This window comes from Oncorhynchus nerka, linkage group LG9a (assembly GCF_034236695.1).
Source record: "Oncorhynchus nerka isolate Pitt River linkage group LG9a, Oner_Uvic_2.0, whole genome shotgun sequence".
Lineage (NCBI taxonomy): Eukaryota > Metazoa > Chordata > Actinopteri > Salmoniformes > Salmonidae > Oncorhynchus > Oncorhynchus nerka.
Window position 1 is genome coordinate 36228910 of NC_088404.1, and position 288358 is coordinate 36517267.

A 288358-nucleotide genomic window follows, 5' to 3' on the forward strand; every position below is an offset into this window, starting at 1 on the left:
TACTTTTTTGCCCCACTGGGTATATATCTTGTTTTTGAGATATTGATCCGAGGGCCATTAAAAGGGTGCATTCACAGATTGATTAAAAGCCAACTTGATCAAAGTAATGTAAAATAATGAATAGATGTGTAATGTTCACAGTGGTGGGGGCAGACATTTTGATCAAGAAAATAACTTTCAGAAAATATGCATATTTTCTCAAACACTAAACATACCAATATGTATTTTACAGTTATAAGGTGAAATCTTAGCCATTTTATTATTTGATTATACTATATTTAGAAAGCATATAAGTCATTTCAAGCTGTATTCATACAGTTTTGTTGAAGAAATATTTCATGTTTTCATATTTTTATCATATTTGTACTGTGTACTTGAGTTTGTGTCCTCAAAACTGACTACACCTTAGCAATTTATAATGATTTTTTACCAGAAATGTGAGATTTAAACCTTTTTTGGAGTATGCAGAATTACAAGTTATTGTTTATGACCCTCTTATGATAAATAATTACTTTTGAGGATTACATAGATTACACTTTATTTATATTTATATAGATTATGTTTAGTTACATTTTACTGGTTCAAATCTTGTCGTGGAAATTACCACCAGGGAGTCATAGTCAAACTCAAATGAATCATTCTTTATTATCAGCAAGTTGGAGAGGTTCCAACAAACTTAATGCACCATAGTACACATCTGTCAGGAGCTCTGCCGGGGCAGTCCTAATAGTTCTCTTATATACGGCTATACAAAAAACCTACATAGGTATGGTTCATAGGGTTGGTTCCTGCATGTGACTGTCACTGTCTCCTACCTACATTTATAGAACTTATTCTGGGCGTTCTGACAGAAAGTCTGAAGAGGGGGACCATCTCCCCCTCATATCTCTAACCAGCACCTATAGGAACCAATGATTGTATGAGACAAGATGTACAATTAAAGGCTATCGCTTCAGACAAAAAAACATTCTGTATACTCCCTCTTATCACTCTCTGATAATTATTATTACATTTTATTCATTTGGTTATTGCTTAAAATATCAAAATACATCATTATAAGTAAACAAAATTAAAGCATAAAAACCACAGACACTTTCAAACCCTTAATTCTGGGTTGTACACTCCAACTAGTAACTGATCCTTATTCCATACCCCTTACTTGTAAAACCATTGTAGTAGAATGTTTTAACTTAAGACCTTCATTTCATACAGTTACACATATGCTTGATTACACAATTTAATTTATGGATTCTGGACTGACTTTGTCTTCTTCCTTCATAGAACTATTGATAAATTATCCAAACCAAATTTAAAATAACAGTCCCTACTGCGTCGCGTTGAGTCTATCACTTGAATTTAAGACCCTCAACTTAGTACACACTGGCAGAATGTACATTTACAGACAGGGAAATAAATATACAGCATGTACTACTAACATTGACATACATTATATTCATCTTATATTTCTAGCATTACATTTTCTCATCACGGCCCCCATTTGTCCCTGTGTTAATGACAAGTCAGTATCTCAATACATTTTTTGTATAAATTACTATACATTTTGCAGTGTGCAGACCTCCAGGATCAACCTGATACCCCAAATAAAACTTTTTGGACAAGCATAAATCAATTACAGGCGCACTTGACCACCCCCATCCTTCCCGGCACTCATTCTTCTGGTGTTTCTTCATTTTCTCCTTCAAATAGTGTTTCAGTTTGTCTTCTCAATGGCACATGTTCAAAGTGGATGGCCCTTGATAATGTCCCGATTCCAATATCTGGGAATAATCAGATTTTTCCCAAGCAGACAAATCTCTCACCTTTAGCCGCCACCACCATCCTTTACGGTGCATTAAGTATTGTCCATTTTCCAACTAGTACACCAGCAGCAGGAGAGAAGTTTGGACGGGATCTCTCCATACACACTCCACGTGGACTCATGCTGCCCTCCTGAGAGAAAAGGCAGTTGATAGCTTCGACTAGATGCTGTGTACAGGTTGCTGGCTCGGACTCAGGTAGAAGTGGTTAAGGACAGGGCCATAGTTAATGCCATTGTCGCCATTAATTCAGCAGGTTAGAGGGGGTGAGGCTCACACTGTTCTCGGTCGAATTAACCCTTCCATGCATCTAGAAACCATCTATGGTCACATTCGCCATAACCCCGAGAGAGGACAAACTATTTACTGTATGACAAATGATTACTACTACCATTATTCTTAATACAAATTTCAAAGACAAAATCTCAAAGAGAATAACAACACACTGTTGAAACCAAATTGGCTTATACTCCCTTATCACATTGGCGACCTCACCGCAGAGGGGCACTTCATTTAATGTAACAGCCCAGCTAACAAAAAACGTTCCCACAACTTTGGAGAACATTCCTTTAAGAGTCCCAGCAGACCATTAACTAATGTTTTCATAGGAATGTTCCCGTATGTGAACTTACCCAGAATGTGGTTACCATGTTCTCAGAATTTAAGATATGTTCTAGACAAGCTTCATGGGAATGTTGTAAGAACATTCAATCAATCAAATTTATTTAGAAAGCCCTTTTTACATCAGCCAATGTCACAAAGTGCTGTACAGAAACCCAGCCTAAAACCCCAAACAGCAAGCAATGCAGATGTAGAAGCACAATGGCTAGTAAAAACTCCCTAGAAAGGCCAGAACCTAGGAAGAAACCTAGAGAGGAACCAGGCTCTGAGGGGTGGCCAGTCCTCTTCTGGCTGTGCCAGGTGGAGATTATAACAGAACATGACCAAGATGTTCATAGATGACCAGCAGAGTCGGATAATAATAATCACAGTGGTTGTCGAGAGTGCAACAGGTCAGCACCTCAGGAGTAAATGTCAGTTGGCTTTTCATAGCCGATCATTCAGAGTCCAAAACAGCAGGTCCGGGACAAGGTAGCCCGTGCAGTGAACAGGTCTGGGTTCCATAGCCGCAGGCAGAACAGTTGAAACTGGAGCAGCAGCATGACAGGGTGGACTGGGGACAGCAAGGAGTCATCAGGCCAGGTAGTCCTGAGGCATGGTCCTAGGGCTCAGGTCCTCTGAGAGAAGAGAGAGAGAATTAGAGGGAGCATACTTAAATTCACACAGGACACCGGATAAGACATGAGAAATACTCCAGATATAACAGACTGACCCTAGCTCCCCGACACATAAGCTATTGCAGCATAAATACTGGAGGCTGAGACAGGAGGGGTCGGGAGACACTGTGGTCCTGTCCGACGATACCCCTGGACAGGGCCAAACAGGCAGGATATAACCCCACCCACTTTGCCAAGGCACAGCCCCCACACCACTAGAGGGATATTTTCAACCATCAACCTACTGCCCTGACATAAGGCCGAGTACAGCCCACGAAGACCTTCCCCACGGCACAAACCCTGATGGGGGCGCCAACCCGGACAGGAAGATCACGTCAGTGACTCAACCCACTCAAGTGACGCACCCCTTCCAGGGACGGCATGGAAGAGCACCAGTAAGCCAGTGACTCAGCCCCAGGAATATGTTTAGAGGCAGAGAATCCCAGTGGTTCGTCGCTCCAGTGCCTTTCCGTTCACCTTCACACCCCTGGGCCAGACTACACTCAATCATAGGACCCACTGAAGAGATGAGTCTTCAATAAAGACTTAAAGGTCGAGACGGAGTCTGCGTCTCTCACATGGGTAGACAGACCATTCCATAAAAATGTAGCTCTGTAGGAGAAAGCCCTGCCTCCAGCAGTTTGCTTAGAAATTCTAGGGACAGTAAGGAGGCCTGCGTCTTGTGACCGTAGCGTACCTGTAGGTATGTACGGCGGGACCAAATCGGAAAGATAGGTAGGAGCAAGCCCATCTTATGCTTTGTAGGTTAGCAGTAAAACCATAAAATCAGCCCTAGCCTTAACAGAAAGCCAGTGTAGAGAGGCTAGCACTGGAAGTAATATGATAACATTTTTGGTTCTAGTCAAGATTCTAGCAGCCGTATTTAGCACTAACTGAAGTTTATTTAGTGCTTTATCTGGGTAGCCATAAAGTAGAGCATTACAGTAGTCTAATCTAGAAGTGACAAAAGCATAGATTAATTTTTCTGCATTTTTAGACGGAAAGTTTCTGATTTTTGCAATGTTACAAAGATGGAAAAAAGCTGTCCTTGAAATATGCTTGATTAGTTCGTCAAAAGAGAGATCAGGGTTCATAGTAACGCCAAGGTTTTATTTGAGAAGACTGTACAACCATCAAGATTAATTGTCAGATCCAACAGAAGATCTCTTTGTTTCTTGGGACCTAGAACTAACATCTCTGTTTTGTCAGAGTTTAAAAGTAAACAATTTGCCGCCATCCACTTCTTTATGTCTGAAACACAGGCTTCCAGGGAGGGCAATTTTGGGGCTTCACCATGTTTCATCGAAATGTACAGCTGAGTATCGTCAGCATAGCAGTGAAAATTAACATTATGTTTCCGAATGACATCACCAAGAGATAAAATATATAGTGAAAACAATAGTGGGCCTAAAACTGAACCTTGAGGAACACCGACATTTACAGTTGATTTCTCAGAAGACAAACCATCCACAGAGACAAACTGATATCTTTCCGACAGATAAGATATAAACCAGGCCAGAACTTGTCCATGTAGACCAATTTGGATTTCCAATCTCTCCAAAAGACTGTGGTGATCGATGGTATCAAAAGCAGCACGAGGACAGATGGGGAGCTTTGGTCTGATGCCATTAAAAGGTAATTTACCACCTTCACGAGTGCGTTTCTTATACATTGTTTGTCTTCAGGAAGGCAGTGAGTTGATACACAATTGTTCTTGCAACATTCCCATGAAACGTGTCTAGAACATTAATATCTTATGTTCTGAGAACATGGCAACCATGTTCTGTGTATGTTTGGTGGGACGTTGATGGAATATTCTCCTAACCCACAGAAAACTGGACACATGAATGTTCTTGCAACGTTCTCATGAAACGTGTCTAGAACATTAACATTGTATATTTTTAGAATGTGGTAACCAGGTTCTGGGTATATTCTGTTTGACTATAAGGGAATGTTATAACTAACGCCAAAACATGCTAAAAAGGTTCTCTGAAGGTTTATGCCAACATAGATAGAATGTTCCCTTAACTAACGGAAAACTGGACACAAACATTAGGGGAACATTACGGGTGACATTACAAAAACATCCTCTCTCTATAATTGGTTGCTGGGAGGCTTTTAAAGTTCAATATTCTAGCACAATTTCTACAATTTATATATCATAGGGAAGCAAAATGTACTCTATTTGTGTAACAACTCACAAACTGTTGTGCTTGTAAACTCGAAAGGAAAGTAAAACAGGTAAGTGCACGTCTTTCCATCTTGGCAATACATAAGTGAATAATCTCCATCATTAGATAAAACCATGGTCTCAGGTCAGTGACGTCACTGAACAACGCATATAGCCAAAACTGAGCTAACATTATCAGCCCTGTAAGGCTTAGAGAAAATGGTCAAACTAAGACATGTGGGGTGGGGGTATGCTATGTGCCCTATAGCCTTACTACTTGTGCCAAGGATAGTTCATTCTTTGGCCAGATAGGACCCAGGGACCAGTCCTGAAATGCCGTTTCTCTCCACAGTCCACCAGCCATCCATATCTTGTTCAATGACCACAACCGTCTCCCCTGCAAACATGGACAGCTCGTCCTCACCCTAGAAATGGACAAGGCCGGGTTAGGCAAGTTGTGGTTCAAATGTTACATAAACGTGAATCCACTCATTCTTAGTGTTGGCCTATATGTTGAATGCAGCATATAGAGTGTCAGAGTATTCTGACCTGAGCAGCATAGTCATACAGAGCCTGGTACTCCTCTCTGCTCTCTGAGATGGTTGGCTGCACTTGCTGAAATCCAGGAATGGAGGCGTACACTCCATCTGATGTGTTGGCTAAGGATTACACAGAGGCAAGCAGATTAATCCGTTTTTTGGTCAAGCTACTGGCAGTTTGAAACCTCATTACTACCTCTATTAACGGAACTAAAAGAGTAAGCCCATGTGATGTCGTGTCAGACCCTGCTTAATATTGCTGAAACAGATACTTTTATGCGAAGGGACAGTCACCCTTAGCGGCGGTGGCAGAAAGACGACGTTTCTGTTTTTCAGGGATATGGTATTTCTAACCTAACTTCCGTTTCCCCTGAAAAACAGAAGTGGGAACTCCGCTCAGGCGTCTTTCTAGGCCTGCTACGTTAGGTTAAGGGACAGTTGACCTGCAATCAGATGGATGTTTGTGCCCCCTGGTCGTCAAGTAAATAGATTGAAAACCTGCATGATAAAGTTATGGGCTACTACTGTTTCCAAATTATGAGTGGAACAAGACTTTTCCCTTTTAGATAAACACAATGCATTGTTAAGAGGGAACATAGAAAAAAACATACATCACAATCATCTTCGTCTCTGTTTTTACCTGATAAGTAACAATGTAATGAGAGTGGAAAAACATTATATCCCTGATCCTGTCCACAAAATGGTTTCTATTGACAGTCCTACACACAATGAAATGTACCACAATTACTGTATTTACACTGAACGAAAATATAAACATAACAACATGCAACAATGTCAAAGATTTTATTGAGTTACAGTTCATATAAGGAAATCAGTCCATTGAAATAGATTCATTAGGCCCTACCTTATGGATTTCACATTACTGGGAATACAGATATGCATCTGTTGGTCACATATGCCTTAAAAGAATGGTAAGGGCGTGGATTAGAAAACCAGTCAGTATCTGGTGTGAACACCATTTGCCTCATGCAGCGCAACACTACTCCTTCGCATAGAGTTGATCAGGCTGTTGATTGTGGCCTGGGGCCTTGTCCCACTCCTCTTCAATGGCTGTGCGAAGTTGCTGGATATTGGCGGAACTGGAACACACTGCCGTACATGTCGATCCAGAGCATCCCAAAATGCTCAATGGGTGACATGATTGGTGAATATGCAAGCCATGGAAGAACTGGGACATTTTCAGCTTCCAGGAATTGTGTACAGATCCTTGCATTATCATGCTGAAACATGAGGTGATGGCGGCGGATGAATGGCATGACAATATGCCTCAGGATCTTGTCCAGTATATCTCTGCATTCAAATTGCCATTGATAAAATGCAATTGTGTTCATTGTCCGTAGCTTAAGCCTGCCCATACCATGACCACATGGACACCATAGGGCACTCTGTTCACAACGTTGACATCAGCAAACTGCTCGTCCACACGACGCCATACACGTTCTCTGCCATCTGCCCGGTACAGTTGAAACCGGGATTCATCCGTGAAGAGCACAATTATCCAGCGTGCCAGTGGCCATCGAAGGTGAGCATTTGCCCACTGAAGTCGGTTGCGATACCGAACTGCAGTTAAGTCAAGGCCCTGGTGAGGACGAAGAGCACGCAGATAAGCTTCCCTGAGATGGTTTCTGACAGTTTGTGCAGAAATTCTTCGGTTGTGCAAACCCACAGTTTCATCAGCTGTCTGAGTGGCTGGTCTCAGACGATCCCGCAGTTGAAGAAGCCAGATGTGTAGGTCCTGGGTTGGCGTAGTTACACATGGTCTGCAGTTGTGATGCCGGTTGGGTGCCAAATTCTCCAAAACATTGTTGGAGATGGCTTATGATAGAGAAATTAACATTAAACTTTCTGGGAACAGCTCTGGTGGACATTCCTGCAGTCAGCATGCCAATTGCACACTCCCTCAAAACTTGAGACATCTATGGCATTGTGTTGTGTGACAAAACGGCACAATATAAAGTGACCTTTTATTTTACCCAGCACAAGGTGCACCTGTGTAATGATCATGCTGTTTAATCAGCTTTTTGATATGCCGCACCTGTCAAGTGTATGGATTATCTTGGCAAAGGAGAAATGCTCACTGACAGGGATGTAAACAAATTTGTGCGAAGTAAAGTCAAATAAGCTTTTTGTGCGTATGGAACATTTCTGGGATCTTTTATTTCAGCTCATGAAACATGGGACCAACATTTCACATGTTACATTTATATTTTTGTTCAGTGTTGTTACAGTAATTTTATCAGCATACATACCAGTAGGTGGTGCTAGTGGCTGTGAACTGTCATTGACATTTGTTTTAGAGCCAGCCGATGAGTTCCCTTGCAGAAGGTTTGAAAACCTAAAAGTAATTAAACAGAACTTGTTTTGTTTCACATTGTAAAGATGTTGTTTTGCTGGTTACATTATTTCAAATATGCATTGTTGTAGTGCAACAACATAATTTTTAAAAAGTGTCTCTAACCTCTTCATAACTCCTCCTACAAAGCAGGCACTGCCATTGCTGTCTGTCGAGGGCTCTCTCTCATAATAGTTCTCAAACACAATGGGAGCTGGGAAGAAACCACAGGCATTCAGCAAAGCAAACTCACCCAAGGCCTAAGTAAAATGTGTATCACAGAAAGGTGGGTGCACTGCAAAGTGCAAACACAGGGGGAACACATTATTTCTCCATGTGGCCACATACAGTGCCTTGCAAAAGTTTTCAGACCCCTTGGATTTCTTCACATTTGATTAAAATGGATTTAATTGTACTTTTTTGTCAACAATCTACACAAAACTGTCTTTTTGTATATTTGAAAATAAAAAATTCATGACTAAAATAGTCATTGCATAAGTATTCAGCCCCTTTATTTAGGCAAGCCTAAACGAGTTCAGAATTTCACATTTGGCTCAGCAGATCACAAAATAAGTTACATGTGGATCTATTTTCAGATGGCGTTAAGGCGGCACGAGTGTCAAACGCATGTTAGTTTGCAATTTTGTCATGTAAAAACTAGCAAACGGGCATTTTCCAGCACTAACTCCAGGTTTAGCAATTTACCTGTCTTATATCAACTCGCTTGCACTCAGTTAAGCACAGACAAAATCCTAGAGGAAAACCTGCTTCACACCAGAGACTGGAAGAGGAATTCCCCTTTCAGCAGGCCAATAGCCTACAACACAAGGCCAAATCTACATTGGAGTTGCTTACAAAGAAGACAGTGAATGTTCCTGAGTGGCCAATTTATAGTTTTGAGTTAAATCTACTTGAAAATCTATGGCAAGTTTTGAAAATTGCTCTATAGCCATGATCCCCAACATCTTGACAGAGCTTGAAGAATTTTGAAAAGAATAATGGGCAAATATTGCACAATCCAGGTGTGCAAAACTCTTAGACTTATCCAACAAGCCTCACAACTGTAATCGATGCCAAAGGTGTATATAACGTGTATTGATTTCAATTTTAATTTCACATTGTAACAAAATAAAAATGTGAAGAATCCAAGGTGTCTGAATACACACTCTATTCTCATCAATATTTGAATAAGTTGACATTTAAAAAGTTCAGAGATAATATTGAAATGTTCAGACTGGAACATATTCATGTACACAAACCAGGAAACTGGACAGGTGGTGTACTGTACTTACCTGGTGGACTTGAGCCAGTGCTTTTCATCTCAACAAAGCAGTCATTGTCTGCTGTGATGTCACACAGTTCTAGAGTTTTCCTCACTTCTTCATAACACTGAAAGTATATTTTGGGCACTGCTTAAACACATTCAATTGGTTTTCTTTGTTAATTACTAATCAGCTCTACAGCCCAGTTATAATCTAGTAGTTATTTAAGCTACTATATGGTACAGTCCATACAAATTCTGTATATTGTCTTACATACTGGATTACAGTACAACATGGTAAGGGAAGACAAACTTCACCAACCTCATCATCTTTGACACATTGCATTGAGAATTGGTTACAGTGGACCCAGATGGCATTCCTCAGGATGTTGATACGATCTCCCTCCTGCTGCTGAAAGACCTGCAAACCACATTTCCATTGTATGATTCATCAGTATTGGATGGACATCCCCTTTTTACAACAATCTGTCAACCAGCAGCTAGTCTGATAGCAAATATTTACGTCATTTAAGAAATGTTTGTCTCATCGTACTGTTCAATCCAACTTGAATTCTTTCCTAGGACTAACATCAGAATATGGCTTAATGTACCTCACAAGTACTCTCGTGTGTAGTTTCCCATTCTTGACGAATCTTGTCTAGTTGATCAATATTTGACATGTATTGTTTTTCTGCAAACAAAGAAAAGGTGGTACTCAGATAATACACAGTCCTTTATGTTTCTCTCATCTCACCTTTTATTCATTTTTTACATTACAAAACATACACATACAAATGACAGTATACAGAGACACACAAACATCAACGACATCACACCTGCCCAGACCCACCTGCTCCCTCACGCCCTCCATCTCCAGCGCCCGCATCACTCTCCGCCACATGGCCGAAAACTGCACCATTTTGTTTCTCTCGGTCACCCACACACTTTCAACATTTAGATAATAAAACATTTTGACCATTCCATTGTGTTGACGGAGGATTGGTTGATTTCCAGTTTAAGTGTGCACGTTTTTTTCAAGATGATTGACAAGAAAAGTATCGTCCAACCCATCGGGCTTCTCACTGCCACATGCCATGTCTTTAAATATGCAGACAGACGGAATGAAAGTAATTTCACCACATTGTAATATTTCTGACTGCCAACTGTATAACTCCGCCCAAAACTTTTGGACTTCATAGCTTTCTACACCTGCATTGCTAGCTGTTTGGGGTTTAGGCTGGGTTTCTGTACAGCACTTTGAGCTGACGTAAGAAGGGCTTAATAAATACATTTGATTTGATTCCTAGAAGGCAAGGATTTTTGAGTCATTGTTAGTTTTACATTTAAGACATGATTGCCGTTGTGCTATAGAATTTGTGAATTTTGTCTTACGTAATAAATTCTAAACATTAATTTATACTGGATTAACCCTACATCTTTGTTAACTGTAATTTAATTAGTTATGTGCCAACATTCCCTCCATCTTGTGCCAATAACAGTTATTTTGAAGTCTTGGTTCCAATAGTTTATATTTTTTTCTAAGAGATTGTCAGTTGTACATGTTTCCTTTAATGACTCCTATGCCGGAAGAATTTTTGAAGGTTCAGTGGAGGGAACAATATCTATGGCCTTTCGAAATATCATCTGCACATTAGAAGCAAATTCCAAGATTACTTGATGAAATAGGAACTGAAGTCATTGCACAACAGTTCATTCCTGCTAATTCTCAGCAATATGGTGATGAAAGGGAAACAAAACCAAGCTGTCAAATCATGCTGTGGCTTCTCAGCAATCTTGATTTCGAGGATCTTTAATTAGCCAAGTCATAGACTGCCTTTATTCGTATTATTTCAAACATTTTTTAAATAGGAAAAGATAGGAGCTCACTAGCCTAGTATCCCATACCTGCCTCTGCTGCTGCCTCCCTGCACTGCTTAGACTTGTTGTGCACCTGCAAACGAACAGGAATGTTACTGTGACTGGCAGGAAACCATTGCATAAATGTCAGGACTAAAGAGTATGGAAATGATCTTCCAATTACATAATTGGAAATCCTTTAGTACGTCTTTAAAGAGGAAATGATAGAACAGAATTTCTATTTCAACACTCAGTTGAAGAGGAAAGTTGCAGTAATCTTCATGAACAAGGGTTTTACTTAATGCCCCACACAGCAACAGTGCAGAATGCGTGTTTCTATTCACTCTATGATGAAAGTCCAACATCCTTTGCAATACACATCCTTTGTAATTATTCAAACAACTCAAAATATGTACAGACTGAACATACAGCAGTTGTCGGTCAATCTTGCACAAGTACTCAGAGGGAGTACTAATTTCATACAACTTAATTGTCTATTTCGAAGCCTTGTTCCCATTGTCAGGTAAGTAGATGTGTTGTCCAGTGTGGATGGGAAGAGTAAAATGATTTACCCTCTCAGCCTGCTTGGGTGTGGTGGTAGCTACACTGATCATCCTCTCAGCAACTTGCTCGGCCTCATCCGCCTCTCTGCACCTCTGCTCATAAGTTCTCTTAGACTGGGAGTGAAATGACACACAGAAAGGGAACCTGTTGTCTGGTTTACAATACTACACAATGTACATAGCTCCAATTATTAGATACTGACAGCTATTATTATTATTTGAAACTTTACAGGAAGTTGCTGCAAGATGAGGAACAAAGTATAATTGAGAACGAGAGATGCATGTGTAAGCAGAGAGACTAAGATAAAACAAACAACGCAGGATTTGCTAAGCCGAGAGTTACGATGTTTCAGAGGCGCTCCCTCGGCTTGCCACAGAATTCATACATCCAATTCATACATCCACTACATGCCCTATCTGGACACCTGCTCGTCGAACATCTCATTCCGTTCTGGGAAGGCTCGCAGTCTGCGTTTCCAATTCATCCCAAATGTGTTTGATGGAGTGGAGGTCAGGGTTCTATGCAAGCCAGTCAAGTTCTTCCACACCGATCTTGACAAACCATTTCTGTATGGCCTTCGCTTTGTGCACAGGGGCATTGTCATGCTGAAACAGTAAAGGGCCTTACCCAAACTGTTGCCACAGAATTGTATAGAATGTCATTGTATGCTGTAACATTAAGATTTCCCATCACTGGAACTAAGGGGCCTAGTCCGAACCATGAAAAACAGCCCCAGATCATTATTCCTCCTCCACCAAACTTTATAATTGGCACTATGGTAGTGTTGTCCTGGCATCTGCCAAACTCAGATTAGTCCGTCGGACTGCCAGATGGTGAAGCGTGATTCAGCACTCCAGAGAACGAGTATCCACTGCTCCAGAATCCAATGGCGGCGAGCTTCACACCACTTCAGCCGACACTTGGCATTGCGCATGGTGATCTTAGGCTTGTGTGTGGCTGCTCGGCCATAGAAACCCATTTCATGAAGTTCCCGATGAACAGTTTTTGTGCTGACGTTGCATCCAGAGGCAGTTTGGAACTCGGTAGTGATTGTTGCAATCGAGGACAGGCGATTTTTAAGCAATATGCACTTCATCACTTGGCGGTCCTGTTCTGTGAGTTTGTGTGGCCTACCACTTTGCGGCTGAGTTGTTGTTGCTCCTAGATGTTTCCACTTCACAATAACAGCACTCACAGTTGACTGGGGCAGCTCTAGCAGGGCAGAAATTTGATGAATTGACTTGTTGGAAAGGAGGCATCCTATGACGATGCCACGTTGAAAGTCACTGAGTGCTTCAGTAAGGCCATTCTACTGCCAATGTTTGTCTATGTAGCTTGCATGACTGTGTGCTGAATTGTATACACCAGTCAGCAATGGGTGTGGCTGAAATAGTCAAATCCACTAATTTGTACACATACACTATACAGTTGAAGTTGTAAGTTTACATAAACATAGGCTAGAGTCATTAAAACTCGTTTTTCAACCACTCTATAAATTTCTTGTTAACAAACAACAAACAATTGTTTACAGACAGGTTATTTCACTTATAATTCACTGTATCACAATTCCAGTGAGTCAGAAGATTACATACACTAAGTTGACTGTGCCCTTAAACAGCTTGGAAAATTCCAGAAAATGATGTCATGGCTTTAGAAGCTTTGTTAGGCTAATTGACATCATTTGAGTCAATTGGAGGTGTACCTGTGGATGTATTTCAAGGCCTATCTTCAAACTCAGTGCCTCTTTGCTTGACATCATGGGAAAATCAAAAGAAACCAGCTAAGAACTCATAAGAAAAATTGTAGACCTCCAGAAGTCTGGTTCATCCTTGGGAGCAATTTCCAAACACCTGAAGGTACCACTCTCATCTGTACAAACAATAGTACGCAAGTATAAACACCATGGGACCACGCCTGCCGTCATACCGCTCAGGAAGGAGACACGTTCTGTCTCCTAGAGATGAACGTACTTTGGTGCGAAAAGTGCAAATCAATCCCAGAACAACAGCAAAGGACCTTGTGAAGATGCTGAAGGACACAGGTACAAAAGTATCTATTTCCATAGTAAAACGAGTCCCATATAGACATAACCCGAAAGGCCGTTCAGCAAGGAAGAAGCCATTGCTCCAAAACCGCCATAAAAAAGCCAGCCTACGGTTTGCAACTGCACATAGGGACAAAGATCGTACTTTTTGGAGAAATGTCCTCTGGTCTGATAAAACAGAAATAGATCTGTTTGGCCATAATGACCATCCTTATGTTTGGAGAAAAAAGTAGGAGGCTTGCAAGCCAAAGAACACCATCCCAACCATGAAGCACGGGGGTGGCAGCATCATGTTGTGGGGGTGCTTGGCTGCAGGAGGGACTGGTGCACTTCACAAAATAGATGGCATCATGAGGTAGGAAAATTATGTGGATATATTGAAGCAGCATCTCAAGGCATCAGTCAGGAAGTTGAAGCTTGGTCGCAAACGGGTCTTCTAAATAGACAATGACCCTAAGAATACTTCCAAAGTTGTGGCAAAATGGCTTAAGGACAACAAAACAAAGCCCTGACCTCAATACATAGAAGATTTGTGGGAAGAACTGAGAAAACGTGTGCGAGCAAGGAGGCCTTCAAACCTGACTCAGTTACACCAGCTCTGTCAGGAGGAATGGGCCAAAATCCACCCAACTATTGTGGGACGCTTGTAGAACTGGCTTCCAGTTACATCCGCCAAGACCATGGTCTGTACGGAGCTGTGAGGGGAAGGCACCTCAGTACCTCCAGGCTCTGATCAGGCCCTACACCCAAACAAGGGCAATCCACCTCTGGCCTGCTCGCCTCCCTACCACTAGTTCCCGCGCAGCCCAGTCAAAACTGGCTGCTCTGGCCCCCCAATGGTGGAACAAACTCCCTCACGACGCCAGGACAGCGGAGTCAATCACCACCTTCCGGAGACACCTGAAACCCCACCTCTTTCAGGAATACCTAGGATAGGATAAAGTAATCCTTCTCACCCTCCCCCCCCTTAAAAGATTTAGATGCACTATTGTAAAGTGGCTGTTCCACTGGATGTCTTAAGGTGAATGCACCAATTTGTAAGTCGCTCTGGATAAGAGCGTCTGCTAAATGACTTAAATGTAAATGTAAATGTAGAAGGCTAACTGAAACGTTTGACCCAAGTTAAACAATTTAAAGGCAATGCTACCAAATACTAATTGAGTGTATGTAAACTTCTGACCCACTGGGAATGTGATGAAAGAAATAAAAGCTGAAATAAATCATTCTCTCTACTATTATTCTGACATTTCACATTCTTCAAATAAAGTGGTGATCCTAACTGACCTATTTTTACTAGGATTGAATGTCAGGAATTGTGAAAAACTGAGTTTAAATGTATTTGGCTAAGGTGTATGTGAACTTCCGACTTCAACTGTATATACAAAAGTATCTCAGCGGAGTCAATCACCACCTTCCGGAGACACCTGAAACCCCACCTCTTTAAGGAATACCTAGGATAGGATAAAGTAATCCTTCTCACCCCCCCCTTAAAAGACCTAGATGCACTATTGTAAAGTGGCTGTTCCACTGGATGTCATAAGGTGAAAGCACCAATTTGTAAGTCGCTCTGGATAAGAGCGTCTGCTAAATGACTTAAATGTAATGTAAATGTATCTCCAGTACATATTGTGCACTCACATTTACACTGAAGCGTGTTATACCTCTACACTCTTTCCACAGCTCGTCTTTCTCTTCCACCCTCTCTCACAACGATTATGACTTTGATGGCCCTCCTTGTTTCCATTTTTATCTGTATGCGCTTGGTGGTGTGCCTTATATGTTTTGTGTATATAACCAATTTACCAAAACCTTAAGGTTTTCTTGAACCATACTAACCAAAGGTTCTTTGTAAGTAAAGCTAAAATAACCCTGACACATTGAGCCCTACCTACCACAGACAAACATAACTATAAGTTTCGGGGTTTGACGTCACACAAATAAGCATACAGATAAAGAAATGAAGATGGTTTTTGGTAGGAACTGTGCTCACCTCCATTGTTTTCTTGTGTAAAGACACCTTTATCTTCTGAACCTTGTCCATGATGCCTTCAAACTGAGACAGAGGAAAGTATACTGTGACTGATGCACAACTTGCTGATCAATTACAGATAAATAGTGGATGTCTGTCCTTTATCATGGAAAACAGCAAATGGTTATGAACATTTGATATCAAAGTATATGAATTAATTGTACAACATATGTAGATATTCATCACTATGAGCTAACAATAGATTGTCTTTAGACATGTAAAGTTCCAAGAATATGACCTGAGATACTAACTTACAGAAATCTATGTACTGTATCTCACTACAGTGTTTAGGAGGGGAGATTCACATTAGGTGGGACAACTCAAACCGTCCAGTGATTCTGGACACATTATAGGGTGATTATAGTAGCCACATTACTTCACTGTCTGTCAGATAAAAGTAAAAACTCCTGTGCAATTTCCTCATGTGGGTGAATACTGTAAAGGTCAAACCAAAACCTTTTTTCTCTGCTCTTTCTGTCGCTCCCTGAACTGTTCCATCCTCTTGACCTCTTCCTTTAACACCCCAGACAGTTGTATGTGTAGGTTCCCAATGTTCTCAATTTCTACAAAACATGAGATTTGACAACATTACAAATCTGGGATGAAGTAGAGTGCCGCTGACAGATGTTGCAACTGCATAGCTAACAGGTGGACAAGTGAAGTTGTGTTCTACTTACGGACTTTGAGTTGGTCAAGGGATGCTTTCAAAGTGCTGTGAAAAGCAGATAACTGTGAGAATGTGCAGATACATTCATTTCACACACACACCTCTCTCTCTTTCCACCAAAAAGTAAGGCATTTAGTTTCCATGAATCCTGAGAGCAGAGCCACTCACTTGATCTCACAGAGTCCCCCTGCCTTGCGTGCAATCATCACCAACTCTTTGCCATATCTCTCTTCAGCAGATGCCCTACCCAATGTAAACACAATATTTCTTCATTTATAATTGTGGCGTAATATAATTTCATACACAATGTAGGAAACGCTTTGCTGACAACAATTACCTCATCTTCAAGAGCTCCTCCATATCTTTGCACATCCGTCGACCCTCACAGAGTCTCTGGATGAGAGCCTCATATCCCACATTACTGATGAAATCCACTCCCTACAACCATACATAATCATACCATTATCTTAGCAACCTCAAATAAACAAATATGTTTTAATATAAAGGTCCAAAGAAAGTCATTTTCAAAAAATAGATGCAACAAAGCAACTATTAATCTTTCAGCCACAGCCTTTATTGACACTTATCCAGCTTTGTGGTGTTTGGCAAAACAAAATGATTTCATGGATGCTGTGTACATAATAGTACTGAATGCCAGTGCAGGTGAAAGTCATAAACATGTTATATGATACATCACCTTCAGTGGGGATGTTGCTGGGCCCACACTGTCTCACTCATACCTTACAGTACATACCACCCAGTTACCACAGGAAAACAACCATAAACAGTAGTTGGTCATCACGTACTTAGCAGTATCAGAAATGATTCCACTGTCAACCACCTTATGTATCAACAGCAAACAATTGAATGTGTTCTGTTAGCTGAACTTTGGCTTATGCATGATTGTGTACTATGTGAAGTCCAAAATAAATAAATAGATGTAGAATACAGAATGCCAAATACTGGTATTTGTATTACACAATATCAAACATAATTCAATGCCAAAAATATTTCATACAAAGTAATAAGAAAACATGTACAATAAGTGAATGAATTTTATGTGTTCATTTTCATTTGCAAAGGTTAGAAGGGGATTATGGTACTGAGCCTGTAATGCAAATCAACCCAGAAGTTGTCTGTGGCTTTGTAGTTCTGACAATGCATCACAGTCAGAAGATAGAAAACAGAAAGAGTGGGGAGCCTGGCCTGTTCACGGTTGGGTTCGTTTCAAAGGAAGCTCAGCAGGAAAGGCTTATCACACTTACCGACCCGCTGAAAAGAGCAATCCAGCTAAGAGAATGAGCTACAACCAAGTTGTGTAGAACATTTGTCAGCGACTATTTTACAAAAATGGGGCCTAGTTATTTCGATAAATTACATAATACACCAGTACATTTATTATTCCACACACTGAAGAGCAAGTTTACACAAAAATAATTACTAATACATTTCATAAACATAGCATCTGAAAAAAAGTTTTAGTCAAGAAATTGGCTGAGGCCATAAAACAAACACATTTGTAAACTACAATCTGAGAGCCAATGAGAAATACTATGGTTAATTTACACACTGTTCCCTGGGAGGTCGTCATTGTAAATAAGAATGTGTTCTTAACTGACTTGCCTAGTTAAATAAAGGTTACATTTAAAAAAGAATAACCAAAAAATTGCCTCTGTGCAGTGCATTTCTAAAAAATAACCTTAACCTATCTTAACCATAGAGATCATATGGATTGAGCATCAAAGTAGTTAGTCAGTATGTTAAAGTAACTCACCCAAAATACATCTTTGAATTGTAAAGTCATCTCAGCAAAAGACCAAATATAATATACTCTGCGAGTGGATTCAGTAAAGAAAGCACTGATGGTTGTCAAAGCCAGTGAAGATATACGCACAGGAAACCCCCAGCTGGAACACAGGGCTTGGTTCACTAGTTTGACTCAAATGAGGAAGTGTTTTGGTGTGGTGTCAGCTACCACATACAGCACGCATCTAAGGTAACATTTAAGTTGGTTGTTATTTGATAGATACTGTAAGTACATGCTTTTGGACATCTTTCTAAATGTTTTCTATAAATGATCATTCCAGCAACCCATCCTGCTCTAAAGTACATAAACAGACATTATAAAGCAGGAAAGCGAACTCAGAATTTACAAACCATTCTGTCTATCATAGTATGTTGAGAAAAACAAACAGCATTCCTCTGTGCTTACCATTAGTTCGAACATCTCCAATAAATTCACTTAGACTGATGAGCTCATCTTTAGCTGTGTCATATTCACTCAACACATTTTCATGGGCAAAAACCTAAAAGAAAAATGAACAGCAAAATATTAACCGCATCAAAAGTTTCATTCTGCATCCTTGCTCATCTAAATAGTCTACCATTATCTTAGCAACCTCAAATAAACAAATGTTTTAATATAAAGGTCCAAAGAAAGTCATTTTCAGAAATGATTCCACTGTCAACCACCTTATGTATCAACAGCAAACACTTGAATGTGTTCTGTTAGCTGAACTTTGGCGTATGCATGATTGTGTGAAGTCCAAAATAAATAAATAAAAGAAAAATGAACAGCAAAATATTAACCGCACCAAACATAAAATTCTGCATCCTTGCTCATCTAAATACACACGTAAACAGCTTGTTCTGTGTAGAAATGTCTCACAGTCATGTGATCCACTTCAGATGGGTATGTAAATGTGAGAAACTTGGTTAGGTTAAGGCCTGGTGTGCCATCCACCTCAGCAAAGTCAAAATGCTTATTTTATTTTAATGTGGAGCTAAAAAGGAAAAGATTGATAAGTACTGTGAGGTGTAGAGCATGTGCAATCCATATGTTGTCAACAATAAAATACAGGCTAACTGGTAAACTAAGGTGATCATACAAGTCTGAGAACTCTTCCCCTGGATCCTCCAGAACAGCATTTTCATCAATATTACTCACTCAGTATCTGGAGCATCAGCATTTGTGGGTTCGATTACAGGCTCAAAATGGGAAGAAACAAAGAACTTTCTTCTGAAACTCGTCAGTGTGTTCTTGTTCTGAGAAATGAAGGCTATTCCATGCGAGAAATTGCCAAGAAACTGAAGATCTCGTACAATGCTGTGTACTACTCCCGTCACAGAACAGCACAAACTGGCCCTAACCAGAATAGAAAGAGGAGTGGGAGGCCTCGGTGCACAACTGAGCAAGAGGACAAGTACATTAGTGTCCAGTTTGAGAAACAGACGCCTCACAAGTTCTCAAATGAAAGCTTCATTAAATTGCACTCGCAAAACGTCAACAGTGAAGAGGCGACTCCAGGATGCTGGCCTTCTAGGCAGAGTTCCTCTGTCCAGTGTCTGTGTTATTTTTCCTTTTATTTTTTATTGTTCAGTCTGAGATATGGCTTTTTCTTTGCAACTCTGCCTAGAAGGCCAGCATCCCGGAATAAGAACATGAATAAACTGACGAGTTTCAGGAGAAAGTACTTTGTTTCTGGCCATTTTGAGCCTGTAATCGAACCCACAAATGCTGATGCTCCAGATACTCAACTAGTCTAAAGGACAGTTTTATTGCTTCTTTAATCAGGACAACAGTTTCCAGCTGTGCTAACATAATTGCAAATGGGTTTTCTAATGATCAATTAGCCTTTTAAAATGATAAACTTGGATTAGCTAACACAATGTGCCATTGGAACACAAGAGTGATGGTTGCTGATAATGGGACTCTGTATGCCTATGTAGATATTCCATAAAAAATCTGCCATGTCCAGCTACAAGTCATTTACAACACTAAATGTGTACACTGTATTTCTGATCAATTTGATGTTATTTTAATGGGCAATACATTCTCTTATCTTTTTTTTTACCTGATTTTAAATGTTTGTCAGAATCTGTATCAATCTTCTTCACGATGTCCATCATTTTTTTCCTTTGCTCAGCTGGAAAAAAAAAAAATAATAATCTCTGTCCTAAAACCCAAGTTCTAGAAATGGAGAGATAGTGAATATGACTGAGAGGGGAAAACATTATTCAGATGATTATTCAAAAATGTAAACCTCAGTACCCAGCAGAACAGTGGTTTTCAACCAGGGGTACTGGGACCCCTTGGGGTATTTGTCCAATCCACAGGAGGTACTTCAGAAAACTCACGAGACCATAGGGTTACTGGTAAAATGCACATGAGGGGGTACTTTAGGGGTACTCAGGCAGAGTAAAATTCAGTTGGTGGTACAGTAACCGAAAAAGTTTGGGTACCACTGCATGTCATGCTCAGTGCTGGTGGACACATAATGTTCTTCATGATTGTGGGAGCTCTTTCCAAAGGCACAGTGCATCACAAGCAATACAATGGTTAAAACAGCATATTTCATCTATGAAGAAGGAAAAATGCATAATGTTACAGTAATGTTTGCATCTTTTGTAAGCTTAAAGAAGTATACAGCTTTAGAATGATTATATACTGTAATATGTTGTCTGATTCTACACTACTATGAAAAACTGAAGACTAGCGCCACTTGGTGGTGGACATTGAAGAGAGTGAGTTGGGAGTAGGGGCAAAAACAATGCATACAGTAGATACTGTAGCTAGCTATATCAGCTAGCTAGTGGCACCTTAATTGGTGAGGACAGGCTCGTGGAAAATGTCTGGAGCGGAATGATATCAAATACAGAATGAGCAGTATGGCTTGTGGCATTGTCTTGCTGGAGGGTCATGTCAGGATGAGACTGCAGGAAGGGTACCACATGAGGGAGGAGGATGTCTTCCCTGTAACGCACAGCGTTGAGATTGCCTGCAATGACAACAAGCTCATTCCGATGATGCTGTGACACACCGCTCCAGACCATGACGGACCCTCCACCTCCAAAGCGATCCCGCTCGGTGTAACGCTCATTCCTTCGACGATAAACGCGAATCCGACCATCACTCCTGGTGAGACAAAACCGCGACTCGTCAGCGAAGAGCACTTTTACCAGTCCAGCGACGATAGGTTTGTGCCCATATGCGACATTGTTGCCGGTAATGTCTGGTGAGGACCTGCCTTACAACAGGCCCACAAGCCCTCAGTCCAGCCTCTCTCAGCCTATTGTGAACAGTCTGAGAACTGATGGAGGGATTGTGCGTTCCTGGTGTAACTAGGGCAGTTGTTGTTGCCATCCTGTACCTGTCCCGCAGGTGTGATGTTCAGATGTACCGATCCTGTGCAGGTGTTGTTACACATGGTCTGCCACTGCGAGTACGATCAGCTATCCGTCCTGTCTCCCTGTAGCGCTGTCTTAGGCGTCTCACAGTACGGACATTGCAATTCATTGCGCTGGCCACAACTGCAGTCCTCATGCCTCCTTGCAGCATGCTTAAAAGCATGTTCACGTAGATGAGCAGGGACCCTGGGCATCTTTCTGAAGGTGTTTTTCAGAGTCAGTAGAAAGGCCTCTTTAGTGTCCTAAGTTTTCATAACTGTGACCTTAATTGCCTAGCGTCTGTAAGCTGTTAGTGTCTGTATGTTCATTAATTGTTTATTGTTCTTTGAACAAGCATGGGAAACAGTGTTTAACCCCTTTACAATGAAGACCTGTGAAGTTATTTGGATTTTTACACATTATATTTGAAAGACAGGGTCCTGAAAAGGGCCGTTTCTTTTTTTGCTGAGTCTATATGGTAATTTTAGTATACTCCAAGCGCACAGTGTCCTTTCAGTTGAGTGTACTAGCCTTCTTCTGTCTACCGGAAGTTGATGCTGTTGCTATGCAACTTCTTGCTAGCTCGTGGTAATGTCTGGAGCGGAATGGTATCAAATACATCGAACACATGAGCTGTGTCCGAATACCTATACTAACATACTTTATGCTACATAATTAATGAGTATATTCTACATACTATTAGGTAATTTTAGTATAGTGCAAACAAACATTATCCTTTCAGTTGAGTGTACTAGCGCTTCTTCTGTCTTCTGGAAGTTGATGCTGTTGCTTTGCAACTTCTTGCTAGCATAGTTAACAAATTACTAGCTAGACATCTTACGACTTCATTAGCAATGTACATTGACAACGCACAATGACTATACCACTTAGCTAAGCATGACGTGAATAATCAAGTCAATAAACGTTGGGTAGTTAGTTAGATAGCATATAGTTAATATACTGACAAGTTCGATGTATTAGTAGCTAGCTAACATACTGGTACAGACAAGCAACTGTAACGGATGTGAAATGGCTAGCTAGTTAGCATTTCAATCGGTGACGTAATTTGCTCTGAGACGTTGAAGTAGTGGTTCCGTGGCTTTTGTGGAGTGAGGGGTGACGATTCTTCGAGGGTGACTGTTGTTGATGTGTGCAGAGGGTCCGTGGTTCGCGCCCGGGTATGGGCGAGGGAGGGAACAGTCTAAAGTTATACTGTTACACAACTACTGTAATGATATGCTATGTGGTTAGTGTAGCTAACAAATTGTCAGCAAACGTTTCAAAAGTCATTACTTTATACCTTTGGATAGCATTTTCGTAACATTTGTCATAATTAGTTAAAGCAATGAATCTGTATCCCCTCTCTTTCGGACTTCAGCTGCATATTTCCCTCCATTTTCTTCAAATCTGAAAAAATGTGAAGCCACGCCCATTTTCTGAAGAATTGCATTATGGGCACTAAAAGCACGGAAATATTCCACCTTTATTTAACTAGGCAAATCAGTTTAGAACACATTCTTATTTACAATGACAGGCCTACCACGGCTGAACTCTCCCCTAATCCGGACGACGATGGGCCAATTGTGCGCCACCTTTTGGGACTCCCGATCACAGCTGGTTGTGCGATACTGTGCCTTAGACCGCTGTGCCACTCGTATCTACTGCTTGTATACTTTCGTATTTTGGCGAATGTAGTAAGAATCCGGGAACTTTGGGCATACTAACTATATCCATACCATGACCAATAAACATACTACATACTCAATTTATGTCACAAGTAGTAAGGTTAGTGCAGTTAGTATGAGTATTTGAATACAGCTATTGTTTCCATGTGTTTGATGCCATTCCATTTGCTCCAGCCATTTATGAGCCATCCTCCCCTCAGCAGCCTCCACTGATACCAAAGTTTGGCTTGACAGTCATTGAGCCAAAAAACGATGTGCCTACTCTTAATACTAGGATATTGCTTGGCTAGGATGAAAAGGCTCTGAATTTCCATGAAATACGTGATTTGGTGACAATTCTGAAGTCAGACGCGTTAGCTACAGGCGACCGCCTGGCAATCTGTAGGAATAATTATCGTAAACAAACTTTTGCGTGCTCCAGTTCGAACAGTTTGGGTAAATATTTGGGCAATAATGATGAGGATGACAAGACGAGAACATCGACCTGACAATTTTTTGTTTGTTTTTATCCCGCCCATTTACTTGGTTGCCATGGTTGAAGGTTAACTCCTACCGGGGTAGCCCGAACAATGAGCTTTGTGATTGGTTTGTATTTCTTCAGTTACCACCAAACCAATTAATGATTGGATATCCTATGTGTCTGTCATAAATGTGATCATACTCCTGTAAAATGCTAGGTTGCTTTTAGCTGTCAGTGGTGTTTTATGTCGTTTCCATCAACACCGAAAACGCGACAAGTGAGATCATTTTCAAATAAAATAAATTTTACCCCAAGAATTGAATTACATTTACGTCAATGTCAAAAGACAGTCGCCACGATGGACGACGGCGTGGCGCTGGTCAACACCGACTCGGCCCTAGAATTGGACAAGGGCAAGGCGGAGACGGGAGGGAGAGGTCTGGCAGCAACAGCTCTGGATCCTCGCATGGAGGAGGGAAAAGCAGGAATACTCCCATAACCGTTGCCTCGAAGGTAGCTAGCTCTATTTTCAAGTTATACTGTATAATACACAAGCAAAGTAAGACCGCGTTTAGCCAGCCAACAAAAATAAACATATTTAGCTAAGGGTTTTTAGGCTGGGTTTCTGTGTAAGCACTTTGTGACATCTGCTGATGTAAAAAGGGCTTTAAATACATTTCATTGGTTGATTAATTGATCGCGCGCTAGATAGTTAGCTAACTGGGCTACTAGTGTCGCTATTCTGTAGCGTTCGTTATGTTGTCGCTAATTCCGCTCAGCTGAAACCCACGGCTATTTTTACCTAGCTAGCCAACTAAAGTAGCTAATGGTGTGTTGAGTTGCAGGCCCTTTCGATAGGGGTTTTTATTCCTTTTGTCCAAAGTAAATAATATTTTCTTGTATCGTTATGTTAACTATACGCTACCGGTTAAACATTTTAAGATCAAGGTTTAAAACCCTTTTTTTTTTTTTTTTTACCATTTTCTACATTGTAGAATAATATTGACGACATCAAAACTATGAAATAACACATGGAATAATTTAGTAAACAAATCAAAATATGTTTGAGATTCTTCAAATAGCCACCCATTCCCTTTGACAGCTTTGCACACTTTTGGCATTCTCTCAACCAGCTTCACCTGGAATGCTTTTCCTACAGTCTTGAAGGAGTTCCTACATATGCTGAGCACTTGTTGGCTGCTTTTCCTTCACTCTGTGGTCCAACTCATCCCAAACCATCTCAATTGGGTTGAGGTTGGGTGATTGTGGAGGCCAGGTCATCTGATGCAGCACTCTCCTTCTTGGTCAAATAGCCCTTATGAGCCTTGTGTGTGTTAGGTCATTGTCCTGTTGAAAAACAAATGATAGTCCCACTAAGTAAAAAAAAAAACAGATGAGATGGTGTATTGCTGCACAATACTGTGGTAACCAAGTTGGTTAAGTGTGTCTTGAATTCTAAATAAACCACTGACAGTGTCACCAGCAAAGCACCCCCACACCATAACACCTCCCCCATGCTTTACGGTGGGAAATATACATGTGGAGATCATCCATTCACCCACACTGTGACTCACAAAGACATGGCGGTTGGAACCAAAAATCTACAATTTGGACTCCATACCAAAGGACAAATTTCCACCGGTCTAATGTCCATTGCTCTTTTTTTGGCACAAGCAAGTCTCTTCTTATTGGTGTCCTTTGGTAGTGGTGTCTTTGCAGTAATTCAACCATGAAGGCCTGATTCACGCAGCCTCCTCTGATCAGTTGACATTGAGATGTGTCTGTTACTTGAACTCTGAAGCATTTATTTGGACTGCAATTTCTGCGGCTGGTAACTCTAATGAACTTATCCTCTGCTGCAGAGGTAACTGGGTCTTCCATTCCTGAGGCGGTACTCATGAGAGCCAGTTTCATCATAGTACTTGATGTTTTTTGTTACAGCACTTGAAGAAACGTTCAAAGTTGTTGAATTTTCCGTGTTGACTGACCTTCATGTCTTAAAGTAATGATGGAATGTAATTTCTCTTTGCTTATTTGAGCTGTTCTTGCCATAATATGGACTTGGTATTTTACCAAATAGGGCTATCTTCTGTATACCATCCCTACCTTGTCACAACACAACTGATTGGCTCAAACGCACGAAGAAGGAAAGAAATTCCACAAATGAACTTTTAACAAAGCACACCTGTTAATTGACTGCCTCATGAAGCTGGTTGAGAGAATGCCAAAAGTTTGCAAAGCTGTCAAGGCAAAGGGTGTCTATTTGAAGAATCTCACATTTTTATTTTGTTTAACGCTTTTTGGTTTCTACATGATTCCATGTGTTATTTCCTAGTTTTGATGTCTTCACTATTATTCTACAATGTAGAAAATAGTAAAAAATAAAGAAAAACCCTTGAATGAGTAGGTGTTCTAAAACGTTTGACCGATAGTGTAGTTGTCACAGAACAATGAGACCGACATTTCACTGGATGTATAAATGGGAAGCATCCGCTTGGCCTGTCCACTCACTACCAAAACTGGTTTTGAGAGGAAGCCCAGTGTGAGAAGATGGAACAAGATAGATTTTTATGGAGCCATCGAGCTGCCGAAAGTTTGAATGTACGTATCCGTATCGTTTGGATCGTAAGAAAAGCCACGCATGACATGAAACAGTTAAATTAGGTCTGTAAACGTGCAAACCCTATGTTACAACTAAGAATGAACATTTACACGTTCAATTATTACTTTTTTTCCCTTTACTCTGTTACAGATATTTTTTTATATGTACACATTGTCAGATAGGTGGCATTTGCAATGGACATGAACTTAAAGTTGCTAGACGAAGTTAGCTTAAATCAACTCTAGCCCAGACGTTAGTTGCTTCCGGTTTCATTTCCAAAATAAAAGCCAAGAGCTTGTTTTAGAACACCATTCGATAACGACGTTACACCAATAGTTGGCGTAGCATAGGGTTGGGCCTCCAGCAAATGACTTTGAAGATCCTTTTCTAGAATAACTGTTGAGCTGCAAAATAGAAAGTAAATATGATTTAGTCTAGGCCTATTCCACTATCTAAATATGCCATTCTGTTGTGTTATTTAATTGCCATATAATTGCATAATTTATTTTTACAGAGGCGTGGGGATCCTGTGGGTATCATGTAACCTAATGAATCACACTTTTTCCAGTATTTGGGAGCACGGACTGTAAGCCTTAAATTAAGCATTTTGACTGTTTTTGCAATTTCCACTCTGAATGTAGACTTGTTATAGCCATTTGCGTTGCACAACCCCATCACGCAGAGGCTATATCCATATAAATAAACGAGACAAAACAAAATATTGACTAAGTCTGGGCTATAACCTGTCCTGAGTGAAATAACCATGGGGTCCCAAATGGTCAAGACTATCTATAGCCTATTCTTATTGCCAGATATGCTTTCCCTATAGGCCACTGCATGTGCTTATTCAACTATTTTGTTGAAAATGTATTTAGACGCTATATTTAGAACCCTGTGAGCTAGGGTCTCTTTAAGGGGAGGCCTATAATAAGAACAGTTATAAAACAAATCGAGTTCTAAAAGTATTCTGCAAGACACCAGTAGCCAAAATTATAGCCTAAATTGCAATGCCTATAAGTTGAAGGCCTGTTTTTATTTTTTATATTTGGGTAGGCTTAAATAAAACATTGAATTATTAAAGTAATAGGCTAAAGAACTTTGGAGAATTGATGGCTAAGGATATTCTCTTTGATTTTGTTCCTATTGCAACTCAGACATATTACAGAATGGATGACATTCTCACTGACTGAACTGAAAGGAAGAAATCAAATCTAATTTTATTGGTCACATAGATGTTGATGCGAGTGTAGCGAAATGCTTGTACCTCTAATTCTGACAGTGCAGTAATATCTAACAAGTAATCTAACAATTTCCCAACAACTACCTAATACGCACAAATCTAAAGGCGTGAATGAGAATATGTACATATAAATATATTGATGAGCCATGGCCGAGCGGCAGTTAGGAAAGCTAAGGCTAGCTTTTTCAAACAGAAATTTGCATCCTGTAGTACAAACTCAAAAAAGTTCTGGGACACTGTAAATTCCATGGAGAATAAGAACACCTCCTCCCAGCTGCCCACTGCTCTGAGGCTAGGAAACACTGTTATCACCGATAAATCCACTATAATTGAGAATTTCAATAAGCATTTCTCTACGGCTGGCCATACTTTCCACCTGGCTACCCCTGCCCCGGTCAACTGAGCGGCACCCTCCACAGCAACCCGCCGAAGCTCCCACCATTTCTCCTTCACCCAAATCCAGATAGCTGATGTTCTGAAAGAGCTGCAAAATCTGGACCCCTACAAATCAGTAGGGCTAGACAATCTGGACCCTCTCTTTCTAAAATGATCTGCCGAAATTGTTGCAACCCCTATTACTAGGCTGTTGTTTTCGTATCGTCTGAGATCCCCAAAGATTGGAAAGCTGCTGCTGTCATCCCCCTCTTCAAAGGGGGTGACACTCTAGACCCAAAATGCTACAGACCTATATCAATTCTACCCTGCCTTTCTAAGGTCTTCGAAAGCCAAGTTAACAAACAGATTACTGACCATTTCGAATCCCACCATACCTTCTCCGCTATGCAATCTGGTTTGAGCTGGTCATGAGCGCACCTCAGCCACGCTCAAGGTCCTAAACGACATCATAACCACCATCAATAAGAGACATTACTGTGCAGCCGTATTCATTGACCTATCCAAGGCTTTTGACTCTGTCAATCACCACATTCTTATTGGCAGACTCGACCGCCTTGGTTTCTCAAATGATTGCCTCGCCTGGTTCACCAACTACTTCTCTGATAGAGTTCAGTGTGTCAAATCGGAGGGGCTGTTGTCCGGACCTCTGGCAGTCTCTATGGGGGTGCCACAGGGTTCAATTCTCGGGCCGACTCTCTTCTCTGTATACATCAATGACGTCGCTCTTGCTGCTGGTGATTATCTGATCCACCTCTACGCAGACGACACCATTCTGTATACTTCTGGGCCATTCTTTGATTGGACACTGTGTTAACTAACCTCCAGACGAGCTTCAATGCCATACAACTCTCCTTCCGTGGCCTCCAACTGCTCTTAAATGCAAGTAAAACTAAATGCATGCTATTCAATCGATCACTGCCCGCACTTGCCCACCCGTCCAGCATCACTACTCTGGACGGCTCTGGACGGCTCTGACTATGTGGACTACAAATACCTAGGTGTCTGGTTAGACTATAAACTCTCCTTCCAGACTCACATTAAGCATCTCCAATCCAAAATCAAATCTAGAATTGGCTTCCTGTATCACAACAAAACATCCTTCACTCATGCTGCCAAACATGCCCTCGTAAAACTGACTATCCTACCGATCCTCGACTTTGGCGATGTCATCTATAAAATAGCCTCCAACACTTTACTCAACAAATTGGATGCAGTCTATCACAGTGCCATCTGTTTTGTCACCAAAGCCCCATACACTACCCACCACTGCGACCTGTATGTTCTTGTTGGTTGGGCATCGCTTCATACTCGTCGCCAAACCCACTGGCTCCAGGTCATCTATAAGTATTTGCTTTGTAAAGCCCCGCATTATCTCAGCTCACTGGTCACCATAGCAGCACCTGCCTGTAGCACGTGCTCCAGCAGGTATATCCCACTGGTCACCCCTAAAGCCAATTCCTTCTTTGGTCGCCTTTCTTTCCAGTTCTCTGCTGCCAATGACTGGAATGAACTGCAAAAATCATTGAAGCTGGAGACTCATATCTCCCTCACTAGCTTTAAGCACCAGCTGTCAGAGCAGCTCACAGATCATTGCACCATAGCCCATCTGTAAACATCCCATCTATCTACCTCATCCCCATACTGTATTTATTTATTTATCTTGCTCCTTTGCAACCCAGTATCTCTACTTGCACATTCATCTTCTGTACATCTACCATTCCAGTGTTTAATTGCTATGTTGTAATTACTTCGCCGCCATGGACAATTTATTGCCTTAACTCCCTTACCTTACCTAATTTGCACTCACTGTGTATATACTTTTTTGTTTTCTTTTTTTTCTACTGTATTATTGACTATGTTTAGTTTACTCTGTGTTGTTGTAAGTGTCTAATTGCTATGCTTTATCCTGGCCAAGTCACAGTTGCAAATGAGAACTTGTTCTCAACTAGCCTACCTGGTTAAATAAAGGTGAAATAAAGAAAAGAAAATAGGCAAGGTGCAATAGATTATATAAAATACAGTATATGTAAGAAATGTAAACATTATTAAAGTGCCATTATTTAGAGTGGCATTGTATAAAGTGACTAGTGATCCAGTTATTTAAGTGACCAGTGATTGGGTCTCAATGTAAGCAGCAGCCTCTCTGACTTAGTGATTGTTGTTTAGCAGTCTGATGGCCTTGAGATAGAAGCTGTTTTTCAGTCTCTCGGTCCCAACTTTGATGCACCTATACTGATCTCACCTTCTGGATGGTAACGGTGTGAACAGGCAGTGGCTCAGGTGGTTCTTGTCCTTGATGGTATTTTTGGCCTTCCTGTGACATCGGGTGCTGTAGGTGTCATAGAGGGCAGATAGTTTGCCCCTGGTGATGTTCTGCAGACCAAACCACCCTCTGGAGAGCCTTGCGGTTGAGGGCGGTGAAGTTGCCATACCAGGCTGTGATAAAGCCCAACAGGATACTCTTGATTGTGCATCTCTAACAGCTTGTCAGGGTTTTAGGTGACAAGCCACATTTCTTCAGCCTCCTGAGATTGAAGAGGCTCTGTTGTGCCTTTTTCACCACACTGTCTGTGTGGGTAGACTATTTCAGTTTGTCTGTAATGTGTACGCCGAGGAACTTAAACTTTCCATCTTCTCCACTGCTGACCCTTCGATGTGGATAAGGGGGTACTCCCTCTGCTGTTTCCTGAAGTCCACGATCATCCTTAGTTTTGTTGATGTTGAGTGAGAGGTTGTTTTTCCTGACACCATACTCCGAGTGCCCTCACCACCCCTGTAGGCTGTCTCGTCGTTGTTGGTAATTAAGCCCACTCCTGTTGTGTCGTCTGCAAACTTGATGATTGAGTTGGAGGCGGGCATGACCACGCAGTCGTAGGTGAACAGAGAGTACAGGAGGAGGCTGAGCATGCACCCATGTGGGGCCCCAGTATTAAGGGTCAGCGAAGTGGAGATGTTGTTTCCTACCTTCACCACCTGGGGGCGACCTGTCCAGGACCTAATTGCACAGGGCGGGGTTGAGACCCAGGGCCTCCAGCTGGATGATGAGCTTGCATGGTACTATGGTGTTAAATGCTGAGCTGTAGTTAATGAACAGCATTCTTACATAGGTATTCCTCTTGTCCAGGTTGGATAGGGCAGTGTGCAGTGTGATGACAATTGCATCGTCTATGGATGTAATTAAACGTTCAAATATATTGGAATGATGAGTTGCACGCATCATGCATGCGCTGCACTTTATTTGGCTAGTAGGTAAATAGGCCTACATTAGGGTACAATGACTGGATGGCTGTATGCCTCCAGAAGGGCATCTTCTGAGGCTGAGGGGTGCTTTTCGAAGCTGCATGGTGCTGCATGGAGATCATAAGCTCTTCAACTGGGCAGCAGTGTCGTGGCATAATTGCCATATAATTGCATAATTAGACCACTGCAACAGAGTTGGTTTGAAGTGTGGGAATAAGTTTATGCCCGATTTAGCCTACATTTAAGCTCTCCTTTGAAGTCCATATATTTAAGACCCGATTCATATAAATGATTTTAAATTCATATTAACCCCTCCTACAGAATATGCTTTGGCAAGATTTTGAGTGATGAAATCAATGTCAAAATATTCTGTCAAAATATTTTGAGTGGCAAAGATTCCAATGGGCATACATAATTGTCATAAGGTGAATGCACCAATTTGTAAGTCGCTCTGGATAAGAGCGTCTGCTAAATGACTTAAATGTAAATGTAATAATTCATAGATTCACCAAACATCTGTTATTATTCTGTTTCATTTTTCCGGGTATATACTACAGGTTATAATTCATTATTCCTGGTATATCCTCCTGGATATGTTTAAGTATTCCTGGTATATACTACTGGTTATGATATGCAGACAGAGCCCAGAGAATGGGATGGTGCAATAATGAATTAGTCATATGTTACTGACCGCCTTGATTCGGTCTTATGTAGCAAAATTTGTAATTATTTTTTATATTCGATAAAAGCAGAGACACAGGGCTACAACATTGTATATCATACACTGCATTTGAGGAACAATGGGAAAGTAATTCTGCTTTGAAAGTTGATAAACTTGTAACCCCACTTTTGACAAAATGGGCCTTGAATAATTTTGGTACACCTGCTGGCAAGCTCTTCTTTGTCTGCACCCATTCAGCATTGTTCACACCCTCTTAAGCCAGTCCCACCCATCTCTTTATGGATTCACAAGTGAGGTCATGTGCTAAACAGTGAGTAGTGTAGTAAAGATTAAGTGTAAAAGTAGTAGCCTACATTAAGGAACAATTCAAGGTAAACAAAGTGTCCGGATACAAATATTTTATAAATATTAGATGACTCTTACCCAGACACACTTGTTTAAATTGATGGGTCATGTGAAAGAAATGCTATAACCCCCAGCCACATCTTGCTAAGTGGATGGGTCTCTACAGAAGGTGTAAACTGTACAGCGAAATGGTTACTTCCATAGTAGCAAAATCAAAAATAGTGTCAATATAAAAATGTGTCAATACCAGTAGAGAGAGAACATAATATACAGTATGTACAAGAACAATAACCATATTAGGGATACTGGTGATAGATTAGGTAGTTATATGCATACAGTAAGGGGTAAAGTGTCTGAGCAGCAGGATAAAAAAAAAATGGTAGCAGCAACGTGTGTGTGTGTTTGGAGAGAGTTGTGAATAAAAGTTAGTTAATTTCAAGAGCATCTCTCTCTCTGTGGGTCCAACCCCAAGAAGTTCTGGAAAACAGTTAAAGACCTGGAGAATAAACCCTCCTCACAGATGCCCATGTCCTTTAACTTAGGGATCCCTAAGTGCGAATCATGCTCGAATCCCGCTAGGATTGATTTGACAACATCCAGTGAAATTGCAGTGCGCCAAATTCAAGCTACAGAAATATCAATATTCAAAATTCTCGAAAATATAAGTGTAATGCATCAAAATAAAGCTTAACTTCTTGTTAATCCAGCCGCTGTGTCAGATTTCAAAAAGGCTTTATGGTGAAAGCAGACCGTGCGATTATCTGAGGACAGCGCCCCGCATACAAACACACGGAAAAAGAATTCAACCAGGCAGGTGCGACACAAAAGGCAGAAATAGCCATACCTTTGAAGATATTTTTTTCAATCTGAAATGTTTCAGTGACACAGGCAGAAAATGTTGTAATTGGGGATGTAATTTTCAGAATTTTTGGTGGCCTTGCTATGCCAGGATTCAGACATGGCTAGGACATCAGGGTTGGCGGAGGGCTTGCAAACCATTACAGACTACAAAGGGAAGGACAGCCGAGAGCTGCCCAGTGACATGAGCATGCCAGACGAGCTAAACTACTTCTATGCTCGCTTTGAAACAAATAACACTGAAACATGCATGAGAGCACCAGCTGTTCCGGAAGACTGTGTGATCACGCTCTCCACAGCCGACGTGAGTAAGACCTTTAAACAGGTCAACATTCACAAGGACGCACAGCCATTTGCGTACAGATTCACAGATGATGCAATCTCTATTGCACTCCACACTGCCCTTTCCCACCTGGACTAAAGGAACACCTACAGTTGAAGTCGGAAGTTTACATACTCGTTTTTCAACCACTCCACAAATTTCTTGTTGACAGACTATAGTTTTGGCAAGTCGGTTAGGACATCTACTTTGTACATGACACAAGTAATTCTTCCAACAATTGTTTACGGACAGTATAATTCACTGTATCACAATTCCAGTGGTCAGAAGTTTAGAAACACTAAGTTGGCTGTGCTTTTAAACAGCTTGGAATATTCCCGAAAATGATGTCATGGCTTTAGAAACTTCTGATAGGCTAATTGACACATTTTGAGTCAATTGGAGTTGTGGATGTATTTCAAGGACTACCTTCAAACTCAGTGCCTCTTTGCTTGTCATCATGGGAAAATCAAAAGAAATCAGCCAGGACTTCAGAAAATAAATGGTAGACCTCCACAAGTCTGGTTCATCCTTGGGAGCAATTTCAGAACGCCTGAAGGTACCACGTTCATTTGTACAAACAATAGTACGCAAGTATAAACACCATGGGACCACACAGCCGTCATACCGCTCAGGAAGGAGACACGTTCTGTCTCCTAGAGACAAGTGCAAATCAACCCCAGAACAACTGCAAAGGACCTTGTGAAGATGCTGGAGGAAATGGGTACAAAATATCTATATCCACAGTAAAATGAGTACCTTATCTACATAAGCTGAAAGGCCGCTCAGCAAGGATGAAGCCACGGTTTGCAACTGCACATAGGACCAAGATCATACTTTTTGGAGAAATGTCCTCTGGTCTGATGAATCAAAAATAGAACTGTTTGGCCATAATGACCATCCTTATGTTTGGACGTTAAAGGGGGAGGCTTGCAAGTCGAAGAACACCATCCCAACCGTGAAGCACGGGGGTGGCAGCAGCATGTGGGGGTGCTTTGCTGCAGGAGGGACTGGTGCACTTCACAAAATAGATGGCATCATGATGAAAGGAAATTATGTGGATATATTGAAGCAACATCTCAAGACATCAGTCTGGACGTTAAAGCTTGGTCGCAAATGGGTCTTCCAAATGGACATTGACCCCAAGCATACTTCCAAAGTTGTGCAAAATGGCTTAAGGACAACAAAGTCAAGGTATTGGAGTGGCCATCAAAAAGCCCTGACCTCAATCCTTTAGAAAATTTGTGGGCAGAACTGAAAAAGCATGTGTGAGAAAGGAGGCCTACAAACCTGACTCGGTTACACCAGCTCTGTCAGGAGGAATGGGCCAAAATTCACCCAAATATTGTGGGATGCTTGTGGGAAGGCTACCCAAAAGGTTTGACCCAAATTAAACCATTTTAAAGGCAATGCTACCAAAAACTAATTGAGTGTATGTAAACTTCTGACCCACTGGGAATGTGATGAAAGACATAAAAGCTGAAATAAATAATTCTCTCTACTATTATTCTGACATTTCACATTCTTCCAATAAAGTGGTGATCCTAACTGATCTAAGACAAGACAGGGAATCTTTACTAGGATTAAATATCAGGAATTGTGAAACTGAGTTTAAATATATTTGGCGAAGGTGTATGTAAACTTCCGACTTCAGCTGTACATGTCTAAACAAAATATCCCAAGATATGCTGTTAGCTAGCTATCTGACATTAGGTTACTGGTTCGCTAGCTAACATTACGTCACCCCTTGATTTTATGAATGTGAAATGTGAGATTAATAGTATAATTTTTTAAAATTTATAATAAAAAAAAAAACATTTTGGGGTGAGATGAACCTGCCAAAACTCTGAAAGGTATTATTCTACTTCAGAATTGCGACACACTATTGTTTCAAGCCTAAGATGTTAGTCCGTTATCGTAACATGGTGTTTGAATGCTCATAGATGAAATTTCACATTTTACGTTTCAGGTTTTACACATGGCTTTTCTTACGATCCTAGCGATATGTGTGTTCAACCTTTTTGCAGCTGTTTGGCTCCATAGATTTTGGCCGACATTCCATTTCTTTTGCAATGCTTTGTCACCATGTGGCAGTACATTGTCTGCTGACATAATATGCCAGTTGATCAAATTAAAACAGTCAAATACTTCACTCTGTAGTGTTATGTCAGTCATTAGGAAAAAACGTATTTCACTGGAGCTGTGGATGTACTTTCTAAAGATGGTTGTGCTCGGGTTATTGCTCCGACATAAAGTAAATATTCTTAATAGATCCTGTTTAGCCATTCTTCCATCGCTACGGGTTGATTTTTAGGCATTGCATTGTTTTCTATAAGAATCCCTGCTCACACTAAATATCTTGCTGCATACCTCACTTGTTCGTAGCAAAGATTATTTTGAGACTTACTCATTTGGCACAAAGTTGCAGGTGGCCCATGTGGGTTTGTGTTTGTCCTCCGGCCTTGAATGATTCATTGCAGGCAGACCATGTGGGTTTGTGCTTTTCCTCCAGCCTTGTATGATTCATCCACTGCCAAGTCCAATCGGATGCTGCTTAGCCTCAGCCTCTCTGGCTAATGCAGGCTTACATTAGCACACTCCTTGAGCCTGCAGCTACACTCATTTCTGGCAGTGGAGGACAGGGGATGAGGGGCAGGCCTGTGAGATGAGAGGAGCTGTAAACACAGGAAGCAGTGCAGAGGAAAGGAGAGGAGACCCGGGTGAGTGGCAGGAAGGCAGACGGACAGCAGCAGCAGTGGTCTGCAGCACAGGCCCAGGGGCTGGATGCTAGCTCAGCACAGTGCTCCGAGCTCAGCCCTGATTACAAACGGAGCAGAAAGGATTGACAGCCCACTAAGCACCTGGCTGTCTCAATCACCATTTGTGGTGAAGTTGACACAGCTGGGCAAGTTGCTATAGAAGTGCTAGCTACACACGGTCTATTTTGATCCTTCTGTCAGATGATGATGTCACCTATCACAAGTGGCAATGCTGGGGAAACAGGTTGGCTGAAGTGGGCTGCAAAAGTATGTCAGGGGTGGATAAGGATGAGGAACCTGCTTACAGACTCTACTTCTATTCTGTATGTATTTTTTAAGCCATCTTTCTTTCTCTCTCTTCACTCCCCCACTCGTTCTGCATGTGTCTGTTTGTAAACCTTCTTTTTAAAAGGGTAACTCTTAAAACTACACCAAGCTCTTTCATGTGTGCATGTAGAGGCTGTCTGTGACCGAGTTGCATAACAAGACTGTGTATTCTCCATTTTAAATGGAGAAGTGCTGAAATAAACAACCTATACTGTCTACCATAGTCAAGGCCAGGTGGCAGGTGGCAGCAGCTGATTAAGTGGATCAGGAGAGCCTTTCCATAAGCCTTGCCTACCTCATGATGTACAGCTAGGAGTCAGTCAAGATAGGCTTCCCTTCATGTCAAGAGTCATCTGTGATAAGATGGCTGCCAATCCCATGAAACGGTGTTAATATTTACTGTCAGCTGGGCGACGCATTTGCTATGATGGTAACGTAGCTTGCTATTTGTTCATTTCAGTGGGATTTGGCTACTCTGTTTGATGTGCAGCCTAGGGATGTTGATGCTTGATCCTATTGTCCTTTGCTTCCTATGCTTTTCTGGTAAGAGAATGAAGCTGGGCATTTCCATCTAAAAGGACCCATGAGCACCAACATAGAAGCATGTCAAATTGGGTCTCAAATGAAAGCAAGGAGTGTAGGCTTGGGTGGTATACCGGGTATTTGGAAATGGCCACGATGGTTTTTCAATACCGTCAATGCTGTTGAAACTATTTCTTTGAAGTTTTTTATAGATTTTTATATTTGTAACTGCTTTTTAAATAAATACCTGCAGTCAACTTGTACAATACATAAGGAGATAAAGCAGATCGCGTTCTTCATTTCACCTGTCACATTGTTTTACATTATGAAGCATTCGTAGTTCCCCAGAACAGGTGAGCCAGTCATGTGTTTGTTTGTAAGTAGCACAATGGGAGAAAGTGGGAGCAAATCAAATTTAATTTGTCACATGCGCTGAATAGAACCTTACTGTGAAATGCTTACTTACAAGCCCTTAACCAACAATGCAATTTTACGAAAATCTGAGTTAAGAAACTATTTACTAAAGAAAGGTAGGGGTAAAGTGACTATGCATAGATAATAAACCGTGACTAGCAGCAGTGTAAAATAGTTTAAAAAAAGTGCAAATAGTCCAGGTAGCCATTTGATTAATTGTTCAGCAGTCTTATGGCTTGGGGGTAGAAGCTGCTAAGGAGTCTTTTGGACCTAGACTTGCGCTTGCCATGCGGTAACAGAGAGAACAGTCTAATACTTGGGTGGCTGGTGTCATTGACAATTTTGGGGGGGCCTTCCTCTGATACTGCCTAGTATAGAGGTCCTGTATGGCAGGAAGCTTGATGTACTCGGCCATACGCACTACCTTCTGTAGCGCCTTAGTCAGATGCTGAGCAGTTGCCGTAGCAGACGGTGATGCAACCGTTCAGGATGCTCTTGATGGTGCAGCTGTAGAACTTTCTGAGCGTCTGTGAACACATGACAAATATTTTCAGTCTCCTTAGGGGGAATAGGCGTTCTCGTGCTCTCTCCATGACAGGCTTGGCCTTAAACTGCCTTAATTTGGACCCCAGGAAGGGTAGCAGCTAATGGGGATCCCTAATTAATACAAATACTACAGCCCCGTTGACGTGAATGAGGGCGTGTTTGCCCTCCTTTTCCTGTAGTCCACAATCATCTCCTTTGTCTTGCTCACGTTGCGGTCAGGTTGTTGTCCTGGCACCACACTGCCAGTTCTTTGACCTCCTCATATAGGCTGTCTCATCGTTGTCGGCGATCAGGCCTATCACCATTGTGCCTTCAGCAGACTTAATGATTGTGTTTGAATCGTGCTTGGCCACGCAGTCGTGGGTGAACAGAGAGTACAGGAGGGGACTAAGCACGCATCCCCGAGGGGCCCCCCATGTTGACGATCAGTGTGGCAGATGTATTGTTATTTACCCTTACCACCTGCGGGCGGCCTGTCAGGAAGTCCAGGATCCAGTTGCAGAGGGACATGTTTGTTCCCAGGGTCTTTAGCTTAGTGATGAGCTTTATGGGGACAATGTTGTTGACTACAGCTCAGTGTTCAATGAACAGCGTTCTCATAGGTGTTCCTTTTGTCCAGGTGGGAAAGGACAGTGTGGAGTGCAATAGAGATGGCGTCATCTGTGGCTCTGTTGGGGTGGTATGCGAATTGGAGTGGGTTTAGGGTTTCAGGGTTGATGGTGTTGTGAGCCATGAACAGCCTTTCAAAGCACTTCATGGCTACAGCCGTTAATGTTATGGGTCTGTAGTCATTTAGGCAGGTTACCTTGGCGTTCTTGGACAAAGGGACTATGGTGGTCTGTTTGGAACATGTATGTATTACAGACTCAGTTAGGGAGAGGTTGAAAATGTCAGTAAAGACACTTGCCAGTTGGTCTGCGCATGTTCTGAGTACACGTCCTGGTCATTTGTCTTGGCCCCACAGCCTTGTGAATGGAGTTTTTGGGCCTGGTCTTTGTTCAGAAATCCAGAAGCTTTTTTTAGGTCGTAAGAGATGGTAGAAACATTATGTACAAAATAAGTTACAAACTGTGGGGGGGGGAAACACTATCACCATGGGTTAGGGGCCCGTAAAACGGCAGGCATCCCCTCCGGCGCAGAGAGTGATCAGGGGCATTCAACTATAGTTGTCCTTCACAGAAAATAACTTAGTGCAACACAATTGGCAGGAAATTAGCTTAGAATGAAAAATAACATTTTTTTTGCAAAAACAATGCAAGGCCATCATATTTCTGTTTTTCACTGAAAGAATGTAGCCAGCTCCCAATGTTTTGCTTGCGTTTTACCAGAGAAAAGTAGGCTACACCGAAAGGTAGCTACAGCAAGACCCCCCCCCCCCCCCCCAGGGAGAGAGAGACAGCTCTCACATTTTTCAACATGTTTTTTTTACAAAAGGATAGATTTGGAGTAGATTTGGGACATATGCAGGATGCTACGCATTGTTTGCTAGAGCACCCTACCATCAGAGACATGAGGACACTATCCAACCTGGAACTGAGCTGCCAGACTTGCAAGGACAGACCAGAGACAACTTCAATTAGCATTGAGGTGTGAAGTAAAAGGTGTTGAGGCCTTTGGGCCCAATAAGTGGCCGGAGTCTGTGAAGCCCCCTCCTGCTGTTCAAAGACTGGCATTTTCTACAAGAAATTCACCTCCAGAAATAAAAGCTTCTCCCAAGTGGGTGTGACACCTATTCCCGTTGCCTGCTGCAGTGCTGCTTGGATTCCACCTGGCGATCTGTTCACCATCTGCCCTGGCCTGTCTCCACCTGTCTGATACAGGTACCCCCATCACACTCCCCCCCTCTCTCCCGAGCTTTTGCTTGCCTCCAGCACACACACACACGGTTGGGGCGAGTGACTCTGAACTTTATGGTGGAAATTACAAGATTATGTTATAATTTTATTGCATCAAATGGTTGTTTTATGCAACAGAATAGAGGATTCTTAACTATTGTTTTGTGTGTTCTACTGAGGGTGGGTCTCTGGGAGATAACACTGAAAGGAGATTTATGATTATTTTGGATGATAACCTAAAGAGACCGCCTTCCAGAGCGTGAGTTAATATTTCTGTTCTATATGGTACCAGGGAGCGGTGACCCCAGGGCCAGACCCTGGTCAGTACACAAAGATAACTGTTTCTACAGCAGATACTTTAATTCACAGCAGACAGTATCTTCCATACAAATCTTAACCTTGTGACCCATTCTATACATCTGTTGTTCGTCATGTAGATTTTAGCTATAAAAGACCTTGGTACTTTTGTCTCTGGGCTCTCAATTAATCATCTGAGGGTGATTCGTCAACCAGCCATCATTATCGTAGAGCACTCAATTGATTCACTTTATATGTGTGTGTTGTATTGACCTGCTCCCTTATTAATAAGTTATTAAAGATTTAGTTTAAGTATTACTCTGACTTGTGTGATAAGTTTATCTTCTCATTTGATAGTAAAGAAATTAACCACCACAACTTACAATGGCTAGCTCCAAGTCGTTATATATTATTTGTTTTTTCTTGTGCATTTTGCTATTTGCCTCATGACTCCTGCATGCTTTGTTGACTACAAACTTTCTTTATCCAACCGTGGGACAGACTGGTTGTTCCCACACTCGGGACTCTTTATTGGTTACACAGACTTTTGGCCTCTCATCCTATTCTAACCACCTCTCGCTGGCTTTGTATTCATGTTACCTGATGAAATTGCTGTACAATATTATCGTGTTGCCATCTAATGCACTTCCAAATGTCATATATCAACACCGCAGAGCTCTCCCTGTTATCTGCCGTGCCTTGATTATATTACTGCTGATGATATCTGGAAATGTGCATGTACACCCTGGCCCATCTACTGTTTGCTAATTCTACCGCCCCAATTCCGATTTGTGCTCTGATATCTGCGTCACTGATTTCTTGCTCTCGCAAAAGCCTGGGTTTTCTACACATTAACCAGTGTCCGAAATGAACTTTTTGGCTCACCTGCCAAGGGGACTGGTAGATTAATAAATATATATTTTTTACCAGACAAAATAATAAATAGCCTTTGTGTGTAATATAAACATTATTTTCAGTACGTTTCATTGAGATAATAAGGTATTCTGTTGAATACAAACTTAAAGAAGAGGCCAGGGCAAAATTTGAAACAAAAATTATTTTAATATATTGATCAACGGTTAATCAAATCAAGTTTATTTGTAGAGCACATTTAAAAACAACTGTAGTTGACCAAAAGTGCTGTACAGAGTGCAAAAATGCCAAACAGTGGGCACACAATGAAATGAACAAAACCGATCAGATACAATGAATAAGAGCACATAGAAGTCAAAACAGGGCAACAGCAATGGTAAGATAGTTATGAGAAGTTCAGTGGACATAGAACTGGTGCTCTTTTGATACAAAGGGGAAACAGGGGAAGCAGATCTACAAATCTTTTGATTTGAGTAGAAATACCCTGATAAAATACAGGTAAAATAGAGACTTATCACATGCTGGTTAATTTTGACTTGTGGCTAGATTTCATTTCCCAGCTTGAATACAACGGAATAATTCTCAAAATTCTACTGAAGTACAGTATTTGCTATTAAATGTACTCAAGGATCAAACATAAGTACAGTTAAAGGTTTTGTAAACCTATCAGATGCTTAATAATAATTTGAATCAACTTAAACCTCATCGGTCTCCTCACTCTCTACCGCAATCACCCTCTTTGCACGGTCCAAGTCTGGCCTCCTGATAGAGTCCTGGTGCCACAGCATCACAGCTTTTTACCAGATCATACTCTCTGATCTCTGGAGAGGACAGCTGGACCATGAGGAGGTCTGACAGTGTGTCAGACTTTAGGTTGGACCGCCAATCAGTTTTCACCTGTATTAAAACCTCTTTCACATTCAGCTGTGGAGGCAGGGAAGAACAGGACCAGGTCAACCAATTCCAGCAAGTCAGGGCAGGAATGCTGATGGCTCCTGTTGACACGAGACCAGGACATCTTCTGCAGGGACTGAGGCTCTTGGTACATCAGCACCTTCAGGACAGTCCACTGGTCAGGGATCCTTTCAACATGGATGCCAGAGGTCTCCAGGACAGGCTTGAAATGGTCCACCAGGGTTTTCAGTTCAGTGTCACCAAAATCTAGAATAATTGTATACATTACAACAACCATCATGCAGTTTTAATTCTCAAACTACAAAAATTTTGCTCAGGTGTGTTAGTGTGTCATGCAGGAAGCCACAGAAGCAGATATCAACAGCCTCCCTCTTAGTACTGCAGTATTTCCTGGCCTTGGCCTGCTTTACACCTCAGACATTTTAGGCATCAGCAGATTGAATCTGAAATGCATAAAGAACAAAGATTGCAACTGTGTTTGTTGTCATTTACTGAAACATGATTACTTTTGGAGTACTTGGCATAGCAATCTAGACAAGCCCCTGTTAACATGTGCTTGTCAAGCCCCTGTTAACATCACAGGAAGTGGTCCAGTGCAAGCAATCGGTGTCCTGCCAATTCTGGTGGGCACCAGTGGTGTGTGCCCAAGAGCCTGGAAGCTGTTTACCAGGTTTGCCCTGTTCAGTGGACTGGTCTGGTAGGTGTAGAGTATACTGAGGTCTTCTAGTTTCTGAAACTTCACGTTGGACCAGATGGCATCAGAAAAGGTCAGTTCAAGGCGGTGTGCCATACTGTGGCTGCCGATTTGATTAATGCCCTGTCCCCCTTCAGCCGGCTGACCACACCATTCTTGGTTCCGGTCATCACAGCAACTCCATCTGTTCCCAGAGCTACCAACTTGCTCACGCACTCATCACACACTCCCTCCATGATGCCACTGATGGTGTTGCTTATGTGTGCCGCGTCTGCCTTCTCCACCGACTTGATGCCAAAAAACTTTGACTCGATCTTGCCCTTGTGACAGAATCTGACTTAAACTAACTCCTCCTCTTTCACAGACCTGTCTGTGGCGCCATCTGACATAATGGAGAGAAATGTTGTGTTTTTCAGATTCTCTCTGTTGTTGTTTCTCTCCACCTCTGCAATATGGTGCCTAAACTCTTTGGCCTGCTTCTCTTTTCTATATGTTGAGCCCAAAGCGATAACTTTTTTTTTTTTTTTCATCCAAAATGCAAAAATCAAACATCAAATTAATTAAATATACAATCAGGTTATCCAATATAGCTGGCACATGATTGTGCTAAATTTGCCTTCTACCTTTTGTTTACTTAAGGATCAATACTATAAGGCTGGTAAGTAAATTGTGTCACAATGCCTTAAAATCTAAACACCATCTGGAGACAAACATTAAAATAGAATGTTACAGAGCCATAGGAATGCATGGAGAGCCATGTCAGCATCAGTAGGCCTATAATTGTATTGTATTTATACACTATTTTGAGGAGAACCCAAGCTTATCAAGAGCTGAGAAATAACCGGACTACTGGACCACGTCTGTTAAATAGACTTGAAAAAACTAGCTACAAAAGTAATAGTCTAGCTACAAGAGTAACAACATTTTCACTTACTCGCACATCCACTCGAAGTCAGAAAGTGGTCTCGCCTTCTTGCCAATGGCATGTACAGTCCTTAACAGTATCTTTGTGCTGTTCTGCTCTGACATTGCCATTAGCGCCGTCACAGAGGGTGTCAAGAGGAGAGGCTCCAATTCAGCCCGGGACACAGACACGTAGGCAATGTGACACTTGCTGTGTTCATGGTCACGAATGTTCTCCAGCTTCATCGTTTTATTTCCAATGACAAATGAGTTGTTTCTGCTTTTATCTTCACCATACTGGAGACACACAGAACAACTCATCACCACAGCCTCAGCATCATACTGTAGCCAGCCTCTTCAAACTCCTTTATCTCCAAACCTCCATTTCTCACAAAACATTATTTTCTTTTAATGTGATTAGTCCTCCTTTTCGTCGGTGGGTTTTCGTTTCAAAGGTTGGCTTACTCCAGGTAAACTCTGCCACATAACAGCTATTTAATGAATGGTAGCTAGCAGCAAACCCGTGGCAAGTGAGCGGTGTCGAGTAGCTGGTGTCCCGTACGGTAAACAGTGCCGCGAAACTAGGCGCACTAGAGACGGTCTGTGGCTGGCAAACATGAGTAATTTCCTCCGAGCCATCATGCCAAATATTTTATTACTTTACTATTTTGGTACAAACATTTACCCGCCAGTGTGTCGGATAGCCTTCTGTGATATAATTTCCAAATGGAAAATCTATCCGCATTTCTTGCTTGGTGGGTGTTTATTTTCGAACCCTGACGTTAACACTAGAAGCTTATTACCTAAAATGGATAAATTAAAAGTGTGGGTTCACACCTCCAATTCAGATGTGTTGGTCATTACTGAGACATGGTTGAATACTGATGTTAACCTTTCTGGTTATAACCTTTTTTGGCAAATCGGATCTTCCAAAGGTGGGGGGGTGGCAATCTCTACCAAGGAACACCTTCAGTGCTCTGTTGTCTCCAAGTCTGTCTTCCAAACAATTTGATTTGCTGCTTTTTAAACATTCAACTTTCAAATAATTATTTTTTGATTTGCTGGATGCTATCGTCCTCCATCAGCACAGGCCTGTACCCTACCTGCCCTAAGCTCTCTCCTTGCCCCTTACACGAAGTCTGAATTTGTCCTGCTAGGTGACCTAAACTGGGACATGCTTAAACCACCTGACCAAGTCCTAAAGCAATGTGGCTCTCTAAATCTTTCTCAGAGTATTACCAATCCCACAAGGTATGACTCCAAACACACAAAAAAGGCTACTCTCCTTGATGTTATCCTCACAAATGATCCTAATAGGTATCAGTCTGGTGTTTTCTGTAATGACCTTAGAGATCACTGTTTTACAGCCTGTGTTTGTAATGGGTGCTTTGTGAAACAACCTGTCCTGATTTGTCATAGACGCTTGCTAAAAAACTTGAATGAGAAAGCCTTCCTTCATGAACTGACCTCTGTAAAATGGTGTAGAATCAGCTTGATCCCCTCTGTCAAAGATGCTTAGACCTTCTATTTTGATGTTTACAGTGTTATTATATATATTATATTATTATATATATATTATATTATTATTATACAGTCCCCGGTTCGACTGCGATCTGGAGGAGTTACTCCACCTCAAGAATTGCATTTGGCAAAAGGCTCGGCACACGCATACTCAGCCTGACTGGCTCTCGTTCAGGCAAATGAGGAAGAAGTGCACTCAGGCTATCCGGAAGGCCAAAGTTAGTTACTTTAAGGAGCAGTTCTATCTCTGTGGGTCCTAACCCGAAGAATTTCTGGAGAATAAACCCTCCTCGCAGCTGCCCATGTCCCTTGATGTTGTGGTGGTTACTGACAAGAAGGACATGGCTGAGCTCTTTAATCACCACTTCATTATGTCAGGATTCCTATTTGACTCAACCATGCCTCGCCTGTCCAACATTTCCTCATCTCCCACCCCTTCTAATGCGACTATCACCGATGCTTCTCCCTCTTTTTATCCTTCCCCGCTACAGTTTCTCCCTGCAGGCAGTCACTGAGTCCGAGGTGCTAAAGGAGCTCCTTAAACTTGACCCCCCAAAAAACATCTGGGTCAGATGGTTTAGACCCTTTCTTATTTAAGGTTGCTGCCCCTATCATCACCAAGCCTATCGCCAACATTTTATAACCTCTCTCTCCTTTCTGGGGAGGTTTCCACTACTTGGATGGCAGCCACGGTTCGTACTTTATTTAAAGTGGGAGATCAAGCTGATCCTAACTGTTATAGGCCTGTTTCTGTTTTGCCCTGTTTATCAAAAGTGTTGAAAAAAACTTGTCAATAATCAACTGACTGGCTTTCTTGATGTCTATAGTATTCTCTCAGGTATGCAATATGGTTTATGCTCAGGTTATGGATGTGTCACTGCAACCTTAAAGGTCCTCAATGATGTCACCATTGCCCTTGATTCTAAACAATATTGTGCTGCTATTTTTATTGACTTGGCCAAAGCTTTTGATACAGTAGACAACGCTAAGTGCCCCAATGCATAGTGTACATTTTGGTGGAGGGATAATGGTATGGGGCTGTTTTTTCATGATTCGGGCTAGGCCCCTTAGTTCCAGTGAAGGGAAATCACTACACTACAGCATACAATGATATTGTAGACCATTCTGTGCTTCCAACTTTGTGGCAACAGTTTGGGGAAGGCCCTTTTCCTTTTCAGCATGACAATGCCCCTGTGCACAAAGCGAAATCCATACAGAAATGGTTTGTCAAGATTGGTGTGGAACAACTTGACTGGCCTGGACAGAGCCCTGACCTCCACCCCATCGAACACCTTTGGGATGAATTGGAATGCCGACTGCGACCCAGGCCTAATCGCCCAACATCCTTTCCCAACCTCACTAATGCTCTTGTAGCTGAATGGATGCAAGTTCACCAGCAAAGTTCCAACATCTAGTGGAAAATCTTCCCAGAAGATTGGTCGGTAGGGATGTCCTTGTCTCATCGCACACCAGCGACTCCTGTAGCGGGCCGGGCGCAGTGCGCGCTAACCAAGGTTGCCAGATGCACAGTGTTTCCTCCGACACATTGGTGCGGCTGGCTTCCGGGTTGGATGCGCGCTGTGTTAAGTTGGGTTGTGTATCGGAGTACGCATGACTTTCAACCTTCGTCTCTCCCGAGCCCGTACGGGAGTTGTAGCGATGAGACAAGATAGTAGCTACTACAACAATTGGACACCACGAAATTAGGGAGAAAAAGGGGTAAAATTACCCCCCCCCCAAAAAAAAAAAATAACCCTGTGAGTGCTTATTCCTCATTTTTAAGTGCCAAAAAATGTGGAATACGTAAAGGCTGTGATTTTCCCTAATTGTTTAGAATCTAAAAATGTGGAATAAGCCAGGCTTCGATTTTTGGTAAAACAGATGGAAAAGGGGTCTTAATTAGGGATCAAATCCCTTTAGCGGGATCGATAATTCAAATTAAATTACTATAAATATTTAACTTTCACAAAATCACAAGGGTAATACATAAAAATAAAGCTTAACTTCAAAAAGGCTTTACGGTGAAAGCAAACCATGCGATTATCTGAGGACAGCACCCCGCATACAAATGCATGACAAATATTTTTCAACCAGGGAGGTGCGACACGAAAGTCAGAAATAACGATATAATTCATGCCTTACCTTTTGAAGATCTTCTTCTGTTGGCACTCCAATATGTCCCAGAAACATCACAAACGGTCCTTTTTGTTCAATAAATTCCGTCGTTATATCCCCATAATGTCAATTTATTTGGCACGTTTGATTCAGAAAATGCACCGGTTCCAACTCGCCCAACATGACTACAAAGTATCTAATAAGTTACCTGTAAACTTGGTCCAAACATTTCAAACAACTTTCCTAATCCAACTTTAGGTATTTTAAAACGTAAATAATCAATCAAATTTAAGACGGAATAAACTGTGTTCAAAAGCGGATAAAATGAAAGTGGAGCGAGTTCCAGGTCGCGTGCACCAAACAAAAAAAGTACACTTGGCTTGACACTCAGAAAGGAAAGGGCTACTTCTTCATTTCTCAAAGGAAAAACATCAACCAATTTCTAAAGACTGTTGACATCTAGTGGAAGCCATATTATATATTCCTTCACACAGGAAGCGGCGCAGGTCCTAATCCAGGCACTTGTCATCTCCCGTCTGGATTACTGCAACTCGCTGTTGGCTGGGCTCCCTGCCTGTGCCATTAAACCCCTACAACTCATCCAGAACGCCGCAGCCCGTCTGGTGTTCAACCTTCCCAAGTTCTCTCACGTCACCCCGCTCCTCCGCTCTCTCCACTGGCTTCCAGTTAAAGCTCGCATCCGCTACAAGACCATGGTGCTTGCCTACGGAGCTGTGAGGGGAACGGCACCTCAGTACCTCCAGGCTCTGATCAGGCCCTACACCCAAACAAGGGCACTGCGTTCATCCACCTCTGGCCTGCTCGCCTCCCTACCACTGAGGAAGTACAGTTCCCGCTCAGCCCAGTCAAAACTGTTCGCTGCTCTGGCCCCCCAATGGTGGAACAAACTCCCTCACGACGCCAGGACAGCGGAGTCAATCACCACCTTCCGGAGACACCTGAAACCCCACCTCTTTAAGGAATACCTAGGATAGGATAAAGTAATCCTTCTCACCCCCCTTAAAAGATTTAGATGCACTACTGTTCCACTGGATGTCATAAGGTGAACGCACCAATTTGTAAGTCGCTCTGGATAAGAGCGTCTGCTAAATGACTTAAATGTTAAATGTAAATGTAACGGCAAGCATATTTCTATTAAAAAGGGATTGCCATAGAAATCTAATGAAAAACAGATTGAGCTCAAAAAATGTTTCCCTGGATGGATTGTGCTCGGGGTTTCGCCTGCCAAATCAGTTCTGTTATGCTCACAGACATTATTTGAACAGTTTTAGAAACTTCAGAGTGTTTTCTATCTACTAATAATATGCATATCATAGCTTCTGGGCTGAGTAGCAGGCAGTTTACTTTGGGCACGCTTTTCATCCGGACGTTAAAATATCACCCCCTATCCCAAAGAAGTTAAGACTTTCTGGTAAAATGTTGTCTAAGGTGTTAGAAAAACATAACACGATAATGTTGAAGTAAAGACCCCTGCCAACTAATAAACACTTTTATATTTGGTTTTGGATAAATTATTTGCCTTCTGTAAACATTGCCTTGTGCCTTGTAATTTTGTTACCAAAACCCCACATCTTTAAGATATTGAGGCAGGATAAGGAAAGTTCACTGAAGTAACAAGTAAAGGTATACCTACCAATTAGTGTTTTTACTGATATAGTTTGTTTATGAATAATTAAGTTATTAAAACTCTCAATTCTTTTATGAAAATCGGTAATAGAATTACAAAGAATTCTTACAGAATTATTGCAATTGAATTGGCTAAAATGGGAAATAATAGTTACCAACCAGAGTTGGGTCAACTGCTACTGTCCTCCCTTCCATTGGCATACATAATGTCCCCCTCTTTCTGTCGTATAGTGGTTAAATCAAGACTGTTTTCAGTCTGGACAAACCCCTCACTCTCTGCCGCTCTCTCTCTCTCTCCAGTTAATGTCACTTCTCCTGCGTCTTACTGAAACCTACCATGACACCTACACCCTACCCTCTTTCCATTTACTGTAACACGCATCCTCACCCACTGAGCACCGACCAACACCAGACGTCAATGGATGTTGAAAAGTAGTTGAAATTTGGTCAGTACTCCCTGTCGGACCAAATCTGAACCAATCATAGACGTCTATGTTTCACAAGTTTGGACAGCACAGAACATTATGTACTGTACTAAACATTTCTACTTTACTGTGATGTACAAACTTGTGAAACATAGACGTGATTGTTTCAGATTTCGTCTGAAACAAATGTTGTCTTGTTTGGGGGCGAAGTTAATTACAATAATAGCCCGTGTGTAGAATAATACGCAAAGAAGGATATTGCATATTTCTACATTTGTGTAGCTTTTCAAGATACATCATCATGAAGAGAATGATATTCATGTCCTTAATTATGCATTTCTGTATAGTACAGATCTGGTGCCCATGATGTAATTCAGTTATTGGATGTAAATCCACTTAACCTTTGGTTCAATAACCAAAACAAACTCAAATTGTCATAACTGACACCCCACATTCCTTTTGCGAACATCTTTTAGTCTTAGTTCGGAGCAGATATTTAAGAGTTTGGGGAAAATGTGATCGCATAAAAAAACTAAAGGAGATTTTCCCGTAATTCATTTACCAAACTTTGATCTACACAGTTCTTCCAGTAAATGTGTTTTTGTGAAATTTTCTGTGTAAATTGTTCCAAGTCATTCTTCTGCAAAGAGTTGTATAGTTTGTTAAACTTTGATTTCAATGGTTTTAGTTTAGTTTGGCATACATTTGAAAGTGAGTAATCTGAGTCAAAGCGTTAATCTTGTACTATGGAATTGCCCAGTTTATGTTTTTAAAAAACAACATTTTTTTGCTCACTTTAAGTAGGTCAGTTGTGTATATTCCCGAAGGACAGGAAATAGTAACATACCGGGACACTGCTTGCTGTTTATGCATGTTTAAAACCTAATGAGCCATATCAGCGTGTATTCTGTCAGCATACTAGGATACTGTAGTGTGGGAGGTTCACACCGAAGAGATGGCATGGGCTTAATTAAAAAATAGAATTACCTCTGTATTGTCAGACACTTCATATAGTAGATATAAATGGTCATGGTAGTGTTTTAATTAGATCTTCTGAACAGTGTTATGGAAATAATGGGTTTGTTGTAGTCTTTGTGAATGGTAGTGCCTGTCAGTGACATTTGAGACTCGAGAGAACCATTTGTCCCATGACACGACTTGGGATAGAACTCAGAGAACCTTGAGTCTGGTTCAAGCCACAATTTTAATAACGATGTCCAAATTAATGTAGCAATTTGTATAGTCTAATTGTGTTACCAGTAGATTTGACTTTGTTATCCAACAGGAGATTATTTAGCGTTTTAACATAAAATATGTCGTTGTAAGTCAACTCTGTTCTTTTATTTGGAAAATATAAAATGCATGGAATGAAGTGAACAACAATCCAGTATGATATTACCATGACAATAACCATACTTCTATCCACAGTTTTTATGTGAGAAAATTCATACCGTATAAAGAAAAATCATGACCGCTGTAATTAAAACAATACGTTTTGGTACAATTTTATAAATGCCAACAGATAATTTGTTTGTCCGACATGGTGGGATCTTTGTGTTGGTAAAATGAATTATGCAACAATTGGAAAAGGCGGTGGAAACGCTTTTATGGGCAAATATTGATAAAATAACCATCATATCAAAATAAACTTGGAGTCACGCGATGACATGGTATGTGTGTGGTCCATTTCCCATTACGACTTGGGAAACCATGCAATTTATTAGGCTACGGATGAGTATGAAATAAGTTATGATGAATTTCACGGGGTGGTAAAAGTGCACGGTGATCTTGATGCTCCTTTACAATAAATATTGAGAGTCTGATTCTGGTGACATGATGATCGATGCTTGACTGCCGTTTGACAAATACTCTCACTCTTATCCATAATAATCTCATGTAGACTAACCTAGCAGCACAGCCTACCAACACTATCTGCCAGCTGTTGGCTAGAGTACACGTGCTAAAACCAGAGTAGCACATCTGCTATTTAATGCAACAGTTGTGACAAAACTATCGGTTAATTTGAATTGATTTATTACATCCCCATTAGCCAACGTCTGACACATAACAAAAAAGACATTACAGACTAGACTTTACATTTAAAAACATTAACAGGTAGTCTGTGTTACACATACATGTCAGTACATAAAAACAACAAGTAGGTCACATGGGGGAGGTGTTGCTGTATTTGTTTTTTTTAAACCAGGTTTGCTTTTCACTTGCGCTATATAAGATGAAAGGCAGTTCCATGCACTATGAATGGCTCTGGAGCAAATTGTATTGTGCACTATTTTTCTCTTAATTAATATGGATAGGGGGCACTATGTGAAAAGCGTGCCCAAAGTAAACTGCCTGCTACTCAGGCCCAGAAGCTATGATATGCATATTATTAGTAGATAGAAAACACTCTGAAGTTTCTAAAACTGTTTGAATAATGTCTGTGAGTATAGCAAAACTGATTTGGCAGGCGAAACCCCGAGCACAATCCATCCAGGGAAACATTTATTTGAGCTCAATCTGTTTTCCATTAGATTTCTTTGGCAATCCCTTTTTAATAGAAATATGCTTGCAGTTAATATGGCTTCCACTAGATGTCAACAGTCTTTAGAAATTGGTTGATGTTTTTCCTTTGAGAAATGAAGAAGTAGCCCTTTCCTTGCTGAGTGTCAAGCCAAGTGTACTTTTATGTTTGGTGCTCGCGACCTGGAACTCGCTCCACTTTCATTTTATCCGCTATTGAACACAGTATATTCCGTCTTAAATTTGATCGATTATTTACGTTTTAAAATACCTAAAGTTGGATTAGGAAAGTTGTTTGAAATGTTTGGACCAAGTTTACAGGTAACTTATTAGATACTTTGAAGTCATGTTGGGCGAGTTGGAACCGGTGCATTTTCTGAATCAAACGCACCAAATAAATTGACATTTTGGGGATATAACGACGGAATTTATTGAACAAAAAGGACCATTTGTGATGTTTCTGGGACATTTTGGAGTGCCAACATTAGAAGATCTTCAAAGGTAGGGCATATATTATATCACTATTTCTGACTTTTGTCGTCCACATGCCTGGTTGAAATCTGATTGTCATGTGTTTGTATGTTGGGTGCTGTCCTCAGATAATCGCATGGTTTGCTTTCATCATAAAGCCTTTTTGAAATCTGACACAACATAACAAGAAGTTAAGCTTTATTTCGATGTTTTACACTTGTGATTTTATGAAAGTTAAATATTTATAGTAATTTAATTTGAATTTCACCGGATGTTGTCAAATCGATCCCGCTAAAGGGATTTGATCCCTAAGAAGTTTCAACCTCTGCAACTAAACTTCACCCAATAACTTTTATGCAGTTTTGATCATTATTCTTCTGATGAAATTGCGAAGGAAACACATTGAACATTAGATTTGTATTCGGTACATGAAAATTTAAGTGAGAGTACATTTTTTGTGAATGAATAGCTCTCAGGGAAGAAGAAAGGCAGAGGTCTATGTTTCATGATTAACTACTAATGGTGGGATTGTGGTAAAGTACAGGAACTCAAGTCCTTTTGTTCACACGATCTAGAATACCTCACAATCAAATGATGGCCAAATTGCCTCCCTAGAGAATTTTCTTCGGTTTTCGTCACAGCCGTGTATATGCCCCCTCAAGCCGATACCATGACAGCTCTCAAGGAAATGACACCTTGTACAAAATGGAAACTGCATATCATGAGGCCACATGTATTATAGCTGGAGACATTAAAGCAAATCTGAGGATAACTCTACCAAAGTTCTATCAGCACATCGCCTGCAGTACCTGCGCTTCAAAAACTCTTGAATAATGTTACTCTCCCTTCCGGGATGGCTACAAGGCCCTCCCCCAACCCCCTTTGGCAAATCAGATCACGACTCCATTTTGCTCCTTCTTTCCTAAAGGCAGAAACTCAAACAGGAATTACCCATACTAAAGACTTCAACGCTGGTGTAACCAATCGGAATCCACACTTCAAGATTGTTTTGAACACGTGGACTGGGACATGTTCCAGGTTGCCTCTGATAATAACATTGACGTATATACTGACACGGTGACTGAAGTGTATAGATGTTGTTCCCACTGTGACGATTAAAACAAACCAAACTGGATAGGCCTATTTATATGCTTTATAATGCTATGTCTGGATTTGATTAGAGCTTTGATCGAAAATTCAAGCCTGAGCCTGATGAGCCCTACATTAGACATTTTTAATGAGCCCATGCCCAAAAAAGCCCAAACAATTGTGCTGTTATCCAATACATACAGTGCATTCAGAAGGTATTCAGACCACTCTTTTTATTCTCATTAATCTACACACACTTCCCCATAATGACAAAGCAAAAACATGTTTTTAGACATTTTTTGAAAAATGTATTACAAATAATTTATGTAAATTAGGTTTCAGACCTTTTCCTATGAGACTCGAAATTGAGCTCTGCTTCATCCTGGTTCCATTGAACATCTTTGAGATGTTTCTACAACTGGAGTACGCCTGTGGTAAATTCAATTGATTGGACATGATTTGGAAAGGCACACACCTGTCTATATAAGGTCCCACAGTTGACAGTGCATGTCAGAGCAAGAACCAAGCAATGAGGTCCATGGAATTGTCCGTAGAACTCCGAGACAGCATTGTGCCGGCATATATCTAGGGAAGGGTACCAAAAAATGTCTGCAGCATTGAAGGTTCCCAAGAACACAGTGGCCTCCATTTATTCTTAAATGGAAGAAGTTAGAAACCACCAAGAGTCTTCCTAGAGCTGGCCGCCCGGCCAAACCGAGCAATCGGGGGAGAAGGGCCTTGGTCAAGGAGGTCACCAATAACGCAATGGTCACTCTTGACAGAGCTCCAGAGTTCCTCTGTGGAGATGGGACAACCTTCCAGAAGGACAACCATTTCTGCAGCACTCCACCAATCAGGCCCTTAGGGTAGAGTGACCAGATGGAAGCCACTCCTCAGTAAAAGGCACATGACAGTGCTCTTGGAGTTTGCCAAAAGGCACCTAAAGACTCTGACCATGAGAAACAAGATTCCCTGGTCTGACTGAACTTTTTGATCTGAATGCCAAGCGTCACATATGGAGGAAACCTGGCACCATCCCTACGGTGAAGCATGGTGGTGGCAGCTTCATGCTGTGGGGATGTTTTTCAGCGGCAGGGACTGGGTGACTAGTCAGGATCGAGGGAAAGATGAACAGCACAAAGTACAGAGATCCTTGATGAAAACCTGCTCCAGAGCGCTCAGGACCTCAGACTGGGATGAAGGTTCACCTTCCAACAGGACAACGACCCAAAGCACACAGCCAAGAGACTGAATGTCCTTGAGTGGCCCAGCCAGAGCCCGATCGAACACAATCTGGAGAGACCTGAAAAATAGCTGTGCAACGCAACGACGCTCCACATCCAACCTGATGGAGCTTGACAGGATCTGCAGAGAAGAATGGCAGAAACTCCCCAAATACAGCTGTACCAAGCTTGTAGCGTCATACCCAAGAAGACTCGAGGCTATAATCTCTGCCAAAGGTGCTTCTACGAAGTACTGAGTAAAGGGTCTGAATACTTATGTAAATGTAATATTTCAGTTATTAATACATTTGCAAAGATTTCTAAACCTGTTTTTGCTTTGTCATTATGGGGTATTTTGTGTAGATTGAGAGGGGGGAAACGATTTAATCTATTTTAGAATGTGGGAGAAGTCAAGGGTTCTGAATACTTTCCGAATGCACTGTATACATCGAGAACAGGATTATCTATTTGGATGCTAATTGAATTTGAGTGAAAAAGACTGCGAGAGAGTGCTCTTGCGTGCACTGATTTTAAAGCAACGATATTTGAGTAATGGGCTGTTTTTAAAACCCTGCAGCTGCAATTTAAAAAAAATAATAATAATCTTGGTCTGACCTTAGTCGCTGTCACGAGCCGGCTACCACCCTTTTCCTCATCCCTGCACCTTAGAGGCTACTGCATAGACATGGAACACTGGTCACTTTAATAATGTTTACATACTGTTTAACCCATTTCATATGTATATACTGTATTCTAGTCAAGTCCATCCTATTCAACAATTGCTTTACATGTACTGTTTTATCCTATGCATTCTTCAGATATACTATGTATCCTGGCCATAACGTCTGTGACGGAAAAGTCGATCACTGGCCGCGGGCAGTGTTTGGTATACTACACACACACACACACACACACTCATCGCCCCCTCCCTGCGACGCTAACTTGTGTCGACACAAGTTAACTTCGCCATCTTAGTATATACATTAGAAACTTTATTCTTACCTCCCGTTAGTAATAGTTTGTTATGGTATAAACAATATACAGACAAGCATTCATGTTTAAGTTAAGCAACATTTATTGTACTTATCAATGTTATGGAAGAGCGCGCTGTTTGTTTGGTTATGTTCCTCTTCTCCGTCTCTGTAACTTCGGGTATGCTGGGATAAGGACCAGAGCTATGGCAACCGAGCTGGCTTTGTAGTGACTGTCCATATTGGCCGTTCATGTGAATGGGCATATTGGAGGACACCATGTCAGTAGTGATGGGATTTTGTAAATGTATCATGAGAAATGGATTACAAAGGTGCATTGTATATCATTCATGTTTAGCTGAGTGGAAAATGTAGGCTTTGATGATGGTAATGGCTTCATTAATTAGTGTTTGGTATGTCCTGATGGGAGGGGCTTCCCCTACAAAAGGAGCGCCTCTCTCAGTTCAAAGGGTTGACCATTTTGGATTGAGCTGTTGATGGGGCAGCATTGTTTTTAGCTGTCCCATCATGTACAATGGGGCAAAAAAGTATTTAGTCAGCCACCAATTGTGCAAGTTCTCCCACTTAAAAAGATGAGAGAGGCCTGTAATTTTCATCATCGGTACACTTCAACTATGACAGACAAAATGAGAAAAAAAAACCAGAAAATCACATTGTAGGATTTTTAATGAATTTATGGTGGAAAATAAGTATTTGGTCAATAACAAAAGTTTATCTCAATACTTTGTTATATACCCTTTGTTGGCAATGACAGAGGTCAAACGTTTTCTGTAAGTCTTCACAAGGTTTTCACACACTGTTGCTGGTATTTTGGCCCATTCCTCCATGCAGATCTCCTCTAGAGCAGTGATGTTTTGGGGCTGTTGCTGGGCAACACGGACTTTAAACTCCCTCCAAAGATTTTCTATGGGGTTAAGATCTGGAGACTGGCTAGGCCACTCCAGGATCTTGAAATGCTTCTTACGAAGCCACTCCTTCGTTGCCCGGGCGGTGTGTTTGGGATCATTGTCATGCTGAAAGACCCAGCCACGTTTCATCTTCAATGCCCTTGCTGATGGAAGGAGGTTTTCACTCAAAATCTCACGATACATGGCCCCATTCATTCTTTCCTTTACAAGGATCAGTCGTCCTGGTCCCTTTGCAGAAAAACAGCCCCAAAGCATGATGTTTACACCCCATGCTTCACAGTAGGTATGGTGTTCTTTGGATGCAACTCAGCATTCTTTTCCCTCCAAACACGACGAGTTGAATTTTTACCAAGAAGTTATATTTTGGTTTCATCTGACCATATGACATTCTCCCAATCTTCTTCTGGATCATCCAAATGCTCTCTAGCAAACTTCAGACGGGCCTGGACGTGTACTGGCTTAAGCAGGGGGACACGTCTGGCACTGCAGGATTTGAGTCCCTGGTGGCGTAGTGTGTTACTGATGGTAGGCTTTGTTACTTTGGTCCCAGCTCTCTGCAGGTCATTCACTAGGTCCCCCCGTGTGGTTCTGGGATTTTTGTTCACCGTTCTTGTGATCATTTTGACCCCACGGGGTGAAATCTTGCGTGGAGCCCCAGATCGAGGGAGATTATCAGTGGTCTTGTATGTCTTCCATTTCCTAATAACTGCTCCCACAGTTGATTTCTTCAAACCAAGCTGCTTACCTATTGCAGATTCAGTCTTCCCAGCCTGGTGCAGGTCTACAATTTTGTTTCTGATGTCCTTTGACAGCTCTTTGGTCTTGGCCATAGTGGAGTTTGGAGTGTGACTGTTTGAGGTTGTGGACAGGTGTCTTTTATACTGATAACAAGTTCAAACAGGTGCCATTAATACAGATAACGAGTGGAGAACAGAGGAGCCTCTTAAAGAAGAAGTTACAGGTCTGTGAGAGCCAGAAATCTTGCTTGTTTATACCAAATACCAGAAATCTTGCTTATATCTTGTTTATACCAGAAATCTTGCTTGTTTTACCAAATACTTATTTTCCACCATAATTTGCAAATAAATTCATTAAAAATCCTACAATGTGATTTTCTGGATTTTTTTCTCATTTTTTGTCTGTCATAGTTGAAGTGTACCTATGATGAAAATTACAGGCCTCTCGCATCTTTTTAAGTGGGAGAACTTGCACAATTGGTGGCTGACTAAATACTTTTTTGCCCCACTGTATACTTTTGATGGCAGTACTGTTGTTTCTCTTCCAGATTCACTATGTAAATAAACACCCTTGCACAGAAGTACTTTTGCGTCTCTGCCATCTTTTTATTTGATAGAGGTTAGGTTTTTCAGTGTAGTCTTCTGGCCTACTCTAAGCGACAGTCTATACATCCCATTATATGGAAGGAGAGTTTACATACATTTTATACATCCCCAACCTGGTATGAGAGTTTACAGTCTAACCAGACACCTAAGTATTTGTAGTTGTTCACATATTCTAAGTCAGAACCATCCAGAGTAGTGATCCAGCATTTAGTTTTACTTGATAAGAGCAGTTGGAGGCCACAGACGGAGAGTTGTTGGTTGAAGTTAGCATGCATTTAGTTTTACTTGCATTTAAGAGCAGTTGGAGGCCACAGACGGAGAGATTGTCATGGCATTGAAGCTTGTCTGTTTTTACATCCAGGAATTAGTTCCTACGTAGCCTATTTAAAAAATATTTACAAGTGTCAGCATGAAAGGTGAAATGTCATGCTCTGATCCGGTGGAAACAAAATAAAATAGGCCTACCTGATTTTCTTCTTATCCCTACAGCTGAGTCTGTCTGTCCAGAGCTCACTGACCTGGGAAACTCTGAGGAGCCAGAATAATTTATTCAATGTTGCAAGTTTACTAGCACTAGCTTCAGGCTGGACCAAGTTAATCCAATACTTGATACAATGTTTCAAGTTCCTTGCAGACAGGGCATGCACAGCCAATGTGATTTATAGGATATTTATATCCCTTGTGATATTTTCTACCTGTTGGCTGCAACGTTTTTTGTTGTTGGCTTTATGTAAACGATTTTTACATATTGGCAATAGAAGTTACTTTTAGATTTGTATAATTTTCACTGTTGGCGCTGGGAATGTAAGCATTTCGCTACACCCGCAATAACATCTGCTAAACGTGTATGCGACCAGTAAAATTTGATTTGACGCACAGATTTTTATCCGCAATAAGTCAGTTTTGGAAACACTCCACTGGTGGGAAAATGTAAATATTTTCTTTATGCGGGTTTTAGAATATTTGCATGAAAATCTGTCATCAATTGGATGGAAACCTAGCTAGTGTCAAAAAAAACTATTTTGTGGTTATGGAGAACATAAACCTAGATGCCAGGCTTTCTCAATAGATGGAAACAGCCGTCTTTAATTGGCATTGCAAAGTGGGACTCACTGCTTATAAAGCAGATTTTCTTTTGGCATTCATGCATGGGATCCTCTAGACCATGTTGTGATATGTGTGTGCTTGTCTGTCTGTGCATATCTGTTTGTATGCGCACATATGCATGCATGTGTGTGTGTGTGTGAGTGCGAGAGAGGGGAAAAGATAGTCACTCCTAGCTTGCTCTCGCCCTAACTCAATGTCACATGAGGTGCCAGGGCCCAGAGTTCAGAGACGTCTCTATTAAACACAGTACTCTGCATTTATGTATTATAAGGCATTTGATGCCCCATTCTGATTAAAACCTAGACTTATATGTACATGTCCTCCTGTTACCAAGCAGCATAACATAACATGCTGGTGTGAAGAACCACATTGTGCTTTTCAAAACTTTACATGCTATATCTGTCCAGTTTGGGACAGGTCTCCTCAGATGGCCATAAAACATTTGTGCACATTCTCTAGTGTAGCCTAGTCTATATGTAGGCCAACCCTGCTGCATAAACATTTCCATCTGCCGTACAGAGCACCAGATTTTATCAACAGCTTGTCAGTGTTATAAACTTGCAAATGTGTAGTTAGTTTTTGGTATTTGGTACCATTTGACGTGATCCCCATTTTGTCTGCAGGCATCCTTTCAGCGCTCAAACAGCCATGACAAGGTGCGGAAGATTGTTGCAGAGGAGGGCCGTGCTGCTAGAAATCTCATTGCCTGGAGTGTTCCTCTAGAGAACAAAGAGGAGGAAGGTCAGTGATGTCAAAATGCACACAGGCACACTCACATGCTAAAATGGGGCTTTCAATACTATGTCAGATTAATGACTGTCTTAATGTACACAGTGTTTTTGCCAGATATTTTGTTATCTTGGTGGGTATACAATTGGTTGGATGGGGAAACTCCAATGTTCACCTCCAGTGGCAGAAGTTGATGTTTACTTTTATAGTGCATGAATCAGAGGGCATTGGGGTGAGGAAAAGTCACAAGTCCAGACACTGCTCTTAGTTGTAATACAACATCTACTATAACAAAATGACATCCTCAAATTCATCTCTCTGTTGTTCTTTCGATTGGCCCCACATCTATACTACCCCTCACTGAGACGACTACAGTAGATAGATTAGAGATTGCCTGCCCTCTGATATTTCTATATTTGAGATGGTATGCAACTTTGCATTAGTGATTCTAACTATTAAGTTAAACTGGTGTCAAGATGTACACTGATAATGTGTGTCAGTTCATTAGTTTAAAAATATCAATATAACTCTGATTTAATGAGCTTCACATCCACTGACTAGGCAGAAAAGTGGGGTTTGTTTTAATTGATTGACGGAAAACAATCAGTTTGCCAGCTTTTAAACAACACGATTGATTATGATTAGGAACATGCATCATATAACCCAGTTAGTCCTTTGAATGACCAAAGGCAGAATATTTCCTAACCGGCTAGATAGGTTCTGCAATGGGTAACTACAATAAAGAAAGATGTTTAATCTGTGATACCAATAACCTGCTCTTGCTCACAGCTTTTTCATTGTAACAGGGTTGTTTTTCCATAGTATTTGGGCATTTTGCCAAAGTAAGCACCTTTTACCTACTCTGAGAATGTTGGGCAGAGAACAGCTTGAGAGAGAGCGTTTTTCTCTTGCAGGGCTTTGTTACAGGCCTGTGTGTGTGTGTGTGTGTGTGAGGTTCTGCACTTTTATGTTTAGTTACTCCCTCAGGCCATATTCTATCTTTGGCAAAACGAAGGGTGACCAGAACAATGTAAAAGCCATGTGTGTGTGTTTCAGAACTAAATGTTTTTATTTTTATGTTTCACAGGGAAGTCCAAAACTCATACCAACACCCATTTGAGGAACCAGCGGATCAACTCTGGTCTGCACAGGAATAAGAAACAGGTGTGCATAACACATCGTCAATTCTTAAACTAATGGGGATAGAGGCCAATATTAGCCCACATATTCTAATTTTGCCACCCTTTTATAAAAAAACGTAGTAAAAATTAAAGATGTGTGAAATGGTTTGCTCAATGCTATTTATTCACCTTTACCACTAGAGGGCATTGTAGACGTAGTTGCATCATATTATTTGTCTTAAGTCTTCCCTTTTGCTGTCTCCACAGAATGCAGGCCTGGACAGCAAGAGTACAGCCGGCGCCTTGCTTGAAAAGGGAGCGGAGAAGAGCCCCTCCAAAGCCAGGCAGCCGCGCAAGGTGGACCTGCGAGCACGATACTGGGCCTTCCTCTTCGACAATCTGCGGCGGGCCGTGGACGAGATCTATGTCACCTGTGAATCTGACCAGAGTGTGGTGGAGTGCAAGGTAGGGACCCAACAGACTGTCACCCAACACCTCCTGTCATATGTTAACTCTAGCTACTTCAACAGGGTCCTTCTCAACAAGCTCACAGACGATAAATATAAGTAGTTGGAGGCACGGCAGAGCACCACACTTCATCAACACTAGAGGGAGATATTGAGTTGATAACAGAGATTCTCCCTCTCTCACATTCTTGTTCTCTGGTTAGTGTCAGAGGGGCCTTTGAAGGCTTGCTGGTGAGAGAATTATCACAAGGCACTCTCCTGGGTCTGGCTGGAGGGGGTGGATGTTGATGACATGGTGTAAACAGTGTGGATTTGTGGCGTGTGGTTTTCTGGGGTTGTGCTAGTGGGCTTGGAATGGAGGCTGGGCTGGCCGACTGGAAGGGAAGCCATGCTGGAGTCTCTGTTTGGGGCAACAATGAATGTGAACTGAAAGGATAGGCTACTGATTGCACACAATAAGGATATTGGGATTTGTTATGAAATTGTTGATGCTTACAACTGAGTTTCATTCCAAAACACTATACATCCATTTTCAGGAATATTGGTAAATTAGCTTTTATTGATAAGAGTACAAAAATAAATAATGAAATAGATTGGTGTCTTTTCACTCTCTAATCATGACATGGGGTTGTTCAATGTATTTGTTTAAAATCACTTGATGGCTTAATTTCAGAGACACACATACGTTGTTGTTGTTTTGCAAAATGCTATATATCCTCCTCACGCTGTGAAAGTAGTAGTACTGCTAGGTTTTACAGTCAAACGTAACAAATAACTACATTTATTACAAAGAAATGTACAAATGATAAATTTGACATCAATAAAGAAAAAATATATATATATTATTCAATACAATGTGAGATCTCTATGTAAAATATTTCCATTTGACATTTGAGTCATTTAGCAGACGCTCTTATCCAAAGCGACTTACAGTAAGGTAAGTGCATTCATATTAAGATGGCTCGGTGAGACCACCGCATATCTCAGTCATATATACAGGATACAAACATTCCATTCCAGCTAAACAATGGATATATAGCATTTTGCAAAATAACACATTTTCATACACATCTAAAATCTATGAATAAAATATCTTATTTTACACACACATGAAGGTAGCCCCATAAGCAATCATTTCTGATAAAAAACACAAATGTGAATTATTGGTGGGTATAGATATTTGGGCGGCAGGGTAGCCTAGTGGTTAGAGTGTTGGAGTGTTGCAAGTTCAAACCCCGAGCTGACGAAGGTACAAATCTGTCGTTCTGCCCCTGAACAGGCAGTTAACCCACTGTTCCTAGGCCGTCATTGAAAATAAGAATTTGTTCTTAACTGACTTGCCTGGTTAAATAAAGGTAATAAAATAAAATGGCGTTTTGGAAATAATCTCAACTGTTATCAGTGGTGTACACCAGGCATGGCATGGTATGTTGTTGAGTGTCACTCCAGCAGCACACTAATGCCCTTGTTTACTAGGCAGGGCCAGTAGTGTAATACTGCTTCAGGGCTGTCCTGCCATGTTGATCTGGCTCTGCTCTGCTGTATTGATGAGTCTGCCATGCTGCATTATGCTGAGCATGGTTGTGGTGACTGCGTGTGGTCAGTGCTGGAACACACTGCCCCTGCCTGTGGTCTCCATGCTGACAGTAGGGCTGTGTGAGATGTAGTCTGGCTGCTGTGTTGTGTTCTCACCCCAGTGAAGTCTAATGGGCTGGGCTCGTATCCCCGTCAGTCCCACGACTCCCACCCAGCCAGCCTCAGCCTGGCCCTAATGGACTGACTGACTCTAATAAATGATTGAATTAGCTGGAGGGGAAGCAGAGTGCTCTGATACCACCCGGCCACAATCCCCTGGAGTGGTGTAAATCTGCACTTTGTGCTCTCGCACAAACACAAACAGGCCCACTGCGCTCTGCCACCCACAGGCACATAGCGCTGGCCTGGTGATGTGACATCACTTTGTTCTCAGGCCTATAGACTAGTTTAGACATTTAGAACTGTGGGAAGAGTTTGATTGTGTGCTTCTGTTGTTTGAATGAGACTAACAGACCAACAGATACAGTTCAGCCCTTCCTTCATCAACACTGGCTTCTCCTGTGTGGGACCCTCCAGCCCCAGCCAGGAGAGCCAGACCATGCAGTGATCTGATTTATGCTTGTATATTAATAACGCCCACATCTCTTTAACCCACAGCCCCCAGGTCTAATTAGTTATTTCTTATAAACCATTTGTTCCATCTGGGCCCTGATTTATGCCACATCATACTACGCTACCATGCAGGGGAGGAGTGCTACAGTAGAAGGGATCTACTGCATTATAAATTATGACTTTGAGGAAGCTTCAAGGCAAAAATAAACATGATTTGGCACACAATATATTGTCGGAAACTAAAAGTGAAATTGGATGAACTTTCACTCTAATAAATGTTTTCAGCATTTCATTGCTACTGAAATGACCATGTTTTTACTGTTCATCAGGCTTTATATGACCTCTAGCAGATTTAAATCTTTATGCAGTTTTCAGGAAATCTTAAGTACTTCTACTTAGGTGAGTAGTATTTGTCGGCAAGTGTGTTGGTTTGTGTCGTGAATATGGTGTCACACCAGGCAGTGCCTCCCTCTGTCCTCAGCTGTTGCAGCCTTCATTATCAAATGAAACCAGCAGCGGAGGGCCTGGCTGGGGCTGTTAACTAGCTCTAATCAGCAGGCCTGCTGCTGGACACATCTTTCACTGAGCTGACTTCTCTATTAACTAAAAGCACTGTGAAGCTTTACTCTCAATTACCACTCCCTCCCATACTCTCCATCAATCACCAAAGCTCTGCCTGGGCTGTCTGCTGAGGAGGGGACAGATGGGCTATAGTCTTCACAAGCCAGTATGTCCCCTCTCTGTCGGTTTCACTAGAGTGCTGAGCGGAGGAGAGGACTGGCTCGAGCCTTCACAACTCACTATGTCCTCTCTGTGATAAACAAACATGAACCTCATCTCTTACAAGTAGGCTAGTGCACATACATTGTGATTTATAGTTTTTTTGACCATGTCAGAAGACGTATAATAATTAAAGAAATATGACTCCTTATGTAGCCTACCAGTTTGACTGAGTTTTAAAATGTTGTATTTTTGTATTTCACAGAGGATGGGAAATGAACAGTGGGTAGAGTGAGATTAGGTATCAGATGGACAATAGGTGGCGTCACTGGACTCTCCCTGTGCAAGAAATGATTACAAGCCAATTAAATTTGTCCTGGCCCCTCTGGTAATGTCATTGGTAATTTCAGCCCCACCTCTTGTGGTGGATCAGTGGTGCAGGGAGAAGTATTTTTACTGAGATGTTTTTGTCTTCCCTTGTCATGGGCTGAATAGAAGGGCCTCTTACCTGTTTGTGTGGGTGAGATGTGCTCCACTGACTGTGACTGGGCCTGGCCCTGGCCCAGATTCCCACTCCTCTGTGTTATAGAGGTGCAGGGGGCGTTTGGGTTACTGGAGCCCCCGAGTGCTGTGAGATTTGGAGCTGGATAGAGCCTCTGAGATTCTCCACAAATAGAGACAATACACAGGGTGCAGAGATCTGTGCCACTTCTCCCTCACTATGGCTGTTTCCAAAGTTAACCTATTACAAGACCACACTGAACAGTCTGAACTGAATTTCAAATCATAATCTCTAAGACAAAGTAGTTTCTCATTGTGCTGATATTATATGTGGATGATTGCAGGGGCGTCAAGCATCTAAAAAATCTTAAGGGACACAAGGTACGTAAGGATGGCTGGGGGGGGGGTCTCGGCCCCCCTTTCAAACACACGAAACAGCTTTTTCCTGCTATTTAGAGCTATAATCATCTTGTTAATTCTATGCAAAAATATATATAAAATTTTATTAAACATATATTTTTTTGCATATCTAAGCATCCCTCTTGAGCAGTTGTTATCCTCCTGACTGGTGGTTCTTTTTTAAGGAAACTAAATATGCTTCTTTGCATTTGCTAAAATCTAGGTAAAAGATTTTAAGGAATGTGAGTTTTATTCAGTACATTTAGTTATTCCTTGCTTTTCTAAAACCTACGAACCATGCCAGCTAACATGGTTAATCTAGCTACTATAACCTGATTAACAGCCTGAAATGGCTTCTTGGTAGCTAGGCTAGTTATGAGGTTGGGAGATTGGGAACCTGTATGGGCTAGCTAAAGCATACTTCATAAAATTGACAAGTGGCTAGTAGTGTTACAGAAGAGAAAAAAATATTGGACAAATCTGAGTGGGCAAGTACCCCTGCGCCCCCTATCGGCATGACGCCTCTGGATGTTTGTGTGATTGGTGATGGATACACTGAGATGCCCCCGTCTGTCTGAAAGGTGTTTGTCTTTATTTAGGAGGTGCTGATGATGTTGGACAACTATGTGCGGGACTTTAAAGCTCTCATCGACTGGATCCAGCTGCAGGAGAAGTTAGAGAAAACAGATGCCCAGAACAGGTGATTGACCGATGTCTTGTCTCTCTTTCTCTCTCACACAGATGTGTGTGCGTGTATATGTGTGTCATATATATATATATATATATATTCCATTAGTGGCGGCTGTCGTAGAGCTGGGCGATGTCGATTTGATTAATTCAAAAGAATGTCTTTGCCCAATATTCCAAATGCCTGTATCGCAAGAATCAAGATTTTGTTATTTTTCGCTATGTCTGCTTGTTCACGTGTTGTATTTTTGGTCTCATCTCTTTCACTCCTTCTGTGCTGTATGCACCTCCCCATTTACACCAGAGATCTGTGTATAATGAAAATATGCTTGTATCCGCCCTAACAATGTGAGTCTTTGTCCCAAAGGTGGGAAGACAGGCGACAAGCTTAGGTCCAAAATAAACCCATAGAAATGCATTGGGCTTATTTCGGACAGATTTTAGCGAACGTGAATCCTCTCGCTTCACCACTTCCTCTATGGTTTACACACACCAAGCCCCTACCCTGTCTCTCACGCCAACAAAGTTGAGAGATCACAAGGACACCTAAACACATTGAGACATTAGTTTACTGTAATAGAGAAGTAACATTTTCTAACCATACCCTTTTTATGTCTCAACTACTCAAATTGCATGCAGAGCAGACACTACTAAAACGAGAGTATCAATGAACATTGATTCTGGAAAATGAATGCTCAGGTTGTCGTACGCGGCATTGGGGTACCACGTACTGCTAGCAGCATTTTAGCCAGACTGTTATACAAGCTGTCTAGTCTGTTTATAAGTGTGCAATAAAGCATAACACACCATTTTATATAAGGGATTGGCAACTCGTTCTCATTCTGATAAATAAGGTAGGCCACTTGATTTCAACATCTGACCAAAGTGGACAGGCTAACATGCTTTTCAAGCAGTTGGAGACAGACAGAGGGGTGTGCTCGTAACAATTCAACTGTTCAACCTCGTTAGCTAGCAAATAGATCCAAGTTGGCTAAACTTGAAATATAAAGATTAGCTGGCTAAGCACGAGCATGTGGACTTGAGATTGTTGATGAGACCTGTGTTATTTTCTATAGCCTAATGCCTACTACAAGAAGTTAGTCATTTATTAGTGAATGTGCATTATGCATGGTTCTAGTTAAGTGTGTAACAAAAAAGGGCATTTTCATAGACAGACTTGAAAGCCAGATCCGTGACTATTACAACAACAAAGCAGGTTAAAATATGTGGATGAAATAAATACACTATTAGTGGGTCTTATGGTTGTGGAAGGCTTATATTTAGCCTAGGTATAACTTCACACGCCCTGAATTAATTAGATTATTGCTGATTCTTTGATATGCTGTGTATTTTACCTTTAATTGTACACCGCCTATTTAGAGAGAACATACACAAAATTGAAATGCATATCGTGAATCGCACATAAGTTTGAACAAAATGTAGATATGATTTTTAGGCCATATCGCCCAACCCTAGGCTGTCGGCTAATCAACCGATTACAGATTCATTTTCCACTTCATATTTAAAAGTTTCAATTCACTAGTCAGTCGAGCCCTCTCCTGCTGGAATGAACGACATGCATTTTCTAGCGATCTGTTGATAGGATAGACACCCGTCAGTCACAAAGTGAGTGATGACAGAGAAACGCAGTCTGCTGCTCTGGCCCCCCAATGGTGGAACAAACTCCCTCACGACGCCAGGACAGCGGAGTCAATCACCACCTTCCGGAGACACCTGAAACCCCACCTCTTTAAGGAATACCTAGGATAGGATAAAGTAATCCTTCTCATCCCCCCCCCCTTTAAAAGACCTAGATGCACTATTGTAAAGTGGCTGTTCCACTGGATGTCATAAGGTGAAAGCACCAATTTGTAAGTCGCTCTGGATAAGAGCGTCTGCTAAATGACTTAAATGTAAATGTAAAATGCTGTCTATCCCACCTCCCTGTATACTTTTTGTGTGCTGGGGTTGGTCGCAGTCGAATTTCTATACACGGGAGAGAGCAAGATGCTGGTGAATTTGTATGTCCCATGTAATGTAAGCGGTAACGATGAGTCAAAATCCACGATTTAGCCTAATATTTCTGGCATATTCCCGTGTTGCACATAGCTAGCCTCGGAGTCTTGGAGCATAGTAGGCTATTTACCGTGCTTTGACAACTAAACCACAAATGTTGACTAGTTTATAAAAGCTGTCGAACTGACTGGATAAAGTCGATCTCCCATATCCCTTTGCCATTCATAAATCATGCAACGTGGTTACACTATGTCCATGGTATCGCATCCGGACAAGTAAACCAAATTATTTCCCAGGTTTCCTTTCCTAGGATGACGGGACTTGCCAGACATTGACGCTAAAGTGAGCGACTCGTCTTGTCAGTGTAGCCTATCGAATCTGAAAGAGACATTTATTTGGCTCCCTGATTTGAATAGTTTACTGGTAGGTTTCTTGGCGATTATCTTTAGATAAATTATGAAAACATTCGATGAAGATGGTGAATCATCACTGCAGGAACAATAGGTAGTGAAGAGCCTCATTCTGGTCCAAATACTGTGTGATAATTCGGGCCCAAACGGAATCCAGGCATTACAACGGAATTTAACAATATACTTTACTTTAGTAAGGAACCAACTAAATGTATTGAAAATGTTTTAATTTCCCCAAGTGTATCATAAGAAATGAGCAGAATGCATCAGTGATAAGTATTTGCTGTAACTTTCTGAAGAGGTAACGAGAATGTCGGTGTGTGCGCGCTGCGCGTCTCCCACAGTCTTTTGGTAGATGGAAAGTCTTTCCCAAAACCTTCTCAGTTAAATCTTAACTACAAAGTATCCTATGCTTACCTGGCAGAATATGATAATTATTTTCATCAATCCAGTGGGTATTTGTTTTGCAAACTCTACCATCATGTGCGCTATAAAAACACAGGCAAACAACAGCCTCTTGCTAGGTGCACACTTGAATTAAAGGGTAACTTCACCCACAAATCCAAAATTCTTAGATTTTTCCCAGACCTCAAAAATAGTCTCCAGATGTGGTTTGAGCATTTGTGGATTCTGAACATCTCGTTGTGGACTTACAACATCAAATGTGTTTGTTTCTCTATTAAAAGTGAATTTGACCGCGAATCCCTAAACTGAAGAAAAAAAAACAGACCTGGAATAACAAACTTGAATACATTTTTCAAGATAATGTGGGCTGTGTACTAAATATTTATGTTTTAATAAAACACAATTTGAAAAACAAACATCATTGTGGCCATTCCTATCTTGTAATAAAACCGTATCTAAGACAGCTTAAATGTAAAAGGTTTAATGTTCTCCAACTTAGAAAATAGTCCTGATCATATAGAACTAGACAATATCCAAAACAAGACATTAGAATCTACCAAAATAGAGCTCCTTCGGCCAAAGAATCCTTTGCCCTGGGGCGCCTGGCTGTTTCTATTTGGCTGGGTACTCACACTGCTTTCGCTCTCTGTCTCGCTCTCACTCGCTCTCACTCCCATCGCTCCCGGAGGGAACCTCTAAGTGACATCTCTGCTCCATGCCATTGAGTCACAAACACACTGGATCAATGGCGTCTCTTTAACACAGTGACCACAACACCTGTTAATTGACTAAGATATAAAAATCCAAGCTTTTATGTTGTCTCCCAATTTGTACATTTTACATAGACTGTTAATCAATCAGACAACCTTTGTTTCTGTGTTCCATTAATTGAATTGTTTTTAGCTAAAGTGAGACATAAATCTCACCCTGAACTATGGTACTACACTATATTACAAGTTTATGAAAAACATAATTTCTTTGTCCCCTCTGAATCAAGACCCACGTCTTTGGCTTGGGAAGTGCGTAAAATGTCCCCAGGTCGTCATGTGTTGCCTAGCCCCTCATCGGACAGAATGGTCCCTTCTCCTAGTGCTCGCCGAGCCCTCAACTTTGGGTAAGATTTCTCCATCTCATTTCTGGTTCAGTTGACAGCCCTAATCTCCACTGTTTCCGATCTGAGCTCAAATTGCTTACCATCATGTTTATGTAATGACTGACAGTCATTATGAACACACAGCAGTCATCAAAATCCCTTGTTGTTTTACTCCCCATCAGCACATTCTGGGAAGCAGTACAATCTGTTGCGCCTCAGCATCTTTCAGCTGCAGCCTGGCTGACATTACGTGTAAAATGGTCAGACATCATTAGATGTTTACAGTTAGAGAAAAGGGAATGCAAATGCTAAAACCTCTAACAAATCAATCAAATCAAAATAAAATCAAATGTATTTATATAGCCCTTCGTACATCAGCTGATATCTCAAAGTGCTGTACAGAAACCCAGCCTAAAACCCCAAACAGCAAGCAATGCAGGTGTAGAAGCACGGTGGCTAGGAAAAACTCCCTAGAAAGGCCAAAACCTAGGAAGAAACCTAGAGAGGAACCAGGCTATGTGGGGTGGCCAGTCCTCTTCTGGCTGTGCCGGGTGGAGATTATAACAGAACATGGCCAAGATGTTCAAATGTTCATAAATGACCAGCATGGTCGAATAATAGTAAGGCAGAACAGTTGAAACTGGAGCAGCAGCATGGCCAGGTGGACTGGGGACAGCAAGGAGTCATCATGTCAGGTGGTTCTGGGGCATGGTCCTAGGGCTCAGGTCAGTTGAAACTGGAGCAGCAGCATGGCCAGGTGGACTGGGGACAGCAAGGAGTCATCATGTCAGGTAGTCCTGGGGCATGGTCCTAGGGCTCAGGTCCTCCGAGAGAGAGAAAGAAAGAGATGTAAGATATGATTTGCCGACTGGTCTAGGTTGGTAGAGGCTACTCTGTGCGTGATCTGATCAAGGGGATTGATTGCTGATGGCGAGGCATTTGTTTAATGTAATTTGTTGAGTCTCACTGGCCCTCACCACAGAAACAGTGGGAGGTGTAGATAAGTGTGGTTAAAGACTGCTGAAGCATCAGTTCAATATGTGCAGTTCCCTGTAATCGAATGCTGCAGGAAATGGGTATTGATCATGAAGGAGGTCTGTTGCCTGAGACAGCCCTGTAGGCCCTGGGAGTGTTGTGATGAAAAGCCCAGCCTGGAAGAGGCAGATGGAGCTGCTCACCTTAGGGTCATCTCTTTTAGTGGTCCTCACAGCCATTTGTACTATTTTTGTACAGTGATAATCTCTCTGGTTGAAATGCTTTTGTGTATGTTGGCATTGTTCTCTTCTGGTTCTGATTTATGTGTTTATCTCTCCAGTGGTCCTCCACCCACACTGGCGGTAGCTCGTCTGTCCCACACGGGCCCCAGCTGGGCTGAGCGTGTCAAGTCCTCCCAGTCTCTCCCTGTCCCCAGCCAGCCCAACACCTGTCCTGTAGAGAAACCAGGTAAGCAGAGCTCTTTCCTCCACATCTATAGAATGAACTACACGATCCTCATCATTTAGTACACCTATGATGTCCTTTTGTCTTCAGGGTGTGTCCCCCCTTTCTGATTAACGCCTATGGGGCATTGACATTTGTTTTGTTCTCTTCTTATTTGTGTGTGTCCTTCTGTGTCCAGGTAAGAAGGACTCTGAGGGCTGGGAGACAGTCCAGCGTGGACGTCCTGCTAGGCCTCGCTCTGCCATCATCGTAGCCAAGGTCAGCCCGGTCCTGGCCCACATCAGCCCTAACGACGACAGTAACAAGGAGAACCAACAGCTCCTTGGCAGGTCCTGCCCCCTGGATAAAGACACGGGTCACTGTGAACAGACAATCCCTGAGGAGCCTGTCCCACTTGAGGAGACTGCAGAAGACTTGGAGAAGAGTAACATGGAGGTACTGAGCCCTGACGTCGCTCACCCTCCCAGGAGTCCCCAAATATAAATTATTCAGGAAGACGGGAGATGTGGTGCAGAGTAACTCAAAACTGTTTTATCAGCCACATTGTTTTTGTTTTGGGCTCCACAGTACTCATAGACAGCCTGTCCAGACGGGGCATATCAGTTTTAACACAATTGATCGTACACTGAAATTTCAGAGGCAGAAAGATGCCATTTTCACTCATTAAATACATTCTTTCTCAATGCCTCAGAACACACTGGGTAGGGGTGTATTCTAGGCATTGCTTGATTTAGACAGATTTCATGTGTTTCCACATTTATACTGAAAAAATTTATAAACGCAAAATGAAACAATTTCAACTATTTTTACTGAGTTACAGTTCATATAAGGGCATCAGTCAATTTAAATTAATTAATTAGGGCCTAATCTGTGGATTTCACACGCCTGGGCAGGGGCGTAGCCATGGGTGAGTCTGGGAGCACGTGGGCCCACCCACTTGGGAGCCAGGCCCAGCCAGCCAATCAGCAAATACATTTTTAGTTTAGTTCATGAAACATTTTACATTTTGCGTTTATTTTTGTTTTTGTTCAGTATAGTTTATTTGATGATCTGATGAGGTTTGGGTGTTTAGGGCATGTTAGTACCAACCTCCCTGCATGATGTGTGTGTTAATCGTTTTGATTTGTCACTGCTCTCATGAAATGCTTGGAATATGCATGTGTTTAATATTGTGTGTGTGTGATTGTGTCGGTGCAGCCCCCAGCAGACAGTGTGCAAGACTCGGGGCAGTGTGTCGACACACCCCGTGAGGACACGCCTCCGCCCATACCAGCCCCAACCCCTTTTCTTACACAAGCCGAAGACCCTACCCCCTCTGCAACCCTATCCCTACCAGCTCCAGTCCTTTCCTTAGCCCTCCCTCCGTCCCTAGACACGGCCCAGATGGATGGGCCCAGTGCTCTGGGGAACAAGGGGGCTGCCGGGGGTGCGTCACAGGGCATGGCAGCATCTGCTCCAGGACAGGCTGAGACTCCCATGGCAGCGGTGAAACTGGAGAGTGTGCTGGACCCCACAGAGCTTTCCACTGTGAGTGCTGAGCGATGGAGGAGCAGAGGGGGGAGGGCTCAGTGCGGGGGGGGGGGGGGGGGTCAGAGATCCCCCAGTGGCCTTCACCGCCTAAACAAAGTCAATCTACAGAACCTTCAACCACAATGTGAGATGACATGCTGCACAGCCCCCTCAGAACCTCAGTTTACTTGGGGGTGTTGATGGTTGGCTGTGAGAGGATGACCATATGGGTCCGGTTGTGGGAGCTCTGAAAGCAGTGTCTGTCGTGTTCGTTGCTGGAAGTAGCCAGCCCAGTTGTTATGCTGTGTTGATGAAGTGGGCAATAATCAAAACTTGACTGTGATTTGAGCTGAAATGGTGAGAGAACCTATGACAGGGTGTCCAGTTCAGGGACAGGTTCAGCCCAAAGGGCCAGGGGTCATGGCATGTGTACAGTTGTGGCCAAAAGTTTTGAGAATGACACATATTAATTTCCACAGTTTGCTGCTTCAGTGTCTTTAGATATTTTTGTCAGATGTTACTATGGAATACTGAAGTATAATTACAAGCATTTCATAAGTGTCAGACTTTTATTGACAATTACATGAAGTAGATGCAAAGAGTCAATATTTGCAGTTTTTCAAGACCTCTGCAATCCGCCCTGACATGCTGTCAATTAACTTTTGGGCCATATCCTGACTGATGGCAGCCTATTCTTGCATAATCAATGCTTGGAGTTTGTCAGAATTTGTGGGGTTTTGTTTGTCCCCCCGCCTCTTGAGGATTGACCACAAGTTCTCAATGGGATTAAGGTCTGGGGAGTTTCCTGGCCATGAACCCAAAATATTGATGTTTTATTCCCTGAGCCACTTGGCTGAGAAGCAACCTGAATGGTCTCAGGATGCTTTACTGTTGGCATGACACAGGACTGATGGTAGCACTCCCCTTGTCTTCTCTGGACAAGCTTTTTTCCGGATACCCCAAACAATCGGAAATGGGATTCATCAGAGAAAATTACTTTACCCCAGTCCTCAGCAGTCCAATCCCTGTTCCTTTTGCCGAATATCAGTCTGTCCCTGATGTTTTTCCCAGAGAGAAGTGGCTTCTTTGCTGCCCTTCTTGACACCAGGCCATCCTCCAAAAGTCTTCACCTCACTGTGTGTGCACATGCACTCACATCTGCCTGCTGCCATTCCTGAGCAAGCTCTGTACTGGTGGTGCCCCGATCCCCCAGCTGAATCATCTTTAGGAGACGGTCCTGGCGCTTGCTGGACTTTCTTGGGTGCCCGGAAGCCTTCTTCACAACAATTGAACCACTCTCCTTGAAGTACTTGATGATCTGATAAATGGTTGATTTAGGTGCAATCTTACTGGCAGCAATATCCTTGCCTGTGAAATCATTTTTGTGCAAAGCAATGATGTAGGCATGTGTTTCCTTGCAGGTAACCATGGTTGACAGAGGAAGAACAATGATTCCAAACACCACCCTCCTTTTGAAGCTTCCAGTCTGTTATTCGAACTCAATCAGCATGACCAAGTGATCTCCAGCTTTGTCCTCGTCAACACTCACACCTGTGTTAGAGAATCACTGACATGATGTCAGCTGGTCCTTTTGTGGCAGGGCTGAAATGCAGTGGACATTTTGGGGGGGGATTCAGTTCATTTGCATGGCAAAGAGGTACTTTGCAATTCACCTGATCACTCTTCATAACATTCTGGAGTATATGCAAATTGGCATCATACAAACTGAGGCAGCAGACTTTGTGAAAATTTATATTTGTGTCATTCTCCATTTTTGGCCACGACTGTACAATGACTGTGTCAGGTATTAGTTTGTTTTCTGTAGCTGGTCTCCACTGTGCATTAGTGATCAGCAGCCTTCCCGTGTCAGGTTTGTTACTGCCTATGTAGTCTCTCTGCAGTTAATCAGGAATACCCTCCTTCACTAGCAGGGTTACCGTCTGTCATAGATACTTCCACAGCACTTTAACCTCTTATGGAGGTTTTCTCTATACCTAGAGATTATGTCTTTTGAATGATCTACAGGGAAAGTCATCTTTGCACAGATCAAACGCAGGCAGATCTGGTCTTAGTTCTGGAGTAGGCCATACACCTCTCTGGGTGGCTCAGATAAGCCCAGTGCTGTTTAGACTCCCCTGCAGGACCCTAGTTAGAGACAAACAGCTTTGTTGGTGAGAGAAACCTCTCCCTCATTTCCCTTGTTAAGTTAGACTGGAGCTCTGGTCTCTCTGGACTGGAGTGCAGCTAGCTATCTATTCTCCCTGATGGTAATTTCGGACTAAGGAAAGACTATTTGTCAAGTTCATGTCAGAAGTGTAAAGACTAATAGACATTGAGACATTTTGGTCTCCATCAGGCTATTTAGACTAATCTAGTAGGTATTTATTCCGACCTGTGTTTCATTGTTTTGAACCATGTCAGTGAAATGGTCCCTTAGTTGTGCCTCCTTCCACCATCTCGTCATCCTCACAGTGAACTTGTTCTGCATGACTCCTGAATGCTTCCTCACCTGTGATCTTGTGATTGGTCGATGCAGTTAACTTTTTGGTTTGATCTTCTTTTCAGTTTTGACATTGTTATAATACCAACATCTCAAAATGGTACTCTTAGAGCTGTATGAAATGAAGACACATTCTTCAAAATAAAACTCAGGAAATGTTTTAAGTTGATCCCGCCAAGCCCACCACTATATAATAACACATTTCAAAGTCTTGGTAAAAGCAATAGACAACATTCCTGCATTTTAGAGATGTCGAGATAGACCCTGACTGCCAGTGGGCTTGGTCAAACCTGAATGACCTGAGGAAGGAGCTGTATGTGAGTCTGTGTGTGTGCTGTGTGTCCAGCCCCAGTCCATGGCAGAGGTCCTGGCTAAGAAGGAGGAGCTGGCTGACCGCCTGGAGAAGGCCAACGAGGAGGCTATTGCCAGCGCCATCGCTGAAGAGGAACAGCTGACCAGAGAGATCCAGGCTGAGAACAATGACCTGGAGACTGACAACGAGAGTGACTTCTCTGTAAGTCACATACCTCACACACTCACACTTTGCTTTGGTCATATGAAAGTAGTTTGGTGGTTAAAAATGTGAAGTGGTAGGATCTCTTTCCCCAGGTCTTGAGTTTTGCTCACCTTGCAATATCCTAATGATTGTCACTGATCATGAACTGATTCTCTCTCTTCTAGGCCAGCATTGGCAGTGGAGGTGGACTCAACATGGACTGGAGCGACATGTTAGCCGATTATGACGGTAAATCTCTTTTCTGTTTAGTTGTAATTAATCTATACTGTACAAAAATATAAAGGCAACATGTAAAGTGTTAGTTTCATGAGCTGAAATAAAAGATCCCAGAAATGTTCTATAAGCACAACAATATTATTTTTCTCAAATTTGGTGCACACATTTGTTTGCATCTCTGTGAGGATTTCTCCTTTGCCAAGATAATCTATCCACCTGACAGGTGTAGCATATCAAGAAGCTGATTAAACAGCATTATCATTACACAGGTGCATCTTGTGCTGGGGACTAAAAGGCCACTCTAAAATGTGCAGTTTTGTCACAACACAATGCCACAGATGTCTCAAGTTTTGAGGGAGCGCGCAATTGCCATGCTGACTGAAGAAATGTCCCCCAGAGCTGTTTCCAGAAAATTGAATGTTAATTTCTCTACCATAAGCCGCCTCCATTGTTTTTGAGAATTTGGCAGTACATGGAGTTTTGTAAGGGAAGACCCCCGTGAAATGGACAAAAATGTATGGCTACTTATTGTCATTGGGCGAAACATATACACAATCGCAAATACCACTCAATTGGGTGGCAGTTGGTCAAAAACATATTGCAAGTGGAACATAGCAAATGCCGGGTGTAATAAACCAAAAATCCCAAAGGGGGCGAGCGCGCTCCACCATAGGATTCTATGTGGGAAATGGTCAAAGTCAGGTCTCAAATGTGAAATCTTCACAACCTGAATAAAAAAATGAACCTCGTAAAAAGTGCGTTTTTTGGACTGTTTTTTTTTTAAAATATTTTTTTGTTGTCAATTATACATATGTAAGAACCGTATGTACCTAGATTTGTCTTATGCGAGTTTGTTCATAAGGCCTATGTTTAGTCCATTTGCCATATATGATCAGAGGAAGTAGGCTTCCAAACCCAAAAGTCAGTGAACCATGTGCAAATGGCATATATAATGTTGAGATGGCCTATATACTGACCAAATTAAATATATCACCATGTTAAGCCCTAAATCAACCTAGAAGGTCTATTTGTCAAGTTCTGATCATAGCAAGTTAGAATTTCTCATTGGTGTTGATTCAGCATGTTAATTTCGTAATGGGAAGTCCTTCTGAATATACATTGGCAATGGACACTGTCATCTTGCAGAATAGCATGTTCACACTGACAATATGATGAATAACATGTTAAGACTGGCAATGTATTACACTACCGTTCAAACGTTTGCGGTCACTTAGAAATATCCTTGTCTTTGAAAGAAAAGCACATTTCTTGGTCCATTAAAATAGCAACATATTGATCAGAAATAGTGTAGACATTGTTAATGTTGTAAATGACTAGAAACTGAAGATCTCGTACAACGCTGTGTACTACTCCCTTCACAGAACAGCGCAAATTGGCTCTAACCAGAATAGAAAGATGAGTGGGTAGACCCGATGCACAACTGAGCAAGAGGACAAGTACACCCGTCTCTATGGGACGAGGCGGTTTCAATGCACCTAGTCTTGTTATTCTGGGGACTTTTCTAAATGTTGTCATTTCTGCGATGTTAAAAATGAATTGAAGATATTGCAAATGGACGAGGCTGTTTCTCGACCTGAGAACCTTCTAGAGCCACATAACTCACCGCGCACTACCAACTTAAGCTCTAGAACAGGTTTATAAGTTTCAGAGCTCTAGGTCTGACGGTTTGATGGTTCGAACGCCGGTAACTATTGCAGGCTCCGTCTGTCTAAGCCCCACACTGTCACTCCATATTGGTTGTGTGTGTGAGTGCAGAAAATCACGTAGAGCTCCGAAACACACCTTAACACGCCTCAACTGGATCCCTAACTTTTTAAAGAAAAAAAAAGATTTGTTTAAGCATCATGAAATGGATGTTGTACGATTTCTCGTAAACTACGATGATAAATGGCTGGTTCATGTACTTTGACGTGAAGCGGTCAAATTAGTGCTGTATTACCGTTTTCGACCTTCAATCCCACAAAATGTGCATGAACTCAAAGAGCATTGTGGCCTCGATGCCATCATGTTTCTGGGCTAAAAGTACATTTGGCCGCCCACTGTGCTCGAGTTTTGTCTTTGAAGTCTGTTTCATTTACGAGAAAAAGCCATGTCCATTTGATTATGAAATGTCCATTTGCAATATACAGTCAGTTGCCATCTGCTGGAATTATCTGGTACAGCAGAACATTTTCAAAAATAAATAAATGTATATCCTCGAAAACGAGTCTCCTTGACACTGTATTTTTTGACTTCCTGGAAGACCAGGCCTTGGGGGGCGACCTGAGGCCGTTGGACTATTTTAATATCACTCGAAGTCCTCTAGTAAGGGACCGTCCATTTGCCCTATGAAAATGCTCATCAATCATAAGGGAGCTGCCACATGGGTCCCTTAAGTATGGTATAGGCAGGCATAAGCTACAGACAACAAACACGATTGCATTTCATCAATGGCAATTTGAATTGCTAGAGATACCGTGACAAGATCCTGAGGCATGTCACCCATTGAGCATATTTGGAATGCTCTGGATCGACGTTTACGACAGCAACTTTGCACAGCCATTGAAGAGGAGTGGGACAGCATTTCACAGGTCACAATCAGCAGCCTGATCAACTCTATCCTCAGGCGATGTGTCGCGCTGCATGATGCAAATTATGGTAACACCAGATACTGACTGGTTTTCTGATCCACGTCTCAACTTTTTAATTTAAAAAAAGTCTGTGGCCAACAGATTCTGTATTCCCAATCATGTGAAATCCATAGATTAGGACCTAATGAATTTCTTTAAATTGACTGGTTTCCTTATGAACTTTAACTCAGTAAAATCTGTTGAGGTTTATATATTTTTGTTCAGTACATATAATGAAATGTATTGATGCTCTTGCTAAAGACACAGATGTGGTCAATGTCTAGACTCACCTCTCTCTGCAGCGAGGGAGCCCTGGCGTCAGAGCACCTCCTGGGGGGACATCGTGGAGGAGGAGCCTTCTAGACCCCCTGGCCATGGAATCCACATGCACGAGAAACTGTCCTCACCGTCTCGTAAAAGGTGAGACACACACCCACCCTCATGTCACGCTGAAGTTTGTCAGAGAAAAGATCTTGATTCATGTCAAAGTTCATTGCTACTGTGTGTAAGACAATTGGGGGAGAGGAAAGTCGTTTTTTTCTGTCTTTGTTGGCAGAACCATTGCGGAGTCTAAGAAGAAACATGAGGAGAAACAGCTGAAGGCCCAGCAGCTCCGAGAGAAACTGCGGGATGAGAAGACCCACAAGCTGCAGAAGCTCCTGGAGAGGGTGAGTGGCCATGCAGTGCAGAGCCAACAGGAAACACCACAGCCTAGCCCCAGACTGGCCACGAGGAGAGCTTCTGTCAGCACACTGCCAGATAGAATCACTAAATATCAGAGGCCAGCTCCGCCTCTCTCAAACCAGCTGGCCTCAGATGTGTCTGGGAGAGACTTAGCCCAAACTCAATCTTTCATGACGTTTGTTTTTGTTCTTCAGGCCGTCGTGGGATGAGTGAGCCCTTGAATAATCCTGAGTATTAACCACATAAATACATGAAGTGGTGTATATTCACATTAATCCCTGTGGACATAAGACCAGAGCGGGTAGCAGGAAATGCTTTGAAAGCAAGACACCATGAAAATGTCTACCTTGGTTAGAGAAATGTACATGAGTGAAATGAGCTGACCCAAGCTGTCTTTCCCTCACAGGAGAAGGAGGTCAGGAAATGGAAGGAGGAGTTGTTGGACCAGCGGCGGAGGATGATGGAGGAGAAGTTACTCCATGCAGAGTTCAAGCGGGAGCTGCAGCTCCAGGCCATAGTAAAGAAGGCTCAGGAGGAGGAGGCCAAGGTACAGGACTGACCCCTGGAACACTGCACACCTAGCTACATGTCCAAGAGTTGAAGTATTTTTCTAATTAGATTTCCCTTGTGATAATACATTTTTGACACTGAGAATGTTCTTAAAGTAAAGACAAAGGACGACTAAAAAGCAATGGCAAACTAGAGTAGAGGCAGACTTTTAGATTTCTTTTGTAGCTTAGTGATTCTGACTTGTTGACCGGGGGGCTTGTGACTCTGTACAGGTGAATGAGATAGCATTCATCAACACTCTTGAGGCACAGAACAAGAGGCACGACGTGCTGGCTAAGCTGAACGAGTACGAGCAGCGCCTCAACGAGCTGCAGGAGGAGAGAGGCAGGAGACAGGAAGAGAAGCAGGCCAGAGATGAGGCTGTACAGGTAACAATGAACAGCAGCTCCCCCTTTTCCCCCCAGACCTCTCTGGCTTACCCCAGTGTACAGTCCCACTGACTGGCTATGGTCCCCGTCTGTCTCCCCAGGAGCGTAAGCGTGCTCTGGAGGCAGAGAGACAGGCGCGTGTGGAGGAGCTGCTGATGAGGAGGAAGGAGCAGGATGCGCGCATCGAGCAGCAGAAGCAGGAGAAGGAGAGGGCCAGGGAGGACGCTGCACGAGAGAGGGCCAGGTCTGTACCGCCCTCATTGTTCTTCATGTATAATAGATTTACAGTTGGGAGTATCCGTCTGATACGTATGTCAAGGAGGATGCTCTCCTCACTGAGCACGGTTACATGCATACAATAATACAATTATTGTAGGTAGTCAGATTAATATAATCGTTTGTTTAAAACTTTTACATGCTTTGCAAGAAGAACGATTTCACTAATAATCCTGTTTCCATGACACCTGAAATCGGGCTACCTGATGGGACTTTTGATAAATGCAGAAAATTGCCAATCAAATAAAAGTTCTACCACAGTGACTGTTATTTTTGCAAATACTCTTTGATTCTGAGTTCGGACATATAAAGTTTGTATGTGAAAGCTATTTCTAAAATGCATACATTCAGTTTTTCCCAAACTCAGTTCACTCGTGCATAAGGGGAGGCTTGCGCTACCTGGCTGGCACAGGCACAGATCAAATCCACAGCTAGAATACTGACTTAAACTGTTTACATGTCCTAATCATTTGAAAAATTGCTCCGAAAATCGGCCTTTGCTTACTTAGATTTTGACGTTACAGTGATTAAGATAAGCAGAGTGTTTACATGACTAATTCCATACTCGGCCTACTGCCATAATCCACTTAATATTGAATTATTAGTAATGTATGAATGTAAACGTACTCACTGCTCCTGTATGTTGTCCTCTCCACAGAGACCGAGAGGAGCGTCTGGCTGCCCTCAGCGCTGCTCAACAGGAGGCCATGGAGGAACTGCAGAAGAAGATTCAGATGAAGGTTAGTGTTGCTGCTGCACCTCACTCGTGTCCTTCATTAAAGACCAGACTAAATGTTGACATTTCCTAGTTGCAGACCAGACAAAAGTTTACAATTTCTAGTTGACTTCTTGGTTGTTCTCCTTCCCAGCACGATGAGAGCAGTCGCAGGCACATGGAGCAGATTGAGCAGAGGAAAGAGAAGGCAGCAGAACTCAGCAGTGGCAGACATGCCAACACTGACTATGCCCCTAAACTGACACCATATGAGCGCACGAAACAGTGCTCCTTGTGCAATGTTGTGGTATGTACTCATAAGTCTGAAATTATCTGTTTTTAGCCAGATGTCTTTGTATTATTCTTAGTGTAGATGCTGATTTTATATTTTGCCCAGTTGTCCTTGGCATATATTCCCTCTGACACTAGATGTGACACTAGTCACCAGACATCTGGTAGCATTAGACAGATGCTGGCATACTGAGTAAAGAACCATTTTAGCATATACATTCAAATTGGCTTGATCCACTCTCCAGTGAGAAGTTCACCCTTTACTTAATTAACTTAATTTCTTGCAATAATTTGTGAGGCTGATTGGCTTACATGCTTAACCTAAACTGAAGGGGAAAGCAGCAGCAGCTTTGTGGCAGTAGAGCGTCTGTGGAGGTCCCATCTATTGTTGCTTGGCAGACTGTATGCATAAAAATGCTGACGAGAAGGTGATTCAGAGGATTTTGGGAGAGAATGTATTTAAATGAGGATTTAACTGCATTGATTAAACATGAACTCTGGAGTAGAGATTTATGACTGGGCATGATTTTCAAGTGACAGGCAACAAATCCATTGGCAGGCACATTTGCCTGTGACGGACCCGGCCGGCTCTCACTGCTACAAGGTTGAGACACCTTGAAGCTCCAACTAGCATCAGATAAAGAACCGTGTGGGTGGTAGAGGGGGGAATCTTGTTAAAAAATGTCAGATGACCTTGGCCAGCATCTGACACCAGAGATCATCTATAGGTCAGCAGCTGGCACTCTATTTAATGACATTAAACACAGGCCATCTGTAATAGGCTTTATTCCAGCCATGAGTGGGAGGAAAACGACACAGCCACATCAACCTCACCTCACGCTGTTTGTGTCAATTCTTCATCTTCACACCACTTATTCCAATGCTTCTGTCTGTGTATCATCCAATCTTGCCCACAGTTTAATATGTCAGCTATTCAGTAGTGATGGGGGAAAAATTGACACAGTTACGTATCAGGATATTATATTGATACTTTGACTCCAAGTATTGATTTAGCTAGATAGCTTTAGCTGGTGCTTGTCAGCTGTACCTGCACCAAAACTCCGGTATTTTTCATCCAATAGCTTGTTCTGGGCAATTCTACGGTAACGAAATTACACTGACAATACGATTTTTCACTTTAAAATGTATTACAAACACGAAACATTGACTTCAAAGTTCAACAAACTGTACAACACTATGCATAATGATTCAATTTACACAGTAAATAAAAAAATATTAACATTTACTGGAAAACTGTGCGGATGTGAGGTTTGGTAATAGAGTTATGGTAAAATCTCTCCCAGTTTTATTATTTTACCAAAGTTTGTATCTGCACAGTTCTTCCTGTAAATGTGTTTTTGTAACATTTTAAGTGGAAATTGTTAAAAGTGCATAGTGTTGTATGGTTTGTTAAACTTTGAAATCAATGGTTTTTGTTCAGTATACATTTTAAAGTAAAATATCTGAGTCTCAGCATCATTTCGTTACCCTTGGAGTTGCCCTTCTGCATCTTCTTTTTAAATACTGAGCCAACATGTTTTCAGCATTTTTGTTTACATTACTTTTCAAAGGCTCCCTTGTACCTCTGCACCAGCAATATGTTTGGAACATCAAATCGTAGTATCAAATCGCATGCATATAGAATCTTGAGAATCGCATATCATATTGGCACTGAAGTATCATGATAATATCGTGTTGAGAGGTCCCTGGCAAATTGCCAGCCTTACTATTCAGTGTGTCGTTTTCAAAACATGCCACTGTATATGGTCACTCTGTGTGTGAGGAGCAAGAATGACAGAAGGGACATTAGTTAATCAGTTGGTGTGAGGAGTAATCATTGACACAGAGTAGAGGAATGAAAGATACAAATATTCTGCTTGATTTGTGATTGACCATCCTAAAGCAATCACATTAATGTTGTTATATAGGCTGGATCATCCTGAGTGGATCTGTCAGCCACAATTTCATACTGCAGTATTTAGTATGGTCCTGTTGTGCTGTCAGAAAGGAGAATATCAGCCAATATGCAGCCATGAAGTCATCTTCAGTTTAACAATGCTCTCATGTCTGTCTGACACATATCACATGCTGGTTGAAGAAACTACGCTGCCACACTTGCCACCTTTCTTCTTTACCTTGTCAATTCATTCCACTAAAGGCGTATTGTGTTTAACATGCACAACATATGGATCACGATCTGAAGACTGCATTTAAGTTCCTGACACCTACTAAAATATTAGGTCTCACTATGTATTCAGTTTGTGAGTGGAGGTGGAGAAGAAACATTCTGTAAGATCTTATTGAAAACCAGTTGTAATGTATAGTTGTAGTGGCCTCCCATGGGGGGTGGGGACCTTGTTGACTGTCTCTGCCTACATTGTCCTCAGCAGTAACCTCTGACCTGTGTGTTTGTAGATCACCACGGAGGTGCACTTGTACAGCCACACCAAGGGCAAGAGGCACCAGCAGGCTGTGAGAGACAGCAGTAGCATCCAGGGACGGGAGCTCTCCGATGAGGAAGTGGTGCGTACCCCCAAGCACTTAAAGGCCCAGTGCAGTAAAAAAAAAAAAAAAATGTTTTCCTGGTTTTATATATATATATAATCTCCATACTGTGAAATTGTGAACATTCTGATTATGCCCTTTTCATGTAAGAGCTGTTTGAAAAGACCGTCTGAAATTTCAGCCTGTTTTGGTGGGATGGAGTTTTCGCCTGTAAATTTGTTAATAGACCAATAAGAAAGAGTTCCAAACCTCTGCCAATAACAGCTAGTTTTCAGTTTTCCCCTCCCCACTCAGACCACTCCCAGACAGTCCTAGCAAAATACTTGAGAAATTGCCCTTTGCTATGAATCTATTTTTATGTTTTTGACCATTATTTTCAATCAAAATCATACTACGGTACTTAATTGTTACCCAGAATTTTAATATGATTTAAATGATATGATATTGAGATGAAAAGGGATGCATACAGTGGGGCAAAAAAATATTTAGACAGCCACAAATTGTGCAAGTTCTCCCACTTAAAAAGATGAGAGGCCTGTAATTTTCATCATAGGTACACAGGTACACTTCGATTTTTTATGAATTTATTTGCAAATTATGGTGGAAAATAAGTATTTGGTCAATAACAAAAGTTTATCTCAATACTTTGTTATATACCCTGTGTTGGCAATGACAGAGGTCAAACGTTTTCTGTAAGTCTTCACAATGTTTTCACACACTGTTGCTGGTATTTTGGCCCATTCCTCCATGCAGATCTCCTCTAGAGCAGTGATGTTTTAGGGCTGTTGCTGGGCAACACGAACTTTCAACTCCCTCCAAAGATTTTCTATGGGGTTGAGATCTGGAGACTGGCTAGGCCACTCCAGGACCTTGAAATGCTTCTTACGAAGCCACTCCTTCGTTGACCGGGCGGTGTGTTTGGGATCACTGTCATGCTGAAAGACCCAGCCACGTTTCATCTTCAATGCCCTTGCTGATGGAAGGAGGTTTTCAGTCAAAATCTCACGATACATGGCCCCATTCATTCTTTCCTTTACACGGATCAGTCGTCCTGGTCCCTTTGCAGAAAAACAGCCCCAAAGCATGATGTTTACACCCCCATGCTTCACAGTAGGTATGGTGTTCTTTGGATGCAACTCAGCATTCTTTGTCCTCCAAACACGACGAGTTGAGTTTTTACCAAAAAGTTATATTTTGGTTTCATCTGACCATATGACATTCTCCCAATCTTCTTCTGGATCATCCAAATGCTCTCTAGCAAACTTCAGATGGGCCTGGACGTGTACTGGCTTAAGCAGGGGGACACGTCTGGCACTGCAGGATTTGAATCCCTGGTGGCGTAGTGTGTTACTGATGGTAGGCTTTGTTACTTTGGTCCCAGCTCTCTGCAGGTCATTCACTAGGTCCCCCCGTGTGGTTCTGGGATTTTTTTCTTGTGATCATTTTGACCCCACGGGGTGAGATCTTACGTGGAGCCCCAGATCGAGGGAGATTATCAGTGGTCTTGTATGTCTTCCATTTCCTAATAATTGCTCCCACAGTTGATTTCTTCAAACCAAGCTGCTTACCTATTGCAGATTCAGTCTTCCCAGCCTGGTGCAGGTCTACAATTTTGTTTCTGGTGTCCTTTGACAGGTCTTTGGTCTTGGCCATAGTGGAGTTTGGAGTGTGACTGTTTGAGGTTGTGGACAGGTGTCTTTTATACTGATAACAAGTTCAAACAGGTGCCATTAATACAGGTAACGAGTGGAGGACAGAGGAGCCTCTTAAAGAAGTTACAGGTCTGTGAGAGCCAGAAATCTTGCTTGTTTGTAGGTGACCAAATACTTATTTTCCACCATAATTTGCAAATAAATTAATAAAAAATCCTACAATGTGATTTTCTGGATTTTATTCCACATTTTGTCTGTCATAGTTGAAGTGTACCAATGATGAAAATTACAGGCCTCTCTCATCTTTTTAAGTGGGAGAACTTGCACAATTGGTGGCTGACTAAATACTTTTTTGCCCCACTGTATATCCTTTTCAACGGAAGTCTTACCTCAAATATTCAGATACCCCATCTGTCCATCATCCCAACAAAATTATAATACTTAGATATCGTCTGTGATATTAAATGAAGGTTATTGTTGTTTATGACGGGCTCATTATTATTGTTTGAATCATATAATGTTAGGCTCTCTCGCTGGCTTTGTGAGATTATAAAGGGGCCCTGAAATGTAAACAGTTAGGGTTCAGTGAGTCAGTTGAGGGGTGACATCACCCTCATATCTATAGGCCGTTCTGTCACAGAGCACTTTTCATAGGAAGGCTGCTCGTTAAAGGAAGGGGGCTTCTCAGCCTGCTCTGCAATATGAGATTTCCTTTTCAGCATGCTGCTCTTTGTGAGGCTGACAACTGTTGGTGCTATATGCAAAACCTTTGGCCCCAGCAGCTCCTTCATTCAAACCTGTTCTCACTGGCTGATCATTAATCCCACCACCTTCCACTCTAAATCATTTGCTTTCCAACTGATGCCCATTTCTCTGTTTGACAGTATGATAAACAAGGCATTGGCAATGAAGGCATGCAACTTTCCAATACAGTACTATAGCCACAGCCAGTATCACACAACCTCTTCAGACTGCCTTTAAACCATGCAATGTAGGCTATGCTTTACACTAGTGTAGTGGCTGGTGGGGTATGAAATGGCTTAGCTAATGGGTCCAAACGATTGCAATGTATATACTATGGATTATCAGCATGGTGTTCCCTGAGTAATAATGGCTCTTTGTTGTAATGGGATGAGACAAGACAACTCTACTGGACATGCTCTTATCATTTACTACACTATTTTTCAATTATGGGCTATTCAGCCCTGCTTTTGTCACACATTTTCATTCAGCTTTTGAGGGCAATCAAGCAGGCGTTGGAGAAATGTCCTGGGATTTTTGTTTAGATAGACTATGCTGGCCTTTCTTTATTTATGTCCTGCTCATTTTGGTGTGCAGTATTTCATTCATGCAACTGCCAACAATTTTCCAGCCGCTGGTTCCATAACTCTTGCTGGAATGAAAGATTTTTAATTAAAATGAAGATGGTTGGCTGAACTGTACAGAGGTCACTACATAGTTTTTCAGTGGAAGCGGGCGGCAGATGCCCCAAGGCTTCATATTTAGTCATTTTCTCTCATTTTCAAGGACTTGCGAATTAAATAGAAAATACAATGATTATCAACAGGGCTGGATCGATGTGCCGAGGGAACGTCTGGGATTGCAATCACTCTCTTTACTTACACTTATTAGTTGTCAAATGTCCTGTTTTAATGATATACGCAATGTCCAGGGCCCCTCGGGTTGGACATATTGGATTTATTTATTGGGTCACCCTTGACACAGCAGCACAAAAACACCAGTGACCTCTCCAAGGGAATACTCATCCCTTCCCAGCCCCCTCCTGCACCCTCAGCTGGGCCTCTGAGAATGGAGCTGTGGGACAGGCCTGTGCCAAAAGAGGGATCACTAGGCTGTGATGGACTCCGGCTTCTGGGTATGAGAGTTGACCTCCTGGAGCCAGCAGTAAACGAGGGTGGTGTTGATGATGAATCCCTTCTGGTGGCCAGAGACCCCTGTTGAAATACACAGAGTGCCAGCTGAAGTACCCCTGTCTTTGCCAGGCTGTTAGAACCAAGTGTACAGAAACCGTTTGAACTAGTTGAAGGAGTGAAGTTGCAGTTCAGATTTCCTGGAAGATAAAATATTAATTGAAACACTTCTAAAAATGGAAGGCATTGAATGATGCATAGAGAATGAATATGCATTTTTTGTAAGTCTGTCATATTTATCATGTTCTGTGTTGCAAGTGCTACTTGAATGTCACAGAAAGGATTCTGTTCCATAAAACAAAGATCCTGTGAGCAAGTTGCATGGATGGTGTGTGTAGCTGGATCCAGTGTGCCATCACATTGTACCCAACATGACATACCGCTGTCTATTTCACACCAAGTGCAAAGCCAACCTCTGAGTCCTGTGTCTTAGATTGTGCTCTAAAGAGGCCTGTTTTCTGGGCGCTGTGGGGGTGTGATGTTTAGAAAGCCCTCTGGTTACTCCTTCCAGAACAGAACAGAGGAGAAGCAGTGTGTGGTAGGTATTGTGAGGGAGCTCTGCCCTCAGGCCTGGCTCTGTGGCCTATTGTCTTCCTGCTTCATCCAGACACCTGTCTGTTACACATCCTCATCAGATTACCTGTCATGATACAAAATAATCTTATAGTTAAGTTCAAATAAAAGCATTAGGCAATGACATGGTCATGGTATCAATTAATTCTGCATATTTAAATTCCTTTCTGTCTTTTAATGTGATTTGTGATATGTGAGATGGCTCATGTTTTTGAACAATTCAGTTAAGTAAACGGAAGGAGCATTGGAAGGGATAGGCTCTCAGAAAGATTACTGAACAGCTGCCTCTCAAGCAAGGCAGAGCCACGGTCATGACTGAAAGGCTCAAGAATTTCCTAGCCTATCCATTGCGCCAATATCTCTGGGATACAGATGCATCTTGAAGACAGTCTTGCGAGCACGGGGTACTCTTTTTTTTTTCTGACATAATGGGATGTGGCCCCTTGAAAACGCCTCAGCTATGGCATGTTTGTCTGTTAGGGTAGGGTACACTACAACTTTTTAAATGCCGATACAAAAACTTCTCTGGAGATACGAACGGGCATTTTACTTTTACTTGTCCTCCGACACAGTGGAGCGGCTGACTTCCGGGTTAAGCGGGCATTGTGTCAAGAAGCAGTGCGGCTTGGCTGGGTTGTGTTTCAGAGGACGCATGGCTCTCGACCTTCGCCTCTCCCAAGTCCGTACAGGAGTTGCAGCGATGGGACAAGACTGTAACTACCAATTGGATACCACGAAATTGGGTAACAAAAATAAATAATAATAATCACTAGACAACCAGAACAAATAATCTCGAACAACTGCACCTTGCCAGCTGCCTGCGTGCAGAACACTCTCTCCTAAAAAAGTACTTTAAAGTTTCACTTACCAATACATTTAGTAGCTGCACATCAATCAGAAAAATGTATTGTTGCCAGGGAAACAATACAGAACATTCTATGCACGTTCTACCGATACCGATTATTGGAGGCCCAAAAAAGCCGATACCGATTAATCGGCCGATTTATATAAAAAAATATATATAAAAAATTAAAAAATGTATTTGTAATAATGACAATTACAACAATACTGAATGAACACTTATCTTAACTTAATATAATGCATCAATAAAATCAATTTAGCCTCAAGTAAATAATGAAACATGTTCAATTTGGTTTAAATAATGCAAAAACAAAGTGTTGGAGAAGAAAGTAAAAGTCCAATATGTGCTTTGTAAGAAAGCTAACGTTTCAGTTCCTTGCTCAGAACATGAACATATGATGGTGGTTCCTTTTAACATGAGTCTTCAATATTCCCAGGTAAGAAGTTTTAGGTTGTAGTTATTATAGAATAATAGGACTATTTCCCTCTATACCATTTGTATTTAATTAACCGTTGACTATTGGATGTTCTTATAGTCACTTTAGTATTGCCAGTGTAACAGTATAGCTTCCGTCCCTCTCCTCGCTCCTCCCTGGGCTCGAACCAGCAACACAACGACAACAGCCACCACATTGAAGCAGGGTTACCCATGCAGAGCAAGGGAAACAACCACCAAGGCTCAGAGCGAGTGAAGTTTGAAACGCTATTAGCGCGCGCTAACTAGCCAGCCATTTCACTTCGGTTACACCAGCCTCATCTCGGGAGTTGATAGGCTTGAAGTCATAAACAGCGCAATGCTTGATGCACAACGAAGAGCTGCTAGCAAAACGCACGAGAGTGCTGTTTGAATTAACGTTTACGCGCCTGCTTCTGCCTACCACCGCTCAGTCAGATACTTAGATACTTGTATGCTTGTATGCTCAGTCAGATTATATGCAACGCAGGACACGCTAGATAATATCTAGTAATATCATCAACCATGTCAAATCAAATCAAATTTATTTATATAGCCCTTCGTACATCAGCTGATATCTCAAAGTGCTGTACAGAAACCCAGCCTAAAATCCCAAACAGCAAACAATGCAGGTGTAGAAGCACGGTGGCTAGGAAAAACTCCCTAGAAAGGCCAAAACCTAGGAAGAAACCTAGAGAGGAACCAGGCTATGTGGGGTGGCCAGTCCTCTTCTGGCTGTGCCGGGTGGAGATTATAACAGAACATGGCCAAGATGTTCAAATGTTCATAAATGACCAGCATGGTCCAATAATAATAAGGCAGAACAGTTGAAACTGGAGCAGCAGCACGGCCAGGTGGACTGGGGACAGCAAGGAGTCATCATGTCAGGTTGTCCTGAGGCATGGTCCAAGGGCTCAGGTCCTCCGAGAGAGAGAGAAAGAAAGAGAGAATTAGAGAGAGCACACTTAAATTCACACAGGACACCGAATAGGACAGGAGAAGTACTCCAGATATAACAAACTGACCCTAGCCCCCCGACACATAAACTACTGCAGCATAAATACTGGAGGCTGAGACAGGAGGGGTCAGGAGACACTGTGGCCCCATCTGAGGACACCCCCGGACAGGGCCAAACAGGAAGGATATAACCCCACCCACTTTGCCAAAGCACAGCCCCCACACCACTAGAGGGATATCTTCAACCACCAACTTACCATCCTGAGACAAGGCCGAGTATAGCCCACAAAGATCTCCGCCACGGCACAACCCAAGGGGGGGCGCCAACCCAGACAGGAAGATCACATCAGTGACGCACCCCTCCTAGGGACGGTATGAAAGAGCCCTAGTAAGCCAGTGACTCAGCCCCTGTAATAGGGTTAGAGGCAGAGAATCCCAGTGGAAAGAGGGGAACCGGCCAGGCAGAGACGGCAAGGGCGGTTCGTTGCTCCAGAGCCTTTCCGTTCACCTTCACACTCCTGGGCCAGACTACACTCAAATCATATGACCCACTGAAGAGATGAGTCTTCAGTAAAGACTTAAAGGTTGAGACCGAGTTTGCGTCTCTTACATGGGTAGGCAGACCATTCCATAAAAATGGAGCTCTATAGGAGAAAGCCCTGCCTCCAGCTGTTTGCTTAGAAATTCTAGGGACAATTAGGAGGCCAGCGTCTTGTGACCGTAGCGTACGTGTAGGTATGTACGGCAGGACCAAATCAGAGAGATGGGTAGGAGCAAGCCCATGTAATGCTTTGTAGGTTAGCAGTAAAACCTTGAAATCAGCCCTTGCCTTGACAGGAAGCCAGTGTAGGGAGGCTAGCACTGGAGTAATATGATCAAATGTTTTGGTTCTTGTGTGTGTAGTTAACTAGTGATTATGATTGATTGTTTTTTATAAGTTTAATGCTAGCTAGCAACTTACCTTGGCTTACTGCATTTGCGTAACAGGCAGTCTTGTGGAGTGTACCGAGAGAGAGGCAGGTCGTTATTGCGTTGGACTAGTTAACTGTAAGGTTGCAAGATTGGATCCCCCAAGCTGACAAGGTGAAAATCTGTCGTTCTGCCCCTGAACGACGCAGTTAACCCACCGTTTAACTGACTTGCCAAGTTAAATAAAGATGAAATAAAGTTGTAAAAAAAAAAAAAATCTGCAAATCGGCGCCCAAAAATACAGATTTCCAATTGTTATGAAAACTTGATATCGGCCCTAATTAATCGGCCATTCCGATTAATCTGTCGACCTCTAGTTCATAGTGTTGAAGGCAGCGGATAGATCAGAATGAGAACAGAAGAGAGAGAGTCCGCTTTGGCAGTGCTGAGAGCCTCCGTAACCGAGAAGAGCAGTCTCGTATGAGTGACCTGTCTTGAAGGCTGACTGATTAGGTTCAAGAAGCTCGCTCTGAGAGAGGGAGATAATTGGTCAGAGACGGCATGCTCAAGTGTTTTGGAAAGAAAAAGTGGTTTTTACAACTTTGTTTATTGAATTTTTTGTAGTAATGTAAAAACAACACATCAAGACAACAATACAGAAAAACCGGGAGAGACAGACATATAAAAAGTTTTAAAATATATATATATATATTTTGATAGCTGTTATAGGTCAACAAGCACATATAATACAGTCCTTAACATCCGAGATGTCGTGTATGCACATACCAGGCCTCTAAGATCACCAATATATAAATATACATCACTCTGGAACTGCAGGGAAATGTAGTTGTTTAACATAGAATTTGTCTACAGACCCATTGAGTGTTTAATTTTTTCTAACTTTATGCAATTCAAAATGGATTAAATCCAAAGAGCATGAGAAGGGGGTGCAGAGGATTTCCATCTAAGTAAAATTAATCGTTTCGCTAACAGTGACAAAGGAAATTCCATCCTTATTCATTTTGGTCAATTGTATTGTGGGTAAGGAAATGCCAAATAGTGCAATAAAAGGGTCGGGCCGCTTAATTCTGAGAGTGTGTTAAAGAAACCAACAAGAAACAACATGTGTACGTGATTAGCAGGAGACTGATTACATTGTACACAATTAGGGTTCACATCCTTGTATATTTTGGACAATCTTGCTTTGGTCCAGTCGGCCCTATGAATGAGTTTGCATTGAATGAGACCGTGTCGAGCGCAAATAGAAAAGCTATGTACCCTTTTGAGTGCCCCTTCCCATAGTTCATCAGATATTTCCTCACCCAGTTCTTCCTCCCATGAGGATGTAATATTGCTTAATGAGATGGTTTGTGGTGAGCACATTTCACTACATTATTGACAAGGTGCCTTTCAGAGTAGAACGTGGGATAAGAAATGTTGAACTGTGTTTCACCAGGAAGGGTGGGGAATCCTGGATCTATGCTGTGGACGTAACTCCGGACTTGTAAGAACCTAAAGAAATGATGTCTGGGGAGACCAAATTTAGCTGATAATTGTTCAAACGTACTAAATGTATTGCTAATATACAGATCCCTGAATCTTTTAATACCGAGACTAGACCATGTTGAGAAAGCACCAACAACCATAGGTGGGGGGGGGCTGGGTTTGAGGCTACCGGAGTCAAAGAAGATGTTGTCTGAAACCCAGAGTGGCGCATAAATTGATTCCAGATCCTCAATGTTGTTATCTATTTTTAGTGAAGGAGGAGTAAGGGTCTGTAACGGAGGAGTAAGTGATGGATGAGACAATGATGCCGGTATAGACGAGGCAGCCTCCATCTCTAGCCAAATTGGGGGTGGGAATATCGCTCTGCTCTGCAACCAGTACTGAATGATCCTAAGGTTAGCGGCCCAATAATGGAATCTGAAATCCGGTAGAGCTAGACCGCCCTCTAGTTTGGGCCTCTGCAAAAGCTGTTTTTCGTATGCTGTTTTTTTTTGTCCCATGTAAAGGGTAGTATTAGGCCGTCCATCTTTTTGAAAAATGTATTGGAAAGAGAAATCGGAAGGCACTGATAGAGATATAAGAATTTAGGGAGAGTATTAATTTTAATAGAATTAAGTCTTGCGACTATGAGAGGTGTAGCAAAGACCAGCGTTCCAAATCGTCCTCAGTATGGGTTGCAAGAGGAGCAAAGTTGGCTTGAAAAAGGTTTTCAAATCTGATTGTGACATGTACCCCTGAGATAGATATAACTACTGTGAGCAATTTTAAATGGCAAGTTATATAAGGGGGAATATTTTGCGGCCGTATTAAGCAGCATCAATTCACTTTTACCAAGATTCAGTTTATACCCTAATAAGTGACTGAAGGATGCGAAAGTGGCAAGGGCAGCAGGAACAGAGACAGAAAGGTTGGATGTGTATAATAATAAATCCTCTGCATATAAAGACAGTTTGTGTTCGTGTCCATATCTGACTATACCTTTGAGGGAGTTGGAACGAAGTGCTATTGCAAGTGGTTCTATGGCAAGGGCAAACCGTAAGGGACTTAAAGGGCAACCCTGGCGTGTCGATCTTTGCAAAGGGAAGCAATCTGATTGAGTGTTATTAGTCCTGACAGAGGCTGGAGGGGATGAGTACAGAAGTCTTATCCAAGTCATACATTTTGAGCCAAAGCCACATTTATTTTGAGTGTAAAAAAGGCATTTCCATTCCACCCGGTCAAACGCTTTCTCCGCATCCGGGGATATAATGGCGACAAGGATTATATATAATATTAAATAATCATTGAAGAAAGAGTGTCTATTTTTAATAAATCCTGTTTGATCCGGAAAGATAATTGATGAGAGGACTGTTTCCAGACGTGTTGCCATAAGTTTGGCTAGAATTTTATAGTCAACATTTAGCAGGCTAATTGGACGGTATGATACACAGTCAAGAGGGTCTTTGTTTTTTTAAAGAAAAAGACAAATGGTTGCCTGAGTGAGAGTCTGTGGGAGAGAACCATTTACAAATGGTTGCCTGAGTGAGAGTCTGTGGGAGAGAACCATTTACAAATGGTTGCCTGAGTGAGAGTCTGTGGGAGAGAACCATTTACAAATGGTTGCCTGAGTGAGAGTCTGTGGGAGAGAACCATTTACAAATGGTTGCCTGAGAGTCTGGGAGAGAACCATTTACAAATGGTTGCCTGAGTGAGAGAACCATTTACAAATGGTTGCCTGAGTGAGAGTCTGTGGGAGAGAACCATTTACAAATGGTTGCCTGAGTGAGAGTCTGTGGGAGAGAACCATTTACAAATGGTTGCCTGAGTGAGAGTCTGTGGGAGAGAACCATTTACAAATGCTTCATTGTACATTTCAATTAGAATAGGGGCTATTTTGGAGAAACTTTTTGACGTGAGAATTGTCAAGTGTTTGGTTCTTGAGGAGGGGAGCGACTGGCCATTTTGAAGTCAGAGGACGCAGCTAGTGGTCAGGGATGAGTTGGTGAGAGAAGTGAGGAATGGGAGAAGGTCTCCAGAGATGGTCTGGAGAAAGGAGGGGATGGGGTCAACAAGCGGATACAGAGGAAGGTAGGAGGGAGTGAAAGGATGATAGGTCCTCCGAAGTTTAGTTTTCCTCCATTTACGCTCAGCTGCCCGCAGGCCTGTTCTGTAAGCTCGCAAGGAGTCATTCAGCCACGGAGCAGGAGGGGAGGGCCGGGCTGGCCGGGAGTAAAGGGGACAGTGCTAGTCATAGGTTGCAGGAGAGTAGGGAGGAGAGTAGGGTCGAAGAGGCAGAATGAGAAGGGAGAAGGATTTAGCAGGAGGGTGAGATGATAGGATAGAAGAGGAGTGAGGGAGAGGGAGTTTGACGACGCATGACCATCTGGGTAGGGCCTGATTTGGCTAGGGTTGGAGGAGAGGGAGATGGAACAGGAAACCAATATTTTCAGAATACTCTGAAGTCTCAGGATATATAATTAACGTGAAAAATAAATTATAACGGCAATAGGAAAAATAATAACTCTTCATCTACAGGAATCCTTTGTGGACCACAAAAAAAATATATACTTAGAATGCTTAATAAGTGACAACAAAGAACAAATATATAAAGTTAACTTTATCCCTTAACGATATGATAGCAAATCTAATTAAATGGAACTCTAGTGGGCATAATATTTACCATGTATGATATATTATAAATACCTCACATGTGACTAAGAAATTAGTCCAACTCCATTACTAATCAAATGTATTGTAAGGGAAACAAAAACATGCTATATGTAGGCAGGTAGGCCCTTTTAGAATAATGCAAAACATATTATTGACTTTATCTAGCGACTCATACGATGTCAGCCCACTGAATGGACGTGTGGAATGGGCGAAAATTGTGCAAGTTACTTCACAATCAAAATTAAATTAGGCATTGCTGAGGTTGATTTTAATTTAGAACAATAGTGTAATGTTGAATTTTGTGTTATGCCTATTTATCAGCATTGGTGCTCATTTTAATAATTTGACCACACTCCTTGCATGATACATTCTCTTTTTATGTTTTACTTTGTAAAGTCAGCCTGCACAGCCAGCCCATCGAAATTATACCAAAATGAATTTCAAACAAAGTAAGAGTTAGCCTATAGACAAGATTACATTGACAATCTGATGAGTGACAATATTAGGCCTATCAGTTGTCAAATTGTACATGACGAGAAGGGTAACATCTTGTAATTGACAGATGCAGGGAAAGGAGTATCACTTTATCAAACCCTCCTTCAGTCACATGCAGGTAAAACATTTTGATTGCTACATAGTATCTGAAATGGCACATTCTGCGGTTTATATGACTCTTACTTTTTGTAAATTCAAAATTCAGGAGGTGCAGCTCTTTTTCCAAATGTAATTTTTCCAAGAATATCTTTGCTGTCCATGCTTTCAGCACATGACCACTCACGTGGCAGCATTGCTCTGGCTATTAACCAAAAACTAGTAACATAATAAACGTAAATTTACAATATGCTATTCTATCTTCGATGGATAAATGGGCGATAGAAACTGATAATGGTGCATGTGACTTCAGTTAAGTTTTGGTTAGCCGCCGATGTCCAAACCAAGTACTTGCTCAATGGCTTTCCATATCAGGGGAAAGATGAAACCAGGCCAGCGGGTGAGCGACTGTCTGAGACTGTGGTTTTGAGATTCGTGGAGCCTTACATGGGCAAATCTGACCATGGACAACTTCTTCACATCAATTTCCCTGGCAGACAAGTTGATTGCAAAGAAGACTAGCCTGCTCGGAACTGTGAACAAACACTGGCGAGAGCTGCCCCCGACTGTGCAAACCAACATACCAGCGGCACTGTACTCCACATCAGTGAAGGAAAGTGGTAAAACAACACTCACCGGTGTACAGATGTCAAGTAAATAAGTGTTTCATCTATAGATGCACGATATATCGGTGAACATATCGGAATCGGACGATATTAGCTAAAAATACCAACATCAGTATCGGCCCGATGTCTAGTTTAAAGCCGATGTTAAAAACCGATGTCAAAGCTGACGTGCATACCAATATAACATAGGTATATGACGTAATGACGCCACGTAAAATTCTGCGCAACACGTACAACACAGCATTCCTAACCTAGCCCACAATGTCTGCTGTGTGGATAGAGCAGTCAACAAGTCGAGCAGTCATTTGAACGAGTAAGAAAATTTCAGCGAGACAACTCAAAGGCGAAATCCATTAAAGCCAAGATAATGGAATTCATTGCCCTTGACAATCAACCGTTCTCTGTCGTGGATGATGTTTGCTTTCGCCGACTGGTCGAGCACCGGTACACACTACCAAGTGTGCTATTTTTCAGATGTTGTCCTACCGGATTTACACAGTAATTGCGGCACTGCTATTAGCTTCACTACATACATACTATTGAACGCCGTTTGGGGTTTTGCGTGTCAAAAAAGATACAGTAGACAGTCAAAGCTGTACAAAAAACTCTGCAAACAAGCAAACGCCGGCCACGAACGATGTGTTTACAATACCGCGTTGGTAATAAAGCATTATTTGTTCGACCACAACTTCTGGGGTAGCTAGCTTTAGCTTGGTACCTAGCTGCACCAATACAACCAGCCTGAAAACGATGACCAGTAGAAACTGAAGTCATTTTCATTATTCTTAGCAGTGATTTAGGAATTCTTGTGAGTAAGTATTGGCTAGGTTGCCACTTGTTGTTCAGCTATTGAAATTGAACTTTAAAAATAAATAGCTAGCCAGCTACTTAACCCTGTTGCCCAAAGCTAACGTTATAAGCAGCCAGCTAGCTTCATCTGGCTCGTGAGGCTCGACCTGGCCGGGTTATGTGTTGTGAAGCTAGCCACAATAAGGATTAGGCACAATAGTGGAATTTGCGGTTTGCCTTCAAAATAAAAGTCTGTCATTGACAGTGATGCAAATGAATACAAATAGAATTATGCCATACATTTATTTTGAAGGGTAACCGCAAAGTCCAAAATTTTGCCTAATCCTTATTGTGGCTAGCTTCATACAAATGGGTCAGACCACCATTAATCAAATAAGAACTGTCTTATAAATTACTGCTGTTTTAGATGACAGCTAGCTACTGAAACAGATTGTCATTTTGCTATGTTTTTGGAAAAGAACATTGTTTGCATCCATGAGCTAGCTAGCTTTTTTATGACCAGCACTGTAGGTGCGCGAGACAACTTTACCAGCATCATAGCATACGTATCGATGAATCGTTGTGACATATGAAATATGAGTGATCGTGTAATCAATGTGTAATTATTACGTCTTTTTTTTAATGCAATTAATCCTTTACAATAGTTTATGCACTTTTTATCAATAATTTATTCATCAAGCATGTTTGCGTGCCTTGCATATGCATCTGATGCATATGTTAAAGATGGACACCCGGCAACCTTCTCTAGCGGGTACTTACAGTGCATTCGGAAAGTATTCTGACCGCTTCACTTTTTCCACACTTTATGTTACAGCCTTATTCTAAAATGGATTTTTAAAATGTATTCCCCCTCAATCTACACACAATACCCCATAATTACAAAGCAAAAACTTTTTTATATTTTTATATACAGTATATATTTGTTTTACAAATGTATAAAATAAAAAATAAGAAACGGAAATATCACATTTACATAAGTATTCAGACCCTTTACTCAGTACTTTGTTGAAGCACATTTGGCATCGATTACAGCGAGCCTTCTTTGGTATGACGCTACAAGCTTGGCACACCTGTATTTGGGGAGTTTCTCCCATTCTTCTCTACAGATCTTCTCAAGCTTTGTCAGGTTGGATGGGGAGTGTCGCTGCACAGCTATTTCCAGGTCTCTCCAGAGATGTTCGATTGGGTTCAAGTCCGGGCTCTGGCTGGGCCACTCGAGGACATTCAGAGACTTGTCCCGATGCCACTCCTGATTTGTCTTGGCTGTGTGCTTAGGGTCGTTGTCTTGTTGGAAGGTGAACCTTTGCCCCAGTCTGAGAACCTGCTCCAGAGTGCTCAGGACTTCATCAAGTGTCTCTCTGTTCTTTGCTCCGTTCATCTTTCCCTCGATCCTGACTGGTCTCCCAGTCCATGCCGCTGAACAACATCCCCACAGCATGATGCTGTCACCACCATGCTTCAGCGCAGGGATGGTATTTGCCAGGTGTATTCAGGCCAAATAGTTCAATCTTGGTTTCATCAGACCAGAGAATCTTGTTTCTGGGAGTCCTTTAGGTGCTTCCGTCTTGCCACTCTACCATAAAGGCCTAATTAGTGGAGTGCTTCAGAGGACGTTGTCCATCTGGAAGGTCCTCCCATCTCCACAGAGGAAATCTGGAGGTCTGTCAGAGTTATTGGTCACCTCCCCATCCAACCTGACGGAGCTTGAGAAGATCTGCAGAGGAGAATGGGAGAAACTCCCCAAATACAGGTATGCTGTAATCGCTGCCAAAGGTGCTTCAACAAAGTACTGAGTAAAGGGTCTGAATAGTTATGTAAATGTGATGTTTTTCTAATTTTTTATATATATACATTTTGAACCCTCCTGGAGTCCAAATACATTAAGGCACTCACATTTACATATAAATCAAAAGAGAACACTTTCTCTCTTTCCTTCCTCGAACAACTCCTCAGAACAACACTGCAGAAGTCTTTGTTTCGGTGACGGTCTTAGTTTTTGCAACGAGACCGCCACTTATAGCTGCCGCTGAGAAAACAGAGACTGAAACACTAAATACCAATTGCCTTACAGAGGTGAAGAGCACACCACCTGGTACTAACTGATGATTGCCTAGGAGAGGAGAAATCACTCCCCCTCCAATACAGCCTCTGATTACGAAAACAACAACAATCACAAATTGCCCTGCCCCTTAATCCTGGTTAATGTGTCAATCATCTGCAATTTATGAGCAGTCAGCAGGTCACACATCAAGTAGGCTACTGGGAAGACAGACTTAAAGTAGATGGCCCTAGCTAGCAAAAAAACAAAAACTATACAGCAGATTAAGACAAAATAAATGATACTTATCACTCCTGGATGTATCAGGAGTCCTTTAGCAATAGAATGAAGCACTGCAGTGTACTAGTTTTATTTATTTTTATTTTTTATTTTTTTATTTCACCTTTATTTAACCAGGTAGGCTAGTTGAGAACAAGTTCTCATTTGCAACTGCGACCTGGCCAAGATAAAGCATAGCAGTGTGAACAGACAACACAGAGTTACACATGGAGTAAACAATTAACAAGTCAATGCCCATTTTTTTCTACTGTGTTAGTCTATATACAATGTGTGCAAAAGGCATGAGGAGGTAGGCGTATAATACAATTTTGCAGATTAACACTGGAGTGATAAATGATCAGATGGTCATGTACAGGTAGAGATATTGGTGTGCAAAAGAGCAGAAAAGTAAATAAATAAAAAACAGTATAAAAACAGTATGGGAATGAGGTAGGTGAAAATGGGTGGGCTATTTACCAATAGACTATGTACAGCTGCAGCGATCGGTTAGCTGCTCGGATAGCTGATGTTTGAAGTTGGTGAGGGAGATAAAAGTCTCCCAACTTCAGCGATTTTTGCAGTTCGTTCCAGTCACAGGCAGCAGAGTACTGGAACGAAAGGCGGCCAAATGAGGTGTTGGCTTTAGGGATGATCAGTGAGATACACCTGCTGGAGCGTGTGCTACGGATGGGTGTTGCCATCGTGACCAGTGAACTGAGATAAGGCGGAGCTTTACCTAGCATGGACTTGTAGATGACCTGGAGCCAGTGGGTCTGGCGACGAATATGTAGCGAGGGCCAACCGACTAGAGCATACAAGTCGCAGTGGTGGGTGGTATAAGGTGCTTTGGTGACAAAACGGATGGCACTGTGATAGACTGCATCCAGTTTGCTGAGTAGAGTGTTGGAAGCCATTTTGTAGATGACATCGCCGAAGTCGAGGATCGGTAGGATAGTCAGTTTTACTAGGGTAAGCTTGGCGGCGTGAGTGAAGGAGGCTTTGTTGCGGAATAGAAAGTCGACTCTTGATTTGATTTTCGATTGGAGATGTTTGATGTGAGTCTGGAAGGAGAGTTTGCAGTCTAGCCAGACACCTAGGTACTTATAGATGTCCACATATTCAAGGTCGGAACCATCCAGGGTGATGATGCTAGTCGGGCATGCGGGTGCAGGCAGCGATCGGTTGAAAAGCATGCATTTGGTTTTACTCGCGTTTAAGAGCAGTTGGAGGCCACGGAAGGAGTGCTGTATGGCATTGAAGCTCGTTTGGAGGTTAGATAGCACAGTGTCCAATGACGGGCCGAAAGTATATAGAATGGTGTCGTCTGCGTAGAGGTGGATCAGGGAATCGCCCGCAGCAAGAGCAACATCATTGATATATACAGAGAAAAGAGTCGCCCGAGAATTGAACCCTGTGGCACCCCCATAGAGACTGCCAGAGGACCGGACAGCATGCCCTCCGATTTGACACACTGAACTCTGTCTGCAAAGTAATTGGTGAACCAGGCAAGGCAGTCATCCGAGAAACCGAGGCTATTGAGTCTGCCGATAAGAATATGGTGATTGACAGAGTCGAAAGCCTTGGCGAGGTCGATGAAGACGGCTGCACAGCACTGTCTTTTATCGATGGCGGTTATGATATCGTTTAGTACCTTGAGCGTGGCTGAGGTGCACCCGTGACCGGCTCGGAAACCAGATTGCACAGCGGAGAAGGTACGGTGGGATTCGAGATGGTCAGTGACCTGTTTGTTGACTTGGCTTTCAAGACCTTAGATAGGCAGGGCAGGATGGATATAGGTCTATAGCAGTTTGGGTCCAGGGTGTCTCCCCCTTTGAAGAGGGGGATGACTGCGGCAGCTTTCCAATCCTTGGGGATCTCAGACGATATGAAAGAGAGGTTGAACAGGCTGGTAATAGGGGTTGCGACAATGGCGGCAGATAGTTTCAGAAATAGAGGGTCCAGATTGTCAAGCCCAGCTGATTTGTACGGGTCCAGGTTTTGCAGCTCTTTCAGAACATCTGCTATCTGGATTTGGGTAAAGGAGAACCTGGAGAGGCTTGGGCGAGGAGCTGCGGGGGGCGGAGCTGTTGGCCGAGGTTGGAGTAGCCAGGCGGAAGGCATGGCCAGCCGTTGAGAAGTGCTTATTGAAGTTTTCGATAATCATGGATTTATCGGTGGAGACCGTGTTACCTAGCCTCAGTGCAGTGGGCAGCTGGGAGGAGGTGCTCTTGTTCTCCATGGACTTCACAGTGTCCCAGAACTTTTTGGAGTTGGAGCTACAGGATGCAAACTTTTGCCTGAAGAAGCTGGCCTTAGCTTTCCTGACTGACTGCGTGTATTGGTTCCTGACTTCCCTGAACAGTTGCATATCACGGGGCTATTCGATGCTATTGCAGTCCGCCACAGGATGTTTTTGTGCTGGTCGAGGGCAGTCAGGTCTGGAGTGAACCAAGGGCTGTATCTGTTCTTGGTTCTGCATTTTTGAACGGAGCATGCTTATCTAAAATGGTGAGGAAGTTACTTTTAAAGAATGACCAGGCATCCTCAACTGACGGGATGAGGTCAATGTCCTTCCAGGATACCCGGCCAGGTCGATTAGAAAGGCCTGCTCACAGAAGTGTTTTAGGGAGTGTTTGACAGTGATGAGGGGTGGTCGTTTGACTGCGGCTCCGTGGCGGATACAGGCAATGAGGCAGTGATCGCTGAGATCCTGGTTGAAGACAGCGGAGGTGTATTTGGAGGGCCAGTTGGTCAGGATGACGTCTATGAGGGTGCCCTTGTTTACAGAGTTAGGGTTGTACCTGGTGGGTTCCTTGATGATTTGAGTGAGATTGAGGGCATCTAGCTTACATTGTAGGACTGCCGGGGTGTTAAGCATATCCCAGTTTAGGTCACCTAACAGAACAAACTCTGAAGCTAGATGGGGGCGATCAATTCACAAATGGTGTCCAGGGCACAGCTGGGAGCTGAGGGTGGTCGGTAGCAGGCGGCAACAGTGAGAGACTTATTTCTGGAGAGAGTAATTTTCAAAATTAGTAGTTCGAACTGTTTGGGTATGGACCTGGAAAGTATGACATTACTTTGCAGGCTATCTCTGCAGTAGACTGCAACTCCGCCCCCCTTTGGCAGTTCTATCTTGACGGAAGATGTTATAGTTGGGTATGGAAATCTCTGAATTTTTGGTGGCCTTCCTGAGCCAGGATTCAGACACGGCAAGGACATCAGGGTTAGCAGAGTGTGCTAAAGCAGTGAGTAAAACAAACTTAGGGAGGAGGCTTCTGATGTTGACATGCATAAAACCAAGGCTTTTTCGATCACAGAAGTCAACAAATGAGGGTACCTGGGGACATGCAGGGCCTGGGTTTACCTCCACATCACCCGCGGAACAGAGAAGGAGTAGTATGAGAGTGCGGCTAAAGGCTATCAAAACTGGTCGCCTAGAGCGTTGGGGGCAGAGGATAAGAGGAGCAGGTTTCTGGGCATGGTAGAATATATTCAGGGCATAATGCGCAGACAGGGGTATGGTGGGGTGCGGGTAAGCCCAGGCACTGGGTGATGATGAGAGAGGTTGTATCTCTGGACATGCTGGTTGTAAATGGGTGAGGTCACCGCATGTGTGGGAGGTGGGACAAAGGAGGTAACAGGGGTATGCAGAGTGGATCTAGGGGCTCCATTGTGAACTAAAACAATGATAACTAACCTGAACAACAGTATACAAGGCATATTGACATCTGAGAGAGACATACAGCGAGGCATACAGTAATCACAGGTGTTGAATTTGGAAAGCTAGCTAAAAACAGTAGGCGAGGCTAATCCGCTAGCACAACAAACAGCAGGTAAAATGGCGTTGACTAGGCAACGGGGCCGACAGGTAAAACAAACAAGCAGAATGGAGTACCGTGATTAATGGACAGTCCAGCGTGCTTCAGCTATGTAGCCAAGAGATCAGTGTCCAGGGGGCCGCGGTGGATGGGCAGGGAAGCTGGGCTGGCGAGTGTTATCCAGGTTTTTTAAAAACTAACAATGACTAAATAGCTTGTAGCTAGTTAGCTGGTTAGCGTCTGGAGGTTCTTGAGTGTGTCATAAAATTAAAATTAAAAGTAATAGCGATTCCGTATCACATTGGGTGAGGCAGGTTTCCGGAAGGTATAAACAAATTAAAAATCAAAAAGAGATAGAAAGTAAATGGGGTCAGAGAGTGATTGGGACGCGGTGGTTCAGACGGTTAGCAGGCCTGTGCTAACAAGCTAACAGTTCGTAGGCCCGGGCTAGACAAGGTAGCAGTTAGCGGACCGGAGCTTGACAAGCTAGCCGTTAGCAGGCCGAATTAGCAAGCAGGGAGATAGCGAGGGCTAGAGAGTTAACCTTTGGGGGACGTCGCGATGGGGTGAGTCTGTTTATTCCTCTTCATGCGGTGACATCGACAGACCGGTCGTGGGCCCGGGTAATTGTAGCCCAGGAGTATGCTACAGGTGCTCTAGTACGCTAGGTGAGCTGGAGACACAGCGATTCAGAAAGCTTGCGGGCCTTGGCCAGCAGATGGATCTTTGGCGATGTCGCAGCAGAAAAGCCTGTTGAAACCACCTCGGACGATTATGTCGGCGGACCAGTCGTGATGGATCGGCGGGGCTCCGTGTCGGCAGTAGAGGGTCCAGGCCAATTGGCAAAATAGGTATTGTTGGACCTCTTCGGCTAGTCGGGAGATGGGCTTAGCTCGAGGCTAGCTCAAGGCTAGCTGGTGCTTGCTCTGGGACAGAGACGTTAGCCAGGAGTAGCCACTCGGATTGCAGCTAGCTAGTTGCGATGATCCGGTGTAAAGGTTCAGAGCTTGCGGTAGGAATCCGGAGATGTGGTAGAGAAAAAGCAGTCTGATATGCTCTGGGTTGATGTCGCGCTGGTGTCCTAGTTAGCTTTGAAGACCGCTAGCAGTGGCTAGCTAGTAGCTAGTTAGCTGGCTAGCTTCTGATGAGGGTTCCGGTTCTAAAGTATAGAAAAAGCAGATCCGTACCACATTGGGTGATGCGGGTTGCAGGAGAGTATATTCAGCCTGTAGTTGGAAAGTGAGATTAAAATTTGTACGAAATATATACAGAAAAAAACCCAGAGGAAAACTATATTTACACTATATTTACACCAGACAGGACGGGACAAGACAAAACACACGTCCGACTGCTACGCCATCTTGATTTTGCAGGTTTTCCTACTTACAAAGCATGTAGAGGTCTGTATTTTTTATCATAGGTACACTTCAACTGTGAGAGACGAAATCTAGAACAAAAATCCAGAAAATCACATTGTATGATTTTTAAGTAATTATTTAGCATTTTATTGCATGACATAAGTCTTTGATACATCAGAAAAGCAGAACTTAATATTTGGTACAGAAACCTTTGTTTGCAATTACAGAGATCATACGTTTCCTGTAGTTCTTGACCAGGTTTGCACACACTGCAGCAGGGCTTTTGGCCCATGTCTCCATACAGACCTTCTCCAGATCCTTCAGGTTTCTGGGCTGTCGCTGGGAAATATGGACTTTCAGCTCCCTCCAAAGATTTTCTATTGGGTTCAGGTCTGGAGACTGGCTAGGCCACTCCAGGACCTTGAGATGCTTCTTACGGAGCCACTCCTTAGTTGCCCTGGCTGTGTGTTTCGGGTCGTTGTCATGCTGGAAGACCCGCCACGACCCATCTTCAATGCTCTTACTGAGGGAAGGAGGATGTTGGCCAAGATCTCACGATACATGGCCCCATCCATCCTCCCCTCAATACGGTGCAGTCGTCCTGTCCCCTTTGCAGAAAAGCATCCCCAAAGAATGATGTTTCCACCTCCATGCTTCATGGTTGGGATGGTGTTCTTGGGGTTGTACTCATCCTTCTTCCTCCAAACACGGCAAGTGGAGTTTAGACCAAAGGGCTCAATTTTTGTCTCATCAGACCACGTGACCATCTCCCATTCCTCCTCTGGATCATCCAGATGGTCATTGGAAAACTTCAGACGGGCCTGGACATGCGCTGGCTTGACCAGGGGGACCGTGCATGCGCTGCAGGATTTTAATCCATGACGGCGTAGTGTGTTACTAATGGTTTTCTTTGAGACTGTGGTCCCAACTCTCTTCAGGTCATTGACCAGGTCCTGCCGTGTAGTTCTGGGCTGATCCCTCACCTTCCTCATGATCATTGATGCCCCACGAGGTGAGATCTTGCATGGAGCCCCAGACCGAGGGTGATTGACCGTCATCTTGAACTTCTTCCATTTTCTAATAATTGCGCCAACAGTTGTTGCCTTCTCACCAAGTTGCTTGCCTGTTGTCCTGTAGCCCACAATTGTATCCCCGATGTCCTTCCACAGCTCCCTGGTCTTGGCCATTGTGGAGAGGTTGGAGTCTGTTTGATTGAGTGTGTGGACAGGTGTCTTTTATACAGGTAACGAGTTCAAACAAGTGCAGTAATACAGGTAATGAGTAGAGAACAGGAGGGCTTCTCAAAGACAAACTAACAGGTCTGTGAGAGCTGGAATTCTTACTGGCTGGTAGGTGATCAAATACTTATGTCATGCAATAAAATGCATTACTTAAAAATCATACAATGTGATTTTCTGGATTTTTGTTTTAGATTCCGTCTCTCGCAGTTGAAGTGTACCTATGATAAAAAATTACAGACCACTACATGCTTTGTAAGTAGGAAAACCTGCAAAATCGGCAGTGTATCAAATACTTGTTCTCCCCACTGTATATTGCAAAATTACTGCAGTAAAAAAATATATATATTTTAGACACAGTATTTGCAGCATACTGAAGTTGTACTACAGTTATACTGCACTCTGACTGCAATCTTTTTTTGTAAGGGTCCCTCTGATTGATCAGGTTGATAACAAATCAATAAGTCAAAACAATAAAGCCGTAAGAATTGATTCCCGATCCTGTTTGTGATCGCTATTGCTCATGGATTATTGAGCACTTTAGCACATAGTTAACTGTCGGTCTTCTCTAGCTCTAGTGTGCTTATGATGACACCGTTCTTTCAAATGTTTCTTCTGAAACCCCTTTTCAAGCAGCAGGTGCACTGCCAACACTTAACAAAAAGAAATGGAATGCCTCATGCAGGCTAGACTGCTGAATGGATACTGTCATCTAGTTAGACCATTCCATCCTCTAGGATTCTGGATGACAGCATAATTGGGTAATTGATTTTTTTGCACATCCATCATGATTTTTAAATTGGGTTACATCCCTCTGTCTCCTGGTGGAGATATCAGCAGCATCTGATCTGACAGACCTGGTGTGGCGTATTCTAGACTGGAAGCAAAACCTCTACCTAATTCAGTATTACCATGGGTGCCAGGCAGCAGGTGGACTCACAGGCTTCTCAGTGCCAGAGGTTATGTCTACCAAGGAAAAATGGCACCCTAGATAATTGCCTGCCTTTTTATTTAACCTTCTTTCCTCACTCCTTGTGTCCATTACAATTTCATATCAGCATCACATTTGCTTACACTGTTGGACACATTTTTAATAATGAGATTAGTTGTAATGAAATGTTTGCATGTGTTTCAGGAGCATCTTTCCTTAAAGAAGTACATAGTTGACATTGTGACGGACAGCACTGTCTCCTCTGAGAGTGTGAAGGACGGAGAGGAGAGGCAGAAGGCACGCAAGAAGGCAAAGAAGCTCCGCGGACGCATGAACTCCAGGTGATGCATCCATCTGTCCCTCTTCTCTCTCCCCCGCTCTCTCCCCGCTCTCTCCCCTCGCTCTCCCCCCTCGCTCTCCCCCCTCTCTCTCTCTCGCTCTCTCTCTCTCTCTCTCTGTGACACCCTCTCAGGCACAGAGGACAGCGCTGCCTTCGGCGGGGTGCTTTGAGTGACAAGGCGATGGAAGCAGACGTTATGTGCATCACAGCTGTCCACAGAATAACACTGATGAGCTTAATTTATGGCCACTTTCTGTGATTGGGGAAGAAAAATGGGTATCGATCTGAGGCCCTGGCTTTCACCTGTTAAGAGCTCTCCCCCTAATTGCTGCCAGGGTTCTGCCAAAACTGAAGCCGCCTCCAGTGGACAATAGTATGTTAAAGTATGTGTAAACCATGCCTATTTTTCTTTCTCCGGGCTATTGATTTTTAAATGAAGTATCAAAGAAAATCAATAGTAATCAACAAATAGGAGGCAACGCGCCTCTGTCAGATCCCAGACATGGGATCAATCAGTTTAGTAGCCTGTCACAACAAGGGAGGAAGGAAGGGGTTGAGGGGCAGGATAGGGAAAGTTGTGGGATGAGCTGTTTGTCACGGGGCAGGTTGGACTGTGGTGGCCTGGGGGGTGCAGCACCTGAAATGACATATGTCTTATGCGCGTCGTTAACTCTTACGAGCAAACGGTCCTGTTTTGTAGTCACTTTTATTATCAGAATACTCACTCACCTTGTGATGGATCCACTTTGTTATACATTCTATTTTTAGCAGCGCCCACTAACATTTTAACTTAACTCAGCTTCTCAGTATATGTCCGACTTATGTTTTATTTAAAGGGGACTTGTAGAGGGGGCAGAAGTATCCAACATATTAAATATTTAGTACTTTATTCTATATAACTTAGCTTTCAGTGAAGTTTGTCATGAGTGTTTCTGTTCCCTTATGGAGGAGCTTGCTGCTGAGAAAGTGACATGATCTGCCTCTGTTCACCATCCCTAGCCCCATCCCCAGCCCTCTCTCTCTCAGCCCCAGCTCTAACCCTGCTGAGACTAGCACTCAGAGGCACAAGGCTTTTAGAGGTAGTAAATAACACAAAGCCCCAACTAGCATAAAGGTGAGCAGTTCCATCGCTGAGTGGAAATGAGCCGTTTTATTGGAGCATGGCAGGGTGTCGGTAAAATGCAAGAGATGTTTTCATTGGACTCTGAGGCGGGCTTTTATCCCCTCCATCATAAACTGCTGAACACAGTTTAACCCACATTTTGGCGGTTTGGCTGTCTTTTTTCCTGTAATATCGGGCTGCTTTTCTGATGAAAATATGCGTTGGGATGCGTTCTGAACTTTGAAACATGGATTTGGAAGTGTGTACCTGCTCCTGTAGTGCAAGCCGTTTGGCTGTAGCCCGCTGTGTGTGTTTCCCTTGGCTGGGAACAGAGTCAGTAGTGTGTTAGTGGAGCTCAGAAGGAGGTGGGCACACAAAGACACCCCTGTGTGGAACCTGGATAGGTCATCACAGCAATACTCCTTTCACCCAGTAGAGGAGCTGAAGGGGTCCATATACACACAATGTTCCTGTGAGATGAGGCCCCAGGGAAACCACTGGAGGTTTCAGGCTCATCAAGCCGACTTGTAGTTAAAACAACCGGTCCATTTGGGTCCAACCCGACTGTTTAGCTGTTTTGCCATAATGGACAGTATATACAGTAACACAGCATCAAACAGTATACATGTAACAATATAAAACTAAATTGGTTACTTTTTGCCTCCAAAGGTAGACATTTTTACAGTGTTGGCTCTCTTTAGTCTGTCAGGGCCAGCCCAGTCCAGATTAATAAAGAGCAGACTGTGATGAATTGATTATTAGTTCTGCATTGTAGATTTGTGCTTTTTCTCTAATAGCTGATTACTAATATTTATAGCCGCAGCCCATTTAGCCGAGCCTGCTGCCGAGCATGATGAATGGCTCAGCAATTGCTCCCCGTTTAACCTGGGTGGGTGTAAACCTGTCAGAGATGAATATTGTAATATTAGGAATGACAAACGGGCCAGGTATAGTTCAAGTTCTGGTGACAGGAAAGCAGCAGCATTTTTTTATTCAGTCGTCTTGGAGGACATGTTAAATAATGTGATAGAATGATGGACCTCCGTCACCGCACTAGCCGTTTAGCTGATCGGTTTACTCAGCATGCCTATAGCATTTAAGGACCCTGACCTTGCCTTCACACCAGGCTCTGAATATCTCGGGGTAATGCCTCTTTGGTAATGCAGTTTATGGTCTGTTCTCATGGTAAACAATCTTTCTGTTTTCATACATTCGGAAAAGACAGTACTAATAGCGTTTCATGTTAGGTTTCTCTCAGCATTGGGAAAATGTATACATCCTTGGTTAATCCAGTAATCTTTGTGGGAATGTACGTACACAACTAGGTTTCACATGGGGGCCACATTTATCGGAGCTAATAGTCGGAGGGCCAGAACATAATTTGCATATAAAATATTAGCACAATTAATAGGCCTACACAACAAATTGAACAAAATGTTTGAACACATCTGATGAATACATCACTTAAATGACAGTAACATAATCATTTCGATCTGATTACACTAATAAAATCCCCAATGTTTCTATTAAGTTCTTATTTTTGCCTATTTTTCTGTGCTGTGATTAGTGGGGAGAAACAGGTCTACGTGGCCTACTGTAGGCTATCCTTTTTTTTTAATGGCAACATTAGTTCAGAACAATTAGCTTTCTAGCAAGAGAAAATGTCACTCTCAAAGTAGAACCACCAACCTACAGGGCCCACCCTTGAGGTGAAAGGGGCAGTGACAGAGCTGACGTTTCTGATGAAACGGCGGTAGAAGTTGGCTAACCCCTTTATGGTGGTTGGGACTGGCCATGACCTGACCACATCTACCTTCCTGTTGTCCATCCACACTACTTGCTGGCTGAGTTGGTAGCCTAAGAAGGAGACAGCCCTCTAATGAAGTTGGTACTTCTCAGCCTTGATGAACAGGTGGTTAGCCAGAGAGGTTTCAGGACTGCCTTGAACGTGAGTGATGTGATCCTCCAGGGTAGCCGAGTGGACCAAGATGTAATCGATTTACACGACGACCTGGCATCCGAGCATGTCCCCGAACACCTCGTTAACGATTGCCTGGAACGCTGACGGAGCGTTGGCTAAACCAAATGGCATCACCAAGTACTCATAGTGACCAGACATTGTGCTAAACGCAGTCTTCCACTCATCCCGGATGCAGATGAGATTGTAAGCACTCCGCAGGTCCAGTTTGGTAAAGAACCAGGCCCCGCAGAGCTGTTCGATGGCTGCCGGCACCAAAGGGATAGGGTAATGGTACTTCTTGGTGATTTCGTTGAGTCCTCGCTATTCATTACATGGATGTAACCCTCCATCCTTTTTGGCCATGAAGAAGTGGACATGCAGATGAAACCTTGTTGAAGCGCCTCTGATGTAATCCTCCATGGCCTGGGTCTCAGCCACCGACAGAGTGTAGATGCGTCTGTGCGGAGGCGCAGACCCTGCCAGCAGTTCGATGGCGGGTCTTGGAAAATACCTCCTGCAGCTCCTGGTATACCTCCGGGATGTTGGGCTGAACGGCAACCACAGGACTCTCAACTGACTTGGAACCACAGGGAATGGGGAAGCAGGTCCTCCGGCATTCGGGTGATCAGTCTGTGATTCCCATCCTCGACCATGACCATGGTGGGGTTATGGCGTTGAAGCCAAGGGAGGCCGAGGATGATCTTGTGACCCGGTGCACTGGTGATGAAGAAGGGGATGTTCTCCTGATGAATGGACTCCACGGTGAGGGTGAGTGATTGGGTGATGTGTGTGTGTGTGTGTGTGTGTGTGTGTGTGTGTGTGTGTGATGGTTCCGGGTCCTAATGGCCAATTATCAAGGGCTTGAACCGGAAAAGGAGAGTAGAGCGGGTAGGAGATGATGTTAAGAGAGGAGGCAAGGGTCTGGTCAATAAAGTTCCCTGCGGCATCGGAATCCACTAAACGCTGTAGACACAGTACATGAGGGACAATCAACTAGTGTGATGGACACCAAAAAGAGTTTAGCAGAAAGTGATGAAGATGGAATACTCACTCCTGCCCTATGAGGTGGAAGATCACGTGACCGTCCCTCTGCTCTTGTGGATCCCGGCGTGGGGAGGTGTAAGACCCCTACCTCCATGGGTTCAGGCTCTGATCCAGAGTGTTCCCTGAGGGAGGGGGAGAAGTGATGAGAGTACCGACGCTCCAGTAGTAGGTTATCCAGACGGATGGCCATCCCAATAAGTGCGTCCAAAGTGAGGTTGTCATCTCGACAGGCTAGTTCCGTCTGGACCTCCTTGCGCAGACCTCTTTGGAATAGCGTACGAAGCGCCTGCTCGTTCCATCCGCTGAATGCTGCTACTGTCCAGAAGGTGAGCGTGTACTCGGCAGCTGTCTGGTCCCTCTTGCGTAATTGGAGTAAGCGCTCACCCCACTCTCTGCCCTCCAGGGGATGATCGAAGCTGCATTTGGACAGAGCCATGAGCCCCGCATATGAATCTAGCTCCTCTTCTCTCTCCCAGATGTCTGTGGCCCATTCCAAAGCCTGCCCAGTCAGCAGAGAAATAACAGTGGCAACCTTGGAGCTCTCGGTGGTGGGGGCTCCCCTCTGGTGTGTAAAGTAGAGTGAGCACTGAAGTAGGAAGCCATGGCATTTAGATGGGGTGTCGTCATATTTATCTGGGAGGGACAAATAGGCATCGCTGACCGGAGTAGGTTGCTGAATGGGCTGTTGTGCTGGGTCAACTGGTTGTCGAGTAAACCTCCTCTAGTTGATGGCCATGCCTCCCGGGTACGTTTGAGACATTGCACACTACGAAGAACCTCTCCCATAGCTGTCCCCAGTTGTGCCAGCTGGTCCTGATGTTGACATAGAAGGTATCCCTGCTCGTCGACTGTCTGGGAGATATTTTGTTCTCCTGCTGCTTCCATTGTTTGAGTTAGTATTCTGTAACGAAAACGCTGTGAGTTGATAAGCAGGTGCAGGTAAAACGTTTAATAAAACGATCAACGTAACAGTAGCATATATGCGTTAACACAGGATCAATACTGACTGGGGAAGGAACCTAAGAGAGTGCCAGATATAGGGGAGTTAATGGGAGTCCAGGTGTGCGTAATGATGGATCCCAGGACCGGTGGTTAGTATACCGGCGATGTCGAACGCCGGAGGGGAGGAGCGGGAGTAGACGTGACACCGAGACTCCTGATATTAACAGACATCGCCTTTTTTTCTTTAAATTATTGTTTTATGTAGGATGCTACATTTTGGGCTAGCTGTCATTGTAAGTAGGCCTAATTAAAACATCCCACTTCTATTAGGCCACATTTCTCTATTGTGAAAGATGCTGTTAAGCCTCAGCCAGTTGCTGTCATTTTAAATACGCATCGGTTTAGAAGAAATAAACTCCAATAAAGCCCTCTTCTTGTTTGTAAAGTCAAATGTAACTTTTGCATAATTTAGGTGGGGTAACTTCCTTCCTGCATCGCAGGTCTGAGTTTTTTAAAATTATAATAAAAAATTATAATATTTGTCATTCATTTGGGGGGGGGGAAATAATATTGCTGGCGGGCCACACTGACCTACAGTGACAATCTGCTCTGGAGCCCTGTGTTTCTGATCATATTACCTTCCATTAACCCATCCAAATCCCTCTACAATACTGTATGATATTACATTTACAAACGCAGGTTTTTTCACAGAGCACTGTATGGATGTTGGATATCCTAGCCGTGTCTGAGGCCTGGCTTAGGAAGGCCACCTGAAGTTTCCATCCCAAAGGGGGCAGAGTTGCAATCTACTGCAGAGATGGCCTTTAGTGTTCTGTCATACTATCCAGGTCTGTGCCCAAACAATTCGAGCTTCTACTTTTAAAAATCCACCTTTCCAGAAACAAGTCTCTCACCGTTGCCCCTCACTTCAGTGAGCAGGCCTTTCTAATCGACCTGGCCCAGGTATCCTGGAAGAATATTGACCTCATCCAGTCAATAGAGGATGCCTGGTTGCTCTTCAAAAGTGCTTTCCTCTCCATCTTAAATAAGCATGCCCCGTTCAAAAAATGTAGAACTAAGAACCGATATAGCCCTTGGTTCACCCCAGACTTGACTGCATTTGACCAGCACAAAAACATCCTGTGGTGTTCTGCTTTAGCATCGAATAGCCCCCGCGATATGCAACTTTTCAGGGAAGTCAGGAACCAATATACTCAGTCAGTTAGGAAAGCTAAGGCTAGATTTTTCAAACAGAAATTTGCTTCCTGTAGCACTAATTCCAAAACGTTTTGGGAAACTAAAGTCCATGGAGAATAAGAGTGCTTCCTCCCAGCTGCCCACTGCACTGAGGATAGTCAACACTGTCACCACCGATAAATCTACGATAATCGATCATTTCAATAAGCATTTTTCCGCAGCTGGCCATGCTTTCCACCTGGCTACCCCTACCCTGTCCAACATCTCGGCACCCCCTGCAGCAACTTGCCCCCCCCCCCCCCCCGGCTTCTCCTTCACCCAAATCCAGACAGCTGATGTTCTGAAAGAACTGCAAAATCTGGATCCCTACAAATCAACTGGCCTAGACAATCTGGACCCTCTATTTCTAAAATTATCTGCCGAAATTGTTGCAACCCCTATTACTAGCCTATTCAACCTCTTTCGTATCGTCTAAGATTCACAAAGATTGAAAAGCTGCCACGGTCATACCCCTCTTCAAAGGCGGGAGACACTCTAGACCCAAACTGTTACAGGCCTATATCCATCCTGCCTTTCTAAAGTCTTCGGAAGCCAAGTTAATAAACAGATCACCAGCCATTTTGATTAAAAAATATATATTTTACCTTTATTTAACTAGGCAAGTAAGTTAAGAACAAGTTCTTATTTTCAATGACAGCCTAGGAACAGTGGGTTAACTGCCTATTCAGGGGCAGAACGACAGATTTGTACCTTGTCAGCTCAGGGGTTTGAACTTGCAACCTTCTGGTTACTAGTCCAACGCTCTAACCCCTAGGCTAACCTGCCGCCTCTGAATCCCTCCACTATGCATTCTGGTTTCCGAGCTGGTCATGGGTGCACCTCAGCCACGCGCAAGGTCCCATACGATATCATAACCGCCATCGATAAAAGACAGTACTGTGCAGCCGTCTTCATCGACCTTGCCAAGGCTTTCGACTCTGTCAATCACCGCATTCTTATTGGCAGACTCAATACCCTTGGTTTCTCAAACGACTGCCTCGCCTGGTTCACCAACTACTTCTTGATAGAGTTCAGTGTGTCAAATCGGAGGGTCTGTTGTTCGCAGTCTCTATGGGGGTGCCACAGGGTTTAATTCTCGGGCCCACTCTTTTCGCTTATGCTGCTGGTGATTCTCCAATCCAAAATCAAATCTTGAATCGGCTTCCTATTTCGCAGCAAAGCCTCCTTCACTAATGCCGCCAAACTTACCCTCATAAAACTGAATATCCTACCGATCCTTTGCTTCGGCGATGTCATTTACAAAATAACCCCCAACACTCTACTCAGCAAACTGGATGTAGTCTATTACCGTGCCATGTGCTTTATTACCAAAGCCCTATATACTACCCACCACAGCGACCTGTATGCTCTCTTTGACTGGCCCTCGCTACATATCCGTTGCCAAACCCACTGGCTCCAGGTCATCTATAAGTCTTTGCTAGGTAAAGCGCCACCTTATCTCAGCTCACGTCACCATAGCAACACCCACATGCTCCACTGGTCACCATAGCAACACGCACATGCTCCAGCAGATATATTGCACTGGTCATCCCCTAAGCCAACACTTCCTTTGGCCGCCTTTCCTTCCAGTTCTCTGCTGCCAATGACTGGAACGAATTGCAAAAATCTTTGAAGCTGGAGACATATCTCCCTCTAACTTTAAGCATCAGCTGTCTGAGCAGCTTACCAATCACTGTACCTGTACACACACTCTGTAAATAGCACACCCGACTACCTCATCCCCATATTATTACTTACCCTCTTGCTCTTTTGCACCCCAGTATCTCTACTTGCACATCATCTTCTGTACATCTGTCACTCCAGTATTAATGCTAAATTGTAATTATTTTTGCCTCTAGGGCCTATTTATTGCCTACCTCCCTACACTTACATTTGCACACACTGTACCTAGATTTGTATTATTTTTTATTTATTTTGTGTTATTGACTACATTTGTTTATGTGTAACTCTGGGTTGTTGTTTTTGTCGCACTGCTTTATCTTGGTCAGGTCGCAGTTGTAAATGAGAACTTGTTCTCAACTAGCCTACCTGGTTAAATAAATGTGAAATAAAATAAATAAATAGATGTTAAAACATTTTTGTTTACTCCAGGCCAAAAGTTTGCCCCTTTAGTTCATGTACTGCCAATGTGCAGTGATTGATTTATTTTAAAGCCATATTAATATTTTTGGAACTGTTACAACTGCTGAAGAAGACATTGATAACGTAGTGCAAAGACTAAAAAGTTAAGCACGTGAATTGATCATTTCAATGATGGTATCAAGTTTAAACTCATGCCTTTTTATATGGGAAGGTTGCCCTTGAGAGCAGACATTTCTGATTTGCTCATAGATATTTCTCTGATTGATAAATGTTTGCTGATTTAACCTTAGAAATTGTAAACATTGATAAAACCCCATAGTCAGTTTACCTAAATATTTTGTCTTCACTGGAGCTACACAACCTTTTATTTCAGGGTTTAATTCTGAGCTGGATTGACATTAACAGTGTTTCTAATGACTTGAGCCTTGTTCTGCCAGGACAGGTCTGGTCCTCTAGGGAGGCTCCACCTGTCCTCTTCCGGGGCCTGTTAGTTTATCCGCTGCTTTGTGTCTGACCGTAGGACCTTCTTTCTGTCAGCCTGGGATCTATAATAGCTCTTATCTGCTCTAAGATGCTGACTGTCTGACTGACAGACAGATGCTCTGTGTGCTACTAGTAGAGCCTGTCTTCTTTGCCATGTCTGCTGGTCTAATGCCACAGAGAACAGTCCTAATGACCCTGTGCATCTGTGGAGGTCATAGATTCAAAACACTGATGTCTTTGCTACCCGAGTTGGAGCATACCATTTACTATTTATTTAACAATATAGTTTAACAGAACATGTGATATGCCATTGTAAAGTGATGAGGGTGGAATGTCCTTGTGAATTTTTAAAACCAGTGAGGAACTATGCCCCTGTAGAATTAATGCATGATTTATTTAGAGTTACTGGGGGGGAACAGTTGACAGGCAAAATAAACACTTTGTCTTAACTTGATCTTTTTCTGTTCCTTCAGACTTCTCATCCTCCCCTGCCTTTTCTCTGACCACTGGAGTACTCTTTTCCTCTTATTCAAATACTGTTTTTATGTTCCCTCTGTAGGGCAAAGGAGTACGAGACATCAATGGAGGCAAAGACACAAGTCCCCGACTCCCCATACAAGGCCAAGTTAGTTCCCTACTTAACATTTATGCCTTCTACTTCATCTACTTAACTGTAGTGAATATTGATGATACTGAAATTATAGATGGATGGATGACTGGACTAAGCCTCTCCCCCTCTCCCTAGGCTCCAGCGTCTGGTGAAGGACTTGGTGAAGCAGCTCCAGGGCCAGGACAGCGGGCAGTGGGCCAACACTAGGGTGTCAGGCCTGGACAGAACCCTGGGAGAGATCTCCCGCATCCTGGAGAAGCAGGTAAATCACTAACACCTCTCCTCCATGTCATATAGTGCTGCTTGGGTGTTGCTATGTCAGTGCTTAGTCAGTGTGGGTTGTGTGTGCAGTGAGTGGGGCAGTTCTCTGAACTGAAGCGTTCTGTTTGGCTGCAGCTCTCTGTCTGTCTTCCAGTGTAGAGTATCACTTACTCCCCAACTCCTTGCCCCAGGTTATTTGTAATGCAGGCCAGATTAGCTATGTCTTTTCATTGGCCACATGTTACTAATAGAGGAGCAACCCATTACTAGACAGGCAAACATTTGCATGCTTCAGAAGTATATTGTGGGTTTATACAATAACATAAGGTTTTCCTAGAAAATGTAATCCAAAGGATCTCAAATTACAGTGGAGTATCAGGTATTTCATTGGTATTTGCTGCTTTTTTAGAAAGCTATATACTGAATGACAGACATTGATAACAACAGTTGATTTAAGTCAATGTTTTTGAATGAAAGAAATCCACTGTAGATGAGACTTTGTTTGATGGTATTTTATGGAGTTGCACTGGGTTTATGAAGAGGACCTGTCACTGTGTTTATGAAGAGGAAAACATATAGTGACAAGCCATCATTCTTCTGCCAAGTTGCAGTTCAAGGTCTGATAAAGCACACTGTGCATGTTGGTGGGTGGGAGGATAGAGAGATGATGGTGTCTGGTCATTGACAGGGGGAGGGGTAGAGAGGCTATTACTGAATTTCCCCAGAGAGAGGGAGAGCGAGGTGGCAGGAGTGACTGGCACAGCAGTACAGTGTAATGAGAGAGGAGGAGTCCAGTGCGATGGTGTTCAAGCTGTCACTAACAGGGGGACTCCTCCCATTATTCTCCCTGTTGGAGGTCAGGGGTCACTAGGCCTGGAGTCCTCCTCAATTCAACACTGGGATCGCTAGGACAGACAACTCTGTGTGGTTAAAGCTCTTTACATATTTATAGTTCATTAAAACAATTGAGGAAAACCCTATTGTGAATTCATTAGAGTTTTGTGGGTGTAGAGGGGTGGAAGAGACTTCATTCAGTATGTCTGTTAAACACATTCTTCCCCCTCAGCCCAGAGCAGAGTGAGGCCTGGGCTGAGGGGAGTGGGGAGGGCCATGGTGGGCTGGCCTGTGAACCAGCCTGGGGAGCACTTCCTCCTCTAATCCCAGGACAAAGGCAAATAAATATAGTCTCTGTCAGCATGGGTGTCTGCCCCCTGAGTCACTTTAAGTCAGGATCGTTTAGATTATTTGACCTAACAAGCATATCTCGTGTTATTGACTCACCTAGATATTTGTTTTTCCTCTGCGGTATCTGATTCAGTCTCCACTTTCCCTGCTAATTCCTTGAACAACACCCGACACTCCCCCTCCACGGCTGCCTCAGTTAGCCCCCCCCCCAGTCTCCGACCCCAGCACGCCTCTCCCTCTGTGAGCACTAATGGGTTCTTTTTTTGTCAAACTCAAAAGAAGTAGAGAGCTTTTTCCCTCTAAGATTTTTTTTCAGGGCAATTTCTTACCTTTCTGCTCTCATACCTTGGTAATGAACTCGCATATTTACACACTGGCCCAAATTTGTTTGTCACTGCTTTCAAATAAAGGCTGGCCTTAGATGGAGAGAGTTTATGACACTTGAGGGACTGTCAGAAACACTGTGGTCTAAGAGCTGAAGAGTGGAGACTGTATTTACATTTTCATTTGCCAGCTGTCATGGGCTGGTAGGTCTCCCCTTCATGACTAACCGTTGGCTTGTTCTACCTGGGATATGGAGGTGGGGGAATAGGGCAACAGAGTAACAAGAACATAGGGCCTCAAGGAGCCTGCCTGAAGTTGACGGATATAGCCAAAATTAGCAGTGTCTGAATGTTGTGAAATTCCAAGGTTATATTTTGTATTCCTGCACACTGAATGCAATACTCACCTAAGACGAGTATACTGGTCTTGTAGCTGAAAATCATACTTTTCTCTAAATTCCTCATCCCCTTGGAGGGTTTTCTTTGTTCCACCTGGCTTAGATTGGGAGTGTTAGTGTGTCATAGATCCACTTTCCCCAAATGTTTGTTTTATTGAGCTTGTCAGATGAGACTAGGAGGACCAAACTGACAGGAAGTGTGTCAGGAAGCTTATTATTATTCCTTAATAGTCTGGTCTATGGCTATAAGTGCTCACATTAAGCATTCAAATTGATGAGGTTAATTGTTATTTCACATCCAGGTTAATAATACACTTACTTTTGTAAAGAAATTGCAGATTTTGTTAAGATTAGTACCATTTTTGTAAATTTTTTGGCTAAGGGTTATACTCCAATGAGTTTCAATGCTATTGTTGGCTTACCCCTATACAAGAAGTGTTAAGATTTGAATTATAAGTGTTATGGTTATTTAATCTAGTCTTGACAGCTATTGAACAGAGGCTATGTGATTTACTATGTCGCCAAACCTTAACCCATCTGGAATTCTTTAGTTATTATGTTAACTACAGATTTTACTACAATAAATGAATAGAGTAGACTAAAGTTGGCCAGAATATGATCCATTCACATGACCTGCTCTTGAATAGGCCCTATTGTATGAAAATAACCCTCTTATTATGAGTTCGGAAGGAGTTATATTGTTTATCAAACAAACAAGCTTTTGTGTTGTTGCTGCCAAAGTATGTCATAAAGTCAGGGAAATCGTTTAATTTGACATTCTTTGTTTCTCCGAAGTACCTACATGTTTCTTACCTAACCAGGACAGGTTTGCTGGAAGACTATGAATATGGCCTTTAATATTTGAGTTGATGTTTCCAGGATGGCTGACTTTTTGTAACTTTAACTGGGGTCAAACATTGAAATCCCTCTGTGTTGTAGTTCCTCCATAGGCTGTCTGGTGTCTGATTTTGCGCCTCAGTACAGGGTTTGTATTAGCCGGTAAAAAAATCTTTATCCCCACCCAATAATGCTTTTTATTCATTGATGGAAATACCAGTCAATGTGCTTCAACTTCAAAGGCAAATATACTTCATAGACTAATAAATCCTCAAACTGCTGGGAAATTAGTGTCTGCTGGGTTTCTATTTTTACTCACGCAAAAGACACGCATAAGGGACTTCAGCTAAGTGCACCCCTACTGGAAAAATTGGTGAAGATTGTGTTGATTATCCCTGTTTCCAGTGTGCCTTCTGAGATTGGGATTGGCCTCACGATTGAGCCATTTTGAGGACAAAGAGGCTGATGCGCCGTCGCAAGCTGCTCCAAGGAGTTGGAGAGTTTTGACTTCCCAACGGCAGCGGCTCACTTTGAGCAGGCCAAGGTCTACCTCAAACACAAGCAAATTAGAGGAAAGTGTTTGTGAGGCCCAGTCCTAGCAGTTCTGCTGCCACCCTAGGCCAGAGCAACATATGCGCCTGTGTCATGTATAGTATAAAGATTTGGAAGGGATTGGTAGAGTAATGATGTGTATCATGCACAGTTGGTGAATTTCAGTTGAGCTTATTCAGTAGCACTTGGAAACTAAACATCATTGTCAACTATTCACATCGCAGAGTTACAATGTTGCAATAACTAGGCAGACAACTGCCTATAGTAGGAAATTGAGTTCTCAATAATCCACGTATATCACACAATGGCACGAGTCACGACCCCACGATAGTTGAAATTATATAATAAACATTTATTATCATCATCCATTAGAAAATGGTGAGATATGATTTGAGCTTTATAAACAAGTGTTTTAATAAATGTAGGGCTCATTTTACAGCATTGTTAAGCTTTCTCTCAATAAACCAGCCTTAACGAATTCATTTATTTACTTACTTTTACATATTTACAATTTGCATATTTACAATTTGTTTGTCCAACATCGATTTCTTCATTTTGCGGCTCCCTGGAGCAGGGGTATACAACTCTTGCCCTACAAGGTCCGGAACCTGCTGGTTTTTTGTTCTACCTGATAATGAAATGCACCTAATCAGTCCCTGATTAGACAGGAACAGGGATAAAAAGTAGTGGAACTGGCTTTGCGGTCCAGAGTTGAGTTTGAGGGGCCTAGAGTGTCCTCTTTCCACTGCTGTGGTGCTGAATCGCAGAGGGAGTGGGGTGGGCCGGCACGGTCATGGCTAGAAGGGATCCAGCTTTTGTCAAATTAACAAATTTATCTAACCCATTTCACTACACCCGCAATAACATCTGCTAAACACATGTATGTGACCAATAAGATTTGATTTTGTTTTGACCTTTTTCTCCTAACCTGTTATGTTAGTTCTCCTAACCTGCCCACGAAAAGTCAAATCTGAAGTTAATTTAACAAAACTGGTCCCTTCTAGCCATGACCAGCCGGCCCTGGTGTTCGTAGACAGCCATGTTTTGTTATTTATTAAGCCTAATTAAAATGTTTATGCCTAAGCTAATTAAATTAGTGAGGCCTACATTTAATTTGAAAACAGCTGTTTTTTGTAATTTATTAAAAATGTAATGCAAATAGCCTATAGGACAGGTCGTTCGCAAATTATAGTATACAAATATATTATATTTTTTACTTTTGACTGTGTAGGTGACTTGTTCTTCTAGGCTAAATGTTTTTCTTTTTTTAAATGACATTCGCTAGCCTCATCAGTCTAATGAATCTCAGTCCATTTTATAAAATAAACTGACCCCGTATTGTTTCCCATTTTATAAAATAAACTGACCCCGTATTGTTTCCCATTTTCAAATAAACTCACCCCGTATTGTTTCCCATTTTCAAATAAACTCACCCCGTATTGTTTCCCATTTTCAAATAAACTCACCCCGTATTGTTTCCCATTTTCAAATAAACTCACCCCGTATTGTTTCCCATTTTCAAATAAACTGACCCCGTATTGTTTCCCATTTTCAAATAAACTCACCCCGTATTGTTTCCCATTTTCAAATAAACTGACCCCGTATTGTTTCCCATTTTCAAATAAACTCACCCCGTATTGTTTCCCATTTTCAAATAAACTCACCCCGTATTGTTTCCCATTTTCAAATAAAAATAAACTCACCCCGTATTGTTTCCCATTTTCAAATAAACTCACCCCGTATTGTTTCCCATTTTCAAATAAACTGACCCCGTATTGTTTCCCATTTTCAAATAAACTGACCCCGTATTGTTTCCCATTTTCAAATAAACTCACCCCGTATTGTTTCCCATTTTCAAATAAACTCACACCCCGTATTGTTTCCCATTTTCAAATAAACTGACCCCGTATTGTTTCCCATTTTCAAATAAACTCACCCCGTATTGTTTCCCATTTTCAAATAAACTCACCCCGTATTGTTTCCCATTTTCAAATAAACTCACCCCGTATTGTTTCCCATTTTCAAATAAACTCACCCCGTATTGTTTCCCATTTTCAAATAATCTCACCCCGTATTGTTTCCCATTTTCAAATAATCTCACCCAGTATTGTCACCCATTTTAAATTTAACTCACCCAATATTGTTTCTCATTTAAAATAACTCACCCAGTATTGTTTCTCATTTAAATATACTCACCCAATATTGTTTCTCATTTAAATTTAACTCACCCAATATTGTTTCTCATTTAAAATAACTCATCCAGTATTGTTTCTCATTTAAATATACTCACCCAATATTGTTTCTCATTTAAATTTAACTCACCCAATATTGTTTCTCATTTAAAATATACTCATCCAGTATTGTTTCTCATTTAAAATATACTCACCCAGTATTGTTTCTCACATAAAATACACTCACCCAATATTGTTTCTCACATAAAATAAACTCACCCAGTATTGTTTCTCACATAAAATAAACTCACCCAGTAATGTTTCTCATTTAAAATAAACTCACCCAGTAATGTTTCTCATTTAAAATAAACTCACCCAGTAATGTTTCTCATTTAAAATAAACTCACCCAGTAATGTTTCTCACATAACAACATAAACTCCCCCAGTATTGTTTCTCATTCAAATTAAACTCATCCAGTATTGTTTCACATTTAAAATAAACTCACCCAGTATTGTTTCCCATTTACAGTCTCTCAACCAATCATTCTACTTTAGTGTACCAAACTGCATGCCATTACACCCTTTTAATATACAAACTCTTACTCAGTCTCTAAATGTTTACTCCAGCAGTCTTGTTGTGGTTTATCACTCCTCCCATACATGCAGATGCTGGTTTAGACTACTGAACAAAATTGAGACTTTGTTTACTCCTCACAGGCTTTTTTTGCAAGTGTATATGTTAGTCGGGGTCCAAGATTAAATGCATGTATGGGGGTGTGTCTGCCCTCCTCACTCCGTCTGTAATATTGTTTGGGGCAACCAGTTTGAGGCCAAAGACTGATTGACAAAGGGGCTGTCCTGTGTCACACCTTTAATGAACTCCCAGCCAGTTGTTCCCCAGCGTCTGGGGCCAGAGGATCGGGGCTTTCCCCTCCATTTCCCCTCCTCCTTTCTTTATGTATCTAATTAAAGTGGCTAGTGGGAGGTGACTACAAAGAGCTGTCCGGCTGGCCCTCCCTACCTCACTTTCTCCGCTTATCCGCTTCTCTCAGCAGTGCCACAGCCACAGGAATTTACAGCTGCCAGCCTTCTGATTAGCTGGCGTAGTAATGGTCAGCAGGAGTAAGAATTGGGTAAGATTCCTTCAGCTCTATAATTCATGTTAGACTCGACTGTCTGGCCTGCCCCCTCGCCTTTCCTCATGTCTTCAGTCATGTTGGGAGTTTCACTTTAGAAGAAATGTACCCCTCATCCTATTACACTGTCACCAGATTGTCTAGCAGGGAGTGACAGGACACAGACAGATCACACACTGCTCCATAGTTACATAGAGTGGAGGATTGGTGCTAAGCTAGATGTGGCTTGTTGAAAATATGAATCAAATCCAGATGTTGTAACCATGGCTTTGGAACCGGAAGCCTGTTGGCTGTAATCAACATTTGGCAACAATAGATACAATAGTTACTACAGCACACGTCCTATGGAGATCTCACCTTAAGGTTGTTATACAGTTCCCAGTGTGTTTCAACGGGTTATTTAATGAAAGACAGCTCTATTGTTTCTATGTGTAACTCACAGTAAGTGTACCTGAAGAACTCCGTACCAGAGGGTTCTGTTTAACATGGCATGTAATTCGGCTGTTATTGCAATTTGCTCTCTTTAGTTGTTTCAATTTAAAAGTTATTCTTCATTGATCGGGAACAAGAAGGCCTATTATTCCTGCTCTGCTCTACTGCCATCCACTGTACTGAGCCAGCAGAGTATAAAGCTGTACATCCTAGATAGAAGGAAGGGAAAGGGGGATACCTACCTAGTCAGTTGCACAACTGAATGCATTCAACCAAAACGTGAGGAACACCACAGAGGTCCACTCACTGATTACTATGCTGGTTCTTGCACCAAAAACACCAATATCTGATTGTGTTCTTTTAAGAAATGAATGATTGTGTATCTCCACACGAGCAGATGGGTCATGTCTGGTAAGGATGCCATGGGTATTGCAGATGTAGACCACCTGAAGATGTTGGCTAAAATTATTGGAGGTTAATCCTCTTCTTCTTTTTTTTTGTCACATAGATCGATCTGTCAACAGGCCAAGACCGATGCAGCCAAACTGTCCCAGTCTGGCTTTACCGTCAGACAGCCAGAGCTAGCAGGTCCTAGTTAACCCCTTTAAAAGACCATTTGATAAGACACCATGAAAGAGCTGCCTTTTCTCATTTAGCCCAGAAGCTTTTAGATGGCTGCGTTGATGGGTGAGTTAAGAATGGGTTAAACCCAGCTCAGTGCTAGAGACCATATCGATGGAAACCGTTGGTAACCTACATAAAGGAGGTTGTTCTCTTATAAACAGCACTCAACCACACACATGGGCAGATTGGATCATGGTAGAGATTTCCATAATCCTCACTGCACATCATACATAGGGCCTCTGGTGTTTTTTCAGTGTGTTTGTCCAAATCCCTTAACCCTAGCAGAGTTCAGTGTTTTTTGTCACCGGATCCTGCTGACTTGTGCCTTGGCAGTCTGTGTGAGTGACAGATGAAGAGCTTATATATCGTTTTGCAAAGCGCTTCCTCAATGTGTTCAGGCTTGTTGGCAAACCCTTCATCCGTGGAACTAAAATAGAGTGGAGTGCCTGGATTTGAGGGCTGTCACACTACCTGGGAGAATGTGACCTCATTAGGTGTAGGAGGGACCCCCAGTGTACCTCCATGCTTGGTGTGGTGAGGAATGACTGTCCCCATGGCTGCTCCCTCTGTGAGGAAAGCCGAGGAAAGCCTTCCATCAGCACCCACTCCTCCCCTGGAGCCCCTATCCTCCCGGTCGACCCAGGCACTAACATGTCTGATAGCAGCCGCTTGCTCTGGGCTTTGGAGCTGTTGATTTATTGGACTGTGTAGCTGCAGCAGTATCTGACCCAATGCCAAGAGCTCTGACTCTCTTCTCCTCTCCTTGCAACAGGGCAGGGCCCTCTTATTTAGTGCTGTTTGGTCTTAAATCTATGGACTGCTGTATTGACACTATTGTGTTAGACTAAACATGTTTGTTTAATGATTGTTTTAATGATGGTTTCGAGGCGCATTCTACTATACCTTTTAAAACTGCAATATGTAACTATTTGGGCGACCTGACCAAATGCACATAGAAATGTGAATTATAGATCTTAGACTTGCTGTCAATAAGAATGACAGAAGAGGTTGATATGTTCTATGTTCTCTATTTCTATGCTTCCCATGCTAAAGTTGTTTTTGCGTCTTTTGCTTTCATTTTTTGTAGACCAGCTTCAAACAGTTAAATACAATATTTTTGGTTCCAGAAAATATATTTCGCATCGGTTTAGATGACAATGATTCTCTACACTATACATTGTTTTGTCACACAAACTGAAATTAGGCAACCTATTAGAATATTAGCAACCAGGAGTGATTTTTGCATATTGCACCATCCTCTGTCAGAGTTATAGCTCATTTTATATTGGAATAAATAAAGAGTAAATTCAGAATGTATCCAATACTCTTATCTTGATTGATGATTTTCTTAAGTTTTTGTTTGATTTCTCTGTTCTCTACTTTTGTACAGTCTCTCCTCAGCCTGTGTTTGTGAACACAGACCACCCTGGTGTGTGTGTGTGTGTGTGTGTGTGTGTGTGTGTGTAGGTCTGCAGAGTAGCTGTCCTCCATTGAGACTTGCCTGGACTATAGTGGGGGTGGAACGCTGGGGTTGTGCACTTTTGAGATTTAACAGGAATGCTTTGGGGATCACTTTGTTTCAGATTTCATTCCCAACTGGGAGGTGAGGAAAAGAGAAGCTGGGTCCACACTGAGAGTAACGTGATACCTTGGTCCGTCCAGCTCCCTGTTACCTGAATGTATTTCTTGTTCTTTCTCTCTACAGAACAATGCAGATCAAGTGGCGTTCCAGGTGGGCGGGGGACTCTCTGCTCTGGAACAGATTCTGCTGGTCGTCACTGCAGCCTCCACCCCCACCGCAGTCCCACGCATTCCAATCAAGTGAGTACCAGCTTTTACAGTCAAATACAGCTCACCTCCTCTCCAAGCACACTGTCTTTTGATACTCTTTATTCATATTAGAGGGTTTTACACAAACTATGTGGTTGCTGCTTGTGGCTCTGCAGGGGTTATGACCATTTGTCAACTCTCTGTCACCTCTGCTGAGACAGCCATAAGGAAGTGTACATTTCAATTACCCCATTGTTTTTGGATAGAACGACCTTGTTCCCCATACAATACAACTTCATTAATCCATTGAAATGGAAATGTTGTATTTTTGCTGTGTTCCTTCCAACCCCCCTCCCTCCCTGACACCACACATACACCCTCAATAGGCTAAAAAGAGCACAGGGTCATCTGCAAAGCAGCACCCCTAGAGCAAGTTAGTCTCATTTAGTCTTCACAACCAGCATACAATATCCTGGCCTAGTCCTACTCTCATAGCCTCATGAGCCAGCGTTTCACTGTCCGGCGTCCGACCCGACCTCAACTGAAAAACCATGAGCCTTTTCAGCTGCTGTGTACAGCCTCTAAAGACATGGTCCACAATCAGACTGTGTCCTCTCCCTGACCTCAGTGACAGCGCTCCTCTGTTTACAATTGGAGATGTGAGGTAACCTCAGCCCCTCCTTTTATTTCTCTGTTTATAGTGCTCGCATCTCAATAAATATCCTAAATGGACATGAATAATAATGCACCATTTAAAGAAAAAAAGAAGGGGATTATATTTTGGTCATCTATTTTGTATTCATTCTTTTCTGTTGATCTACAGAAAGGCTGTGTGTCTAATCCATCATACAGACTCTGTCGTGGTTTTGAGTTGTGGGTCTGGAGTTAGCGTGGCCTGCCAGTAGATAACCTCTGAGAGACCGCCATTCTCACAACACTGGGAGTCTAATGGACTGGAATGGATTCTCTCCTTCACTTATTAGCATTTACTGTTTCCCAAACCTCCACTAATGGACAAACGTTACTTGTATTTATAATGCTTTTACGTATGGCCATTCGTGTTTATCGATTTATTTAAAACATTTTACTTCCTCAATCACTAATCCTAGAGAATTTGAAGCAGACTTCAGTATTGTGAGGAATTTGATTAACTTAAATGGGGGGAGAGTTTTCTGCTTGTAGGTAGCTTGGAGTCTTTTGTTCACAATTGGACTGTTTTTGCTTGTTGGAGCTGAAGACCATACACACATGGTTGTTACTATGCTTTGAGAGTTCCACTTGACATACAGTGCATTCGGAAAGTATTCAAACCCCTTGACTTTTTCCACAATTTTTTACGTTACAGCCTTATTCTAAATTGGATTAAATAAATGTTTTTCCTCGTCAATCTACACACAATACCCTAAAATGACAAAACGAAAACAGGTTTTTAGAAATGGTTGCACATTTTTTTTTTTTTAAATACCTTAGTTACATAAGTGTTCAGACCCTTTGCTATGAGACTCGAAATTGAGCTCAGGTGCATCCTGTTTCTATTGATCATTTTTCAGATGTTTCTACAACTTGATTGGAGACCACCTGTGGTAAATTCAATTGATAGGACATGATTTGGAAAGGCACACACCTTTTTATATATAAGCATCCCACAGTTGACAAAACCAAGCCATGAGGTCGAAGGAATTGTCCGTAGAGCAACGAGACAGGATTATGTCGAAGCACAGATCTTGGGCAGGGTACCAAAACATTTCTGACAGAGTCGGAGTTCCTCTTGGGATATGGAAGAACCTTCCAGAAGGACAACCATCTCTGCAGCACTTCACCAGGCCTTTATGGTAGAGTGGCCGGATGGAAGCCACTCCTCAGTAAAAGGCACATGACAGCATCTTGGAGTTTGCCAAAAAGGTCTGATGAAACCAAGATTTAACTCTTTGGCCTGAATGCCAAGGTTCACGTCTGGAGGACACCTGGCACCATCCCTATGGTGAAGCATAGTGGTGACCGCATCATGCTGTGGGGATGTTTTTCAGCAGCAGGGACTAGGAGAGTAGTCAGGATCAAGGGAAAGATGAACGTAGCAAAGTACAGAGATCCTTGATGAAAACCTGCTCAGGACCTCAGACTGGGGCGAAGGTTCACCTTCCAACAGGACAATGACCCTAAGCACACAGCCAAGACAATGCTGTAGTGGCTTCGGGACAAGTCTCAATGTCCTTGAGTGACCTAACCAGAGCCCGGACTTGAACCCAATCGAACATCTCTGGAGAGACATGAAAATAGCTGTGCAACAACGCTCCCCATCCAACCTGACAGCGCTTGAGAGGATCTGCAGAGAAGGGGAGAAACTCCCCAGATACAGGTGTGCCAAGCTTAGCGTCATACCCAAGAAGAATCCAGGCTGTAATCACTGCCAATGGTGCTTCAACAAAGTACTGAGTAAAGGGCCTGAATACTTATGTAAATGTAGTGTTTTTTTTTGTTGTCATTATTGTTTTTTGTGTGTAGATTGATTGAGGGGGGGACTATATTCATTTAGAATAAGGCTGTAACGTAACAAAATGTGGAAAAGGTCAAGGGGTCTGAGTACTTTCTGAATTCACTGTAACTATGAAGAGGTGTGTAAGATCAGAGCAGGGTTTCCGTTAGGAACATGTGGTGACGGACATTTGAGAAATGTACCGGACTCATATGCATTGGGTTCATAAGCTGATTAGGGCGCCCACCCACGGTGCTCAGAATGACAGAAATCACTTTTAGAATATGGTCATTCATATTAACAGAACGTGCAAGTTGAGAACGCAGCGATGGGCGGTCCTTCTTACCGAATTCTGATGTGCACTTTGAACATGTTAGAATAACTGTCCACATTAACTTTTCATCTGTCAACAAGACGAGAAATGAACAGCAAAATCACTAGCCTATGTCAATTTACTATAGTAGAAAAGTTTAAGCTACCTATTCTATTGGTCAGCTTGTCAAGAAAGAAATAGCCTATTCCAAACAGACTCTGGGAAAGTTGGGAGGATTGAACCCTAATTCATACAACCAGTGTGCCAAGGCTACGTAAATAATTAAGTTTAAAAAAGCAATGAGTCTGATGCAACAGATCGGAACGTTTAGCTTCAAACATTGATAAACTGTTATTTCTTCACATTATAAGCGCTGCAATGCACACAAGGCAGTAGACGATGCACAAATGTTCGTTCGATAATACAATTAGCAGGAAAACATAGTTGCCAAAATGGCACTGCACATGCGAGCGGTTTCATTGTGACAGTGATGAAAATATCCTTAGAATTGTAGACGAGAGGAGAGCTAAAGGGCTACTTTGAATCATAGTATTAATGTATTAAACGTTCAGATTTCAAACAATTAAGCATATGTTTTCAAAATGCATACGGCCTCCAGCTCATTGCAAAGTGGTGTGTGACGCGCTGTTGAAGCCTGCCTTTCGTTGCCGTTTAATGCCGCGTTAAAAACAACTGGGATCTCGGAACTCTCTGACTTCTTCTGTGTGTTCAAGACAAAACAAGCTCCTACTGGGAAAAATAGTTTTGAATGGGCTCTGTATCTGTATGCTGTAGGCCTATGTGTGTGATAAATAAGATACATAATGAATACACAATACACGTGCCAATTTAATTCCACTGAATTATGCAAATACACTATAGATAAGCATGTAAAATGTATTTACATGGACTGATATTTCCATCAATGAATAGGCTAAAAAGTATTATTTCGCAATGGGATCTTTTCTTCTTCTCTCAGACAATTGGCCGGCACCAATTTTATCTATCGGATTTTCTATTTTTTTATTGTCCAAAAGCCGGCTATTACCGGCTAACGCAAACCATGGATCAGAGGTACTTATTTCATCCTCTACAGAACAGCTTGTCCAATCCAGAGCTGAAGTGTGCAATGTCTAGTGATAATGGAATGGACTCCCAGTTACCTTCTTTCAGTACTCAATTACTTACTACCTTGTCTGAACATGTTGAGAAGAACTTCTCCAGAGTTTCTATAAATATGCATAAGACTGAGGACAAGTCCAATACACCATCTCACTCCTTCGTCATCACAATTAGGAATGTTAGGATGCAACTAAAGAAAAGCTCAAGAAATTAGTCCAGTTCTTGGTATGTGTTTCACTTGATATATATATATATATATATATGAATCAGTAGTATTATACTTTTAACAGTATTTAGTGACCGTATTCATGATGTTGCCAATGGCAAAACATGCAACGTGTTGCCAGGTCCTGTCTGGACAGCTGAATGGTCTAACCAGCAACTATGGTGTTTGTTGGTATTGATTGGCTCAGGTTGTGATAGGCTGGCTGTCTATAGACCGTCTCTGTGCTTTCTCTGTCATCTGTGCTGTAGAGTAGAAGGCCTGGGGTTGTTGCTATGAACTTTTTTTTTAAATTTTTTTTTTTTTTTTTTTTTTTTCACCTGGTAGGCTAGTTGAGAACAAGTTCTCATTTGCAACTGCGACCTGGCCAAGATAAAGCATAGCAGTGTGAACAGACAACACAGAGTTACACATGGAGTAAACAATTAACAAGTCAATAACACAGTAGAAAAAAAAAATGGGCAGTCTATATACAATGTGTGCAAAAGGCATGAGGAGGTAGGCAAATAATACAATTTTGCAGATTAACACTGGGGTGATAAATGATCAGATGGTCATGTACAGGTAGAGATATTGGTGTGCAAAAGAGCAGAAAAGTAAATAAATAAATAAATAAAAAACAGTATAAAAACAGTATGGGAATGAGGTAGGTGAAAATGGGTGGGCTATTTACCAATAGACTATGTACAGCTGCATCCTAGGGTCTGAACCTGGGATAACCCTCCAGAGCATATCAATCCAGCCCCTCAGACACACCCCGCCCACACTCAATGTAGTCCTGTGCCTGGTTAAACATGTATTACTCCACCCACATTCTATAAACACACACATTTACAAAATAGGAAAGGTAAGGGAGTCAAGTCAGGTCAAGGGAAGAGAATATTGAGAGCTACAGTGGTGATGAGATGCAACACAAGGACATGGTTTTCTGTCCACTAATCACTATTTCTCATCTGGATGGCGTAATGGGCGGTGTCTGTGAGACAGACGCTAACCACAGCGCTCGCTACATTATCTGTTTACAGTAATGCTGCCGTATTGATCGCCTCCTCTCAGATAAGCTGAGTGATTTACAAAAAAAGTCAACTGCAGAGTTGGAGATGCTCGGGCAATATTACCCCTCTGGGAGGCCCACTCCACCTCGTTACCATTACATTAATGAGCTAATTCCTCAGTGAGGCTCTGCTAATGTCCCTGTGTAACCCTGTTGCCGCTGGATCCCTGTCTAGACTAGCAGAGCAACAACTCTCATTAACATGAATATAGCAGTTTGTCGAATATGTCAAAGATGTTAACGTGGAAAGTCATGCATAAACCATATTTACTTGCATGTGAACATTAACCTTAATTGGTCTGCACCTGGAGAGTAATTTGGTCGTTTTGAAAATCATTCAATCATCTAAATAATAATAAATAAATAAACTATTCCTAATAAAGTTGTGTATTTCAATCTTAACTTGAGGGACTATTGTTAAAAATCCTTCAATGAATGTATATTTTTTATTGGAGCAGTGCAAGTGTGTGCTCTGTGGGATTCTGAGTGGAGTGTTGTGTTCCCTAGGGGAGGAGGGGGAGAGCTGTCTAAAACAAGCTGTAAATGATCCCAGATCCTCACCAGGCAGCACCTCTGCTCTGCTCTCTCTGCCTCTGGAGACTCTTATCTTCAGTGTCACTATTAGTATATGGTGAGAAAATGTTTTGCCCCAGGCTGGAGGTGTGGATTAGTTGGGGGGTAAACTGAGGTGTCGTTCTGACTGCGTTTTTAAAAACTTTATCAGCACATCCTTCCTCGCTTTGGGGAAATCACTGTGTGAATTGATTAGCAAAAGCAAAGTTTCCATATCACTACTTTAACAAATCCAACACTTCTCAGATGTGTTAAGGAAAGATGGATGCTTTCTTCAAGTATTCCAACCTTGTGTCAACTACTGTGTGTTTATGGGACATGTCCCTTTGTCTCCCAGAAGGGGTCACTGGGGAGTAGAGAGGGGGAGAGAGATGGGACTGGTGTCCCAGTGATATCTGGGCTCAGCACCAGAGCCTGTCAGCATATGGGCCCGTCTCTGGTGCTGCTGGAGTATAACTCGGAGAGAAGACAAGCCAGCGTTAGACCAGACATACTGGCCCATCTGAAGGGCTGAAGAGCCAGTCGTATAACTTTGAGTTGAATTTTAGAGAATTGTTTATTCCTTTAGAGTAGGGAGAAGAGACCATTCAATATGACTGTGGTTGTGGTATCCATTTTATCTAAGTGATAAGTGGAACAGGGGCCCCTGTCCTACCTTGCTGAAAATGGAACGAGCTGCTTTCTAGTTTTAGAGAGACGTCTTAACAGTGCAGTGGCACTGCTGTGCTAGGACACTGCATGTTAAAACACTATTGTAGTTGACCACCTCTGTCACATTACTGAGTATGTCCAGTGAAATCAAAGCCGCTACCTGTGGTTTCCTTTCAGGATGTCGTTATAGGGTACGAGTGAGTGAGTGTGTGCTTGCATGTGTGTGTGATGCGTGACGGCTCATCAGATTTCTCCCAGTATATACCCAGCCGGTGTGGCATGACAGGCAGAATGGACATCTTGGAAGCACTCAGGGTATCAGATAGATCAACAGGAGAATCAAATGAAATGCCATTTAGATAGCAGTGAATGAAGGGATTGTTTGACGGTACCAGGAAATGGATTTGCTCTTCACCTTGTGTTTTGGCTTACACCGTGCGCAAATTGATTTTGTCGCCCCACACCAAACGCGATCACGACACGCAGGTTGAAATATCAAAACAAACTCTGAACCAATTATATTAATTTGGGGATAGGTCGAAAAGCACTAAACATTTATGGCAATTTAGCTAGTTAGCTTGCAGTTGCTAGCTAATTTGTCCTATTTAGCTATCTTGCTGTTGCTAGCTAATTTGTCCTGGGATATAAAGTTAAGTTCTTTTACCTGAAATGCACAAGGTCCTCAACTCCAACAATTAATCCACACACAAAATGGTAAACCAAATCTTTTTTAGTCATCTTTCCTCCTTCCAGTATTTTTCTTCTTTGGACTTTATATGGCGATTGGCAGCCAACTTTCATAATAAGGTGTATTACCACGAACGACCGACCTCGGTTCATCTTTCAATCACCCACGTGGGTATAACCAATGACGAGATGGCACTTTGGTATCTGCTCCTATAAACCAATGAGGAGATGGAAGAGGCAGGACTTGCACTGCGTTCAGCGGCACAAATGGAACGGACTTCTATTTTAGCGCTTGGCAACGCAGACGTTCGTTGGCGCGCGTGAGCAATGTGGGTGCAGTGATTGAATAACATGTATGTGTACATTCATTTTGCAACATGAGCGGTGTGGACAGCATGTTAGGATTTTATATTTTTTTTCCTGAACACAAATTTTCTTTGTTGAAAAGCAGGGATTCAACCTGATCTTGAAGTTGATCAGATTTCTGCAGCATTTCCATGGTCAGGCCTTACTGGGCACATAGGAAAAGCACAGGGACATTGGGAAACGTGAGCTTGAGGTTTAGGTGGAACGATCTCCTGCTTGATAACCCAGTGACAAAAAGCATAAAGAGTCTTTTACATGGTTGATGTCCTGTTGTCTTTGCAAGATAGGAAGTGCTAGACTTCTGAAAATTGGAAACATCTATCTGTAAGGGGAGTCTACTTGGTATTGTCCCAGTACCCTAAACTATTATGCTGTTTCTGTTGTTTATGTCACTAAGAAAATACTGTTAAATACTCTTGAGCCCTAAGTGTCTCCTGGGGTATTTGAGCAGTACTATACTATGTGGGGGTGGGGAGGATCCTGACCTTCGCTCTAATTTTCCCTTCCCAGCCATCTGTCTATCAGCCCCTGGGATACTCTATGGATTCTGGGATGGTTTAAACTTAAGAGTTTTAATTCAGCCATAGAGGTCAGTGACACTCCCAATCCCCCAGCCCCCCTGTGATGTCCGAGCCGGTCGGCCACCCAGGGTGATCCCCACAGGGCTGCATGGTGTAGGGCTGTCCCAGGTCAAGGTGTTCTCCAGTCAGTGTGTCTCTAGTCTATCTAGCACTCTACACTTGTACATGTGTGAAATAGGACAAATATAAGCACCCACCAAATAATTCTGATGATTATTATTACAGTACCTCCTAGCCTGAGATCGCTGTGTGTCTATGGCCTCATCAGGCCAGTAAGGTGATCAGCTCTGCTGTGGCTGACTGGGGTTAAGCAGTTTACAGTAGGTGAGGAGATTACATTGCTAATTATCCCCATCTCTCTAGGCTTCTTCCTCTTCTCTCTCGGGCTCTCTCTCTACCTCGTTCTCTATACAACCTGTCAGTATGGGCCAGCAGTGGAACCTAATCCCGCGTCTACAAGATAAGGCTTCATTATTCTCAGATTAACAAAGTACCCGTTGTGTTTCCTGCTGGGTGAAGTCTGGTAGGTGGAGCAGGCACCAAATGATGGGGTCCAGCTGTGGGCGTGGCACGCGGTCAAATGGGCAGCCCAGAGCTATGTAGGTGGAGGAATGCTGCCTGTTAGGATGGATTGGCACTCGTGGGTCAACCAACACTACCTACATACTGCACAGTAACACGAGGCGGGCTAGCGTGGCACTTTACTAAATTGCTCCTCAAAATCATTGAGCCTGTCGTCGAGGGGGCACAGTAACAGAGATTCCAGGAGACTGGATGATATCAAGTGTCATGCTAATCATACCGATTTAGGTGGGAGGGAGCAAAAGACAGATCACTGAGATTGCTCATTGTATGAGCTGCTGTAAGGACATTATTCAAACGTGCCTTTGACATTCTCGCCCTCTGTTTAAAGCGGTCTTAAGACATGCCTGATTATCTGTGTTACAAAGCAATTGCATGCTCATTACATGAGCAGTTGACTGAGTCGATTGTGAGAAGTCGGTAGGATGTTCATGGTGATTCGAATTAGAATGGAATGGATTCCTATCCTAAAATCATCATTATAAACTGGGTGGTTCGAGCCCTGAATGCTAATTGGCTGACAGCCGTGGTATATGTCATACCTGTATACCACGGGTATGACAAAACATTTGAATTTACTGCTCTAATTACGTTGGTAACCAGTCGATTAATAGCAATAAGGCATTGCTTCGTGCCTAACAGCCCTTAGCCATGGTATATTGGCCATATACCACACCTCCTTGGGCCTTATTGCTTAAATATACACGGAACAAAAATATAAACGCAATATTTAACGTGTTGGTCCTATGTTTCATGAGCAAGGTACTAAGGAGTATTTCTGTCTGTAGTAAAGCTGTAGGAACAACTCATTCTGATTGGCTGGGCCTGTTTCCCCAGTGGCCCAGTCATGTGAAATCCATAGATTAGGGCCTAATGAGTTCATTTAAATTGACTGATTTCCTTATTTGAACTATAACTCAGTAAAATCTTTGAAATTGTTGCATTTATATTTTTATTCAGTATAATATAATTCATAATATATTATCTTCTACCAAATGAAATGCATGTTCTACATGAGATTGAAAATTGTCTGCATTCATTTGATATGTTGACATTTACAGCTAAATGTGCCTTTAGATCCATCTCCGTCCTATGGGTTTGTGAAGAGAATGGAAGCAGTCGACAGCTGTTTTTCTCTCTAATAAGATTAAAGAAATGAGGGATGTGCCCTTTAATCTGCTGGATAAGAGTGGCAGCCACCTGGGGACTGGCCTGTCTCTCACCCCCCCAGCTCCCAACATGGATAATGACATTCTGGGTAGGGCAGCCTCCACTTACGCATGGAGTAAAACCAGGGTGCTATGGTTGACAGGTTATTATAGAAACATCGTGAAGATGGTGTTTGCCTAATCCATTTCGGGCTTTGCTTTTGTAGCCTATTATTTACAAGTTATTTAATAAATACTGACCTTCCCTTTTTTGTCATCATTCATCTTCCATTTAGTAGTCTGTGTTTTAGGACTGCTCTCTTGCTCCCTTTCCTCATAATTTCTATGTCTTATAGATTTCCGAGGCCTTTTGATGTAGGACGATGTCAGTGTTGTAACAGGATCAGCCTACCCTGTCATTTAACCTTCCCTATGGTTTGACACCCTGTCTTGTTTAATTCGATAAGGACACCTTGCATTCCATCACAGTAACTGAAAGAATCTTAACCTGAAATGGCTTTTCTCCCTTCTGTGTCAGGCATGGGAGTGATAATAGCCTGGTTTCATCTCTGTACATACAGAATGAACACATTAAAAGCAGCACAGCATCAGACTGAGAGGAAAGCTACTGTTTCATTCCATTGGTTTGCAGTGTTTCCAATGGTGGAATTCTGTCACTGAAAAACTGACTTGTGGCTGAATTACAAAATTATGGAGAAAAAAATAAATAATTTGAGGCAGCCCCGGTTCTGGTCGGCTGCCCAGAGAGCACAGTTTGGTGGGGTTCTCACGTTACTTCACTTTAGCCCAATAGGCTGTGTTATCATTCCACTCAACCATGATGGCTGCCTTCTTCCACCCACTCCATTCCAAGACTATTAATGGACAATAGAATTAATGTGGCATTTGTGTTTTTGTGCATTCCTGGAAAACAGATCTTATTAAGGGAGGCGTTTGGCAGAAACAGGGATCAACACACCAAATCATGTTGTTTTGGTTTGCATTTTCTCAGGAATTTGTATTTAAAATGGTGACGGAAAAAGATCCCAACATTTTATTTGGCTAGAATACCTATACACATACAGAATATGATACTCATATAGTAAGGTGTTTAAAAGTTTTAAGCAAGCAAACCCCAGAGTTCTTTAACCAGACATTGATGGGACTATTTGGATACTTTCCCATTACTCACAATGTAATACTTCTCACATTATCACCAAATTCTATGTCTGACAGCTTTACACTACAATGTCAATAATGATATAGAACAAATTACAGATCTCCCCACTAGCATATGAAACAAGACGAGTAATTTTGGTCATGAGGAGGTTATTGACAGACCAATCAACCTAGGCCTACATCAGTCTCTGCTATATTCTATCTAAATGCCAAATAGGTTGGAGTGGAAATGCGTTGCAGATGTGAATGTTGCGGGAGATATCAAAATGTTTACCAGTTGAAATAAACATGGCCTACTCTAGAATAGGAAAGCCAGATTCCATTCTTCCTCAGAGCAGATAGGACATGCCACTCTTCTATTGGCTAAAATATACAGATGTCAGAAAATATTAAGTGATGAAACAAGGGGGCGCAGCAGTCAGAGCAGAATTATTCATCAGTTATCTGTGGCATGAATCTTCTCATAGGGTTTGTTTAAAGCAGACATAATACAGAGGCCTGCCTTTAGGCTCTGAGCTGAGGAGCTGCTGAGAGGAATGGCCTTATCGCCACAGAGGAAGCGCTGCAGGATCAGACTCCAGATTGGACTGACTGTGATTTGCACCAAGCTCTACTGGTTCTGCAGATCTCTTGTCTTATTACTATCTCTAGCTCTGGATAACCAGTTGACTAGTAGTGAGGGGGTAGAGCTATAAGTATACTGAACAAAAATATAAACGCGACAAGTGTTGGTCCCATTTTTCATGAGCTGAAATAAAAGTTCCCAGCAATGTTCCATACACACAAAGTTTATTTCTCTCAAATGTTGTGCTCACATTTGTTTATATCCCTGTTAGTGAGCATTTCTCATTTTTTCCAAGATAATCCATCCACCTGACAAGTGTGGCATATCAAGAAGCTGATTTAACAGCATGATCAGTACCTTGTGCTGGGGACAAATAAGGTCACTCTAAAATTTGCAAGTTTTGAGGGAGTGTGCAATTGGCATGCTGACTGCAGGAATGTCCACCAGAGCTGTTGCCAATGAATTGAATGTTAATGTCGCTTTAGAGAATTTGGTAGTACATCCAACCGTCCTCACAACCGCAGACCTTGTGTAACCACGCCAGCCCAAGACCTCCACATCCAGCTTCTTCACCTGCGGGATCGTCTGAGACCAGCCACCCAGACAGCTGATGAAACTGTGGGTTTGCACAACCAAAGAATGTCTGCACAAACTGTCAGAAACCGTTTCAGGGAAGCTCGTCTGCGTGCTCGTCGTCCTCACCAGGGTTTTGACCTGACTGCCGGTCGGCGTCGCAACCGACTTCAGTAGGAAAATGCTCACCTTCGATGGCTACTGGCGTGCTGGAGAAGTGCTCTTCAAGGATGAATCCCAGTATCAACTGTACCGGGCAGACTGCGTGTATGGCATTGTGTGGGCGAGCAGTGTGCTGATGTCAACGTTGTGGACACTGACCCATGGGGGCAGTAAGGTTATGGTATGGGCAGGCATAAGCTACGGACCACAAACCCAGTTGCATTTTATTGATGACAGTTTGAATGTGCACAGATACTGTGACGTGATCCTAAGGCCCATTTGTCACGCCATTCATCCGCAGCCATCACCTCATGTTTCAGCATGATAATGCACGGCCCCATGTCGCAAGGATCTGAACACAATTCCTGGAAGCTGAAAATGTCCCAGTTCTTGCCTGCATACTCACCAAACATGTTACCCATTGAGCATGTTTGGGATGCTCTGGATTGATGTGTACGGCAGCATGTTCCAATTCCAGCCAATATCCGGCAACTTCACACAGCCATTTGAAGAGGAGTGGGACAACATTCCACAGGCAACAATCACCAGCCTGATCAACTCTATGCGAATGAGATGTCGCTGCTGCATGAGGCAAATGGTGTTCACACCAGATACTGTGTTTATGATCCACAACCATATTTTTTGTTTTTAAGGTATCTGTGACCAACAGATTCATATCTGTATTCCCAGTCAAGTGAAATCAATAGACTAGGTCCTAATTTATTTATTTCAATTGACTGATTTCCTTATATGAACTGAAACTCGATAAAATCTTTGAAAATGTTGCATTATATATTTTTGTTCAGTGTAGTTGATATGACTGGGTTTCTGAATTCTGCTTACCTACTGTTACATAAATGACAGTATATACTTTCAGCCCTTCCAAAGATAAAATTGTGCCCTTAAGGAACCACACATTTGGTGGAGTGTGTTTTGGTTTCCTGATTACTTCAGATAGCCATGTCAATGCCTGGGGATGAACACCTACACTGTAACACTAGTGTTGAAATCTACCTTGAACTATTTAGTTTGACTTCTGACAAGGGATTCATCTGGTTCTCCCTCTGTCTTTCTCTCTCTCTCCTCAGGTCCCTATGTGCTGCTGTAAACATATACTTTCTGGCATGCTCTCGCTGCCACCTCAACTGCTCCTACGTTCTATTCAGCAATAAGGTAGCCTCCCTCATGGACCTGCTGCTGCATCAGCTCACAGTAAGTGTCTTTTCACCACACCATAAAAAACATCACTTATTACTATCATTATTGCTATGATGGCATTACATTAAATGTATGTTCACTTAAACAACGCATGTATTATTCAAAGATGTTATTTGTATGGAAGCGTAAGTCCCTGAACGTTGTGTAATACTTACGAAGGTTGAATGTCATGATCAGAACTGTAGATCGTATTCGCAAGGACCAAGCTGTTTAATGAATCCCTCCCAATGTCTCTGTCTATGTAAATTCTCCTGACTATATGCAACACTGTGAGTGCTGAAAAACCATGGCCACATCGCCAGCATTTGTTCCTTCCTGGCACAGTGTTAATAAAACACAGAGACCCACGCTACAGTACAAATCCTGGCCCTGCCACCACCTCAGCCTCCACCTCAGCCACACAGAGGCTTCTGGGCTTTAGGGAATGAGAGACTGAAGCAGGCAGTATGGTGGATGGGTTATATGTCAGTCAAAAACCTTTAGCACTCTTTCAGAGACTGTAAACATCTAATGGTGGTGACTGCACAGGCCGGACAAGGCAAAGACATGGGCTTTGCTACATGCATGAACTCTATTGGGGCTTCCTTCTCCAGCCCTGACTTCCAATTCAAAGCAGTCATGTTTCCTGAGGGCACGGAGGGGGAGGTTAGTCTGTATGCTTCAGATTATATAAAACGTATATCCCCACAGCTGCTTTGACAACTGACATGTTAAACAGGACAACGTTAACTTATTTAGACGTCTTGGACACTGACGAACATGGGGCTCATGAATAGTCTGCGTAAGAACGTGTGTGTGTGCGTGTGTGTTTGTGTTTGGAAGTGGGTGGAGGTAGAGTGCCGGCGTCTGTGCTTGTCCCTCTTTAATTCGATTTGTGGAGAATGTTGGTGGATTTACTAACGCTGTCAGCATGCTGCCCTAACCATTAATTTAAATGAGATGGTTCAGACATTTTACCTGACCTCCTTATTTCTAAAACTAAACCTTAACCTCAATATACACACACACATGCAAAAATGTCACTGCACTAAAAGGGGATATACACTCCTGTCACCAGAACACCATGACCTGAGTCTTTATATACCCTGAGACTCTTAATATATCTTCATAAACATTTCTTGGAATATTTCAGATGCTTGTGCTCTTCTGGTAATAAAGAGTTTGGGATAACTAACATGAAAATATGACATTTCTAAAAAGTCCACAATCATGTCAGAGGAATCAGTATGCTGCAATTTCTATCAGCCCGTCTATGTATATGAGGCATGGGTAAGGGGAGAATTTGGTTTAATATCACAGATGATGGTGAACACAGAACACCCCCCTGTGTTAGTTCCAGTGGTTTTCTCTACAATCTCATTATCCGGTTGTCTTTCCTTGTTACCAGGGAGGGAATACCTCTGAGACCTCTCATATGGCAGCAGCAGTAGTCTGGCACGGCAACAGTAACCATGTCACACTGACTGTTAACCACCGACGTATGACCCACACCTGATGAATTATACAATAACACTTGTGTTGTTGTTTATGCCATATCAGGATCCCAACCAATACAAATGGCCTTGGCCTGTGTTGTAGAAGTCAAACTGAGGTTGCAATGAGCTGGTCTTCTGTTGAACTCTGCTGTTGGTGGATACTGTGACTGCCTGGGACACTGTTAGTTTTGCACTGTGATCGATCAATGTCAAGATTCCTTTTTTGACAGAGGACTTGGCAAGCTGACAAGGACAAGCCAAGGCTGTATGTGATACAAGCTAGCTCGAAAGAGCAGGTATAGAGCTACTGGTACAGACTGTACTGTGACATAGAGGTTTACGGAACTCTTGACTGACCACACTGTCTTTTTCTCAGCTGTTCGTCCCAGATGAAGACAAGTCCATCTTCGGTCGCAGTGTGAACAAGCAGGTGTTTGAGGGGCTGACCACCGGCCTGCTGCAGACCAGCGCTACCATCCTGAGTCTCATTCTTCCCTATGTTCCCGAGTGTGGCCGTGGAGACGCCCCTCGCATCCTATCACCAGACACCAAGACCTCCCCTATGGAGCCATTCAACACCCGGGCCCATGACCTCATCAGGTAAGCTCTTCCTCCTCTCTCTCAAACCACACATTGCGCTACTACGGCCCTCCTCCCTGTCACAACACCTCTGTCCTATCTCTACTTTCTCCTTTAGGGTTGATCTGGGGAACCACTGAAATTAAGCAAACTTACTTACTATCAGAAATAGCTTTTTGTTGAAAAGATTACTACAAAAGGTCAGCTCCCTTAGAAAAGGTCAGATAATGTTCTTGCCAGGGGCTTGGAGTGAGGGTGAGAGAGGGTGTCCTCTGGCATCTGTCCAAAAACTACTTTTTCACACGTTCTGGATTAAACTCCTCAGCAAAGTAATATGTCATGTTTTTTACTTGAGGCAACATAAACAAAGAACACTCCTGAAAGTTTGCAACATCCTCTTGAGCGTGGCCTTTGAGTAGCAGGGGCTGTGTCTGTCCAGGCACTGCGGGGCGGTGAGGAAAGGCAGGCCCAGACCTTCGGGCAGAGTGGAGTCTTCACATCATCCCTCCCACAGCCAATGATTCATCTGACCAGAGCAGCTGCACCAGGCCTAACACTCATACTATGACCCAGTCGTAACCCTGGAGACAAGGGAGAGCCTGAGAAAAATGGTGTCGTCAGACTAGTAATCCCTGCAAGCAATGAAAGATTTACCTCCTCTGCCTCAAATTATGTATGTGATGGTAGGGAGGAAATAAGATCAAAAAGATGGTAACTTCAGCAACACTTTTTTTTCCCATTATGGTGAACTGTAGATCACACAGAAAGAGAACATCAGCATTCCCCTTCTAAGTCTCCATTTCTCATTACCAATCACTCACCAGGCTTTGTACCATACTTATCTCCTACCAGTGTCAGAAACATACAGATGCATGTAGGTCATAAGTTGAAACACACAGGGACAAGACTGAACAGCTTTTCAAACAGACTTTGGACCAGGCATTGTGCACAACTGTGCGTGGAAAGCTCCTTTCAGCTCTAGTGAAGTTGTGGAAGAGGATGAAGTCATAACAAGGGGCCGTGGTTCAAGTGTCAGATGACCTATTGTGGAGGTTGAAAAAATAGGAATTACCTACCTTGAGGAGCCCATTTTGATTGACAGTCCCAACAAAAAAAGGTATGCGAACGAGGGAGCAGGTTGAGGGAATAAGCTAAGCGGAGCCCGAGAGAGTAAGGAATGAACTCATGTAGTGTAGAACAGTGGCAGGCTTCCTGAATCTGGACTGAACTATCTGGTACATCTGGGAGGTCTTGTGATTGACTGCTGAGCCTCCCTGTCGGCCCCTATAGTGGGTAGGGCTGAGCGGGGTGGGAAAGGCATACCTGAGCTGTGAGGCAGCCTCAGGTCAGTAGACAGTCAGGGGCCTAGCTCTGGGCTGGCACAGGGGGGCACAACCACCTTCTAATGACTTATTGGAGTCAGAAAAAGTATGAAAATGTATGCTCTGGATAAGAGTATCTGTTAAATTACTCAAATGTAAATGTAAGGATGCTGTTACGAGTGATTTTGTTGCTGAGATAGTAGAGGCAACATGATCATGAGACCTGTCATTGGCAAGACAAATTGGTGATATCACACTAATAACAGGGAGTAAAGAGGGCTTAGGTGAGAGATCAAATTTCAACTGTGCTGCCGGTGATTTGCACTCAGTGAGGGCCTTTGTTAGGATAAAACATATGTCACAGAGACACTTCTTGAATGACATCAAATATTTCATTGTGAAGGTTTAGTCATTTGTTGTTTATTTCCTGTGAATTTACTCTTATCCTCGTTTTGTGTTTGTCCCTCCCTCAGTTATGTGGTGAACATGGGTCTGATTGACAAGCTGTACGGCTGCTTCCTGTCTGTCCAGGGCCCAGTGGACGAGAGCCCCAAGATGTCCACCTTCCTCCATCAGGCTACCGCTCTGCTGCACGCCATGTGTAAGCTGTGCTTCGCTGTAACTGGCCGGTGGGTGGCAGCCGTCTCCCTTCCTCTATGACCCTCCTCTCCAGACATCCCTGTGAAAAAAAAATAATCAAATGTTATTTGTCACATACACGTGTTTAGCAAAATGCTTGTGATTCTAGCTCCAATAGTGCGGCAATATCTAACAATTTCACAACAATAGACACAATTCTAAAGTAAAGGAATGGAATTTAGAATATATAAATATTTGGGCGAGCAGTGTCAGAGCGGCATAGACTAAGATACAGTAGAATAGAATACAGTATATACATATGAGATGAGTAATGCAAAATATGTAAACAGTATTAAAGTGGCCAGTGATTTCAAGTCTATGTATATAGGGCAGCAGCCTCTAATGTGCTAGTGATGGCTCTTTAACAGTCTGATGTCCTTGAGATAGAAGCTGTTTTTCAGTCTCTCGGTCCCAGCTTTGATGCACCTGTACTGACCTCGCCTTCTGGATGATAGTGAAGTGAACTGGCGGTGGCTTGGGTGGTTGTTGGCCTTTCTGTGACATCGTGTGCTGTAGGTGTCCTAGTTTGCCCCCGGTGATGCGTTGGGCAGACCGCACCAACCTCTGGAGAGCCCTGCAGCTGCGTTCGGTGCAGTTGCCATACCTTGCGGTGATGCATCCTTCCAGGATGCTCTCAATTGTGCATCTGTAGAAGTTTGAGGGTTTTAGGTGCCAAGCCACATTTCTTCAGCCTCTTCTCCCAGAGCCCTCACACATGGCAGTTCAGAAATCTAATGGCAGGCGTGACTCACTATTGAATCTTTTAAGTCCTCCGTCCCATAAAGACTGGTTGTTGGAACCCAAACAAATACACAGCCTACTTTTCAATCGCACTCAGTGGTTTCCTTTAGTCTGAGCGCTGGCGAGGCCATCGTTACTGTTGATGGAGATAGGCATCTACTTGACTCCAGTGCTCTGTCACTCCCCATAAACCCTTGCCTCCAGCACACTGGGGGAAACCCACCCACGTGTGTCACTGTGACCACCCCCAAGAGAGGCTCAGTGGCGCCGCTGACAGAGGCTAAGCACACAGACTGAGACGCAATACTGACAAAGATAGCATGACCCTTAGTAGAGGTATGCTGCCCTGCTAGTTAGACACGCGTCATATGGGTACATCAGATCCCTTTAGTATCTGTCGTGTCACAGTTTGAATTAGGACAGATGTATTTTAGCTCAAATATTTCAGGTCTGTTGTCAAAACCTGCCATAAGTCAGTATCAACAGGACTGATTTACGTACAATACTGTAGGTGCTGTTCTGCTAGTATACCTCTCCCCTCCAGCTGCTGTGTGCTGTAACAGTGCCCAGCTGCTTCACACCAGCACGGGGAGTATTGCTGAGACTGTCACCTAATATCTGTGAGAAAACACAGCACCATAACTTTAATGAGCGAACCGAGCGATGTTGTGTAATAATCAACACCCTGCTAATCCAGCCAACTATCTCCATTCTTACCCGTTCCTCTGTGTGTTCATGAGATTATACTGGAGAGAATGCATACTATGGTCCTGGAATATTTTTGGTGATGCCAGTTGCTGTGTCAAGGGATTTAATTGGCATTAGAGACCATGTACTTGCCGAGCTACGAATTTCCACACAAGAGCTGTTGGCCAACATCAAGTAACAGCATGTACAGTGGGTTCCATCCAGAGGTCAAACGGCCTCTTCTCTGCCTGCAAATCACAGCCTGTGCAGCAGGAGTATTCTTAAATTTCCTGTCAGTGCTAGCTCATGGAACTCTGTTTGCATGCATCCTAAATGTAAAACAACGGGAGCGATTTGAGATGAGTTCTCTCTGATGCCATTGACTTTGATGTAGTGCTGTTTATCTAGTTTGAAAGAGTACATTTTGTACTCTATTTATAGACGTTTGCATTGACTGGCCTCTAGTCTTATGAAAAGGGCAGCTGAGGCACGCAGAGCAACCTCTCCTTCCAGCCAATTCAGTATTATACTCCGGTTCTGTTCTCACCTGTGATGTGTACTGAGAGGATGATGTTACCAATCCCTTTAATCTGCAGGGTGGCATCCTGGCTAAGACGCACGAACACGCTGCGTTCAATCCTGTAAGGTGTGCCTTAATTAAATGTGCTTGAATACACAGCATGTTGCCAGGAAGCTCTCTGCAGCCAAGGGCAGAGGAGCCGTTGTCAGAGCTACTTCCAAATTCCTGTGTTCACTCTGCCCAGCTTGGAGGAGCAAACTCAGATTCCGAATTGGTGAAGATAAGAGCCACATTTCTGTGTCACTGTTGTACCATTAAATAATATCTCTGGCTATGGTTGTAGTGGTAATGACCAAGCTTTTTAACCCTGATTATTCAATCATTTTCACTTGCACAGCTGAGCATAGACACCTTCTCACACACAGCCACCAGACTCCAACTTCTGTCTCTGTGTAACCAGTTAAGCCACTTGACCCGATAGGCATGCAGGGTAAAGAGGGCAGGCCCAATTATTTATATCTGAGGGGGCAGCCCTGGTCTAGCGATTAAATCTAGAAGCCACAGGGACCAGACTGCCTTCACTCTTACATCCTGGGTCTCTGGTCACTGCGGTGAGGAGAGCAGCCAACACCTTCTCAGGTTTACTGACTTTCAGCTTGTTGTCAAACTCAGCTCGGCTAGCTCGCTGAAGGGCTATGTTGTGAATTCAACTTCTGCTTGATATAGAATGAAATGAAAAGTCAGGATATTTTTAACTAAGCTTTTTAGTAGAAAGGAGATCTACTTCTTAGTAAGCAATAATGAGTTTGGAGATCTTGTAATGTGGAGTACTCTGATCCAATTCATTTCCCTATATAACATTTCTGTCACTATGTTCATTGAGCAGAAATGAAATGATCATGTCACATGTTTATTTATATTCCCTGTATCCTCTGCAGGTCTCCCAGTATATTTGACAACAAGCGTGCAGACCCCACAGGACTGACAGCCCTGCTGCAGTCCACAGACCTGGTGGGTGTGGTGCACACTCTGTACTGCATCCTGCTCCACAGCTCCTCCCTGCCTGAGCCGGCTGCCCAGAGCCCACAGGAGCCCTACGCCCCCGGGGTCATCCAGGTGGCCCTAACAGGCCTCCGCTTCCTCAACAGCTTCGCCCTGCTCGACCTGTCTGCCTTCCAAGTATGACACACACACACACTCTTCTTCATTCTGAGGTACAATAGACACACATTCTCACACTTGAATCCCTCATCCTTCAGGTCCAGTAGATGCTGTTGATTACAGTGACTGTAATCTCATAAATTATGCTGCGGTGCAGGTTTTTCGTATATACTGGCCTTGCTGGTTACATAGGTGTATTATGCTGGACACATTCCACAGACTGACATTCCAAATAGGGGGTCTTGTCACCTTATGGCCCCTCTGTTTGATTGACTAGCACCCCCATATCCCTGTGCACAAGCATCAAGCAGCACTGAAAATATCTCTCCTTCCTGTTCCTGGCAGCAACAAGGCTATATGTAACTGATCGGGCAGCAGAGGCCAGTTCTCAGAGCTGCTGCCATTACGACTGGAGTATTTTTCCTTAGGATAAAGCTGAACTCTCGGACATAAACATGCCTGTCCCGTGACCTGGGGTCACCTGCTGAGGTTCAAAGGAGCCCAGTGGGTCAGCAGTGCGGATGGACCTGAGTGATTAGTGCTGTAGCCAGGGCCATACATTTTCAGCTGTGATGAAGAGAGGATGACAGCTTCACTGTGCTCTGGCAGAGCGTAAACAGAAAGGTGTGAGGGAGAAAGTTGGAAAGTTATTAATTATTTTAATGCCTGTGGGTAATTAACACAGAGGCCGTTCTCCCTCGGCTCCGCCATGCTCAGGCTATTCAAAACAGCTGGAAGTGTTTCAGTACCATTTTTATGAACATTTTAAATAATGATTCTTTGTGGCCTGTGAGTTGTTTTCACCTTGTGGTTCACATTACCCCACACTAGTGCTGACTAATAAGCACTACAGTGGATGCTGAGCTGCTCCCTCTTCTCATTGCCCATTTTGCTAGGCTCCAGAATCAGCTACCAAATGGGGTGGATTTCAAACTGGAAAAGTCTATTTTGAAGTAAATGTATAATATTCATAGCATTTAATCATCAACATTTTGGTGCACATCAAAACACATTATATTAGGCCTTTGCATTCATTCACTGACAGACACAATATAGACAGACACAATATAGACAGACACAATATAGGGTCAGTTTGTCTTACTGTTCTTCCCAGGTCCTAAGACTGATTACATTGGGGGAGATGGTTATGTCTACAGTATGCAGAGTGTTATATTTAGAGTGTAGACAGGAGTGAGACTCAGTTCTGATAGCAGGATTGGGCCTCTCAGGTAAGTCCTGTTGTTTAGGAGACTGTTTACCCCCTCCTCTCCCATAGTCCCCAGTCCAATCCTCATCCATACACCCCAACCTGATTCCAGTGGTTTGTTTCTGTGCTGACCCTGTGGTGCTCAGTCATACTGACATGTTTAATAAATACTGTCTGTGGACCACTGATAGCATCTCATCTGCAGGGGGATTGGGGTCCCTCTGGTAGGACCCCCTGGTATTGGGGCTGGGGAGAGACCCCCTAGCAGAGTCTCTGTACACAAAATCAACCAGTCTGTAGCCGCTAAAGCACAACCATCCCTCTCCTCTCTTTTAATTCAGCAAATCCAGCTTCTCGTACATTAACAGCATAGTGTTGATTTCTCTACTTTTTAGCACTATTGTTCATTTATCCAGGTAGTTTTAGTGAATGTCTCTAGCTAGCTAGTGTCTGCTTTGTGTTTGTGGTTTCTCAGTGGTGTTTAATTGCTGATGATGTTTCAGGCTGTTCTAGGTGCCGAGGGGCTGTCCCTTGCCTTCCGCCACATAGTGAGCTCCCTGCTGTGGTACTGCTCTCAGCTCTCCTCTGAAGAGCTGCTGCAGGAAGTCATCATCTGTGTGGGCTACTTCACTGTCAACCACCCTGACAACCAGGTAAAGGTTTTAACATACACAACTGTGCTAAAATACAGTGAGCTCCAAAAGTTTTGGGACAGTGACACTTTTTTGGTAGTTTTAGCTCTGTACTCCAGCACTTTAGATTTGAAATGATACAATGACTATGAGGTTAAAGTTCAGACTGTCAAATTACAGCTCTTTTTGTACATAATACCCCCATTTTAGGGGACGTAAGGTATTGGAAAAATGTGCTTTTGTGTATTAAAGTAGTGAAAAGTTAAGTATTTGGTCTCATTCATAGCTTGCAAAAGACTACATCAAGTTTGTGACTCTACAAACTTGTTACATGCTGTTAATTTTGGTTGTTTTTCAGATTATTTTGTGCCCAATAGAATTCAATGGTAAGTAATGTATTGTGTCATTTTGGAGTCCCTTTTATTGTAAATAAGAGTACAATATGTTTCTAAACACTTCTACATTCATATGGATGCTACCATGATGACAGATAATACAGAATGAATTGTGAATAATGATGAGTGAGAAAGTTAGACGCACAAAATCATACCCCCAAGACATGCTAACCTCTCACCATTACAATAACAGGGAGGTTAGCATTTTGGGGGGATATGATATTTATGCCTCTAACATTCTCACTCATAATTTTTTACAATTCATTTAGGATTATCTGTAATCATGGTAACATCCATAATAATGTAGGTGTTCAGAAATATATTCTATTATTTACAGTCAGTTACTCCAAAATGACACTGCATTACTTTTAGTCCCCTAAAATGGGGGGACTATGTACAAAAATTGCTGTAATTTCTAAACGGTTCACCCAATAAGGATGAAAATACCCTCAAATTAAAGCTGACAGTCTGCACTTCGGTCATTGTGTAATTTCAAATCCAAAGTGCTGGAGTACAGAGCCAAAACAAAAGTGTCACTATCCCAATACTTTTGAAGCTCACTGTATGTAGTAAAGTGAAGTGTTTTTTTTCATGTGCTTTGTTTGTCCGCTTTAGTGTTGATGCTATTTGTTTCGTTTTCACCATGGATCACTTTTGGTTCATTTCACATGTCTGTTCTGTTTCAGAAATATGAGATGAATGACAATTGGTTTGTCAAGATGAAGTCAGTGTGGCCCTGTAGCAACCGTCTTTCCATATGAGGATACTTCTGTTTCCTTTATATGCTTCTGATAACGTATCATTAGATGAAGAGAGGGTGTCGTTTTTTTGTGATTCCTAAAAAAGCAACGAGCCACCTCTTTAACGATTCCTGTGTTGCCACGTCTGTGCTGTCTATTGTCCCTCAGAGTAACGGGGTCCATTGTTCTGTCCCAGTGGAGCAGCCAGTTTTCTCTAGTGTAATGTGGTTCCTGGCCTGGCGCAAAACTTCAGTCATTTATCGATACTAGAACATTAAAAACTTCAGTGAGTTATCAATTTTTTTTTTAAATTTTTTTTACACCTTTATTTAACCAGGTAGGCTAGTTGAGAACACCTTTATTTAACCAGGTAGGCTAGTTGAGAACACCTTTATTTAACCAGGTAGGCTAGTTGAGAACACCTTTATTTAACCAGGTAGGCTAGTTGAGAACACCTTTATTTAACCAGGTAGGCTAGTTGAGAACACCTTTATTTAACCAGGTAGGCTAGTTGAGAACAAGTTCTCATTTGCAACTGCGACCTGGCCAAGATAAAGCATAGCAGTGTGAACAGACAACACAGAGTTACACATGGAGTAAACAATTAACAAGTCAATAACACAGTAGAAAAAAATGGGCAGTCTATATACAGTGTGTGCAAAAGGCATGAGGAGGTAGGCGAATAATACAATTTTGCAGATTAACACTGGAGTGATAAATGATCAGATGGTCATGTACAGGTACAGATATTGGTGTGCAAAAGAGCAGAAAAGTAAATAAATAAAAAATAAAAAAAAACAGTATAAAAACAGTATGGGAATGAGGTAGGTGAAAATGGGTGGGCTATTTACCAATAGACTATGTACAGCTGCAGCGATCGGTTAGCTGCTCGGATAGCTGATGTTTGAAGTTGGTGAGGGAGATAAAAGTCTCCAACTTCAGCGATTTTTGCAGTTCGTTCCAGTCACAGGCAGCAGAGTACTGGAACGAAAGGCGGCCAAATGAGGTGTTGGCTTTAGGGATGATCAGTGAGATACACCTGCTGGAGCGCGTGCTACGGATGGGTGTTGCCATCGTGACCAGTGAACTGAGATAAGGCGGAGCTTTACCTAGCATGGACTTGTAGATGACCTGGAGCCAGTGGGTCTGGCGACGAATATGTAGCGAGGGCCAGCTGACTAGAGCATACAAGTCGCAGTGGTGGGTGGTATAAGGTGCTTTGGTGACAAAACGGATGGCACTGTGATAGACTGCATCCAGTTTGCTGAGTAGAGTGTTGGAAGCCATTTTGTAGATGACATCGCCGAAGTCGAGGATCGGTAGGATAGTCAGTTTTACTAGGGTAAGCTTGGCGGCGTGAGTGAAGGAGGCTTTGTTGCGGAATAGAAAGCCGACTCTTGATTTGATTTTCGATTGGAGATGTTTGATGTGAGTCTGGAAGGAGAGTTTGCAGTCTAGCCAGACACCTAGGTACTTATAGATGTCCACATATTCAAGGTCGGAACCATCCAGGGTGGTGATGCTAGTCGGGCATGCGGGTGCAGGCAGCGATCGGTTGAAAAGCATGCATTTGGTTTTACTCTCGTTTAAGAGCAGTTGGAGGCCACGGAAGGAGTGCTGTATGGCATTGAAGCTCGTTTGGAGGTTAGATAGCACAGTGTCCAATGACGGGCCGAAAGTATATAGAATGGTGTCGTCTGCGTAGAGGTGGATCAGGGAATCGCCCGCAGCAAGAGCAACATCATTGATATATACAGAGAAAAGAGTCGGCCCGAGAATTGAACCCTGTGGCACCCCCATAGAGACTGCCAGAGGACCGGACAGCATGCCCTCCGATTTGACACACTGAACTCTGTCTGCAAAGTAATTGGTGAACCAGGCAAGGCAGTCATCCGAGAAACCGAGGCTATTGAGTCTGCCGATAAGAATATGGTGATTGACAGAGTCGAAAGCCTTGGCGAGGTCGATGAAGACGGCTGCACAGTACTGTCTTTTATCGATGGCGGTTATGATATCGTTTAGTACCTTGAGCGTGGCTGAGGTGCACCCGTGACCGGCTCGGAAACCAGATTGCACAGCGGAGAAGGTACGGTGGGATTCGAGATGGTCAGTGACCTGTTTGTTGACTTGGCTTTCGAAGACCTTAGATAGGCAGGGCAGGATGGATATAGGTCTATAGCAGTTTGGGTCCAGGGTGTCTCCCCCTTTGAAGAGGGGGATGACTGCGGCAGCTTTCCAATCCTTGGGGATCTCAGACGATATGAAAGAGAGGTTGAACAGGCTGGTAATAGGGGTTGCGACAATGGCGGCAGATAGTTTCAGAAATAGAGGGTCCAGATTGTCAAGCCCAGCTGATTTGACATGCATAAAACCAAGGCTTTTTCGATCACAGAAGTCAACAAATGAGGGTACCTGGGGACATGCAGGGCCTGGGTTTACCTCCACATCACCCGCGGAACAGAGAAGGAGTAGTATGAGGGTGCGGCTAAAGGCTATCAAAACTGGTCGCCTAGAGCGTTGGGGGCAGAGGATAAGAGGAGCAGGTTTCTGGGCATGGTAGAATATATTCAGGGCATAATGCGCAGACAGGGGTATGGTGGGGTGCGGGTACAGCGGAGGTAGGCCCAGGCACTGGGTGATGATGAGAGAGGTTGTATCTCTGGACATGCTGGTTGTAATGGGTGTGAACATTAAAAACTTTTCGTCACTAGAATGTTTTTTTTTTCCGGTACATCTGTCAAATGTGTCTCACGTCATCTACTAAAGTCTATCAGCGCAGCTCATGTCCCCTTATAGCACCAGAGCACCGTGCCTGTTCCACTTACATGTTGCTAGCTCTAGCCAGCGGACTTCCTAAAATGTTACACATTTTGCCATTGGGCATAGAGACACATTTGTTTTAGAGCTAATCTCATGCTATTTCACACATGTTGCTATTAGGCTGAGAGAAACTGAGGCTGTTTTAAAGCTGATTTCCTGCAATTCTACACATATTGCCATGGGGCAGAGAGAAAAATGTGCAGTTTTATAGCAAAACTCATGCTATTCTACACATTTTGCAATTTATTTAACCTTCATTTAACTAGGCAAGTCAGTTAAGAACAAATTCTTATTTACAATGACTGCCTAGGAACAGTGGGTTAACTGCCTTGTTCAGGAGCAGAATGACCGATTTTTACCTTGTCAGCTCGGGGATTCGATCTAGCAACCTTTCCGTTACTAGTCCAAAGCTCTAACCACTAGACTACCTGCCGCCCCACTGAGAATGAGAATCTAGCATTAACATCAATTCACTTCCCTAGTACCTTGTTTGTGATGATATGCAAACCATAATGCAAAATATTTCTGATTTCAAAGTTGATTGTCCCCAAAAACCTTATTCATTCACTTCCTCTCTCCCGCCTCACATCTCTCCCAGTCAATAGCATCTTTGCTCAAGCCTCGAACTGATTGTGTGTGTGAATGATGTCATGGGTCTTAGAGACAGCGCACACTTAAAAATAAATTGATTGCTTCTTCAAATGTTTTTTATTTTATTTAAATGTAACCTTTATTTAACTAGGCAAGTCAGTTAAGAGCACATTCTTATTTACAATGACGGTCTACACCGGCCAAACCCAGACGATGCTTGGCCAATTGTGCGCCACCCTATGGGACTCCCAAACACGGCCGGTTGTGATACAGCCTGGAATCAGACCACGTTGTCTGTAGTGACGCCTCTAGCACTGAGATGAGGTGCCCTAGACTGCTGCGCCACTCGGGAGCCCTAAAGCTGAGACTCCACAGGCTGGAAATCATATCAGAAAGCGTGAAGCGTATTTTCCGCTTTGTGGACTAGCTTTGTGGACTACATTGTACACCCTAGATATGCCTTATAAACCAGTCCTTACTCCCCGTCGGGGAATTGAACCCCGGTCTCCCGCGTGACAGGCAAGCATACACACTCTACTGAACAGGAGCAGGTTGTTGATCAGTACAATAAGTCTCAAATTGGTTTTCATCTGTGGCCCCATGAGATTAGCCAAAACAAGCTCAATAACTCAATGCACGCACACACTCCACTCCTATTGAATATGCATTCACCTGTCTTGTGAATAGGCCTAGGCTACATCTTGATTTACCCAGTTTATCAATAGACTAGAGATTTACCATTCAAATCAATTATTTTGCAGTTAGATTGGTAATGCGTAGTCTGTCTACTGGGCCCAAGAGCAGACTACAGTGCTTACAGTTGTCCGTGCTTTATTTGATTTATTTAAGTCTTTGTAAGTTTATTGGATATAGAGATGAAAGAAAGTGTGCTGAAATAGCAGTGGGCTGGATTCAAACCCATGATGCAGCTCTACATGTGACCGGAAGCAGCGGCCTTCATCGCTAGACCACCCTAGGCCACTTGCCGGGCATTAGTTATGTGAAGCCTGACCCTCAGTGCCAGCAGTTGAGCTTTGAGACTCAAACCTCTGCTACAAGGTCTTTGTCTTCACAGGCGCAGTCAACCACGCAGCAATTTATAGGCAGATTACAGATTCTAATTTCCAAGATGTTTTAGTCCTAATTAAAGAATCTGCCTCCACTTTATGGCAGTTCAGCTCTCTTCCACTGCTCCTATCCAATTTAATTATTCTGATGTACGTAATTAGCATTTTTATGCCATTGTTGGATGTATTTGCATATTATATTGGATAATTGAATGAGGACTGATGATTGAATTAGGGGGTGACAGATGATTGGGCTTTGTACTTGCACAGTAAAGTTAACCTAACAGTCTGCCTGGGAGTAACATCCTTTTGCATATTAATTTATGACCAGCGCACTTTGTTAATTTGAAATGCCCTAATGCAGTTTTTAACCTGTGACTTCCATTCAGGGCACAAGCTGCTAAAAAATGTAGGACGATCATATGATGCCTTTTTCTATATCTGCTCCAAAGTCCCAAAGAGTGAAATCAGCATTTAGGACTTGTTAGCAGAATTCCTTTTCATTGTTTATTGTAGATTTTGATAGGTGTGAGAGCCCTGTTGAGAAAATGTGAGGAAACATAAAAAGTGATCCTTGGCGACCTCCACAGAGCTGATCCTGGCCAGTGGCACTGTTCCTGGAATGTGTCCATGTGTTGTGGGCTCGGAACAGAGCAGAGCAGGATGGATGGAGTAGAGGGAAATATTTGGAGTAGTTTTAGCTTTTCTCAGGCTAATGTAAGCATTGGCAGAGCACAAAAACAGGCTGACCCGCGACCCGTGCGGTCACACAGACTGCTGATTCACTGTCGGCGGACAGGCACATCAGCCTTTGTTTATATGTGTGCACTAGAAATAATGCTGCTCATAAAACGCAGAACTTTGAAGAAGGACTTTGTAGAGAGAGAGATTCTCCCTGCTCCGAGGGTATGAATAACTCGACCTGTCACACATAAAGCCATTGGGAGAGTGACATATGTAGCCTTGTGTGTCTTCAAGTGTGTTTTAGCTCACAGAGCCATGTAGCCATATGTTTTCATTGTCTTTTGGGAGAACCCATAGACACTAAAAAGAGGACTAAATGAAATGTTTTTAACTGCCATATTGCTTGGCTCTTGAGCGGATATGTAAGCTCATCTTTTTCTTCCCAACCTTCAGTGATTCATTTGTGAATCATTCATGGTGGTGATCTCGAGCTTCTTTGAAATGTGGGAACAGTAAATGATGGCTGTAAGCTGTTGACATCTTAACCGAGACACCTGGCTTTGAGGTCTTAAGAAAAACTCTCTCTCATTCATGGAAAATGGCCACACACGTACGCACAAGCAGACTCATGCAAAGGTATGCAAATGTATCCCATTTCATGACCGGTTCCAGACTATGGACATTTCTGAGTAGGTTAATAAAATGTCACTAAATCGACTTAAATTTACACTAATTCATCCTGACACTTGCAATGCATCTACTACTCAGATGCAGTATTTCAGTTCATTATGAAGGCTAGTGTAAAATAGAAAACTTTACTGTGAACTGCAGTAGGCCCCTTCCCAGACTGACATCCCACACATCAATGTGATCTGCAGCCAGGCAAGTCCCTGTCCTTCCCATTCTGTACAAGGGCACTTCCTCTGCCCTGCAGGCCCCAGCCCCACTCTCAGCTCTGGGCCTGTAATCCATAAACTCATGTTGAAACCGTCCCTTCAGTAGTCCATTATTGCCAAGAAACCAAATGCTCCATGCCTCCAGGGTGAAGTGTGGCTCATGCAGACCTTGGGAGCCAGCCCAATGCACTGTCTTATTATACACCAGAGTAAACACACAGACTGGTGACTGGCAGGAAAGGGCCTGATTGTTAGCTTTGTAGATGATTTACACGCATCTTGGGTGAGTCCAGGTCTAACTAACTTTAGTGTAGTTCAGGGGGACATTTTCCCCATAAACTTCCAGATCTTTTTAGAGGTTCTGTTTGCATAATGATTCATTTGATTGTGGCCCTGGCACTTTCACAACCAATCTGCTGTAAGATCTAGAGCAGGGATCATCAACTAGATTCAGCTGCGGGACGATTTTCTGTTGTTCTTGAGTGGGTGATCAGAGGGCCGGAACATAATTACAAATCATTTGTAGACTGCAAGAAGCCCAGACAAAGATATTTGACTAAAATAATAATTTCAAACCTTGCTTACATATGTATACAATCACATATACCTCTCTGTTATGCATCAGAAGAGTTTGTAAAATATTTCCAAAATTAGAATCACTTGGAGTTGATTTGCTGGTGTTTCTACAGTGTTTTATGTCCCCAAAAAATAAGAGAGGGGGGGGGGGGGGAAATCACCTACGGGCCAAATTCTGCCCACAGGCCACCAGTTGGGGAGCCCTGATCGAGAGTAAGTTGACAATGTCAGTTGGCAGATGAATCTAGAATAATTACAGGTTATTTGGCAAATACCATGTTTTTTTTGTGGTTTAGAGGAGATGGATACTCTTGGCCTGTCTCTTAAAAGCCAGGGTGGGATCTTCTCTTCTTGTCCATGTCGTCATCTGATTGTCAGTAGATGATTTCCGTAGCATTCAGTGCACGTCTTCCATCAGCTGTGGGTGAGTGGTAGGTAGGTAGTTGTTAAAAGGCCCTTTTAGCATTAACTTCCCTTCCAGCAAAGACTCTCTCAGTATCCTCTGATGTCATCTGCCCACCTCTCTTATCAGTAGGGCATTTCCTTCACTAGGGTAACTTCAGTGTGTAGAGGAAGGCTTGGGAGAAGGTCTGGTTTGTGTTGTGCGCCAGAGCTTCAGATTTGTGGCCCTGTTCCAAGGCTGACATATCCTGGTTCCTCTAGTTTAGGTGTCTGGGCCTGTCTAGACAGCATGCAGAATAGACTCTGCCACTGTCCACTCATCCACGATGGTCTCCCTATGTGTGGAGGGTGTCGCAAATCAAAGATATGCTGGATGTAGATTATTCTGGAATTACAGTACATGATCGCTTTGGATCTTAAAAGTTGTCAAATCTAGCAAACTAACCTTGGTTTTTGCATGGCCTTTTTTTGCCAGTGTGATGCGTATTCTCAATTCTACACTGACATCTGTACAGCATTGAACTGTTCAGCTTGGTTTCCGCTTCAACTTGGACATTCCCGAGGTTTTGTTTGTGTTTCGGAACATTAACTTTACACACTCTTTGTTGTCGGTGTACAGCAAGGTGATTATGTAATGGAGTGTCGTAAAAGAGCAGGCCTGTTTGAAAAGGCAGGTCTCTGTAGTTAAGACACACCAGAGCTACCAGGCACTTGAGCTTTACAGGTCTGTGTTAAACTGAGGCCTGATTCATGGCTTCAGACGCTTGATGGTCCTTTTATGATGTCAGGGTTTGAATAGATACTTCCAGTGGACAGGGAGAGACTGGGCGGAGGCCTTATCCCTGTTTGGAGCACTGCTATTGCTCTTCGCCTGGAGAGGCCTTGAAAGTTGGCTGTAGACTTGGTTTTTCTAGGACTAAGTGACCTCTGGTCTGTGGCTGCCAGTTGGCTTTGTTTTATGTCTACCTGCAGCGTGCACTTGAGGGTGGACAATGTGTTTGTGGCGGAAGTTGGAACACTGTGTAGTATAGCAGAGGATTATGAGATTGCTGTATGATTTGTGGGTTGAGTCTCCTTAGAGCATCGGCCCCAACGCTTCTGAATCTCTGAGACCTAGAACGGCTCTGGATTATGATGTCCAGCAGCTGGCCCTGCAACAACAAATTGTTAGTCTGCAGTGTTTGTGTGTTTTTCAATGTTCCGATGAAAGATTCCTTTACCTGGGATCTCATAATCAAATGTATGACCTTTCTCTCTGCCAGTTCCTCCTCGGGCAGCGTTGCAACGGTAAAGATTGATTCGGTGATCTAGAATCTTGTTAACTTAGCGCATAAGTCCTGCAACTTGAGTTCCAATACTGAAAATAAGCAGCTCCATTTTGAAAACAACCAGATCTTCCTCTGGTCAGTGGACAAACTATGGTGGAGCTAGAGACATTCCTTTGGTGAAAACATTACATGACAATGTGAAAATACAGGGTGTTTCAGTATCCTCCTAGTGAACCTGCATGTTTGTGAATTAATCTCTCTCATTGAGAATTTGCTTTAGTTGACTGCCAGGGGAGCATTAACTCCCCTAAAAAGGTTCTTCAGTGGTTTGTTTCAGCTGGTCAGTAAAGAATCTTTACAGACATTAATAGGAAGAGGCATCTCCTGTGGCCCGTTTGAACGCTGCTGTAGAACACAGCTTTGAGGAGCTTCAGCTTGAAATGATAAAAGCAGTGAATTATGGTTTTGTTTATCCTACCCTTAAACCTTAAAGTGCATTATCAAAGAGAGAATGCATTGGAAGAGTATTGTTAGTGTATTCTCCAAATCTTGTAAATCCTCTTAATTTATGTCACTGTGGCCAAGAGACCTCACCCTGCCCTTCTGGTTCCTATTTCAGCTAAGCCCCAGCCCGGGTCTCTGTACCTGTAAAGCAGTGGGGTGTTTTTCCAGCCAGGATTTACTCTGGTGACCCCCCGGTTTGCCTTCCCAGGCTCTGGGGAGATGCCCTGAGCATTAGGCCAGGACCAATTCCTTTGGACCAGTCCCCCCTCTAATCAAACTAGGCTGGGAGGGATTTGGTTTTAATATTGGTGGGCCGGATGTAATCGTGTGATTGACGGCTCTGGTAAAGGGGAGCAGGATGTCGGCCAGGTGAGAACTCCAGTAATGGTATTGCTCATTTCTTAAAGTGGTGGTGGCAAGGCTACAGTGGAGGTCTACTCACCCTTCCCCCTACCCCTGCACTGTGCATGCCCTTTCAACCTCAACTGCACAGAGCACACACACAGGAATATAGTCTGCTGTTCAATATCCCAATGACACTCGCACAATTGGAGACAACTATAACCTGGTAAAACATAAAAGCCTGTATCTTTTGATAATGAAGTCAAGATCTTTCTCATTCAGAAGATTTTTCACGGTTAATATTTCTCATTGCCTCCATTTAACAACAGCTCAGCAATTACAGTGCTTTCAGAAAGTATTCACTTTTTCCACATTTTTCTTTTACAGCCTGATTTTAAAATTGATTAAACAGATTTCTTGTCACTGGTCTACACACAATACCCCCTAATGTCATTGGAATTGTTTCTATACAGTTTTACAAATTAATAAAAAATGAAAAGCTGAAATGTCTTGAGTGAATAAGTATTCAACCCCTTTTGTTATGGCCAGCCTAAATAAGTTCAGGGGTAAAAATGTGCTTAACAATTCACAAAATAAGTTGCATCGAGTCACTCTAGGTGCAATAGTGTTTAACATGATTTTTAAATGACTACCTCATCGCTGTATCCCACACATACAATTATCTGCAAGGTCCCTCAGTTGAGCAGTGAATATCAAACACAGATTCAACCACAAAGACCAGGGAGGTTTTCCAATGCCTTGCAAAGAAGTGCACCTATTGGTAGATGGGTAAAAAATAAAAAGTAGACATTGAATATCCCTTTGAGCATGGTGAAGTTAATTACACTTTGGATGGTGTATCAATACACCCAGTCACTACAAATATACAGGCGTCCTTCCTAACTCAGTTGCCGGGGAGGAAGGAAATCGCTCAGGGATTTCACCATGAGGCCAATGGTGGCTTTAAAACAGTTTGAGTTTAATGGCTGTGATAGGAAAAAACTGAGGATTGATCAACAACATTGTAGTTACTCCAAAATACTAGCCTAATTGACAGAGTGAAAAGAAGGAAGCGCGTACAGATATAAATATTGCAGAACATGTATCCTGTTTGAAACAAGGCACTAAAGTTATGCTACAAAAATGTGGAGAAGCAATTCACTTTTTGTCCTGAATACAAAGTGTTATGTTTGGGGCAAATCCAATATAACACATTACTGAGTACCACTCCATATTTTCAAGCGTAGCGGTGGCTGCATCATGTTGCCAGGTCGCAATTGTAAATGAGAACTTGTTCTCAACTTGCCTACCTGGTGAAATAAAATTCAAATAAAATGTTATGGGTATGATTGTAATTGTTAAGGACTGGGGAGGTTTTCAGGATAAAAAAATAAACGGAATGGAGCTAAGCACAGGCAAAATCCTAGAGGAAAACCTGGTTCAGGCTGCTTTCCACCAGACACTGGGAGATGAATTCACCTTTCAGCAGGACAATAACCTACAACACAAGGCCAAATCTAAACACGGAGTTGCTTACCAAGAAGACAGTGTTCCTGAGTGGCCGATTTACAGTTATGACTTAAATCTACTTGAAAATCTATGGCAAGACCTGAAAATGGATGTCTAGCAATGATCAACAACCATTTGACAGAGCTTAAATTTTGAAAAGAATAATGGGCAAATGTTGCACAATCCAGTTGTTTCGACAAAGTTTTGACTCGGGTGTGAATACTTATTTAAATGAGATTTATGCATTTAATTTTCAATAAATGTGCAAACATGTCTACAAACATGTTTTCTCTTTGTCATGATTGTGTGTAGATGGTTGAGAAGAAAATAAATAAATTGAATTCCGGCTGTAACTCAAAATGTGGAATAAGTCCAGGTGTATGAATACTTTCTGAAGGCACTGTACTTGCAAAACATCCCATTGTGTTTTTTAGCCTGTAATTGTGTGGTGGGAGGCTGTGCCCTCCAGTTCTCCTCCTAATGGGTGTTTGTGTGTTGCTTTAGTAGCAGATTTACAGGGAGGAGTGCAGGGTGGTAGTTTACGGTTGGCACTGCCGCTGACTGACTGGTTGACTGGCCCTACTCTGTGTGTGTGTGTGTGTGTGTGTGTGTGTGTGTGTGTGTGTGTGTGTGCCAGGTGATAGTGCAGTCTGGCCGCCAGCCCAGTGTGCTGCAGAAACTGTGTCAGCTGCCCTTCCAATACTTCAGCCACCCGCGCCTCATCAAAGTGCTCTTCCCCTCACTCATCTCAGCCTGCTACAACAACCCCCAGAACAAGGTCATCCTGCAACAGGAGATGAGCTGTGTGCTGCTGGCCACCTTCATACAGGTAACACAGACGCGTACACATACATGTTTTGGCAACACTTTTCAAATAAATAATAGACCCACAGTTCTTTAGTCAGTCTTTCTGTTTTTTTTTATGTCTGTCACCTTCCAGTGAATGTTTATCACCAACACAGATGGATGGCTTCCTCAGTGGATTTACCTGCCAGGGGTTTAGCCTCCAGTAAACAAGCTGTCTCCTCCCCTCTCACTGCCCAGCTAATACTATTATTTACACTAAGATTAGCTCGCACTATAGAGGGTGATATATAGTGTCTCCTGCCTTGTCATTATTTATTTTACAATTAACCTGAGATTAAGCTAAAACTAGTTTTTGCAATGCTAATAGTAGGATATGGTTCCGATTAACATTTTTGAGTACATTGTGACATCTTTACATGCTTCAATAATGTGTGTGTTTACCAGAGGAGTATACTACAAAGCAAGATCAATGACATCATTGCAAAGCTTGTTTTTTAAGTTCAAGTTATCTGTTAGTATCTGAGTTTGGTTAGCTTCAAGCCTGATGAGTTATCTTTTGGTGGATAAGATTAACCACACACACTTCCATTTATTCACAGCTGGTGGACAATGGTGTCTGGCCTCCACCTGTACTCCTGCCTTAATGCTGTGGATGACTAACACGTTCCTATTTTATTTCCTCCAGGACTGTGCCTCAAGCGAGAACCATCCAGACAACAGAACGCAACAAGCAGGTAGATAAAAAATGTTAGCGTAGTTGTGCATAAATATGAATCTTTGTTTATAGTCCACGTATATATATATATATAAATAAAATACCACTTTTTCTCCCCAATTTCGTGGTATCCAATTGTTTTTAGTAGCTACTATCTTGTCTCATTGCTACAACTCCCGTAGGGGCTCGGGAGAGACTAAGGTTGAAAGTAATGTGTCCTCCGATACACAACCCAACCAAGCCGCCTCTTAACACAGCGCGCATCCAACCCGGAAGCCAGCCGCACCAATGTGTCGGAGGAAACACCGTGCACCTGGCAACCTTGCTTAGCGCACACTGCGCCCCGCCCACCCATAATTGGGACTATTTTAATCAATTGATCGAATTCTTTAACATTAGTGAAGAATCCTGAAGCTTCTCCTTCAGACACATTATAATTGTCTTTTATTCCTTTGCTTTGTCACCATGCAGACAAAGTGTCTCAGCTGCTGGATTACTGTGAGCTATCCAACCGCTTTCCTAGAGACCAGTGGGACTCTGCACTGCAGTTCTTCCTCAAGAAGCAGGAGGACTAATTCAGAGTTGCACGCCATCCTCTAACAGGGATATACATGTGAAAAACAAAATAGATACACTTCACCCTTCATTCTACACTACATACTTTTCCATTTAGATTTGAGGTCTGCACATGGGCTTATTCATAAATGCAGTTTCTTAGCTTTGCCAAAACTCTTGAAATCCTAGAATTCAAGGGCTGAATCCTAACTTGAGATGTTTGTGTCTAACTCAAATGTTCATGTAAGTCATCCATCCATGTCCATGGGAGATTGCAGAAAAGTTTGAGTTGGACGTGTGCATCTTGTGTATTCTTCCCTGAGTCACGCACAATAATGATGTTCCCTGTCCAAACCTAGTCATGTTTTTGTGTTGTGTGTCTGTGGATGACAACGTAGCAGAAAAGAGCAGAGATGATAATCAAAAGCACTCTCATGATGATTAGATAACATGTTCATCAATAATACTGTACTTCCTGTTAATTCCTTTATTATTTTCATATCCGGTTAAGATGTGAATGACCTGCCCAGAATGGTTTTTCCCTACAGTTATTTTACAGGCGTTGGACAGTTTTGTACTCCCAGTAAGTTACATAGCCTGTTTGTGTTTATTCTGTATATTTAGATTTGCTCTAAGTGGGAGCTGTCCAGTTTTTCAAGTACAAATATTTTCCTTGTTCTTGCCTTTGTTGTGAAGCACTTACAAAATAATATAATTTATTGAATAATTTACATTTCTATCCCATTAATAAATTATTTATTATTAGCATTGTTCATTGTACTCCAATTATTTTGAACTACAGACTGTGCAGCTCACTCAAGTCTCAGTGATTTCTCTACGTTATACTGATAGTGAAGTGACAATGAGAAGTACGGACTGTAGCCTCTACCTGTGTAACTTTCTGCTCGTACAGCATACTATAACATTTGTTATAGTGATTAGTATCCCAGGTGCTGTGAGGAGCTGGGTTAAAATTAAAATGGCTGGGCCTTCTCTATACCATACTCGGTTTACCAGGCTCAGTCAGTCCTTTGCTCTCACCTGAAGCAGCCCCATCAAACCCCAAATACATAGTGCCAAGCGAAAGTCTACACACCCCTTGCACAGTTTTCACATTTTGCTGCCTTAAAATTCAATCTAAAAAGGGATTCAATTATTTGTTTTTTTTCTTACTGATATGTTCAAAGTGAAAGAAAATGTATAGAACCTTTTCTAAGTGTATATCTGTGTGTGTGTGTGTGTATGTATGTGTGTATATATATATATACAGTGGGGCAAAAAAGTATTTAGTCAGCCACCGATTTTTAATGAATTTATTTGCGAATTATGGTGGAAAATAAGTATTTGGTCACCTACAAACAAACAAGATTTCTGGCTCTCACTGACCTGTAACTTCTTCTTTAAGAGGCTCCTATGTCCTCCACTCGTTACCTGTATTAATGGCACCTGTTTGAACTTGTTATCAGTATAAAAGACACCTGTCCACAACCTCAAACAGTCACACTCCAAACTCCACTATGGCCAAGACCGAAGAGCTGTCAAAGGACACCAGAAACAAAATTGTAGACCTGCACCAGGCTGGGAAGACTGAATCTGCAATAGGTAAGCAGCTTGGTGTGAAGACATCAACTGTGGGAGCAATTATTAGGAAATGGAAGACATACAAGACCACTGATAATCTCCCTCGATCTGAGGCTCCACGCAAGATCTCACGCCGTGGGGTCAAAATGATCACAAGAACGGTGAGCAAAAATCCCAGAACCACACGGGGGGACCTAGTGAATGACCTGCAGAGAGCTGGGACCAAAGTAACAAAGCCTACCATCAGTAACACACTACGCCGCCAGGGACTCAAATCCTGCAGTGCCAGACGTGTCTCCCTGCTTAAGCCAGTACATGTCCAGGCCCGTCTGAAGTTTGCTAGAGAGCATTTGGATGATCCAGAAGAAGATTGGGAGAATGTCATATGGTCAGATGAAACCAAATCAAATTTTATTTGTCACCTACACATGGTTAGCAGATGTTAATGCGAGTGTAGCGAAATGCTTGTGCTTCTAGTTCCGACAATGCAGTAATAACCAACAAGTAATCTAACTAACAATTCCAACACTACTGTCTTATACTCAGTGTAAGGGGATAAAGAATATGTACATAAGGATATATGAATGAGTGATGGTACAGAGCAGCATAGGCAAGATACAGTAGATGGTATCGAGTACAGTATATACATATGAGATGAGTATGTAAACAAAGTGGCATAGTTAAAGTGGCTAGTGATACATGTATTACATAAGGATGCAGTCGATGATATATAACTTTTTGGTAAAAATTCAACTCGTCGTGTTTGGAGGACAAAGAATGCTGAGTTGCATCCAAAGAACACCATACCTACTGTGAAGCATGGGGGTGGAAACATCATGCTTTGGGGCTGTTTTTCTGCAAAGGGACCAGGGCGACTGATACATGAATGGGGCCATGTATCAAAATAAATCAGCCAGCACCTCAGGAAAAGAATTGTAGACCTCCACAAGTATGGTTTATTCTTGGCCACAATTTCCAAAAGCATGAAGGTACCATGTTCATCTGTCCAAAAAATAGTACACAAGTATAAACACCATGGGAACATGCAGCCGTCATACCAGCTCAGGAAGGAGACACGTTCTGTCTCCTCGAGATGAACGTACTTTGGTGCGAAAAGTGTAAATCAATCCCAGAACAGCAGCAAAGAACCTTGTGAAGATGTTGGAGGAAACGGGTACAAAAGTATCTATATTCACAGTAAAACGAGTCCTATATCAACATAACCTGAAAGGCCGCTCAGCAAGGAAGAAGCCACTGCTCCAAAACCGCCATAAAAAAGCCAGACTACGGTTTGCAACTGCAAATGGGGACAAAGATTGTACTTTTTGGAGAAATGTCCTCTGGTCTGATGAAACAAAAATATCACTATTTGGCCATAATGTCCATCGTTGTTTGGAGGAAAAAGGGCTGGTTTGCAAGCTAAAGAACACCATCCCAACCGTGAAGCATGGGGGTGGCAACATCATGTTGTGGGGCTGCTTTGCTGCAGGAGAGACGTGTGCACTTCACAAAACAGATGGCATCATGAGGCAGGAAAGGTATGTGGATATAATGAAGCAACATCTCAAGACAGTTAGGAAGTTAAAGCTTGGTTGCAAATGGGTCTTCCAAATGGACAATGACCCTAAGCATACTTTCAAATTCAAGGTATTGGAGTGGCCACCACAAAGCCCTGACCTCAATCCCATAGAAAATTTGTGGGCAGACTGAAAAAGCTTGTTCGAGCAAGGAGGCCTACAAAACTGACTCAGTTACACCTGCTCTGTCAGGAGGAATGGGCCAAAATTCACCCAACTTATTGTGGGAAGCTTGTGGAAGGCTACCCGAAACGTTTGACCCAAGTTAAACAATTTAAAGGCAATGCTGCCAAATATTGAGTGTATGTAAACTTCTGACCCACTAGGAATGTGATGAAAGAAATATAAGATTAAATAAAACATTCCCTCTACTATTATTCTGACATTTCACCTTCTTAAAATTAAGTGGTGATCCTAACTGACCTAAAACATGGAATTTTTACTAGGTTTAAATATCAGGAATTGTGAAAAACTGTGTTTAAATGTATTTGGCTAAGGTGTATGTAAACTTCCGACTTCAAATGTATATGTATGTATATATATGTATATATTTATGTGTGTGGGTGTATATATATTATGTGTGTGTGTGTGTATATATATATATATATATATATATATATATATATATATATATACATACATACACGTTTGTGTGTGTGTGTGTGTGTGTGTGTGTGTGTGTGTGTGTGTATGTATGTATGTATATGTCTTCACTCCCCAGAGTTAACTTGATAGAAGCACCTTTGGCAGTAATTACAGTTGTGAATCAATTTGAATACGATTCTAACAACTTTGCAGAACTCGTAGGGCATCCATTCTAAATTGGATTGGGAATCATTGATGAACAGCAATAATCAAAACTTGTCTCAAGCAGATTTAAGACTGTTGGAAAAGCATTCCAGGTTAAGCTGGTTGAGAGAATGCCAAGCGTGTGCAAAGGTAAAGGGTGGCTATTTGAAGAATCTCAAATATAAAATATATTTTGATTTGTTGAACTTTAATTTATGGTTACATGATACCATATGTATTATTTCATAGTTGTGATGTCTTCACTTGTGTTCTACAATGTAGAAAATAGTTCAAATAAAGAAAAACCCTTGAATGAGTAGGTGTTCCAAAACTTTTGAACGGTTGTGTACATCCGGTGAAATATCTATCTCATTGTTCTGTGGTTTCACTCTTGTGATTATTCTAATATAGGCCAAAAAGTGTATTTCTTTGCCATGGGTTCTTGCAGTGTTACTTAACGGCCTTGTTGCAAACGTGATTCCTTCGTTTGACTTTGTCATACCCAGGCCAGTAATGTGGAGTGAATTTGATGTTGTTGATCCACGCGCAGTTCTCTCAGCTCAGCCAATGATTTATGTGGCTTTGAAAATAATCTTAAATATGCACACCTGCTATTTTTGAACTTTTCCTTTTGAAAAACGAATTCCCAAGTATACAGTGCATTCAGAAAGTATTCAGACCCCTTCCCGTTTTCAAAATGTTGTTACATTACAGCCTTATCCTAAAATGGATTAAATCAAAATGTTTCCTCATCAATCTGAACACAATATCCCATAGTGACCAATCAAAAACAGTTCTTTATAAAAACAGAAATACCGTATTTACATAAGTATTCAGACCTGTTGCTTTTAGACTCGAAATTGAGCTCCGGTGCATCCTGTTTCCACAACTTGATTGGATTCCACCTGTGGTAAATTCAATTGATTGGACATGATTTGGAAAGGCACACACCTGTCTATATAAGGTCCCGCAGTTGACAGTGTATGTCTGAGCAAAACCAAAAAAAATTAGGTCAAAGGAATTGTCCGTATAGCTCAGAGACAGGATTCTTTCAAGGCGCAGATCTGGAGAAGGGTACCAAAACATTTCTGCAACATTGAAGGACCCCAAGAACACAGTGGCCTCCATCATTCTTAAGTGGAGGAAGTTTGGAACCACCAAGACTCTTCCTAGAGCTGGCCGCCTGGCCAAACTGAACAATTGGGGGAGAAGGGCCTTGGTCAGGGAGGTGACCAAGAACCCGATGGTCACTGACAGAGCTCCTCTGTGGAGATGGGAGAATCTTCCAGAAGGACAACCACCTCTACAGCACTCCACCAATAAGGCCTTCATGGTAGAGTGGCCAGATGGAAGGGGTGAAGGTTCATCTTCAGCACAATGACTCTAAGCACACAGCCAAGCCAACGCAATATTGGCTTTGGGACACGTCTCTGAATGTCCTTGAGTGGCCCAGACAGAGCCCGGACTTGAACCCGATCGAACATCTCTGGAAAGACCTGAAAATAACTGTGCAGCGACGCTCCCCATCCAACCTGACAGAGCTTGAGAGGATCTGCAGAGAAGAATGGGAGAAATTCCCTAAATACAGATGTGCCAAGCTTGTAGCGTCATACCCAAGAAGGCTTGAGGCTGTAATCACTGCTAAAGGTGCTTCAACAAAGTACTGAGTAAGGGTCTGAATACTTATGTAAATGTGATATTTCAGTTTTTTATTTTTGATAAATTTGCTAAACATTTTTTAACTTTTTTTGCTTTGTCAATATGGTTTATTGTGAGATATGAGAAATTAGATATTTCTGTATTTAATTTTCAATAAATGTGCAAACATTTCTACTTACATGTTTTCTCTTTGTCATTATTGTGTGTAGATAGGTGAGAAGAAAAAGAAAATTGAATTCCGGCTGTAACACAATGTGGAAAACGTCAAGGGGTCTGAATACTTTCCGAATGCACTGTAAATACAATAATATACACACACTTAAAATGGCATTGCAGTCTCCTTTTCACCCCATTTAACACCTTATTTCCAAAAGGGACATCTCATCAAGTGGTTCAGTTAAATCATGACATGGCACAAGTGGGGGTTGGGCCTTTCCACTTTTGTCCTCAATTGTTCCTAAAGCAAGGGGGGAAGTCGATGACATCATGGATTCACATCAGACCAAATCCTTGAGTGCCCTACTCCTTGAAGTTTCCAGTTGTCTAAAAAACACTTTTTTACTGTATTTATACTTTACTGTATTTATAATTGGGATATCGCTTTTCAACAGTAAAAGTTAATAAATTGCAGGAGGATGTCTTAAGGATATACCAAAATAGTTTACACAACTGCAAACTTCAAGGAGTTGGTTTTATAGTGATGTCATTGGCCTCCCCCCTTGCTTGCGGGAACAACAGAAGAGGAAAGATCCCCACACACTTCTGCCATGCTTACACTAGTGTGTATACAGTTTCGTACTGCTCCCCCATGGGAATCAAACCCACAGCCCTAGCGTTACAAGCGCCATGCTCTACCAACTGAGCCATACAGAACCACCTATTGAGCTGTGCCTTTTTGTTAACTAAATCAGGTGATAAATTAGCTGAAAATTAGCCTGGAGTGCGTCATATTTGCTGAGCAGTTTCCATTCTCGCAACTCCGTTAGGAAGGATGTCCAGAACTTTGCGGTGTCTGGGTGATATGATACACCATCCACAGAAGAATTACCATACTTGACCTTACACAAAGGGATATTCAGTGTCTTGGGATTATTGCTGAACCTCCCCTGATCTATGCCTGTCTGAAAATGTATCTCAGGCATGCTTTTAAAGCTCATTGGTGGCTTGAATCATTGTTTGACATCCACCCTCCAATTGAGGCACCATACAGACACAAGGGAAGTTGTTCTTATATCATGAGAACCACTTTTGCAAACACATGGCCCTCCTTGAACAATTTTTTAAATATTTTTTAAATGAAAATATTTTCTGCTGAACTTATTTCTATGTGCGACAGCTGGGGGTGTGAAGACCTTCAAAATCAAAACGTTGTTTTTTATTACTTTCAGAAAAATTCTAAAAATATATATTTTACTCTGAAAATGTTGATTAGGTTGTTTATTTCAGTGGGGGGGAATCCTAATTGAATCCATTTTTTGATTTAAATTTAAGGCTTAGAAATGTGAGAACAGTGCAAGGCTGTATAGACTTTCAGCACTATATTTCATAGCTCCCAACAAGGAGACTTACCAGTGGATCGTTTTTAGAAATAAACCTTTCATATAAACAATGCACAATGTAATAATCATTTTCAGTGTTTGTATGCAAGCCTGTACAGGGCAGGGTATGTTCTCACAATGTTACCAAGTGTTCATTGTAACTGCTGTTGAGCATTTCTTACATGCCAAGCATCTCTTCAACTTTTATCTAAACTGAAGAGGTCTCTCATACTAAGGGATAGTAAATCTGTAAAACTCTCAAAAACATTACTCATGCAGTTTGGATTCTGTGGTAAACGTATGCTCTCAGGCAAAGTTCTGAAATTCACCTGCAAGTGTTACTACAGTCAGTTGCGGACTTACCATTTAGTCAATTGCTTGCGGGCCTCACATCATGGGCCTCGTGTATAAAAAAAATTAGTTACTCAGTCGGGTCTCAATTTACCGTTGGGAGTTAGAATAGTAGAATACTTAAGGTTACAGTTTTTCTCATATCATTCACTGACAGTCACTCAATTAGCCCATGTCAGCTAACATTTTATAGCTTGCTAGGTAAATTGGTCTAGCCAGCGATCTAAACATTGTAATCATGGCTGAATTACTGACAGGGCACGAAGGGCGCATTTTGGGGAACCCCGACCTTCAATCTCTCTTAGGGCCCACAAATGCTTTAGGTGGCTCTGGGCGGGGGGGGGGGGGTCTTCCAAATTACTTAGGTTGGGTGCCTACCAGGTGCTTAAAGTATACCCCAATTGTTTATGCATCAACCTGTAGAGTAGCCTAATTAATTACACAGCATGTTATATGCGTTGAGTCCAGAGTTTAGGACAACTGGTGACTTTAGTATGGGAACTGTGTCCATTAAATTCCAAACATTTGTTAGCGCATGAGGAAATTACAGTAGGCTATCTATTTTCATTCCGCAGCTCAGGGCGCATCGGTGGCGCAACAGTGGATGAATGATGCTTTTCTTTGGGCTAATGATGTGTATCAGATACATCTAGCCTATTTAGATGGATGATTGTGGGCTGTAGATTTGTAAACTACCTATATAATTATCTGATAAAAGGGAAGCTATTTTCTGTGTGACTCCTTTTTTAAAACTTTATTCTAGACATTGCCTTTTATACGCTAAATAACTAAATAAAAATATGCAAAACATGTCTAAAGTCAATTATGAATGTGTGTATTAGGCCTAAATAATGTTTAAAATGCGATTAATTTGATTCGGCCTGTATCTCAAACACGCTATATGCTTTGTTTCTAAAATATCTGAGTTTTTATCCACGATAATGAAATATTTCCAGACGAATAATTAGGTGGAGTATAATGGCAGGAAACCTGGATTTATTGGTCAGTAGGCTACTGGATGCATAGCAATTATTGACATAGCAAGATAGAGTATAGACCTAATGGCTTTTTGATTTGATGCCAGACGTCACATAGAGAGGCCTACGATGTTTCTTTCAATTGCTGTTTCATGTCGTGATGCATATAGATTAGACTGCTATTGCATCCTCTGTTCAGAAAGTTCATCCTCGACAATAAATTGTTGATGTCTAGTTGGCTATATGTCAGTCGTAGGCAAGCTTGACGTACTCCATGTCCAGAGGCTATTCCTATCCGGGATTCCGGCTGAAATGAAAATAAACCCAAGACACTCCAGAAAGCGTTATCAGGGTGAGAGTCCCCTTTAGCACTAACTCCAGCGACAGAGAAGTGGGTTTGTTGTGGTTCCGTTCAATGTATCGTTTGCAGGTGATGCCAAGCATAGATAAAGAGCCGCCTAGCCCTGTCTTCTGTCTAGACTTGTGACTTTACAAGTGAAACTGCAATGATCACATCGCAAATCCATATGTGGAGGCCCATTCAATTAACAATTTGTCCTCGGTAGTGATTAACAGGCCTCAAATGCTTGAATTTGACCCGCTATGATGCTGCTCCTTTATCCATTTTGAATTTCCAATACAATTAAATTGACAAGCCTACAAATTGGTTTGGTCTAACAACCCTAGCCATTTTCGGAAATAGTGTCCTCTAAACTGACATCAAATCAGTGATTTCGTTTGAGTGGTTCGAAATTAATTTGAGATTATATTGGCCTATTATAAATCTGACGTTTTTCATCCTAAAAGTTACATAATTTAAATTAGGCCTAAACCTACCATAAAGTGCTGAAATAGCCGTTTCATAAATACATAGTGATTTATTTTGTCAATTGAAATTTCGGTGAATATTTTAATGAATTACTGCAGAGATTTCGCATGCAGTTCATTAAACATGAAACAATTAATATGGGTTTATTAAGATTACCTGTCTTTCCTCACAATAAATAATAACTTACTTTTTCTTAAAAGGCTCAAACAATTTGTATCTCCACTTAATTACAATATTTTACAAGACTTGATATTCATAATCTCTAGAAATCATGCACATCTATACAGACATGGGGCTCCATATGATCCCAACCCAGCATAGGAAATGTAGATGAAACTACAATGATGACCCTGTTGGCCACTATGGATAACGTTCTGATATGTTCATTATAAGTTAGCGGCTCATAATAAAGTGTAATGTTTGTAGATATAATCCTCACGTATGTCCAACCATGTAGGATCCGAGGCTCAGGCTGCTTTAGTTATAGGCCTTGGTTCGCACACTGGTACCTTGAAATTCATCTGATCCTGAACAATGCTGTGGACAGGTCCATCCGTGAAAAAAAATGGTATCCTCGTAGACAATTCCAACGATATTGTTCGTTAAATAAGATAAAATCATTTTCCTATCCATGCTGTGAGTTGGCCAGTTCTCATGCAGGACACGCGGGAGCATGCTGGGGTTCGAAGCGACCTGTTGGGCTGGTCTCACGTGTCCACCGGACTCGCTACCATGCTGTTCGGTGTGTCCGGCAACTGCGACGACAGGGAGGTCACATCACTGCCGGAGGAGTTACCCATGGAGCCCGATTCAGAAAAAGACACCTGCGATGAAAACAGGTGTTTAATTAGCGTTGTTTCCTAACTGATATTGCAACAAAAAATGTTTATTGCATAGCCTATTAATATGGACCCTAAAGCCGATGCCACACGAAGCAATCTGGACGCAATGTATGTTTGTGTCTAAATTGCATTGCATAACAAAACAGAAATCAATCATGTTTCATGCAACTGATTGTATGCAATGTCCAATCAGTGAGCATAACTCATATCGTTCAGTTCCGGACTCCAACCAGTTGTCGTGTCAACACAGCTGTCAGTGTTGCTGAAAACCGAGACAGAAAATACATGCCAAATGGGGAATGTATAAAAAATTCTAGACATAATGGCTAGTCATGGGTTATGTACATGGTCTGGCAGACAATACATGTCATTTCAGAAGTGAACCCAGACCATTCTCTATCCAGTTTCAACTGAAATTGTTCAAAATGTACTGCACTGGCTAGTTAGCTAGCTTAGCTTATCCCTAGCTTGGTTAGCTAGCTAATTTAGCTATATTGTTAAAACATGGTTGGCAAATAGGCAACATTTTGGCTAGTTAGCCAAATTGTACAGATAGCAGTTGGTCTATATCGATGCTGTTATAATTACCAAACAATTAAATGAAACCGTGATGTATGAAAGGATTGGATGTTGCATGCCATTTCAATAGCGTTTGAATTGCTTAGTGTATCAGCAAAGTTGCTCTAGAAGATGTCGCTTGCAGCTTGCATTGACTTGCTTAGTTAAATAAAGTTTTTTTAAACCACATAAAAAAGGAATTTACAACATAAAATGCGTCCAAATTGCTTCGTGTGAATCAACGATTATTTAAGCCTATAATAATATGTATAGCCTATTACAGCCCATAATGTAAATCGATCAGCATTCGAATTTAATGAATAAAAGCATATATTTATTATTTAGAAATGTATTGGGTGAATAAAGCATCAGTGTCTAATCTGAATTGAGATTCAGAGATCGAGTGGATGGTGTTCAGCTCCGTGAATAAACATTCATTTATTTCAAAATTATTGTGTGTGTGTGTGCCTAGAGTGTGCAGCTCTCTTTTTCTTTTTAATGTGGGTGCCTACCAACTGCTGGAAGGCGGGCTGGTCCAGATCACTCTGCAAGGCAAACTCGCTCAGGGCCTTCCATGGGGGCTGGTAAGTCTGCACCTCTACTGGGTTCCCTTGGACCGTGTTGTCGTGTCGAATTGGACTGCCTGCCACCAGAGGCGTACCCGTCAGTCCCTGAAGATTCTACAGAGAAAACGAAAATGTATCACAACAAACATCTCACCAGCATCTGGTTGTCTCAACATTTAAAGTGCAATATGCATGCATTGCATTCAACATTTTGGCACGCGCCATTCAATTACACCTTTATTTTTAGAAGACCGAAATGTTTATGTTGAATTGGAATGTCTCAATAAGCTCACCGTTTTATCGCTGTGATGCTGTTGTTGAAGTTGCTTCATGAATATCGATCTCTTCTTGTCTTTACAACGTTTGTTCTGGAACCAAACTCTGATGACCCTTGGGCTAAGACCGGTCATCTCAACCAATTGTTCTTTCATAAGTGCGTCTGGTCTTGGGTTGGCATTGTAACAGGTCCGAAGGGTATGAAGCTGCTTCTCGTTTAATACTGTTCGCACCCGAGTGGTCTTCTCAGACTGCTTGTGGACGTGGTTCCGATGAGGAGGCTGTCGAACAGACACAGGATCTGTGGGACAAATATTCAAAAGGAAATACCTTTGAAAATTGAATTTCCACTGACTGATTCAAATTTAGAAATGAATCGAAAGGAAACATGGCTGATGATAACCTTCTTCTCCCTATTCTGCTAATAATAGGCTAAGGTTGATACATGTCATTTCGTGATAGACCAATTAATAAGATGCTTTGTTAAACTTTTATTAAACCTACTGGCTATTTAAGTTTGCATCTCCTTGCAAATAGGCTAGTAACCCCCCCAAAATGTATTACATTAATTATTTTTATGTTGTAGAATTAGTCTTGTGTTTTGATCGAGGTCTTCTATTCTCTCTTTTTCTAACTTCACACCTACAAACTCTAAACGTTTAGTAGGCCTATATAGGCTAAATTACCACAAATATATCGACCATTGCAGAAAGTCTAAATGTTACCTTATTGTTTAAAAAAAATAGTCTAATAACTTAAACAACTTAATAGATACAAACATCACCCAATAGGCTGTACTTTGTTTAGTCTACCAATGAGTGTAATTTAATAAACTAATAGGCTTAAAAGTCTGAAAACTTGCTCAATAAAAGGACAATTTTACAGACAATAATCATTATTATTATTATTATTATCCTATTATTATGTTATATATTTTAGTTGTTATTAACGTTGTTATTAATATTATACTCTCGCGATTATTATTACCACCAATATTATTTTACTGACCTGCAATATGAAGAGACCTGGAGTGAATAATTCCCGGACTGAGGGGACTTCCCGCTGAGACCTGTTCCATCAGTAAACCATGATCAGCTCGACACAGCAGCTCCTCGTCCCGCAGAGAGAACTCATCCCCCGGCAGGAGATGCCTGCTGCACACGGAGCACCTAAAACACTCCATGTGGTACACGTTGTCACGAGCTCTCATCACTAGATCGCTGCTGCAGAAGCCAATGTTACAGTTTGCACATTTAATCCCAAATAATCTGAAAAGGACATAGGAATATGTCTTAATATGTTATAATGCATGGGCCTATAGCAGGAATGACTTCACGCATCCTTGCCTGGTTTTAATGTCTATGATCCTGGCTGAGTAACTCAAATGTATTTCAAGTATATAGCCATCAGCAACAAAAAATCATCAAAACAGTTTGGGAATTCATATTGTACCTACTAGGCCTATATATTACACACGTTTCGTTCCAAGCATAAAACATTAGACTCAAATCATCATAAAAACATGCTTACGATAAAACAAACTTTTTAATAAAAATTTTACAAAATAAACCAGAGACGTTGACTAGCCTGTATGCCTATTGTCTCTAATATAGATCATTTTTTGCATTAATGTCAACAAGCTTCTCACACAGTTCCACTTTCTTGTACAGTAACTAAATCAAATCACAATTTTGGCATTTGGAAATTCCAAAGCTCTGAAATCATGTTAGTGAGGAAAGTTAGTCAACTCCTACCTTACATAATCTCTTTTGCAGTATGTTTTGCCATCTCGGACGAAGCAAGTGCACGTCTCATCCAGGTACTGACTGCATTCCGCGCACTTCAGACACGCAGCATGCCACTCCAGGTCCGGGGCGACCCGCAGGATGTACTGGTCGTGGATCTGACTCCCACAGCCCACACACATTGCGATTCCAGACTTCTCTGTGGAATGCACATTGTATATTTATGCTACCACCACGTACACCCATGTAATCCCCCTGACATACTCGCTAAATCCCCGCATGTGTTGTGTCTACTCTGTAGTCTGTCAATACATCTTGTCCTGTTCTGTCATCCTTGTCATTTCCAGAATGAAGGGCCGTAGCGTACGCTTAAAACTGATCATAGACCTCTACTAAGATGTATTCATATCACCATCACCAACGATAATGGCCTTGCTTTCGATTCACTGGGTCTGTTTAACGCTAAACATATGCATAGGATTGTACGTACAATGTTCCAATAGTAGCCCAATATGATTAATTATCAAATCAATCTTAAATGTGCCTGGGTCAAAGTAAAAAAAAGAGAGACACAAATGTTTACTTACTTTTGGAATGATCCCCCATATCACCCAAGAAAGAAGAATTGAATATAATATCCACCATACAGGAGGGATAGTGCAGGCCGATAGCTGAAGAAATGGAGTGGGAGACTGCCCCGTCCCGTTCCTGGCTGACAACTTCTATTCCTCGAGTGAGAGGTGGGAAGAGAGCAATGTCCCACGCGTACAGTGACGTCACATGCTAACCTGGACCTCTGTGCGTTTGGGGAGGGGTAAATTATGCGTAGTCTTTGACTATGAAACAATACTAGATCAACATTGTTTTTGTCAATTTGTTTTTGTCCAAGCCAGCGTTTGCTTTTTTGTTTGAAAAGAATGAAAGTGGAAGTTCTAAAGGTAATCAAAAGCCATTAGAAAATGAAATGTCATTTTGTATTTTTGAAAATACTATTTTTGCATGATAAGACACATTTTATTAAACTAAAAACATTTTATTTTCTAAACATACATTTAATTTCACACATATGTTGAGTGGAAAGTGAAACTTTATTGTAATGATTATGCTTCTAAACTTATTATTGTGATAATGATGATGATGATTATTTATAATATTCTTAATATTATTATTTGTATTATTATTCTTTTTCCTGGTGACAATACATTATTAAAAAATATGCATTGCAAAATCATATTGAAAGCCTTGGTTTTAAAGGGTAAGATAAGAATAGAGACCTCATAGAGAACTATGAGAGTGTTCTATGAGTGAGCCCTCTACTGGAAAATGAGCAGAAAGATCCCTTTGGAGCAGAAAGGTCCATTTTGTTGTTTATGTTTTAAATAACAGCTACATTATTTCATCAATATTATTATGTAGTCAAATTGTGAAAAGCAAACAAAATCCATCCATAATAGTAAATGGCGAAGCTATTTTGACATGCATTTCCTGAACTAACTACTCAAATAAATGTTTCCATTCTGCAATATTGTATAATCCTAATTCAAATTCGAGTAGTATTGTCCGAATATATAAATCAATGAATCTTTAGATACCGTTTTCAGTACGTTTTAAGACACGTTTTGAAATGGAAAATCCATCAATTTTTGTGCATGTGCAATAAATAAATACATTATCGCAAAGAAATGCATGATATCAGATTACCTACCCGTTTATTTGTTCAAGATGTCTTTATTCAAAAGGACATGTGGCAACATCAACCTTCTCCTGAAAATCAAACTGCTACTGTGTCTCGAACCTCACCTTTGACATTGACCCTCACCCCAGATACAAATACAGATACAAATTATTTTACGTTACAAATCGTAATTAGGATAAAGGGATGTCCATGTCGTCCAGAAAACAATGAATAAAAAAAAAAGCTACATGTTTTTTTATTTGAAGCATTCTTCAAGTTTGATTCCAAAAGCTGTTTAAAGAAATAAACATTTAGCATAAAAGTTGCACTAGAAATGGATAGGCTATAAGCAAACGTTAACCAATCATTATGATTGCCCTAATCGAATAAATGCTTTATATTTCAACGCAATTGCATTTATAAACATATAGGCCAGTTAATCACTAAACAAAACTCAAATATGAAATAGGCTATGTGGAATAAATTGCAATTCAAACCGCAAATCTGTCTAATTTGAGTTGGCAATGCATAACTATTGTTTATGAAAATCATAATTTAGTTTTGTGAATGGCTACTTAATCTTTATTTGTTACATGTTCATGAATGACATCCATCCCACCCCGAGACGTTTAAATAAAACGTCTTCATAGGCTGCCTATTTGTTTTATTAAATGTATCATTTATTTCGTTATTCATTTGGCCTAGATAGTTTAAAAGTCTAATTCCTACAATCATTTATACATTTATTCATCACAATCTAGACATGTCCCAAGACTGCAATCAAACAATCAAGACACACAGCTCACTGGGCAGAGACATCAGTTGAAGGTCTAGTTTTGATTTACATTTGCTGAGTTGTCAACTAACGTGACTTCAACGTGAAATCAACAAAACAAATGTCACCATGTCGTTGGATTTTGGTTACAAGTTTGGTGAAAAAAATGCAAATCCAATCAGTTTTCAATGTTGACTCAACTTCATCACGTATATTTATTTGGTTTAAATGATGTGGAAACAACGTTTTTTTAAATTGATGTTTTACCATTGGGCATGAAAAATAGCTTACAGACTAAGTTTTTGCCTGGGTGAAAATGTCTCCCTTATTGCACTTACCCAGTAAACATGTCCACATGGGCACGATGTGGGCTCAATGCTGGCTCAAATATTGGCCCCTGCACCTTTGCTATTTAATAGGAATTTATATATTTATTGTTTATTTCTGACACTTAATTCAATGCATAAACTGTATAATGTTCAATGGTTTAAGGTATTCAGGAAACATGATACATTGTATCAGAAATACAGCCAAGTTGTTGCTATCATACATAGGCCTATAATTTATATACCATAAGTAATAGACCTACATAGTTTCTCATATGTCACATGCACGTATTTAAGTATTTTTAAAGACTTCATCATTGTACAAGATTAAACAAAACTGGGCATCACACAACAGAACCCTTAAATTGGAAGTGGAATGACACTCAGTAATGGTTGCAAAACAAGAACTAAGTGCAAACCATGGCCCCCAAATATTCTAATGAGCCACCGCCTTCAGCTGGGCTTGGTGTGGGCTAGCCGGTGCTGCAGAGGAGGCTGGTGGGAGGAGCTACAAGAGGACGAGCTCATTGCAATGGCTGGACGGGTATAAATGGAATAGTGTCAAACATATCAAACATATGAAAACCACGTTTGACTCTGTTCCATTTGTTCCATTCCAGCCATTACAACGAGCCCATCCTCCTATAGCTCCTCCCACCAGCCTCAACTGCCGTGCTGGGCTTGGTGTGGGTTAGCCTGTGTTGGGCTTGTTGTGGCTGGTGTGGGCTTGGTGTGACCTTGGTGTGGGCTAGCCAGTGCCCAACTTGCCCACTGAATAACCATAGGGGCCAATGGGGTAATGTTTGCTGGGTATGGTCTAGGGCAGGGTTTCCCAAACTTGGTCCTGGGGCCCACACTGGGTGCACGTTTTTTTCTTCCCCTAGCACTATCAAAGCTTGATGATGAGTTGGTAATTTAAATAAGCTGTGTAATGCTAGGGCAAAAAACAAAATGTGCACGCAGGGGGTGCCCCAGGACCCAGTTTGGGAAACCCTGTTCTAGGGCAGGGATTGGCAACTTTGATGGGGATGGGGGCCACAAAAAATCTGAACCCATTATAAGGGTCTGCAGTGGCTTGCAGGTCTATCTACCCATATCCATACCCACACATGCAGTCAGAGCTGGCCCTAGCCTTTTTGGGGCCCTAAGCAAAATATTATCTGGCCTCTTGTTGGGCTGTTGTGGGCTAGCCCGTGCTGGGCTAGTGTGGGCTTGGCGTGACCTTGGTGTGGGCTAGTCCGTGCTCACCTTGCCCACCGTATACCCATGAGGCCAATGGGGTCATGGTTGCTGGGCATGGTCTAGGCTACTACGGATTGGTTACATCTCTCCAACCTACATGTATGGCTAAAGTAATTTATGGCAAAGCAAGAACTGGCCCCGAACCAGTTATCACATTTTATTTGGCGTGCATCGTCTTGCCCGGTTCCATGTCGGTCCCTTTACTCTTCTCATAGAATTTAGTAGCCACATTGGCTACTCATTCAAATTAGTATATTTAAAGATCTGGATTAAATGGGTATGCATAATGATTTTGTTGGTGACAATAGAAGGCCTATCTAGTTTTCCCTGGGTTGTGCCATGGCGGAGATCTTTGTGGGCTATACTCGGCCTTGTCTCAGGATGGTAAGTTGGTGGTTGAAGATATCCCTCTAGTGGTGTGGGGGCTGTGCTTTGGCAAAGTGGGTGGGGTTATATCCTTACTGTTTGGCCCTGTCTGGGGGTGTCATTGGATGGGGCCACAGTGTCTCCTGACCCCTCCTGTCTCCTGGCCACAGTGTCTCCTGGTGGTTGAAGATATCCCTCTAGTGGTGTGGGGGCTGTGCTTTGGCAAAGTGGGTGGGGTTATATCCTTCCTGTTTGGCCCTGTCCGGGGGTGTCATCGGATGGGTCCACAGTGTCTCCTGACCCGTCCTGTCTCAACCTCCAGTATTTATGAGGCAGGGGCTAGGGTCAGTTTGTTATATCTGGAGTACTTCTCCTGTCCTATCCGGTGTCCCGTGTGAATTTAAATATGCTCTCTCTAATTCTCTCTTTCTCTCTTTCTTTCTCTCTCTCGGAGGACCTGAGCCCTAGGACCATGCCTCAGGACTACCTGGAATGATGACTCCTTGCTGTCCCCAGTCCACCTGGCCGTGCTGCTGCTCCAGTTTCAACTGTTCTGCCTGTGATTATTATTATTTGACCATGCTGGTCATTTATGAACATTTGAACATCTTGGCCATGTTCTGTTATAATCTCCACCCGGCACAGCCAGAAGAGGACTGGCCACCCCACATAGCCTGGTTCCTCTCTAGGTTTCTTCCTAGGTTTTGGCCTTTCTAGGGAGTTTTTCCTAGCCACCGTCCTTCTACACCTGCATTGCTTGCTCTTTGGGGTTTTAGGCTGGTTTCTGTACAGCACTTTGAGATATCAGCTGATGTAAGAAGGGCTATATAAATACATTTGATTTTGTTCACACCCACCTACCCAGTCATCATGGACCCGAAGGCTACAGGGTGACAGGGTCTAGGACGGTCATCACTATCTTCTATAGACACAAAGTCATTTGTACAATTTATCTTCAATAAAATGTGATTTTAAACCTAACCTCACTAATAACTTTACACCTAACCTTAAATTAAGACCAAAAATAAGCTGTTGAATCTGACTTTGTTACTGTGGAATCTGACTTTGTTGCCATGGAAGCTACTTGTGGAGACCGTGGTCTCTGAAATAAAATTGTATTCTGCTCCCACCTAAAACGGAAGTGATTTTAGTTCATCCCATAGTTTTGTCTCGCGAGAACATTCTACAGCTGTCAGAGTTCGTTCGAAGTAAAGTAGCATTTGGCAACATTGAATAGCAGGGTCCAAGATGCTTAGAGCTGTCAACAAAACACATTTCAAACAGTTGGTAAGTACACGATAGACTCATATGATTATATTATATTAACTAGCTAAGTAACTTGCTATTCATTCGCAATATGGCAAATGCAAATCAGCACAATGTCGCTGGTGCCTAATAGACAGTTAACGTTCGCTAGCAAGGAAGCTAGCCAGTTACTCGTTAGCTACCTGTGCACAGTGAACGAAATGGCATATATTTTCTTTTCTATATTCATAAAAATGAAATAAATCGATTGCCACAGTTTGATCATCTGATCATAGTTGATGGCACAGCTAGCGTCCTTAGCTAGCTGAAAATAGCTAGCAGTTAGCTAGCTTACTTATGCAACCTCGAAAACAATCACTTAAGAAACTAACAAAAAATGGCCATGCAATGATTTTAAAGACATTGAAGCACCATTTCAATAACGACAATAATTTAATGTACACTAAATCTATTATACATGTATTGTGCTGTGACGTTGTCTAGACTGCTGTGAATGACCTCTACTCTAGAAACTGTCATTCAGACACAGGTTCAGATAGAGCAGCTGGTACTGTCATGTTTTAGCTTGGTGATAGGCTTGCTACTCCCTGTCAAAGGTTGTATAAGCCCATGTCTAGCTCTGATGTTATGTCAGATTGTTTACAGAAGGGTTTCACAGCTCCCTCCTCCCCTCAGGTGATGTTATGTACTAGTTCACACTTTCTGCTATAACTGACCTCCAATAAATAACCCACTAGATGTTGCTTTCCCCAAAAAGCTACATCTGAACAGAACCAGTAGTATCCTGTATGAACTCAATATTAATGTTGCCTTGATCTTTATTGGACTACCCAAAATGCTGTCATATTATTCATTGCTATTAATCATGGGTGTTTAAGTTTGATAGGCATTAGAACCATGTAATCAAGGCCGGCTCATCCATTAGGCAGACGCATAACACCTCACATAATTCTACCTAAATACAATGAAAACCTCTCTCACCCAGTGGCATATGGGCTATTTAGGTGAGCGCTGATGCCGCCCCATGAGGAGCGCTGCCCACTTTGCCAAAGTCAGGGGCGCAAAATATGTATATTATCCATGCCCAGCATGCCTCTCCAGGGTGCTGTTGGAGAGACACAGCGCTGCGGCTCTCCACCAATGCTCAAATCATCTAACATAAATCATGTAGCCATAGTAGAAAGTGTACTAGCCTATGTGGTTTTTCTGTAGCTTAGACTGGAGATCTTATTTCTGACAATGTTAACAGACACTTTTTATTTTTACATAATGCACATGTCTCCTATCAAATAGCCTAAATGTCACCCTTTAAAATACAAACGTGCTTCCATTTGAATATGACTTTACCTAAAAACAGGACAGGTCAAAATAAAATGGACAATATGGAATGAAATTAGCCTACTCACGGCTGCTGTCCGGGAGTTTAACTCTGTGGGCTAAATTGTCATGAATTAGTGATTTCAATTGTACATTCATACATTTTTGACGAGCTGATCATAGCGAAGAAGAAAATGCTTCCTAATTTCTCACTGTGTAAACACATCGATTCTCATTGCAAATAGGCTCAGAATAACTCTTGGTAAACTTGGGTAGCTGATATGCAGATATTAAATAGCCAAAATGATTAGGCCTAGTCTTAGGCCATGGTTATGAATCAGACGGTACGACATGGATGGGCATTCATAAAATTGCATTACAGGCCGACACTGTAGGCTACACTATTCTAGATTTGCGGGATAGGAGGAGGGAAGCAGAATGGCCAGGACTGGGGCTGAGTGTTATGTTAATGTTATGTCCTATTTACTGAAAATATATTTTCCCCATAGTCTGGTCTCCTCCAGAGGTTTCAAAGCACCTTGGTGGTGGCAGAACACAACAATGACAAACTGACCCCCATTACGCTGAATGCTATCACTGCAGCCAAGAAACTGGGAGGAGATGTGTCCTGTTTGGTTGCTGGAACAGACTGTACAAAGGTAAGTTAAAATCGTGGGTTTGATCATCAGACTAATAACCTGTTGAAAATGGATGATATCCAGACCTACACTGTTAGTGGTTTTCTTCAAGGGATTGATTTGCTGTATATTTATAATCTGTTCAGGTTGCACAGGAAATCAGCAAAGTCCTCGGTGTGAAGACAGTTCTGATTGCTCAAAATGATGCTTACAAAGGCTCTCTGCCAGGTATGTATATCCACAGTGTGAAGTAGATGCAGCCGACAGATTCACTGAAGCTGTAAATGAGTTGGACGTTTTACTTCTATGTAAAGTTAGTATGTTATTTTCTGTCAATTTGCATGTGGTGTTAACTGCAACCTGCATGCATGTCTTTCCATAGAAGCGTTGACTCCACTTATCCTGGCAACCCAGAAGCAGTTCAACTTCACCCATATTTGTGCTGGAGCATCTGCCTTTGGGAAAGTAAGCTTATAACACCTTTATATGCATAGCTTCAGTGAGGTCATTTGTTACTCCTCAGCAAGCTGTCTGCCTGCAGATGATTTCATATAATGGATTTAAGTTCATAAGGCTCGTGTAAAAAAACAAACATAGCTGTTATCAGTATGCTGGGTTTTTCAATCATGGTTTCTGGAAGTTATTTGTGGGGCATCTTTGGCTGATTGTTACAGATTGCCTTGTATCCCTGCTTATTTACCATCCTGTCTTTTGTAGAACCTGTTGCCCAGACTGGCTGCCAAGTTGGATGTTGCTCCTATTTCAGACATCATTGAGATCAAATCCCCTGACACCTTTGTGAGAACCATCTATGCTGGTAACTAGCTTTTTGTGAACGTGTATATTTGAACTTTTGAAACCTATTGTTTCCCCCCCCAAGCCAACCTAAGATGGCGTTCATATTTATTGACCACATTATAAATCACCAATGCAGTTTAGACTGCTTTAGAATTTTTTTGGTACTCTATATGGATCTTGTTTGAAATTATTATGGGAAACCATGTCAATTTCTAACTGCGTTTGGGACTGCTCTTACAAATTAGACCAGTAACTCACCACTTCTCCATGTACACAGTACTTACATGTACCATAGAGAACAAGTTTGTTTATAAATCTAAAGCTAAATCCGCTTTTCGGCAATACCAGCTTTGATTAGATCCCAAAAGCCTAATTTTTCAATTGCACTAATGAGCTATGAATAAATCAAAATGATCCACTTCAACGTTTGCTGTTTGTCATGTCCAAATAGGTCTTATGGAAAACTCATGGTGTACCTTGAGCCCAGAAGATATTTGATCTTTTAGACTCTATTTGTGTGAAATTAATTTTCTATTTTAATTCCCAGTTGTCATCAAAAGAGTTGCATGTGGTAGTTACAAAACTGAACATCACTGTTGTTTGTCTCATTCACAGGAAATGCTCTCAGCACTGTCAAGTCTAATGACAATGTCAAGGTTTTCACTGTCAGAGGGACATCCTTTGAGCCCGCTGAGGTGGAGGGAGGCAGTGCTACATCAGAGGAAGGTAGCTCCAGTACTAACCATGCACTGATACACACCCGAAAAGCACACATACAAAAGCCATTGTTCTTGTTTATCATTCTAAAATAAAAAAAAAAAAAATTCCTGGCTGGATAACATACGGTATTTGTCAAGGTATAGTTAAAAGCAAGGAGACATGAGACAGTTTGTCCTTGAGATGCAGTTTATTTAATATGATCCTCTGATGTTTCCTCATGTGTTGTTGTTTGTTTATTTCAGTTGCTGCGTCCGCTCCTGCTGGGATGTCCGAGTGGCTGGAAGCGTCCTTGACCAAGAGTGACCGTCCAGAGCTGACCAGTGCAAAGGTTGTGGTGTCCGGAGGTGAGAGACACCTAACTTCATGCTATTTGCTTTTACTTGACAAATGAATTGATGTGTATGCCAAATGTTTAAAGAAATCATTACTGTCTTGCCCTTCTTTTAGGAAGGGGCCTGAAGAGTGGAGACAATTTCAAGCTGCTGTATGACCTTGCTGACAAAATGAATGCCGCAGGTAAGTGTGTGATTAGAATGAGTCTTTGAATGTTGACCTGCATATACAAATGCAAGTTCTGCATTTGAATACGTAGCTAGGTCTTCATCCAATTGGTGACAGACTTTCATGCAAATACTCTCGAATCTGCATAAAGAAAACATGTGCATTTTCCCACCAGTGTTGTGTTTCCACCAAATAGATTTTTTGCGGATAAAAGTCAGTGCGTGATGATGTAGTGCACACACATTTCATGTACCGAATAAAAATCTGAAGTTTAATATGTTTCCATCGCTTTTCCAATTCTACCGATAGTTTTGTCACAAACTGTTGCATTACATAGCAAATGTGCCTACTCTGATCTTAGCACGTGTACTCCAGCCAACAGCTGGCAGATAGTGTTGGTAGGCTGTGCTGCTAGGTTAGCCTACATGAGATTATTATGGATAACATATTATGAATAGAATATTTTTATTTGTCAAATGGCAGTCAAGCATCGATCATCATGTCACCAGAATAAGACCCTCAATATTTATTGGAAAAGGAGTATCAAGATCACCATCCACTTTCACCACCCTGTGAAGTTCATCATCACTTATTTAATCTGTAGCCTAATAAACTGCATGGTTTTCCGAGTCGTAGTGGGAGGACCACACACTATATGATTGTTATTATATCAATATTTGCGCATAGAGGCACTGCCATTTCTCACATAATGAATTTTACCGACACAAAAAGATCCCACCATGTCGAACGAACAAATGATCTGTCGGCATTTATACAATTTTACCGAAATGTCCTGTTTCCATCATAGCTGTCGTGATTTTTTTTTTATACGGTATGACTTTACAATTAAAATATTGGTGAAGAAATTGGATTGACAGCAGTAAAGTAGGTTTGAATTGATTCTCCCCACAGTTGGTGCTTCCAGAGCTGCTGTGGATGCTGGATATGTCCCCAATGACATGCAGGTTGGACAGACTGGCAAGATCGTGGCCCCCGTAAGTGACAAACTCTAGATAATTTAACATTCATCCTATTCTTTGATAGGCAATGTTGTGCTCACAATGGTGTATTCTGTATTAATATTGCACAATTATTCAAGATAAACCTTTTGTGGAAACATGGGTGTATACTTACAACAAAATAAATCTGAAAATGCGTAGATATAATTTCTGAGTTACCCAGCCAGTATTGATTATTGTGCAAGTTGCCCGCAGCTTGACAAAGGCCTGTTACTTTAGATGCAAACACAATTCCTTGAATTCAGTGTTCTAAAGATGGATCCCTTAGCCCCTTTTAAAAAGGTTAAATTCCCATTATCCGGTTCAAATGGGATATCCCAGCTGTGATTATCCACACATTTGAAATGTAGTTAATGGCACATTTATGCACCTAAATGATTTAGCTGATCCATTAGAGAGCAGAGCACAGTGCAGTGGGTATCTGCTCAGAGCCACAGACCAGGCCATTCTGCCCAAATTGGATTTTGCTAATGTTTTGACAAGCTTGTCACATTTGGGCTTAAAGCCCATTTATTGTTTTTGTTTTGTTTATGAAACATACTCTGCTATACTATCGCTCGTGCAATGATGTCTGAGGGGAAAAAACAGTGTTCGTTGTTTGAAGTAACACCATTTTCACAAACGGATGTGGCAGTTTCACCATTACGGATTCCAGCTTTAATGTATTAAATCAGTATTTTTATCCTGCTCATATTTGTCAGTCAGTTATTCATAGTCCTCATGCAAACCATTCAGAGGATTCAAGTATTAAATGGTCATTTTTGATCGCTACCTTCCGGCATTGTTACGACAGAAGAACGATGTCATATAAGTGTCATATAAGTGTTAATGTCTGTCTGACATCTTTTTTATTTGACAAATGTCCCCTTGAATAGCACAAAACTGTGTTCCATCTTGTTATGTGTATTTGAATGATCCACTTTTGACAGGAGGAATATTTAGCTAATCAACTATTTGCAGGCTTTAAATAGTAGTTATATCCACTATTGAACTGCTCCAGTTATAGTTTTTCTGAAATTAAATTTGACATTTAGTGTTTCTGTCAGTATGTATTCATAGCTTTTGCATATTTACAGTGGGGCAAAAAAGTATTTAGTCAGCCACCAATTGTGCAAATTCTCCTACTGAAAAAGATGAGAGAGGCCTGTTATTTTCATCATAGGTACACTTCAACTATGACAGACAAAATGTCACATTGTAGGATTTTTAATGAATTTATTTGCAAATTACGGTGGAAAATAAGTATTTGGTCAATAACAAAAGTTTATCTCAATACTTTGTTATATACCCTTTGTTGGCAATGACAGAGGTCAAACGTTTTCTGTAAGTCTTCACAAGGTTTTCACACACTGTTGCTGGTATTTTGGCCCATTCCTCCATGTAGATCTCCTCTAGAGCAGTGATGTTTTGGGGCTGTTGCTGGGCAACACGAACTTTCAAGTCCCTCCCAAAGATTTTCTATGGGTTTGAGATCTGGAGACTGGCTAGGCCACTCCAGGACCTTGAAATGCTTCTTACGAAGCCACTCCTTCGTTGCCCGGGCAGTGTGTTTGGGATCATTGTCATGCTGAAAGACCCAGCCACGTTTCATCTTCAATGCCCTTGCTGATGGTAGGCTTTGTTACTTTGGTCCCAGCTCTCTGCAGGTTATTCACTAGGTCCCCCCGTGTGGTTCTGGGATTTTTGCTCACCGTTCTTGTGATCATTTTGACCCCACGGCGTGAGATCTTGCGTGGAGCCCCAGATCGAGGGAGATTATCAGTGGTCTTGTATGTCTTCCATTTCCTAATAATTGCTCCCACAGTTGATTTCTTCAAACCAAGCTGCTTACCTATTGCAGATTCAGTCTTCCCAGCCTGGTGCAGGTCTACAATTTTGTTTCTGGTGTCCTTTGACAGCTCTTTGGTCTTGGCCATAGTGGAGTTTGGAGTGTGACTGTTTTAGGTTGTGGACAGGTGTCTTTTATACTGATAACAAGTTCAAACAGGTGCCATTAATACAGGTAACGAGTGGAGGACAGAGGAGCCTCTTAAAGAATAAGTTACAGGTCTGTGAGAGCCAGAAATCATGCTTGTTTGTAGGTGACTAAATACTTATTTTCCATCATAATTTGCAAATAAATCCTACAATGTGATTTTCTGGATTTGTTTTCCTCATTTTGTCTCTCATAGTTGAAGTATACCTATGATGAAAATTACAGGCCTCTCTCATCTTTTTAAGTGGGAGAACTTGCACAATTGGTGGCTGACTAAATACTTTTTTGCCCCACTGTATGTATATCAAAGAATCGTCACACTAGCATTCAGTAGCCTAAAGTCTTTATAAGACTGTCTTCACCCTACTGTCCTGACGTTTACAGACAGTGTGCCTCTGTATTGTTTATGTAATCTAAGCTGTGGGGTGTCATGCCTGAGCAACGTTTCAGACGAGTACCACATTCGGATAACAGCTTGGCAACGGAGCAGCCAGGTTGTCATGTTGCGGTCTTTTGTCGTTTTTTATCCGCTAACAATAGCATCATCACAGTTGAACGACTAGCTACCAATACAATCATGTTCCTTGCAGGGAGTTTCTTTCACACCTGAGGGAATGCTGGGTGTGAAATAGTAGGCTGAAACAGTGCTTTATGCTATTTTTAGCAACACCACAGGAGGTAGCCCTGTCTAGCCTTCTAATTGAAAATGCAAAGCTGCTAGAAGAGCTTAAAGAGACTAACTCTGAGAAGATTCTCCAAATAGGTTAGACATTGGACTCTTGCTAGTACCTTTTTGTTTTAGTTTTTTTATTTAAATATTTGTGTATGTACTCTGATCTTTCCATACAGTGATACTACAACATGTTTTGTGGTCATTCTATCTCTGCAAGGACAGTACACTTGCTGGATAGGACAGTGCCTCTCATGGTGAAATATTGGTCCTCATTTCCAGTCGTTGGCAGACTTGTGTTCATAAATTGATGTTCTGCTCCTCTGAGACTACTCCAATAACATTAAGTAGCACTGAAATATTCATATGGCAGTGCATTACGCTGAAAGCTTCTGATGTGTTTTCCCCATAGGTGAGGTGGATTCTTGGGAGGGTCCTACACTCTGCTACACCCCCCAGCACTCTCCCTCTGAGAGATTACACAGACCTGGTCAGGGTCAGCACTAGAACAGCTCTGTACTCTAACCCAGGACTGTCCTGAAATCAGCTGCATCTGTACTAGGGTGCCAATGACGACCTTAGTGGTGTCGTGATGGTTTTCTGGAGATTGATGGAAAGTTATTCAATAAATATTGTAGGCCCACATATTATACTACTGGTATTGAGTCCGTTGCAGGCATTCCTATGGTAAGGTGTCTTACCTGTGTTCAGCAGCCTGAAACAACTGGGACTACATAGATGTGGCGGTGCACCAAGCGCTTGTATTATGCTGATACAGCTTGTTTTGTCATCTTGTTGTCTCTGTAGGAGTTGTACATCGCTGTTGGCATCTCTGGAGCTATTCAGCATCTGGCTGGGATGAAGGACAGCAAGGTACAGTACAGTTACCATTCTTACTTGTTTCTTCCCTGTCCCTTTATACCAGAACGTTCTGTCATGTATACAGAGTAGGCATGCTGCATTATTTATGAAACACGTTCTGCTTTGCACTACAGACTATTGTGGCCATCAACAAGGACCCAGAGGCTCCCATCTTCCAGGTGGCTGACTATGGTCTGGTGGCTGATCTGTTCAAGGTGAGATAGTAGGCCGACTGTGTTGGAGGAATATTCACCCATGAGGAAACATTACCAAACACTCTTGCCATGACTGAAACTAACACATCACTGGGTTAGCTTTCAGCACAGCGCTGACTAGATGATCAGCAAGACCCCGGCATTTCAATAACCAAGAAATGACAACAGTGACAATCAGAATATTACATTCACTATTTCCCTGATCAGTGTTGCAAGAACCATTATTATTCCACCTAATGGAAATGTGTTGAATTATTGAGGTGCTGAATTAATCAGAGGTGAGTTGTGGCCAGAGCCTGCTGTTGTGTAGAGATACAACAGTGCTCCTTCAAACCATAAGTTCTCATGTTTTATTTTCTCTTCCCTTGTGCCATTACTTTACATGCTCAGCTGCCCTCTAATGTCTGGCTGGCACATATGGCCAGTGTGTCAGAGGGTTGCCATACTCTTGAACAAGAGGGCCCGTGCTTTCGGTGAAAGTGTATTAGCATTTATTTTCATGTGTGTGTAATGTTGTTCATCTTTTATTTACTATGGCGGTGGTGGTGTGTGAGAGGCCCAGGTGTTATGGGGGAACTCCGTAAAAATGATTAGTAATAATAGCTCGTGGCAGCAGAGTTGTGACCTGCTGGTTATCAGCTTACATGTGATCACTCCTCGGATAACTCATTCAAATGTATGGTCTTTCTCCTCTTCCTTCAATTGAAAACTGATCTGTGGGACATACTCGACTCGGGCGCTACTGATACTGATAAACTATATGTCATTCAGCAGGCAACCCCGCTCATGTCCCTTTGATCAGTTACTCTCAGAAAATGAAATGGTTTATCAATGACTTGATCTTAAATGGTGTCACCCCAAACTGTGAGACTCAACACCTACATTTATCTAAAAGTTCAACCTTCCATTTCCATGTCGCAAGCACACATCGTGTCCATTGTGTCAACCTTGCTAGATATGGCTGGTTAGGAGGTGCAACCATCTGAAACTACTCTGTTTTTTCTTTGTCTCACTAGGCTGTCCCTGAGATGACTGCAGCATTGAGCAAGTGAGCCAAAATTCAGCTCAGCAGCCATACCTTCACTACCTGGGTACCAAGACCACATGGTTACAGCTCTCCTACAATCTCTGCCTTAACGTTTCTGGAGCTACTTTTCTGGGAACACTAATAATGTTATCATCCTCCTTCCTAAATGGAAACAGAACAACACTGTTTATAAACCGGACATGTGTTTTTAATGCAACAAATAATGTTTCGCTTACCTGGCGTAGGTGATATTTTTGTTCCCTGTTAATGCATATTTTGTAATATGTATTTAACGTAGCGTCACAATAAAGGCAATCTTCAGGAAGTCTAAACCTGCCTCACTAATGCACTTTTATTAATGTGTAGTCCCCCGAAAGGTCTTGGTATCGATGATAAAACTGACTGTAAATGACTGTTCTTTTACCACGTTTGCTTTTAATTGCTTTTACTCTGCACTGAATTACCTTCATGATCAATTTACAAAATGCCTGTTGACATTTAAGTGCACAGGATTAGATTTCCATGTCTGAAAGCAGATATTTTTAAAGGTCCATGCTATAATACTTTTTCTTCTGACCAACACTTAACATAACATCTTCAATTACAAATCCCTTGAGATTTGGTAGCTGAAACATCCCTCAATCGCTCAATTGTCTGGCTTAAAAATATTTTGTCATATCATTTGAATACAAACTTTAGCATTGATAATGTAGAAAGACAAAGGTAAGAAATAAGCTGAGAACACAGCTCAACACAGTAGAACACAGATCAAATGTACCCTGCATTAGTCCGATCAGAGAGGACTGTACTTACTGTTGAGGTCGAGAGACTCCAGGTTGACTTTCAGTATGGTTTGTTTATAAAATGTCTGATTAATGTGGCTCATGACATCATAATATGATTGCCAGTTAGTAGTTGTTTTGTGATCAGTCTAGTGTCTCCAATCCCTAAGTAAGTATATCAGACAAACAAACCACCCAGTTCCACCCACACACACCCAGCCCCATCGCTAAATTATATCACATTCAAAAGCATCAGAGCCAGTCACATTTCTGCTGAGCCCTGCTACCTCAGAGCTTGGGCTAATGCCCTAATGCTGGTTTCTTTTGGTGACTCCATATACTCATTTATAGTGGCACTTCCTGATAGATGTTCAGTGCCTGCTCACTAAGGCATGTTTCCCTGTCCTCAATGGACGATGGGCTGTGCTGGCAGAGCTGCCATTCACAGTTCCAAGGTGCTTTTGGCAATGAGGAAGATGGCTGTATGCCAGTGGAGGATGCCTCTGAGTTCATGTCTTTAGTTTTAGTCAGTGAGTTTCAGGAGGGTATTTGAGGAGTGAGTCAGTGCTGGCTAAGAGATACAGTACCACCTGTAGCCCTTTCCTATGTCTCAGGCAGGCTGCTGACGGGGGCATCTGCCTGAGACAGCCTGTACTTCTCCTCCATGAAAGGCTCCCTGGCCTGCAGGTGGATGAGAGGCTTGGTGTGGAAGCCTCTGCGGCTCTCCTTGTTCCTCTTGTTGTAGATGTTGAGCCTGTGCTCCAGCTCAGGGCTGGTCTTGGCGGAGCCAGCAGGGCTGGGCAGTTTGAGGTTGACAGGGTCCAAGCCCTTCTGTCCCAGACAGGAGTCCTCAGACAGGGAGGAGAGCAGCTCCTGCACCACGGCGCTGGGGTGTCCTCTAGGGCCAGGCTGTGTTCCCAAGCCCAGGGCCAGGGGGCTGCAGTAGGGCGGGGGGTAACAGCGCTGGCCGCTGTAGGAGTCTGTGGAGGTGGAGGCCTCGCGGACGGTGGAGCTGCAGTCGGTGTTGGAGCCCAGGGTGTGGCTACTTATACTGTGCTGGTGGGCGCTGAAGCTGGAGCGAGAGCGGGACACGGTGGTGTTGGAGGCCTCGCTTACGGAGCTACCCGTCCGCTGCAGACAGCTGGATGCTGCATCTGCACTCACCAGAGACGAGGGCAGCTGGCTGGGGTTATTGGGCAGGTGCACGTCTATGGCTGCAGTGGTGATGACACGAGCTGGGTCTGGGATCCCAACATCTACAAGAATCACAAACAACTTGGACTCAACACATGATCCTGCTGACTGTCCGCAAAGCAAAGTACACAAACAAACCTGTGAGGGTGTAGACAATTGTTAATTCTTACCACTGCTTGCCTCACTGTAGTACTGGCTGATGTAGTTGTTCATGTCATCTTGAACAACATGATCTGAAAGAAATAAGAAACAAAATAGGTATGTACTTTTTCTCAGAAACAATTGAATGAGTTAGATGTTTGGTACCCTTTTCTAATAGAGCTTGTGACAATCTATTCCCATGTTTGTTCTGTAAAGATCTCCCAGAATGCATCAGTCAGATATCCCTGACCAGAAGGTTGAACCCATAGGAAGCAAGGTAAGGAATGTAAAAAGAGGTGAGGTGGTGGGTAGAAGGGCCTGTGGCTGGCATCTCTGACCTGTCACAGTTTACCTCTAAGTGCCATCCCCATTCCCTCAGGACCACTAGACAGATGGGTTTTATTTATGTTTCTTCAAATATTCATTTTAAGACTGTTCCAAGAAGGCAGGGGATGCTCGGACTAAAATGTGGCGTCAGAGACAATCACTCTGCGATTAATAACACATGAGCATGTGAGGACCACTTAAAAGGCTGCAGTCTGACACAGCCTCTCTGTGAAACCTCAGATATCTCATCTCAGATATATAGCAGAGAGAGGAGCAGGGTGATTTATGTCTTTACTAAAGGAAAGTGCTTTGTTTCTCCTGTCTCCCGCAACTTATGATCTGTCTCCCTTTGAAAGTTTTATGGCTCCTGTATTCATTGGAGTGTTTGTTCAGAATTTTAAAGGCTTATGTTTTGATAATATTTCAGTACCCCCATGCCAGTATGTATGCCAGTCACCCTGCCCTCCTTCTCCTGAGACATGAAAACAAACAGTAGGTTTAGGCGGATGTTCTCCTCATGATTAAATCCGATGGCGGGTTATAGGCGTTGCGGCTTTTAAAGGCAATGAAAAACAATTGGAAATTGCCATTAAAAGGTCCTGAAAAGTCATTCTGAAAAGTACTTTTTCTCTCATGGCTAACTACCAGGAAGTTTGAAGAGACAGGTTGAGTGGGCAGGGAGCTTATATTGAAGAGCTCGCCTACACTGACAGCTCTTTGAAACTCCTATGTCAAGCAACTTGGATGCAGTGAGCAACTAATTTGTTGATACACAAAGCAACTCAAAAAACATTGAAATTGCTTCAGTGATGCCAATTTGTTTTTTAATACATTCCCGTTTGATATGTCTCTTGTGATGCGGTTCACAGCAGTACTGACAAATGTGTCAGAGTTTTGAAAGACCCTCCCCCTCCTTTGTTCCATGCTGGTTGAAGACCCAGCTAGCCAGTAACTAGCTAACACCAGACACAGATGAAGACCCAGATAACCAGTAACTAGCTGACACCAGACACAGATGAAGACCCAGCTAACCAGTAACTAGCTGACACCAGACACAGATGAAGACCCAGCTAACCAGTAACTAGCTAACACCAGACACAGATGAAGACCCAGATAACCAGTAACTAGCTGACACCAGACACAGATGAAGACCCAGCTAACCAGTAACTAGCTGACACCAGACACAGATGAAGACCCAGCTAACCAGTAACTAGCTGACACCAGACACAGATGAAGACCCAGCTAACCAGTAACTAGCTAACACCAGACACAGATGAAGACCTAGCTAACCAGTAACTAGCTAACACCAGACACAGATGAAGACCCAGCTAACCAGTAACTAGCTAACACCAGACACATATGAAGACCTAGCTAACCAGTAACTAGCTGACACCAGACACAGATGAAGATCCAGCTAACCAGTAACTAGCTGACACAGACGAAGACCCAGCGAACCAGTAACTAGCTAACACCAGACACAGATGAAGACCCAGCTAACCAGTAACTAGCTAACACCAGACACAGATGAAGACCCAGCTAACCAGTAACTAGCTAACACCAGACACAGATGAAATGTTTTATTTGAGGCGACAGTATAGAATGTCACCTTTTATTTGAGGGTGTTTTCATAGATCTGTTTTACCATTTAGAAATGAAAGCACTATGCATCTAGTCCCCCCATTTGAAGGTGTCATAACTATTTGGAAAAATGTATTTATAGTGTATAAAATGTTGTCAACATTTTTGTATTTGTTCCCATATTTCTAGCACACAATGACTACATCCAGCTTGTGACTCTGCAAACTTGTTGGATGCATTTACAGTTTGTTTTGGTGCTGTTTCAGATTATGTTGCGCCCAATAGAATATAATGTATTGTATCATTTTGGGGTCATTTTATTGTAAAAAGAATTGAATATGTTTCTTAACACTTCTATGTTAATGTGGATGCCACCATGATTACGGATAATAATGAATCAATTGTGATTAATGATGAGAGAAATGTACAGAGGCATAAATATCATCCCCTGTTACTGGTAATGGTGAGAGGTAAGCATGATCTTTGTGCATCTGTAACTTTCTCCCTCATCATTATTCACTATTCATTCATTATTATCCTTAATCATCGTAGCATCCACCATTCTTATTTACAATAAAAGTGACTCCAAAATGACTCAAAACATGATTTACCATTCATTTATATTGGGCACAACGTAATCTAAAACACAACCAAAAAACTATAAATACATCCAACGACTTGATGTAGTTATTACGGGCTAGGGATATGGGACCAAATACTACACTTTTGACTAAATGTAATACACTGTAAGTGAATTTGTCCAAACACTTAAGACACCTTCAATTTTTTTTATTTAACTAGGCAAGTAAGTGAAGAACAAATTCTTATTTACAATGATGGCCTACCCCGGCCAAACCCGGACGACACTGGGCCAATTGTGCGCCTCCCTATGGGACTCCCAATCACGGCCGGATGTGATTCAGCCTAGATTCGAACCAAATCAAATTTTATTAGTCACATGCGCCGAATACAACAGGTGTAGACCTTACAGTGAAATGTTTACTTACAAGCCCCTAACCAAAAATGCAGTTTAAAAAACATGAATAAGAATTAAAAGTAACAAGTAGTTAAAGAGCAGCAGTAAAATAACAATAGCGAGACAATATACAGGGGGTACCGGTACAGAGCCAATGTGCGGGGGCACCGGTTATTTGAGGTAATATGTACATGTAGGTAGAGTTATTAAAGTGACTATGCATAGATAACAGAGAGTAGCAGAAGTGTAAACGAGGGGGTGGCAATGCAAATAGTATGATTAGCCATTTGATTAGATGTTTGGAGTCTTATGGTTTGGGGGTAGAAGCTGTTTGGAAGCCTCTTGGACCTAGACTTGGCGCTCCGGTACCACTTGCCGTGCGGTAGCAGAGAGAACAGTCTATGACTAGGGTGGCTGGAGTCTGACATCTTTTAGGGCCATCTTTTGACACCACCTGGTATAGAGGTCCTGGATGGCAGGAAGCTTGGCCCCAGTGATGTACTGGGCCATACGCACTACCCTCTGTAGTGCCTTGCGGTCGGAGGCAGAGCAGTTGCCAAACCAGGCAGTGATGCAACCAGTCAGGATGCTCTCGATGCTGCAGCTGTAGAACCTTATGAAGATCTGAGGACCCATGCCAAATCTTTTCAGTCTCCTGCGGGGGAATAGGTTTTGTTGTGCCCTCTTCACGACTGTCTTGGTGTGCTTGGACAATGTTAATTTGTTTGTGATGTGGACACCAAGGAACTTGAAGCTCTCAACCTGCTTCACTACAGCCCTGTCAATCAAAATTGGGGCGTGCTCGGTCCTCCTTTTCCTGTAGTCCACAATCATCTTCTTTGTCTTGATCACGTTGAGGGAAAGGTTGTTGTTCTGGCATCACACGGCCAGGTCTGACCTCCTCCCTATAGGCTGTCTCGTTGTTGTCGGTGATCAAACCTACCACTGTTGTGTCATCGCAAACTTAATGATGGTGATGGAGTCGTGCCTGACCATGCAGTTATGAGTGAACAGGGAGTACAAGAGGGGACTGAGCACGCACTCCTGAGGGGCCCCTGTGTTGAGGATCAGCATGGTGGATGTGTTGTTACCTACCCTTACCACCTGGGGGCGGCCCGTCAGGAAGTTCAGGATCCAGTTGTAGAAGGAAATGTTTAGTCCCAGGGTCCTTAGCTTAGTGATGAGCTTTGAGGACACCATGGTGTTGAACGCTGAGCTATAGTCAATGAATAGCATTCTCACACAGGTGTTCCTTTTGTCCAGGTGGGAAAGGCCAGTGTGGAGTGAAATAGACATTGCATCATCTGTGGATTTGTTAGGGCGGTATGCAAATTGGAGTGGGTCTAGGGTTCCTGGGATAATGGTGTTGTGAGCCATGACCAGACTTTCAAAGCACTTCATGGCTACGGACATGAGTGCTACTCATGTAGTCATTTAGGCAGATTACCTTAGTGTGGCTCAGGGACTATGGTTAAATCATTTTGGTATTACAGACTTGGACAGGGAGAGGTTGAAAATGTCAGTGAAGACATTTGCCAGTTGGTCAGCGCATGCTTGCAGTACACATCCTGGTAATCCGCCTGGTCCTTTCGGCCTTGTGAATGTTGACCTGTTTAAAGGCCTTACTCACATCGGCTGCGGAGAGTGTGATCACACAGTCGTCCGGAACAGCTGGTGCTCTCATGCATGTTTCAGTGTTATTTGCCTCGAAGCGAGCATAGAAGTAGTTTAGCTCGTCTGGTAGGCTTGTGTCACAGGGCAGCTCTCGGCTGTGCTTCCCTTTGTAGTCTGTAATGGTTTGCAAGCCCTGTCACATCTAACGAGCATCGGAGCCGGTGTAGTACGATTCGATCTTAGTCCTGTATTGATACTGCCTGTTTGATGGTTCGTCGGAGGGCAAAGCGGGATTTCTTATAAGCTTCCAGGTTAAAGTCCCGCTCCTTAAAAGCGGCAGCTCTAGCCTTTAGCTCAGTGTGGATGTTGCCTGTAATCCATGGCTTCTGGTTGGGGTATATATGTACAGTCACTGTGGGGTCGACGTCATCGATGCACTTATTGATGAAGCCATTGACTGATGTGGTGTACTCCTCAATGCCATAGGAAGAATCCCGGAACATATTCCAGTCTGTGCTAGTAAAACAGTCCTGTAGCTCAGCATCTGCATTTTCCAGGGACGGTAGTGACATCTCTTGCACTAAGATGTAGTGCCTTAGACCGGGAGCCCATTGGGGAGGGGACTAAACACATAAAGTCCTTCACTGTCCAAATAAACACGGAGGGGAGTGCATATTTACATAGAGGATCTTGTCCTCATTCAAACAGCACTCCCATAGCACTGAGGTCTCCGACTCAAGAGGTCCCACACTGTAGGCATCCCATCAGGCTGCTGTTCTTGTGGAATTATTTTCCTTGTACAGTACTCTACTATTCTATCCTCCCTGGAATCTGGTGTGGTTTGTTAGATGTCTGTTGTGGTTTCCAGGTGAACGGAGAACTTCTTTTCGACCCAGCTAACCTCTGTTTAACAAACAAGACCCAAAGCACAGAGCACTCTGTTCATTCGGCCACTTTGCCTGGAAGAAAGGCATCCCTCTATTCCCCTGGCTTCAAGAGAGACCCTCTGTGGTTAGAAACCACAGCCAGCAGGCAATCCCTAGAGATAGAACCCTATCCCATTGTTTTATCTTGATGAGACAATCTGCAGTTTTCTGATGTAATGCTACAGGATCAGGGTGTGGTACCTCTAGGGGCTGCTGCCTCCCTGGCTTTAGCCTGGCCTCGCTGATCGGGGCCCCCAGGGGCCAGGCCGTCCACCTCCTGGAAGCTGCTGCTCTGCTTGCCCCACACATGGTGGATCTGCATGGCAGCCTCTCGCTCTGCTACCAGGTCCAAGTCCTGCTGAGCCAGGTGGGCCCGCAGCTGCCTGATCTCAAACTAATAGAGAGAGAGCGAGAAAGAGAGAGTGAGAGAAAGATGGAAAGAGAGCGAGAAAGAAAGACAGAGAGCGAGAGAGAGAAAGAAAGAGCGAGAAAGAGAGAAAGAAGGGGGGGAGGACAAAGGGAGAACATACATGTGTTATCCTTGCATACAAACACCTTTAAGAGCTCTGGCCCTAACGTCCACACACTGTATCTCATCCACTAACTACATTATTGGTAGCTGTTGGCTATATTGCCAAACCCTGACTTGTGTCACACTGACCATTGCACACATAAATAGATGACATATACGTATGTACATATTACAGATCGCTCTAATGGTTAGAACATAAACCTTTTCCCTCTTGGGTCAACAGGACCCAGCAGGGTTGTACAGTGACAGTCCTAAGCCCTCAGCTTTACTATATTACATGGACAAATGTGACTTTATAATTTTCCTGAATGGAAATCCCAGGATGGGAATAACAGGAATGTTGTGAATCATTATGACTGAATACAGAACCTGGTAGTATCTCCTATTAAGGATATGTGATCTATTTATGTATTCAAAGGGTCAGTGTGACACAATTCAGTGTTTGTCAGATTAAAGGTTTGGTTATTCCACTAATATGTGTGTGAATTTGAATGTGTTATTTTAGCAATTATTTCTGGTACTTTGCTGCCCTCTACTGGTCAATGACAGGTAATGGTAACTAGTTAGACAGTTGTGTGAACATACTGCCTGCTCCTGGCAGATCTGGGTGAGTCTCTCCAGCTGCTCCTCCCTGACAGCTTTGGCCTTCTCATACTGCTGGTTCTCCATCTCCATCTCCACCTTCACCTGCAGCACATAGGCTGGGACAGAACACAGGGCAGACTGTTATAGAGACTGCTAGGTAGGGATAAACAGTCACACTGACATAACTTATTTTTTTTAATATCAGTAGTAGGCCACATAATAGGGATTATGATCAGTAAGAAAAATATGTTTCCTGTCTTAAATCAATCATTGTACATGTGTGTGCATGTGAAACATGGAACTTCCACAAGAGGGCGTAACAATTAAAAACAGCTTAGAGTCAAGAAACAGTACAACGTGTGTGTATCTGTATCAGATTATGTATGTATTTGTCATTGTGTTGTAAAGCAAGTATTGATTGTGGTTGGTAATATGCATGGTAAAAAAAATCTGTAAAGCTCAGTAAAAAGCCAGTTAGGATAATAACATCCATAAGGGTTGAGCTGCAGAAATATTGTTGTCGCTTCTCTGCGACCTGACAGTTAAGGACATGACACAGAGGAGACTGTATTCATCCACCCTCTGCACCCCATACATCTACCCTCAGGCCCTCCCAGCCTCACCATCGATGATCCTCTTGACCCTCCAGATGCGCAGGGTGATGATGAGGCCGATGGCGTCCCAGGGGCTGCTAGGGCCGTTGGCCACCGTTGAGGCCACCATGGGGGCCAGGGACAGGACTATGACTGCACCGTCAAACACCTACACACAAGCACACACACAAAGATATTAGCAAGAAGACAATATTTGAATGAAAAAACATGTACAACTATGACAGACAAAATGAGAAAAAAAATCCAGAAAATCACATTGTAGGATTTTTAATGAATTTATTTGCAAATTATGGTGGAAAATAAGTATTTGGTCACCTACAAACAAGCAAGATTTTTGGCTCTCACAGACCTGTAACTTATTTTTTAAGAGGCTCCTCTGTCCTCCACTTGTTACCTGTATTAATGGCACCTGTTTGAACTTGTTATCAGTATAAAATAAACCTGTCCACAACCTAAAACAGTCACACTCCAAACTCCACTATGGCCAAGACCAAAGAGCTGTCAAAGGACACCAGAAACAAAATTGTAGACCTGCACCAGGCTGGGAAGACTGAATCTGCAATAGGTAAGCAGCTTGGTTTGAAGAAATCAACTGTGGGAGCAATTATTAGGAAATGGAAGACATACAAGACCACTGATAATCTCCCTCGATCTGGGGCTCCACGCAAGATCTCACGCCGTGGGGTCAAAATGATCACAAGAACGGTGAGCAAAAATCCCAGAACCACACGGGGGGACCTAGTGAATGACCTGCAGAGAGCTGGGACCAAAGTAACAAAGTCTACCATCAGTAACACACTACGCCGCCAGGGACTCAAATCCTGCAGTGCCAGACGTGTCCCCCTGCTTAAGCCAGTACATGTCCAGGCCCGTCTGAAGTTTGCTAGGGAGCATTTGGATGATCCAGAAGAAGATTGGGAGAATGTCATATGGTCAGATGAAACCAAAATATAACTTTTTGGTAAAAACTCAACTCGCCGTGTTTGGAGGACAAAGAATGCTGAGTTGCATCCAAAGAACACCATACCTACTGTGAAGCATGGGGGTGGAAACATCATGCTTTGGGGCTGTTTTACTGCAAAGGGACCAGGACGACTGATCCATGTGAAGGAAAGAATGAATGGGGCCATGTATCGTGAGATTTTGAGTGAAAACCTCCTTCCATCAGCAAGGGCATTGAAGATGAAACATGGCTGGGTCTTTCAGCATGACAATGATCCCAAACACACCGCCCGGGCAATGAAGGAGTGGCTTCGTAAGAAGCATTTCAAGGTCCTGGAGTGGCCTAGCCAGTCTCCAGATCTCAACCCCATAGAAAATCTTTGGAGGGAGTTGAAAGTCTGTGTTGCCCAGCAACAGCCCCAAAACATCACTGCTCTAGAGGAGATCTGCATGGAGGAATGGGTCAAAATACCAGCAACGGTGTGTGAAAACCTTGTGAAGACTTACAGAAAACGTTTGACCTCTGTCATTGTTATTGACCAAATACTTATTTTCCACCATAATTTGCAAATAAATTCATTCAAAATCCTACAATGTGATTTTCTGGATAAATTTTTCTCATTTTGTCTGTCATAGTTGAAGTGTACCTATGATGAAAATTACAGGCCTCTTCATCTTTTTAAGTGGGAGAACTTGCACAATTGGTGGCTGACTAAATACTTTTTTGCCCCACTGTACATATCCAAGTTTCAGAACATTCCCTCCAGGCCTGTGGGTGGTTTCCAGTCTGAGGTCTGACATTTGGAGAATAATATTGCTGTGGAAGTGGTGGGCTGCTCTGAGCCCCACCTCAGGATGGTCCCCCAGGGAGCTTACCTCCACTTTGTTCTCGATGTAATCCCAGATCCCCAGCACCACAATTCTGAACACCGTCTGAGAGAGCGGGAGGAGGGAGAGTGGGGGAGGGAGATAGGGAGGGAAAGGGTAAAAAGGATTGGGGAAGAGAACCATAGCAATAGAATACATTTCCTTTAATTGTAAATACACCCCTAAAAATACTAATGTCTCAGCGAAAGTGAATTGCAGTTGTGATTCAGTTCTCTTTCATCTATCCACCGGCAATTCATCAATGACATACTCCTACAGTTCACTGCCACAGCGGTCAGATTTCCTTCAAACAATTAGAGACACACACTGCACCAGCTGCAGCTGACTCATCAGGGGCTGCAGAAGGCCACTGCACTCCTCTCCTTTCTTTTTACATATTCAGGATTCCACCTGAGCAGAAGCTGTCCTGCCACAGCCAATACTTACATGAATCACTAAGGGTTAGCTTGCATTGATAACTAAAACACATACACATGGTAGATGGTGGCAGATTGTGGTAAATTGCATCATTCTGGCAACAATGGCTGACACATAAATAACTTGTCATAGAATTCTGCGGCACCCCGCAAGCTGTGCTGCAGTACGCCACAACTTTTAAAGGAAGAACCACTGTACTGTTTCTCAACCAAATAGAGCAGCAGACCGGTGAACAGAGAACTACAAAGATAAACTGCTAGGCCTGAGGAAACGGTAATCAATAAGGTTTATCTGAGGCTCTGGTGCTAGTTAAAAGCTACGGTGCAACAGAAAAGCTCTATCTGCATTTTAGATAAAAGTGATTGTGTTGACTAAACGTAATACATCAAGAGCAATTAACAGTCACAGCAAGTTGTGAAGGGAAATAGTATCAGAATGAGTGAGATAGAGGAGGCTGTAACGCTGTGAACAAACATTAGGAGCAAATTAAATAGCTGTGTTTACGTTTAACAATATACTGTATGTGATGGACCAATAGAGTACATTGACCAACGCTCTAATAAGTGGATAAGTGTTGATAAAAGAAAGGCCAGGGCTTAATAGGGCGTTGTAATCAGAATACACCACTGCACCTCTCTAGCTCACCTTTGTGTCAATCAACTATAGCACACTAGAGCATTAAATCAACCCTCGGCTACATCAGCTTTAAATGAGCCTGCTGCCACTGTGGTGGGGGGGTGGAGGGGGAGTGGCTCACCTCAGTGAAGAACACAGATAGAATGGCCAGGCTGATCCAGTGGATGATGCTGGCAAACTGGAACGCGTTGTTAACTGTGAAGACAGCACAGCAGAGACACCGTTTCAAGATGACTAGTTTATTCAGGGTTCAGATCATTTGGTAAATCCTGGAGACAGACCCAAGCACAGACACATAGCCCTCTGTAGCTCAGTGTGTAGAGCAGGGCCATTGTTAATGCCAGGATAGTGGGTTTGATTCCCAGGACTGCTTATACATAAAATGTATACACACTTGACTGTAGTTTGCTTTGGATAAAATTGTCTGTTAAATGGCATATGCAGTGCATTCGGAAAGTATTCAGACCCCTTGACTTATTCCACATTTTGGTACATTACAGCCTTATTCTAAGATCGATTACAACGTTTTTTCCCGTCATCAATCTACACACAATACCCCATAATGATAAAGCAAAAACAGGTTTTTAGACATTTTTGCAAATTGCTCAGTTTGGCCGGGTGGCCAGCTCCAGGAAGAGTCTTTTGATGGTTCCAAACTTCTTCCATTTAAGAATGATGGAGGCCATTGTGTTCCTGGGGACCTTCAATGCTGCAGAAATGTTTGGACCCTTCCCCAGATCTGTGCCTCGGCTCCCTGTCTCGGAGCTCTACGGACAATTGCTTCGACCTCATTGCTTGGTTTTTGCTCTGACATGCACTGCCAACTGTGGGACATTATATAGAAACGTTTGTGCCTTTCCAAATCATGTCCAATCAATTGAATTTACCACAGGTGTACTCCAATCAAGTTGTAGAAACATCTCAAGGAGGATCAATGGAAACAGGATGCATCATAGGAAAGGGTCTGAATACTTAGATAAATAAGGTATTTCTGTTTTTATTTTAATTACATTTGGAAAAATGTCTAAAAACCTGTTTTCGCTTTGTCATTATGTGGTATTGTGTGTATATTAATGATAAAAACTTTTTTTCATCCAATTTAGAATAAGGCTGTAACGTAACAAATGGTGTAAAAAGTCAAGGGGTCTGAATACTTTCCGAATGCACTGTATATATACTGTATATATTATATAGGCAAAGATGTGCATGCACAGGTTTGTCTGACTTCATGCCTATTCATCAGCCTAATTGTGGCCAGCATCGTACTACATTAGGCTGTCAGCTACAGCATTTCTCTTCAAGCACCTCTTCCCTTCTGTCTTTATTTGTTGTGTTCACTGATCTGTCAATCAGTCCGTTAATCTTCCTCCATCTCTCCCTCTCTCTGTACATTCACCCAGCAGACAGACAACCTCTCTCTCCCCATTTATTTGTCTTACTTTACCTCCCAACCGTCCCGTCTCTTCAATCTGCCTCCAGGAACTTGTTAAGACTTGAATACGTTAAGATACAGCCATATTGACCTGTAACCCATATAGCCCTACCATCGTTCATAGAGCTTGTGACACCACAGAGGTTTGGGACTCCTGACTGTAACTCATATCGCCCTACCATCGTTCATAGAGCTTGTGACACCACAGAGGTGGGGACTCCTGACTGTAACCCATGAAAGATGAGGACACCCACCTCCTTCTCCAGAGCAAGATGATGCAGATGAGGTCATCTCCATGTGCTATGGGTCACAGTGGCATTAGACCACCTGTCACTGTTTACTGAGGAATACTAATGATGCTGATATTATATAGGAGAGGTCACAGCCCCAGGTCCTGGACCTGTCACTGTCACTGTTTACTGAGGAATACTAATGATGCTGATATTATATAGGAGAGGTCACAGCCCCAGGTCCTGGACCTGTCACTGTTTACTGAGGAATACTAATGATGCTGATATTATAGAGGAGAGGTCACAGCCCCAGGTCCTGGACCTGTCACTGTTTACTGAGGAATACTATTGATGCTGATATTATAGAGGAGAGGTCACAGCCCCAGGTCCTGGACCTGTCACTGTCACTGCGTAATAATAGGTACTGTATTTATTATACAACAGACCTAGTGCCAACATAAGCCACATTCCTAATAACAGATGTGCATTTTTGTAAATTACAAATTACAACATAACACAAATTCCACAGCTGTTTTGTGTGTTTTAACATCACTAAGGGTCGAATCACAATTGAAGATATGTGCAAGTAACTCAAATGTTCATGTATCTATAAGCCGAGACCCAGGTTCTAATACAGAGACAGGTCCAGGGTCACTCACACTGCAGAAGCTTGGTGTCGATGAGCAGCTCCAGAGACAGCAGCACGACCACCAGGATGACACAAGCCACCAGGAAACAGTTGAAGCCTGCACTCAGCAGACATACCTGCCATAGGGCTGCCCTCCGCCCACAGCATGGCTTCAGCCAGTTAGACCTGACACCAGAGGGGGGAGGAATGCAGAAACAAAGCTGAATGTCATGATATGCAAATCAGAGATGGAAATGTATTTAATTGTATTAGTTCTCTTTGAAACCTCAATGGTGGAGTCGTTGAGAAGTGCTTTCTACCATGTGTTCGACTCCGTTTCAGCCAGCAGAAGGCAGCGTTCCAATCAGGCACAAATACATACAAAACACATCCACACACATTTTTTATTTTTTATTTCACCTTTACTTAACCAGGTAGGCCAGTTGAGAACAAGTTCTCATTTACAACTGCGATCTGCCCAAGATAAAGCAAACCAGTGCCACACAAACAACAACACAAGAGTTACACATGGAATAAACAAACATACAGTCAATAACACAATAGGGGAAAAATCTACAGTGTATATACATTGTGTGCAAATGAAGTAAGATTAGGGAGGTAAGGCAATAAATAGGCCGTAATGGCGAAGTAATTACAATTTAGCATTTAAACACTGGAGTGATAGATGTGCAGAAGATGAATGTGCAAGTAGAGATACTGGGGTGCAAAGGAGCAAAAAATTAATAAATAAATAACAATATGGGGATGAGGTAGTTAGATGAGCACTTTACAGATGGGCTACGTACAGATGCAGTGATCTGTGAGCTGCTCTGACCGCTGATGCTTAACGTTAGAAAGGGAGATATGAGTCTCCAGCTTCAGTGATTTTTGCAATTCGTTCCATTCATTGGCAGCAGAGAACTGGAAGGAAAGGCGGCCAAAGGAGGAATAGGCTTTGGGGGTGACCAGTGAAATATATCTGCTGGAGCATGTGCTACAGGTGAGTGCTGCTATGGTGACCAGTAAGCTGAGAAAAGGCGGAGCTTTACCTAGCAAAGACTTATAGATGACCTGGAGCCAGTGGGTTTGGCGAGGAATATGAAGCGAGGGCCAGCCAACGAGAGCATACAGGTCGCAGTGGTGGTGACAAAATGGATGGCACTGTGATAGACTGCATCCAATTTTGTGAGTAGAGTGTTGGAGGCTATTTTATAAACGACATCGCCAAACTCAAGGATCGGTAGGATAGTCAGTTTTACGAGGGTATGTTTGGCAGCATGAGTGAAGGAAGCTTCGTTGCGAAATAGGAAGCAGATTCTAGATTTGATTTTGGATTGGAGATGTTTAATGTGAGTCTGGAACAAGAGTTTACAGTCTAACCAGACACCTAGGTATTTGTAATTGTCCACATATTCTAAGTCTGTCACGTTCTGACCTTAGTTCTTTTAGTTATGTCTTTGTTTGAGTATGGTCAGGGCGTGAGTTGGGTGGGTTGTCTATGTTCCTTCTTCTATAATTTGGGATTTCTATGTTTGGCCTGGTATGGTTCTCAATCAGAGGCAGCTGTTTATCGTTGTCCCTGATTGAGAACCATATTTAGGTAGCCTGGTTTCACTTTTGAGTTGTGGGTGATTATTTCCTGTTTAGTGTTTTTGTCATTCACCTTACGGGACTGTTTTGTTGTTGTTTATTGTTTTTGTTCAGTGTTCATTTTGCTTTATTAAATTATGGACACTTATCACGCTGCGCATTGGTCTGACATTTCTTACTCCTCGTCAGAAGAGGACGAAGACGAACGTTACAAAGTCAGAACCATCCAGAGTACTGATGCTGGACAGATGGGCAGGTGCGGGCAGCTATCGGTTGAAGAGCATGCATTTAGTTTTACTTGCATTTAAGAGCAGTTGGAGGCCACGGAAGGAGTGTTGTATGGCATTGAGGCTCGTCTGGAGGTTAGTTAACACAGTGTCCAAAGAATGGCCAGAAGTATACAGAATGGTGTCGTCTGCGTAGAGGTGGATCAGAGAATCACCAGCAGCAAGAGCGACATCATTGATGTATACAAAGAAAAGAGTCGGACTGAGAATTGAACCCTGTGGCACCCCCATAGAGACTGCCAGAGGTCCGGACAACAGGCCCTCCGATTTCACACTGAACTCTGTCTGAGAAGTAGTTGGTGAACCAGGCGAGGCAGTCATTTGAGAAACCAAGGCTGTTGAGTCTGCCGATAAGAATGTGGTGATTGACAGAGTTGAAAGCCTTGGCCAGGTCGATGAATACGGCTGCACAGTATTGTCTTTTATCGATGGCGGTTATGATATCATTTAGGACCTTGAGTGTGGCTGTGGTGCACCCATGACTAGCTCGGAAACCAGATTGCATAGCGGAGAAGGTATGGTGGGATTCGAAATGGTCGGTGATCTGTTTGTTAACTTGGCTTTCGAAGACCTTAGAAAGGCAGGGTAGAATTGATATAGGTCTGTAACAGTTTGGGTCTAGAGTGTCTCCCCCTTTGAAGAGGGGGATGACTGCGGCAGCTTTCCAATCTTTGGGGATCTCAGACGATACGAAAGAGGTTGAACAGGCTAGTAATAGGGGTTGCAACAATTTCAGCAGATCATTTTAGAAAGAGAGGGTCCAGGTTGTCAATCCCAGCTGATTTGTAGGGGTCCAGATTTTGCAACTCTTTCAGAACATCAGCTATCTGGATTTGGGTGAAGGAGAAATGGGGGAGGTTTGGGCAAGTTGTTGTAGGGTGTGCAGGGCTGTTGACCGGGGTAGGGGTAGCCAGGTGGAAAGCATGGCCAGCCGTAGAAAAATGCTTATTGAAATTCTCAATTATCGTGGATTTATAAGTGGTGACAGTGTTTTCTAGCCTCAGTGCAGTGGGCAGCTGGGAGGAGGTGCTCTTATTCTCCATGGACTTTACAGTGTCCCAGAACTTTGTGGAGTTTGTGCTACAGGATGCAAATTTCTGATTGAAAAAGCTAGCCTTTGTTCCTAACTTCCCTGAAAAGTTGCATATCGCGGGGGCTATTCGATGCTAATGCAGTATGCCACAGGATGTTTTTGAGCAGGTCAAGGGCAGCCACACATACTACAGATACTACTGATTTGTGACAGGGTTTGTTGGCCAACACATAGCTTGTGTTTGCCTTGTGGCACCACTCACCACATGGCCATATTTACTCAGCTTTACAAACAAAATGTATTGGCACTATCGAGAGCCTATGCATTATGTTGCATTATGTTGAAGCTAAAGAACTCTAAACATGATGTTGATGTTCATGATCTCTTTATTTAGAGACATAAAGAGAGATATTTCTCAGCCAGATCTCTGTGCTCAGTGTGCCTCATTCCTTTTGGAAGCAGACTCTGTTCTGTTGTGTTGTGTTCCAGCCATCACCATGCTGGGTGTGGGACTGTTTAGCAGAGAGTATTCTCTCTGCTACTCTCTGCTACCACACAGCAAGCGATAATGGTGCACCAAGTCTGGAACCAACAGGACCCTGAACAGCTTCTACCTCCACGCCATAATACTGCTAAATAGATAGTTAAATAGTTAACCAAATAGCTATCCAGACTATCTGTATTGACCCTTTTTGCACGAATGTTTTTTACTCATCACATTGTTTATTATCTATCCTGTTGCCTAGTCACTTTATTCCTAGTTATATGTACATACAGTGCCTTGAGAAAGTATTCGGCCCCCTTGAACTTTGTGACCTTTTGCCACATTTCAGGCTTCAAACATAAAGATATAAAACTGTATTTTTTTGTGAAGAATCAACAACAAGTGGGACACAATCATGAAGTGGAACAACATATATTGGATATTTCAAACTTTTTTAACAAATCAAAAACTGAAAAATTGGGCGTGCAAAATTATTCAGCTCCTTTACTTTCAGTGCAGCAAACTCTCTCCAGAAGTTCAGTGAGGATCTCTGAATGATCCAATGTTGACCTAAATGACTAATGATGATAAATACAATCCACCTGTGTGTAATCAAGTCTCCGTATAAATGCACCTGCACTGTGATAGTCTCAGAGGTCCGTTAAAAGCGCAGAGAGCATCATGAAGAACAAGGAACACACCAGGCAGGTCCGAGATACTGTTGTGAAGAAGTTTAAAGCCGGATTTGGATACAAAAATATTTCCCAAGCTTTAAACATCCCAAGGAGCACTGTGCAAGCGATAATATTGAAATGGAAGGAGTATCAGACCACTGCAAATCTACCAAGACCTGGCCGTCCCTCTAAACTTTCAGCTCATACAAGGAGAAGACTGATCAGAGATGCAGCCAAGAGGCCCATGATCACTCTGGATGAACTGCAGAGATCTACAGCTGAGGTGGGAGACTCTGTCCATAGGACAACAATCAGTCATATATTGCACAAATCTGGCGTTTATGGAAGAGTGGCAAGAAGAAAGCCATTTCTTAAAGATATCCATAAAAAGTGTTGTTTAAAGTTTACCACAAGCCACCTGGGAGACACACCAAACATGTGGAAGAAGGTGCGCTGGTCAGATGAAACCAAAATTGAACTTTTTGGCAACAATGCAAAACGTTATGTTTGGCGTAAAAGCAACACAGCTCATCACCCTGAACACACCATCCCCACTGTCAAACATGGTGGTGGCAGCATCATGGTTTGGGCCTGCTTTTCTTCAGCAGGGACAGGGAAGATGGTTAAAATTGATGGGAAGATGGATGGAGCCAAATATAGGACCATTCTGGAAGAAAACCTGATGGAGTCTGCAAAAGACCTGAGACTGGGACGGAAATTTGTCTTCCAACAAGACAATGATCCAAAACATAAAGCAAAATCTACAATGGAATGGTTCAAAAATAAACATATCCAGGTGTTAGAATGGCCAAGTCAAAGTCCAGACCTGAATCCAATCGAGAATCTGTGGAAAGAACTGAAAACTGCTGTTCACAAATGCTCTTCATCCAACCTCACTGAGCTCGAGCTGTTTTGCAAGGAGGAATGGGAAAAAATTTCAGTCTCTCGATGTGCAAAACTGATAGAGACATACCCCAAGCGACTTACAGCTGTAATCGCAGCAAAAGGTGGCGTTACAAAGTATTAACTTAAGGGGGCTGAATAATTTTGCATGCCCAATTTTTCAGTTTTTGATTTGTTAAAAAAGTTTGAAATATCCAATAAATGTCGTTCCACTTCATGATTGTGTCCCACTTGTTGTTGATTCTTCACAAAAAAATACAGTTTTATATCTTTATGTTTGAAGCCTGAAATGTGGCAAAAGGTCGCAAAGTTCAAGGGGGCCGAATACTTTCTCAAGGCACTGTATCTACTTTATTTACCTTGTACTCCTGCACATCGACTCGGTACTGGTACCCTATGTAGGCTCCAGTGATCCTCCTCCCTGTACATCGCCATGCATTTTCATGTGTGGACATGAGTGGAATTTCCCAGGTGAGCTGGTCGCTTGTCTAGGTACATTGTGTCTGCCTTAAATCCAACCTGTCTCCCCTCTGTGTCCCTCCTACCAGACACTAGGCCTGAGAGAGGCTCCCAGGGATTTACGGTCAATAAATAATGACAGATCTGTGCGAGGCAGACAGGGCTTTACTTCCCTGTCACTACTCTGTCACCTTTCCCAGAGTGAAGAAATACCATGATCAACATCCGTCTCTAAGCACAAGAGAGGCAGAAAGATTCTACTTCCAGGCTTCAGGACAGAGCAGGCAAACAGACAGAGAGGCAGTTATTTTTGAAGCCACCGGGGCTATGCAAAGAGGGGTAGAGAGAAAAAATAGAGAGAGTGGGGAGGGAGAGAGAGGTTGGAGCCAGAGAGAGAGAGAGAGAGAGAGAGAGAGAGAGAGAGAGAGAGAGAGAGAGTGTCCCAGTGAGAGGAGCCATTTTGCAGCTACAGCTGGACCTCCGGTGGAGGACTAGATATCCTGTCCACCTGGTGCCAAGGTCCGCAGAGGGGCTGGGGTCTGGAGCAGGGCCATGCTGTGTCAATGAGCACTCCCAGGGGCTAACTGGCACACACTGCTGCCCACTGCACCGCTGCCAGTCACTCTGAGCCAAAATGTGCCAACAGATTAGGAGCACAACTCTGGAGGTGACAGGGAATTAGAGGAGGATTCCATGTGATAACAGAAAAGACTTTCATTCATTCTATTTATTGGCCAGTAGTTAAAACATTTCTGCCACAGCTATGTGACAGGGTAGCACAATGACAAAGCACTTTTTTTTAGGAAACACCTCCGTAAAGTTTTGGATTAAAAAGGCTAATTTTAACGTATATGGTTTCATAATTAATTTACAGGTCTCCCTCCAGCAAAGAAGGAAAATGTATTAATTTAATACAATGGTCAAGATAAACCCTATCTGGAAGGAGTGTAAATGGCCCCCGACCTCTCGAAGCTCAGAAATTACATTTTGTGGAAATAATTTTAAACCTGGAGCACTGAATTGAAGTAGTATCTGTGGTAAAACTGAGTGAGAGTGGCTATAGAACAGGCAATACTTCAAGGAGCTCCACACACGCACGCACGCACGCACGCACGCACGCACGCACGCACGCACGCACACACACACACACACACACACAGTATTTGCAAGGAGGAAATGAGAGCTGCAGAGGGGTATGGACCAGAAAGGTTTATAAAGGCATCAGGAGTAAGTTGCGGAAGGGAGTGAAAGTGGGAGCGAGGGGAGATTGAACTGTGGTAGACAGAGGAGGAGAATTAAACCTTGGGACTGATCAATACATCCCAGGAAAGGAGAGTAGGTGAGCTGCTGGACACGACATCAGCTGATACAGCCCTCACAACAGACAGAGAGGAGAGATGACAGAGTGGACAGCGATATCACTGTGTGTCAGGGAGCAGGTGTGTGACTGACCACACTCAGGCACACTGTTGGTGGCCCTTACTCCTGCTCTGCTCCACAGGCTGGGCTGGGCTTGGCTCAGGCCCCTGCTAGTCTTACTGAAAATAACCTATCAGAAAAATACTGCTTTCATTTACAGTCAGTCCTAATCGAGCCAAGATTAAAGACAAAGTTAAGGCACCAGGCCTACTCATCCCATCTGCCACCATTGTAGCCTGGTCCCAGATCGGTTTAACTCCTATGGTCATTATCATGCCAAATGTACAATTTATAACTATTTCTTTGGTCGTTGTCATGCCAATTCCTATGCACACTCATATGTGACACACCAGTGCAATGGGGGTGGATGACGCTAGTTCCTACTTCCCAGTAAGGCCGTTTTTGCAGACATGCCTTCTTAAACATGTAAACCTTCATGTGCCTTAATTACAAACTTGTATGTGAGTTGTAAATGTGAATGTTAAATTAGGAGCCTAGTTTAGCCTGAGCTACTGTACATAGGGAGAAAGACATAATCACTCCTAGCTAGTCATGATTGGTTGAGATAATGGAGGGCTTAACCATGCTGACGGTTGGCCACGCGTTTCTTTACACGTTTTTTAAAGAGATGGGTGGGGCTATGGCTTAAGAGGGTGTGAACAATGCTGAATTGGCGTAAACAAAGAGGAGCTCTCCAGCTCTCAAAATCTTTCCGAGGCATTTTCCCTACTTGTCTGCTAAGTGGGATATTACATTTTTTTTCAATTGCTACTTTTCAATACCGAAGCCACTTTTTCAAAACTCTTCACACAGTCTGCATTACCAACATGCATCTTGGCCAAACAGTTAATCTCAAAATAAGCTCGTTCGACCAGAACACTGGCAACAATTCTCAGTCAGAAAGCATACAGTACATTGTCACTCATAACACACTGACCTAAATAACACTAACAGGGAGCATTACATAAATTATGAACTTTTCTCTTTGAAGTTTGAATGATTTTTCATATAAATCAGTATTTCATTATAGAATAAGAATAACACCTTTTCACTTTATTGACTGTACTAAAGTATATAAAACAAGAATTAATCAGAAACGCAGCAAATGGCTTCAATAGGCTTTATTTTTTCTTTATCTTGGCATATCATCAATTACTTGTGAAAAATACAAAGTTGAAACAAAAAACAAATTCCTGAAATTCCAGGTCTGCAATAATAATAAACCCATCAACAACATGTATAATATAATCACTCATACTGTACAGTACTGTGAGGGTTCTAGTTCTCATCAACATGTATAATATAATCACTCATACTGTACAGTACTGTGAGGGTTCTAGTTCTCATCAACATGTATAGTATAATCACTCATACTGTACAGTACTGTGAGGGTTCTAGTTCTCATCAACATGTATAATATAATCACTCATACCGTACAGTACTGTGAGGGTTCTAGTTCTCATCAACATGTATAGTATAATCACTCATACTGTACAGTACTGTGAGGGTTCTAGTTCTCATCAACATGTATAATATAATCACTCATACTGTACAGTACTGTGAGGGTTCTAGTTCTCATCAACATGTATAGTATAATCACTCATACTGTACAGTACTGTGAGGGTTCTAGTTCTCATCAACATGTATAGTATAATCACTCATACTGTACAGTACTGTGAGGGTTCTAGTTCTCATCAACATGTATAATATAATCACTCATACTGTACAGTACTGTGAGGGTTCTAGTTCTCATCAACATGTATAGTATAATCACTCATACTGTACAGTACTGTAAGGGTTCTAGTTCTCATCAACATGTATAGTATAATCACTCATACTGTACAGTACTGTGAGGGTTCTAGTTCTCATCAACATGTATAATATAATCACTCATACTGTACAGTACTGTGAGGGTTCTAGTTCTCATCAACATGTATAATATAATCACTCATACCGTACAGTACTGTGAGGGTTCTAGTTCTCATCAACATGTATAATATAATCACTCATACTGTACAGTACTGTGAGGGTTCTAGTTCTCATCAACATGTATAGTATAATCACTCATACCGTACAGTACTGTGAGGGTTCTAGTTCTCATCAACGTGTATAATATAATCACTCATACTGTACAGTATTGTGAGGGTTCTAGTTATCATCAACATGTATAGTATAATCACTCATACTGTACAGTACTGTGAGGGTTCTAGTTCTCATCAACATGTATAATATAATCACTCATACTGTACAGTACTGTGAGGGTTCTAGTTCTCATCAACATGTATAGTATAAATCACTCATACTGTACAGTACTGTGAGGGTTCTAGTTCTCCCTCTCTCCTGCATTTGGCCACAAGTTCTCATCAACATCACATCTTATATCTTCTCTGGCAATGCGTCTTGGAAAGTATCTCCTGGAATGTCTAATCCAACCCTGGCAGTCTTCAGGAGAAGTGTCTCCACACCCTGGCAGTCTTCGGGAAAAGTGTCTCCACACCCTGGCAGTCTTCTGGAAAAGTGTCTCCACACCCTGGCAGTATTCAGGAGAAGTGTCTCCACACCCTGGTAGTCTTCAGGAGAAGTGTCTCCACACCCTGGCAGTCTTCAGGAGAAGTGTCTCCACACCCTGGCAGTCTTCAGGAGAAGTGTCTCCACACCCTGGCAGTCTTCAGGAGAAGTGTCTCCACACCCTGGCAGTCTTCAGGAGAAGTGGAGGCTGCATTCATTGTAGCTGGGGATTTTAACAAGGCTAATCTGAAAACAAGACTCCCTAAATTTTATCAGCATATCGATTGCGCAACCAGGGCTGGAAAAACCTTGGATCATTGCTATTCCAACTTCCGCGACGCATATAAGGCCCTGCCCCGCCCTCCTTTCGGAAAAGCTGACCACGACTCCATTTTGTTGATCCCTGCCTACAGACAGAAACTAAAACAAGAAGCTCCCGCGCTGAGGTCTGTTCAAAGCTGGTCCGACCAATCTGATTCCACACTCCAAGACTGCTTCCATCACGTGGACTGGGATATGTTCCGTATTGCGTCAGACGACAACATTGACGAATACGCTGATTCGGTGTGCGAGTTCATTAGAACGTGCGTTGACGATGTCGTTCCCATAGCAACGATTAAAACATTCCCAAACCAGAAACCGTGGATTGATGGCAGCATTCGCGTGAAACTGAAAGCGCGAACCACTGCTTTTAATCAGGGCAATGTGACTGGAAACATGACAGACAAACTGAATTGGTCCACCCACACAGACAGCATCGTGAAGAAGGCGCAGCAGCGCCTCTTCAACCTCAGGAGGCTGAAGAAATTTGGCTTGTCACCAAAAGCACTCACAAACTTCTACAGATGCACAATCGAGAGCATCCTGTCGGGCTGTATCACCGCCTGGTACGGCAACTGCTCCGCCCACAACCGTAAGGCTCTCCAGAGGGTAGTGAGGTCTGCACAACGCATCACCGGGGGCAAACTACCTGCCCTCCAGGACACCTACACCACCCGATGTCACAGGAAGGCCATAAAGATCATCAAGGTCAACAACCACCCGAGCCACTGCCTGTTCACCCCGCTATCATCCAGAAGGCGAGGTCAGTACAGGTGCATCAAAGCTGGGACCGAGAGACTGAAAAACAGCTTCTATCTCAAGGCCATCAGACTGTTAAACAGCCACCACTAACATTGAGTGGCTGCTGCCAACACACTGACTCAACTCCAGCCACTTTAATAATGGGAATTGATGGGAAATGATGTAAAATATATCACTAGCCACTTTAAACAATGCTACCTAATATAATGTTTACATACCCTACATTATTCATCTCATATGTATACGTATATACTGTACTCTATATCATCTACTGCATCCTTATGTAATACATGCATCACTAGCCACTTTAACTATGCCACTTTGTTTACATACTCATCTCATATGTATATACTGCACTCAATACCATCTACTGTATCTTGCCTACGCCGCTCTGTACCATCACTCATTCATATATCTTTATGTACATATTCTTTATCCCCTTACACTTGTGTCTATAAGGTAGTAGTTTTGGAATTGTTAGCTAGATTACTTGTTGGTTATTACTGCATTGTCGGAACTAGAAGTACAAGCATTTCGCTACACTCGCACTAACATCTGCTAACCATGTGTATGTGACAAATACAATTTGATTTGATTTGATTTTAAGTGTCTCCACACCCTGGCAGTCTTCAGGAGAAGTGTCTCCACACCCCACATTCATGGCATCCAGTAAGGACATCTGGTCATGTGGATGGTGGTCATAAACCTTCCTCCTCCATGCAGAGAAAACCTCCTCTATGGGGTTTAGGAAGGGGGAGTATGGATGCAGGAATAGTTATCATTATCCCACATTATCCCACACAACGATGAAGGTAGGGGAGTTTCTTGCCCCTCTCTCCTCTGCTGGTACAAGTTGATTATGCAGGTCATCCAGAAAATAAATGAGCCTCTCTCTATTGTAGGGGCCAATGAGTGGTTTGTGTAACAGCAAACTATCATTGGACAGTGCTGCACACATTGTGATGTTAGCTCCTCTCTGGCCTGGGACATCCACGGTTGCTCTCTGTCCAATCACATTGTGATGTTAGCTCCTCTCTGGCCTGGGACATCCACGGTTGCTCTCTGTCCAATCACATTGTGATGTTAGCTCCTCTCTGGCCTGGGACATCCACGGTTGCTCTCTGTCCAATCACATTGTGATGTTAGCTCCTCTCTGGCCTGGGACATCCACGGTTGCTCTCTGTCCAATCACATTGTGATGTTAGCTCCTCTCTGGCCTGGGACATCCACGGTTGCTCTCTGTCCAATCACATTGTGATGTTAGCTCCTCTCTGGCCTGGGACATCCACGGTTGCTCTCTGTCCAATCACATTGTGATGTTAGCTCCTCTCTGGCCTGGGACATCCACGGTTGCTCTCTGTCCAATCACATTTTTTCCCCTGCAGCATGTTTTTGCCATGTTGAATCCAGATTCATCCACAAAGCCAGTTTGTCTGGCTTCCATCTCCATTACTCTCTAAAATACAATACATCCACAGTTTTACAGTACTTTACATTATGCATAGCTGTGTATGTACCCTGTTTGGTTATTGAACATACATCTAATCTGGATAGATTGATACCAGAGTTCTTTCACTTGTTCACCATTTCTCTCAAAGGCTACAGTGTACAACTGCTTCATCCTTATTTTATATAGGACTCTGGCCGTTGTCGTTGTGCTGACCGTATTCACATTTCCAAAAGTGATATTTTCTGCCAGCACTCAAATTTCCCACAAATTGCCCCTCCCTCCTGTGGGAGGCAAGCTTTGGATCCTACTGAAAAACACAAAACAATCAATATATTTCAGTACATGTAAAAATGTGAACATACTATATTGTACTGTAATATGTAGTTAAATTATCATTGAAGGATGTTTTGCTGGAAAAGTTGTACTATTGAAACAACTGTTGAACGCTGCAGATTTGGTTGCACCTTTAAACCGGCCTCTCTCAAAGAGAGACCATGATTTACAACATGGTCAATAATTGTGGCCCTTATCTCATCAGAGACCACCGCTCTTGGTCTTCCTCTCCTTTGTCCTCCACGCGTTCTCCCTCTCCCTGCCACTCTTCTTTCCCCACCAACCTGTCTTCCTTGATCCATGTTTCCAAACGAAATCATTCTGAAGCCGTCCTCTTTTGTCTGTTTGGTAACGAGACTAAAAACAGGACACTTGGGTATGCTTTCAGCTGAAATTGCAATCAGCTGTGTTTAGAATGATTACAGTTTTTCTCAATTGCTAAAACACTAAAACCCATTGGCTGAACAAAGTTCTCAGTTGCCTGGACTCATTTAGCTAATTATGCAGTCTGTTGTCAATACCTTAAACCATTTCACATGGTAAAACACAATTTGCAGATCTCACTTAGACTTTTCAGCAAAACTCTAAACACATTCTCATTCTCAAAACACATTCTGCACTCTAATGCACATGTCATCCATACTGGTAAACACAAGTGGCAACAATCAAATACAAATAGAGAAGACATGTCATTGATTGAACACAACCACTCAAAATGGATTTAACCTGTTTCAAATGATGCGACACAACCAATATAAGCCAGTTCAGAGAGCAAACAGGTTGTTGAAGGTGGGAAGGAGAGAGTCTGAGAATGGATAGAAGAAACAATGTGAGAGGACGAGTGCGTATGCGAGGTGGGCTACAAGGAGGACAAGGAGGAGGAGGACGAAGAGGAAGACGAAGAGTGGAAATATCTGATGAAATTCGAGCAACAGTTATAGACCATGTTATTGTCCATGGACTGACAATGAGGGAAGCAGGACTTAGAGTGCAACCCAATTTGAGCCGATTTTCTGTGTCCATTCAGAGAAGAGAACAGGTACAGTATACTACTGTGTTTTTGTAATTGCAAATTTACTGTACTACACTATATGCAGCTGTTTCAGTAGACATTTGTAAAGTTAATCACTATATGTATTGTGCTGCATGAATATGTTTTGTAACTGCACAACAACTTTTTGTAGAACTGCAAGGCTGCCACATGCAGGTGGAAGGACAGCTATATTCACTCGGGAGCAAGAGGCCGTTATAGTTGGCATGGTCCTTCAAGATAATGCAATACGACTCAGAGAAATCCAGAAACGAGTGATACAAGACAACACACACTTCCAGGGAATCGACATTGTGAGCATTTCCACTATTGACTGTGTCCTCCATCGTAACAGGATGCAAATGAAACAAGTATACAGAGTACCTTTTGAGCGCAACTCACCAAGGGGGAAAGAACTGTGAGCTCAGTATGTGCAAGTAAGTGTACATTCAGAAACATTTACTGTAATCCAGATAGTATGTGTTAGTACTGTAGACGATGAGAATGACATTACTCTTCAGTACATACAATGTATGTGAATCAGAAGCCTAATTGTACTCTACAGTAGAGGACTGTCTCTGTACGACTTACAAAATCCTACATACAGTATATTGTATTTCTACACAAACAATATTTGACTTGGAGTCCTTGGACAGACCCCATGAGTTCATCTTTGTTAGATTGAAGCAGGCTTCAATCTAACAAAGAGGAGAAGGAGAGGCCGAAACATGATTGGACAGCGGGCCATTGTTGAAGTCCCTGGTCAACGAGGTGGCAATGTCACAATCTGTGCTGCTATCAGCAACCATGGTGTTCTACATCCCCATGTTACACTCGGGCCATATAACACCCAGCACCTTCTAAGATGTATCGCCAATCTAAGAGATATTTTATTTGAGCAGCAGGGTCAAGAGCTACATGAGAACCCCATTCCCACCTATGTGATAGTGTGGGACAATGTCAGTTTCCACCGAGCTGCTCAGGTAAGGGAATGGTTTAACATCAATGGGCAGTTTCATCTCCTCTTGGAGATGGAAAGTGTATGATAGACAACCTTACACCAGAGTAAATCTGCTGCAAGCCATGGATTTAGCCTGTGGTGATATAGGTGAGGAATCATGTCAGGGCTGGATACGGCAAACAAGAGGCTTCTTCCCCCGTTGCCTCAGGAGGGACAATATTGCTTGTGATGTCGACGAAGTGCTCTGGCCTGACCCAGCCCAAAGACAAGAAGAAGCACATTGATCACATGTTTACTCCTTAGATTTTTGTCCCTTTTAGTATTGTATACTGTAGTACAGTGCATTGCAGGCTGTATACTGTACAATGGACAAATTGTATTGCCCTGAACATTGTGCTTTCCATTTATTAACAGTACTGACTGCTCAATAGATTGACTGGTTGCAGGTTAATATCAACAAAGAACAAGAATGACAGTATCACAGAGACAAAGGACAGGTTTGTGAGATGCAGGGTACAGTACTGTAAAAATAGGGGTACAAGGAGGAGGAAGAACAAAATTGCAAAAAGCAGAGTAGTAATTTCTGATCAATTTTGAGCTACTATGATAGAACATGTTTTCATTCATCAAAAGACAATGACGGAAAAATATGAATATTTTTTTAGATTAAAAATGTACTTCTCCCTGAGAATTGTATGTTTTGAACAATGTGTTTTCTATTTCCGGTGTATTGTTTACTCACTGCTTGAGAGTGTAAATAATTTTGATCACTTTTATGATTTGAGAGCAGTGTTTGATTTTGAACACAGGTAAAACTGTTTTGAAACGAATGTTTCATTTTGCGAGATGAGTCAGGTTATGTAAATAGTGCTTGAAGATGAGGTCTTGTGTTTAATGTTTTCAGGAAATGGAGCAAGGTTTCAGAAATGGTGTTTTAGCAGTTGAGAAACTGTAAATATTCTGCTGAGATTTTCTATATGTTTCAGTCTGGTGACTGCAGAAATGCACGACATTTGCCATTATTCTGTTTTGAATATGTTTTTCACAGTTTTGGAAACGGTGTGTTAGCATTTGAAAACATGCTGCAAATATATAGTTTTGCAGGTGGTGGAGTATGAATGAAAAACGTTCATGGATTTCAGAGAATGTGGTCATTGAATACATTTTGTGTGAAAGCAATGAAAAATGATTCAGTTTGGTCCACATACACACGGACTGTGTGAAGAGTTTTGACAATGTGACTTCAGATTTGACCAATGCATGTTTGCAATTGAAAAAAACTGTACATTTATTAACTTTTAAAGCAGCATTTCCCCTCCAATTACAGTGTATGTTACACTGTAAAAAGCATTTAGGATTTTTCAACATAAGCCCCCGCTGGGACGGGATGTCACATACGGAGATGTCATGACTTTTTGTGCAAAGGCCACCTCTTGGAATGACACTTTCCACTGACAGTGTGTAGCACAGTGAGTCTTCAAACTGTAATGTTTATTAAAATTGTATCTTGTTGGTAGGTTCAGATGTGAAGCTCTTGCAGTCCCCATTGGAGGATGATATGGCTACGGTAGTAACTCTGGAGAGGACAACCGAAGTGGGGACCATGAAGTGTCTCATCTGAATCATCAACTCAGCCAGAAGCCATGAATCTTCTATCAGCCTGTCAAGTCAAAGATGAGTGTTGGATGTGTGAGGTAAGACACATTTTCTTTTTATTTGCCATGTGTAATGAATACTGTAACAAATCAGATATTTTTATGATCACAAACTGCTCTCCCAACAGAGTTCACTTTTTTTCAGCCATTGGTCAGGTTGGCTGTCCTTGGACACGATCGCTGCCCTCGGACCTGATGACCAGGGTTTGAGTACTGACGTTACCATATAGCCCCTCTGAATTGCTGTTAGACTGCCACATGCAGTGGCTCATTTGGATGTGTTTGATGTCTTGAAGCTTGACTTCCCTACGTTTCTCCTACAACTGGGCCTGGAGCTCTTTTAAAGATTCTAGCAGGGGAGTGCAGCTACACGTCTACTAATGGGGAAGTATGGAGCGATGAGGGAGAAAGGGAACGCCTGCCCAGCCAGCCTAATCAACTCAATAAATGGTGTGACATGTTGCAGCCAGATTGCCCTCACATTTGAATCTGACGCTGAATCTGTCCGCCAACTGCTCTTCAAAGAGAGTCAATGTTTTTTCTGGCCAGCGGTTACAGTTGCTGCACTCTATCATGGTGACAGGGATTCACGTACCGGCAACAACATTAGCATTTAACCCCTCGTAATGTGTTTTTGTTTACATTTTTTACTCTTTTACAACAAGGGTGTGTGCATGTCTTGAATGAGCTGTGTTTTCACTGTATTCCTTTTCTTGGAAGAGGAAGCATGTTCAAAGTTTTTCTATTGATTTATTTTTACGGAGTGACTTAGGTTAGCACTGTCTACTATATTTTAAGCGTACTGCCTGAGGTTTCAGTATTGCTTTTGTTGTTCAGTCAGAATAGACTTTTCCCACATTTTGTTAAGTTACAGCCTTATTCTAAAATTGATAAATAAATCATCCATCTACACACAATACCCCAGAATGACAAAGCAAAAACAGGTTTTGAGAAATGTTTTTCCATTTATTAACAATAAACTGAAATATTACATTTACATAAATATTCAGACCCTTTACTCAGTACTTGTTGAAGCACCTTTGGCAGCGATTACAGCCTCGAGTCTTCTTGGGTATAAACGCTACAAGCTTGGCACACCTGTATTTGGGGAGTTTCTCCCATTCTTCTCTGCAGATCCACTCAAGCTCTGCCAGATTGGATGGGAAGTGTGGCTGCACAGCTATTTTCAGGTCTCTCCAGAGATGTTTGACTGAGTTCATATCCGAGCTTAGTTGGGCCACTCAAGGACATGCATAGACTTATCCTGAAGCCACTCCTGCGTTGTCTTGGCTGTGTACTTAGGGTCGTTGTCCTGTTGGAAGGTGAACCTTCGCCGCAGTTTGAGGTCCTGAGTGCACTGGAGCAGGTTTTCATCAAGGATCTCTGTTCTATGCTCCGTTCATCTTTCCCGCAATCCTGACTAGTCTCCCAGTCCATGATGATGCTCCCGTAGGGAGGGTGCCAGATTTCATCCAGATGTGATGCTTGGCATTCAGGCCGAAGAGTTCAATCTTGGTTTCATCAGACCAGAGAATCTTGTTTCTCATAGTCTGAGAGTCCTTTAGGTGCCTTTTGGCAAACACCAAGCGGGCTGCCATGTGCCTTTTACTAAGTAGTGGCTTCCATCTGGCCACTCTACCATAAAGGCCTGATCTGTAGAGTGCTGCAGAGATGGCTCTTCTTCTGGAAGGTTCTCCCATCTCCACAGAGGAACTCTGGAGCTTTTTCAGAGTGAGCATCGGGTTCTTGCTCATCTCCCTGACCAAGGCCCTTCTCCCCTGATTGCTCAGTTTGGCCGGGCGGCCAGCTCTAGGAGAGTCTGTGGTTCCAAACTTCTTCCATTAAAGAATAATCGAGGCCACTGTGTTCTTAGGGACCTTCATTGCTGTAGAATTGTTTTGGTACCCTTCCCCAGATCTATGCCTCGACACAATCCTGTCTCGGAGCTCTACGGGCAATTACTTTGACCTCATGGCTTGGTTTTTGCTTTGACATGTACTGTCAACTGTGGGATCTTATATAGACAGGTGTGTGCCTTTCCAAATCATGTCCAGCCAGTTGAATTTACCACAGGTGGACTCTAATCAAGTTGTAGAAACATCTCAAGGATGATCAATGGAAACAGGATGCACCTGAGCTCAATTTCGAGTCTCATAGCAAATGGTCTAATTCTTATGTAAATAAGGTATTTCTGTTTTTCATTTTGAATACATTTACAAACATTTCTAAACCTGTTTTCACTTTGTCATTATGGGGTATTCTGTGAACATAGATGAACATATTTGATTAATTTTAGAATAATACTGTAATGTAACAAAATGTGGAAAAGGTCAAGGGGTCTGAATACTTTCTGAATGCACTAAATGTAGCAGCTGTCTTCTGTTCTGTACTGCCTGTAGTCTCATGGTTATTGATGAGTATGATTGTTGGCCCCGTTGCCACTAACTCAATGTTACTCTTTTCTGATTCATTCCCACTGTATGAGGGGCTCCGAGCCCCTCTACGTAGCACCCACCTGCCTGACGTCAACCCCTCCCTGCCTGGCTTGGTGCCTGGCCTGTCCAACCCCAGGCCCCCAGTCCTGCTCTGCCTGTGACCCTGCCCAGTTTCTGGATCTTTGCTGCCCCAATCGTACCTGCTTCTTGTCCAGTCTCCAAGACATGTGTCTCCAGTACCAAGATGACATTTACCATGTACAGATGTAGGTTCTTAATTTGATCACACACTCTTTTGTTTCTGAGAATTTTCCTGTACAGTAGGAAATGTAAACTTGTAGTGTAATCGAGTTTTAAAAACGCTTCTAAAGTTTAACATCTCCACTTTCAAACGTCATGACTTGATTTGCCTTAACAAAAAATGTAGCAACCTCTACAAAGATGTCCATTACTTATAATTATTATTTTTTTGTTGCTGCAGGATTATTTACTAGCTGTAGCAAACTGGCTCAAATTAAGATCCTACACCTGTAAGAACTTTAAATGTTAAAACAATTATTTTATTTAGCTTTTCCATTATTGCTAAACGCTCTTATCGTTTGTGATAACTCACTTTGGTTTACAGGTATTTTAGCACGGGGCCTATTGTCAGTAAACCTTAAAAGTAACATTTCAAGTAAATTATTAATTGATATATGTTGATCATTTGTGTATTTTCCTGGCACTTGCTCGATTGTCTTATAAAAGAGATCAGGGAGAATTTTCTCCATATGGGCTTAAATGAGTTTCTGTTTTTTTGCTTTCCTCTGAAAAACATTAACATTAAATATTGTAACATTAAATAAATACATTATTTCTGTTGTAATTTGTCATTATTGTACTTTTACTAAAGATGACACACATTAGCAGGTTTTTGCATTTGGAAATGTCCAAATGTAACGTTGTATTATAATGCTGTGTAATCACCTTCTGGTGTAAAAAACAACAACTTGGAAATGAAACACTACATTTTAAGTGAGAAGTAGGCAGGTTTGATGGCAAAAAAATAAATTGACAAGAGCAGCATTTGGCCTACTTCACCCATGAATGAGGCAACAGTAGACCAACATCCTCACACACTCAGTTTTAAGAAAAGCTCCATTGAATCCTAAGTATGAAAAGGGCTAAATTGGGAGCTCTAAACTTGGTGTGCTGTGCCAATGTTCTGAAATTGATCAAAGCTTTTGATGTCTCAATTGCACATTTTCACCAGAACCAGTCTGCTCTCTCTGGCAAGGCATTAGGAACCAGACCAATGGCAGCAGTCACCATTACCGTCGATTCCAAAAAGTAAATCAGTTTGAAAATGGCTTGGGCCAGCCTTGTTGTTCTCTCAATTTTAAAACCTGTAAATATATGGTAATGAGGTAGATGTGAGATATTTCTACCAACAAAATAAGTGATTTTTAAACCTGTCCAAGCCTGTCCAATATTTCTCCCTCTGTTCTAATAACTTCATGGCTCTATGGGTTCTCCATGTAGAAACTCCAACCAATTCACACCAATCTGCTGAACTCAGCATGCATAGGCAGAGGAAAATGGACTAGCACTGTGAGCTTGCAGCTAACTTTAGTTTGGGGAAGTTCTTTCCTTGTCTGCAAAGGCTTCTTGCTGTCTTTTCCTGACAAACCCACTACCTATCCAAGCACTTAAAAAAGGCATTGCTTTCCAATTGCACTCTATTGTTTTAAAATCATTACAAATGTCAATGTAACAACTGGCAGAATCCCTGAGACCACTGCTGAATCCTGTGTCATCATCACAGCCATTAGAATCAGTCCCTGAGAGAGGAAAACCAACAAAGTACTAAATATGCTGAATATGGCTTCTGCTGCTATCACAGGTAATCAATTGTACATCTGAGAGGTTCCGCATTTATTAACAATTCATCACACTAACACCAGGGGAATTGGTAAATACTTTGCAGGGATTTATACAATGAAAAGTCCAAGTCAATTTGGTAGTGTAACGATGTGCGCTGAGAGTCGGGAAGCAAGTTCAGGGAGTGAGTGTTTTAATAAATAAACAACTAAATCCAAAACAAGAACCACAAACAACGCACAGGCGTGACACTGGAATAGAAACAGCAACAATGACGACTGGGGAAGAAACCAAAGGGAGTGACATATAAATGGCAGGTAATCGAGGAGGTGATGGAGTCCAGGTGAGTGTCATTATGCCCGTACCGCTGGTGACAGGTGTGCACCATAACGAGCAGCCTGGTGACCTCGAGGCCAGAGAGGGAGCACACGTGACAGGTAGGAATATGTGGGATTTGAAATGTTTATCATCCATCTCTAATTGGACTTCTGTAAATATACAGTAACATGCGACTACCAGTCATTCTGACACGTGCACCCGTTACAGGAAGCAAGCCTACACTCAATCTTAAACTCCTATGATGCTGAATGTTTTTGAAATGCCACATAACTTGGAGATTCTTTTTGCACACCTGTACCATGACATAGTGAGCTTAGTGCCAAAAGGGATTCAGCCTATTCTTTGCTGAAGAAATAGGCTTTTAATATAAGGTAAATGAAGATGGATCGGCCTACATCTGCAGGGCAGCAGACAGGCTATTTCCGAAGAAAGAGTTTTCACCAGGACACTTGAACTCTCTTGCTCTCAGCCCAAAAAGCAATCTAGCCCTTTGCATGTCTGTGAATGTTAACAAACCCTCAAACCAAGGCCTTAAATGTAATCTATTGTGCTACCCGGCATGTGGTACCTGCTGCACAGCCAATTTGATGGAGAGGACTGTTCCTCTGTGTGTTTGACTCCCCTCTACTCTTTTCAGAAATCCATCTACCGATACCAGATAGGTAGAATATGACTCTGGCTTCTGCTGATATACACTGCTCAAAAAAATAAAGGGAACACTAAAATAACACATCCTAGATCTGAATGAATGAAATATTCTTATTAAATACTTTTCTTTACATAGTTGAATGTGCTGACAAAAAAATCACACAAAAATGATCAATGGAAATCAAATTTATCAACGCATGGAGGTCTGGATTTGGAGTCACACTCAAAATGAAAGTGGAAAACCACACTACAGGCTGATCCAACTTTGATGTAATGTCCTTAAAACAAGTCAAAATGAGGCTCAGTAGTGTGTGTGGCCTCCACGTGCTTGTATGACCACCCTACAACGCCTGGGCATGCTCCTGATGAGGTGGCGGATGGTTTCCTGATGGATCTCCTCCCAGACCTGGACTAAAGCATCCGCCAACTTCTGGACAGTGTGTGGTGGATGGAGCGAGACATGATGTCCCAGATGTGCTCAATTGGATTCAGGTCTGGGGAACGGGCGGGCCAGTCCATAGCATCAATGCCTTCCTCTTGCAGGAAATGCTGACACACTCCAGCCACATGAGGTCTAGCATTGTCTTGCATTAGGAGGAACCCAGGGCCAACCGCACCAGCATATGGTCTCACAAGGGGTCTGAGGATCTCATCTCGGTACATAATGGCAGTCAGGCTACCTCTGGCGAGCACATGGAGGGCTGTGCGGCCCCCCAAAGAAATACCACCCCACACCATGACTGACCCACCGCCAAACCGGTCATGCTGGAGGATGTTTGATCATATTACTCCAGTGCTAGCCTCCCTACACTGGCTTCCTGTCAAGGCAAGGGCTGATTTCAAGGTTTTACTGCTAACCTACAAAGCATTACATGGGCTTGCTCCTACCTATCTCTCTGATTTGGTCCTGCCGTACATACCTACACGTACGCTATGGTCACAAGACGCAGGCCTCCTAATTGTCCTTAGAATTTCTAAGCAAACAGCTGGAGGCAGGGCTTTCTCCTATAGAGCTCCATTTTTATGGAATGGTCTGCCTACCCATGTGAGAGACGCAAACTTGGTCTCAACCTTTAAGTCTTTACTGAAGACTCATCTCTTTAGTGGGTCATATGATTGAGTGTAGTCTGGCCCAGGAGTGTGAAGGTGAACGGAAAGGCTCTGGAGCAACGAACCGCCCTTGCTGTCTCTGCCTGGCCGGTTCCCCTCTTTCTACTGGGATTCTCTGCCTCTAACCCTATTACAGGGGCTGAGTCACTGGCTTACTAGGGCTCTTTCATACCATCCCTAGGAGGGGTGCGTCACTTGAGTGGGTTGAGTCACTGATGTGATCTTCCTGTCTGGGTTGGCGCCCCCCCTTGGGTTGTGCCGTGGCGGAGATCTTTGTGGGCTATACTCGGCCTTGTCTCAGGATGGTAAGTTGGTGGTTGAAGATATCCCTCTAGTGGTGTGGGGGCTGTGCTTTGGCAAAGTGGGTGGGGTTATATCCTTCCTGTTTGGCCCTGTCCGGGGGTGTCATCGGTTGGGGCCACAGTGTCTCCTGACCCATCCTGTCTCAGCCTCCAGTATTTATGCTGCAGTAGTTTATGTGTCTGGGGCTAGGGTCAGTTTGTTATATCTGGAGTACTTCTCCTGTCCTATCCGGTGTCCTGTGTGAATTTAAGTATACCCTCTCTAATTCTCTCTTTCTCTCTTTCTTTCTCTCTCTCTCTCTCTCGGAGGACCTGAGCCCTAGGACCATGCCTCAGGACTACCTGACAAGATGACTCCTGCTGTCCCCAGTCCACCTGGCCGTGCTGCTGCTCCAGTTTCAACTGTTCTGCCTGTGATTATTATTATCTGACCATGCTGGTCATTTATGAACATTTGAACATCTTGGCCATGTTCTGTTATAATCTCCACCTGGCACAGCCAGAAGAGGACTGGCCACCCCACATAGCCTGGTTCCTCTCAAGGTTTCGTCCTAGGTTTTGGCCTTTCTAGGGAGTTTTTCCTAGCCACCGTGCTTCTACACCTGCATTGCTTGCTGTTTGGGGTTTAAGGCTAGGTTTCTGTACAGCACTTTGAGATATCAGCTGATGTACAAAGGGCTATATAAATAAATTTGATTTGATGTTGCAGGCTGCAGAACGTTCTCCGCGGCGTCTCCAGACTCTGTCACGTCTGTCACATGTGCTCAGTGTGAACCTGCTTTCATCTGTGAAGAACACAGGGCGCCAGTGGCGAATTTGCCAATCTTGGTGTTCTCTGGCAAATGCCAAACGTCCTGCACGGTGTTGGGCTCTAAGCACAACCCCCACCTGTGGACGTTGGGCCCTCATACCACCCTCATGGAGTCTGTTTCTGACTGTTTGAGCAGACACATGCACATTTGTGGCCTGCTGGAGGTCATTTTGCAAGGATCTGGCAGTGCTCCTTCTGCTCCTCCTTGCACAAAGGCGGAGGTAGCGGTCCTGCTGCTGGGTTATTGCCCTCCTACGGCCTCCTCCACGTCTCCTGATGTACTGGCCTGTCTCCTGGTAGCGACTCCATGCTCTGGACACTACGCTGACAGACACAGCAAACCTTCTTGCCACAGCTCACATTGATGTGCCTTCCTGGATGAGCTGCACTACCTGAGACACTTGTGTGGGTTGTAGACTCCATCTCATGCTACCACTAGAGTGAAAGCACCGCCAGCATTCAAAAGTGACCAAAACATCAGCCAGGAAGCATAGGAACTGAGAAGTGGTCTGTGGTCACCACCTGCAGAACCACTCCTTTATTGTCTTGCTAATTGCCTATAATTTCCACCTGTTGTCTATTCCATTTGCACAACAGCATGTGAAATTTATTGTCAATCAGTGTTGCTTCCTCAGTGGACAGTTTGATTTCACAGAAGTGTGATTGATTTGCAGTTACATTGTGTTGTTTAAGTGTTCCCTTTATTTTCTTGAGCAGTGTATATTACTCCTGCCAAGATTCAGTCCAAATTCATTCTGTACTGTATTCTTACATTCTGTGGTGTTCATATCACTTCAATCTTAATTCTACTGTCTGTTGAAATGTACAAGTGAGTGCATCATTAACTGCATCGTTTGTATCAGTTTTGCTGAGCAACAGTCATGTCTCAACTGTTACAGGATAAGTAGCCGGAGGACTTGATGCCAGTAGGGCACTCAGAGCAAATTTGTAATCAATCTACCCTGCACTAGTCTGGCCATGTGTAAACTAATCTAATACCATACTTCTCACCATCACTGTATGTATCAGCCCTGTGCTTCTCACTGCAGATCCAGCACACCACAGAGTCAGTCATTCCACCTCCACCCAACATGGAGACCAGTCCACATTCATCAAATGGAGCCATTTCACACTAATCTTTGACAGGCATCTTTGTGAATGAATGGGATGGTGGGAGCAGGGTGAGAGTCCCTCCTCTCTCGCTCTCCTCCAGTCACAATACCAGGTTGACCCACATGAACCATCTGCCATTGCTGCGGCTCATCACACAGGCCCGTTGAGATCAGTGGCATATGCTGCTGTTCCTGCTGCTGGAAGCTTGGGACTATGGGTGGCATGCTGATCTTGATGATGATATACCCAGAGAGGGGTTGTGGGCCTGGGTTGGCAGCTCAGAAAGGAGCCCTGGCCCCACTGGTAGCTCTGGAGTGGTCTGGGGCCTCATTTATAACCGTTGCATGAATTTTACACTAAATAAATGTATGCCCCATTTCTGAAAATAATACGTATTTATACAAATATTGAGATTTAAAAACTTGGCGCACGCCAAAATCAGACCCGTAGTAAAACTGTGTTAAACTGAATGTGGTCGGATCATCACATAATTGGCATATATATTACTCTTACAGAATGTCCACGTGTGCGAGGATATTGGAAATTGAATCAAAGCCTTCTAGATGATAACTTGTTTAGAACTAGGACAGAATAATTTATAACTGACTTTTTCAGACATTGCATAGGTACAGCAGATCTCCTTATTGTATGGGGCACTTTTAAATGTGCCTTTAGAGGCCATGCAATTCAGTACTATAAAACAAAAGCAATTTAGATCAACAGAGTCCACATTAACAAAGGAAATTGAAGGACTAACAGTACAGTTAGATAGCAATAAAAACGGTACCATAGAGGCACAGAATAAGTTAGAGGATAAACAAAAAGAAATGGAGGAACTTATTCAAGAAAGATCAAGTGTAATATATTATAAAAATAAAGCGAACTGTGTGGAATATGTTGAAAAATGCACCAAATTACTTTTCAATCTTCAATATAGAAATGCTACCAAAAAAATGTATTGAAACTTGTTACAAATGATGGGTTCACTCACGATTCACAGAATAATATTTTGAAAGAGGAAGTAAAGTACTTCAAGATTATGTTTTCGTTTCAGTCTCCTCCATCTCCACTAACCGAAGTTAATTGTATGGATTTTTTCCCTAATAATAATGTAAAATTAACATCTTTACAGAAAGACAAATGTGAAGGCCAAATTACAGAGAAGGAACTTCTTGATGCAGTTAAAGCCTTTAATGTTGGGAAAACTCCAGGGCTGGATGGCATACCTGTAGAAGTATACCAAACTTTTTTTGATATACTCAGAGGACCATTATTAGCATGTTTTAACCCCTCCTATATAAACGGTAGATTATCGGACACACAACAAGAAGGTCTAATATCATTATTACTGAAACAGGACCCAAGTGGTAAATATAAAGATCCAGTCCATTTTAAAAATTGGATGCCTCTTACACTTCAGTGTTGTGATGCAAAAATCCTAGCAAATTGCTTGGCGCATAGAATTTAAAAAGTATTGTCAGATATTACTCATCCTAATCAGACAGGTTTTTTACATGGATGGTACATTGGCAATAATATAAGACAAGTACTGGAAACAATAGAAATCTATGAAAAATCGGGGACACCAGGTCCCCGATAGTTTTCATAGCTGATTTTGAAAAGGCTTTCGATAAAGTATGACTGGAGTTTATATATAAATGCCTAGAATATTTCAATTTTGGGGAATCTCTTATAAAAATGAGTTAAAGTTATGTATAGTAACCCTAGGTGTAAAAAGTAAACAATGGCTACATCTCAGAAAGTTTTAAACTATCTAGAGGAGTAAAACAAGGTTGTCCACTATCGGCATATCTATTTATTATTGCCATCGAAATGTTAACTGTTAAAATTAGATCAAACAATAATATTAAGGGATTAGAAATCCGTGTCTTAAAAACGAAGGTGCCATTGTGCGCTGATGATTCATGTTTTCTTTTAAAACCACAACTAAAATCCTTCCACGGCCTTAAAGAGGATCTGGCTACTTTTGCTATCCTCTCTGGATTAAAACCAAATTATGATAAGTGTACTTTTACGTAAGTGTATATTACGTATTGGATCACTAATTTTTTTTACATTACCATGTAATTTAACAATTAAATGGTCTGCTGGAGATGTGGACATACTCAGTATACAAATCCCAAAAGAAATAAATGATCTCACTTCAATACATTTTTATAGAAAGTTAGCAAAAATAGATAAGATCTTGCTACCATGGAAATGAAAATACATGTCCATTTGTGGAAAAATCACCCTGATTAACTCTGATTAACTCTTTAGTCATATCACAGTTTACCTATTTGCTTATGGTTTTGCCTACAAAAAATATTACATTTGACTTGGAATGGAAAACCAGACAAAATTAAAAGGGCTTATTTATATAACGAATATGAATTCGGAGGGCAGAAATGATTAAATATTAAAGCATTACACCTCTCACTAAAGGCATCAGTCATACAAAAGTTATACTTAAATCCAAACTGGTTCTCTAGTAAATTGGTAGGAATGTCTCATTCCATTTTCAAGAATGGCCTTTTTCCCTCTATTCAGATTACACCTGCTCACTTTCGGTTATTTGAAAAGGAAATAATCTCCAAAATATTGTTATTTTTTAAACAAGCCTTGGAAAGTTGGTTGCAATTTCAGTTTAATCCACCTGGAAAAAAACAGAGCAAATAATACAACAAATATTGTGGTTAAACTCAAATATACTAATTGATTAAAAAAACATATTTTTCGAAGACATTTAATTTAAAAAAATAATTTTAATGAATGATATCATAAATAGGACTGGTGGAGTTATGTCACACATGCAGCTAACACAGACATATGGAAATGTCTGCTCTACCCAAAATTACAACCAACTAATTGCAGCATCACCACAAAAATGAAAGAGGCAAATAGAAGGGGAAAAAAGTAAGACACTTGTATGTCAGCCCTGCATAAAAGAACCTAAATGGTTAAAGAAAAGTGTGATAAATAAAAACATATACCAATTGCATTTAAGGACCAAAAAACTGACAGCTGTCCCATTTAAATTGCAAAATATTTGGGAAGAGAAAAACATTTTATTTTTAATTCACAATCTGTAGAAGCTATGAGAATAGAAAGGTTCAGTACTTTTGTGAAGCATCACAGCACAGTTGAAAAATATATGGCAAATAGAAATCCAAAATGGATGGTGTTGAGAGATAGACGGGAGGGGTTGAATGGAGCTGAAGGGTGGGACTAATAACAAGATAACCAATGTAAAACATACGGGGTCTGTAAAATGTATATTGGTTCAGGAATTTTATGAAATAGAACAGTTACAAATAGAAATCAAACTGGATGGACATCAGAAACAGAGGAAGGACTAAAAACAAACTAAATGTAACTATTGTAAAATAGATTGTGTCTGTAAAATGTGTATATGATGTATAAACTGAAGGTAGAAGCCTAAGTGTTATTGTTTATTAGTTTACTCCAATTGGGGGAAGGATGGTAAGGTTTGCGGGGAATAATAAAGGTATATTCTAAAAAAAGTATGTATATCTATATTTGGTATGTGTATATGTATGCATATGTGTGTGTATATACAGTATATGGATATATATATTTACCAAAAAAGATATGGGGGATTGGAAATGATGCAGACAATTACATTGATGGAAGCAATAATCTTTCCGCAATATTAAGCTGATCCACCCCTAACATTTATTTTTGTTATGTGTTAAACTGTGCGCTCGTGAATGAGCATTATAACTCCACCTGGAAAAAAACAACCATTCACCTTTTATGGCGACAAGAATGCTGTATAATTTGGAGCTATTGGAATTTATGTCCCTTTTATCTAATGTTTTTGGAGGTGTTGGCAGAATCTTTTAATATTTTACACTAACTTATTCTGTATTATGCAAAGGAATGTGACAGTTTCTGAAAGAAAATACAATTGCTGTGGACCTGTCAGAAGAACGTTCTGAATTCCACATTGTTTTGCATCAACTTTCTCCCCCAACTTGAATATGCTGGACTGAATTCTGAAACATTGACTAGGCTAGTGTATTTTTTTTATTACAGTACTTACAGTAGTAGCATACATGTATACTTCAATGTAAAAGGTCAACTGTCTGTCCACCTGTTAAATTCGGTGCATTATAAACCGCGCTGTCTATGGGATCGCATACAGTAAAACTTGAAATACCTAGCATTTTTACAAGGCTACTAGGCCCAAATGAGAGATGTGCATGGTAATTCGTTATATGGCTACTTCGGGAATATGAACCCATCACGGCCAGAAAAGGTGAGGAATTTATTCTGCAATGGTTATGAAAATAAAATAAATAGGAAATACATTCCTATGTCTAATTACTTTAGATTCCAAAAATAAACACGCATAGATTTTCTCTCTACTCACTAATGGCAAATGGCTGCAACTTGTTATTATGTTTTCCTTTTTTAATGTTTTAAGAATAAGTGTCACATCCTATGCCCCATTCGCACAAAATACTTACTTGCCTGCCTGCAATACAATTTTTAAACCACAAGAAAAATGTGCGTACGCATGGTCTAAAGTCTGCATGGAGGCAAGGATATTCTCCCAGCAAGTTTAGTTTTTCTAAATTCCAACGCATGTACTGTGGTATATTTTGTACATGCGCAACGTTTCGAAATTACACTCCTGGACTCCACTGAGTCTTGGTCTGAGGGGTCAACCCACCATATAGGTCACTAAGAGGGCATCACTCTCACAGATTCACCTTAATGCAGCTTCACATCTCTACCAAACGACCATACATAATCCGGTACCACTCACAAACTGCTAAATAGTCTGTAACAACCAGACTGTAAGTGTGTAGTACAATTTGACCAACAACAGGCTGGGATCTGCCTTTCTATGGTCTAAGGTTTGAAAGTCACAACCCTGTGATGATGATTTTCAGAAGCTGAACGTCATAACATGACAAAAGCATACGACAGGTTAATCAGAAGAGTTAAATAAGGTGATGGGAGAGGAAAGCAGCAGGCCACATCACCGTAGTCTCTAGCATGTTCTGGGCAAGAAGGTAGCTCCATCCAGGAGTCTATTAATAAATCACCACTGCTCTGAATCTCCTAGTACTGCATGTGCCCCCTGTAGTCCGCAAGAACATCCACCTCCTACATAATCGCCCACGTCTGCTGATAGAAAGCCATGTGCAGCTGCTAGATACAATGCAAAACCTACCACATGCACTCCAAGACTCTATCTTTTCCGTTTCACTGATATACAGAGCCCAACAAAGCCAAGCACTCTTTAAGGGCTCCATTTAGTGTCAATCAGCCTGATTTCAGAAACTTAAAGACCTAAATACTAAATCACACATAACTAACTAACACATAACTAAATCACACATAAATAAATGTGTTGATGAAGACCCACATTTGATCATGTGGACCAATAATAATCTGTTTGTGTTCATACTTGGTGTTGGGATAGGAAATGTTTTGTGTCAGGTTTAAAATAACGTTTAGTCATTGTCTGGAATGCCAGTCTGGTTTAGTAGAACTGTGAAGCTAATCTTATAAGGACATCTAAGAAAAAAAAACGAGGTAGTATGAGGAAAAATGTTCAACATTAGATAATCAGTCCCTGTGTATATGCCAAATATTGACCATGACATAAGACCCTACATTTAGAGAAAGCACTCTATTATTATTTGGAGAGCTTACTTTTAAATCTATTAAGACAAGGTTGAAAAAATATGAATGGTTAAGGAGTGGCGTAGCAGTCTAAGACACTGCATCTCAGTGCAAGAGGCGTCACTACAGTCCCTGGTTTGAATCCAGGCTGTATCACATCCGGCCGTGATTGGGAGTCCCATAGGGCGGTGCACAAATGGCCCAGCATCGTCCGGGTTTGTCCGGGGTAGGCCGTCATTGTAAATAAGAATTTGTTCTTAACTGACTTGCCTAGTTAAATAAAGGTTACATTTAAAAATAAGTGTAGGGATAACAACGTACACGCATATTTCAATGACTGTAATGAATGACAATGTGCAATACCAACCTAGCTCTCTGTCATTCCTCTAATGCTACAGACATGAGTCACAGAGTAAACAAGAAACCATGACGTGGCTGCATATTTCTTCTGTTTCCACAAATGATTCCAATGGAGGGAAACATGAGCCCACAGTGAAACTCTGGTGACGGGTAGGCCTTGGAATGCCTGTGGTTTGGAAATCTGGAATTCCAATCTAAAGAGTTCAATGAACATGCCATATCTCCAGCTTCACTGGTACCTCTGCCTTCTCTTATTAGTGTGATGGCGCTACAGGGAAAAAAGGCTTGGAGGGAAATATAATTCCAACCCAGAAAATGTCATCAAAACAAATAGCTATTTAGCCAGGGAATGAACCATAAAAGCCTGACTCCTGAAATCCCTTAGAGATGCAACTTGATATCCCATGACTACCACATCACTGTGTGCTCTATCATGGGATGATAGTGTCATATGGACATGTTCTCCTGAGATGCCCACAGTGATGCCAGTGCTGCCAGCTCCTGCACTCTGTGGCCTGGGTGTGTGGCATGGGACTAGGACCCATCTGTCCCCCCTTGCGTCCCACAGAGCCCTGCGCCGGGCCAGGTCCAAGCCGGGCGTGGTGAGGTCAGCTAACAGAGCAGGCCTTGGATGGTGTGGAATGGCGGGCGGATGCTCTAATGAGGCTTGTAGTGTTGGTCTACCTCCTCTGCATAGATGAGAGAGCCGCACTACCATTCGCCAATGGCCTGTGAGTCACGCTTCCTGAGAGGACAGGCAGAACAAGAGGGGGTGTGTCCTGTACACACTCAGCCTGCAGCGCAGTGATAGGGCCATGTGAGAAACATGTCCGGCCAGGACAAACAGGGCCCATGGGCATAGACAACACAGCCACCAGCGCCTGACATTTCAGGAACAATATGATGCTTACAAAACTCTTTGTTTGAGCCAAAAGTGCACGTTGAAGGGAGTAATCTTTTTATAGCAAAGAGAAATGATGTCACTGAGACAAATAGTGTAGGCTCACAGGCATATCAGTTAATGCCTTCACAATGTAAGGATGATACTGAAGTATTTACAGACACATATCCCCATAGGATCCCTCACCATCGGTATGATGAATTTGAATTTGAGTGATTCAGTATCATGTCAGGTACCATTATGATGAGCTATTACTAGCATGATAGAGAATGAAGGCAAACATTTTCTCTGTCAAGGTAGAATATGGATAGTGCTTAGTTCTGTGTCAGTTATGCTAATAGTACAATTATCAAACACACAGGGGAGATGTTTTCAGGTACAATCTCTGTGTCCACCTACCCCTCTCTGTTGTCCTCTTCGTCCAGGTTGGAGATGAGCTGGGATCCGGCCAGGGAGATGTCCAGCCCGGCCAGAGGCAGGTCTCTGTATGCAAAGCTGACCACCTGGACCGGAGCGTGACACTGGTTGTCCTCCTCCACCTGCTGGGAGATCACCTCCAGCTCTGAGGCTCTGGCCTGGGCCTGGGGAGGGGCCCTGGAGGACACAATGTCCGGAACACCATGTACACACTGTAAGTAGCACTTATATATGCAACTAAACAAATTTATATTTTCTCACAATCTCATTGTAACAGAACTTCAGAGTATTTCTCCTATTCAATTCATTTTCAACACTAAAACCCAGGTGTGGGTAGTACCCCATCCTCTCTCCAGCTCAGCCAGTAAAGATGAGAACAGGAATTCCAACCTGCTTGGCACTCTGCACAGCGTAGCCAATGTGAAGACATCAATAACCCCAGAGCTTAGCAAGGGAGGAGGCCATTGATTACAAGCCAGAGAGAACAAAATACATTGTGCTGGAGAGCCTGTAGATAGTTGGGGACTAACAGCCTGGTGATATGTGGAGGTAAATAGTGTACACACTAGGAGGGAGAGAGGGAGGGAGAGAGGGACCTATGAAATGTTAATGTACTGTAGTCAGCCCTGGAGAGGAAAACATCCCCTGCTCTTCACTGACTTATGACTAATTCATATTTAACATACCTGCTTACTTCAAAGGTTGCTTTCTTATCTGCATAGGTACCCACAATCATTTCAGACACAGTGTCTGACAGGGTGGTATAATAGTACTCTTATAAATCCTTACTAAGTCTATGCATTTCAGTGTACTGATATGATGCTGTAACTAACAATTGGCTACTGGGATGTGTTTGCCTCAGGGAAGAATGCCCCCACATACTACACATGCTTAACATTGAGAGCCAGTGCATTCCAACATTATCTGTACCCTTGCACCTCTCCTTACTAGCCGCAAAACAAAGATGCTATCAGTCATGACAGACACAAACTGTTCACTGCATCAAAATCACATTTCCAAACAATCATTGGCGAGACTAGGTTCCATTATGTGCAGGGGCCGCTTCAGTGGCTTGTTGCCATCCTGGGGGGGGTGGCTTGGTGCACTTTTGTATACTGCTCCATTCTACCCAACCTGGTCTCAGAGCATTTAGTATTATTCTGAATGTAAATCTGAGACACTCCCTTTGGTATGATATGTTATGTTTCGTATGGTATGTATTAATTTGTGAATGTCCATCATGCATTCATATGATATGTTACCAATTACAATTCGAATGATATGTAAGAAATTTGCTAAATGTACAAAGAATTTGATAAATGTATGATATGTTATGAATTACAATTTGTTGTAGCTAACGTTAGCTAACACTAGCTAGGCTAGGGGTTAGGATTAGGGTGAGAGGCAGGGTTAAGGTTAGGGTTGGGGTTAGGGGAAAGGATAGCTAAAAGGGTTAAGATTAGGGTTAGGGGAAGGGTTAGCTATCATGCTAAATAGTTACAAAGTAGCTAAATAGTAGTAAGTAGTTAAACAGTTGCTAATTAGCTCAAATGCTAAAGTTGTCCGTGATGACATTCGAACTCGTATCCTTTGGATTGCTAGACGTTCACGTTATACGCCTACCCATTCACCCCGACCAACCACCCTCCATTTGTTTTTTGCCTTAAGTAACATTCTGTCTATATATAACCATACCAAATGCAACATATCATACTATTTTGAGTGTTCCGGATGTACTTTTACTATGTTACGTCTACTCTATGAGACCAGGCTGTTCCATCTGGCAGGCAAGGCAAGGGCACCCAGCACACCAAAGGCTAGAAATCTTTTCAAAGACATGCAATATTAGCAAATGCAACAAGGAAGCTTAAACATAGATCTCCCTGAGCATTGAGTGCCCTACCTCCCATAGTCACACCACACAAACTGTACCAGTTTAAAGAACATGGTGCAATGCATATGCTCTAATGTAAGAAGTATCTCACAACAAATATAATGTAGATAATATAGGAATATATATATGTATATATCTATATATCTAAGACCATTTCCTTCTGGAATGTAATCATTGCCAAGAATTGACTCCCCTAGAATAAAAGGCATCCATGGCTCTGCCTCCAGTGTATTTACACCACTGAGCCATAAATCACCACATGACAATCAATAGAAATATCAAAATAAAATACCCGGCTGAGACTTGGACCTTTCAAGTCCAACTCATTGAGTCTGATGGAGGACATTTTAATGCAGCTTGTCAAAAAAGTAGAGTAAAAGCTTTTGAAATGATGATTCAGAGTATGGATTCAGAGTATGGATTCAGAGTATTGATGACAAACTTCACCCATGCGTTGGCTAATTCAATGATTAATAGAGTTGATTACAATTGTCAGAATCTGGAGGTCTGAAAGCGAATGACAGATAGAAGAAAGGCTTTATATACTATACTGACTTACAGTATAACCATGAAAGGCCTCATATACTATACTGACTTACAGTATAACCATGAAAGGCTTTATATACTATACTGACTTACAGTATAACCATGAAATGCTTTATATACTATACTGACTTACAGTATAACCATGAAAGGCCTCATATACTATACTGACTTACAGTATAACCATGAAAGGCCTCATATGCTATACTGACTTACAGTATAAGCATGAAAGGCCTCATATACTATACTGACTTACAGTATAACCATGAAAGGCCTCATATACTATACTGACTTACAGTATAACCATGAAAGGCCTCATATACTATACTGACTTACAGTATAACCATGAAAGGCCTCATATACTATACTGACTTACAGCATAACCATGAAAGGCTTTATATACTATACTGACTTACAGTATAACCATGAAAGGCCTCATATACTATACTGACTTACAGTATAACCATGAAAGGCCTCATATACTATACTGACTTACAGTATAACCATGAAAGGCTTTATATACTATACTGACTTACAGTATAACCATGAAAGGCCTCATATACTATACTGACTTACAGTATAACCATGAAAGGCCTCATATACTATACTGACTTACAGTATAACCATGAAAGGCCTCATATACTATACTGACTTACAGTATAACCATGAAAGGCCTCATATACTATACTGACTTACAGTATAACCATGAAAGGCTTTATATGCTATACTGACTTACAGTATAACCATGAAAGGACTGGCCTGATAATGTTGATAAAATATGTAAAAGGACATACAATGAGTGTACAAAACATTAGACTGACCAGGTGATTCCAGGTGAAAGCTATGATCCCTTATTGATGTCACCTGTTAAATCCACTTCAATCAGTGTAGATAAAAGGGAGGAGACAGGTTAAATAATGATTTTTAAGCCTTGAGACAATTGAGACATTGATTGTGTACTGTATGTGTGCCATTTAGAGGGTAAATGGGTAAGACAAAAGATATAAGTGCCTTTGAATTGGGGTATGGTAGTAGGTGCCAGGCGCACCAGTTTGAGTGTGTCAAGAAGTGCAATTCTACTGGGTTTTTCACACTCAACAGTTTCCCATGTGTATCAAGTATGGTCCACCACCAAAAGGACAACCAGCCAATTCGACACAACTGTGGGAAGCATTGGAGTCAACATGGGCCATTGAGGCTGTTCTGAGGGCAAAAGGGGGTGCAACTCAATATTAGGAAGGTGTTCCTAATGTTTTGTACACTGCAAGTATATTACAAGACAGCATACCAAAGATAAGATTGAGTATTGTAAACTATTAGGGGAAAAATAGTACTCTCAATTTCTTGTCCTCTATATACAGTTGAAGTCGAAAGTTTACATACACTTTAGCCAAATACATTTAAACTCAGTTTTCACAATTCTTCACATTTAATTCTAGTAAAAATTCCCTGTTTTAGGTCAGTTAGGATCACCACTATTTTAAGAATGTGAAATGCCAGAATAATAGTAGAGAGAATGATTTACTTCAGCTTTTATTTCTTTCATCACATTTCCAGTGGGGAATTTTACATACACTCAATTAATATTTGGGAGCATTGTCTTTAAATTGTTTTATTTGGGTCCGATGTTTCGGGTAGCCTTCCACAATAAGTTCCACAATAAGTTGGATGAATTTTGTCCCGTTCCTCCTGACAGAGCTGGTGTAACTGAGTCAGGTGTGTAGGCCTCCTTGCTCGCACACTCTTGTTCAGTTCTGCCCAAACATTTTCTATAGTATTGAGGTCAGGGCTTTGTGATGGCCACTCCAATACCTTGACCTTGATGTCCTTAAGCCATTTTGCCTCAACTTTGGAAGTATGCTTGGGGTCATTATCCATTTAGAAGACCCATTTGCGACCAAGCTTTAACTTCCTGACTGATGTCTTGAGATGCTCCTTCAATATATCCACATAATATTCCTTCCTCATGTGGCCATCTATTTTGTGAAGTGCACCAGTCCCTCCTGAAACAAAACACCCCCACAACATGATGCTGCCACCCCCTGCTTCACAGTTGGGATGGTGATCTTCGGCTTGCAAGCCTCCCCCTTTTTCCTCCAAAAAACGATGGACATTATGGCAGTTCTATTTTTGTTTAATCAGAACAGAGGACATTTCTCCAAAAAGTATGATCTTCGTCCCCATGTGCAGTTGCAAGTCTAGCTTTTTTTATGGCGGTTTTGTAGCAGTGGCTTCTTCCTTGCTGAGCGGCCTTTCAGGTTATGTCAATATCGGACTTGTTTTACTGTGGATATAGATACCTTTGTACCTGTTTCCTCCAGCATCTTCACAAGGTCCTTTGCTTCTACACCTGCATTGCTTGCTGTTTGGTTGGGGTTTTAGGTTGGGTTTCTGTACAGCACTTTGAGAAATCAGCTGATGTACGAAGGGCTATATAAATACATTTGATTTGATTTGATTTGTTCTGGGATTGATTTGCACTTTTCGCACCAAAGTACGTTCATCTTTAGGAGACAGAACGCGTCTCCTTCCTGAGCGGTGTGGCGGCTGCGTGGTCCCATGGTGTTTACACTTGCGTACTATTGTTTGTACAGATGAACGTGGTACCTTCAGGCATTTGGAAATTGCTCCAGACTTGTGGAGATCTACAATGTTTTTTCTGAGGTCTTGGCTGATTTCTTTTGTTTTTCCCAAGATGTCAAGCAAAGAGGCACTGAGTTTGAAGGTAGGCCTTGAAATACATTCACAGGTACACCTCCAATTGACTCAAATGATGTCAATTAGCTTATCAGAAGCTTCTAAAGCCATGACATCATTTTCTGGAATTTTCCAAGCTGTTTAAAGGCACAGTCAATTTAGTGTATGTAAACTTCTGACCCACTGGAATTGTGATGCAGTGAATTATAAGTGAAATAATCTGTATGTTGGAAATATTAATTGTGTCATGCACAAAGTAGATGTCCTAAACGTCTTGACAAAACTATTTTTTGTAAGCAAGAAATGTGTGGAGTGGTTGAAAAATGAGTTTTAATAACCCCAACCTAAGTGTATGTAAACTTCCGACTTCAACTGTAGGACCTTTTTCTTGCGAACAGATAGTTGGGTTCGTAGACTGCAGTCTGCTGTAGGAAAGGTGCTCAAAGTACAAACATCCTCGTCCTCTCAAATACTGCTGACCTCAACAGAATATACAATTGAATTAAATCTAGCACTGAATACAGCATTACATGCACATTCAAATGTGGTTTTGTAGAGGTTGTTCAATTTACTGTAGAAATACACACTCTGACATTCAACAAGATAGAGCTATTTATTTGAAAGCATTAAAGAAATGCAGACTAACGTAGCCTTGTGTAACAAGGGGTAAATAAAAACTGCAATCCCAATTGAAACATTTTAAAAAATACCTTCCATTTGCTCATACAGTGTTCTCATTATTTCCAGTGCTCTCACTGTAAAATAAAGCCATCCATGTCTGTCATAGAATTACAAAGTGCTGCTTCAGCAAAGCCTCATGTTATGTAGAGGGCATCCGTATCATTGTCATTTTGAGTGCTTACCACCACACTGTTCCAGGCCCGCTGTCTACGACTCTGTCACACTGTCTCACCCAATAAGCATGTAAGCCTGGTTGGCTGTTCCTCAATGGAAAGCAATTCATTGCTCTGATACCATCAGGAAAGCCGCACCAACGTGCCAAACTTAAGCCACATTTCCAGCCACCGCCCCTGACTCCATTGATGATGGCCATTGATACACCAGCACATTTGTAAAATCAGATCTTTTAGGTAATAAGATGATGAAAAGATAATGAAAAATCAATATGCGCATCTTCACTTTACAAAGTGTGCATGTGTTGGGGACACTTTCCCCATCTTCATCCTGAAAACTGTGAGCGTCAACTTGAGAAGACTGAGGACTTTGTGCCATTGAATGAGCTTGCTTTCATTATAAGGGTTAATATACGATACAGCAAATTCCTCCTGCTCCTGTACCATCCCAGCTATGGGCCACTCTATCAGCAGACATAGAAGATGTGTATATAGAGAGATGAGAAGATATGTATGTACATGGATGTGATGTCAGGCTCAGCAGAAACCTCTGCACAAACATCTGCCAGACCTCCAGCACCAGCTGCTACATAGAGCAGTCAAGCAACAAGCTATAAAAATGACAGCCAATAGTGAGCTATTATATTATTGATGATCATAGACTAATCTAATTTACTGTAGTAGGCTTTATAACATACTATTCAATGGATAATACACAGCAAAGAATACTATAATGTGTAACTCAAAGTTCTCTTAAACCAATGTTTTGAGGATCTGTGTGGATTCGAAGGGAATGGAACTCACTGAGCTATTAAACCACAATTAACTGGCTTTAAATCAGAGTATTGACACTGGTGCTGTATATCTGACTAATGCTGTTGGTTGTAGTAGCCTTGTTGTCTCAGTAAATACCCCATGGGACCTACGGTTTGAAGTGCTGGAAACATCTGCCCGCAAAACATGCAAAATGTCATGTCATGTAACATCATCTGTAGGAGATTTAAACATCCCATTTGTGAGCTAAAAGTGGAAACGGTGACCTACTAATTAGCACATCCTGTTGTAATGAGACAGGATCAAGACATTGTATGACAGAGAGACTAACTGCACTATGACAGGGGCTCACGTGACCACAGAAGGTAGTTACAGTAAATGTTAGCTGGCCTGTTTTAAACACATATGACTCCGCAGGGTGTGTAGTGTACTATATTTGTGTGCTGAATGGAACAAAATCAAATCAAATCCAAATCAAATCAAATTTTATTTGTCACATACACATGGTTAGCAGATGTTAATGCGAGTGTAGCGAAATGCTTGTGCTTCTAGTTCCGACAATGCAGTGATAACCAACAAGTAATCTAACTAACAATTCTAAAACTACTGTCTTATACACAGTGTAAGGGGATAAAGAATATGTACATAAGGATATATGAGTGAGTGATGGTACAGAGCAGCATACAGTAGATGGTATCGAGTACAGTATATACATATGAGATGAGTATGTAGACAAAGTAAACAAAGTGGCATAGTTAAAGTGGCTAGTGATACATGTATTACATAAGGATGCAGTCGATGATGTAGAGTACAGTATATACGTATGCATATGAGATGAATAATGTAGGGTAAGTAACATTATATAAGGTAGCATTGTTTAAAGTGGCTAGTGATATATTTACATCATTTCCCATCAATTCCCATTATTAAAGTGGCTGGAGTTGGGTCAGTGTCAATGACAGTGTGTTGGCAGCAGCCACTCAATGGTGGCTGTTTAACAGTCTGATAGCCTTGAGATAGAAGCTGTTTTTCAGTCTCTCAGTCCCAGCTTTGATGCACCTGTACTGACCTCGCCTTCTGGATGATAGCGGGGTGAACAGGCAGTGGTTCGGGTGGTTGATGTCCTTGATGATCTTTATGGCCTTCCTGTAACATCGGGTGGTGTAGGTGTCCTGGAGGGCAGGTAGTTTGCCCCCGGTGATGCGTTGTGCAGACCTCACTACCCTCTGGAGAGCCTTACGGTTGAGGGCGGAGCAGTTGCCGTACCAGGCGGTGATACAGCCCGCCAGGATGCTCTCGATTGTGCATCTGTAGAAGTTTGTGAGTGCTTTTGGTGACAAGCCAAATTTCTTCAGCCTCCTGAGGTTGAAGAGGCGCTGCTGCGCCTTCTTCACGACGCTGTCAGTGTGAGTGGACCAATTCAGTTTGTCTGTGATGTGTATGCCGAGGAACTTAAAACTTGCTACCCTCTCCACTACTGTTCCATCGATGTGGATAGGGGGGTGTTCCCTCTGCTGTTTCCTGAAGTCCACAATCATCTCCTTAGTTTTGTTGACGTTGAGTGTGAGGTTATTTTCCTGACACCACACTCCGAGGGCCCTCACCTCCTCCCTGTAGGCCGTCTCGTCGTTGTTGGTAATCAAGCCTACCACTGTTGTGTCGTCCGCAAACTTGATGATTGAGTTGGAGGCGTGCGTGGCCACGCAGTCGTGGGTGAACAGGGAGTACAGGAGAGGGCTCAGAACGCACCCTTGTGGGGCCCCCGTGTTGAGGATCAGCGGGGAGGAGATGTTGTTGCCTACCCTCACCACCTGGGGGCGGCCCGTCAGGAAGTCCAGTACCCAGTTGCACAGGGCGGGGTCGAGACCCAGGGTCTCGAGCTTGATGACGAGCTTGGAGGGTACTATGGTGTTGAATGCCGAGCTGATGTACAAATATGTACAAATAACTCTGAATAGGGCCCGGAGAAAGAAAACAACCCTACTACATATAAAGCACACGCCAACCACTACTGTTACAGAGTACTTGTCATCAAACTAGCATGGATCATCTGCAATGAGAAGAGCCTACAGCTAGTTTATTCAATATGATTTAATACTGAAAATTATATTATTGGATGACACTCGAAAGGCAATACAGATCATTCTTTTTGTCAGTAAATGCTCCTCACTGGTTTGCGTCAATCAATATAAAAACTGCCTTTGAATACAATTGGAAAAGAAAATGAATAACTAAAAGCTTCCATAACTTTAACATGTTCAATTCTATACTGAATGTGAAATATATTATAAATCAGTTTACTCACGGGGGGGGGGGGGGGGGTTATATCTTGAGTATTAACTACACTAAATGACCAAAAGTATGTGGACACCTGCTCATTGAGCATCTCATTCCAAAATCATGGGCATTAATATGGAGTTGGTCCCCCCTTTCCTGTCATAACAACCTCCACTCTTCTGGGAGGCTTTCCACTAGATGTTGGAACATTGCTTCAGGGACTTGCTTCCATTCAGCCTCAAGAGCATTAGTGAGGTCGGGCACTTATGTTGGGCGATTAGGCCTGGCTTGCAATTCATCCCAAAGGTGTTCGATGGGGTCAGGGCTCTGTGCAGGCCAGTCAAGTTCTTCCACACCGATCCATTTCTGTATGGACCTCGCTATGTGCACTGGGCCATTGTCTTTAATTTTAATTTTTTATTTTACCCCCCTTTTTCTCCCCAATTTCGTGGTATCCAATTGTTAGTAGTTACTATCTTGTCTCATCACTACGACTCCCGTACGGGCTCGGGAGAGACGAAGGTCGAAAGTCATGCATCCTTCGAAACACAACCCAACCAAGTCACACTGCTTCTTAACACAGCGCACATCCAACCCGGAAGCCAGCCGCACCAATGTGTCGGAGGAAACACCGTGCACCTGGCGACCTTGGTTAGCGTGCACTGCGCCTGGCCCGCCACAGGAGTCGCTGGTGCCTGATGAGACAAGGATATCCCTACAGGCCAAACCCTCCCTAACCCGGACGACGCTAGGCCAATTGTGCTTCGCCCCATAGACCTCCCGGTCGCGGCCGGTTGCGACAGAGCCTGGGCGCGAACCCAGAGTTTCTGGTGGCACAGCTAGCGCTGCGATGGGGCCATTATCATGCTGAAACAGGAAAGGGCTTCTCCAAACTGTTGCCACAAAGTTGGAAGCACAAAATTGTCTAGAATGTCATTGTATGCTGTAGCGTTAAGATTTCCCTTTACTGGAACTAAGGGGCCTAGCCTGAACCACGAAAAACAGCCCCTGACCATTCTTCTATCTTCACCAAACTTTACAGTTGGCACTATGCATTGGGGCAGGTAGCATTCTCTTGGCATCCTTCCAAACCCATATTCGTCGGTTGGACTGCCAGATGGTGAAGCGTGATTTATCACTCCAGAGAACGCGTTTCCACTGCTCCAGAGTCCAATGGAGCTTTACACCACCCCAGCCGATGCTTGGCATTCCGCATGGTGATCTTAGGCTCGTGTGCGGCTGCTTGGCTATGAAAACCCATTTCATGAAGCTCTCGACGAACAGTTCTTGTGCTGGCTGTTCTTCCAAAGGCAGTTTGGAACTTGGTAGTGTTGCAAGCTCTCGGCAGTCCCGTTCTGTGAGCTTGTGTGGCCTGCCACTTCGCGGCTGAGCCGTTGTTGCTTCTAGATGTTTCCACTTCACATACAGTTGACTGGAAGCTCTAGCAGGGCAGAAATTTGACAAATTGACATGCTTGAAAGTTGGCATCCTCTTCAGTAAGGCCATTCTACTGCCAATATTTGTCTATGGAGATTGCATGGCTGTGTGATCAATGTTATACACCTGTCAGCAAAGGGTGTGGCTGAAATAGACAAATCCACTAATTTGAAGGGATGTCCACATACTTTTGTATATATAGTGTATTTCTCCATCTCTGACTCACTACTCTTAGTATATGCAGAAATACATCATAGAGAGTTAGAGATTATTTAAAGGACTATTCTATAATTAAAATAACAGTGGGGAAAATATCTCTGCAGACGTGGTCACACCACACAAAGATGTCCCATCTGTCATTTCACCAGGGTGTTGCTGAGGACCGACATCATTAATTCACGCCTTCCTGTTAACCAGAAAACACATCACAAGTCTGTGTGTCGCCCATTGGGCAATATATTGTCCCACTGTGTTTTCTTTCAAAAAGGCTCCATTTGGACAAAATCCTGATAACCTCAAGGTCTGCATTGAGCTCAGACCGAGATCTCTGTAGGACTGGCTTTAAACAGAAGATGCAGCTGATTGAACCAATTATGCATTCAACCCCACCTCACCCCCATCTCCCTCCCAACTCACCTTCATCTCCCACCTCACCCCCATCTCATCTTCATCTCCCACCTCACCCCCATCTCCCTCCCAACTCACCTTCATCTCCCACCTCACCCCCATCTCATCTTCATCTCCCACCTCACCCCCATCTCCCTCCCACCTCACCTTCATCTCCCACCTCACCCCCATCTCCCTCCCACCTCACCTTCATCTCCCACCTCACCCCCCATCTCCCTCCTACCTTACCTTCATCTCCCACCTCACCTCACCCCCATCTCCCTCCCACCTCACCTTCATCTCCCACCTCACCCCCATCTCCCTCCCACCTCACCATCTCCCACCTAACCTTCATCTCCCTCTTACCTCACCCTCATTTCTCTCCCACCTCACCATCATTTCCCTCCCACCTCAGCCTCATTTCTCTCCCACCTCAAGCTCATCTTCCTCCCACCACACCGTAATCTCCCTCCCCTTCCTTGGCCATAACCAGGGCTGTCATCAGGCTGCAGAGGCTGTCTGGGGGACCACATAGCAACTCATTATTAATAAGAGAAGATGACAAGTGAAAATCTCTCCTGCATGCTAAGAGATGGCAGCAGAGACAGTCTGGTGACTGGTGGTAGTTCTCTTGGAATGCCTAGCACAGGAGTGCCTGCTCCCCTGCTGTTTCCCTGCTATTCCCCTGCTGCTCCCCTGCTGTTGCCCTGCTATTCCCCTGCTATTCCCCTGCTGTTCCCCTGCTATTGCCCTGCTGTTCCCCTGCTATTGCCCTGCTGCTCCCCTGCTATTGCCCTGCTGTTCCCCTGCTATTTTCCTGCTGCTCCCCTGTTGTTCCCCTGCTATTCCCCTGCTGCTCCCCTGCTGTTGCCCTGCTGTTCCCCTGCTATTGCCCTGCTGTTCCCCTGCTATTGCACTGCTGTTCCCCTGCTATTGCCCTGCTGCTCCCCTGCTATTGCCCTGCTGTTCCCCTGCTATTTTCCTGCTGCTCCCCTGTTGTTCCCCTGCTATTCCCCTGCTGCTCCTCTGCTGTTGCCCTGCTGTTCCCCTGCTATTGCCCTGCTGTTCCCCTGCTATTGCACTGCTGTTCCCCTGCTGCTCCCCTGCTTCTCAGGCTCAAAGTCCTTGGCTGAAAGGGTATGAGGAAATAGACAGGAGCTGTTCTCATAATCAGGCCAGACCATGCTGGGGTTCCCATCACAAAACCTGTGCTAGTAATAGCGGGCAGTCGGGGTACAACGAGCAAAATGCATAAGAACAGGATGAGAGGTTTTGATGTGTTAAACAGATATAAATATCAGTAGTCATGTGTCTTACTTACTGGGGTTTGCTCATGTTGCTGTGTTGTTTCTGTGAATGGACGTCGACACGATTGTTACTCCTGATTTAACCAGAGAATGGAGACTTGGCTCACACCACACCTGTGGAGAAAGGTTAGAAAACAAGGAAGTTAATCACAGTCTCTCCATAACTCTTCACATTCTGACAACAATGCAGTATACACATCTCATGTATAACTTGTTCATTATACTTTTAACTATTTAACATTTGTTTTGAATGTCATGTTCATGAAATGTTTTATGAATTCACAGAATAGATCGAAAACAATCAATTGATATAAACATGAACATTCTCATGCAGTATAGTTCTGCTATGGGAATCCTCTGACATATTTAACTCTGCACCAGGGGCTCAGAAACATCACATCACTTGCATAACAAGTAAGGAAGGATGAGAACACTTTATGCAATAGGAAATAGATACATTGAAGAGCTCATTTACAGTCCATTCCAGCAGCATTCCAGAGAGTAAACATGAGCGAAGAACAGCCAGGTACATAGGCTTTACCCAGACAGAATCACAAACACATGAGTCTTTGAAAAGGGGTATTACTTCACAGACAGCTACATTCCCCACATTGCAGGTATAAACTGAAGCTCAATTTGCTAGTGCCTCACTTTTGAAAAGTCTGATGAAGTTGTCAGCAGCAATATAAACACATATTAGTAAGCAGCATGGGCTGTAGAGGTCGTTTAACCTGAGCTTCAATCATTTAAATGCCGAGGCGAAGAGGAGAGGTTCATATGTATAGCGTACTATGAAGTCAGTGTAGTGTCTGTCTTTCAAACAAAGGCAAAGGGAAAACCTTCAGACACACAAGTTGGGGTGTGGAGTCAGTATTTGAAGCTATAGCAGAACAGAGTAATGTAGTGTAGCACAGCAGATTAGATGTCATTCAAGATAAATCAATTCAGGTCATTCAAGGACTAGACTGTAATATTGCATCACTGCAATGCCCAAGAAAAAAGACTGCACACAACTGGCACCTATAGAAAATCTGGCCACAGCACAGGCAATAGTGAAGGCTATGCAGTGGAATGGTTGTCCGACCTGTGCAGACAAGACTGAGTGAAATTAAAGTATTTGAGATACTGTATGCAGGATTTCATATTTTTAAAGAAACCTGTCAATCACAGTTCCTAATGGATGGACGTGGCCATAAGTCAAGTGCTGGACTTGACAACCTATCAAACAAGTTAGGTCTTTGAGACAAGCTCTCTGGGACCAGGTAGAATATTGCATAAAATATCCATCAATTCCAAGACTTGAGTAAATACTTACACTGCTGTATACTCATCATCAAGATGAGAGATCCCTATAGCAGGCTGTAGATGAACTGTTGCCATATATCCATGTTGTCTCCAACATAGCTCTTGCATTCCTCCAGACAGACAATAATTACTTGATTTTCTTGGAAATTAAGACATGCAGCCATGCAACCATTTCATGTTATCCAAACCCATCACTTCCCAATAGTCTACTGTCTACATTTTAGTATCCACCTCCTCAGTCAGAACCCAACATGTATCCTACATGTGAAGTTCCCCCAACAAACACATGGTTTTACCTTAAAGACGTGTCAACACTGATCCCTGCTAAACTGATTAAAGCTACTATGTCTCAATTATTTTTCACAAGGCCCTGGACAGCTTTCTACAATGACTATTATTCTGGTTCAAAGCACGTGTAACAACAGATATATAGGTTGCTACTACACAGTATATACTAAACATAGTACATTATATGTTTTCCTGATAATTTAGCAAAGCCATCAATAGTGCAGCAACGATAAATTACGAATAAGACAATTATGGTGGTCATTAAGACGACAGTAAAAGAAAGGGGGGACGGAATGGATGAAAGAGCAGAAGTCACAGGCGGGAAGTATCAACATGATTTATCAATATGCTATTCTGACAAAAACAACCTACCTTTTATGCTCTACATTGTTGAAAGTGTGGTCGTGACTCATGCCCTCCTAATGATGATGGTAATGTCTCCCTTGCCGATGATCAGTGTGAGCGGGGCTCGGTTGCTGTGTGTAGGCTGCTGCTATCCTCTTCAGATTTGGATTGGCTAACGACCCGTGCTGCTGCTTAGAATACAGGGCACAACGAAAAAGCCCGATCCTTATTGTAAGCATCATCATTCACGGAGATGCTTTTAAATGTCCTCCACTATCGACAGATTCAGTTAAACGTCATATTTCGGAAGGATGGCATTTTAGTGCCCAAATCTCGCCTGCTCACAGGGTTTCCCTACAATCACGCTAGGGACTCCATGTGCCCAGTAATAGGTTAAGGACCAGGAGCTGTCCAGGCGCTGAATTGTGATCCCGCGTCATCCACAGAAGCGAGGCAACAAACTATCTCTCACAATGAAATGTGAGATGAAAATCCGAAATAACTGACGTCTTTATGGCAGTCATAACGAGGTTTTTCAAGCCCCCCCAGAAGCGTCGATGTAAAAACGCTCTCGCTTCACTTCACCTCTTCAGAGCTTCATCTGTGTTCCTCGCGATAACATCGCAGTGATAGTAGGACAGCATCCAGTTCCATCACCTTGCTAAATATTAACTGGATGGTAAAAGGCATTCTCAAAGTTTTTCTGATAAAATATAAAACGGATTTTGTCTGAGACAATTGGCTAAACTATGGTGTAAAGAAACAATCAATCACATAACTTTCATAGATCTAGTTTGGGGGGCTATAGGTTTCTCCAATTATGATACTTGACTGACATTGAGGCAATCTTGTATTTAAAAAAAAGTAGTAGGCCTATTTAAAGCAGCATTCAGTAGTTGAAACAACAAGTAAGTGTTCTTGTCACCCCTGTTTGGGTAAAAAAAGATGATGGATGGAGCTGGAGAAATGTAACCCCTCTCAAATTCATAGACAGAACTATGGATGCAAGGACTGACCATCCATGATATCAACATTATAGTTTGAACCACCTTTACTTTGTTTACAAACATTGGAATTAAAAAACACATATATGTTGGGTTCTGATGGGGTAAGACAGTTGAACAAAGCTCATGAGGCATTTCTAAGTTACATTCTTCAAGAATCAATGGGTATATATCATTAATTCAGAAGTCCAAAAATGGATGAAGCAACTGCAGATTTCCCTTTAAACATTAGTGAGTATGATTACTAGTGGTATCACTTATCCCTGACTTTTATATTTGACATAAGTGTATTTTAACATTGAATGTTTGTGATGTATAAACTGCACTGCAAGATGCAATAGATAGTATAAGATACAGTATATGCATATGATATGAGTAATGTAAGATATGCAAACATTATTAAAGTGGCATTGTTTAAAGTGACTAGTGAGACTTTATGTAGGCAGCAGCCTCTTTGAGTTAGTGATGGCTGTTTAACAGTCTGATGGCCTTGAGATAGAAGCTGTCTTTCAGTCTCGGTCCTAGCTTTGATACACCTGTACTGACCTTGCCTTCTGGATGGTAGCAGGGTGAACAGGCAGTGGCTCGGGTGGTTGATGTCCTTGATTATCTTTTTGGCCTTCCTGTGACATCAGGTGCTGTAGGTGTCCTGGAGGCCAGGTAGTTTGCCCCCGGTGATGCTTTGTGCCGACCGCACCACCCTCTAGAGAGCCTTGCGTTTGAGGGCGGTGCAGTTGCCGTACCAGGCTCTCAATTGTGCATCTGTAAAAGTTTGTCAGGGTTTTAGGTGACAAGCCAAATTTCTTCAGCCTCCTGAGTTTGAAGAGGCGCTGTTACACCTTCTTCACCACACTGTCTGTGTGGGTGGACCATTTCAGTTTGTCTGTGATGTATACGCAGAGGAACTTAAAACTTTCCACCTTCTCCACTACTGTCCCTTCAATGTGGATAGGGGGTTGCTCCCTCTGCTGTTTCCTGAAGTCCACTATCATCTCCTTAGCTTTGTTGATGTTGAGTGAGAGGTTGATTCCCTGACACCACACTCGAAGTGCCCTCACCTCCTCCCTGTAGGCTGTCTTGTTGTTGTTGGTGATCAAGCCCACTACTGTTGTGCTGTCTGCAAACTTGATGATTGATTTGAAGTCGTGCATTGCCACGTAGTCAGGGGTGAACAGGGAGTACAGGAGTGGGCTGAGCACGCACCCTTGTGGGGCGCCAGTGTTGAGGGTCAGCGAAGTGGAAATGTTGTTTCCTACCTTCACCTGGGGGCGAACCATCAAAAAGTCCAGGACCCAATTGCACAGGGCGGGGATGAGACACAGGGCCTCCAGCTTAATGATGAGTTTGGATGGTACTGTGGTGTTGAATGCTGAGCTGTAGTCAATGAACAGCATTCTTACATAGGTATTCCTCTTGTCCAGATGGGATAGAGCAGTTTGCAATGAGATGGCGATTGCATCGTCTGTAGACCTGTTTGGGCGGTATGCAAACTGAAGTGGGTCTAGGGTGCCAAGTAAGGTGGAAGTGATATGATCCTTGACTAGTCTCTCAAAGCACTTCACGATGACAGAAGTGAGTGCCACGGAGCGATAGTAATTTAGTTCAGTTACCTTTGCCTTCTTGGGTACAGGAACAATGGTGGCCATCTTGAAGCATGTGGGGACAGCAAACTGGGATAGGGAGCAATTGAATATGTCCGTAAACACACCAGCCAGGTGGTCTGCGCATGCTCTCATGACACGGCTAGACATGCCGTCTGGGCCAGTAGCCTTGCTAGAGTTAACACGTTTAAATGTCAATGTCAACAATAAAGAGGTTTTGCGGGTACTATTTAATGAAGCTGCCAGTTGAGGACTTGTGAGGAGTCTGTTTCTCAAACTAGACACTCTAATGTACTTGTCCTCTTGCTCAGTTGTGCACCGGGGCCTCCCACTCCTCTTTCTATTCTGGTTTGCGCTGTTCTGTGAAGGGAGTAGTACACAGCATTGTACGAGATCTTCAGTTTCTTGGCAATTTCTCGCATGGAATAGCCTTAATTTCTCAGAACAAGAATAGACTGACGAGTTTCAGAAGAAAGGTCTTTGTCTCTGGCCATTTTTAGCCTGTAATCAAACCCACAAATGCTGATGCTCCAGATGCTCAACTAGTCTAAGAAGGCCCGTTTTATTGCTTCTTTAATCAGGACAACAGTTTTCAGCTGAGCTAACATAATTGCAATAGGGTTATCAAACGTGTTATTTTATTTCACTTTTATTTAACCAGGTAGGCCAGTTGAGAACAAGTTCTCATTTACAACTGCGACCTGACCAAGATAAAGCAAAGCAGTGCGACAAAAACAACAACACAGAGTTACACATAAACAAACTCAATAACACAAAATAAAATAAAAATAGAAAAGTCTATGTACAGTGTGTGCAAATGTAGAAGAGTATGGAGATAGGCAATAAATGGGCCCTAGAGGCGAAATTAATTACAATTTAGAATTAATACTGGAGTGAGAGATGTGCAGATGATAATGTAGAGATACTGGGGTGCAAAAGTGCAAGAAGGTAAGTAATATTATGGGGATTAGGTAGTCGGGTGTGCTATTTACAGATTGGCTGTACAGTGATCGGTAAACTGCTCTGACAGCTGATGCTTAAAGTTAGAGAGGGTGATATAAGGCTCCAGCTTCAGAGATGTTTGCAATTTGTTCCAGTCATTGGCAGCAGAGAACTGGAAGGAAAGGCGGCCAAAGGAAGTGTTGGCTTTGGGGATGACCAGTGAAATATACCTGCTGGAGCGCGTGCTACGGGTAGGTGTTGCTATGGTGACCAGTTAACTGAGATAAGGCGGGGCTTTACCTAGCAAAGACTTATAGATAACCTGGAGCCAGTGGGTTTGGCGACGGATATGTAGTGAGGGCCAGCCAATGAGAGCATACATAATGATCAATTAGCCTTTTAAAATGATAAACTTGGATTTGCTAACACAACGTGCCATTGGAACACAGGAGTGATGGTTGCTTATAATGGGCCCTGTACGCCTATGTAGATATTACATTAAAAATCAGATGTTTCCAGCTACAACTGTCATTTACAACATTAACAATGTATTTCTGATCAAGTTGATGTTATTTTAATAGACAAATGTGCTTTTCTTTCAAAAACAAGGACTTTTCTAATTGACCCCAACATTTTGAACGGTAGTCTATATGTATATATATTGTTAATCCATTACTTAGACGTCGTGTATTTTGGGGAAATGTTGTGAAATTGTTAGATATTACTTGTTAGAAATTACTGCACTGTTGGAGCTAGAAGCACAAGCATTTCGCTACACCCACAATAACATCTGCTAAACACGTATATGTGTCCGATACATTTGATTTGAACGGCTAACGGTTTTGAAGAAGTACACAGAACAATGATTACAAGAATGCTGGAAGTGTTGAGGCAGGAGACATGTAATTAAGATGGCCAGAGCAAAGCAAAGTTCCCACGATTCTAGCTATGCCTGTGCTGTTTTTTCCAATTCCCTCTCACCATACCAGTCATTCCATTGCCTCTCACCAAACCCACAGATTGTCTATTTAAAGCCAAGTTGAAGTCACACAGAAAACAAGTGATCCACACCCAACCTGGATAGATTGTGTGATGCAATGATAATTACTTGGCTTTAACAAACTAATCCATTATTAATGTATCATTACAGTGAATGCAGACACCTATTGTCTGTTTGAAAGTAAACCACTACTGCACATTTTATTAGTGAAATGTCAAAATTGTAAAATGATCGTAATTTCCAGTGAGGAAGACTTTGTTTACTTACTCTGTAGTGGGGATATTGTATTCTGAGGCAGTCATTGAAAATGACCCCATTTTACTAAATCAGGCATCCTACCAAAATGAATCAGAATCAATAGAGATAATCCTGACATTTAGCACGCCATTTACAATGTGGACAAACAGCTATCACAACATTTCTGGGCTCAATGGAACACACCCACATTTGTGCTTTTGAAGGCCCAACAAAAAGCAGTTGGCAGAGTTATTTTCAACAGTCTGTCTCTGTGATTCACCTAAGAAACCTGCACTAACCTTACCACAAACTGGGATTTCCTGAGGTGGTAAGGACAGATTCATAACAATACTATTTGTAAGAGAATAACAAACCTCTTTATTATTTTCATACAATGGCGATAAGTCAGTGATACGGTGATATGATTAAGGACGCATAACCAGTTTACTTCTGTTATACCTTGTTTTAGTGCAGAAAGAAAGTACCAAACATGAAGCCTTTTCTCTGATTATCTTGTTGTCTATGTAAATTCATAATTTTGTCTATGTAGATTAGTAATGAGCTGTTACTTTTGTAGGTGGGGATCTTAGAGAATCCTGTCACATTCTTCAGGATAGAAACAAGGAAAATAAACATTCAAATGATGGCAGGTAAAAGAGTTTGGCGAAATAATTTGATCAGGAATGCTATTGAGAATTTCCATATGATGTAACTGTATTTGTTTTATGTGTCTGTTAACCTGAAATGTTTCTATTCTCTCTTTTGTAGACCATGGTGACCCATGCAACGAGTTAGAGGTTTCTTACTGCATGAATGGAGGAAAATGCTTTAAAATTTCATTTATGGATACGCTTACTTGTCTGTAAGCTACTCTCTCATCACTATTCTCTAATGTCTCTAACAGTTTGTCAGCCATGAGCAGGTGTACAGTGTTGCTTGGCAATGGGCTAAGGAAGTTCTGGGAACTTCTGCATGGTTTTAGCCTTTGTTTTACTTCAGCTCAGACCAGGCAGACCTACCCTGGCTCTTGGTTCTCAACTGGTGACAGCTTTCTTGAGAATAATGCAGTTCCTTCTCCCTCAGCTGCAGTGAGAACTACAAAGGCAGTCGTTGTGAGCAGTACCAGCTGTTCACCACTGCACATGATGCAGGGGAGACAGGACTGGTCGCTGCTGTGGTCATCATTGTCCTTTTTATTCTAGTCGTGTTGGTAGTAGTAATCTACTACACCTGCAAGTAAGTAACACATTCATTTAGCTTGATTCATGAATCGATAAGTATGCAGGAATTAATGTTGTCAGGTCTGATTCAGTTTCTTCTACATCTGTGTCATTCCTTGTATTTGTTTTATTGTTAGGGTATGGAAGGACAAACCAAATAACCAGCAGAAAGGCAGTGAACAACAGTATTGGAGAGTAGAGCCCAGAGTATGAGGCCTGTTGTATATTGTTTTGGGGACATCGGATTGGATAACAAAATGTTTCATGGACGGTGGTACGATATGGTGTGGGTCTGGATGCTGCTGGAGATGTGGCAATGAAGGACCAGGAGGACAGAGGAGACTTCTACCCACAAACATTCTGCAGCAAGCGTCAAACGTCAAGCTGTAGCCTGTTTGAGTGGCCATCAAAAGCTGAAGCTACTGTAGACACAAAGACAGTCAGCCACAACACTTTTTCTCCATACTGTGTGACTGGGTGTAGGACTGACTACAACCTGTTACAATGGCTGCGCTTAGGCAGCCCAATTCTAATCGTTTTTCACTAACTGGTCTTTTGACCAATAAGAGATCTGAAAAAGATCTGTGAAAAAATCTCATTGTGATTGGTCAAAAGACCAACTAGTGGAAAAAAAATCAGAATTTGGTTGCATGTGTAAACGCAGCCAATGTGTTTCATTCCAATGGCTATTTTCAACTGACACACAATACATGCTTTTAAAGCTGGTGGATGGAATGGCATGGAGAGAAACATGATGCCTTCACTCAAAGGAATAATATGACTATAAAAGGTTTGCTTAGTCTATGCTTTGATTGACAGAAGTCAGTGAGTGTGTCGAAGTTCAATTGTGAATGTGCACTTTCTCTAAGCCTGTGATACCATAGATTAGAGTATATTGGGGCAATACTTTGAATACTTCATGTAGAATTCACATGCATCTATTTGTTCAACTTTTATACAAGTCAAACATGAAGTGAGCATTAGTTACAGTAAGCCTCTTGTATTATTGAATGAATGTTCATGTGTAATATCACAAATCACAATAATAAATCATACATTACTTGTGATTGCGTATGAGGAAACAAGGTGTTGTCTTCAGTAATCAATGTCAATCAAGACTATTGAAGTGATGTAATTGACCTAGAAGTAAGGATGATACTTCCGGCTATAAATACAATCGTTTACATTGGGGTGTTGGCATTCATAAGAGGTTCAATGGGTCTGGACCACAGAGAATTCGGACTTAGATAGTGAGTGGTATATTGTAATCTCCATAGACATTCCCAGTTCCATTTCAGATGTACATTTGAGAGCCAACCAACAGATGGTGCCGAGTCCCTCATCTTTAAATGAACTACCAGAAGTCATGTCATCTATTCATGGCCAATTAAGACCACATCAATTCACCACTCTGCCCCTGAGGTGTTTCAAATGGGATGGATAGTAACGAGGCAAACCAGGGTTGGGGTGAATTTCATTTCGATTCAAGCGAGGACCCCAAACATTTGAACAGACATTACACTTAAGACCTAATGAAAACTGCTGACTATGTGGGTAGTTTCAGGTCTCTCAATTCCATCATGCTCTTCCCCTGCAATATGACCTACAATTGGTTTGCTGTAGTAGATTAACCATTGAGGTACTTATCAGTATTGAACAGTGTGATTTCAGAAGTCACTGGTTCCTATTTATAGCAAAACAGTACACTGCTGCCACCTAGTGGCGAGATTAGAAGGCTCAGTTCAGCAAAGGTGAGAATGGTTGTCACTTATCTGCATCAAGATTAACAACACTACCAAACGAATGACTTAATATTCAATGCACACCCATGTCAAACATGGTATTTTATTACTCAACAAAACTGTATAAAAAGCAGTATCAAATTCAAATATACAAAAGAGTGCTGCTGATAAATCATTCATCCACTGCCATTAGTAAAGATATTGTAGTGCCTTGACACTTTGCGGTAGTTTTAACCCTCTATATTTGTAAAGAATATGAACTCTTATTAGCCTCTGGCTTTGTCAAACTCGTGGGCGATTTTCAGTGCTGTGCTGTTGAGTCCCACAGACTGCATGTTAGTGATGATGGTCACCACTATTCCCTGAGGTAGGGCTGTAGTCAGTCCTTCTGGATGCTGGACTGTCTTGCGGGGCAAAACCAGCAGGACACTGCTGGCCCCCACGGCGCCCCCTGTGTGTGAGACATAATGCCTGCGCCTCCTGCACTGACCATACTTCTGCTCCTTCTCCACCACCAGCCAGCCCTGTGCATACAGCCCATCCTTATCCCAGGAGGCCTCTGTCTTGTCCACAGGGGCCCACAGAGCCTGGGCTGTCTCTGGTTTGAGGAAGCCAGGCAGGAGGTCTGTGCAGTCCTTCAGGTTGGCCACTTGGTAGCTGAAGAGCAGAGCATTCCCAAACAGGAGCAGGTCTCCCACAGTGGAGAGAAAGCCACCTCCTGCCCATTTATAAGAGTTATCCACGTAAGGGCAGTTTACTATGCGTCCTTTCTTATTGAAATGATAAAACCTGCAACAAAAAAATACAGTTTGTTTGAAAAAAATAAAAATAATCAGAACACAATAACAAAGCTGATCTTAGACCAATTGACCACTGATATGCAGTGAAGCAAAAGGAGATCACTCATTACCTTGAGCGGTTATAGATAATGGGGTCATTCTCATCTGGCACAGTGTTGAGCATGCCCAGTTCCCTGAACATCTTCATCATGTGATCCAGGAAGTGCTGGCCAGCAGCTCTCTCCACCACGGCACTGAGGAGGGTGAAGGCGTGGGTTGAGTACAGGAAGGTGGTGCCTGCAGATGACAAAACACTAGTTTACTTTCAGGTAAATTAATTTGAATACACATAGGACTCATTTGATTGACAGTGATAACTCTTCCATAGCTCCTACCAGGTTTGAAAACGAGAGTGTCGTCTTTGAACAGGTCCAAGGCATGAATGACACTTTCAAAGCTGTCTTTCAGGTAGTACTCTTCTTGCTCAAACTCTTTTTTCTTCTGAGCCCGTTTGTTTTCCTTGCTCTTGGTGCTGCTGTCCTCGGTCTTGGGTTTGTTTTCAGACAAGCTCTTTTCCTCTTCACCAGGCAGTTTTAAAGGTCGTTTGGCCTTCGCCCTGTCCTCCCTCACTTTCTTGGCATCCTTCTCGTAGTGCCGTATGCCACTCAGGTGAGAGAGAATCAACCGTGGAGTTATTGTCACCTACATGTCAAAGAGAAAAAACATCCTCAAGAACCACACAAAAACAAATATTTGGAAAAATGTAGGGGAAAATAGTGCTTGAGGTGAGAGGATCATGCTCGTTTGGAATGTATCTTTATTCCAACTTCTCAGAAACTCAATTTACATCTTCTCCCTCAAACTGTTTTTGGGGGAACTCAGGGACGTATTTCTGGACAGGGGCATCGAGGTCAAGCTTCCCCTCCTCCCACAGGCGGGCTGCTGCTGCTGTAGTTAGGGGTTTACTGATGCTGGCGATCCTCAGCACTGTCTCTGGTCCACAGGGCACACGGTTCTCTAAGTCAGCATAGCCAAGTCCTGCAACATGGACATCAGTTAGTTAGGGACCTGCTTGACACAGCAGTATTATGCATTGCAATCATTTGTGAACATATGAGGAGTAAGTGTATTGTGTCTACTACAGTGAACCTAAAGGTACTGCATGACACCAACCTTCGCACCAGACTTGAGAGCCATCCACAGACACACCGACCACCAGCCCTGGAGCTCCAACCTCATCCTGTCACACCAAGCAAGAAAGAGGCGATGGACAGAGATATAGACAGAAAATGTATGAACATGTTCTGACATGAGGTTGAGCTGCATGCGTCAACTGAATGTCATGTTATTAAACATTTAATTTCAGGAGAAAAACATTCTGAATGCAAAAAACGTCAAATACCTGTACCTTTATCCGCTGAACAAGGTCTCTGCTAACTTGAATGGCAGCACCATATCTTCCAGTATGTTGGAAGTCCTCTTCACATGAGAGCTCAGCTATGTCAGTGTGATATTTCAATCCCAAAGCTAAAACAATGCCCGCACCTATTCCCCCAATCCAAAACTTTGACCTTGAGTAAAACCGAGAAGTTAGGCGTGAAGGTCCGAAACATTTTCTCTGCTGCTGTTGTAACACGAAAAAGGTCTGTTGTTTTGACAGCTGGGGGCACCGAATTGGAGTCAACAAAGATGAATAGCAGCGCGCGGTCACTGCAGGACAATCTTTACACTTGACACAAAACCGCTTGAATGGCGAGTAAAATAACCGCGACATATTTACTTTTCTGTAGCTTATCGACCGACTGACGTTTGTTTTACTGTAGAAAATCGCTACAATCGAATCGAGTTTGAAACATTTCCTGAGTCCCCTGGTTGCGTCAGACAAAATTAATCAATCCCCGATCCAGACAGCACTAGCCAAATGACGAATTGGGAGCTCAGATCAATTTCAAACGCTTATTTTTCTTCTTCGACGAGGTTTAACGGCGTTTGGCATCCACTAGATGTTGCATTACCACTACTATACTGGAGTACAACCCCCTTGACCTTTGCTTTAAACATGATTAACCTTTATTTAACTAGGCAAGTCAGTTAAGATCAAATTCTTATTAACATTGACGGCCTACCGGGGAACAGTGGGTTAACTGCCTTGTTCAGGGGCAGAACGACATTATTTTACCTTGTCAGCTCGAGGATTCAATCCAGCAACCTTTCAGCAACCACTAGACTACCTACCACCACAAATGTAAAACAAAATAAAAGACCCTACCACTACACCCAAAAACACATTTATTTTTAAATAAAATTGGAAAAAAATAATAGAAAATGTAAATATCAATTAAATAAAACCACCACCCTACCGCACTATTTTAATCTATTTAGTCCTACCTCATGTCAACAACTTGAAAGGATGGGACACCACCACTTAACACACCATGTAACTCTTCTGTTGTCAAGTCTCTCACACCCAAATAACTCTGCAGCTGCCACCACATCCTCAATTTTCTGAGACTTAACGTTCCATCCCTGCAGTACAGTTCATAACCATTGCTATGAATGCTAAAAATCCAATCTTACTGAAACATATATCACTTGTTGACCGATCCCTCTGTACTGGTACAGATCTACTACTCACACCACTCCTCTCAGGATCCCTCCCTCTTGACCCATCTTCCTCTACTTTCTTCACTGCCTCAGCATATGACAACTTCTGCACAAACCATGGAAACCTCAACCTGGCTCTCTCACACAGGATATTTCTGATCCCCAGCCCCATGGGCACCCCTACAATTAACATATACCACTACTTTTCCCAATGCTAAACATTCCCTTGACTCATGCCCTTCTGCACACCTTGGACCCTCCCTCCTACACACTGCTGCCACATGCCCATAAGCTTGACACCTGTAACAACGTAATGTATTTAGCACAAAAGCTTGTACAGGACAACTTATATATACTAACATAACTTTGTCGGGAAAATACATCAAAACTCAAAAGAACAGGCAGTGACTTCTGTTTCACCACTCATGCCACCCTGTTTGCGTTGTACCAAACGACGAGCATCAAACACTGGGAAATTTCTCCTTCAGTTGATCAACTTTTACATGTAATGCTACCCCAGTAATCACTCCTTTCAATTGCCCCCTTTTCTTGGGAGCAAAACAATTCACATTTCTTGCCCCAATTCGTTTAAAGTGGAGCGCCTTCTCCCTCTGACCAGCAGAAACAAACAATTATCACCAGACCACGTCTGTTTACCCTCCCCGATTCCACAGCACCAAACTCTGTATTCACCCACCACGAAACCACAAATGGATCCGCCAAAAGGCAAGGGTCCACTTTTTCCCAAAACTTCACTCCTACGGTCACGGACTCATCTTTATCCTGACCCTCGGTGCAAGCCTCGGGCTCCGAGAACATCACACCTACCACCTCCGATACTACGACCTCATTCACTTCCATTTCTCCTCCTGTCTTCAGCTCACTCTGCTTATACTTTCTACCATTCTTCTTTAACAAACCATTTCCCCCGCAATTTTAACCGACTCGAGCTCCCCCTCTCTCTCAAACCTCATCTGCCTCTCCTTTTCCCTCCACATTCCAAGTATACTCATTATGACAATACTGGACTTCTCCTGACATACATCTTGTGCTTGCCTTCTCAAGGGACGCCATTTAACCGGCTGTCACAATCTCAGTACAATCAGCACGGACCCCCCCGTGCTTCTACACCTGCATTGCTTGCTGTTTGAGGTTTTAGGCTGGGTTTCTGTACAGCACTTTGAGATATCAGCTGATGTACGAAGGGCTATATAAATACATTTGATTTGATGTAGCGCTCAACAGCGCATCCCACTTATAAAGCAGCTGCTTCGTCTTGATGTTCCTCTTCATCGAAAGCTACCGCAACGCTTTTCCAGCTCAAACAAGTGCGCTCTTCCAACTACCATCCCTACCCGACTGCCTTCACTCCAGTTCGAGTGGAAAAAAATCAGTCCCCCCCCATTTCAAATGCAACAAATGCACTTCATATTGCCAATTTGACCAAATTTGTTTTATAGAATGGAATATTTCAGTTGTATCAAATTCATACATTATATTTTTCTATCCAATCAAAATGTTTCTCTTAGGGGCAATTACTTGGGCACTAAATCTGCAGCAACAATATGACAGCATACCACAACCAAACCGCAATGACACACCACACACACAGCCATTCACATCATCAAATACAGGCATAACTAGCAGTCAGGTCTATAAAATGGCATAAAAGATATGTAATGTCCGTAAAAAAAGGACCAGTAAGACAGATGGCCCCATGATTGCTTTTTCATTAGTATCCTTTCTTATCCAGATGGTCATCAGTATGAATATAAAATCTCCGAGAGATTATACAAATGTAGTAGTAGGCCCATGTCCTTTCTTTGGCTGATAGTCCTCTTACCTTAACTTCAGTTTATCACCCAGTCCCCAGGGTGACAAAATACTCTGAGGTTACATGCCAGCCGTCGGCACCTAGAGAGTAACAATGCCCTCTGTTCTGTATGAGCTTGTTTACATTTTCACCTGGCATACAACTAGTTGTATTATGATGGGTCATTTATAATCCAGTGATACAGCACGTGGCCTATTACAATGCATTTAAATTCAAACTATAAAACCAAGCTTAGTACCAAAATATAGATGCCAAATTCCATAGGTAGACTAGACTATATTCTTGCATGACCTCTCTGGAAGTTAAACCAACACCTAGATCAGAATGAGCAGTCAATGTAACAAGGTTGGAAGATGAACAGATTACCATTTGTTCTGGAAGCACACACAAAGCTGAGGGTTAACAAGGTTTATAATGCAGCACTGTCTTTAAGGGGTCCACTTAATTCCTCTCAAGACTTCCAATTGATTGTGTTTTGTTGGATCTTTCAAAAAAAAAAAAAAAAGATACTTTACAATATATATAAAAAACGGATTAAGGACAACCAAATAAAAATACACCACTTTAGAAAATCTCAAACTGTGCAATTTTATTTATATTCACTTTTTTTTTTTTTTACATGTCAGATGATATACATTTAAAACATCTAATTTCATAAAACAATAGTAAAACAAGTGAGGCAGACCCACATGATTCAAATCATATTTCTAGACAATACAAAAATGTTGTTTCGAACCATGGTTTAAAAAAAAAAAAAAACAGGAATGCATTTAGCAAGAATGTTGCCATAGAGATTTTGTAATGAGTTTAAGGATGAAAAGAAGAAAAAAAAAAACACTCCAGCAGTATAAGTAGATCCCTTTCTAGCCATGGATTGATATAGGCAAAATGTGAAATAAAAAAAATAATTTTGTCCTTTCCTAAAATGTCCTAGGGTTGTTCCACAAAAAGTGCCTTTTGCATCCCTCTGATATATTAAGTAGAAATTGTGCACCAATACTGAATTTGAAAAGCAGTTTATATTAAAAGGAAGTGCCATTTAATATAAAAATGGAGAATTCAATAAATCAGATTTTTTTATAGAATAAATACTTGCTAAAGTGCCAAAATCCTCTAGGAAGATTTGACCCCATTTAACCCTAAAATGTCTCTACAGTTCCCATCATTTTGTTTCTTTGAAACTATTCCTTTCGAAAACAATGTTTCTTTTGAAAAATGTATCTAATAGTCAAATCGGAAAACAGAGTGGGTCGAGCATAACATGTAAACTCTGTTACCCAGATACAGGCTTCAATTACCACTCCCTGTTGCACACAAACTTCTATTCCCCATGTCACAAGGGGATTTATGGATGATTTAAGATTAGTCTGACCAACCCTGTTACAGTCTGAACAACCCTGTTACAGTCTGAACAACCCTGTTACTTTATTTGGCACTTATAGTATTTTTTCCCCGTCTTGAGATGGGAAAACGTTGATCATGAATGTGCTCTTGATGACAGAATGTTTAAATTAGGTGAAATCAAGAAACAATTCTCAAAAAGGCACCGAATTGGTGGAACAACCCCCTAACACAGCACCAATATACATGTGGACCGGCTTATCCAATGTATACTTACTTGAGGAAAGTTTAATACAAAAGTATTCAAAAACTAAAATCATGTTCTCCTACACTACTAATTCTGTACATACGCTGAAGTTGAATTAAGTGAATTTTTTTTCCACTTTGTCTTTGATTGAAATGTAAGGTATGTGCATAACCAGGGTGAAATGGGTATGTGCCAGATTCATCCCCTTCAATCTATCAAATGCAGATAAAAATAACCTTCGTAGCAAATGGCACATAATTTCACCTGATAACTTGTCAAAAATAAACTAAACTCAATGATTACAAAATGCTGACCTCATTATACAATCAGCTGGCAAAAATAGAAGTGTTTCTCATTTTGGGTTTCATGAAGGAAATGCTGTACCTTCCTTGTTGAGTTCCACTGAAAGCAGGATGGTGCAAAAGGAAAAGCATGGGTTTGTGTTCCTCAACATGGGCATGGAATGGAAGGAGGGTTCAAATACAGAAAGCCCAAACCAGTGTTTAAACCAGGCTTTCACATGTTATTTAGTTCCATTAGAGTCTGGTCCAGCATCTGGTGCATATCGAGGTTCTCTTCTTTAGCATGTGCCAGTTTCTCTGTTAAACACCAAATAAATAAGTAAATAAATAAATATTAAAATCGAAGCAAGCAACCCACAACATGCAAAAGCACCCCACAACAGCAGGCCAAGGACCATCAATATTCGAGATGACTTCGATTAGGAATTAAAATGTACTGTTAGTCAGAGTTACATAATTAGCCATCAAAAGCAAAACGCTTTCAGTTAGAGAAAAAAAAACAATGCTGTAACTATGCTGTGGCAGTAACCATACATGCAGTACACAGCTCTTATAGCATTGCCTTCATGCTTAAACTGGGGAAATCAACAATAGTGGTCCGTATAGTATACTATATTTAATGGTATATAAAGGCACATTACAGTACCTAGTTGTAAGAGTATACAGTAAGTATATATTAACCCATTACATTGTAGATAGCTTGTTACGCCAGCAGTAAACATCTCCAGCATTATGGGCATCATAGAAACACAATACAAGCATGCATCTTTCTTACACAGCATTATACTGTCACTACGGTACATAAGCTCATGGATGAAACATTCACACTATTTAGTCCTCATTCAAGGCCACTCTTAGTTCGTTAGAAAGAAGGCGGTTTTTGTCAAGTTGCTGGTAGAGGCGATCTTTGCAGTCAGAAAGCAGGTAGGAAAGCGAGAGAACGAGAAAGAAAACAGGAAATCAGTGCAGTAACAGACTAGAGCTCAAGTGAAAGCTTCATGTGGGATCACTTCACACCTGATACCTTACCTTGCTTGAAAATGGCATAGATACATACATACAGTCTATTCTCCACAGAACAGTGTAGTAACTGCAAAAGGGGATGGGTGGAATGCCTCTGAACTTTGTGAATGGAGATATGAACAACATTTCTCTGGGGTGGATAATTGAGCTAAAGAGTAACAAATTGCCAGTGGGTTCTACTCAATGTCTAAATATACCTTCCAGCACCAGAAGGCATGTACTGTACAGATCCTGCTTAAAGTCTTATAGGTGCAACTAAGGCAGTATAAAAGCTGCCAAATTCCAGCCCTGTATGGAGGATCACTACCTGATGTCATAGATGCCCAGGATAATCCACGCTCCCATTACATACCACACGGTTCTACATTAAACACCGACTGTGGGAGAACAGATCATTGAGTGGCCTGGACATTCAAAACTCTAGTTGTGAGTGAATGAAGTGCTTGGAACACATAAAATGGCTAACAATTTGATTTAATAAATACTGCGAGTTAGGTGCAGTTAACTAAGTGCTAGTGCCTGTGATGCTCGCATTTAATTGAAAACAATGATTCGGAAAGTGCATATCTATTAATTTATTTCAACAATAAAATGATATTGCAAATTGCAGACTTCATGGCATCAACATCAGCATCTCAATAGTCAATCGTACTACTCTTTCCAACTCACTTTCAACAGGCAAAGGCAGACAATCCTACATACTGTGCTTCTCTTCACGCCTACTACTTTCCCTACTCATTCAATAGCAATCCAACATGTGCCACCTCCCTATCAAAACATTACCTATACTGTATTGAGCCAAATGACAGTCGCCTTAGAAGCTACATGTTTTAACAGCCGTATGTGCCATGATGCTCCTAAAAAAAAACATACCTTCATTAAGGCTGTAAGATAATCACTACTCCCTTAGGTATATACCTATTAAATGAGGGAAAGTTGAATAAGAGCTACAAGTGTGTAGTAGGCCTAATTGCAAGAACTGTTCACTGGACAGTGCACATTTCACATCTCACCTCTCAAAATGAATGAAAATGTTGATCAACACCAATGGACATTAAAACAGAGGTACTTTCAACTGAACTTGTAAGAATGCCAGCACCATAACATTTGTTTATGGGTTCCTGAGACATTAAAAAAAACAATGACAACATTACTAACATTAGGGCTCCCTAGTTTTATTATTAGAGCCGCTTGAAAAATAAATAGAAATGAAAATTAAATTCAGAAGGAACAGAAAAGGATAGAATAAGGAGATAAAGCTTACATAGAAGGAAGAAGGTTTATTTGTATACAACACAGAAAGATTCAGAGGTTCTATACAAGAGATGGGATTACAACACTGACAGGATGAGAACATGGGGAGTAAAGGAAAGCATGGACAGAAGGGTTGGGAAATGGAAGAAAGGCTGGGAGAGAGCAGAGCGATGCTGCTCAGCTGGCGGGAGGCGTCTTTGATGAGGTGTAAACAATTTATCTGTGCGGAAGAGAAGAGGTACAGTGAGGTACTGCTATAGGGGGTTTGTTGGAAAACAGACGCGCAGCAACACATCAGCGCTACTGGCGCCACAGCACAAAGGACAGGCTAGAGCCACAATGCCCCACTGGGAGGTATTGCCATGGAGGGATACAGACAGTGTACGACAACTACTGCAGCAACCACACCAAACCTCTGATCACATGAAAGACCTTTCCAAGGAGTCATGAGGAGCATCAGTTGACCAAACATTTGTCATACATGGTGCTCCACCTCCAGCTTTGACACATCTGATATCTTCTCAGATGACAAAGGGGCACAGCATAAAACCCAACCAGACTGTAGATTGTGACAGTTTCCCCTCAACTGTGGTTATGAACAAAAAGGAATTAAGGGGGACGCATGGGGCCTTTCTTCCATACAGAAGTAGACCTTGTTAGTAGTAAAAACAAGTGAGCTACACTTGGAAAATGTACAGAACACAAAAGCACACCGACTACATGGAGAAACTCAGTTTAAAGACCCAGAAGAAGGCTCACATTGAAATATTGCATTTCAATAGACACCTCACATGCATTAAGGGCTAACAAAATATTATGAATATTTTGAAATTAAGACATTCATCTGTTGGTCGAACAATGTACATTTAAAATACTATCACAAAATGAAATACGATTACTTTTGTGTAAAAAGTAATACAATATGGTAGTTATTAAAATGGAAGCCCAAATGGGTAAACAAAGAACCTCCATGCTGTATTCTGTTCATACAAAACAAGTCTAGGTTCAAGTACTCTACTGCACTGCTAAAAATGGTAACTGACTTTAATGGAGAGAATGTCCTCACAACCACAAGTCTAAGTGAGAATGGAAACCATTGAGTGAGCTTAAACAATTCCCACAGTTAGCCAGTACTTACAATATACAACCCACTTTAACTATTCTTTGACGAGGACCTTTAGACTACCTAGTGTATAGAAATAATTAGCTGCTTTCTAACAGTAACGTGAACCACTATCTTGTACGAACAGAAACAGATGGATTTCAGATAGACAGAGGATTGTGATGGCTGAACAATGGGGATGGGAGGTGCAAGGAGGTGACGACAGAGGCACAAGCAGGCAGCGCAGATGAAGAATTACATGGAAGTCATGTCGTTGAGGGCGTTGTCCAGCTCCTCGCTGATTGCCTTGTACTTCAGTTTCTGGGCATACAACTCATCTATTGAGACGTGGGCCAAGTGCACAGACAGGGAGGAGGAGGGGCAGAGGTGGAGGGGTGTGTGGGAAGGGTGGAGAAGGGCATCCGGGTCATCAGCAAGAGCCCAGAGGGAGGTGGGTGAAACAGCCCAGGGAGAGTGACAGAGTGGAAAAGGAAGAAAAAAAAAAGTTATACCAGAAGAGGATAGAACAGAAATGTGATTGAGGTCGACAAATTCCTCAGCATCATCAAGAAATAGTGAACAGAGTCCTGAACATCTCATGTCAGAGATATCAAGACCATATGACTGTTTCTTCAGCCCTTCTAATTACTATGAGAGCCTCCTGACACATGATTTAACCTACAGATGGAAGATGTACTGTAACAAGCAGTTGTAGGGCAGCATATCCCTTACTGTGACTAATAGCTTATTCTCATTAAGCAGATGAAACTTAATTGTTGCAGATCAACCGGCAAAAACAACCCAACCTATGAACAAACGTGAATTTAGAGTGAATAGGATGACCTGTCAAATGTCCAACTACCAAAGTCATTTCCATTCAGATGTGACCCAAAAGTACACCGATTCAATCAGGGGCACGTGTTGCTCAGAATATAAATATGATAATGGAAATTGAGAGAGGTAGCAAAGACCAGCACAGATTAGAGTATATTGACGAGGTGTAGCATAGAAGGCAAGAGGGTTTCCTCCTCTTGTTCAAGACATTTTGAAAGAAGCATAGACACTTACCGAATGGCCATGAATGAGACTCACTGACACTATAATATGTATACCTACTCCAAACAGATTAAAGTACAGTTTTGAAATGAACTGCAAAAAAGTCATACCTTCCAAGTCGTCGATGGTCTTCTCAAGTTTGGCTACTGATCTCTCAGCGAACTCAGCACGAGTCTCAGCCTGTGGTAGAGAGAGACAGGTTCTTAAGAATCAGTCTGTAAATGTCACAGTCAGTGATACTGTGGGCCGACAGTACCCACAGCACTGGAATAGCCTGGCCTCTGGCCAAAGCCCCCAGATAGAGGGGGTTGTGAAACTTGCCTCCTTCAGCTTGTCAGTGAGGACCTTGATCTCCTCCTCGTACTTGTCCTCCTTCTGTGAGTACTGTGGATCAAAAGAAGCAGAAACAGGAGTCATGCATCTACCAAACAGTAACATCTGCACCAGTGCAATAGGTTTATCTTCAATTAACATCTTTAAGTACAACGTTTTACTAATCTTATCCCTCTCCAATTTCGTAAGCCAGATACTGTAACCAATGACCTATGTGCTGCTGTAAATGGTTCTTCAGGTTCCTTCTCCTGCATGGCTCTGGGGGGGGATTTGGAAAGCATGCCTGGGTCTGAACACAGCGGCAGACTACCTACCTTCTCAGCCTGGGCCTCCAGTGACTTCAGGTTGTTGGTCACAGTTTTCAACTCTTCCTCAAGCTCAGAGCATTTGCTGTTGTTTTAGAGGGGAGAAGGTGCGGAGGAAGTGGAGGAGGGTCCAGAGGAAATTGTGCCAAAATGGAGAGGTGTATTGAGACACCGATGACAAGTGGAAGCAGGATGGACAGAGGGAGAGCAGGAGGGGGGAGAAGAAACAAAACAAAATAAATACGAACTAGGAAAATTACAGGAAGGAGACCAAAGTGCCTTAACACAGCAGGAATGCAACAACAATAAAGGTGGAGACTACAAAGACGCTTTTGTAAATCCCTTTTAGCTTGCAGATTAGTCAAATTAAGAATGCTAATATGGCATGTGAAAGATGTTACTCTTGCACAGTTCCTACCAGGTTAGAGGTGTAAAAGGCTCTAGTTCTAGGATATCCTGAGCATAAGCCCACACATAGGAAGAGAGCAAAGCAGAGCAAGGTGCTAGCAGGAAAGAGAGGCTTCATTCAGCAGAGTGAATGAACGTGACAAGAAGAAGTCGTACATAAGTCTGTAAAGATAGACCTGACAGCATACTTTGTTAGTCTGCAGTACCTTTGCCTCCGAAGCTGTAAGTGATTTTAAGCTTTGTTCCAAAACTCTTAGCTCGTCCTCCGCTCTTCGAATCCGTCTGTTAGTGGATGTTGTGAACAAAAGGCCATTCAAAACATGAAACACATGCAAATTAATAGTACATGCAACAACGAGAGTGAGCAACACGTCCAAAATAAAAAGTTAAAAGTTAACTTTGAGCCAGGCGTGGCGTTAAATAACCTCATCCATGCATGTTAATAATGTGCAGCCTTACTCCTAGGTGTCAGTGAAAAAAATCTTACCCTTCTGAAAGCTCGGCGCGCTCTTCTGTACGTTCCAGATCACTCTCAATGATGACCAGCTTACGGGCAACCTTTAGGGGCAGAACACCAAGGAGTTACACTATACACAAAATGGCTGTGTATATACACCCAATATCTGTGTACATACACCCTATATGACTTAGGGTATGTCAGGGTGGAATTCATTATAGTGTGCCATTATGTTATTGTGTGGCCAACAGCAGCTGAGAGACTCACCTCCTCGTATTTGCGGTCAGCCTCCTCAGCGATGTGCTTGGCCTCCTTCAGCTGGATATCCTGCAGCTCCATCTTCTCCTCATCCTTGGAGGCCCTGTTCTCAATGACCTTCATGCCTCTGTGGGGAGAAAGGGGAGAGACAGGCAGATGTTAGGCTAGGATGAGTCCCATTCCTAGGCTCACAGATGCACTGCACTGTAACTTAATGACTCAAATCAATATCTCTAGGCCAGACTAAACCTGGATGGGCAGGTACCACTGCATACACACTGCAAGCAGCTCTCTGGGAGTGCCGTGGTACGCCCAACACACAGCCACGCTGGCTGGCAGGCAAACTTTAATATGCCCTTTCAAAGTCAAGGCCTGGGCAGCTGGACAGCTTTTTTAATGGGACTGGGGAAAATATTGCTCCACTAGATCACTGGAGATGACAGGGCAGGCCCAGACAGGGTCTGATCTAGTCTCAGATGTTCAGGCATTGGGCTGTGCAGCATAGAGGGGTTGTTTATACACCAAACAAAGGAATGGAAACAGAGCCTCATGGCCAATTTATTCAGGATTTCATAGTCACCGCTGAAACAGGTTGTTTGTTGGAACCGGTCAGTGGCACCGCCAGCCATTACTTTTGCTAAAGGCCTTAACAACTACAGTAAGGGGGCAAGAGAAACTCAGTCTAGTCTATGGTCTAACTCCCTATCCACCATAAATATATACCTCTCGGACTCGTCAGCCGCCTTCTCAGCCTCCTCCAGCTTGGTCAGGGCAGTTGCCAGACGCTCCTGAGCACGATCCAACTCCTCCTCAACTAGCTGGATACGTCTGTTAAGGGAAGCGACATCGGCCTCAGCCTAGGAGAGAAGAGAAGAACTTGCCAGAACCTGCATCGTGGGGTAAAATGCATTAAGAGAGACAAACATACAGTACAAACATATCAACATAAAGAATACTGGTGAATTTTCCACCTCAGTGTCTTGTGTTTTATAGGTGAGAGGTCTGGGTAATGACTATTTAAAATGGTGCTATCTCCATCTGCCAGCCTAATGACAGTGTCACCTGTTGGGGAGAGAAAAGGGCCTTCCTAGGAGGATTCCCCTGTGCTGAGCTGCACTCCACACACTGTGTAATGACAACAATGCTCCTGGCTGACAGGCTGAATAACTGGCCTCATTATTGGACCCCAGAGGTGACATTAACGAGGACTCATGGTGCACCAAAGTGGTTTACACTGTCAAAGGCCACACACACACACACACACACCAATGAAGAGTCCCCAGAGGACCATATCTGAAGATTAGATGAAGTTCAGCCTTTCCTCTCAAAATGTCTACTTTATTGTTATTTTACTGGTGGTGTGACTGATCAAGTGTACTCCCTTCTGTTCTAATTACCTTCCCACTAGTACCAATAATAAGTTATGAAATCACACTATTTAAAAAAAAGTTTTATAAGAGATTTTATACTGAGGAAGTGTCAAATTCAGCTACAGATATGCTTTTGTGGTAATAAAAACAGAACATTTGATAGCAGAAACAATTGATATGGACAGCCACTGCTCTATTCTTTGTTTCTATTATGTACCAAAGTCAACTTATTTTGAATCTTTAAAAACACTTCAATCCCTTTTTGACAGCAGTCCATTTGAATTGAATGAAACCTCCCACATACATATTAGCCCATTGCAGAAGTGGTCAGAAAGTGAGTTTTTGGACTTGAATGCCAAAACATTCAAGAGATAAAAGGTGCTCAAAGTTGACCTATTTTGCATACCCCACCATACTATGGTTAACCGCTCAGAGGCCTGATCACATACTAACACTAGAGTGGTGCGCAGGGTCCATCTCATGTTGTGAATGGAGATATGGAAACTAGCCAGTGAAATTAAGATGACTATCAGTTCATCTAGTGGTTTTTCCAAACCCCACCCAAAACGTCTCCTTCAAATAAACTAACATGAAGTGACCATGTTGATGTTGGCAATTAACCCGCTTAGCAACAAATGCATACAGGCTTTATTTCCTTATTCTATAGCTCAGAGGCTGGCCCCCTGTTCTTTAGAACATGGGACAACTATTTGTCCTTATAAGGAAACCTTGTTTAAAACGACATTCTGCTATTGATGTTGTTCGCAGCTCTGTTGCAACATTCTTTGACGTTATTTCCTGTTTAAATGGAAAATAGTTTAAACTCTGTGCAGCAATTATGTAAAAAAAAAAAAAGTACAATTTACTTTAGGTTATTATGTGCACTAAAGCATGTGCATAGAAGCCTAGCATACCCAGGAGATGAATATTGGGGGTGATACAGTACCATTAAACAAACTAATATTTTAAACAAACTGTTTGTGAAAACAGTTACCTTTGTACATCATGGCCATCAATTAAGAGAAAATATAAACGGACTATGACATCAGAAACATGGTGGTTACAGCATCATTGAAATCGCGCTCTACCGCCACAGCTAAACACTATTTACACTTGGGGCAATCATCAAATTCGCCTCGAGCTCGTAATCTGTCCGAGTTGGCGAATCGTAATCAATGAGCATGATACATTTAGGTTGTTAGCTAACACAACGGGATCAAATCAAATGTATTTATATAGCACTTCTTAAATCAGCTGATATCTCAAAGTGCTGTACAGAAACCCCGCCTGAAACCCCAAACAGCAAGCACTGCAGGTGTAGAAGCACGGGTGTCAGAGAAATTCCGCTATGTCAGTGCGGAGTGCATCACCATGGATTTTTAAAGTCTGTGCTACTCACTCGGATATTAAACATCTCAAAAGCAATATATCATTGTTTCACTTTTGGATATTTTTTTTTTTTGCAGTTATTTTATGATATGCTTACGGATTCTCTGGTTTTCCTCTCAAAGCCCAATTCTCTCTGTAGTCTTTCAGCTCTCTCTTCAGCACCGTCTGCCTGCTGTTGCATGGTTTTTATTTTCCGTTTAACGGCCTCCAGTGATGTTATACCGGTCATTATTTCAACTTTCTAAGAAAACTACGTTAACACTTTCCTTGAAATGGAAACGGAGCGCTACAACGCCCTGGAATGTACCTGGAGGGTGGCTGCTCGCGGTACTCGAATCGTCTGTGAGGAGCGCACACAGCAATAACTGAACGTTAACACCGGAAGTAACCATGCTTTCATAACCTTTTCAAGGCTACAAACGAAAATACACAAGTATAATTTATTTTTAGTTTCTTGTTTTCGTAATATTATAATGGTTAACCAACATTTGGTCATAATAAAAAGTGTATCTGTGGTAGACGTACTGTAATGATAAGGGAGGGCACCGCCCAGCTACTACAAGCGTTGACTAAGGGACCTTGCACGGGTGTATAGCACCATCTGCTGGTATTATCTAGACAGTACACATGGGATTGAAAAGATATTCAGACTGTATAATTCCTAAAGAGTAGCAAGAGGCCTATGCATTTGTAGAATTTTACTCAAGGAGTTCAACAAATTCGTTTTTTCCTGATCTCATTTCCTTCATTTGCAGTGATATGAAAACATGGGATAGGTGAATGCCAACCAAGAATGTATATATTTACCAGTTTAACGCTTTCATATCAGTGCAGATTATTTGTATTTATTTAACTAGGCAAATCAGTTAAGAACAAATTATTATTTACAATGACAGCCTAAAGGAAAGGAGATGAGCATAGGGAGTCCCTTTGGTCTATTGAGATGTAGGCTACCCTATAGACACTTTCAATACATGAAAATCAATTGTCAACTGAATGTCACATCTCATTTGATAATCCCCCTTCAATAATGAAGTTAACTTGCCTTGCTAATGTTTTTCCATATTTATTTAGCCTAGGATTATCATGCCATAACACGACAAACCTAGGTATTTTATACATATTGTTTTCAGCCCCTGAATGCAGCTCCCGGTGTCATGCATGAAGCGACAGTTTTCCTTTTATGGAGCATTTCCCTAATTTCAAGTTCGTCCCTGCATGAAGCCAAATTATACCGCAAGGAAGCCAAATTACACTCTAGAGTATGAGTTTAACTAAATGTACCTCAAAACAAGAACAAACAAAGTACATTAATAATAAGATACAAGAATAATCTTAAAAAATACTATTGGTCTAAAAGTGGATTTAATGAGTAAATATCTCATTATTAGAAAATACTTCAGGTTGATGGTAGAATAGTTAGAAAATTAAATTTAAGGGAAACTAATTTACTATAGGCCTAGTCTGTTCTGTTGCAAGAAACAAGCGCAGCCCAAAAAGTAAGCTCTAACTTGACCAATGACCAAATAAAGCAGTGGGCTATATTTATCCGTGCGGTGCACACGCACTCCGCGTGGAGTAGCACGTTTAACGAATTCAGTTCCCACTCGTAAATGTCCCCACTTAAGGAGCTGTGGAGAGGAATCTGATTTAGTGTCTTAAATTGACTTTGGGGTCTCATATGTAGGCTATCTATGTGGAGAGATTCAAATACTAGAACACCTTTGTTCTTTATATTGATATGATTTAGGTGATTTGTGATCTTTGACAACAGACACACAACCATAAAATATATAAAATGACAGTTCAACAATATCTGGCATGACATCATGATTGTTTGTGATGTAAATATTATTCCTTTATCATAATAAGTTACAGTCCAGCTGGCCCATAGACATTTAGGGCTGGACAGGTGCATCACACCGAAAAAGTATTCAACCTACATTTGGTAATCTGAGAAAATACTTTAGACCGAGTGATGAGGCCGAATAAAGGCCTCTCACATAACTGTCATTTTACACATTTTACAGTTTGATGTGAGACCGATGTGGGAAGCAGTGTGCAGGAATGGGGATTTTGTGCCCTTTACTTACGTCCGTGGCTGTCTTCTCAGCCACCTCAAGTTTCTCCTGGGCATCCTTAAGAGACTCAGAGTACTTGTCCAACTCATCCTCTGTTCCCTTCAGCTTCTTCTGCAGAGCTACCAAGTCATCCTCGAGCTGAGGTTTGTTTTAGTGTGGACAGTTTCACAGGGGTGATCAGCGGGAAACAGAGGGCGTGAGCGCGCACAAGGCGCAAGAACGCAGACAGACAGAGAAAGGAAGAAAGAGGAGAGAAGTTAGGGAAAATCATGCGAGCCACATAAAATACCTTGGTGGCCACCTCCTCGGCGTTCAGAAACTTTTCCTCGGCGGCTTGGAACTCATCAAGCACTTTATCACGTTCATCTTCGGTGATCCGTAATTTCTTTTCCAATTCACTTATTTCATCCTCTAACTACACATGCAAAGGACAACATTTTATTTAGTTGAATAGAACATCAAAGTGAATATACTATTGCATTTATGCTGAAAGAAGCATATGTTTTTCAATAGCCTATCCATATTCCCTACAGTAATTATTCTATATTTCCTACTTTATAATTAGGCTACATTAATACAACTTCGCCCACCCATCAATCAGTGACATGGGCGTAATTAGTAAACACAATTATTCCGATAATTCATATCCAGGTCACTTATTAGCCTACCCGTCGTGATATGTTATTCATAAATATCACTTAAATACTCCTTATTTCGAATGATCCGTAAAAGTGATACATCCACATTGAAGAGGTGATCGATCCACGTTTAGAGACCGCAGCGAACAGAGCCACTGGTATTCAGGTGCCTTTTCTAGAATCATTTAGATGTTCCATATATAATGCCGACCTGTTTGCTCTTGTCCTCTGCTGCCTTCTTGTCTCCCTCGGCTCCCTCAGCTCTGTCCAAGGCATTCTCCTTGTCGAGCTTGAGCATCTGCATCTTCTTCTTGATGGCATCCATGGCTGCTTATTTTTTGTTTGGCTCCACCAAATGTTTCGAAAGAGACCCGAGGAGAGAGACTGTGCGTCTGTGCTTCACTGAACGTTGCGCTGGAGTGCAAGCTCTTCTTGAATGTGCCTTTTCAAATATGTACTGTCGAGAAGGGGAGGGGACTAAATTCCTTCAGACATCCAATACTTTTTTTGGAGACGGCATCTCGGGGTCCCTTCCCCTTGCCCTATCTTTCTTTATGGATCTACTCGGTGATTCGCTGCTCTCAGACATTTGACCATTGATATGACTATATATGGGATTTGATAGTTTTGTCTAGAAGGGATACAGCTTTTGTCAAACTTGACTTTTCAGGGCAGGTTTAGGAGAACTTGCGCAGCAGGTTAGGAGAATTCACTTATAAGGTTAGTGTAATTAGGTTAAGGTTAGGTAAAGGGTTAGGGTTAGCTAAAATGACCAAAAAACTACGTTTGACTTCAAATTTGACAAAAGCTGTATCCCATCTAGGCATGCCCGATTTGATGGGCAGGAGAGCAGCCCCTTCAAGATGTAGGTTCCTATTTCTAAGGTAGTAAATACTACTGTTTGGGAAGGACACTGTCCATCTCAGGAGTATGCTAAATGTGCTGTTTTATAATGATATTCTACACATTTTGTCAGGATGCTAAGAGAACATGTTGCAGTTTTAAAGCCAATTTCACACCTGTGCCAGCATGTTGGCAGTGGGCCATACTACAGTAAGTACAATGTATTGAGATTTTTTTCCCCTTATGTCATTTTGAGATGATTTAGTATTGAATACTGTTTAATGTTTTTTTGTGCTTTTGTCTCAGGATACTGGACCATAACTGTGCCAGTGCCCAGTGCTATCCATGGATCTGAAATTGTCCTCCTGGGAGGTGTTGTATTAGATCAGGTCAAGTGTACAGTCAGTGAAGAGGTACTGCTGGTGAAAGACTCAGGTCAACCAGCCCCTCGAGGCATTGTTCACAATCTGAGAGGCGTAAAATAGGAAAGAGCTGCCAGATAATGTATCAAGTAGTCTCCCTGCTAACTCTTTAAGTATTAGTTGGCTGTAGCCAGACAGCCTCCATGGGATACTGAAGTGTGATGGTATTTCAACAGCCCTCTACTCCTTTGACAATCTACAGTAGCCATATACTGTAGTTCTAATCAAGGGTGCAACTTTGGTTGTAGAAGTTGGGGGGACATAACATCATTTCAATTATATTTCTTTAATCCAGTCTGATAAACACTCCAAACAGCCTACCTGATCACTCGGAGGCGTCCGCATGGTCCTAAAGCCCCCCCCCCCCCCCCCATTTTGTATCACATTCCAATGATAAAACTGGGAGGGACAAAAATGCAATTTCAGAATGTGTGTGTGTGGCGGAGGAGGGGGGGGGGGGGAGTTGCGCTGCTGGTTCTAATGTTAGAGAACTGTCACTGCTGTTCAGACTGTTCAAGATGGATATAAGAAGAGCAATCGTAAAACACAATCTACAGGGAACGAGTTACTTAAGCTGGACCTGCATGGCCATACAGTACATGACAGGTTTTTAGCAATTGTTTAAGTTTGGAAATTAACCTGAAGAAATATTGATAAATCAATGGATTGATCAGTTTGACTATCTCGCATATCATCCATCGCATTGAAGGTTAACCATATCAATTGAACAGATAATAATTTGCCACAATTGACAAAAAGTAGAGGCAAGCCATTTGTGAAGCACTCGAAAGGCTAAAGTTGACATTGGTAAAATTAAATGTAATTAAATTGAGTAATCCCTAATTGTTATTAGTGTGTAAATATATAACTTCTTGTAATGTAGACAAGAAGCTGAAAGAGGCCTTCTTGAGTCTCTCCTTCTTGTGAGGATATTTTTAGGATTGCCTTCTTCAAGCACCTGCCTTGGTCTGTAAAGTTCAACTAAGTCACTATGCCAAGTGTTCGGGCCAAACCCTATGAGATAAGCCTCTAAAATAATCCAAGTCTTTCGTATGCTGTTCACTTTGAGTTTGGGCTGTTTTTATTATCAGAGCAACTGACATACGTAGGTTGATTGCCATTCATGGGTGTGTTGTGTGCGCTGTTGTTGCAGTCAGATATTTACATGGAGGGAGAGAGCATGAATTTGCACATCCCATATAATGTGGTAATGAGTCAAAATCCATTTAGCCTATTGTTTTCTGGCACATTCATTTATTTTCTTTCGCGTACAGGGTCCGACATTAAAGATGGTACACGGGGCGAGTAAAAACATGTGTCGGGCCAGTGGATCTCGTCTCTCACTGGCCCTAAGGGCCAGTAAGTCACTTTTCAGCGCATTTTTGCATTCCAGTTCAACTTTTGCCTGCTCTGTCACAGTCTACCATAGAGCTCCACAGTGAACGCATCATAATACTCCAAACCTAGCGGTCAAACACAGAAATGGTTCCAATAGTTTTTTTCACCGTTCATTTTTCACATGGGGGAATTTAGAACCACTTCAAACAAGGTCTGTTTCATGTAGGCTTTCCTTGGTGTGACGTTTTGATAACCGTGTAAATGTCTTTCAGACAAGGTGAATTTTATCATTATATTTGGCTTTGTTTAATCTCAGATTAAAAAAAGGTAATTAGCATCTAAATTGACATCATGCAAGACTACAAATCCCTGCAAGTTCCAGCACGTCATCTTTTCTGTCAGCTAGCTAGCAGGACATTTCAATTGACTGTTCTATATATTATCTAACAAAAATGTTTTGGTTTATTATGCATTTGGTCTTGTGTCTTGTACATAATACTACCCTAGTGGCAGTCAGATATTTACAATGTGCCATGAATACTAGGCTAGTTCTTTGCCTACATGATATTAGCAACATAGGCAACCTTTATTTGAGCAGATCCTCTTCTCCTTCAGCCAGTTGAGGTCTATATTTAATCCCTATAATTCCTGCCAACTATATGAAAGAGGTGAAATCTATTTCAATTCATGGTGACAGAATTCAGGGCGTCAACTAACTTGTTGACATGTTCTGTTGCAGATTCAAAGCCAGATTAACTGTTGCAGAATGTATCCATAATCATGAATGAATAAGCATATTTATTTGAAAAGAATGCACCTAGTCACCCATCAATCACAAACACCTGAACTCCAACAATTTAATTGTTTTAAATACATCTAAAATAGTAGAAAAATATAGTAGACAATGCATACATATGCCTTTCAAACATAAAATAACAAACATCTGACTTGAAAGTAAAGATACAATTATTTATTAATCAATGCCACAAACCTGGGACATCGAAGAGCACCATATTTTTCATTATAGGAATTAGACCAACACAAATAACAAAATGTAAAACAGCATTTTGTGATTTTTGATGGATGTGTTACAAATGGAGAAACAACTGGATGCGCAAGGTAGGTTTAATATAAAGTACTAGCTCCAGCAGGATGAGAAACACACTTAACAGACTGAAAATAAGGAAGCCATGCCTAAACACAGCTATATCAACACCCTTCTTGTCCATGTTGCTGCTGTCAGTTGTGAGCAGCACATTTAGCACTGCATTCAGTCTGAAACCCAGAAGAAGCAGAAGGACAACATTACACAGGTGAAAAAAAGGTAGCAAAAACAGTACACCACAACACTTTTAAATGTGTTACTGAGTCTAGATGTTATCAAATCAGGAGAAGAATAAGTGAATAGAGAAAATTACTGACAGTAAAGTGGGTTTATAGCGATACGATGGAGTTCCAAAGACAATGAGTGATCACAGCATTTCCACAAATTGAGCCTTACACAATACACTTTAAGCATAGAGGACAGCATTTTGTTGACAACATGGTGGTTTACATTATGTCTACTGTGTGTGAATGATGAAAGAATCTTCCCCAGCTGTAGGTCCATTTGAGTGTGTGCGGTCACTTAGACCAGCACATCAACCAGTACTGGAACCAACAGAGACTATAAAGTACAAAATGGAGGGAGTTAACAATCGGTGGCTTAGACTTAATTTAAAGTTGACACAAATGATAACTAAGCAATACGATGCCACAAACTACAACACATATGAAAGACTGTACCACACAGGCCAGTACAATCACCTATACATGGAAACAGTGGAGATTTGAGCATGTACATTTCGGTGGGGCAAACCCCCCAAAAATGTTTTAAATACATGCCAGCAATAATTGCACTATAACAGTGACAAACGGTGCCCTCAAACTTTTAGGCCCTACATAAAGCTGTCCCAAAAAGCACCATGGAGTGAATCCTTACCACTGCTACACCTGGCTATCAGCAGAGACTTGTCTGGCAGCAAAACAGTTCATTCAGCCTCATTTACTGCCTTTAAAAAAAACCTAGCTGATATGGCTGACTTGCTTAAACAAATGTGGTTTCTGTCACTTCCTGATCTGTTTCACCTGTCTTTGTGTTTGTGTCCACCCCCCTCCAGGTGTCGCCAATCTTCCCCATCATCCCCAGTGTATTTATACCTGTGTTCTCTGTTTGTCTGTTGCGACTTCGTTTGGTTTTGTGATACCAACCAGAGGTTTTTCCCCTTGTTCATGGCTGTTCTAGTTCCTGGTTTCCAGTTTTTCCTGGTTTTGACCTTTCTGCCTGTCCTGAATCTGAGCCTGCCTGCCATTCTGTACCTTGCCACACCACACTGGATTATTGACCCCTGCCTGCTCTGATCCTGAGACTGCCTGCCGTTCTGGACCTTTTGCACCCTATCTGGATTACTGACCTCTGCCTGCCATTGACCTGTCATTTTGCCTGCCCCTGTACTAGTAATAAACTTTTGTTACTTCGACACTGTCTGCATCTAGGTCTTACCTGAAACGTGATAGTTTCTACCGACAATTAAGATATACAAAGTATGGCATAAGGGGACGACGAGCAGTTAAGAGTATATCCGTAATTTCAATTAAGACATTATTGAGCGAACTCGGATGGACGTGGTCAATATAGCTATTTGTTCAGCACTTTTGAAATGTACAGCGACAGAATTCAGAACATGGGCCATTCTTTCAGTATTCCTCCTGTACATCAAGTCAGAACCATAGGATAAATAAAGGGGGCATATAAGCAGACAATGAAAGCTCTTACAATATTCGATGACTGTATGTCTCTAAAACAGGCTATAGGCCACATGTGCACCACCAAGTCAGAACAGTAGACTAAATTATGAGGGGGAAAGGGACCAAATTATTAGGGTGAGGCACATGGGCTACTAACAGCTTACTACACAACATACACTCAGTATTACTTTCTTAGTTTCAGTCAACATATCTAGTTTTCGACTTGGAATTCCGTGTTGGATGACCGTTCAAAATGTATTTTTCTAGTGGGAGCTCATTTCTTTCCGGAGTTCCCAGTTGTCTTGAACTCACTGGCGTCTGAGATTTCCCAGTTTCCAGTTTCCAGTTGTTTTGAATGTGGCAGAAGTCAGGCTGGATTGACAGAATGGCCAATGTTGAATATTTATCATTTCAAGCTTGGCAAAGATACCCTTAAACCCAGACTTGGACCACACATCCACTCCACTGAATACCAGGCTAGTGATTTATTTGCAATGCTTGCAGTTAGCCACTGATTCCTTGCAAACCACTCATTGATGAATTTGTGATTTCCAACTTGTTGGTGTAATGTTTATGTCCAATGGCTGATGAGCACCGATACGTTTTATTTATAATTTCTCTTATTTTTTTCTCTTCATATCACAAGGATTGAAAAAGATTTGCCAGTAGATTGTCGACTTGATTCATGATGATGACTGCTAGCTTGCTAGCTAAGATTTTGAAAGTATGATGTTGACATGATCAGTCCAATAAAAGCAACGGTAGATATAACGTGATTTGACTTTTTATCTGTGGCCAATGACCTTTAGCTTTCTTGAATGTGCACTTCCAATGTAACGCTATGGCAGTACCCAATTGGCTTGAATTTTGGAGCTCTACTCATAGATTTTGCGGTGACATAGTTTCCCCATGAGTGCTGGAACACTGAGCCAATAGTTTCCCCATGAGCGCCAGAACACTGAGCCAATCACGGCGCAACTAGAGAATTTTACCAACCTCTACGCTACGTATTTTCCACTGGCTGCCCCACCACCACCACCACAGAAAGGACTGAGCTAGGCTGAAACACCTACATTTTGGAGCTGCCTTACTCAAGAAAGCAAAAATGAGACCATGTTTGTATGCTGCTTTATTATCTCAATTATTATTATTTTTACATTGTTTGCAAACGGATTTGTGACACATTCCAAAATAACATGCAAAACATGCATGTTTAAAAAAAACAATCTCAGCGAAACAGGTGGGTCTCAAAATGCCCTGAATGACAGGTTGCCACTGCATAGAAAGTAACCTAAAGGCTCATATAGTACCAATCAATACGGCTCACCTGACAGACAGTGCAGGTGTGGACCAGTGCTGCCTTGGCTGCAGTCTTCTGGTCTGCAGCAACCCCCCACCAAATACTAATTGAGTGTATGTAAACCTCTGACCCACTGGGAATGTGATAAAAGAAATAAAAGCTGAAATAAATCATTTTTTCTACTATTATTCTGACATTTCACATTCTTAAAGTGGTGATCCTAACTAACCTTTAAACAGGGAATTTTTACTAGGATTAAATGTCAGGAATTGTGAAAAACTGAGTTTAAATGTTTTTGGCTAAGGTGTATGTAAACTTCCGACTTCGACTGTAGTTAGTCATTGTGGAGGTCATGGGCTGCCTTTGAGTGACAGGTAGTATTAAGATGTTATGATGTTCCTGCAGGGCTAAGCCAGCCCATGCTGCAGCAGAGAACGTTTTGCATAATAATAACTGGCATAGGAAATATTATCTGCAGATTTGTCTACGACTTCCTTTTTTTCACTCTGACTCAGAATAGCGATCTTGGAAAACAAATATGGTTTAGAGGTCAGGGTTCAGTTCAACTTTCATCCTTTCACCATGCTGGGAATATGCCACAATCGTTTGTATTCATTAGAATAACTCGTACTCATAGATATACTGTACACTACAGCTGCAACATATACAACATATACCTCAATTCTTACCAGACAGTGCAAGGCTGTCATAGCAAAGTTTTGTTGAATTGTACTGTATAGATTAATTTTAATATTGCATGAGCTTGTTCTTCAGTTGTCCCTATAGTATTTTCAGTGTGGAGCATGCTGAATTTGCAACAGTATTCTGGAAATGAAAATAAGCTCTATTATGAAGTTTTCTTTTTGAGTTGAGAAAATATACCTCCAAATCATATTTCCATATGGATATTTTAGGTGCTTTAAACAATAGATGTAATAGATGAAAGATGTCATTCTTAGAATGGTCAGAGTAGGAAAGGTCTTATTGTAGTTTTGGTAAACATAGGTTTCCCTTATCAAATCGACACATGAATATGAATATGATTTTGTAACGCAGGTTTCAGAATGTAGAGAGTAGTCCGAGTTTTGTTTGGCTTAGTGTGTCAACCATGTTTCAGTCCTGATAGCTCTTTACAGCTACAGAACCGAACATTTCCCTGACACTGAAAAAAAATCTTGAAGTGGTATAATTATGCGTTTACTTGAAATCCAATAATTAAAATACCTCTTGATAACTACTGTGTAATTCAATGCTTTTGTGAGGGATCAGAGCATATTTTGAAAATGAATGTGTTTATGTAGGCTAAACCTACAATTTTATTGAGAAAAATAATCAACCTCATGCAAATTGTAACATTTGAAATAATAAAGTGTTCTCCATAAAAAAAAGATTTATAAATCATCAAGGCACTATAAATAGTTTCAGACAGAGTGCATTGAGTTAACTTTCATGGTCATTTACCACCACTCTCTCCCCTGGCTCCCATCATGTCACCCTCTGTCAAACTAAGGTTGTGTTATTTCTATTATGTGAGAGAGTTGACACTTGGCTTTGTCTGAGCCCATTACAACATAGCAGCATGCCTGGCATGCATGGAGATCACAGTGGATCAGCGGGGATCCTCACACTTTACCAGTGCTTTAGGGAGTCTGTACTATGGCTGTACTACTCCAACCAAGTGATACCTGGTGAAGAACTCATTCCTTTGGCTTGCCTTATATTGTGTCAGCCAGCATGTAAGATAATTCACATTGAAAGTTCCTCTAGAGGTTGTGATTACAGACATGATCAGATCCAGACCAGTCGAATGAGACACAAATCCGAAATGACATAGGAAGAGTATTACAGACGGGTTGAATCATGAGAATAATGTCTGTTTGACTGTTACCACAGCCAGGTCTGTTTCAGTGTTAATAATAAAGATGGGAGTGAGGGTCTATCAGGTCTGCTGATCTCTTACAGTAAGGGTCCCCTGTGTGTATGAAATGTCCAGTTACCCTCCTTGGCTGCATAGGGAGGGGCTGAGTTGAGCTGCACTGGACTGTTGTATAAGAGCTTGTTAGCTAAACGTGAGAGCCCATGGGAGAGAAGTGATGGGACTTTGTCATGGCTGAAGATACTCTTGCGTCACACGTGCGACAGGTAGTCTAGTGGGGTTAGAGCGTTGTGCCAGTAACTAAAAGGTTGCTAGATTGAATCCCCGAGCTGTCAAGATAAAAAAATAAAAAATAAATAAAATAAAAAAACACTGTCGTTCTGCTCCTGAACATGGCAGTTCACCCACTGTTCCTAGGCCGTCATTGTAAATAAAAATGTATTCTTAACTGACTTTCTTAGTTAAATGAAGGTTACATTTGAAAATAATAAAATAAAATCACTCGGCCTCATAGCCTCACAGGAAGTGGGCTCCAAACGTCACAGTGTGCCATTATAACAGATTGACACCTGTTGGGAAAGTAAATATACTGTAGATACATTAAGTAGCATATTCCACACAGCTTTATATATGCATAGGAAGAAAATGGAATGAAATCGTTATGTGCCTGCCAAGCCTACAAACAATTAAGTTTACTCTTGTCATGCTTGCATTGGTTTACATCTGGGAAGCAGTCCTCCGGGCCAGAGGTTGAAGATAAGGCCCCAGCCAGAGTAGCTGAAAAGGCTAGGCAAGGACTTCTCATGTCCTATTCGGTGTCCTGTGTGAATTTAAGTGTGCTCTCTCTAATTCTCCCTTTCTCTCTTTCTTTCTCTCTCTCGGAGGACCTGAGCCCTAGGACCATGCCTCAGGACTACCTGACATGATGACTCCTTGCTGTCCCCAGTCCACCTGGCCGTGCTGCTGCTCCAGTTTCAACTGTTCTGCCTTATTATTATTGGACCATGCTGGTCACAGCCAGAAAAGGACTGGCCACCCCACATAGCCTGGTTCCTCTCTA

General features: G+C 42.3%; 8 protein-coding genes across 21 annotated transcripts; 3 read left to right on the forward strand and 5 right to left on the reverse strand.

Moving 5' to 3' along the window:
* Positions 1–620: 620 nt before the first annotated feature.
* LOC115134241 (proline-serine-threonine phosphatase-interacting protein 1-like) lies at positions 621–18485 on the reverse strand. 2 transcript variants are annotated; one of them, XM_029668010.2, is made up of 16 exons: positions 18353–18485; positions 16916–17016; positions 16747–16821; positions 16589–16623; positions 16368–16474; positions 15873–15935; positions 11847–11951; positions 11323–11368; positions 10029–10108; positions 9740–9838; positions 9449–9545; positions 8283–8370; positions 8074–8159; positions 5814–5923; positions 5539–5689; positions 621–3055 (listed from the first exon to the last, which is right to left on the reverse strand). In XM_029668010.2, the coding sequence occupies exons 1-15, from the start codon at positions 18380–18382 to the stop codon at positions 5558–5560; spliced, it is 1254 nt and encodes a 417-aa protein (XP_029523870.1). In that variant the 5' UTR covers positions 18383–18485; the 3' UTR covers positions 621–3055; positions 5539–5557. The 2 variants fall into 2 exon arrangements, with proteins under 2 accessions (XP_029523870.1, XP_029523872.1); XM_029668012.2 differs by lacking the exon at positions 11847–11951.
* Positions 18486–24074: 5589 nt separating this feature from the next.
* Positions 24075–163696, forward strand: scaper (S-phase cyclin A-associated protein in the ER). 6 transcript variants are annotated; one of them, XM_029668013.2, is made up of 31 exons: positions 24075–24402; positions 59641–59758; positions 60834–60910; positions 61135–61332; positions 65702–65802; positions 69618–69734; positions 71029–71156; positions 71332–71588; positions 72351–72680; positions 75509–75676; positions 75844–75907; positions 78810–78945; positions 79082–79193; positions 79616–79756; positions 79992–80147; positions 80249–80391; positions 81082–81163; positions 81293–81445; positions 83845–83952; positions 107323–107459; positions 116888–116953; positions 117074–117200; positions 126563–126678; positions 139968–140091; positions 141949–142172; positions 143947–144102; positions 146999–147239; positions 148932–149081; positions 161492–161683; positions 162347–162395; positions 162848–163696. In XM_029668013.2, exons 1-31 carry the CDS (start codon positions 24226–24228, stop codon positions 162949–162951), a joined length of 4452 nt encoding a protein of 1483 aa, XP_029523873.1. In that variant the 5' UTR covers positions 24075–24225; the 3' UTR covers positions 162952–163696. The 6 variants fall into 6 exon arrangements, with proteins under 6 accessions (XP_029523873.1, XP_029523875.1, XP_029523877.1 ...); XM_029668015.2 differs by having other exon boundaries at positions 24076–24402; positions 78828–78945; XM_029668016.2 differs by lacking the exon at positions 24075–24402 and adding an exon at positions 35589–36653.
* Positions 163697–172349: 8653 nt separating this feature from the next.
* isl2a (ISL LIM homeobox 2a) lies at positions 172350–176932 on the reverse strand. 2 transcript variants are annotated; one of them, XM_029668019.1, is made up of 6 exons: positions 176807–176932; positions 176229–176418; positions 175483–175742; positions 174492–174775; positions 174145–174312; positions 172350–173056 (listed from the first exon to the last, which is right to left on the reverse strand). In XM_029668019.1, the coding sequence occupies exons 1-6, from the start codon at positions 176862–176864 to the stop codon at positions 172940–172942; spliced, it is 1077 nt and encodes a 358-aa protein (XP_029523879.1). In that variant the 5' UTR covers positions 176865–176932; the 3' UTR covers positions 172350–172939. The 2 variants fall into 2 exon arrangements, with proteins under 2 accessions (XP_029523879.1, XP_064878623.1); XM_065022551.1 differs by lacking the exon at positions 176807–176932 and having other exon boundaries at positions 176234–176323.
* Positions 176933–181781: 4849 nt separating this feature from the next.
* Positions 181782–191942, forward strand: etfa (electron transfer flavoprotein subunit alpha). The gene is made up of 12 exons (XM_029668022.2): positions 181782–181890; positions 183696–183845; positions 183971–184052; positions 184207–184289; positions 184542–184641; positions 185238–185348; positions 185585–185686; positions 185790–185858; positions 186756–186838; positions 190315–190380; positions 190503–190583; positions 191600–191942. The coding sequence occupies exons 1-12, from the start codon at positions 181852–181854 to the stop codon at positions 191633–191635; spliced, it is 1002 nt and encodes a 333-aa protein (XP_029523882.1). The 5' UTR covers positions 181782–181851; the 3' UTR covers positions 191636–191942.
* Positions 191749–206361, reverse strand: LOC115134245 (transmembrane protein 266-like). Its single transcript, XM_029668021.2, has 8 exons — positions 206084–206361; positions 203884–203957; positions 202698–202754; positions 200889–201027; positions 200266–200381; positions 199350–199542; positions 193757–193819; positions 191749–193648 (listed from the first exon to the last, which is right to left on the reverse strand). Exons 4-8 carry the CDS (start codon positions 200986–200988, stop codon positions 192996–192998), a joined length of 1125 nt encoding a protein of 374 aa, XP_029523881.2. The 5' UTR covers positions 200989–201027; positions 202698–202754; positions 203884–203957; positions 206084–206361; the 3' UTR covers positions 191749–192995.
* A 50890-nt stretch (positions 206362–257251) lies between these two features.
* Positions 257252–259285, forward strand: LOC115134749 (pro-neuregulin-4, membrane-bound isoform-like). Of its 2 annotated transcripts, none has more exons than XM_029668944.2 (5): positions 257252–257317; positions 257567–257639; positions 257758–257851; positions 258073–258225; positions 258347–259285. In XM_029668944.2, the coding sequence occupies exons 2-5, from the start codon at positions 257630–257632 to the stop codon at positions 258420–258422; spliced, it is 333 nt and encodes a 110-aa protein (XP_029524804.1). In that variant the 5' UTR covers positions 257252–257317; positions 257567–257629; the 3' UTR covers positions 258423–259285. The 2 variants fall into 2 exon arrangements, with proteins under 2 accessions (XP_029524804.1, XP_029524805.1); XM_029668945.2 differs by having other exon boundaries at positions 257258–257346.
* A 732-nt stretch (positions 259286–260017) lies between these two features.
* On the reverse strand, positions 260018–262946 carry lactb (lactamase, beta). 2 transcript variants are annotated; one of them, XM_029668947.2, is made up of 6 exons: positions 262133–262946; positions 261904–261970; positions 261578–261768; positions 261126–261432; positions 260862–261027; positions 260018–260740 (listed from the first exon to the last, which is right to left on the reverse strand). In XM_029668947.2, the coding sequence occupies exons 1-6, from the start codon at positions 262502–262504 to the stop codon at positions 260218–260220; spliced, it is 1626 nt and encodes a 541-aa protein (XP_029524807.2). In that variant the 5' UTR covers positions 262505–262946; the 3' UTR covers positions 260018–260217. The 2 variants fall into 2 exon arrangements, with proteins under 2 accessions (XP_029524807.2, XP_029524808.2); XM_029668948.2 differs by having other exon boundaries at positions 262139–262944.
* Positions 262947–267068: 4122 nt separating this feature from the next.
* On the reverse strand, positions 267069–279146 carry LOC115134247 (tropomyosin alpha-1 chain-like). 5 transcript variants are annotated; one of them, XM_029668023.2, is made up of 10 exons: positions 278944–279146; positions 278107–278232; positions 273978–274111; positions 273264–273381; positions 273027–273097; positions 272141–272216; positions 271815–271877; positions 271604–271673; positions 270697–270775; positions 269347–269555 (listed from the first exon to the last, which is right to left on the reverse strand). In XM_029668023.2, exons 1-10 carry the CDS (start codon positions 279055–279057, stop codon positions 269552–269554), a joined length of 855 nt encoding a protein of 284 aa, XP_029523883.1. In that variant the 5' UTR covers positions 279058–279146; the 3' UTR covers positions 269347–269551. The 5 variants fall into 5 exon arrangements, with proteins under 5 accessions (XP_029523887.1, XP_029523884.1, XP_029523883.1 ...); XM_029668025.2 differs by lacking the exon at positions 278107–278232 and adding an exon at positions 278384–278509; XM_029668027.2 differs by lacking the exons at positions 269347–269555; positions 270697–270775; positions 278107–278232 and adding exons at positions 267069–267355; positions 278384–278509.
* Between the last annotated feature and the right edge of the window lie 9212 nt (positions 279147–288358).

What these genes read in the sequence shown, in the direction of transcription:
- LOC115134241 (XM_029668010.2), bottom strand. Translation starts at nt 18,382, where the DNA reads ATGACTTTACAATTCAAAGATGTATTTTGG. An exon ending in GGAGGCAGCAGCAGAGGCAG is followed by an intron (nt 10,109 to 11,322) that starts GTATGGGATACT and finishes CTTTGTTTGCAG; the next exon opens with AAAAACAATACATGTCAAAT. An exon ending in GTAGGAGGAGTTATGAAGAG is followed by an intron (nt 8,160 to 8,282) that starts GTTAGAGACACT and finishes AATTACTTTTAG; the next exon opens with GTTTTCAAACCTTCTGCAAG.
- scaper (XM_029668013.2), top strand. Translation starts at nt 24,226, where the DNA reads ATGTCAAAAGACAGTCGCCACGATGGACGACGGCGTGGCGCTGGTCAA. An exon ending in TGCAGAAGCTCCTGGAGAGG is followed by an intron (nt 79,194 to 79,615) that starts GTGAGTGGCCAT and finishes TTTCCCTCACAG; the next exon opens with GAGAAGGAGGTCAGGAAATG. An exon ending in CAACAGAACGCAACAAGCAG is followed by an intron (nt 162,396 to 162,847) that starts GTAGATAAAAAA and finishes GTCACCATGCAG; the next exon opens with ACAAAGTGTCTCAGCTGCTG.
- isl2a (XM_029668019.1), bottom strand. Translation starts at nt 176,864, where the DNA reads ATGGTGGATATTATATTCAATTCTTCTTTCTTGGGTGATATGGGGGAT. An exon ending in TATGGGGGATCATTCCAAAA is followed by an intron (nt 176,419 to 176,806) that starts GTAAGTAAACAT and finishes TGCATTCCACAG; the next exon opens with AGAAGTCTGGAATCGCAATG. An exon ending in TGCAAAAGAGATTATGTAAG is followed by an intron (nt 175,743 to 176,228) that starts GTAGGAGTTGAC and finishes TGTCCTTTTCAG; the next exon opens with ATTATTTGGGATTAAATGTG.
- etfa (XM_029668022.2), top strand. Translation starts at nt 181,852, where the DNA reads ATGCTTAGAGCTGTCAACAAAACACATTTCAAACAGTTG. An exon ending in GAGCATCTGCCTTTGGGAAA is followed by an intron (nt 184,290 to 184,541) that starts GTAAGCTTATAA and finishes TGTCTTTTGTAG; the next exon opens with AACCTGTTGCCCAGACTGGC. An exon ending in TGGTGGCTGATCTGTTCAAG is followed by an intron (nt 190,584 to 191,599) that starts GTGAGATAGTAG and finishes TTGTCTCACTAG; the next exon opens with GCTGTCCCTGAGATGACTGC.
- LOC115134245 (XM_029668021.2), bottom strand. Translation starts at nt 200,988, where the DNA reads ATGGTGGCCTCAACGGTGGCCAACGGCCCTAGCAGCCCCTGGGACGCC. An exon ending in GGAGGCAGCAGCCCCTAGAG is followed by an intron (nt 193,820 to 199,349) that starts GTACCACACCCT and finishes TATTTCTTTCAG; the next exon opens with ATCATGTTGTTCAAGATGAC. An exon ending in CTACAGTGAGGCAAGCAGTG is followed by an intron (nt 193,649 to 193,756) that starts GTAAGAATTAAC and finishes TGATTCTTGTAG; the next exon opens with ATGTTGGGATCCCAGACCCA.
- LOC115134749 (XM_029668944.2), top strand. An exon ending in ATGGATACGCTTACTTGTCT is followed by an intron (nt 257,852 to 258,072) that starts GTAAGCTACTCT and finishes CTTCTCCCTCAG; the next exon opens with CTGCAGTGAGAACTACAAAG. An exon ending in GTAATCTACTACACCTGCAA is followed by an intron (nt 258,226 to 258,346) that starts GTAAGTAACACA and finishes TTTTATTGTTAG; the next exon opens with GGTATGGAAGGACAAACCAA.
- lactb (XM_029668947.2), bottom strand. Translation starts at nt 262,504, where the DNA reads ATGTCGCGGTTATTTTACTCGCCATTCAAGCGGTTTTGTGTCAAGTGT. An exon ending in TTCAGCGGATAAAGGTACAG is followed by an intron (nt 261,971 to 262,132) that starts GTATTTGACGTT and finishes TTGGTGTGACAG; the next exon opens with GATGAGGTTGGAGCTCCAGG. An exon ending in ATTATCTATAACCGCTCAAG is followed by an intron (nt 260,741 to 260,861) that starts GTAATGAGTGAT and finishes TTTTTGTTGCAG; the next exon opens with GTTTTATCATTTCAATAAGA.
- LOC115134247 (XM_029668027.2), bottom strand. Translation starts at nt 279,057, where the DNA reads ATGGATGCCATCAAGAAGAAGATGCAGATGCTCAAGCTCGACAAGGAG. An exon ending in CCGAGGAGGTGGCCACCAAG is followed by an intron (nt 274,112 to 278,383) that starts GTATTTTATGTG and finishes CTTCTCTCCTAG; the next exon opens with GCTGAGGCCGATGTCGCTTC. An exon ending in GCGGCTGACGAGTCCGAGAG is followed by an intron (nt 273,382 to 273,977) that starts GTATATATTTAT and finishes TTCTCCCCACAG; the next exon opens with AGGCATGAAGGTCATTGAGA.